Source organism: Tubulanus polymorphus, chromosome 2 (assembly GCF_964204645.1).
Source record: "Tubulanus polymorphus chromosome 2, tnTubPoly1.2, whole genome shotgun sequence".
NCBI lineage: Eukaryota > Metazoa > Nemertea > Palaeonemertea > Tubulaniformes > Tubulanidae > Tubulanus > Tubulanus polymorphus.
In genome coordinates this window covers 17193297-17430503 of record NC_134026.1, presented here as the reverse complement: position 1 = coordinate 17430503, position 237207 = coordinate 17193297, and the positions used below count along the sequence as shown (strand labels likewise).

General features: G+C 35.9%; 3 protein-coding genes, 2 long non-coding RNA genes and 1 pseudogene across 8 annotated transcripts; 4 read left to right on the top strand and 2 right to left on the bottom strand.

The window, feature by feature from the left end:
- Positions 1-20234: 20234 nt before the first annotated feature.
- Positions 20235-26930, top strand: LOC141898979 (uncharacterized; annotated as a pseudogene).
- Positions 26931-47522: 20592 nt separating this feature from the next.
- LOC141898978 (cysteinyl leukotriene receptor 1-like) lies at positions 47523-48398 on the top strand. The gene has a single exon (XM_074785127.1). It carries the CDS (start codon positions 47523-47525, stop codon positions 48396-48398), a length of 876 nt encoding a protein of 291 aa, XP_074641228.1.
- Positions 48399-51032: 2634 nt separating this feature from the next.
- Positions 51033-174967, top strand: LOC141899606 (E3 ubiquitin-protein ligase RNF170-like). Of its 4 annotated transcripts, none has more exons than XM_074786017.1 (7): positions 51033-51190; positions 77558-77695; positions 98445-98626; positions 126149-126222; positions 137629-137751; positions 163322-163400; positions 174346-174488. In XM_074786017.1, the coding sequence occupies exons 2-7, from the start codon at positions 77604-77606 to the stop codon at positions 174351-174353; spliced, it is 558 nt and encodes a 185-aa protein (XP_074642118.1). In that variant the 5' UTR covers positions 51033-51190; positions 77558-77603; the 3' UTR covers positions 174354-174488. The 4 variants fall into 4 exon arrangements, with proteins under 4 accessions (XP_074642118.1, XP_074642117.1, XP_074642115.1 ...); XM_074786016.1 differs by lacking the exon at positions 174346-174488 and adding an exon at positions 163480-163498; XM_074786014.1 differs by lacking the exon at positions 163322-163400 and having other exon boundaries at positions 174346-174967.
- LOC141899608 (uncharacterized) lies at positions 122053-124246 on the top strand. Its single transcript, XR_012618635.1, has 3 exons — positions 122053-122093; positions 123679-123732; positions 124121-124246. It is a non-coding gene; the product is annotated as an uncharacterized LOC141899608 (long non-coding RNA).
- On the bottom strand, positions 159650-161505 carry LOC141899609 (uncharacterized). The gene is made up of 3 exons (XR_012618636.1): positions 161426-161505; positions 161094-161128; positions 159650-160033 (listed from the first exon to the last, which is right to left on the bottom strand). It is a non-coding gene; the product is annotated as an uncharacterized LOC141899609 (long non-coding RNA).
- Positions 174968-196040: 21073 nt separating the features above from the next.
- LOC141898976 (uncharacterized) lies at positions 196041-201604 on the bottom strand. The gene is made up of 7 exons (XM_074785126.1): positions 201096-201604; positions 200671-200984; positions 200362-200562; positions 198278-200271; positions 198042-198195; positions 197242-197479; positions 196041-197166 (listed from the first exon to the last, which is right to left on the bottom strand). The coding sequence occupies exons 1-7, from the start codon at positions 201602-201604 to the stop codon at positions 196041-196043; spliced, it is 4536 nt and encodes a 1511-aa protein (XP_074641227.1).
- Positions 201605-237207: the final 35603 nt, after the last annotated feature.

Below are 237207 nucleotides of genomic sequence, written 5' to 3'. Positions count from 1 at the left end.
CTCGCACAACACATGTTTGCAGTCACCGTATACATAATGTCCGTTTATGTCAACAACCATGGTGGCATTCTAAACCGTTGAAATATGTATTAGACTTGGATTAGATAATAAATCTTCGGATTTCTCTTTACAACATAAATGTGATTATCAAGTTTTTGAATAAGATTTAGTTTTTGATAAGAATATTTATCACGAATCCATTCTGAGCATGTGATGAAATCTTTGGGATTATGTCTCAGGATGTATCTTTCAGGCACGGTAACGTCGTTTCTAGGCAAACACGTCAGTTAGCTTCCGGTTGCTCTTCGACGTCTTTCGAATTCTTTGATTTATAGCAAATTATACCCTAATCGTGAGGCAATATATTCATACAACAATAAACCATGCTTTCGATTTCTCTACTGTGTTGACAAGTTAGCTTCCGGTGCCAAACGAAAACCAGGTTTTCTGTTTGTTCAATTAATTCTTAAGTTCTGTTTCGTATTTTCCTGGGTTCTGGCGCAAACGTTAAACCTACGTAGATGACAATATACAGGTTCCAGATGAATCTGAAATATCTTGTCAGAAATCTTTCATGTATTACATCCACACAAATTTTACTCCAAGCATGGAATCGAAGATACATTATCCAGAGATACGCAGCACGCAGAACGATATGCTGTACGTCATACACCAGGACGTTATGCATGAAACCACACTCCGGTCCATAGTTTGTATTAAAACGGATCGCAATCACGTAGCGATGCTTCCCCTGAAGCGTTTGATATTCTTAAAAAACAATTCTAATAAACTACCGGATGCCAATGACAGAACTAACAGAACTGAACTAGCGCGTAATAAGGATGATAATGATGATAGAAAATAAATATAGCCCCAAAGCAGCAATAACGGGTTTTCTGCTGTACCTTATATATGAATTTGTATACATATGAAATGAGTTACTCATGATCATCGCCCCCTAGTGGCTAGGTCACACAAACTAATTATGGAGCAAAAATAATCTGCAGAATAGTAACTATCATGTCTTTGAATTTTGTATGGACATCGGTTCTGTCTTGTAAACGTAATAGAATATTCAAGAATTTATTCAACTTGCGGAATGAATCAAATTATACCATTGAATTCATTATCGTTGCGATACGAAGAGTAAGTAACATGGCGGTTCATTCATCTGGGCAAAATTTACGATGTTTAACACGAGATAATGACTTTGAGGCGATAATTTGCACAAATTCAATCGCTGTAGCGTTTGATAATTCATGTCTAAATACTTGGGGTTTTCTGCTTCCTTTTACAGGAAACCCTACTGCTTTCCTCCGGATTATGAAAATGGTAATGATAACGATAACAAAATGATAATGAATAACAATAATAGATAATCATGACAAATAATGATAATGAATAATTATGACAAATAATGATAATGATAATTTTGTTGGTTTGTAAAAGATTTATGGTAATTTGTCAGGCTTGTAAAGGCTTTCTGAATAATTTGTTGATACTTGCCGTGGCTCTAGTGTTCTGTCGGAATATATTGGTGTATATTTAGAGGGTCAACTGTTGTCTGATACATATGTATGGTGTCCTCTGAGAACCTCACGTTTCGTAGCGTTGGAAAACGAGGAACTCGTATTTTCTCCGTGAGCTTAATATAAGATTTTCATTGACAACACAGATTTTAATTCATATATGAAAACATTGCAAATACTTTTTAGCCAGCCATGATTGGTATGAATTCCATTGAAATAAAAGTACAAATGAAATTTGGTTTCAGTTCCAACATCCGAAACAGCCGTTTTGGGTTACAATCCGATACTCGCCAATGAATGTTAACTTTTGTATTGAATAGTCGCATAGTGCTGGTTCGCACTCTGTCATATCGAGCGTGATTTGTAGGGTCTTACTGTGATAAATAGATTGGCGTAGTGGTACCAGTCATATCAAAATCGAATCCCCGATAATAACATTTCTTTTTTTCTTTTCTGTTTCACTTCAATTTCGAAAGGTTTGCATATTAATCATGCTGCTAGGCAGAAAACCCATTATCGCTGCTTTGCAGCTATATTATTGGAAACGTTAGGAATACCCTTTTAGTACAAAATATAACAATCTATATAGTTACAAATCAGCGATAACGGGATTTCCGCAGCTTTTTCGATATTTATGTATCCCTTAAACTAGTCTTTGTTTTAGATCATTTTTGTTTCGACTTCTGTTGAATTTAACACGAGAACTAATTCCAGGAAAAACGCTTAGATTTGATGCCCGACCTACGTGAGGCATTAAATTGGGTCGTGGCCTTCTTTCACGGGACAATAATGTTGAAGAAACCTAAACATGCCTACTTCGGTTGCGCAGGTCCCTATGAATTTGAATTGATCGATGAATCTAACTTACTTTTGTTATTCGTAGATTAATCTATCATAGTCGTAGTTAGTTAAATTTGTCCCGGGAGAGGACTCCCGGGATAAGCCTTTTACTTGACGCCGCCGTAGGCAAAATGCCGGACTATTCGCTGTGGCGAAGATGATTATTATCCATTTTTGGTAATTTGGGGTTTATTTGATTTTAGCAATAAACGTTGTACAATAGACGCGCACCATCACCGGCAACCTCTTTTAACCAGTATTTTCATGATCGCATGATATGTGTAGTAGTACCAGACAGTTCATACTTCCATATCACGTTTATTGATAACTTATATACTAGAAAAACTTTATCGCAGAAATGCTTTTTGCAACTTCGCAGTAATTGAAGTATAAAACATAATGCAAGGCCGTGCCTAGCATTTGAATGTTGGGGGGGGGGGGGGGGAGGGTTGTTAGTTACTTACATAGATACTTAGAGTCAACCAACAAAATAACGATTTTGACGACGCTGAAATACAGGGCTGAAATGCTCATTAAGACATATATGAGCCTTACAATAGTTATTTTTATATTTAAACATCATTTACATTTCCATAAGGGACTGACGAAGACTCCCACGCAAATATACGGAAAATTTGACCCCCTTCCCTATATGTCCACATAAAATCCATATTACCCTTGTCCGACGGACAGTGGACCTTTGGTTTCACACTTGATAAAGATTTGATGCAGCATAAAAGTTGATTGGATCAATATCAACTTCGAAAAGTCTTGAATCAGTAACTTGAATCTTACAATTTTGAGTATTGAATTAGTTTTACAGTGTTGAGTTACTTAATTTTACTTACGTACACTTTTATCCACAAACGATGGTCTTAAACTAGTGACCCCCTATTTCAAGGTGGACATCCATAAGCCCTTACGTCTTTTATGGACAGCCCTTAAAGATTCGGGAAAGTTAGGGGGAGCGTGAATGATTTCAAGGTAACCAAAGGTTACCAAATTAAATACACTGTACACATATTTCTCCTCTTAGAGCCCAAATGGTGCAAAAACTATACGTTCATCCCGGAATTGAATTGACTTGTACTCCGAGTTACCAGTATCAGGTACGTACTACTTCCAAACTTTGGATAGATTTTTCACTTACACCGTACATGCTCTTTACGAACAAGTTAAAAAGCTCAATTCCACGTATGGCAGGTGAGGAACCGCCAGGATTCGCTTATATATTAGCTGGTCTTCCACTTTCGATCTCACCTGAATGATCTTTTCTTTTAAATGATTCAATTATTAATGATAACTATACCGAGTAGAATGATGAATTTATTGTATCTTGTAGTGATTGGTGGGTGTAGTGATAGTATATGGATTCGGGAGTCTAAAAATCCAGTTCAAAGTTCATTGAAAATGAACTGAATCTTTGACAACGGACTTAGAATAGAATAGAATGGTTTATTTCTCTCTAATCAAACATTGGTATATATATATTGGTATATATATATATATATATATATATATATATATATATATATATATATATATATATATATATATATATATATAACAACAAGATATATATTTATATATAACAAGAATTTATGCAATATATTTTACAATTTACAAAACTTAAAAACACGAAACCAGAAATACACATAGCACAGAGTAATAACATAGAGATAACAGAGGACGACCTACTGCTCGTCACACCATCTGGTGGGATAACTGGTGTTGCGGGTTCCCCAATGAATCTCATACATATTCATGCGTGAATAAAAATCGTACATCGCACGACAAACTGACCTTTTAAGTCTGTTGTGCTGTGGACCCTGTCATTATTTTACATTTGCCGGCGGATGTACGTTTAATCACTTGAACACTGAACTGCAGTATAATCTACCAATGCTTCAAGGCCCATGGACCTCTTGTTCTATTAGATGGATTACGGATCCGCCGACGAACTTATTTAGGTATAGGAAATAAAATCCTTTTTATTTCATTTTGTTGTGCCCCAAAATTTTAGCCCATTTGGGGCTTAAGTCCCAGTAGGCTATTGCGTCCCCTTTGCGCCTATAGTCCGTTCGTTCCTCGGTGTGTGGATGGAATCCAGTATATGAAAGAGGTCAATTAGAGACCCTTCGATGAATTGCTATTATTTGGTTGCACCCTAGACACATCTGCAACTCAAAAACTGATCTGGCCACAATCGAGATGACCGACGGATTGGCTATCGATATTCTCTGAAATCGCCACATTTTACAGGCCCTTAAGCATGATAAAAAGTAAATTGAGTCGATTGGATTCGAGGTGGCCGTCTAGTGACCTATTTATGCCTCAAAAAATCATTTAGGCGTGAATCCCGAGACTTTTAGTTTGTTAATAGTTTGCCACTTTTGTGATGGGTATACTTTTTGGAAGGGAACTTTAATGTATCCGATGAATTTTCCAATCAAGCAGTTGTCACGCATCGGCAGCTCCATCTTAGTCCCTATCAGTCCTCATGCGTAGATGGGTATAGGTCGTGTTTGAGGAAAATATCAACGGGTGTTTAACTATCGTTTTGCTATATGATAATTGTGGGCGCTGTCATAGGATAATCTCCTCACATGGATTAGGGTCACCCAGTATGTTTTTGTTCTCGCTACAAGGGACTTTTTAAAAATAATTTTGAATTCTGTACAGATTGCATATTGGTATAGGTTCATATGCATATTTTTAATCCAAAATCAAAGGTGTAGTTTATGACATCCCCTATGACTGTGGGAAGTTTCAATGTCGTTGATTTCCGAATATGTTCACCAGGGGGCGTCAAATTATGGTATATCGGGGTATTTCCATATGTGTTGTTGCCTATGCATATTCTGTAAACACGATAAATTGCTCATGTGTTATAATTGTGGCGAGTCATTTATTATTAGATTTGTTTATCAGGGGCGTTGAATATTGAAATTGTAAGATTTGCCAAGCAGTTTACCAAGCGACCATGGTGTCCCTGCTTCCCAGTTATACAAAGATATGGTAATGAAATAACGATTTGTAATTTATTACTGCTCCTTCATCTTCACATACAAACAGATCGTCGACCTACATGTATCAGGCCCACGAGCAGTGATCCCAGAAGGAACAATAATCGCAGGAAATTAATTTGAATTCACTCAGGATTCGAACTTAATCGATTGCAGCAGCCTTTTTCTTTTGTTTATTCAGTGGAAGGAATATTTAACTTCAATGGTATTGTAACACACCATCTAAACTAAATCGTATTAGTCTAGAACATCATTTCAAATATAAATATTAGGTTGACTAAAAAAATTATAGTTGATTTGACTCAGCATTTTATTGAGGGATTCGAAGTTGATGATATTGCGATTTATAACCATCCCACCGACGCCACGAAGATAGTTGTGCGTTGATGTGTCGATAAGCCGACTATTTGAATTGGAAAGAGCTTAATATCTGTATGTATTTTGTAATGAAACTAATGCCTCCAATACTGACTTATTCTCTACTGGCTCCTGCAATCAACATCATAACCGACGTGGGCGGTAAGCGTGGCTTTGACTGGGCACACACGAGAAACGCCATTTAAGCTTTACGTGTAGCCTGGTTGAGTACAATAGACCTTATTGCCGCTATGAAAATGGAACAATAGATTTCTAACGCAAATAGTCTCTCTGGAAGAATACAAGCTACATACGTAGCCTCTCAGGTTGAAGTTGCGAACGCCGCAGGCGGGGGAGGATGGGGGTTAGTCATACCCCGAAAAATTTTGAATATTTGAGCATTTCAGCCAAAACTCGGGATTATGCGGGTACAACGCGGGCACCGAGGCCTAGGTCTTAGTACTTCGTGCTATGATTTAGAACACCACCACTACTATGGTTTATAACTCACCTAAATCCAATGTTCCATTGTAGCATTTAGGTCTTTCGAAGAGGTAAAAACGGTTGAATTGACAAATCGTTGCTGCTTGAAACAGTTGTATTCGATAGAGTGAAAATATAAAGAAATGTTGCTTCAAATTGACCGGGGACATGACCATATCGATTAAACGTTAGCACTCTGATCAGGATCAGCTTAAGCAATTGTCTAACACGAAATTATTTAGGCCTGATATCGAATCGCATCGTGAAAATGGGTATTTATAAATCCGACCCGTACGATCTAAAAGTAGCTACCGATCATAGTGCAATTGAATGCGTCAGAGGAATGAAGGGGATATTATGAAACGAATCAAACATTCTAGTCGGTGTAATAGGTAATTTATCCGGAGATTAATTCGGAGGCAACGCTATACAGGATCAATGTTCAAAAAGATTATTGTATTTCTGTCAGCATTTGATATTACGTTTAGTCGCTGTAAGTTATCAAATTCGATAGGAGACGAATTTTGAGAACGAAAAATGTGTAAAAGGTATGGTAACAATGAAAAGAATAACAATTGAGTTTTTAACCGAATTGGTTGTAAACCCTAAATATAGCTGAAAAACAGCGACAGCGGGATTTCTGCATTACTGGTTTGAATATCGTCCCGGCACCACGAAGCGTACAAAGTTTCGTCGAAATTGTGGTTGTCAGTTCATGAAATACGGCTATGTTTAGGCGTGCCACCTTTAGGTTGATATATGTACCATAAAACAAGATCAATGTGGGCAACTTGGTACAAAGTACCCTGATGTACGAATTCAGTCAAAATAACTTGAAAGATAACGACAACTCGCTTTTTCACTATATACTCACTTGGCGACGGTGGTTGATAAGGGCTATTAAGATATGTCCAGTTTAAGAAATGAATTTGATATGAAAAAAATGAATTTTCACCGAAACATATTTCTCTAAGTAGGTGCATCGCCGAAAGGGCACACCACTAACTTTGGGTTGTTGCGATGACTTTCTTTCTCACACGATACTATAATAAATCGTAAATGTAGCTGCAAAGCAGCGATAACGGGTTTTCTGCGTTGCTGTTGCCATTAAAGATATCGTTGGATTTCAAACCTGATTTGATGACTGACACTACTACGCAGACGTATCATGTGATCCTGAAAATAATTAGTGATTGGCTCTACAGGCGGACTGCTCCTATTGTAGGGCGTCGACTCCATCGTTTGGTGTGACCATGTCAGAAAGAGTATACTCTTTTAAAGAAAATATTGTAAAGAGAGAAGAATGGCTCAAGTGCAGAATACGGGGTAGTAGTGCAAGGGAGTGGGAACATATTCCATACGTTGGTAGTGATTCGTTTCTTCATTTTGACGTAATTCGAAGACCCCGCCGACTGTACATAGGTGGCATGGTATACTGGGCGACTGGGGGACTGGGCGGCTTGGGGACTGGTTAACTGGATGACTACCCCATTACCACCATTACCGCATGAATACCATCATCACCATCACCACCATATCATCTCCATCCCCTCCTCCAGCATCACCATCACCACCATCAATATCACCTCTATCACCAACATCACCTTCAACATCACTACGTAACTGTCATCACCACCGTCTCCGCCATATGCACCATTATATTCTCCATCATCTCCACCATCTCCATAATCACCACCCTCACCTTCTCTAGCACCGATACCATAACAAGCCCCAGCATCCCACCATCACCATCATCACTAACATTATCACCACCTCCAGTATCACCATCACCTTCTCCAGCATCACCATCACCAACACGATATATCTGAAATTTACAGTTCGCTAAGTTTGCAAGTTTTTGAAAATGTATTCTCCTCGTTAGTTGCATGGTCGTTGAATTTAGAAGATTTTTTCTATGTAGTTACCCTGTGTGAAGGCATATAAGCGGAAATTTGCTGGGTGCTATATCTCTTAACAGCTTCTTAAACCACGGTACGTTAGGCTGCCATGCTCGAGATTATTATCATTTTTGTTTATTCTGCTTTCAGCCGTTTCATACGGCTTTTTTATCTGAGCTGTTAATCGGACTCAGTGAAGTCGCCTTCTCGTGATCGTGCATCTACACGGATGAACTGCAAGCGGCTCCGTTGGGCCCTGCTCGCGAGGAGGCCTTAAGGGAGGTGCCGTTTTAAAGGTTTTGAAAATAAAGGACTTTTCTTCTCGTTTAAATGGGCCTATGTTCTACTCCGGCTTACAGAAGGCCGACAGTTGCTTCCAAGCACAACCGGCCTGAGCTCAGCTGCGACGTGCAGCAATTTCAACGAATCAGAGAACGCATATGCATAGCGCAAATAGTGAAGACTAGTTAGCGTCATTGGCATCTAGTCATAAACTTTCAAATTCAAATTAAAGCCTTCAAATTTCAAACTTTGAATTGCAATATTAAAATGCAATTAAAAGTTATTTCTAAGATTCTTAAAGAGCATATAAATGCTTGAATTTTTTAGTCGATGGTTCCATTTTGAATAAGCGTGCGAATTGAAATTGAAATTTATTCTCTGAATGGACCAGCACACGACTGACACAGTAGTTCATAGGTTCGACTCCTGCTTTGGGAATACAATTTTTCCAAATAGTAGCCTCCACGGGCACAGGAAATTTTAAGTACAGCATAATATTAATTCATTGTAAAGTGTGTTTCGTATTTGTTACCTGCGGCGTCCACGGGTTCAGATCATCCATACCAAATGGTATTCATACACTATAAAATGATCCAATTCAATTCACTACTCAATCAAACTTCACTAATCATCAAATTTCTCAACATGTTTGTTTGCTATATAGTTCTAAAATACCTGGGGTCTCCACAGGCATGATATATCTTCAGGAGGTGATCGAAGGAACCAGACTCCACGGACACAGGTCATGTGTCTGAGAACCGTTTGGTTTCTGCGGGTAAGGATATAACATGGGCCTACCACATATTTATAGGCTACTATACATTATGATAAAGTTCCATAATTTGAAAAGTTGGAAATTCTACGTTCAAAAACCCCGAGGTTTCCACATTTCCACAATTTTTTCTGCACGGCTAGAAGAACGATGAAACATTTTTTATTGTCTTTCCAATTGTTTTGTTTTCTCGTGCGATGATTCAAAAAAGTCGTCGCAAGTAGACATAAGACATCAACGACTTTCTACCGGTAATTAAGACAATATTCGTTTTTGACCTTTTCACAAAATAGGCAATCATAATCATATCTCATGAAACAGACTTACAAGTACTATTGAGGCAACATTTAGTAAACATCTACGGCGCTATAATAGCTCCAATAACTTTGAACAAAATCAAGAAGCGTATATATCCAATTTTCATAACATTGTTAATAACCATCGGATGATGAATTTTGGTGTGGGTGTATTGGGAATCTGGATTTATTAGTTGCGGGGGTATTTTTCATTTTCCCGAAATAAGTCCTAATTCTGCTCAAAAACTCAATTAAATTTTTGACATTAATAACAGCTCGTTATAAAGCCACCAGTAAACTTCGGTAATTTGACGTGTGTGGGAAGCATGGCCAATTAAAATGATGAACATTTGTAATTTATGAGTCATTCGATTTTGAAAAAGTTATCTATACAAATCACATGACAGTCGTTCTATACAGTTGTACACAAAACGTGTGGTATATATTTTTGTCGTCTGTTGCTAAGACAAAAAGAAGGTTGAAAAAACATTATTATTTCGAGTGGTATAACGTGGAAATTGGTACCTTTATGAAAATAGGAATTAAAAGAACTAGGTAACTTTGAGTTGATGTAATTATGCATGAATATGGATAACTGAAACTTGGTAATAGCTTTGAATTTTAAAATTTTGAGTCTTTTAAAGATAGGCTCGGTATGTTCAAAATAGTGCGACTTGCTGATAATTCTAATGGCGCGCTTTCGCAATATGATCAACGGTTTAAGGATAGTATCATTGCTAGAAGAAATACTAAAATTGTTATGTACAGCTACTTATACATGTTTTAGAAGGGGCAGGAATTTCATAAGATCCTGAAATGACGACTGGAGTTGATTAGTTTGAGGGCCATTCCAAACTATTTGTCTATGAAAATTGCGTTATGAACTGATTGTCTGAAAATAGGACATTCTGCAAATGGATGATTACGTCGAAGATAGTGATAGTATGACAGAGAGCAAGATCGAAGGAATCGGTTAAATCAAAGTCTACTTTTAAGACCCTTCAAAGTTGATACCTTCTTTCTCATCCAAACCTCTTTTCTAGACATGACGTGTGGGCAGTTGAATTTTTATTATGAGCTTTTTTGAAATAAAAAAGCGGAAATAAACTCGTATTTTTATATTTTTCAAGGAGATGATGGCGGGAGGTTTTTTCTTTTTCTAAATCCGAGAATCATTCACTGTATAATACTTATATGAGACAAGTGCGGGAGTTTTTCAGAGACTCGATCCATAGATTTAGACGGTTAAGTGGACAGAACCGAGAATATGTTTATTTTTGCTCATTACCTAAGCATCTACAAAATTTCAGACAAATGCAGTATAAAATGGCATATAATCTCCAGGGCCACGTGCCCAATCATTTCGTGAATAGCTGGGAATGTCATCCATATTACCATACCTAAACTATGAATATACCACAAAGTCACTGTGCTAATTTCTCTCTTGATTGACTGGTTTATTAGGATACAAGAGCACTTACTCAAGGTTTCTTTTACTCGATTATTTTGACTCCAATCGTGGTAATTAAAATTAAAATTAAAATTTTCAATAAGTGGATCACTAATACACAATAATTATGCTAATTATAGCTGCATATCAGCGATAACGGGTTTCTGCCTAACTGGTTCATATGTCGCACTGGGAAGCTTGATAAAAAATTCATCGAAATGATTCTAATTCGTCCATAACATATGACAATTTCCAAGGAGCGCAACTTGGGTCAACAATATGCTGGAAATGTGGATCCATAAGGGCTGCTACGTAGTACTGATGTACCAATTCTAGTCAAAATGGCTTTGAGGATACCGAATATATGTTGGCAACTACATCAACTTGAAAAAGTCCGTGTCGAGGCAGGTGGTGGCCAGAAAAAGAAATATTTCCAGGAGAATTTTTTTGAAGACGCAAGGCATTGGTTTATCAATTGTTGTTTTCTTTTTTAATTTACATTTGATTTTGCAGGTCATCTTGCTTAGGAGTCTGTTAGTCAAAGCATCGAAGCAATACAGTCTAACTTGTTGATGTCTCAGATGCAGCGGGGCAGGGCGGTCATTATATTGCTGACTTATCAAATTTACACTGACAAAGCCCAATATTTTTCAGCGTGTAAACTCCATCGTACTCAGCATTATAGGATATTGAGGAATTGAATTTTATCCACCTGAGCCCTCGGCTCGATTCGAGCAAAAGACCTTAGCTGAGATCACAGAATTTGATTATGAGTCTAGGATTTTCTAAATTTCCGAAGAATGCTTTCTCTGGTTTTAAGATCAATTCAAATTCTATCTTGAATACATAAAAATTTGACAAATGAATTTTCATTTTATTGAAAGAAATTCTACTGAACACAGATTTTGAACTGAATGATGCGTTGATTTATCCAGGTGAAAAAATTACAGCAAGATCAACTGACGATCAACGAGGTGAAATTTTCGTTAATCTTCGGATAATTTGTCTATCCCTGATGATATAAGCATTTTGGCTACACTTTTTGAAACATCAACGCCTGATCTACTCGCACCAATTAGTCAGCCACAGTCGATTTTCATGCCATCTGACCTCTTCCCACCTGTAATTAAGCGATCACATGTAAGAATTACTTAATGATAGATATCTTTGGAGACCAATTCAAATCGTGCGTTTGTCGTGAAAATCTACTACTACTGTCTCGCAGAGCAAAGACACCGTTAAGCCATGTGGCATTGGTATTTTAAGGGCTATTCAGTTTACTCCAAAACAAGTCTGTAAGAGCTTCAAATCAAAGGTATGTCACACGACTCATGACGCGCATGAATTATCATCCCATAATAACAATGAATCCAATTCTGCATGTACGTTAGCACGACTGATTACTAATCCAAATATTGTAAACATGGCATTAGAAAAAAACAAAAACCCAAAACGTCAAGTATTTACAACATCTGAGGCGGTTGCGACTTAGACTGCCAATGACAAGAAAGCTTGATTTGTAACGTACACTTGCACACTGTGGTTTAGATATATTCCCACCAGCTGCAAGAATCCGCAAAGGAATTGAAGACCGTAGTGACCAGTTCATTCCACGATTAATAGCTGGAAAGAAAGTACTCGAAATAAATAGTGGTACAGAGTGTAACCCAGCCCCTTACTAACTACTTAGGCTTTCCCTTGGCTCTACACACCACGTTTAGGGCGTTAATCTATTCAAGGTGTATCCCCCAAAGGCTCGCTAAATTTAATGTCTATTTCAGCTTGACTTGAAAGCACATCAGGTGGCCTAGCTCGCTCATTTTGGGAGTGCATACCTGATAAAGGTCTTAATAGGACCAGAATGGGCTGGCAGTCGACCTAAAACATCATTTTTTAATACATTTGAAACTGTATTGAAGGATATCCAAAAAGTCTTCACTGAAAGGGGTTAAAAAGAAAGAGAAAATTGACTCCATGATTTAAAAGTTTAACAATATGTTTCCATGCCTACATACTAAACTTCAGTCAGTAGGCATGGAAACGTATTGCAACAAGTGTCTTAGTATTAATTAAACAACATGGCTGGTGGTTGAAATCATTTTCGGCTTCAATTTATCGCGAGTTTTAGGACTTTAATGGATTTCACGAAACCTTGATCCTTAAAATGAGTCAATTGATTAATTCTATTGGTAGGCCAATCTACGTTGGTTACATTTCCTGAAGATTTCTGGCTCAAATCAACGTAATGTGGACAGAAATGGTAGGAATTTTCATACGGAATTTTACTTCCGCGTTCACTTGACGACCCGGATTGATGACAACGACAGCAGAGTTTAGGCTATGCAATTTAAGGCGAGAATCCGTTAACCAGGGAAAGTATTTTACATGATTTCTTTATAATATGAGTACGTATGGTAGCAAATGAATACTCGGTGAAGCAATGATGATTGTTGTTGGCTATCCGTGTCACTTAATGCCTACTGTCTGTCACACCTGCTCTCCGTGCGACGTTTTGGTCCGTAATTTCGTTAATAATCGGTTTATCTACCTTTATTACGCATCAATTTGTTCAGTGAGGAATTTGCATTCAGAAATAAACAACAATTTTCACTTGAGTTGTTTTTGTTTTCATTTATGAGCGATAGTTTACTCAGCATACGCTCGCGTAATGCTGAAAAATCCGCTCCGCGGACGCTCGGAAACGTTACTTGTTCTTGTTCTGGTTCTCGTAGTTCCGGCCTATATGATGTCACCATCAGACCAACCAATGAGTTTGTACGTAATATCACTCATTGTAGTAGGGGGTAGTAGTAACTAAGGGGGATCTTAAAAGGGGGTACCCGATAACTATAGGGGGGTCCCCGTAATAAAAATAGAGTAGGTATATTAAAATATATATCATTAAGAAGTTTAAAATCTAGCCAGTAGCGTTTTCACTCTCATATCAGACGGCACGAGCATAGAAATACCGACATCATGGTTTTGAGACTTTTAGTGATCTGGTTTTGTGGAGTTGGTATACCATCTGTCTTGTAATCTTCTCGACCAAGGGACATCTATCAGTATCTAGATACGCGTGTGGTGTCAGTATGAATTTGTGACTTTCAGTTTTCAACCGTAGATCACATTTTGCTTCATTTTTAATCCTGTCCAGATAGGGTCGGCGCTTGGATTGAAGAGCCGAGCATACCATCAGGAAGTGATTTAGGGTCTCGGGTTCAGTGTCGCATAAAGGGCATTTTTCTCTGCGATTTTTCCCCGCATATTTCAGGCCAGATAAAGGATACCTCTGGACCAGGAGCCGGGCCTTGATAGTCGCCATCGGGACATCCGTAGGAGAATTCACACTTCTCCACACCGCATGAACACACCCTGGCACACAGTTTTTTTTTGCGTCCAGGTAGTGTAGTGAGGACATGCCTTCAACTTTACACTTCATATCATCATACCAAACTTTCTGTATTACTTAACGTTACAGTGACGTCATCACCTGCTCGTTAGCATATCAAAATACAGTAGGTGGCGCCACGTGACGGGCCATAAAAGCCGTTTTTCGGCATTACGCGAGCGTATGCTAGGTAATCTATCGCTGAAGAAAACACAAACAAATTTCTGCCAGTTCATGATTTATTTCTGAATGCAAATTCCTTACTGAACAAATTGATGCATAATATTTACAGATCAACCGATTATTAACGAAATTACGGACCAAAACGTCGCACGAAGAGCATGTGTGACAGACAGTAATGTCTATTTCAACCCGACTTGAGAGCATTCCGGGTGGCCTAGCTCAGTCATTTTTGGTAGTACATACCTGATGAAAGTCTTTTAAGGACCAGACAGGACTCGCAGTCGACCTTAAACATTGGTTTTCTATTCCATTTGAAACTGTATTGAATGATATCCAACAAATCTTCATCGAAAGGGGTTCATGAGAGAAAAAAGAGACTCTGCCCATAGTTGTAGTTATTGATCGCGGGAAATGACGGACCCGGACCGATGTTAGACCGAATCCGTGATTTACGGTTGAGTTTGACGCTCAAGGTCGTCCGGTAAATTTTAGGCTTTTCGGGGTGCACTTTTATAAATGGATGACGATTCTTTTTATCATTCTTGTCGCCGTTTAGACCCTGTTATTACGCGGGATTAATTCATAATAAATTACTATTCGCAAATTCGAAATGGTCAGGCGCTAAGTTATATTTCTGTCATAATTGAAAATTACGTTTATAAGCTGTTAGTAGTCGAATCTGAGAGGAGTTACATTTTATGAAAAATATTTGGCTGGAAAAGCCCTAATTATCGATAAAAGAGAAATGCATAAATGATACACCTAATGATAGAAAGTGGTAGGTGGACCATGCCACAGACCCCACGCGAAAACCGTTTGTGTAGCTGTAACTCGAATTCCATGTTTTACTATGCTATATCCACTATTACACCCCAAGAAGCAATTATATTCCCCAATACTATTGGAATAATCCGAGCATTTAGAAATTCATAGAACTGATTTGATGAACATCCAACAATCAGTTAAAGCGCATTGGAAAATTCCTTCTTCAGATGTTTAAGAGACGGAAATTGCTTCTTAGGGTTAGTTAAATGTAAAAGATATGTATGTATATTTTGTAAAACGCCAACTGTAAAATCAATGGAAGATTGTCATGCAAGTAATATAATTACTTTGACGAATTAATTCTATATACATACAAAAAGATTACTGAAAAGATTAGAGCTATATGCTATTTGCTATTTTATGGCCTGGGTTCGAATAATGTTCTATCCGCTGTATTTTCTTTGGATTTTCGAAGTGGCATACTTTCGTGCGCATGCGCGGTGTCAGATAAGCCAATCAGAATGCATCTTGTATATGCTTGGTAATTGGAATTAGACCTAACCCGAATAAACTAGGAAATGCGCATCGAAGCAAGCGAAGCAAGCGGTACGGGTGGGTACCTCTTCATTTGGATGGGTCTGGGGGTAAACTGAGAGATTCGTTCTGCGAAAATAGGTGATGTTTGAATACCCAAATGTCATAGTGCTCTGAGTCCGGGTGATTCGATTTTGGCAAGTTGTCGATCATATCACCAAAAAAATCGTGAGTTCGAATCTATAAAGAAATTTTCAAATCTTAAGACACTTTACATTACACCTCTGTTGAAAAAATCACTCGCTCAAAATAAAAAAAAACAACAAACAAACCAATTAAAGGATAGATGAGTCGATGATGTAATGATAAGCCACGTGTGGCCTATATAATGAGTGTGCTCAAATATCGTCAATGAACTATTTTAGTGCGAAAATTTGTGCGGGTAGCCTACGGTCCTTATAAAAAACATCCAAATTGAATAGTGCACTAATTATGAACTCTGTAGGCCTAAGGACAGGTCTCAGAATCGGCGTATATTAAAGACCCGTTTACACGACGAAATTTAGACCGGTCTAAGCGTTCACACGGGCAAAAATTCCGTCCCAAATTAGACCGGTCTAAAAGAGCGAACCCGGTCCAGAACAAATTTTGGACCGGTCTAAATATGTGTGTGTGTGTGTGGACAGAAACTGGTACCATGTCCGGTAAATCGTAATCTAAATCGTAATTCTGAATCTCTGCGGTAGATGTTGCGACCTCTGCGGTAGAGTGTGAGTCCAGTTTATTAAGTTCTAAATGCTTTTATTACCGTTTATGTAATTATTTTTAAGTACTGTTTTTCCTCCCTATTCTATGGAAATGTTTGGAGCGTAATTCGTAATCGTATATCGCGATCATCATCCGTTTTACTGCCGTCGTCCTGATAGAGGATCGAATTGGTCAAATGAAGAATTTCTTGCTCTACTTTGAATCTGGAAGCAAGACTTCATCCTGGTGCAATTAATCATTTAGCAGATGGCGACATCTTGTGGGCCCGGTGACAAGCGATTTCATCACGGCGTTTCAAACAGCCGTGTGAATGCTCACCAAAATTTGGTCCGGTCTAAATTTGGACTGGACCAGGTACGGACCCATTTAGACCGGTCTAACTAGTTGTCGTGTAGACGCGGCTTAAGATATAACTAAATTTGCAAAAGGGCTCAAAAGGTCGTTTGTTCGAACGGACGAATCCTACCTACGGGCTCGACTTATTTTATGACTTTAGTTCAAGGGCATAGCCCTTCCTATATAAAGCGATGAATGAAAAACCTAAGTGATGTTGATTGAATATCGCCATACAGAAAGCCTGAAGCGTCAGTAGAAAGATAACTTGTCTTGTCTTTAATGATTTCACTTGTGCAAAAACGCCTTCCGTCTACGATAAGTTTCTAACGTGTTTTACTTATCCGAGACTTCGATGTCAATCAAATATATCTTTTACTCTGAATTTTTCCCGAACTTAACTCATCCGTTATTGGTTTTTGTTTGGCATAACTTCGACGGTGAGCTCTACCACCCGTTACAAACGCCGCACAGCCGCGCTATCGGGGCGAATTGCGTTCACACACGTAATACGGCACTTCGTAGCCCGTTATGCCAATATTGAGGGTGACTTCAAGGTGGCGTTTCCACGCCAACAATGTTTTCTTGTGTATATTTCAAATCCATTCTTAACCATTTTCCTGCCTCCCGAATGGCTGTTCTGTACTACAAAAATTGCCAATTTGCCCGTGTTACAATCCGTACGATCGATATACGTTCGTCACACGTATAATGTTGAAAGTTAGCATCAAATCATGTGAACACAACTGCCTATATATCTTCGTTATTTTTAGTGGCGTCTTATGTACAACGGGAGTAAAAAACGAGTAAAAACTGCAATGTGCGTGAATAAACGACACTCGTCCCCCTGGTTAAGTGAACCTTACTATAGTACGCAGCTTGTATAGTTCACACTACTGATAATACGCGGCCACCTCAGAGCCGTACTGACATCCTCGCTTGCCAGGGGTCCGGTATCGCTCCCCGGACTCGCTTCCACCAGCTTCACGACTGTATGAACGCTTAGTACCGTACTGAAAAGCCTCGCTTGAACGCAACTAATGCTCTCGATCTCGACAGCCATCACTTACAACAGAATCCACACAAGTCGGATATCTTTCTAAAGATTTTTATGTCCGAAACATAAACTATTGAGCTTAAGATATAGATATTTCTCCAAGTCAGACGACCTTTCATACTTAGTTACACCATAGTTTAACGGTCCAGGGGTTCTAAACCGGATTCACCTGCTCAACCATGTCTATCTAAGGATGGCGAATGCTATGAAAACTGAATTGTAATGATATAGGTGTCAGACAAGGAAATAATATCCTGTCTTTTGTCTGTAAATGATATACAGAATTTTTAGAGTAAGCTTCTGAGACTTGAAACGATTAATGTACGTATTCAAAATGGGCGATGAAATAGACACCTTAGAAACTACGTACATAAACTTAGGCGACGTGTGCAGGTGATACGATCACCCGATTGATACGCCTCTAAAATATTGAAGTTCTTAATTAATTATTGGCAAAAGAAAACAAATTGCATGATAAATCGAAAATTACAACAAGGACACAAGAGGACGCGGAGTATTACCAAAATTTAAAACCCAACAACGAGTCAGTTTATGTGACAGATTATAGTATCCATAACTGGTTATTTAAAAAAAATTGTACTCATTAACCGTCTTCGTATGGAATACCGCCTTCCGCTCAACTCAGTCAGCCGTTCGCTCGTGACCGGGCGTACATGTCATGTGGTCCATTTGATTCAATGTCAATTAGTATGACGTAATCGAGAGCTTCATGAAAACTGATGGTGGTGGACTGAGCTCAGCCATATTGACAATTTCGTTCGATCGAGATGCTGGACTGAACGGGAAAGAGTCAGTCGATTCAGTCCTCCAAACGAACGTAATGAGGTTCAGTGAGCCATGTTTTCATTGCATTTGGTAACCACCAGCTCACCTTGCCCTTAAATATTTAGTTCCACTACATTGCCAATCGTCTTGAATGGATCTGAAGTCTGGTGCTTCGAAGAAAAACAAAACTTATTGATATGAAAATGCTCTAAGATGCATTGAAGACAATTTAATCAAAATTAACAAAACTATCTGCGTGCAGCAGTGCAATGCTCTTCTAATACGGAATATATTTGTTTCAACACCGAGACACAAAACATCAAAGTTCCCCCGAACATTAACTTATTTTACCGTCAAAAGTTCAAAGCACGCGCATTTGAGTGGTATTCCAAACTTTCCAATAAACTGTAGCATAATTGCCCTTACAGACAGGGTAAATCAAACCTGGTAAGATGAACTAGTTGAAAGAAGCTTAAACAGTGAATGTTGTATGGCTTTTGGATGTAGGGGACGTTTTAAAGTACGTACTATACGATGTATGAGTAGTATTTGATATGTGCGTTGGTACGTACAAAACAGTCTTTTTATGGTTTATGGTTTCATTTAAACAAAGCATTTGACGGTATAACATCGTGCTAAGGTAGGCTACATCGGATGTTGTGACATATGGTTTTGATTGTTTTCGGTTTTGGTCACGTTGTGTATGATGTGTATCGTCGTTCATTGACGTTGAAAGTGAACCCGTCTGCTTTTTTGTGTAATAGAATAACTGTCGTGAATACTTCAATAGCTTTTGCGTTTGTTTTGTTGTATCCTTCAACAAAATAAGTGAGGAGTAATTTCAATATGCAATGGAATACTTCTTTTCATGATTATTACAAGGAAATAATATATGACTGTTCTAATCGTCTTCACGGCTCTGATATTTTAGATGTTTTTTTTTGTTAAGTAAAAGTAACCTCATTCGACCGAGGAAGGCAAACAAAACTCAAGATATATATATATATATATATATATATATATATATATATATATATATATATATATATATATATATATATATATATATATATATATATATATATATATATATATATATATATATATATATATATATATATATATATATATATATATATAATAATATATAATAATATATAGTTTCACAATGCCACCGTCATCTGTAACTATAGTCGACACTAATTTTCGAATATAATTGGCCTATGGCTACTACACTACGGTACACTATACGGGCTGCGCGTTTTCGTGGTATTTCATAAAGGACGGAAGTTTTGATCACTCACACTTGTCAGCCAGCCCGCTCCATCACATGTGGCGGTGCGGCCGCTCAAAGCGCATGCATCGCATTGTCAGTTTGACACACGCACGCACTCACACACACACGCACATATACACGCGCACTTACACACGCATATAATTACGATATGTTCTCAACCTAAAATTTTCATTAAATTTGGTGACACGTGTTAAGCAATTTACCAAAATTTGGAATTTTATCTGTGTCGGCAGTTCGTGGGTTGACGATATCCTGTTGCTGGAGATATTTGCTATCATAGCTGCCTCAGAGGAATACGTACCGTGCGCTTGTTTTTCATGGCGGGATTGTTTCACATCAAGTGATTTACTTATAGAGGATTATGGAGTTGAATCGGATGTATCAGTATCATTCCGTTTTTTATGGGATCTTCTACGCGACTTAACAAATGTCGGATAGGCAGACACTGGGGTAGTTTTTTAGGCTGTCCGCAGGTAAGCCTGTTTTATGTTAGGCCTGTTATGTAAGCGTACTTGACGCCATTTATCCACTTTGTACTATCCTCATTTACTAGTTAACAATGATGCAGAGACTATGAAAAGCGAAAGGGTAGCCAAATGGCTGACATCGACTCTTTTTCTCTGCTTACCTTTGTATTTATACGGTTTCTCTATCTCCGATTTTCGAATGATCGATGAAGCTTATAGTTGACTTCATTTGTAAGGGCTTTGTTCCCACGACAACGATGTGTAATTGGTGAGGTGCGTTAAATCGTATAGTACTCTCAAACCTCTGATCTTGTAGATGTACCTAATGTTTAATGGTTGCGAGTTTGGGCACGTGTACCATATGACATGCAATGTTGGGTTTGCAGATTTCTTCCATGGAATATCAGTGATATATACGTGAGAGAAAAGTGATAACTTCTAATGAGCCAATTGACATTTACTAAGGATTTAACAATGCCAAATTGTCTTTATTCTATCTACGTACATGCCCGTACGCCTGTACCGAGGGGTTATGGTGAATGTAGGTTAGGCGGAACTTATTTGCCGGTTCCGTTATTCGTTTAGACTAATTTTGTTATGTATCGAATACAAATTCTAGACAACTGCAGATAAGAAAAACTTAACTACGTTCATTTTACCCTGTAATCTTAAGAAGTGAACAGCATAATCATTGTGGGGTTTTCTTTAGATAAATATGCTGAATTACATATTCCATATTCTTAGTTTGAATCTCTTTATTTTTCAATGGGAGATGATTCTTCGGTAAATCGATTTTATCGAAAGGATACGTGCAAGAATAACGGTTTATGGAAACAGTAACAGTTAAAATGATATCGATATCTACGCCGTTTATATACAATATACGTACTTGCTCAACGTAGCAGTAATCTTTCTGAGAAGTTACCTAAGTACTGGGTAGGTTCAGTCCCAGTTCTACAATTCCCATTGGTATTGGTATAGGCATTTATCCTACACATAAAAACCCCTGACCACCCCAATTTCATACATCATGTTTGTGACGGTAGCTTCTTCGCGTATCTTTGTGTTTAGAAAGTGAAAAATTGAATGAATCTCACTAGGATGTTCTTTGCATTTTTACAGTCATTTACTTTCATATACTGTATATTGATTGCCAGTCGAATAAAAGTTTGATTTTATTTTTAGGTGTAAATTTCTAGATTTCATAATCTTGAATTGGCTGTGTGGAATATTCTTATTATTAGAGGTGGTTAGGGTTTTGTAAAACTTGGAATTGTATGTGTAATTGGAGACATAAGTTGCGCATCGACCCTACGAGAACTACGTAACCTACTCAAGGCCCGGAACACACGTATCGGATGTCGCGTCAACTGTATTTAGAGAGTGACATGCCGTTGAGTTAAAGACAAAACTCTAGGGTTGATCTAAAAACGAAACTAATTCTATGCAAGTTAGTCTGAATTCTTAGCAAACATATCTTGTGCGACTGACTCAATGCTTGGTTCCGAGGAAAAACTAATATTGCGAAAATAACAAATAAGGCTAGATTCTCATCAAACGATCTGTTTTATTTATATACCATCCACAATTGATTTGAAACGTGAATTATTAAATCTTATCAAATATATTTGTATAGAATATCCCACTGATATTTTGCTTGACACAATGTGGGATAATCAAATAGCTGCACCGATGGCCCGTCCTTGAATAAACCGCTAGTGATTATTTTCCGATCTCCATAATTCATGGTGATGATTTCACATAATATTATCATATTACTGGAATACCTCAAAGCCAACGTTTCAAATTCAGACGAGTAAAAGATGTATTTCTGCGAAGTGGTAGTCCAGCAATGACCAATAGACCAATGGCGTAGCTATAGAATAATATTTCAAACTGAAATGGTTTTTAGAATGTAAATTTCTATCGGTTACTACTTTGTTATCAAGAGTTATCAAGGGTTCGAGTTACACGTACTGTGACAAACACCTGTTGGCCAACCCACTCGACCAGATGCAAGGTGTTGCATTGCCTTTTCCAAAGTTTTTTTTACATTTCACGTCTGCTGTATTGGGAAGCGTTCATAGTATATTTTCCCTATACTAATTGGTCAACTTTGAAGCTAGTTTTCAATGTCTTCGTTCACCATTTATAGCTGAAACAAACGTTTTTGGCCGTGTTTTATTCCTCCGAACTAAAAGTATATGGATAGGGATATAATTGCAACTAACAAACGTACGTTGATATGTCATCTCATTATGATAGTGCTAAATGATGAATGATGTATAGTAAATACCAAAAGATAATGGCCGTGTTTGTTATTTCGTTGAAACATTGTAATATTCTACGAGACTCAAGCCCACTAAAGGTCATTTGAGAGCAAAAACACCTGATTCTTTTCGCGCGTTGGTATGGACAGTGTCTTGTTTTGACCTCGTTTGCGCCAGTCTGTGTCATTGTATACTAAATTATGCACCTTAACTTCAATGAGATGATAACTATTAGGCCTATTGTAGAATTTTTGCTGCATATTCTATTATTCGATTCATTAGTAAACCTACGGTAATTAATCAATCATCTCGATTCAATTGATTAAGCTAAGTAGCTCATAGAAATTCTCAATGCAATTATCAATAAGCGGCACATGTTACTACTTTCCCTAGTTCACCGTCGATATCTGTGTCAAGATATGTTGCCTAGCTTTAATAGCGCTTTGTGTCAAAATCACCCAATTCTTTTCCCATCTTCATTGTATTGTACAAATGAATGTGGAAGTCAACATCTCTTCAGTTGGCAGCCAGATTGGTCGACGACAACGGCGCGTTGTATACTTAAAAAGAAGCTAGTACGTGAAAGTACGTGATATCTGAAGTTTTTTCAACTACTAATCTCATTCTTATTCAAGTAACCTAACTAGATTGAGAAATCTTGAACCATTTTTACGATACTTCGTATATCTTTTTTTCACACATACTCCGAGTAATTAGATCTTATGTGGCTTGTTCAATAGTGATAATTTTCGTTGAAAAAAGATAGACATTTCCATAATGCCAGTAGTCCAAAAATCATCACATTATACTTAGTGTCCGTTTGAGTTAAAATCATAATGGGCTTCACGGATAATAGTCAAGTAGAATATGGAAAAAGTGAATATCAAATGTAGCATTTTGGACTGTAAAGATTTCACAGTTTGCCTGTCACCAAATTGAGAATCAGAGAAAAAGAAAGTTTTCCCAAGTATTTCAGTAAAATTCACCGACTCGATGGGTTTACCAGGTTCAGGTGTACCGAGTAAGGCGTTGTCTGCTGTAATAGGACCTGATCACACGAGCATTAGGCCTGGAACAATCGTTCACACCAGTGCCAAATGGGCCTGCGCCTGTCTGGCCCAGGCCAAATTTGACCCGTCCAAGAATGTCGGACCAAGCCCAAGCCAAATTTCAATCAGTGACGAGTTAAATTATTGTGTGTGAATGGCAAGTGGCTCGGGAAGTGACTCACTTCGCTTCGCTTAAGTATTGTTTAGTATCGAGTGAGTGGTTTACGTGTAAACGCGCACCCTATAGGCACGGGCCAAAAACTCGGGCCTGATCCGTGCCAACTCGGCCCAGGCAAAATTATTACCTTGTGATCGCGGCTATAGACTTATCATTTACGCGACTACCTGACTATTCTTTCAGTGGATAGGACAATCAGTAGACCGTGGTTTTGATAACTGCAGTGGTAACGTCGCCATCTGTTTCACGAGGTTCGCAGAAACAATAACAAACACGTGGTAACACATATGAAATCTGATAACAGCAATTGAATTATTTCATTACACTATTTGCACCTCGATACCTTGACTAGCTGCTATGTGCCCAGGCCCCATTAAATATCGTCTTCGAATGAAATTTCTGAAGCAAAAATTAATGTCGGGATGCGTGAAATACATTTAAATGCAGGGATCCCTAAGTATGACAATGACAGCCTGTTTCGGTTTATTTTTTTCTTAAGTCCAACCATAAAACCATCGTTTTATTTGATAAAAATCCGTTAAAGATTTATATTAGTTTTAATTGTTACAGAATGGTGTAGACTTATATGTGAATCCAGTGAGCATTTCCAGACTACAGGGTTTTGTCGAACTGAAAAGGGTAGAATCTAGGCTATCAAACTATTTTCTTAAGACGAATATGATGATCTAATGCAACGAATAAGGAGGAGTATAATAACGTAAGCGCATCTATAATGATGTTAACTCAGATTGCCCTTCGAATGCGTCGGGGTACGTCACCAATAGATTCCAACAGAAGAACAGTTTCAATGTATTTCTTTCCGCAGCGTGCGGAACTACAAAAAAAAACATCCGAATGTTCTCTTCAGAGAAAACGTCCGTTTGTTTTTCGTTTCTTGTGTTTTCGTACGTGTTCGTCCGACTAGGTGATATAGTTGTATTTATTCTATCCAAATACGTATCATGAGTTTTTGAAATTATGTCCACGAGTTTTTGGAATTATGTCTGCAATGAAATCGTATAAAAGTTTGCATTGTATTAACGAGAGGATTTTGTAACAAACATGTATATGTAAATTGGGAATAGACTTGACATTTCATAGCCATAGAATCAATTGCAAAGCATAAATCCGTCAGTTTGTTGTAGCCCATTGAAAACATAGTCGCTAATATACTTGTCTGAATGAATCTCGAAATAAAGCAGATAAATGGTGATTGTTCAATTCTTTTTTTTGTAGGGTTAGTCTTCAAGTTTGAACTGGATCCTAAAAAGGATGACCTATATTATGTTTCTGAAATTTAAAATAGGACTTAAACACACAAAGCGAGTCATTGAGACCACTTTTGGTTACTGATATCCGAAGGCTTTTATATAAAAAGGATCGGATAGCTTTTCATTATGATACTGTATTGTGATATTTCCTGCCTGCCAAAATCTATTTGAATGAACGAGTTCCTTTAACTCTATAAGCAGATTCAAAATATTGGAATTATATCCTTGAAAAATTCGTGGATTTAACATTCATGATTATAAAACAGCCTGCTGATTGGATAATAATGATAAAGAATAGTCAATTATTTGTAATGATGGTAACAGAATTCCTGGAGTTTTCTAATGGCAGGTCTCGAACAATATTTGAAATATTTGATAAATGCACAGCATAGTTTGACAGTTAAGTAGCAGATCATTAGAAAAGTAAGAAATTGAGATTTAAATGTTAAAAATTTGACCAAAGTACCAAAGCCACCTGTTCCAGCCTTTCGTTTGAACATTGATTCTAAAACGAAGAGTCCATGGTTTGAATTAGACTCTTGGTTTCGTTGGATCGATTTTCAGAAACTTTTTTCGATGATTTCACTTATTCAATATAGCATGGTCATATTGGCGATGATCTAACTTATCATTGCATGATCATATCTACACAAATATCTGTAGGTAACTGAATATCTTCTTTGTTTTGTCTTTTTAGATTCTGCTGTCCCTACAAAACGGCAAATTGGTTTCCTATCACTGTACTATGGAAATAATAATCTTCGTTATCATAATGCCGACGATTGTTCTTGCATCATCCGTTAGGTCACGGGATCAAGCTGGAAATAAGACGCACGTTATATACCGAGACAGAAAATGTCTTCCTAAAACAGAAGATGAACTTCAGAGACTGATGGAACCACATTATATCCCATCTAGAATGGCATCTAATGCGCCACAAATGGACGATACAACGAGTCGGTCTAAGATTCTATATAAAGAAGTGCAGTCTATGGGAAAGTTAGGTTCAACCCCTACGACAGGGGTAGACGATTCTAGTCAGACAAACTCTGTTCAATTTGTATTAGAAAACGCCGACAGTGAAAATGATAACGCTGTTATGAACGAAAATAAGGATCAGGAAATTGAAGTGACTGTGCGGATGGTGAAAGGTAACAGAAACGGTAGAAATAGGCGGAAACGAAAAAATCGGCGAATAAAAGGTCGATCAAAAACTTCGCGTCGGCGGCGTCGGCGCAAAAGGCAGAGAAAACGACCAAACAGGGATACGGCGAATGTTCTTGGTCGACCATTAGTATCTAGTCGTCCACCGTGGCATTGTGAAATGAAAACAGAGTGGCGTAGAATGCCAGACGGATATTTTCCACAATACATACAATCAGGTCGTTGCCAGCAAAAAATGTGTATGTACGGAATGTATCAATGTTCACCAAGATATTATGTGATAAAAGTTCTAAAAAGAGATCCTGTCCGGTGTCAGCCGGTACCGAGGATAGGATTTAATACTACTTTCGAGGAAGTATGGGAATATGTTCGAGAACGAATAACTATCTGCTGTGAGTGCTCTACAAAAACAATAAAGTATCGTGGACGGAGACGAGGTCGCCGACAGTGACGTCATTGTGCATTTCATTTGAAAAACACCCAATAGTTAGGCATTTTGAGTTTGAAATATCAATATCGGATATATATGTATAATTTTTTTGCACCCGGAAGTACACGCCCTTCTTATAGCTCAAACCATATTATAAGCAGGTCCAAAGTTTTCCTTTCTGCGATGGAAGGGTTGAGGCCAGAGATTATCGGGACCATGGGGATTCGATCGCACGCTCAAACTGCCATTTGAACATGTAATTCAAACACATGTGTCGCTTTTTCATTTTACGACCCTGAAAACCAAACTCAATCAACTTGAACTAGACGCACTGCAACGCACATAATGATTTCTTTTGTTTGCTGTTGATTTAGAATTGTTCGTATCATGTTCAAAAGGCATATGGTTTAATGATGCCATCTAAACATTATACCAAAACCCGAATAGAGCATTGATTTTACGTCACTGACATCTGATGATTCTAGACAATTCTAGTCAAAATGCTGGGATGCGAGCCAATCCAATGATCCGTAGTCATCGGCTGGTACTATTAAATTTGCGTGAAATGTACCAATGACATTAAAACTGATTTTGCGGATTACTAGGATGGATTCATACTACCGACGCTACTCGCTGCGAACACCAGCTCCTTGAACCCGGGTTTCGACGTACGCGGTTTCGCACCGAGTAGCGTCTGCACTTAACTCGGATTCGGTAGTATGGATCCACATCCATAGTTCAAGTTCAATGTCAATTGTGGAGCTCGAACGCTCCATTAAACACGGGCTTTTCAGGTTCAGTTCGGAGTGTACCCTTTTGTAACGCGGGTTTTACGGTAAACTATGCATTGAACCCGTGTCTTTAGCGTAGTGTAGATGCATATCCAGGGTCTAAGAAGCGAGTCTAGACGAGGCTGTAAATGTCTATGGATGAATATCATGGACACATGGTACTATCTAGATAATACTTTAAGTAGGGAAAGTAGGTAGCCTTTTGTCTGCTTCAATGAAATAAATTGAAAATTCAGATTGTACATTGCACAATTATCTAGTGTTTTTCCGTAAGTACTTCCAATTTAGGGTTAGAGCTATTTACGTTCATTTGTCAACATCTTTTAGATGATTTTGTCATTCTTTCGTTAAAGAAGTTTGAACCTAACTTACAGCGTCTGTATTAGAATGCTGTGTGTATTTCTGGGGTAAAGATTCGTACAACATGTGCACGAATTCACTTCAATTCTGCGAATGAGCAAATATTTGATGGATTGATTTTATTCATAAAACCTATTTTATTCTTTCTGTTGGATTATCATAATCAAAATCACACGACTAGCGTATGTTAGGTTTTGCGGAAAGAATTTCATTACCTTTTTTGGCATTTCATCTATGACGTGAACTGCTGTGCTACAGTCTTCTTCAAGTTGTTGGATTAGTAGTAAAAGAACTGATTTACACCAAGAAACATTGACAATACACCCAGTACATTTCAGTCAATGTCATAATGTCTCAGTGCGCAAGTTATTTCAATCAAAATTAAATCTCTTGACGAGTGGCAATCGCACATGCTTCGTTAAAATCAATGTGAACTGGATTTGATTGTCTGTCAATGACAATCCTATGAAACAGTGACGGAATCATAATTGTTCTTACCTGGGGTTATTGAAAATGGTTCCATTTCTTGAGATATATTGACACAATCTCCACCCTGGATTATCTAAAATAACGTTTGAATTAAGGAAGTATACCCCCTTGTATTTGTATCTGCTCCTGAGAATTATTTTTTTTACATGCGTACCGAGAATTAATACTTACAAGCTGCCGTGTTTGTAGAAGAAAATGAACTGAAGTTGAAGCATTTTGATGCATTTTATAGCTCCTAGTTTTACTCTCAGTATTATAACGAAATAAGCGACGAGGGGAACCGTTAATTTATCATCCTCAATTCATGAACAAAGTATTGTTTTGAGATCGAGTTCAGCAGGAGTTCTCATTCGAAGTATCGAAAGTATATCGTGCACTCCATATTGAGTGAGCAAGTTGCCCTAGCCTTGTATTGAATGATTAGAATTTTCATTATGCCTACTTATTTTGCAAACACTCAAAAATATATTCCAAGAAATTTCACGACCAGTACTAACTCATGTATGTATATAATAGTACACAATACTCGATAGATTTCCATATGATATTATCCATTGAGTCTGTAATGTAAAAAAAGATATTGAAGTATAATAGTGGGATTAAACGTCTAGATAATAATAATAATACGTATGAATTGGTGCTTGTTGTAAAAAAATTGTGAAAAAAATGCACCACCATTTTGTACCGTCATCGGCCATGGTACGTAGTAATAACCTTGCATTTCATACTTAAAGTGACAAAATAATGCGCACATGATGATGTTATTTAAAACATGTTTAACGGTTTTCTGAAAGCAATTAACTTTATTGTTTTTGATAATAACTAAAACAGTTGGTTTTTCAGTTATTGATTTGTATTGAAGTGCCATGGTACCTACCTAGGGTAGTGGTGGGAGAAGATTGGATCTGTTGGTGATCCAGCGGGTGTTAAGAGTTTGCTTTTCACGTAGCCTACTTGCATAGATTTTAGCGTACAAGTATATCACCTAAGCTGCTCTCACATAGTCCCCTTATGAACAGGTTTTGACGTCCGTCGAGATGTCTGTCCGTTCAGGCCGTAGTCTCTGCGCACTGCAGCGAATACGTACGTGAGAAAAATATATCCTATCGTTTATAACGCCGGGATGTCATCCTGATAATTCTACGTATATAGCTCTGTGGCGAATAAGATACGGAGATCCTGTAAACACGTATACCTGACTGGCGGTATTCTTATCCAGCTTAGATCGTGAACTATACATGAGCTGAGTTAATATTTATAGTGTGAATATCTAATGGACATTCTAAAACTCGATATGAGCGGGTGGAACATACTGAACAAACTGAACTTATACAATGAGTCCACAGGAATTTCCTAGGCATGTTTTCACAGGGGCTTGCCCATGAAGTGAACTGAATGATGTGAATGTTGAATTGAATGATGTGATACGGCTTGATGTTCAAATCAAGATGGCAAGGCCTTCATTTCGTACCTAGAGACTTCCTCACGAAAAAAATGCATCTGTGTAGAGCAATATCTCATTTCCCTTGAAGAATGAAGGAGATCACGATGAAAGATTCGACGATGTTGATTAGTCCTAGCTATATACATGTAATTTGAAATATCTTAACCGCATTTGTGCTTGGTTTTTGAAGATAAGCAGGGGCCAGTTGCACAGTCATGGCTTAAGTCCAAAAGTGGCTTTAAACCTTAAGAATGGTCTCAAGTTGTTAGATTGGCTATAGAACTAAGCTGGTCTAAGACTGGTCTTAAGTCGAAGCCATGACTATGCAACCGGCCCCAGCTACGTAAGGATCATTGGAAAAGTTAACGTTCTTCCGTCATAAAGATAAGACGTTATAATGTGATGGGCAGGTATGAAACGCCGTGCAACGATTCTGTGTTGACAGAAATGATGGCAATGTTGACGACTGAGAACTGGCTTGCTTTATTGTGACAAAGTTTAGATGCGGTACTCATTTGATTTCTGGAAAGTTTACGCAAAATGTGCACTTAAAAACCTTTTTGCTGCTCGCGCTTAAATTGCTTTTTTCAATTGTCAAATTAATTCAATTTCATTGAATGGAAACTGAAACTGCGCAGTCCATATAGTACATGCACCAATAGATTTTACTAAGCTGATCAACACATTGCCCTTCACAGATCTGCATTGGTTTTGTTTTTGAGAATACTATAATATAGTTACCAGATTCGCGGTGATATCAAAAGGTTCTCCTTCATGAATGCACCATATAGTATTCAAAAAAGAAGAATCATATGATATATAATATTGTAAATTGTGAGAAGATTTTGAAGGATGCTATCGTTTGAAATGCAACAAGAGCAATACACGTGGCAGGATATGCATCAGAAGATGACAATGGTTTTACATATCACCGAATATCACCAGTTTATTTGAACAACGCAGAGGTTTAGAATACCTTTTAAATATTGTCCAAAACATCCGTTTGATGACCGTATAACCATACAAATGAATGTGTTTCAATTGTTGGTCACGGGACTATGTGAAAGCAGCTTGAGCGCGCTCCGTCGACAATATGAAAGAAGACACCTATTGTGTCCAGTTTTAATCTTGCAAGCAGTCTGCGCTGGTACGCGACTAGACTAGATATTGATATTCCAATGATGTGGTATTCGTGTAAATTATTGACCCGTGATGTGATGTTGACCTTTTGTAATTGAAGATATAATGATGTTATGTTAATTTATTGCCTACCCTGAGTATATTATAATACCTTCGCCCCAATAAATACGTCTCCCAACTATTTTGTTACAAAAACATCCATTTGTTCAGACTCAAATCGATTTTAACGTCCATTTAACGTTACATCTTTAGTAGACTATTTCGTTCTTCTATCTACAGATGTAGTGAGTAATATTCTTGTCCAATCATCTCAATAATACTGCTTCATTGCTTGAATAATATACGGGTATTCGGGGGATAATGGGAGGGGAAAAATACCAAAACAAATTTTACCATCACAGACATTTTTGAATGGAAGATTATTGGAAAATGAATTTCTAAATGGGCAAAAACTGTATTGAACTGAATTCAAATGATTTATAAACGAAGAAGGTCTTACTGTTTGTCAAATACATTCCAGTATGCCTGTAGGTCTAGTTTGATTGCCAGATGTTGGATCATTCCTACCTCCCTGTTTTCCCAATTTTGGAGGGTATACGTCAACCATTCAATTATTTTTCTAAATAGCCAGATTGGAAACATTAAGAAAGCAGTCTGCCTAGTTTAGCTGCCAGACCTTGGATCATTTCTAACTACCGTGACTTTTTCCCCGTGGCTACAAAGCGTTCTATAGAATAGGCATCAAATCAAATATCAAAGACGCCATTAGAATGGGTTGTTGCCGTGATTCAAGCACGTGAAAATAATACAATTAAGTGCTATGAATTAAATCTAAAAGTAAATGAATATTCTTCAAATCCAAGACAAGAATCATTACCATCAGCATGAACCAAATATAAATTACCTTATATCTATAAATTAAATATAATTTTAAACTACTACTTCAAAACAATGATTTTCTTTAAGAATTATGAGTTCAAGTTATATATACTTGTTTGTTTGCCCCCTTTGCTAATAGAAAAGGGGACACACAAAGTGGATAAGTCTGGACACCAGTCGATGTTACGGGTCAACGGCTGGATACTAGACTTATATTGACCCGCCTGGCTGGTTTTTGTTTTCTTTCTAAAAAGAAGAAGGTATCTTCCGGCCGGCAGCATTTTATATTCACGATATTTACCGTTAATTTAACTGACCCGGCCGGGGTATGAGAAACAAGGTATCATTATTTTGCCTTAGTGGATTTCAGGGTGGTGGGTCCATACTATAAGCAAGTTCTAAAAGTGCATGTAGAATCATTTCTAATAGCTCAAGCATCATACGTTTCCCCAGTTGTGTATGATTTCCGATCTGGCATGAAGAGTCATCATTTTCTCGTCAAATAACATGGTTTTTATATCATCCTGGTTAAAACCGAGACAGTACTTACTAGTAAATTTTGTATTTCTAGCCGTTTTGGAGACGGTATTAACTTATGGCCAATCAGGCGATAGAATAATTGGACTATCGGGAGAATCGATGAACAAAAAATTGAAATCGTTTTGCCATATAAGAGACAGAAAACACAAACGATACGACATATCAGAATAATTTCACTCTCGAACAAGTGTTTTCCAGAAACCCGTGTCGTCAATGTAAGGTCGCGGCTGTACACATTACAAAACCTATAGTACGGTAGCATGTTTTGTGAAGTTTTGATTTACTGCGTTTTTACGACTCGATTGTTCATTGAACACAAAGGTATTTTTAAGACGAAGTAGGTTGGTATATCATTCAAGCGGATTTTTAGGTTGTTTTCGCCCGCTCCTGGGTAAATACATGAGGCTGAGGTCGCTTCGATATATTCTAGCAAGGAATGCTGAGGAGCATGTCCATTAGCCAAATGACCCTGTCTGTTCTAGTTGTGGCTATACAAATAATGATTCAAGTTCTTGTATTACTAGTTTACAGAAGAGTATTATTTCATATTTGTGACATGAATGTATGGACTCGATTATCTGTATGCTTGTTTCCGTCAATTCTGCGAAGCTTGATCCGAGCCGACGGATTTGCGATTTCTTATCAACGGCATTTTCTGGTGTTCCATTATCGAAAAAGAGGCCCCTATTCATTCATGGGAACGCCAGCTATCCCACCAGGTGGCACAATGAACACTGAGTTTACGTAGTCAAAATATATAATTCATTTACAATCAACTTCGAACTGACTTTTTGGGTTTCCGAATCCATATATATAACTGGACCCACCAAATATGCATCCAATCCATGTCATGCATGCTGAAAGTAATCAAAATTTTGTTCAATACCCTCTCTGTACCCTTATGATTTGACACACACATCTGCCGTCACGATGGTTGGTCTAAACGTACGTTACTTCATTTAATTGCGAATGTAACATGTGGTACTGTGATAGTCGAACGTTGTGTCACAATACTGCGAAATAGTGGAAATTCACCGAGCTGTTTTGGACGACGATTGTTTTTTCAGGCTTCCAAATGAAATCAGCTATTCATATTTGATTCATCGTCTATGTAATGTTGCTGCTGAGTCGAGGGCACAAACGATATTTATTGGAGCAAGTTATCAATACACCTCAACATTCGGTCTACAGTCGAGACTTCTCTAAATTCGGTACCGATATTAATTCTAAAGAGAGATATACGTACCTGCAGATATCCACCAATCACAATAAAAACTGTCGTATTGGAATATTTTTCTTTTCTGGTAATTTTCTAAGGGCTGCACTCAACGACATGACGTCCATGTGTGTCACGCTGGCGCCCAGGCATAGGTGATTCAGTGTTTATCTATCCTCTATTCAAACAGGAGTTTAATTGTGCAGTATATTTAAATTGATCAGTCATAAAGTTTTTCAAAGAGGATTTACACATAAAATGGTTGCATATTTATCTTACGTATGCTAATGATCTTTTTGGTCGGCCTTTAGAAAGTCACCGAACTCGTTGAAACGCTTACGCGACATAATCTTCCGAGCACTACATCCGTTAGGCCAAAAAAAGATGTCTTGTTTCTCATGATTTTGAAATCCCGCCCGCATCGGAAAAATCATCGGCAAATTAGCGATGAAAATAAAGTTTTTATAAAAATTAAATCCGCCCGCCCGCATTGATATGATACGCATATCGTCATCTTTTTATCATTTTATTTCTCTATGAACGTATCGAGAAAAGTTGATCGTATAAATATCATCGGCACCACACTGGTGACTCGAACGCGTATCAACGGAGTCGGTTACCGTAGGCCTAAATGTCAAATGCCAAGGTCGCTGTGGAGCTTGATTTCTGGCGTGATTCTTATTTCGAAGCGATTTCTCTTGGTAAAATGTGGTGCTAATAGCGTCCAAGATGTTGCTATCTGTTCAAATAATATTCCAAAAGAAGCCAATACTACGTTGGCCAATTCTACAAGTATCTCCAGAGTCAACAGTGATGGAACTTTTTGAAAATGCGTTGGCCGGTTGAGGTGTTGCAATGGATTTTCAGGATTCACCAATCATTTTCAGGATTAAGCAGTGATTTTCCAGTAAAATAAAAATAAAAAACTACCTCCCGCATCTGAAGAAAATATGTCAGAGGGATATTTTTATTGATATAATAAAAATAAAAAGACACCTCCCGCATCTCCAAAAAAAATTCAAACAGTTCTTTTTATTTCTACTTTAAAAAAAAAGTACATAAAAATAAAAACCGCCCGCCCTCGTCATGGTAAAAAACAAAAGTGTGATGAGAAACAAGGCATCTTTTTTTGGCCTTACAAAAACATCGTAAATAGATTGGATGATAAAGTTAAGGATTGAACGTTATCAGTAACAGCCGGAGCTAACGGCATACGGTATATTATCATCATATCCACCAGACATAACCCGGCTTACGACGCAAAGGCGCTAGTTAGCCATATCCTTCGGGCCTACCGTATCCCGCCAGTGGCATCCGAGCGCAGCCGATCTGCTCAACTACGACGCAGCTGTGAGCACAAGGGTTCTAGTAATCAGAGATGCACATTAATACAGTGCCTGCTAGTAGTTCAGCAAATTAGGCATCAATTACTAACATAGGTACTCGAGTCCTCATGCAAATGTGATCAAATTGTCAATATAGAGTTATTTTATGAAATACACATAAGAACTTAGGTACATCCAATCAAAGAATAACAGTCACGAAATATATTCAATTACAAATTGAATGTCACATCAGTAACTGGTGTAGCTGTTATTTTGAAGCGCCAATATAAAATGCGTAGTGCACAAACTGTTTATTGCAATCCCCTCGAATTTTCGGAAGCTTTAAAAAAGCTTTAGGATTTCTGGATAATGAACAATTTTATTTCATGGGCAAGTCGACAATGACCAATAAGATCAAAACGGTTTTGTCCCCTGGCCATTCCACACTTTAAAGAATCCAGAAATCCTCTATCCTGATTGGATAGATGGGTACGTCCTAGCAAATATCGAGAGGGGATAGAAGGTCCATATAGAAAGAAGGCGGTAATTTAAAATTCACATAAAAATGGAGAGGTGGCAGTCAGTTTGCCAACCAAGTAACAGATATCAAATTGTTGTTGACATCCACTATCAATTCGATGCTCACTCAAGTTAAACATACGTACACTGTCTCCAGCTTGTGCCAAGAATGAACAAAGAAGATATATCATGTTGAAATTATGAATGTATAAAGACACAAAAAGAATGATACGTTTTGATAATCGTAATATAATAATAAACCATTTTTGGAACCAACGCAGGGTAGTTATCATTGATGTAACAGTTCTTCCAAAAGATCTGAAACATTAAAAATACGGTATAATCTAAGTTTTAGACACTCATCATTTTGAATCCCATTCGAAACGGCGTGATGGCTACGTATATTTCAACATTATATATTTTTGCAACTACGTGTTCCTGCGAAAGGGCAAGTATCCGGCCTGCTGTTTGAAATTTATCAGAAATAACGATATGTATTTTGATCGAGCTGTCCAATCGACACAGACGCCATCTAGCGGGATAGCTGGTGGCACGGGACCTCACTGGTTCATATCTTTAAATCTAAACGCCATATGCTCATGAAGATTTATTTGAAAACGTGTATAGTTAGTACACGCAAGGGCAACGCAATAAAATATCGTGAAGGTTGATTGCCGACAGAGGGCAAGTCATCCCATGAACAAGAAACATGTTAAATTGATGTTTTTTTATATTATGTTAATTGACGAGTCAAAACTTTTACCAGAACTTTGGAACCATGGCCCTTAAACTTTCACTCACATATACTTGCAAAGATTCAAAGTTTAAATGTTTGTTTGCTGGTCCATATTTAACGAAAAAATAATTGAGCATAGACAATTAATTCTCTCATGCAATGCATATTACAACGTAGCCAAAAGGATGGCCAAACCCAAAAATATTTTTGCAGGAAATTATGCAGGTACATACATTGGTACAGACTACAATAGCACTTTAAAGAAATACGTCTACGTACATCCTTAACAAGAAGAAAACAACCGGTGACGAATTTAGTGGGGTAGTGAGATACCAGTTCTTTTTGCTTCTTTGATACAAAGGGCAAGCGTTCTCTGTACTTGTCCGAGTTAAAAAGTGCCCGAAGTTGATATTATACACTCATACTTTATTCTAACACTCATTACGATCATGAACTTTTCGTTTATGTAACGTATTTCTAAAATACTTCGATTGAATTAATTCGATTTCAGCAATTTTCATTTCGCAATTTTCAATCATTATGGATCGACGTAAATTTCTCAAAGTTCTAGGCATTATTTTGTATTCCCATTACCAAACTGAAAGCAAACTTTATTTTAGATTAAGAACAACAAAATCCAACAGACCACACGACGCTTTGGTCTCTCGCTTAAGTGCGAAGAAAATCCAGGCGGTCTAAAGGCTAGAATAATACAACGATATTGTGGTTAAAATACAATTGTTATACATCATTCTTAAGCAATCATAAGGTTTTTGCTCGCCAGTAGTGGTTGGAATTTCGTAACACCAATACACATTTCTAGGTACGTATCTTCAGAAATATTCATCCCAGAAATATTCATCTGTTTTATGTCTAACAGACGCTCACTGCCAATCTTTCAAATACAGTCAGTATTTCATATTATTCATAAACTGCAGAATACACTTATGTCGCGATACTATGAATATTTCACTCCTTCAACATGGCAATTGTTCGCAATGCTGTACGTTTAGCTAGACAGTAAACAAATTGAAACATCAGTTCGGTCGCCCGTAGAAACCTGAAACGCTTCCTGTCATCGTGCGGATGACGTTGTTGTTACAGATGAATAAAACAACTAGTACCGCACTAGAACGTATTAATATCGACGACTATGACTAGATGTTACCACGTGATGAATGAAATAACGCATATGGAATATCGCTTACGGATGTTTGTCAATGAATAACACATGAACTTACGAGATTGTGAAAGAATTATACCTCATGAAAGAAATACGCTTACGGGGATATACGTTGGGGGATAAACGTAGGAAATGTAAGTGTAATAATTTAAATGTTGACTGTAAATGTCAACAGGCTTTCCATAACACGGCACGACGGTAAAATACGAGTCATCCTGTATTTTTTCTACATTACATTCAAACTTAAGACAGCAGTTTATCGTTACTATATATTGGAACACTGGATGAATGTTCGTTTTAAGTAACTTTTTCCCTACGTTTTAAGAGAACCTGGTCCAAGAATTAATAACAGCACCTAAGTCTATGTCAGAACGTTTTAGGCTGATAACAAATAGTAGACCTACAATGCATACCACACTAAAGCAAGAATAACGTGTAAATGGTATGTAAACGGATCAACTGGAGCATGGCAAGCACGAACCACTTGAGCGAACAGAAAGCCGTTTTGTCATTAGTAGTCGTTGTGCCGAAAATAAGCAGAAGTTTGCAATAAGGTATGGAATTAACTTGAATCAAGCGACCACGCGTTAGGATGCCTGAGACATTGGTTACTGCGAGAAGGCATAACAACAGCCGAGTTGGTCGCTCAGCACTCAAACAATCAACAACTGCAGCATGTGAAATTACCATCCCCAACAAAGACAGCTCAGTTGTCCGGATTAAAGACGACCATGCAACATTCGAGAGCTCAACAATTTTACGAAAACGATGGATAAAAACATTTAATAAAAAGCGAAGTAAGCGATCGAATAGTATAACCCCACGTAAGTCAATATCAGGATGTGATGATGTCAATGTTAATGCCGTGACAACAACCACAAATCCCGTAGATTACGCGAGAAAGATTTCGGACTGGGAGAATACAACAGTAGCGGGAGTGGGAACTTCCACCCTAACGGACACATTTTCTCTTGATACGGAATTCGATTCTCCATTTCACAGAGCCATGATGCTGGCCAACTCAGCATCAGACCCGGTTCTTCGTGAAAAGACCAGCGAGGCTTATAGACAGGTTTTAAGCGATATGGTGGAAAAAGGAATGTGCTTAGCACCACGAGAATGCAAACAGAAGAAGTCTCAGGTAACCTTTCTTCGTGACACCGTTCACAGTAGTGAGCTGAAAGCTACTGAAGAATTATTTTTCGAAGATCAGTTGGAATGCATAACCGATGTACAGATTGCCAACAGGCCAGTCAGTCCCCAAAAAGTGAAAGGAAATGCATCTACGTCTAAACGAGGGTGGTCTTCAATCAGGCGTAATATACAAGAACTTAAACTCGAACGTCGTAGTAATGACAACTTCAAAGGTTGGGCGATGCTTACAAAACACATAAAAGTAATGTCAGATATGGAGCGTGCTAGACAGGATTTGTACGAACGTTATGGATTTACAGACAACACTAGACCAGGTCGTATCCCTGAGGTTAATCCCATGAGCTTGAGCACGACTTTAAATCTGAAGAAGTTGCCTCAAGCACATTCGACCAAGCAACGATCGGCGTCAGCAGCACCAGGAGTAAATCGTTGTTCTACCCCCTCGTCGGTACTCTCTTCTGTTGATTACACTAGGGAAATGAGAAAAAGAACTAACACTACTTGATATAAATCTGAGAGTTTAACGGGGTTCTTAAACTTTTTTGGTTATATTTCGGGAGGTCTATCCCTGGCCTCTGATCACCCTCAATGAACAAATTGATACAAAATGAAAATAATAAATATGAATGAAGTATAGCCATAATGTTATAATATTGCTGTTTGATTTATTTGAAACATGAGCTGAGCAGAATACTTTTTATTTCGGCGGGGTTCAGTGGAGCCTTCAATGGAGCCTAGCCGAAGATGAACACAACGCGTGCGCGAGTGGGTGAAGGGATATTGCAAGGAAGTCCGGATCCACTAAAACTTTTGATGGGTTCCTTAAATTCAATTAAATTAAATTCAATCTTTATTGCACCGCGATATATAAATGACAGTATTGGCTTTTTACAATAAAGAGGAGAACACAAATTAAGTGTCAAAAAGAAGAGAACATGTATAGTGTACATATCAGGAGATGAAAGAAAATGATAGAATTTATAGCAGTCTATATTACAAACATGATAATATAAGCAGATACACTAGTTTCTATATACTATGACTAGGATATGTTCATCCATAGGATTGACACTTTCTTGTGATACATGTCATGTGCGTTGTTTCTATCAGAAGCCCGGAATGTTTAACTCTTTCTGGGTACGTTCCTCTTTTCCTAGATTCCTGCAATGATTCAGACCCGCTGCTTATATTTCTGAAATTGCCTTTTTCTATATGCAACACCGGGCATGTGACAACGACTGCAGCTGCAATACAGAAAATGCGGTCGGGATTCAACGCGCCCTTCAAGAGGTTGAAACTGTCTATTGTATCTTTTATGATTCATCCATCCACAAAGCTTGCAGCAGCAGCTGAACGTAAAAAATAATCAACACCGCCAATGATTTTAAAGTGCAATCGATTAATTCTAACTAGAGGCACTTATACAAGAAAAATCCCGCCAAGAGAGACCGCTTTACGTTGACAATCATCAACCCGAAAGGATAAGCCCGAAAACATTGTAATTCATTCCTATTTTACATCATATTCTTCCAACAAATTTTTAAGATTTTGCTTGGTCTTCAAAATTCCACCTTCACAGATTTTTATCATTTTATTGGAAGGGATAGCTTGTGACATCAGTAGTTATATGAGGAAGGAAACAGTTTTATTGGCCGCCATAATTCCAAGAAATCCACCCAAACTCTCCAAAACATATTCCGGATGAAACTTTATCCATTATGAGTGATGAAGATATTTCTTTAAGAATTGTGCTCCTTTTGCTGTGCCCTTTTGTAGATCAGAACTTCATCTGGTTACAGACATGAGATTGACAATCTATCGCGTATCAATTCTTGCAATTGATATTTGTTTAGAAATTCGCTGTTCTTTTGATTCTCGAATGTGCTAAATGCCTATATCATAATCATCTAATCGGGTGCGAATATATACAATTACTGGACCCGCACACACCCGCACGCGTATACGCACAGCTGTACAGTAACTCTATTGGAAGTTTTAGGAACTATAAATAATGGTGAAATTAGACCTATGACCCACTAATTTTACAACTAATCGTTCTGAATACCTGAGATCACTGCGTCATCCTGGTCATGATTAACGCTGCCGATTCCAGGTTTATTGACTTAAAATGATACCCGCATCAACGTAGATCTAGATGATCTATGACATATGATCCTAGTCTCAGAAGAGCTGGCATATGGACATATATATATATATTCTCGCAGTTCGGCGTACATCATATTTTTTTACGAGACGACATAATTCAACCATACACGAACAATTAAAATGTGGCCGCGGTAAATATTAGTCTAAACAACTTCAGTCATGAATCACATTACATTTGTCATTCGATGAATAGAATTAGAGAAGTCGCACAGTGAATTTAGTATTGTATTACACGGTTCATTATTTTCAATTATGGCTCCACATATTTTCACCACAGGTGAGTCTACAACTACACACGAATGATATTAGATATTTCCGTAATGCGAAATCAACATGAAATACGTACGAACCATAATAGCAGAGAATTTCGAAAAAGGGCAGTTCTAATGGATAATACAACAATATTCGCAAGAGGGCATTCTTCTAAAACTTTTAGGGGCACAGGCCCGTGCGACTGGGGGTTCGGGGGCAGCGGACGATCTCCCCTCGCCCTTCGAAATCAGTGTAAATTGGGTCAAGATTTTGCAAAATTTGGATACATATGGAAACCCTGATATATGCCCTGCCTGAATAGCCAGATGGATAGCCAGACTTGGACAACTCATTCGAATTTTAACACAACCTCATCACGAGAGAAACGAAGCTGGAGACGACGATAGTCAAAATCCCGATACGTTATCACAATGATCAGTTGTATAAGGTTCGTTCATCAAATTTGAAAACTGAGAACGCATCAGACTACCAGTCAAAAAGATTTGGTCCTATGGCTGTTTTAGATACCGGTCCGCCGTTTCAGTTTACTAAAATAATAATAAAAGTATCGTATATAAATTGTAGGTACGAACGCTATTGATAGACCCGAGAGTACACTCGCCATCTATCGGAATCCATAACAGCAATGTCCCGTTATTCAACATTGTCTCGCCATCTCGGTTTGAAAAGCGAAGCAATTCAAAGCATGTTACCAAAGAACATTCATATATGGTCAAAGAATATTATGAAGTTGTAGAAAATTATATTTCTTTGTGGGCCACAGTTTAACCACCGCAGCTACAGGGTGTGAAACAGGCCATTTTACCGCACAGGTCTTACTATAACGACGCTAAAAGATAAGCGGGAATTGTGGGGCATATGCATGGCGGTATGAATTAGATTCATCTAGTGGGGAAACTTGTGAGATCTGTATGGTCACAATCATGCTCGGCTTAGAACTGCACTGTTGTTTGCACTGAGGGTATTTCCACAGCATATAAATCTTTATTAGTTTCGGCTAAGAAGGCACCTTGAATGTTCACGAATGTACCCCCGGTAGTATCACGATGTCAGTCATGCGCAGTGGGTACTTTCCCGAGATCTGAAAATTTGACATGTCGGAAAATATCCTCATTGCGCATGTGGATATGCACCCATGCCTAGCACCCAAGGCGGACCCCATGTCCCTTCAGATCGCAGACGCTCACATCACAATATCTATAGATTTGTAATGAAGTTCTACATGGAACGCGATAAATGAAAAAATATGAGGCTGCACCGACCACGTACGTACGTATATGTTTTTTTGCAACGTAATCGCATCCCGACATAAGAATTTGCGACAACATATATCCCGACGTAATGATGCATTTTGCGACGAGACAAAATTCATCATTACGCCGGGAAGTGAAAGTACGTTGTCACAAAAGATACAGTTGTAAATACATTTATATATGTTGTCGCAAATACATCTGCATTTCGTCGTCACATTTAGATATGTCGCTGTGAAAACATGTCGCGAATTCTTATGTTGGGACTCGATTACGTTGCAAAAAGCATACGTCCCGGTGAAGCGCTCATATTTTCCCTGATTTATCGCGTTCCAAAGTTTTATGAGTCTGGGTTGTGCGCTTACACAATCGTATTCCAAGAAGAATTACCCGACTTGAAGGATTTCATGCCTTAGGCTTTTAATCCCTGACGCCCGCTGATTAGTTAACAATGTCACCGACACGATTCTTTTACTAATAGGTCACGTGTCCAACAATGGCGCCATTGCTAGGTTCTAACCTACCCTTGTCGGTAAGAACTTTGAGATCTGGGTTTTGAAATTCTGAATTTTCAATTCAAAATTGTCCACAATCTGTATTCTGAATTGACAGTTTTTAATTGGAAATCATCTAAACTTTCCATATGCCATGCTGAGTAAAATCAGCTCAAAACACCGAGTAACAACGGGAGTATAAAGATGATATTCAAATATAGCTGCATAGCAGCGATAACGGGTTTCTGCCTAACTGGTTCATATATCGCACTGGGGGAAGCGTCATCGAAATAATTCTACAGTTCATAACATATGACTTACTTCCAAGAAGCGCAACCTGGGTCAACAATATGTTGGATATATGGATCCAGCTACATACAAGAGCTACCACGTAAAAAGCTCCTTAACTTAATCGCGCGTATGACTATGAGGCAAATTCAAATTTTCTATATTTCTCCATACCGTCCTTTTCAAAAAGTGTAGTTTACATCCGGGACACATGGGCATTGGCTAAATCGCGGCAACGAAAATGACGGCGGTCACGGACGGACTTTCGTCGAAACTTGCGGGCCGCGACGCGCGGGTAGTTTAAATACGTGAATCAAGGATAACAAAATGATTTTGTGTAATTTTCAGAATAATATGTCAAAGTCGAAACTTGGCGAAGCGCACAGCCAGAGTTTTATTGATTTAGATAGAGGCGAGTGCCCTTTCGGCAACTTAAATAGAATTCTACGTCGTAAAAAAAACATAGGTTTTGCGGGGGCACGTGTTCAGTGTGGTCCGTGGCCAAAGAAAATCACCCAAAGTGTCGAAGATCTTTTCGAGCGAAGATTCGCCGTGATCAAATACATGTATAGAAAGGGAATTCCTTTTTGCGAAAAAACATGCTTTGAGAGTGTTGATTACAAATTGAAAGCCTTGTTTGTTTTATCTTTCATACGAGAATAAATCTTTCTGTATCGTCAGATATCTTCTACGAACGGCTTTAACAGTTATGTTTTACACAAGAAATTTGTTTCCAAGTTCTACGTTGTAAAGAATGTAGGTTTTGCTGAAGGAAGGCACCCGGTGGCGTGACCAAAAAAAAATAATCACCCAACATATGACTCGAGCGAATTAAGGGACCCGTGATTAAAAAAGAAAAAAAAATCATTTTCTGCGAAAAACAACGTGGAAGTTTGGGAATGTTGATTACATATTGAGAGCCTATTGTTTTAGCGATTACACGAGAACAAATTAATGGAACAACGGTATATTAAATACGGTTTATAGCGAATTTTAGGCGAAACGTAAAAGGGGATAGCGTTTGAAAAAAGGGAGTAAAAAACACATAAAGATACTAAGTTATTCTCCGGGACTCGACCTTTAGTGATGCTGTGAAACCGGCGCTCTTGTTATTCTAAAAAAATTCGACCTGTTGCTAAGGGACTGTGTTTTTTGTGGGATTCGAATCCAGTCTTCCAATCGGTTTCTACGGAGAAATACGAACTAAAAATGACATTTCTTCGACAATATTTCGTGAATATTCTTTGTAAATATTCTGAAAATTACACAAAATCGTTTTGTTATCCTTCATTCACGTATTTAAACTACCCGCGCGACGCAAGTTTCGACGAAAGTCCGTCCGTGACCGTCATTTTCGTCGCCGCGATTTAGCGATTAAGGCACCCGGTGGCGTGACCAAAGAAAATCACCCAAAATAATATGTCAAAGTCGAAACTTGGTGAAGCGCACAGCCAGTCTTAAGTTTTAATGAATAAACAGAGGTGAGTGCCCTTTCGGCAACTTATATAGAATTCTGCATTGTAAAAAAATAGGTTTTGCGGGGGCACCTGTGTTCGGCGTGGGCCGTGGCCAAAGAAAATCACCCAAAATGTCGAAGCGAGCGAAGATTCACCGTGATCAAATACATGTATAAAAGGAATTCATTTTTGCGAAAAAAAACATGCTTTGGGAGTGTTGATTACAAATTGAAAGCCTTGTTTGTTTTACGACAATAAATCTTCCTGTATCGTCAGATATGTTCTACGAACGGCTTTAACAGTTTTATATGTTTTATACAAGAAATTTGAAGATTAAAAAAGAAAAAAATCATTTTTTGCGAAAAACAACGTGGGAGTTTGGGAATGTTGATTACGTATTGAGAGCCTATGGTTTTATCGATTATACGAAAATAAATTTTTCTGTAGTTTAAAAATGTCAGATTTCTACATTAAATCTCATGGCTTCAATAGTTTTATATGTTTTACACTAAAGATTTGTTCCTAAGTATTACAACGGGTTGCATGGGTACGGAATTAATGGAACAACGGTATTTTAAATACGGTACGGATTAAAGCGAATTTTACTTGAAACGGAAAAGGGGAATAACGTTTGAAAAACGGGAGTAAAAAACACATAAAGATACGATATGTTAAAAAACGCACGGCACTTTACTCCCAGGGATTGGCAAAATTCTGAGTTAATTATTCAGTACTTGTGTGGAGCGGGACGGTCAATTTGTAACACGCGGACGGCGCGCGCGCGTTATTCTCCGGGACTCGACCCTTAGTGATGCTGTGAAACCGGCGCTCTTGTTATTCTAAAAAAATTCGACCCGTTGCTAAGGGATCTGTGCTTTTTGTGGGATTCGAATCCAGTCTTCCAATCGGTTTCTACGGAGAAATACGAACTAAAAATGACATTTCTTTGACAATATTTCGTGAATATTCTTTGTAAATATTCTGAAAATTACACAAAATCGTTTTGTTATCCTTCATTCACGTATCTAAACTACCCGCGCGACGCGGCCCGCAAGTTTCGACGAAAGTCCGTCCGTGACCGTCATTTTCGTCGCCGCGATTTAGCCAATGCCCATGTGTCCCGGATGTAAACTACACTTTTTGAGAAGGACGGTTTGGAGAAATGGAGAAATATAGAAAATTTGAATTTGCCTCATACGCGCGATTAACTTAAAGGAGCTTCTCGGGTCGGCAATCGGAAACGATCGAATGAACGTTCATTTGCACATCCAACCGCAGATAGGCTGGGGTAGTACTGGGCAGTGTTCGGAAAGTAACGCTATATCCGCCGGTCCTGTTTTTCCTTCATACTTCAAACTTACATTGATCGCGTTGTGCCTCCATCAGGGTTCAAGTCTAGTATAGCGTGGAATAGTTCCCTGCTCAAAGATACATTTTTAGAAAAGGAGCAATTTGGCTGCGTACTTTTCAAGACAAACCGACGAACCGACATACCGACGAACCGACGAACCGACATACCGACAAACCGACATACTCGCAGTCCCTCGATCCAGCCGCGGGTAATCCACGGAAAAACCCTCTCCCTCGATCCTAGCCACATTATATAAGGGAAATCCACGCAACCACGCAGCCCCTCGATCCTTAGCCACTTTATATGAGGGTAATCCACGCAAACACCCAGCCCCTCAATCCCAGCCACTTTGTATAAGGGTAATCCACGCAAACACACAGCCCCTCAATCCCAGCCACATTATATAAGGGTAATCCACGCAACCACGCAGCGCCTCGATCCTAGCCACTTTATATGAGGGTAATCGGCGGGTAATCCACGCATATACCCAGCCCCTCGATCCCAGCCTCTTTATATAAGGGTAATCTATGCACCACACAGCCCCTCGATCCCAGCCAATTAATACAAGGGTAATCCAGGTACATACCCAGCTCCTCGATCCCAGCCACTTTATATAAGGGTAATCCACGCAAGCACGCAGCCCCTTGCTTCCAGTCGCTTTATATATTTAAGTGTAATCCACGCACGGATTTGTCGGCTCGTCGGTATGTCGGTTCGTCGGTTTGTCGGTATGTCGGTTCATCGGTTTGTCGGTATGTCGGTTCGTCGGCTTGTCGGTTCGTCGGTTTGTCGGTATGTCGGTATGTTCGCACGTCCCTATGGCGTAATGTCGTAAGATTTCAATCAGTCCAATAATGGCGGATTAATTCCAAATACCTGTCCAATGTGATAAGTCTCTGCACGCTGGAACTATTTAATGCTATAATGGACTTGAGCCGAACCTTCGTGACTATGCGTGCTATGCGAAATTGGCATCGGATTTACAATTCCGATATTCCCAAACGAACGTTCCCTTTCAAAAACACCTGAATCACACGAAGTTTATAGTTTGTAATTTAAGATCTGCAAAAACAAAAAATAACTAAATTACGAGAGAACGACCGTGTGGTTAGCGCGTGACATGCGTGAGCTTTTTAGGTTTCATGGAAAAAAACGATGAAATTTCGACGAGTCGCGTTTGATACTAATACCTTAGCTTATACACTGCACGGGACACTGTCTTCGTGTGTATCTTAATGAAATTGGACCTGATCATTTGTCATGAACGTCACGAAGAGAACTTTCCGCAAGACTTCCAATACCCGGAGCTGACAGTTCTGCCCATAATATTGAATATTGCAGACGTAGGTTTCCAGTGAATCCTTTTCTCATCGAAGTCGTGAACGAATAAACAACTTTCTGAACGATAAGAGATGTTGGATTATAATTTCACAACTGCCGTCATTAACACGACCACTGACGATGGTCGGATCGCGCTGACGCCGCCCGATAATTTAAAACGCTTCATGAATTTCTACCGAGCCTGTCTGTTCCCGTTTTTCGTTTTCATGGGTATCGGAGGCAACATTTTATCTTTTGATCATTTTCCCGCGAATGAAAAGACGCGATAAATCAACGTCGCAGTATTTGACGTTTTTGGCGGCCAGCGATCTGGTGAATCTAATCACGAACGGTCTGGCCGATAGTTGGATGAATAACGCCTTGTACGAATACACGGACGCGAAAGTATTCTTCGACTTTTTGGCCACTCACATGGCCGTGTGTAAAATATTTCGGTATCTTTTGTACATTTCGTCTGCCACATCGACGTGGACTTTGATGTTATACAACGTAGAGAAATGCGTCGCGATTCATTTTCCGCTGAAACGCGAACGATTGATCACATCTCGCAGGCGGAAAATTACCCTTTGTTCCATCATAATCATAGCTATGATCGGTCGATCACCGTTTGTATTCGGGTACGAACTGAACGAAGAAGGCACTAGTTGCGATTTTATTTTCGATCGTCTGCCCGGGGGCGGCACGATTATAGTGATCGTAGTCGAATTGATCACCACGTTCGAGATACCGTGTTTCGTTGTGATCGTATCGAACGTGGTGATCGCCTCGACTTTGATCAAAACTCGTCTAGCTACCAGAAGTGAGGCCATACGAAAACATGGCGGGCATTCAGACGATGAATCTTATCGATTTCTCATCAATTTGATTTCGGTATCGGTTTTGTTTTTGGTTACGGTGACACCTGCTTGTGTTTTGTGGAGTATATTCTGGATTCGGATTCTCATGTACACTCAATACGGCGTAAGTGGACCGAGTTACCACGTTCTTTACTACGCTCTCTTTGCGACGAATATTCAGGATTTGAATTTCTGTTTGAATTTCGTCGTTTATATCGCGTGTTTAGATTTCTATCAGGAAGAGGCTCGTAAACTCGTCTGCAGGGCCTGCATCGCTACAAAACAACAGTAAAATCCGCATTCCTTTCAATAACCCCCCCGCCATACACAAGCAATCAAATTTAACAAAAAGAATAAATAGAATCAGTTATTTCCAAATAATCACAATAAGTAAAACACTTAATCATTTGGTCTTCCATGACGCGTGAAATGTATCTCTAACAACTAATATGGTTGACGTTTGAAAATATCCTAGATTCTCATCCACCATCTATATAAACTTACGAATTTAACACTTTAGTCGCCAGATTAGAGTCCGGATTACTCCCAATTTAGGATCAACTAAACATTTTGGTTTGAACAATTTTTCTGACTGGCTAGAAGCTGGATAAAAGTTTATTACAATGGCCCATTTTTTTGTTTTCTCGCGCGAGAAAACCAAACTTTTTGAATTCTCGTGCGAGAAAACCAAACTTTTTGAATTCTCGTGCGAGAAAACCAAAAGTTTTGAATTCTCGCGCGAGAAAACCCAAAAAACGGGCCAATGTGAAAATGTTTTAATCGTTGCTCTAGCCGTGCAGAAAAGTTTTCTAGGGCCCGAATCAGCCACCATACTTTTTAGCGTTCAATTAGGGGTTTTTGCAACTTCTTAAAACGGGAGCACTAGAATATAAGAATGTTGCAAGGAAGACAAATATCATTTACCAATAAATCTACCTTTATTTAAACACTAAGTACATGTTAAGTAAACGATATCCATTGAAATGTTTTATGATTTTTCGCTAAACGATTATTCGCCAAATCCCAAAAGGAATGCTTCAAAGGGGTAAATGTTAGATCCTCTAACCGACTCGTACACAAAATGGCGGCTTTTTGAACCGATGAAACTAGGTCTGAAGATCAGAAGGGTATCAAGAGGGTCAACGGTAAGGGTAGGGTTCATTGTTTAATATGTAGTAGATGAAATCTAAGTGACGGACGCTTCGTCACTGCAGCTTCATTGAATTTTTAATACTAAGATTAAGAAATCATAACGATTCGAAGCAACCTCGATCACGTATGGAGTGTAACAAAAAACACTCAAAATAGTGTCAGTGACTTAAGGAACACCGAGAAAATTAATTGTTGTCAATGAAACTGGAAAGAAACTCTTACTAACTCTTAAAGTCTATCAATTTTATTTCGATATTGAAATTGTTCTGTAGATTTGGACCCCGAGCATTAAATTATCGAAGAAATTAAATCAATTCTTATAGTTAAGCTTGGAAAAATGAAAACTAATGCAATATAGTTAAGTGGTGGGGGAAAGAAGATGAAACTTCAACTTTAAGGTTCGATTAATTTCTGGTTATTAAAAATTTTGGTTTATATTTCGATTAGGAAAATTATGACGAACCTGTTCATTTGATCTGTAGATAAAATGAAATTCAATTTTCTATGAACAAAACTTGACCAATTTCTGAACTAAATATAAACTGGTCTTTGGCTACCAGGGGTAGGTCGGTTTACCACTGCTAAAAAGATTACTATTTCGATTTAGATTGTATCAGGATTTTTTTATGGTTTAAACAACTTTGTAAAACCCGAAATGTAAAAACCGACATTATGGTGAAACTGACACGCTTTGCAAGATCGAACAATTTGACCTGGTGTAAATTTAGAAATTAGCTCCATTTGAAAAGTAAAGGAAGACGAGAAAAAATGAAAGACACCTTCAATCGCATAATTTTTTTCTGCCAGAAAAAAAAATCATATAAATTATCAGCAGTAAAATTCAAATGTCAATACAAAAATTGATATCTCGCGAAAAATATTTATTTGTTTCTATTTCTCGGGGAATGTCGAGTACCGGGAATCTATGGCCAGCGGTACCGAATTCCTTATTCGGTGAAAGAAGGGGCGGAGACTAATGTTTTTGCCGACCGCGATGTCGCTGCTCCTCGGAGCGAGACCGTGCCGATCCGCCGCCGTGACATTTTAAGCAAATCGTACGACAACGCGACTCATCGCAGTTGTAGGGTCATTAAATTTGATAAATGATTACATATTTCAGCGCTGCGGCTGGGGTTGACTGTCGCACGCGCGCGCGAGAGCGTAATTCTCCGGGATTCGAACCTAGTGCGATGGCTGAACCGGCGGGCGCCGGCGCGGTGGTTTGTTTATTATGAATTCGCTCCGGTTGCTAGAGAATTTCAGCTATTTTCGAACTCGTTCGATCAACGCGGTTCATTGTTAAACTTTTCATCGACCAAATCTTGTACGAAATTTCATGAAATAAATAAATTCTGAAATAACCCGATCCATAAATTGCCTTATTTTAGTTAATGGGCTGCCGGATTTTAGCGTGACGTAATTCTACTTCCGATTTCCCCATGAACTTCAAACCGGACGTACTCTGACGTCACTTTTTTCTGACTTTGTCAGTAAGTCAGATTCGGTTAAAAAGACACTTCGTAGTATCCACATATACGCGTTAACCAAAGGGACGTCCTCCGGGCGCCTGAGCGCCCGGCGTCCGTCTATGAATCTCGATAGCAATCTTATACTGGTTGCCGAACTCTACCTTCAGTTAGACTGCGAATGGCAGGTGGTGCAGATTTGGACAGGCGGACCAGTCTAGTAGCAATTTATGCGCATATTACGGTACTCTGATCGCCTGTAATATTCTTTGCCACCTGCATTCACAGTCTAACCGAAGGTAGGGACCGGCAACCAGTCTAATATTGCAGTAGATACCGGCAACCAGTCTGACGTGAGTTGTTGATCGTCGAAGTAACGAAACTGGCGATGAACGAAACATATGCTTTCAACTTGTTTATTATGGCCTAATCCCAAGTGACGCCAACTGACTTGGACCCTACTTGTGTAAGTAATAGGCTCTATGGGTGTTGGGTCAAAACCTCTTCTTGTCAAAACGTCCTCGCATTTGTTGGTCAAAACCACAGGGGTTTGGCGATTGGCTTGGACTCTATTTCCGGGTTGTTGATAATCTCGCGAGAATGGCGCTAAATATGAACTGCGAAAAATTCAAAATATCACGGAAATACCTTGTGTTTATATTGTTTAGGTGCTATTGCACTTTCGTACCCCCCTCCCAAAAATTTTTATTTCAGCATATTTATTATCAGGGAGGTCTAAGGATTCAAAATCAGTAACTTTTGGCCCAAAAAACTTAGTTTTTCTGGGTTACAATCATGTTATTTTGGGCCCTAAATCGCGTGTAAATTCGCCGATTCGTGACGTCAACAACGCCATATTGGATGTCAGTCAAAGTTTCTAACCCTCCACGGAAATGTCATGACATTAAAACTTTGCAAAAACCATGTTTTCAAACATAACCATCTCTGAAAATGACGCGTATGTTTGCATTATTTTCATACTTAGCTATAGTTAGTTACCTAATCGTTGGTGGTAAGCTTTTTATAATCGGATGGGCTAATACTAGTCAGTAACCTGTCTGTGGTTTAGTTTCACGATCGGATATTTTCACAAACCACAGTCAGGAATGGGAAGGTCATTTTAGTATGAAATCTTCGTCAGCCAATTTGACTGACGAGTAATTTGCCTGGCGTTTCATTGTCTCTTAAGATATCCGTCTAATTTTTGTTGTAATCGACGCACAACAGATTCCTAGTTTGTCTGATACCTATAACACCTCACCTGACGATCTTAATCCATGTGCAAATCGGCCGTAAAGTGAGAGTAAATTTCCGTCGAGTCAACAGCTGCCATTTTGAAAATTACTGGAGGTGCTGGCACCTGTGGACTGAGGCCAGGACAACAGCACAACTTTTTTCAACCGTGTTTTGGCCCTTGTCATCCCTAACGTTGGTATAAGCCCATCCGATTATAAAAAGCTTACCACCAACGATTAGGTAACTAACTAGGCTTATACCAACGTTAGGGATGACAAGGACCAAAACACGGTTGAAAAAAGTAACACTTCAAAAATATACTTTCTATTCACTTCAGTCCACAATTAATGGCTTAATTCACAAACTAACACAGGTACCTTTCGAAATAATCCAATTTTATGTATGTTTCGAGTGATTAATCATCATTATTTTGAGAAATTAATTAATTTCTCCACAAATTTCGCCATTGGCCGCCTTTTCTCTGTATTGCACATGTGACATGATAAGACAAGGGGACCTACAAGGATTTATATAAAACTTTCCAGACGAAACGACAATTTTTATTTTTGATGGTGTTCCAACTTATATTTCAAATCTTTGTGTTTTCTATAATAAATAATGAAATAATAAATTCTGGTAAGAGAAAAATGTGAATAAGTGTTGATTTCTTAATTTTTTTCAATTTCGTCGTTTCGCTTCGTGAGTTTGTGCTGTTGTCCTGGCCTCAGTCCACAGGTGCCAGCACCTCCAGTAGTTTCCAAAATGGCAGCTGTTGACTGGACGGAAATTTACTCTCACTTTACGGCCGATTTGCACATGGATTAAGATCGTCAGGTGAGGTGTTGTAGGTATCAGACAAACTACAAATCTGTTGTGCGTCGATTACAGCAAAAATTAGACGGATATCTTAAGAGACAATGAAATGCCAGGCAAATTACTCGTCAGTCAAATTGGCTGACGAAGATTTCATTGAAAAATGACCTTCCCATTCCTGACTGTGGTTTGTGAAAATATCCGATCGTGAAACTAAACCACAGACAGGTTACTGACTAACTTAGCTATTGATTTAAAGATGTTCTGATGAAGAAAAGTTATATGCCCAAAAACGAAATTTTGTCAATTCAATTAAATTTATTGAGATATATTTATTCAGATGTTTTTAGGGGGTAATTAGTGCGGAAACATGGCCGACCCGTCGGTTTGAATCGGAGAAATCGGCCCCAAATTATCAGAATTTTGGCTTGGAAAAAATTATTATTTTTGGTCAAAAGTAATTTATTTTGACTCTACAGACCTCCCTGATTAATAATATACAGAAATAAAAATTTTTGGGAGGGGGGTACGAAAGTGCAATAGCGCCTTGTTTTTTTATCCGCTATAAAGTACCGATAAAAATTGGTCGTTAAGGATCATTATTATCAGACGGTCGTGACACTCTATATAAAATCACAGGGAATTGATTCCTTAACCCTTTCAGTGCGTCTACACCGCAGTGCGGTGTATAAATCAGTGATGGATTTTGCTAGTACACCGCACAGCGGTGTATTGATGTAATTAGTAATTTGTAATTATCTCTATTGAAAAATGGCAGCAAGTGTCAAACATAGTGAAATATTAGTAACTAACGGTACACCGCACTGCGGTGTAGACGCACTATAGTGGTATTCCCATTGTTCAACACACTAGGGTGGAATTTTTTAGAATTTTCGAATTTTCTCCAGCACTATAGGGTATTAATTAGTCAGCACTGAAAGGGTTAAGATGACTATTAGGATATAGTCGAAACGTTGAAATAAACTACTATCTCAAAGTTTCATTTTCGGACTTTTTCGTTATAATTGTGGGATTCTCTCTACATCGCGTCAACACGGATATAGTGTTCTATCAATCGTGATCACAGGGGCTCGTATCAGAGTTGTAGGTAATGTAAAAACGATAATCTGTTAATCCGATGTATATAGTATATATAAAATAACAAGGGGGCTAACGACGCTCACAAACTACTCAACTTCAGTTGCTTAGTATTTCGTTATTTCTCATCCGATTTTGGTAATCCAGGCATGATATGATAGCCAATAGCTCCCTGCTTGTAACAAAACTAATCCCGTTAACTTCCAATGAATAGTTCGTGAATTATATGTCTTCGAACGCGCAATTAGGGCAGAAATCACCTGGACCGAAAATGCTATGATGTCGGTTTTCGTCGATTTCGAAATTTCAAACGTTGAGTTCGACGCGAAATATTCACCGATTTTGATGAACGAGGGCTTCAAATGCGCACAACATTCTATATTTTCTGAATATCGCAGTTGTTTCGTTAATCCGTACGATCTTATAACTATGCATACGCGAATTTTACGTTTTGCTTAGCGCAATGCCTGCGGCTTCTTGAAATTTAAGTTTATTAATAAGGAGACTATTCTTCAAGTCGACATATAGCAGATATCTGTGCATTGATTTGTTCATAGTTAGAATACACGTCATTTCAATACACGAATACATCATTGCGCGATATTAAAAATTTAATTCAAAATTAAATTTTTCTGATACTAAAACCTGAAGCTTCCTGAAAATTGAATATGTTAACGTGAATAGTCTATTCTATAAGTTGATGTAAAGCAGATGTCTGTGCATTGATGTGATCATAGTTAGAACCTATACTAACTATAAGAGACAAATGGCGAAACTTTGTCACGGGTTGGTGCGGTCTGTGCGCTATGCATGAACAAGTTTTTGGTACCAAATAAAATATATTGGTCGTGTGTATGTCTTACAGGATCAGATTTTCGCTGATGGGCCTAAGATAAATTTCAGATATAGTTTTGGACCTTTTAAGTTTGGATGCTCTGCGTGATGTTACTACGCGCGCTTATCAAAATAAACAGTTGGTGTTATGAGCATCCAGCTGTTCAGTGTAAAGTGTGCTTGCCTACAGTAGTGCAGGTGACTATATGATTACAGTTGGTTAGAGTTCACGATTTATCTTAGCGATTTTTTGCACATATCATGTTTGAAATATCCAAAGCCTATTTTGTCAGTTGAAATACGGACATATTAGCCTATTTAATCATTCGTTTTAGAATCTATGGTTTGATCAAGCTAAATAAATGCAAAATATGAATTTGCTATTGAGATAGAAGGACGATCCAATCCGACTTTTAAAACTAGATACAACGTAATGATTGACGGTTAGATAAAACATTTTTTGTGCTGCCTTGCTGCTGGCGGTAATTGGTTCAGTCTAGAAGACTTACTCGGTCATACTAAACACCGTCAGGAGCCGTCAGACACCGTCAGGAACCGCCAGAAACCGTCAGACACCGCCAGGAGCCGTCAGACACCGTCATGAAGAGTAAATCTTGAAGGCAGAAAAGGAAAGCAAATTTGAAACGACTCTTGAAAATACTAAAATGTTGTTTATTCACAATTTGAGAAATCAACTCAAGCTTATACATTAAGAGTACGCCGAAATTAAAATAAAGGCAAAATTAAAAATAACAATATACACATACACTACCGGGTACACAGGGTAAATGACTGACAAAATTGATATTTACATGAATAGGAAACGCAATCCCTGGTAAACAATTTATTCCGGCCCATTTATTCAACTTTTAAAAGGCAAAATAATCTAATGAAAAAAAGAAACTGAAAAATTTATACAAGGTAAATGACTGACAAAATTTATATTTACATGAATAGGAAACGCAATTTATTCAACTTTTTTCGAACTGTAAAGTACATTGAAATCGAGGCAAAGTAATCGATCTTATTTTAGAATAATTATACATTGATACAAATATAACATTTTATACAAAATAAACAAATGAAAAATTAACTAGAAAATTAAATTTATATATACTAGTTGATACAAATATCCATGAAAATTGATATGACAATAAGAATGTATGTGTCAAGTTATGTTTTTAGCCCACTTGGGACTTTAGTCCCAGCGGGCTATTGCATTCACTTTTCGTCCGTCGTCCGTGCGTTCGTCCGTCCGTAGACGGAATCTAGTTATTTTGGGAAGTTTTGAAGACGCTTCAAGGTAATGTCTTGATATTTGTGTTACACATGTATCTACCCTAGACACATCTTCAGCCCAAAAACTGGCCCTGTCAGAATCAAGATGGCCGACTGGCAGCCATTGTTTTTCGCCAAAATCAGCACTTTTTACACATTTTTGAACTTTTTGAGGGAAATTTTGAAGACGCTTTGATCAATTACCTTGAGCTTTCGGATATATATGAATCCCCCCAGGGCCCATCAACGTAACAAAAAATGGGTCGGTCGGACTCAAGATGGCCGTCCTATGACCTTTTTAGTGCCCAAAAATGTTAATTTTGGCCCGAATTCTGAGTCCTGTAGCTTCCTACTGGTTTGCCATTTCTCATTACATTTTGTGATGGGTATTCTTTGGAAAGGGATGTTTTATACCTGAGACAGGTATTTTTCATCATCCAATTATGACGCAATTGGTAGCCATCTTGGTGTCACCAGTACTCATTCGTAAGTGGGAAAAAGTTTTTCCACATTATATTGATACCTAAGCGTATTTTGCTACCACAATCAATTAGAAAGTTGTAGCTCATAACGTGTTCTATGATTGTGGTGAGTTTCAAGGTAATTGGATTTCGTATATGGCCACCAGGGGGCGTTGAATAATACAATATCTTAGCATTTCTTTATTATATTCGTACCTATGCATATTTTGTAACCACAATCAATTGGAAAGTTGTAGCTCATGACATCATCTATGATTGTTGCGAGTTTTAAGGACATAAGTTTTTCTATATGGTCACCAGGGGGCGTTGAATAGTAGAATAAATTAGTATTTCCTTATTATATTGGTACCTAGGCATATTTTGTTACCATGATCAATTGCAAAGTTGTAGGTCATGACATGTTCTATGATTGTGGTGAGTTTCGAGGTCATTGGGTTTTGAATATGGTCACCAGGGGGCATTGAATAGTAGAATGACTTAGTATTTCCATATTAAATTGGTAACGAGGCATATTTTGTTATCACAATCAATTACAAAATCGTAGCTGCTGACATGTTCTATGATTGTGGTGAGTTTCAAGGTCATTGGTTTTTGTAAATGGTCACCAGGGGGCGTTGAATGTTGAAATTGTTAGATTGTTGAGCATTTGAAACCACTTCCCACGTGGGCATGGTGTCCCTGGACCCCTAGTTTTTATTGTAAATGATCTCGTCGCTCTTGAACGCTTTAATTGCCCTGGTTTCTTCGCTACTTTTGCGGTTTTCGGGATATTCAATTTTCCGTCACTGGACTTGATAACTTTTTCGATCGATTTTGTTTTTGATTTTGCACTGAAAAATGTATTCGTGATCGCATCCTTTTCTTCCTTTGATATTTTACACCATACTACGTGCGAAACGACGTGTTTGCTCAAACGAGGCGAAACTTGGTAGTTTCCTTGACCGTGTAAGGCTCGGCGAATATCTGCATACTGCAGATCTACTATACTCTTCAGGCGCTCAATGAGATCAGGAATTTTCAAAATTTTCCAATTCGTCGATAGTTTTATGAGATTGTTCATACTTTCGCAATTATTATTAGTCCAGTTTAAAGGAACACGTTTCTCTATCTGCGTAGGAACGAAAACATATTGTTTGAGACGTATGACGAGCTTCTTGAAATAAGGCATGAACAGTGGCACAATTGTTTTAAATTTCGATTCCAACTCGAAGACGCAGTGATTGTATTCGTATTCGTCACTTTTTTGTAATAACCTGGAGTTTCCGAATATACAAGATACAATTTCATTTGAAATTTTATCATTTGCACCGACTTTGTGGCGTAAATGTCGTTTTACATTTTGTTCTAGGTGTCGGTAGCACAGTGATTGTGTTGATTCGGGAAACGATTGCTTGATTGCCTTGAGAATAGCTTTTTCTTCATCTGACCCGAATACAAGTTCTTTTGTCCCTATTTCTGTATCGAAGCTACCATCTATTTTGGTTCGCAGATGACTGAAAAATCTTTGATAACTAGAACACTCACCGTCCCAATGAAGTAACATTGGGCCCAACATAATTGGCGGTTTCTGTGTCGATATTCTTAATATGTGAGATATATTACGAGAAGATTTATTTCACAAAATTTGCTCAATTTACACAGCGTATTGTTGAGTTTACCAAGGAAAACTCATGTTATATAAAAAAATTTATTTCCAAATTCAATTTGCACAGTAGGGCTCATTTAGTGTTGATTTTAATATAAAATATTCAATATTCAAATATTCAATTTTAGAATTCACAATCATTGTTTTTTATTTCCTGACGGTGTTTAGTATAACCCGGGAGTTCATGACGGTGTCTGACGGTTCCTGACGGTGTCTGACGGTGTTTAGTATGACCCGACTTACTAACCCTATGGGTAGAGAATCCCACACTGATAAAACGAAAGATGAAGTCCGTCAAATGTTTTCTATATAGCTGATGTGTTTTTAGCCCACTTGGGACTTTAGTCCCAAGCGGGCTATTGTGTTCACTTTTCGTCCGTCGTCCGTCATACCGTTTGTACGAATGAACCCTTGTGTAACTTTAATACCTTGTGCAACTTTATAAACAATGTATGTTTTGAAAGATGTTTTTATGTTATAAAGTTTTTGATTTTCACCAGAATGTTGATATAGTATCTTGTAAAACATATTAATAAGACATAATGACAAAAAAATTATCCAAAAATTCTTTTCCGCTGTCAAAATAATTGTATTACATTAATGATTCCACAGAAAGTTGCACAATCCCTTGGACAAAAATGCATGGACAGATCTCTATGGACTTTGGACATTTTCAGGAAGTGCTGTCCTCTATAGGAGGATAAAGTTTTTGATGAGAAAGTTCCAGAAAGCTTTTCACTGAAAGTTACATAGGGATTATCACCTAAAGTTGCAGAAGGTCTCATGGACATGATAAAGTTGCAGAGGGCCATGGACAGTTTACAGTGTGTAATGTCTGCACATAATGTTTTGTAGTTATACCGAAATCTACTCACCATATATTTAATTTCCTTAATTGGATATTTCCTCTGAATTTTTGACCAATTTTGCATTTGATATATGTATTTGATATCATCCATCAACTTTTTTTTAATAGTTTGTGATATCTTTTACTGAATATTGTAAACAGTTTCAGGTATTGAGTCATTTGCCATATCATTGGGGATTTATGTTCATTAGGTTGACAATCCATTATTATTATTTTTTAGTTGTCGAGGCATTGCACATAAATCTCATTCAGCCAAAAAGGTCAATTTAATCTGTTCAGCGTAATTCATTGGGAAAAAGCAAATTGATCTGAAGTGTTTGTTCCTGCCGACCACTGTCTGTGTTTATTGAAAAATACAACACATATTATATGTATCTTTGCAATTTGTATAATTTTAAGACGAGAGATGGAGCTTCAGGCTTGTTAGAATGAACAAATCTAATTAAAAAGTGGCAATATTTTGAGAAAAAATTGTCTCCTATTTACCAATTTTTTTAACGAATTACTCTTAGAAGATATTTCTGCCTTCTTATTCTATCTCACAAAAACACTAATCCAAACTGAGTGTTTTCATGAGTACTAGTACGAATAGTTCCGACAATTGCTACCAAACGCAATTTTAAATGCCTATAGCCTGAAATATGATGCTCTCCCGAATGTATGACTGTTAGGCTGGTGCAATCAGTTGATAAGTGAACCCACAATGATGATGATTGTTTTTCTAACGTTTCGAGGTTTTAACTAAGCCCTATTATCAGTGAAATGAAATTAATACAATCGTTCCTCACCGAAAGCCCATGTCAGTACGGTATTGAGCTGGCCGTATATTTTCTATAGGTTGAACGCAGATTTGGCGCTTAGCAAGCCGCTTACTATGTACGCTTCACTCAACCAGGATGATTGGAGTAATTTATTCACGTACATTGCCGATTTTTCAATTGTTTTTAGCATAAGAAGCTACTAAAAAGAACGAAAATGTGTATTAACATTGTTAGACCATAACTATCAACAATAGGCCTATATGATGATGAATGTATTTTGCTGACATTAGATAGTTAGTTGTACACCAAAGGTCAAACTACTGTTCGCAAGGCAGGAGATTTGGTTCAGAATGGGTTTAGAATATATACAACACCAATGATGATAGCTTGGAAGCACCATCTTGATATCATTCTCAATATCAGATTACTTTAAAGCTGTCTCACTAAGTGCCGAATCATGTGCAAACACCCTGAAAGTGTGGTATTCAAGCAAATTTGGCAACGGACAAGTATGATACTTTGTGAGCCAAAAGTCCCAAGTGAAAGCCGCTTATGAGACAATTTCTAAGATAAGACGAAATAGGTACATAGACAACGATTATTTAACAGTATGTTTATTCCAGATAATATGTATGGAAATAAGACTTAGTTATGGGCCTAGGGTAACCCATATTAGAGTTGAAAGTTCTCAGATTTTCTGTGATAATAGCTGATTCTATAATGTGTCATTTTCTAAGGACATTGCATGGATATAATCAGGGGCAGATCTAGGATTTTTCAAAGGGGCGTGGCTGACAAGAAACAAAATGAAGAAACTGCAACTAGTGAGCTCAAATTTTGAAAAATCCGCTGGGAAAATGGTGGAATTTGACAGCATTTGTGTGATGGTTTCTGTGAAAATTATGACAACCTGCTGAGCCATGGCCAGGATGAGGTGTTGATAATTTTGATGAGATTATTAGTGGAAGCAGGTCATTTCTCAAGTATTTGTCATGTTACTGTTTTGGGAAATTTTTGAAACAGATGAAAAAAGTCAAATAGTTATGATTGGGAAACCGTTTATCAGACACATATACAGCCTAGTGGAATGGCTTGAGATACACTTAACTTATATCATCTCGGTGATTGCTCGTAGCATACGGCGTCATACAATAAAGTCGCGACGCTACTGTTAGTTCTGATTCTGAGGCAGCTAATAATATTAGCCGCCTCAGAATCAGAACTATGTTATTATAACATTCTTATTTCATCTTCTTAAATATAGGCTATTTACCCGAGAAAGCCCCTTATAAAAATCTCCTATTCACCCCCCTTAGATCTGCCCCTGATAATTAATTACCTGTGATTGAAATTGAAAATATGACCAGTTTCGAAAGTACTATGATAAAACACTGAACTTTCAGGTTTATCATTCATGTATTCTTTTGTGTTCTTTTATTCATATGATGAGGGATCAGCCAGTTTCTCTAATAAAAACCTTTTCTTATTAACCACTGGGAATTTTATGTATACCCCATCTTATTAGGTCCCCAGGATTCTTTGTTTTAACATAAGATAACAGAAGTATAAAATATCAGCAGGCTTTATTCCATTTGAGAGAGGAATTGTTTGATGTGCTCGAGTTCAGATTCTAAATATTGAGAGTGATTGATCTCGTAGGCTCTTAGAGGAAGAGATTTGAAGCTACTCCAATTTTAATGTTCATGTCTCAAAGTAATGAAGATATATGTCGGCATGAGATTTGAGTGGGCTTCTGGACTTATGTACCCCAGTATATAGTATGCGACCCAGTTTGTGTAAGTCCCAGGTTCCATGCCTCCAGGTATTGTGGCTTGTTTTCATATCTATCCCTCTCCATTAGTAATTTGTTGGAACATCTTAATATACTGACTGAAATTATGCTATGCAATAATGATGTGAGATATTTTCTAAAGTCAGTTTTAGCTACGAGCGATCATGATTGCTTGAGGTTGTTGCTATCTAGTCTAGAGGATGACATCCATTGATGTTATGTATTGTTTGCCTAGCAGACTTTCTTTTCTCAAGAAAAATTTTTTATATTGCATATACGTACATAGCCTATATGTGGATAGTTTATCCATAATGATTTATGAAACATTAATCGATCTCACTTGAAAAAGAAACGACTTTGTCCACTAAGAGATGATCCACTATTTGCATGATCAGTCAGGTTTTATTATAACGCCAAAAGAATAACACCTTGTTGAGCTTAAAAGTTGACCCACCCATCTACCCTGTAAAATACTTTAAAAAAATAATCGTGATCAAGCTAACCACAACAGACCCAGCACTGAAATGAACTGATTGCAAACTATTGCAGTTTTCAAAAGTGCTCCGACCACTTAGAGAAACTAGGTTTAGCCAAAGGTTCTGCTTCGTTCAAATCAAAAATATTGTCATGAATTGAATAATCGATTTCCTTGTCATCCAAAATCGATAAGACAAACTATTTATCTAGATTACTGTATAAATCTAATCCGTGTTGAGGCTTATATATGATGTTCTACACTTTTTGATGTGTATATGATATAAAACTGGATGCAAACTAATATAGGCCTAATATGAAGTAGAATTATTAGTTAAGAGATCAAACATTTGTTATGAGTAGTCAGTTGCAGCGCTTTGATAAAAGTTGTGGCAACAATCACTCAATGAATCATGAGACCACTAGTTATGATTTCAGTTAAAGTATCCTATAAAATGCTAAAATTTTTCACATTTTATTACTCTTTCTTATTGAAAAGATTTGACGACTGGATTTTCCTGGACACAACAATCTATAGTAAATCGAGGTTATTTTCAAATCAAGTAAAGATGACGTATATTCAGTGACCAGCACACTTGAGAGATTTTAAGATCAATAAACATCATTCCACTTATATTAAAATGATATTGAATTTGAAAACTATATTTATCAGTTTGATGATGATCAGGTGACCAGTAAATTAAATTCATACCGCCGAGACTCGGAACTTAGAACCAACCTGGGTTGTTTCTGTCCATGCACGCAGATTCAGTCCGTTCTAAATTTTTGATTGGATCATTCAGTCTAAATTGGTTTGGTCTAAAATGAAACCGGCCAACTTGGAACAGATGACTGCCTGGTCCTTTCATGGACTCTAAAATGTTTTAGAGTCCATGGTCTGTTCTAAATCAGAGAGGTCAAATTTAGACCCTTTTAAAACTATTGTCAATATGGCTAATAAAACCAACTGGACAAAATGTATGATCTTTTCTATATTGACCCTGTTAAACTTTCATACATCCATAGACCTAATGAAACTTAATCAGTATGTTAACTTTTTGTGGTTTTTCAACTAGGGGTATTAACAGAATATCAGAATTTGTTCTATCTTATTATTCCAAATTATTCTCTATGAATACTCAATGAAGACATCTCTAGAAAATAGAATCTGGGTGGGGATTTATTGCTTCGAATCTTTTAGGATTGATTCATGTGAATACAGATCTTTAATGAAGCTTTAAGTTGCAAGAAATTCTGTTCACATTTGATAATCAGGTTTTGAAAGGTTCTGCTTCTATTCAAAGTGAAGTTGTTTTGTTATTTGTCGAAACAAATTGATGTTGAGACAAACTCTCCTGTATGGTGGCTGATTCGCGTCACGCCGACATTTTTCGAGCACTAAAATCTCAAAACAAAATTGATAGCGAGAAAACAAATATTAACGTGAGAAAACAAATATTAGCGCGAGGAAACAAAATAATTTGTTTTCTCGCGCCAATATTTGTTTTGGCGGGGCAAGAAAACAAACTTTTGTTTTGGCGGGGTCGCCAAAACAAATATTAGCACGAGAAAACAAATATTTAGCACGAGAAAACAAAATTATTTTGTTTTCTCACGCTAAATATTTGTTTTCTCGCGCTAATATTTGTTTTCTCACGTTGATATTTGTTTTCTCGCTATAAGATTTCTTTTCTAAGATTTGTAATTGGCGGGGTTGAGAAAGCGATCGTTTGTTTTTGTCGATTTATTGATGCGATGACAGGTCAGCCTACTTAACATCACCAGTTTGGTAATCTACTGAATAATGTGAGTTAGATAGCCATACATACATATCATAGCTATACTACGTTGCTTAGTTATTCAACTGCTCTCCTAATATAGCTTTCCTTTTCTCTAATTCAGAATGCAAAATTCGGTATACGCGCAACATTCAATGTATATCACACGTATCAATTGGCAGTCAGATGTTCAACTGAACTGACCTTGTATTGTAACGGCATACACGCCCTACTTTCTCGCCCCCCCCCCCCGCCAAAACAAAACTTAAAGCGAGAAAACAAATTCGATAGCGAGAAAACAAATATTTCTCGCCCAGAAAAGGGCTAAAAAAATTGTCGGCTCAAAAATATGACTAAATAACTATCACATTCTAAAAGGGGCACATTCAAATTGCAATAAATACTACAAGTGGTTTGTTATTGCCTAAAATTCAGACAAGGGTATTTTTTGCTATTTTGATGCCTCAGATGCTCCGATAGCTGGGCTTCAAATTTTAAACTGATTCTATAAACCCCTTGGTGGCTTCGTACCTTCGGTGCTCGCCTCGCCGTGGTAATACAAATCCGGACAGGTGCCCTCTTGAATGAGTGCTCCCCTTGAATTTGGGCCTAGATCCGCCCCTGCACATTTTTCAATCGTCATGATTTTTTGTATATTTTTCTATCATATCTGAACCTCGGGTTTCCCGAGCGAATCCCTACTAAAGCTGTAGGACTACATCGAAGTACCAATGACGTTAGCCGAAAGCCATTACCGCTCTCTGCAAAATACGTCCGTTACCGTAGTCCAACTGAATTTTTAACGAATGTAACAAAATATATCAATGAATCGATCAAATAATACACTTTCTTTAGAATATGTAGAATTTGGATTCAGCGTTGAATCAGCAAAATTGATATAATAATCAGCGTTTCAGCGATTCAGTGATTCAGCGATGTTCCAACAGATAGGGAGGCCCAAACGCAGCCCCTCAGGATGGCTCGGGGGCTGCGGTTGCGTGCGTTCGTGGTAAATTTTATAAGAGAGCGTTCGAATAGTACATACGTTTATGGGGAGGGGTAAACAAATAATGTAGTAACTTTGTACGGGGAGGAGGTCAAAGAAAAATGTACGTACTTTTCTGACAGGGGCTCTCTTAAGAAAATGTGTGTATAAATGAGAGATATCAAAAAAATAATGTCAAACAGTGATACAAAATACAGAATCCTAATATCATCGTCCAGCGACTCTCGGCAATTTTCGATTAATGGTAGTCCCACAATTTAAGCATAATATAATGCAATTCGTTGGTTGATAGGAGGGGCTTTTTAAATGGACGTACGGGTGGTGTGGTCAATATAGTAAGTACAAAGATCGAACAAGGATGAGGGGCCTAAAAGCGGCTGGGGCATAGGTTTTGTACCACGGACAGGTCAGACGGGGTAGAGGAGGTGTGGGGTTGGTTCCAAGAACTCTAAACATTTGGAGCAATTAGATTAATTTCCCGGCCATTTAAAATGAATGATTTTCGTTAGCAAAAAATATCAGTACCGTACTATGCTTCTGTAGTAGTACTACAGTAATTTACTGACCTGACCGACTTAGATACACAACGCAGCATCAGAACAGTACATGACACAGTTCTCTCAACACTGATTTTTACCTCATTGTTTAAAACATTGGTTAAGACATTCATCACACGTAATCTTTGGATCAAAATTAATATGATTGGACTTAGCGATATGTTCTGACCGTGTTGCCGGCTCATACGCAGCGTCTCAGAATGGTTCTTGAAGGGGGACAGGCCCATTGGGCAGTTTTTCAGAATGGTTCCATACCACAGATAGGTTACTGGCAGATAGGGAGGCCCAAACGCAGCCTCTCGGAATGGCTCTAGGGGCTGCCGATGCATGCGTTCGTGGTAAATTTTATAAGAGAGCATACGGATTTTGGGGAAGGGTATACCGTAAACAAATAAAATAAAACTTTCTATGGGGAAGGGGTCAAAGCAAAATGTATGTACTATTCTGACAGGAGCTCTCTTAAGAAAATGTATGTATAGATGAGAGATATCAAAAAAATAATGTCAAACAGTAATACAAAATACAGAATCCTAATATCAGATCGAGCGACTATCTCGGCAATTTTCAATTAAAAGTCCCTCAATTTAAACATAATCATGCAATTGGTTGGGGCTTTTCAAATGAACGTACAGGTAGTGTGGTCAATATAGAAAGTACAAAGATCGAACGAGGAGGGGCCTAAAAACGGCTGGGGCAGAATTTTCTGTTAGTTATTTGAATGATAGGGTTTTTACCACTGACAGGTCAGACGGGGTTGGTTCCAAGAACTCTAAACATGTGAACATAATGAATGATTTTCGTTGGCAAAAAAATAACAGGATTCTGCATTTATGCGACGTTCATTGGACAGGTATTCAGCTAGTAAGTTATATAGTAACACACAACAACATAGTGCTCACACACATATGCCAACACTTTCTACTGCCAGAAATGAATGAATCTACTGGGATTTTGAGGATTTAAATTGGGGACTCAAATGAATTACTCTCTCCTCTACAAAAAACTATAGTCCTCTGTGTACATGCAAAGATTCGTGACTTAACAACAAATAGTCTAGAGTTCATGCAAACTGGTTATTTACTGACTATTAAGAGCAATATTTTCCCTTTTAAAGTATATATTCTGATGATTTAAATTCAGGACTCAGACGAATTCTCAGTCGGGCCGTAAACATAAAAAATTTAGCCCCATTCAATGGGGCGACATGTTTTACGAGTCGTCACCCCGAAATCAACCCGCAGGCCGATTGTCACTTCGATTATTAATTCAAGTATAAATGAACTAACTTATTGCCGCAGACTTCACATTCAGCCGCGGTCTTCAAACAGTGATTTTAACAATAGCCCATTTTCCTCATCAAATCATATTACCGATACACTGGAAATTTACTACTTTAGATTTTAAAAGCACTGTCGAGCAGTAAACATCGACGAATCGACATGTGTTACTACATCGTCGTTCCAGGGATCAGCTGCGAGTTTCTCCTCATCATGAGAATCAAATCGAGTACAAATTAATTTATTACTACCAGTGATTTGGCTGCGGGCTTCAAGGAGTTAGTTTAACAATACCTATTTTTCTTTACCGAATTAACCGTCTATTTACTAAGATAAATCGTTAGTGTACCGGGGAATCGTAAGCCTAAACTAAACACGCGGAAGAGATCTAGCGGAGAAAAGCTGATATGTCTACGAGGAATCAAAATAAAAGAATATATTACTTTATTCGGCCGCGGGCTTCAGCCTCTATATCAATACCATCAATACTCTATATTTCCTACGGTACATACCGATCATTGTCAAATGCACTAGGTATTTACTAAATACAAGTATATAACACAATCCTTTCCGTATGCTGGACTCACACTTGACATTCGGAGTAAGCGTTCGCTGTGGGGGAAAGGGGATCGTTCGCTGTGTCGCTTGAAGTGTTTATCGAGTTCGACGCGGCTTTAGGCCTACCGGTACTGAGCTTTACTCTCTCAAACAAACACAGTATAATTGTTGCGTTTATTAACGGACTCATTGGATTGAACTTCAAAACAAAATTTACAATATTTAGGTGGGTTGTTATTCAATAGGCCTTCGATTGACGGTATATCCAGGACTGAAAAGTCACCTCACATTGCGCATGTATCTGCGCAGGTTACAACACGTATTTCTCGCTTCCGAGATATTATTGTAAACAAATACACGTGCTAGGGGGATATTCTTCTTCTTCCGATATCTGTCAACATCAACTGGTTGATGAAACACAGTGTATAATAGGTGTGCGCAATAAATATATTCAGACAATATATTTTGACAACAAACGTATGGACTGGAGCAGACGACTTTTTGACGGGTTGCACGGCTCCTATTTTAAACAAATGAGAAAGCTATGTCCTTCTTGTTTATCATTGGAGTTATGGGAGAGATTACTGGCTTTCCTGCACTGAAGTTTGGTCCGTTATACGAGGATAGAGAAAAAAATCCGGAAGAAAAACACAATACTAGTTTCTTTAATTTAAATCCTTTATTTCAGACAATCACTTGAATTGAAAAACAGAAATGCTTTTCTTGTCCCCATTCTTTACAAATGTTACATCGTATATATTGAATACAAATGAAAGCATAGGCTACAGCTGATTATTTCATTCCAAGCTTACAAATTATGCATTCTGACCATCCTTGTAGGGGCACCTGCACCCACCTCCAATTTCAATCGAACCAAATTGCTGTAATTATCAAGTCATTCAAATAAAGTGAGTACAGTGGAACCTTTTTACAACAAACTTCAGAGGACCAGAAAATATATTCTTAATAATTGGTCTAGTTCATTATATTGCAGTATTAATTATACTTCGTCATATATATTCAGTATGGAGGTACATTAAGTAAATAATGTCTTAGGCTAATCATAAAATGTCCCGCCAAAACTGGTGCAGTCAAACGGCCTTAGAAATAAGAATTCATTGCAACCGAATATTAAGGTGAAGGTCACTAGGTGACTTTTCAGTCCTGGATATACCGTCAACCGCGGTATCGTCTACTGTTTTACTTCCGGGTTTTATTTTAAGATTTAAAATTGTATTTCAAGATCGATTTCTATGAAATCTAGTTGATTTGGTGTTTGGGAGGAATTTTTATTTGCTCTACAGAAAATTCATCCTTGACGATTGTGCAAGGTTCGCGAAAAAATGGCTTTTCCCAAATCAGGTGTATGACCTTGATATGCTAATTAGCCATGTGCTCGAATTGCAAATTCAATCAAATTTTATTCTGCCAAAGAATGTTTAATCCTATTCGCTTTCCGAGAGTTAATGGTATGCTGCATGGAACAAAGTTGTTTTGAAATGGGTCTTGAAGCAATTGAGGTCGAGAGATAACCATCTAGATAGTTCGTGAGAGTTCCAAAGTTTTGAAGACGCTTCAAGGTAATGTCTTGATATTTGGTTTATACGTGTAAAACCTAGACACATTACCCTAGACACATCTTCAGGCCAAAAACTGGCCCTGTCAGATTTAAGATGGCCAACTGGCAGCCATTGTTGTTCGCCAAAATCAGCACTTTTTACACATTTTTAAAGTTTTCGAGGGAAATTTTGAAGACACTTTTATCAATAACCTTGATCATTCGTATATATTTGTATCCCCCAAGGGCCCATCGGCATGTGAAAAAATCGGACTCAAGATGGCCGTCCTGTGACCTTTTTTGTTCCCAAAAATGTCAATTTTGGCCTGAATTCTGAGTCCTATAGCTTTTAATGGTGTGCCATTTTTCATTGCAATTGTAATGGGTATTCTTTGGAAAGGGATCTGAGAGGGTGTTTTTGACCAGGCAATTATGACGCATAGGCAGCCTTCTTGGGGTCATCAGTACTCATTTGTAGGTGGAAAAAAAGTTTTTCCCACATCATATTGATACTTAAGCATATTTTGCTACCATAATCAATTGGAAAGTTGTAGCTCATGACATGTTCTATGATTGAGGTGAGTTTCAAGCTCATTGATTTTTGTTTGTGGCCACCAGGGGGCGTTGAACAATACAATAACTTAGTATTTCTATATTACATTCGTAACTATGCATATTTTGCTACCACAATCAATTGGAAAGTTGTAGCTCATGACATGGTCTATGATCTTGGTGAGTTTCAAGCTCATTGGTTTTTGTATATGGCCGCCAGGGGGCGTTGAACAATACAATAACTTAGTATTTCTATATTACATCCGTTCCTGCTGTCTGTGTCAACACACGATTGTACTATGTAAATGATATTGAGCAGGGAGTGTATATTGATAAATATAACCCACAGATTACATCATTTATAAAAAGTAGATCTGACGGGCTGGCCATTGTGCCCCTTGGGGCTCTTGTTTTGGTTTTGTCGCCCGCGACAATTCAATATTTTGGTTTTATCGCCAGCGACAATTGATTATTTTGGTTTTATCGCCCTCGACAATTGATTATTTTGGTTTTATTGCGCGCGACAATTCATTTTTTTGGTTTTGTCGCCCACTTTATTAGCTTTTGAATAATTAGGCCTATTGATAACGTAATAAAGACTTATGCTTTCGCCTATTTTGAAGTCGATTAATCTGATATAGTGTCGAATATTAAGGTCATTTTGGCAGATTCTTTTTTTTTCTTTAAGTGATATTAAAGCGATCATTCAAGTGATCCTACTTAATGAAAGATCACATATTATTTCTTTTTCTAAAGATGTACGGAAGCTTATATGTCAAAAGCGATAAAGGGCCTCGAGTTGTCGCGTTCCAACTCGACAAGTCGCTATATTTATGTCGATATATGAATATGTCGACATATCGTGACGTTTTCAAGACAAATTTCGCTTTTTCACCCATTTTCCACGGGACAAGCCGTCATTTGAAGACAGGTCGAAATGTAAGATGAGGACGCCAGTAATATGGCGACTGAGTTTCAAGTCGTCATGAATATGTCGAATTGTTGCGAGGAAAATGGTTGAGAAAATGAAATATGTCGTCAAAACGTCACAACATATCGACATATTCATGTCGACTTGAAGCGATATATCGCGATATGTCGACATAAATATGGCGACTTTGTCGAGTTGGAACGCGACAACTCGAGGCCCTTTATCGCTTCCGTACTTCCGTATATATGGGACCCGTACAAAACCGTCGCGACCTTTTATCACATATCAATACTTTGTCACAATTGATTTGCGGTATATTTTGGATTACTGTGTATGTCATTTGTCAGGACATTAAACAGTAGACTACCTAGCGTGACTCCACTAGTTAGACCGACTTATTCCAAGATGAGGCGTACCATTGATTTTGGCTATAAGTTTTCGTTCAGAGATAACTGCTGAGCCATTTGGGCGACTTATCATTGATACTGTTTCCTAATAGCCTGTTTAGTTAGTAATGGCTGATGTTGTGCCTTATCAAATGCTTTGTCGAAATCCACCGATGAACAGGATTCTAAGACAGCAAAAAACCCGTTATCGCTGCTTTGCAGCTATATTTTCAATTAGAATTATCCGATAGAATGCTATTACTTGTTAATGATTCATCAGGGTAGTAAAATGTTCTGAATTTAATCACCTGTCTATAAAAACAAACTGTACAAAAATGTAAGAAACCTGTTATAACATTATGGGATTGGTTATAACATTATGGGATTGTTTAAATTCTGATCAATTTCTAAGTAGGAGTGCAATTGGAATAACAAAATTTATTTTATTTCATTTCATTTTTTTCTCTATAAATATACTCTATTAAGGCATCTCTAGAAAATACGATTTTGATGGTCGTTATTATACCTAAAAATGCTTGTGTCTTATCCAACGACCTGTGCAACTCTAGGACTGATGCAGTTTTTATGAATATTATGCAAACTTCAATCCAAAAAATTCTATTTGGTTTAAATGATCAGATCCTCTATTCAGTATCTCAAAAAATTCAATTTGTATGGGTATGAGTTACCCTAAAAACCTTTTATCGAAGGACCTGTGCAACTCTCAGACGGATATATCTGAATACAGTTTTCCTGAATAATATGCAAACGGTTCGAACAATTCTCTTTATATTGAGTGACCAGATTTTGATATAAGGTGTTGCTCCTATTCATAGAAAAAGATATGTCTAATTTCGTTGTCTTAGAAAATGTATATGACAAAATATTTACATAACCGAGGCTTATATTTGATCTGTTCGACACTTACCTATGTAATAAATTTTTATTCAACTTGATATAATTTGAAGTAGAAGAATTCCCAAAGGTGGTCAAGGTGGTCAAACATTTGTTCTGAGTATAGTCAGTTGCAGGGCTTTTATAAAGTTCGTGGAAACAGTCATGCCTGAAATAAAAGATAAAGATTTACCCCATGATTTTAATTGAAATTAACCAATGAATGCTATAACTTTTAACATTGTTTCATTCTTTCTAAGGAAAACGATTCATCAGGGTAATAAGTTGTTTTAAACATAATTATTTGTGTATAAAAAGTAACTTCACAAAAATCATACAATTTTCTTTTACAGATTCCATTTGTCCATAGACCTTGTGCAATTTTATGCAATTAATGCTTAATTTCTGAGGGTTTTACAATAAGGATTGTTAGGGTGATTTTGCCACGCAACCACTTTTCGGGGGCGGGGGGTTGGAGGACCCTTTAGAGAAGGCCTAGGGCTCTGAAATTTCTCAGGTATTTAGAAGGGGTCCTTTTGTACGAATAGAACCATTAAAACCTTTGAGGTTGGGTCCGTTGAGCCTGGGGGCCCCTGCCAAAACCGCAAAAATGAGTGTTGGGAGATTGAGAGCTGAAAAGCTACCCCCTTTTTACTTCTTGGGCGACCTTTAGAATGCTCTTAGCACTCTCTATATTTTTTTTAGATAGGGGAAGATCAAATCTAAGGGTAGGATGCTTAAAAAAGGACCCTTGTTTTATTCGCAGAGCAGAATTTTTTTTGGTGTGACCATACCAAGGGTCTTGGACCTCCACGCGACGAATTTCCGGGGATGTGCCGGGATGTGGGTATGAGTTACCCTTAATCAAAACTTATTTTTATTCCAAGGACTTGTGCAACCTTCGGATTCGAACGGTTCAAACAATTCTCCTCATATTGAGTGGCCAGATTTTGTATTGCTCCTATTCATAGAAAAAGATCTGCCTTATTTCGTTGTCTTAGAAAATGTATATGAACAATTTCTACATAACCGTATGAATCTTATCCGTGTTCTGGCTTATATTTGATCCGTTCGAAACTTACCTACAGTTCAAACCTAATTTTCATTCAATTTGATATAATTTGAAGTAGAAGTATTCCCCAAATAGGTGGTCAAACATTTGTTCTGAGTATAGTCAGTTGCAATGCTTATATCAAGTTCGTGGAAACAGTCACTCGTCATTTATAAGATAAGATTTACTCTATGATTTCAATCAAAATTAACAAATAGGATGCTAGAACTTTTCACATTGTTATACTCTTTCTAACAAAACGATTCATCAGGGTAATAAGTTATTTTGAATTCAATTATTAGTCTTTAAAACTAACTTCACAAAAATCAGAGAATTTTCTCGTACAGAATCAATTTGTCCATATACCTTGTGCAACTTTATGAAAGTGCTTGATTTCTGAGGGCATTACAATTAGGATTGTTATTGAAAATCGGAATTAATTTCATTTTATTGCAATTCTTTTGTATCAATATCCTCTACTAAGGTATCTCCTAACAATAAAATTTGAATGGGTATGAGTTACCCTCAATCAAAACTTATTTTTTATCCAAGGACCTGTGCAACCTTCGGACGGGAATACAGTTTTCCTGAATAATGAACAAACTCCAACGGTTCAAACGATTCTCTTCATATTGAGTGACCAGATATTGATAATTAGGTGTTGCTCTTATTCAACGAAAAAGATCTGTCTTGTTTCGTTGTCATTGTGATTGGCTGTTTCTGGGATATACAGGGAATTCTGGCGCTACTAAAATAATTATGGGAAAGCCATTAATAGCGAACGTTTGATCGAACTAGGAGCCGTAAACGTGTGAATTCCAAATGCTCATTGCTGGTGAGAATATAATATATTAAAATCCAGGATGTGGTAAAAAGTTTTTAAACGATCTACTTACATACGCCACTATTTTACAGTACCGGTAATTAAGCTTCCGCGGCCATACATTGGAGGAGGTTTCCAAGACTCAATATTCAGCCACCCTCTGAATGGTGACATATGAATTTTATTTTAGTATTTTTTCATCTTGTGAAAAGTATTTTTTCAAAATATGAAATAGTTTCCCTTGCCTACCTGTACCCTACGAAATTTTGGATGTGTCACCGTAAACAGATGTATATCTTTGGTCTCATATGATAAATAATTCTTTGAGAAAGATAAAATACAAAATAAACTTATAGAACTTTGAAGTCACGGATTAAAAAGATTTTTCAAGCAATGCCCTTGCCCTAAACAGCGTCAACCTTTTTCAAGGTAAACCACACTTTGCCTATGGGCAATTAATTGAAGTTTTTGAGGGAAATTTTTAAGACGCTTTGATCAATTACCTTGATCTGTCATATATATTTGAATTCTCCAAGCTTAAAAAAAATTGGTTCGATCAGAATCAAGATGACTATGACTTTTTTTGTGCCCAAAAATGTCAATTTTGGCCCGAATTCTGAGTCCTGTAGCTTCCTACTGGTTTGCCATTCTTCATTTCAACTTGTGATGGGTATTCTTCGAAACGTGATCTTTAATACCTGAGTCTGCTGAGACAGGTTTTTTGATCAGCCAATTATCACACAATTGGCAGCCATCTTGGACGTAGACGCAATCCAGTTATTTTGGGAAGTTTTGAAGATGCTTCAATGTAATGTCTTTATATTTGGGTACACATGTATCTACCCAAGACACATCTTCAGCCCAAAAACTGGCCCTGTCAGAATCAAGATGGCCGACTGCCAGCCATTGTTGTTCGTCAAAATCAGCATTTTTTTACACATTTTTGAGGGAAATTTTGAAGAAACTTTTATCAATTACCTTGATCTTTCGGATATATTTTTATCCCCCAAGGCCCATCAGCATGAGAAAAATTGGTTTGATCGGACTCAAGATGGCCGTCCTGTGACCTTTTTTGTGCCCAAAAATGTCAATTTTGGCCTGAATTCTGAGTCCTGTAGCTTCCTACTGGTTTGCCATTTTTCATTTCAACTTGTAATGCGTGTTCTTTGAAAAGTAATCTTTAATACCAGACCTGCCTACCCCTACGATATCGCCGTAGTTTCTATGGTAATTCATGCCTCATTACGACGCTACGACCTGCCTTTGAAAAATACGATTTTTATCACTATCATCTAAAAATACGATGATCGGCGATACGATGGTAGCCGTAATATGAGCCATGATCTCTAAAAGAAAATTTTGATTCCGATGTGAAAAATCCGACCCGACGAAAATTTCCGACCTTTCAGTTTCACTTCCATCATTTTTAAAAACAGTGTAAATCCGGGTCTCAAAAAGAGAGCGGTAGATCACAGCGGCCGTAAAAGCGCTGCGAATCGTAAAAGCATTCATTATATGTGTTTTCCCGATCTCCATTCAAGAAGACAGTACAAATTGAATCAATAATTGTATCTATTTGAATTGTAAACATTGTATTGATTATACGCATGACACAGAAAATACCGATCGTGGACGCAGAACCGGCCCATATATCTGCCATCTGGCAGCGGCCGGTGCCGGGTTTTAGGCTTGTGGCTGTGTCTGGGACTGTGACAGTGTTTCAGATGCTACCGTCGCAATTCAGTTCGATAGTTGATTTTTTGCTTCAACTTCGCGGAAATTGTGTCAATTAATGGTAAATTTTCAGAAAATTTTCTAAACATGTGAGGGGAAACCCCCTCGAGCTCCCCCCGCTTGCGACCTCCGGTTGCTCGGGAACGGCGCTGTGCGTCGTTGCTGATCTTTGCGAGAACTAGTTTCTTTTTCTGACCTTTTGTAATTGCCCGTTTTCATCCCTGTAGTAGAAAAAATTACCGGGTTTAATTTTTATGTCACGCGATAAAAAATCTTGTGTGGGATTTGAACGCAAACATTGCAGAGACTAAGTTCACCCACAGTCCTTTGCGCCGCATACTGTTCGATGTGCTATAATATATCATGCTCTCATCGCGGGCAGTCTGATCATCGTAGGCACATAGAAACGCAAGGATTTGGCTGAAGTACTGTTAAAAACACCTTCAATCCAAACATTGTTTACTAAAACGAAAGAAACATCTGAACTTGCTTAAAACGAAATATTACTGAAGCTGAAGCAAAAACATCTGAGCTAATCGCCCAGTTAAACTGAAGGTGTTTTTAACAGAGCTTTAACGATTTTGACAGAAAAGCAGAAGTCAAAATTACTCTTAGAAGTGTCTGAATTCAATCTAGGAAAAAATGGAAAAAAAACTAAGCTCTGAGTGGCCCTACTAATACTGAAACTACTGGCAGCAAAAATTTGCTCAAGTCCATTATAGCATTAAATAGTTCCAGCAGAGACTTATCACATTGGACTGGTATTCGGAATTAATCCGCCAATATTAGACCGATTGAATCTTACGACATTACGCCATTGGGACGTGCGAACATACCGACAAACCGACGAACCAAAAAAAACGTCGAACCGACGAACCGACATACCGACAAACCGACGAACCGAAAAAAACCGACAAACCGACATACCGACAAACCGACAAACCGACGAACCGACATACCGACAAACCGACAAATCCGTGCGTGGATTACCCTTATATAAAGTGGCTAGGATCGAGGGGCTGGGTATGTACCTGGATTACCCTTGTATAAATTGGCTGGGATCGAGGGGCTGGGTATATGCGTGGATTACCCGCCGATTACCCTCATATAAAGTGGCTAGGATCGAGGGGCTGGGTATATGCGTGGATTACCCGCCGATTTCCCTCATATAAAGTGGCTAGGATCGAGGGGCTGCGTGGTTGCGTGGATTACCCTTATATAAAGTGGCTGGGATCGAGGGGCTGCGTGTATGCATGAATCACCCTTATATAAAGTGGCTGGGATCGAGGGGCTGTGTGGTGCGTGGATTACCCTTTTATAAAGTGGCTGGGATCGAGGGGCTGTGTGGTTGCGTGGATTACCCTTATATAATGTGGCTAGGATCGACGGACAGGGTTTTTCCGTGGATTACCCGTGGCTGGATCGAGGGAATACGAGTTCGTCGGTTTAACGGTATGTCGGTTTGTCGGTTCGTCAGTTTGTCGGTTTGTCGGTATGTCGGTTTGTCGGTTCGTCGGTTTGTCGGTATGTCGGTTTGTTGGTATGTCGGTTTGTCTTGAAAAGTACGCAGCCGAATTACTCCTTTTCTAAAAATGTATCCTTGAGCGGGGAACTATTCCATGCTATACTGGACTTGAACCCAAAAATTCTGAGTAGGCAGGTATTAAATACCTGAGACAGGTATTTTTGATCAGCCAATTATCACACAATTGGCAGCCATCTTGGTGTCATCAATACTCATTTTCAGGCGGAAAAAGTTTTTCAACATTATATTGATGCCAAAGCATACTTTGTTACCACAATCAATTGGAAAGTTGTAGCTTGATGTTCTATGATTGCGGTGAGTTTCAAGGTCATTGGTTTTTTTATTATGGCCACCAGGGGGTGTTGAATAATACAATAACTTAGTATATCTTGCCACCTGGGGAGTTGAATATAGAATCATATAAAATATGTCTATTTATTGGAACAAATGCATATTTGTAACAGCAATCAATTACAAAGTTGTAGCTTATGACATGTTTGATCATGGCGAGTTTCATGGTCATTGTTGTTTTTATCTGGTTAGGGAGTGTTGAATAGCGGAATAACTTAGTACATGTATATCCATATTACATGTATATTGTTGGCACCTAGGGTATATTTTGTTACCACATTACTATTGAAGCTCATAACATATTCTATGATTGTGGTGAGTTTCAAGGTAATTGGTTTCAGTTGTATATGTTCACCAGGCGATGTTAGATATTGAAAATGTCAGATTTTGTAGCATTTCAGACTACTTCTCAAGTTGGCATCCGGGGTTGTCCCTAAATCCCTAGTTATTGAATATGCTCCAGTTCCAGTTGAAACCCTGCCATTTTTGCCATATTTTCAAATCGCCAACTATGAAAAACTCACTCCTGCTTTCCAGCTATAGGTTTTATACATATGTATACTTCTTTTAGAATCATATTCAAGATCATAAGTGTTACTGGTAAACATTGTGAAGAAATGCTGGTTGAAGGTATTGCAGATGATTTGCTCATGGGTACATTGGTATTTGTCTTTGGTCTTGCTGTTGTACTAATGATTCTTATCAAGAGGTAAATAATGTCTTACATCTTGCGCTCTAAGTGTCTGCATTGAAGATTGGGTGGCACTTAAGACCCGCTTAGGTTTTTGATTCACCCACAGGGACTTGACACAAAAGGATTTTGACCCCAGTGTCCTAGGTACTATATATAAAAAGACAAGGGAGCCAACTCTCCGTCAGTTCGATCGATCGGTATGTCACTTCAATAGTTCATAACTTCGTTATTGATAATCCAATCCGCTTCAAGTAAGATTATTCTTGAAGATAACGAATTTCTGCGTTAGACTGGGTGGTTTGAGAAAGATTTTAAATCGTGCGATTAATCCGAAAAAATTGGCAAGATCCGTCTGTACCGCACCAGCCTGGAAGTAAAAATGACCATGATTTTTTAAAACCAACGGTGCTTTCGACCAGAAATTTTGAACCGATTTTTACAAACAAGTGCTTTTTGGAAAGCTTAGACTCTGAACTTACCTCTGCATATCGTTATTTCTGATTCAATTGATAATCCTGTCTATAGCGAACGCAAAATGTGACGGAGATCGAAAACGGGTTGAAAAATCGCGACATGGTGGCCATTAATCATAGCTCCGCACTTAAAGGGCATATGCCCACTAAATAGAATATCATATAAAAGTTATTCTTTAAAGTAATATGCTCACAAATTATAAATATGCTACTGATTTCAATTTCAGTTTAGCCTTCTCTGAGAAATAAGACTTTTAAATCAGCAATTTCAGCACTTGCTCACTGTTATTGTTTATGTGTGCAGGTGCGTGTTTCTGACGTCATCTTTGTTGAACGCTAACTGTTTCCAGTCATTTCACTAGACATTGCAAAGGTCATTTTATCCTCTCGGAAGATTTTTAGAATTAATGAATTCTAAACTATTGTATATTTTGATGCCGTCATATATGACATGATAAACATATATTAGTGGGTGTACTATATAGCTGTGATTAAAGCAAACAAATGATGTTGATTTTATAGATTTTATATAGGCTACTGCACACTGTGAGCACACAAGTGCTTGTGTTTATAACAAAGATACCGTCAAAAATAGCGCCGACTGCGGGATGTAGGTGAACTACGTAAACTAAGTCAAGAATAATTAAATGTCGAATTTAGAGCTGATCTGTCATCTTTTTTCGATCAGTCACATCTCAGGTTGTAATTTGTATACAAAAGTAGCATTTGGTTTACTAATTACGAAAAGTACAATTTATTGGGCATGTGCCCTTTAATACGAAAATCGAGAATTCAAATCAAAAACTTTTGACGCGGAAACACATCGCAACTAAGACAAAATATCTTACATTTATTTAATTAATTTAAGAATATTTGTTGCACGTTGTAGTTATTCTTAAAATGCGCAAAAATGTGATCAGAAAGCATCGCGTTATAGCATTGAGTGCGGTACTCATCAGCTGGCGCCACCACGCGGCGACCGCGTAGTGAGGGGAGCCGTTTTTTCAATCTCGGCCCGATTTTATATTCCCTATGAACAGGATTATCAATTAAAATGGAAATAACAATATTCAGAAGTAAGTCAGGGTCCAATCTTTCCAAGAAGCCCTTGTTCATAAAAATCTGTTCAGAATCAGGCTGGTGCAGTACATATGGATTTTGCCAATTTTTTCGGATCAATCGCATGATTTAACAATCTTAAAGGCACTAAATCTTTCTCAAACCACTCGGTCTGACACAGAAATTCGTTATTTTTAAAGGTCAAGTGCCCTCTAAATAGAATATTGTATAAAACTTATTTTCTAAATGTCATATGTGCATAAATGATAAGTGTGTTACTAATTCTGATTTTAGTTAAGCCATTACTGAGAAATGAGACTTTAGAGTCGGCTATTTTCACCAGTTTGCCGTGCACAGTAGGTGCGCGTTTGCTGTGAAAAACCCACGATCGCTGACGTTATTGTAGTTAAAAACACATTTCCACGCACGTTGTACCACTGAACTATAACAAACTTTTGGTGCTCTTAATGAATACCAAAGCTATGGCAAACTAATAGATTTGATTTAAAACAATGAACTTAGCTTTATTAGGTAGATTTTAAAACAATCCTTGGTGAAATAAACAGTGTATGTCTGAAATAATCCAGCAGTTTCCAGTCTCAAATCCCGCACCGCATGATCACCATTCGTAGCGTATTTAATCCTTTTAGAAGTTGTTTAGATTCCTAAATTCTTTCTGATTAATAGTGTTGATACTGTTATGCATAACACAACAAACATACAATGGATAGCCAGCAGTAGAGCTGTGAATATAGTGAAGAAATGATGTTGTTTTATAGATTTTATATATAGGCTATGAGTGCTGAGTTCACACACGTGTATGTTTGTTTGGCAAAGATGACGCATGAATGTGGCGCTGACACGCGGCTGTGGCGGAGGTGCATACGCTATATAGGTCAATGATTCAGTTATTTAATTTTACTGATATAAGATAAATAAGTGATTTTTTTTCTATAAGGCTGATCCCAGGTCGTCATTTAGGCCTATATACTTAAGCATCATATCTCAAAAAGTAGGAATTAGAGGGCACTTGACCTTTAAAAACAATCTTACTTGAAGCGGATTGGATTATTAATAACTAAGTTTTGAACTGTTGAAGTGACATACCTATCAACCAATCTGACGGAGTGTTGGCTTTTTATGCCCCCACACCGCGTTGTGGTGGGCATACTATATTCACTTTGTCGTCCGTCCGTCTGTCTGTCCGCAGTGGTTTCCGTGCCCTAGCACCCAAACCCTTTAACAAATTTTCCTGAAATTTAACAACTGTGTTGTACTAATGTCTATTTATTAATGGATGAGACCTGTTTTTCTGGGATATTTTGCTTACTTTTTGGGGTACATACCTCATTTATGTCTTAACAGAATGCCAAAAATCGCGGACAACAACTGAATATCCGATATTATTCCAGTTCTGTACCGATTAGATGGATTGGCAAAAAGACTCCTGAGCTTTTATTTTATGGACTGGGTCTTAGCTTTTGATACCTTTTAGCTTTACATATTGATTGGGAATTTCATTTTTGACCTCATCGTATGTCCACAGAGTCTTCATAATGGCTCCGGAAATCACTTGCTCACAAAATGCCATGTATCCAGGATTTTTTCCAGGAGGGGGTTCATTAAAAAATGTTTACCTTGCGTCTACACCGCAGTGCGGTGTATAAATCGCTGATGGATTTTGCTAGTACACCGCACTGTGGTGTATTGGTGTAATGAGTAATTAGTTTTTATCCTATTGGAAAATGGCAGTACCTGTCACATAGTGAAATATTAGTAACTAACGATACACCGCAACGCGGTGTACATGCATTATGGCGGTATTCCCGCTCCTCAACACGCTAGGATGGAATTATCAAAATTTTCAAACATTCCTTCAAGAAAACGATTAAAAAAATTTTTGGGTAGCTGAGCAGCGGGGGTCACTACCCTTGAAATCCCCCTTCTGGATCCTAGTATCGTAACTTGTCTTTTGTACCGTGCACTTTCGTGGTGCGATTAGTGCCATTTAAAAACCCATTTGGGACTAGAGTTCCAGTGGGCTATTGCATTCACTTTTCGTCTGTAGACGGAATCCAGTTATTTTGGGAAGTTCTAAAGATACTTCAATGTTATGTCTTAATATTTGGGTTACACATGTATCTACCCTAGACACATATTCAGCCCAAAAACTGGCCCTGTCAGAATCAAGATGGCTGACTGGCAGCCATTTTTGAAGTTTGGTAGGAAATGTTGAAGACGCTTTTATCAATAACCTCGATCTTTCGGATATATTTTAATACCCCAAGGCCCCATCAGCATGAGAAAAATTGGTTTGATCGGACCCAAGATGGCCATCCTGTGACCTTTTTTCTGCCCAAAAACGTCAATTTTGGCCAGAATTCTGAGTCCTGTCGCTTCCTACTGGTTTGCCATTTTCATTGCAAATGGGGAGCTACAAGTCTAACGCCGATACGCAGTGCTGATAAGCAACTCAGTTTCACCGCATTGTGGCGCTGTAGTATTACTTCGTTATTATCATGTTTTTTAATGGCTTACTTCCACGAGGTAATCATGAATAAATGTTGCTGTCGCGAGTCACAATGAATTCCAAACCAGATATAAATGAAATGACATTACCATAATTGAAATTGGAGCTGAAAACATTCGGGTTATAGGTGTCTGGTAGAAGAAAGTGAGAGGTGATTTTTATGTCTATTTTATTTTTATATCCGAATTGAATTGTCTGTCTATTTTCGTTCATTTTACTCCCAGTTTTGGCACAAGCACACAGAACGGTTTTACTAGATAGAAAAATATTTAGTGCATGATAACACAGTGGATAGAATGATATTCAGTAAATATATATTTTTGGATGGCTTTAAGTTGCTAAAAAAATCCATAGACTGTCACAATGTTATTGTTAGGCCTACTCTACTCTGGTCATAGGCCAGCCTACACCCACCACAACCGAAAGATTCCTGATTGGTTTATGTGACAATACATGACAATAAAGCTATCTTTGTTATTAATAGATTAGAATTCTACAGAAGGACGGACAAGTGTACCTGTTAATCTGGAAGTGGAATATAAAATGGATATTCCACATCCAACACTTTTTAAAGACGTACATAAAGGGATGATTACATCGATACCAAATTTTACAATGAAGCGTCTGGAGGAATATCTTACGCAGTTTTATATGCCACTCTATGAGAAGTGTAAAAGTTTCTACACTCAGTGGTAAATAATGTGAATATTTTGCGGCTCAAAATTATTTGTGAAAATATTTAAACGGGTTTTGCCAACCAATCATGTCTAGAAAACGGACTTTCATTTGATATTTTTAGGTTTCTTAGATTTCTACGTATGGCAAATGGGGCTGGGAAATCTGTCTACCTTACATCGATTATGTGGGCAGAATACAAGAAGTCCTCATCTTACAAGGTGGATATCCATTTAGACGGTGAAGGGGTAGTCACTGAAGTGCGAATGCAGCGCTGGAGAGGGTCCTGATGCCCACTGTAAGCATGTAGCAACAGTGTTGTATGCAGTGTGTAAGTTTTTACTTGGAGATAATCTCATCACGGAAGTCACATGTACACGTGAGTAATATATGAAATCTTTCTGAGCAGGAATTTATATTTACCAATATGTCGATTTTTTCTATGAGAACCATACTATTTTTCCAGGTTTTACAGACTTTCCATCGTGTCAAGTCACACCAGGGAACCCCTCTGAAATTAAACACTGAAAGCTCGGCCAAGTCATCAAAAATTAACTTTGATTCAAAAAACAACGAGACAGAGATCCGTAACATATGTGACTTGTTCTAATATCAGAAATATGGCAATTAGTTATCAGGTTGGTATTTTTGAAGATCGTAATTGCAACATCATCATATCACAGTTTGCAACCAATCACAAAGGTTTGTCTACTATCATGATACATGTACCAATAAAAACTATTTACCAAATTATGTGTGTATGTACCAATGGGGGCTCAATGCCCATTATACAGCTTTTCCATCCTGCAAACCCCATGCTGTAGTCATGGGTCACGACTATATGGAAATACACCCAATCAATAAATTTTTTATTGATGAAAAGGTAAAATTGAGTAGAGCAATTTTAGCACTATTTTACAATGTGCACGTGTAGGCCTATGTCTTTTAGAATGAAAATGAATTGATGATAAATTCTGTGGTCACTTGAAAATTTATGGTATATGGGGTAAATTTTGAAAAAATCAAACTCCAGGAAAAAATGATTTTGAATCAGTCAAGGTGTTTGGTTTATTTTTAGCTTACTATAATTTCAAGTGAAGAGGTTAATTAGATTTAGAGAAGAACTCGTGAGCAAATTTTGAATAAAGAATGGAAAAACGAACATTCGCCTTTGAATAACAGCATCAAATTTTGGAAAAATTGTTAAGTCTACAGAGAGACGAGACAAATACAAATTGGTTTATTCACTTCTTAGTTCCACTCCGTTAAAATGTAAACCTATCCTACATGGACAAAAATATGAATCAGTTGCGGTGGAAAAGTATGATGCCTTACCAGGATGTAAAACACAAGAATACGGATTATTCGTTCGCTGAGCATCATCTATTCTGGCTGCCTCACCAGATCGAGTGGTCGCTACTGACCTAATCTTAGAAGTGAGGTGCCCGTATGCGTCTAGGGATAAATTCGTAACGCCAGCTACAGTGCCTTATTTATATTACGACTCCAACAGAAATTTGCAATTAAAAGATAACCATGATTATTACTACCAAATTCAGGGACAGCTGTATTGCAGTGAGCGATCAAGATGTGATTTAGTTGTATTTACAATGAAAGACATTCAAGTGTTAAGTATAGAAAAGGACATTGTACTTATACAGAATATGGTAGATATTTCAGTTTCATTCAGATTTTCATAGAGATGCAATCATCAACATGCAAATTTATAAAAACTATTTTGAATATTCTTTTTGAACAATCTTGTCACCTGAGATAAGGTAATTACAGAAATACAGTATTTTAATGTCCATCCAAATGAATTACGAGCACCTTAAGTTCCTAATGGTTTTCAGTTTTTCATTGAAATTTGTGAAGGGATCTCAAACATCTGATTTTTCGATCAGTCTATTGTCTGCAGCCACCCAATTGTCATCAGTCCTTATTTGTAGGTTTTTTTTAGGAAAACATTGACAGGCTTTGACTTAAAATCTTGAAAATTACCACAGTCATTAAGATTCATCTCCTCGCATCGAATTGGGGTCACAAGATTTTTTCTTCTCACCATCATATTGAAATTTCTGAAATTTTTTTTTGGGCATCGAGTCCCTGACCCCTTGTTCACTCAAATTGAACAAAATTCATTCTTTAATGTATCAAGCGCTTTATTTTGTTTAAAACCTTATAACAGTGTGTTACCTGAAATATAATGTATTTGATAAATTTTCATAATTACACTTCATGAAAAAGGAAATACATATATAGCTATAAACCATTACAGACTTATTTTAACTTTCTATTTTCAAGCGTTTTTGGGGACAATACATTCCCTAAAACTACTAAGATAGAAACAGACTGTGGCTATTTCAGTAGAGAGTTGAACTTCATTATTACTCAGTGGATTCACTAGAATCTTGTATGTTTTGCCAAGTCCTATGAGTCTTTCAATACCCCCTTACTTGCAATTTTCCTGTCTTTGATTATTGTAGAATTTGCAAGTCTGTTTTTATTTTTAAGGAATTGTGGAATATTAAAATTGACGTTTGAAGATACATACAAATCCTGAATATTAAAGCCCTTGTCCACCATAATACTATCTCCTGGGTCGCAAATTTCTACCATGTTACTCCTTTCAATAATCTGGCAATCACTTGTTGACCCTCCGTATGCATCCAATATATAAGATAAAAGTCCACCTGGAGTAGAACCAACTACTACCTTTGCATTATTCCGATTATTTAAGTGGAAAAAGTCGCTTGTTGCAGCAGTAGAGGATTTTTCGGCTTTTTTATAGGAAATTCTGTTCCATCTAGGATTACTCTTGTCGGGAACTTCAAACAAAAATCACTCGGACAGAAGTAGTGAACCAAGTCCTGTTGTGGCCACCAGTCCATTCCGCCCCACTGATGGTACATAAAATTGATCCAAGTTACCCATATGTTGGTCACACTGCTCACAGATATATCAAATTGTCTTGATAGATCAAAGTTTGATGTGTATTGCCTAATTTTCATAAGCGTCAAAAAGAACTTATCGATAACTTTCAAAGAGGGCACATTTCCACGGTAACAATTCAAATTGTACGCACTTTTACCTAATGTTTGGAATACAAATAAAAACTTGTTATGATTCTCTAAACCTGTGTAGTTATGAATCCCTGATGGATCATTTATGAAAAAGGGAACAGAAAAACAAGCTTTCATCCTGCTACACTGAATAGCTTCATCCTTCATTTTCGGTGGTCCAACTACAAAATAGAAGCACGCATGAGTGAAAGGAGTTCCATGCAATGCATGACATAAATTTCAAAAGATAAATCGAAAAACGGATGATTGTGCAAAACTTACCTTTGGTAGTGTTTTCATCATTGTCATTGTTGGAAACTGGTGTATTTCATTAATTATAGATATGTCGATTTATTGTATTTCTTTAGCTATTTCTATTATGTATTCAACGCTCAGTAGTGTGATTGTACTGTGTTCGAAGCGTATTAAATCCTACAATTCATCATTTTATTATGCGAACTTAAACATTTTTCGCGCTTATGACCAGCACTGTATTTAAGCCTGTGAATGCTCGGCTAGGCCTCAGTCTGGTTCTATCTACCCCCTTCCTTGTACGGCCAATTATTGTTAGTACTTATATCAATTTAGATTTGCTGTTTAGATTTTTTAATTTCAAATTGAAGTTTGGCTTTTTTGAATGTTATTTGTCTAAATTTGTATTTTTTAGCGAACCTATGGTTCGCTTTTGCTATCACTAGCTGATGACGTCATGCTTCCAATGCATTTGCCTATCGCGAAAAATTTCAGTAAAACGGGTGGCACACTTCTTATCTAGATGGTCCTGAGATCTGATTTTTTATTGGAGGTGTCATATAGTATCTATTTTATAATCTGAAAATTTCATAGAATTCTGACCTTGTGTTTTTGTTAAATAATCGAAAATATACCAAAATCGAAGCAAAGCAAATTGCTGTTTTTTTTGTATACATGCGTTTCTGTGAATTCAAAATAAACCCGGACTGCTAGTACTATAAAGTTTTGGGTGTTGTTCAAACATTTTCACATAATTTAAGCTGGAAAAACGTCTAGATTTACTTCCAGGCCGGTCTAAACGCAGGGGTCTGACTCTCGCCTAACTCTCTAATAACGTGGCTCGGCCTATGAACTATCGTTTCTTGGATAGATCCAAGAAATATGGTAGCCTATTAGGAATATTTTTAAAATTCAAGTGTGGAGAGAATTCGCCGAATGGTGGATTTTTATTTTGAATTCCAATCAATCGAGATCAAGGTTAAATTTTATTTCATAAAAATCAGTCGCAATGATGACATTTTGTTTCAACAGATTAAAGTTTCGGTTTCTTTGATTATATTTGTGAATGACCCCGATGCGTCTCCATACACTAGACACCGCGCACTACCGCATTTCCTGGTTTATTCACACGTGTAATATACACGGTATTTCTGCTCATTGAAGGTAAGATAATCTATGAATAATGATTGTCATTGGTCCTTAGTGCCCCGAAAATGTCTACTACAGAAAGATGTTAGTACGGGACCGACGGACAGGATATCAATCCATTCCTCTTGTCTAGTATTACACTGTGATTACAATTCAATTCAATGCAATTTAATTTTCACTTTATTTCTATTGATCTTACGCATTGTTTTACTGATACCGGTACGCCAAGAATGAATCACCACCTCAACTCATTGAAGCAGGAATTATAGATTTTTTCAAAAACACGTTTCAACCATTTTATTCCAAGACAAAACTTCTGATATGATTAGGCCTAGCTCCTATCCTATCTTTTGATATGAATATTATTATCTGAAAATAAATATTGTTCTTAAAACAAGAGTTGCCGTTTGATTTTGATCGCTCCTTTGAAGGTTTGAAAGACAATGTGTATATTGATTTTCCTCTTCCCATCTTGCCACCGGCCCTTGCAATAAGACCAGCGTCTAATCCATTTTAGACATGGGATATAACAAGTCTTTAAACTGTCTATTAGTTAATGGTCAGTTGGTCAGGTGAGCTACAAGACCATTGGTCTTTTATTGTACCTTTGTAGCAAACCTCTCTCACTCGCTTAGCCATCATTATTCTGGTTGTAAATAGATGAGCGTATTGGAACTGTGCATCGTTGTGATCGTTTGTCGATGAGGATTTAGGACCAGGCTGAAAAATAAATGAATTTATTACTACCAGTGATTCGGCCACAGGATTCAACCATTTATCAATATTCTTATTTTTTCCCTACAGTACATACCGATCCTACCAAATCCACAGGATATTGACAAAATAACTGTATATAACACATTCTTATCCGTAAGCTGGGACTCATGCTTCATTTTAGTGTTCATTGAGTTGTACGCGACCTTTAGGCCTACTGTGCTTTATCTTTTCAAACAAGCTGTGATTATTTACGGACACATGGATTGAACTTCAAAAAAAATTTGCTATAAAAATCCAGCAACGAGAGATTTGTTTTTTCATAATCCGAAAAATGAAATTGATTTTATGAATCCAATACACCAGAGACCTGCACCTGGTAAATAAGGTTTAGGAATATGATGTTTAGGAGGGTTTAATAGCAAAAGGCCTAATCACCTTCTATCAGGCCCAAGCATACGCATGTATGCCTACGCCTGTCGTGCATACGTAGGCCTACATATGTTACAAGATTTTGTTTTTTAAGCTCTGTAAGCGTTCGTCTGAGCAGGCAGCTTTATATACCAGGGTTTTTTCATCATTAACGAAATTGGTATTTTTTTAATTCCTGATGACTTTAGTTTCTACATAGCCCAAGATGAAAAAGATCCGTTCTTCGTTTGAACATCTTTTCATTTGAACAAATGCTTTTGTCGGGTCAAAATGTGTTTTGTTTTTGTTTTCGAACCAATAGCATTTCCCTCCATTGAACCAATTTGAAAAACTTGTTAGATCAAAGTTGTTTTCGTTCGAACAAACTTTATTTTGTTCAAACAGAAGGTTTTTCGTTCGAATAATTGTTTGAACATTCGTTCAAACGAAATTGTTTTAGCTCAACAAATTTTTTTTGTCAGAACGAAGAAAAGTATGCGTTCAAAAACATAAGCGTATTGTTCGGTCATACAGAATGGTTTTCATTCGAACAAGATTTTCTTCACAACATGTAGTTTTTTGTTCGAACAGATATATTGTTCGATGGATGCTTTTTTTGTTCCTAAGAGCAAAATTTTGGTGGAACTAAATAGTTTTTTCGTTATATTGAGTAATCTTTATTCAAACCAAATAATCTTCTCATTGAACACAAAGGTATAATCTGAACCTGGGTTTTCTGACCATGAATAGAACACAGCTTGTGTAGGTCCTTTTGGAAATATACTCTGTCCGGTAAATTTTGGATTACTCTGTATATCATCTATCAAGACAGTGAAGAGAAGACGACTTAGGATACTACCTGGCGTAACTCCACTAGTCAGACTGATTTATTCCCAAGATGAGACAGTTCCGTTGAATTTGGCTACCATTGATACCGTATTCGAATAACTTGTTTAGAAACCACTGTTGTTTAACCTTATCAAATGGTTTTTGAAATCCATAATGACAAGGCCTCACAGTCGATTTTCCATAGTCAAATAACCAACTGGTCCTGTCATCCATGGTTTCAAAGTAGGCCTAATTGACTGTTTGTCAACGGTCCTTTTATAAAGCCGAGTTGACGGTTCAACAGGATTCTGAATTCCCTTCAGTTTTATTGTTTGGTCGGCTGCATCAGTGTACACATCAAGAATACGATCAAGGATGTGTAGAAAACCCTTTATCGCTGCTTTGCAGCTATGTTTTGTTTTAAAATTCAAAATAAAATGTCAATAATTCGTAAATGTTGTATTGAATTTGATAAATATAATTCGATTGAAAAATATTTAGGTAGACATGCATGAGGTAAGGTAGGTAAAATATATCAGGTAGAAATGTGGTAGGGAAGGTAAATACATTTGGTAAATTCCTTCTACATAAATGCAGAGTAAACAAACCAAAGGAAAAAGCAAAGAAATATTCTCAAAGAAATTGAATAAATTAAATGCAAGATTCGTCTTAGAAAATTAGAATTTACATTTAGAAAATTAAATGAATTATCAGAAGATGATGAATATCATATTGATGAACTAGAAAAAATTGAAACTAAATACGGGAAAAGAATAGGTGGGCATTTAAGTTATGAAGTATTTAATAGCGTGCATAAATGCAGAACTATATTACCTGAAACATATACATGTATTCAATTTTCAGATGAAGAATCAGTTGATTTAAGTAATGATAATGTTTATTTGAAATATAATGGAAAAGATGAAGATGGGTGTCATATAATAGAATTTATTGAACCTGAATGATATGTAATAATTAAAAAGAATATAAAGTAACTGAAAAAAATTAAATATTGCACCACATAGATATAAAAGTAGTGAGATATTGAATTAAAATAAATTTTGTAAATATTTCTTTTTGATCTTAGCTCTTTTTGATGTAATAAAAGTAAAGATGAAAAAGTGAACTATTACAGGGTGTCCCATTAATTACTATACATAAAGAACTGCCTGTCATTTTCAAACTGCTTGAGGTAAATCAGCCAAATCTTCAGGAGAGATAGACTACAATAATACTTTTCACCACAAAAAATTACTTTACTAAAATCCAATTCGTTTACCAAATATGCTTGATGGGAGAACCTTTCAATTTTATCACATGATTCAGTCTATTGTTGAAATTTCTCAGTACATTGACAATCATCTGTGTTATCGCAGATGTTTGTCTTGAAATCATCAATAGTTTCTGGTTTTTTGGTTTATCTATTTTTATCATGGTCAACTTTGTTTAAATTCGACGAAAAACTGTTTTTGGCGGGAAAATTCTTAGCTGTTGCGTAAAAAATTGCAATGACTTCGATTTTGAGGCATCGTCTCTTCGAGCGAATGTGATTGGCTGTTTTTGGGATATACGGGGAATTCCGGCGCTACTAAAATAATTATGGGAAAGCCATTAATGGCGAAAGTTTCATTGGACTAGGTGCCGTACATGTGCGAATTTTAAATGCTCATTGCTGGTGAGAATATAATCATTTCACATATCGCCATAGGTATTGTTTCATTTAACTACCCGGTGAATGTGTTGATTGAGATTGAAGTGAAGCGAACGTTCACTATACGTCAAGGCCTCCACGTGCGCTGGAGTGCTAACATTAGACTATTGTGCACACAAACACACGCTCATACAAACTTCTACATGGTGATGCTGTAACCCTGCTTGGCGCATGTACGTTTGGTATGATAACAGGCTCAATAATCGTTGTAGCAGATGAGTGCTGTGTTTTCTGTTTGATAGAATTTGTAATAAATTGTAATTTCTTGTGACCTGAAAATACTAAGCAGCAAACTATAGGTATAGGGCGAGGTCTGAATATTGTAGTGGAAATTGCAGGATTTAAAACGATCTAATAACTACACCCTGGTTTTAGCTTCCTCGGCCATACATTGGAAAAGGATTCGTTTCCAAGACTCTATTCAGCCACCCTCTGATATGTGACATCATATGAATTTTATTCGAATATTTTTTCATATTGTGAAAAATATGTCTTTGAAAATATAAAATAGTTTCCAATGCCGCGCCTACCTGTACCCTACGAAATTTTGGACGGAGACCATAAACAAATGTTTATCTTTGGTCTTATTTGACTACAAAATAATTCTTTATGAAAGGTAAAATACAATATAAACTTTGTGAAGTCACGAATGAAGTCACGAATTAAAAAGATTTTTCAAGCAATGCCCTTACTCCAAACAACCTCTAGCTTTCAAGGTAAACCACACTTTGCCCATGGGCAATTTATTTGGTACACTGTCATTCAGCTAGCCCCACAAGTAAAAATCCCGTGGATTTAGGTCAGGCGAGTATGGGGCCCAGTCGTTAACAGTTTGGAGCGCTGAGATTCTGTCACTGAAATGCCTATGCAGAACATCAATTGTTTTGCGTGCTGAAAGACATTGCGCACCACACTGCATTGAGACTTCCTTTTTTAGGCATCTATGAAGTTTTGTAATGGATTACTGAATCAGCATCTTATGATACCCGGCTCCATTCATAGTTAGCATTTCCTTTTTTGTCAAAAAAGTATGGCCCTATTATAGGCCCACTGGCTGGACCTACTGTATGGCGAATCCAAAGATCACACCTCGCAGACAACAGACTGCTCACTTGATGACATTGATTAAGTGGCTTCTCTGCAATCAAGTAGGGATTTTTAACCCGAAAATCTGTGGTTCTGACTGGCAGAAAGATTTGGTTTCCTAAAACCAGCATACCATCTAAGCTTTTTGTTTCAGAGACATAGACACGATTTAACGGTGATCTATTCTAAATCAGAATTACACAAAATCCCTACAACGATGTAATCAGTTGCTAGGAAATCTCTGAGCAAATTACCATAGCAACCACGATAATAATCAAAAATTACCGTTACATTCTATCCTTTGGTCGAAAAGCGAAACATTTCATTTAGAAATTTGGAGGATATAGGCAGTTCTTCATGTATAGTAATTAATGGGACACCCTGTATATAGATTTGAAAAATTTGTAAAAATCTGTAAAATAAATGCAAGATAACTTAAAAGAATATAGAATATATGTTGATTCTAGAAAAAAAAAACATTAATCTCATAATTTACTAATACAATTAGATAGAGAATTTAGAAATTGTGTAGATTTAAAATTAATACAAGTTTATCTTATTCTTTTTTTGATATATGGGATAAAACTGCTGATCATAGAGCCGTTTTAATTTATATTAGGAATATGGATAAATGGTTTCATCTATATTTAAAACCAGGATGAAATAATTTAGAAACATTAGTGCAAGAAATTAATAGAAGAGCTCGGACAAAGATGGGGAGTACTGTTGGATTTCAAATTGAATTTATTAAAGGTGATGATAATAATTAAGTGAGAATAAAGTTAGCTAATGATGTAGAACATAGATTTTTAGTGAAAGAACCATTAGCTAAACTGTTAGGAATTAAATAATAATAAAAGCGCAACTATCACAATCTTCATGATGATAATGAGTTGATTTACATGTTCAAACGTTTCGATCGATTTCGACTCATCTCTTCGAGTCCTTTTCAAGAAATGACATGAAAAGATACAAACTATGCATAGTATACTGTTACTAATTACAGAGAATATCATGCAGGCGTGAAGTGGCCTAGTTTACAAAGTACAAATGGATTATAAACATATCAAAATACGTTCAGTAAAAATGAGACACCATGTGTGGAAAGTTGTTTGTTAATACTTGGTTTTTTGGATTTTATATATAATGCCTCTTTGATGGTGATTTCAAAGTCATTTTTTCCAGAATCATTGATTGTAAAGTTGTTTTTTAAAGAAAAATTTGATGCACAATGTTTACATGATGTTAAATGTTCCCTAATTGCTGAAGGCGATGATATTTCACTCCCAACAACGGATGATGGTACTTTCACTTCTCAGGTATTTAGAAAATCAACTTACACTAGCTAGATTCTAAACTTTTCAGCTATGTGTCCTCAAAAATGGACATTTGGCTTAATCCAATGTCTGCTCCATAGAGCATATACCATAAGCAGTAGTTGGTTTTTTTTCTCACAAGAAATTGATTTCCTAAAAAACGTTTTCCACAAAAATGGCTACCCACAAGATTTGTTTAATTCGTGTCTAAGAAGATTTTTGAATAGCAAATGTAGTGATGATACTCCCGCTAGTATGGTCAGGGAAGATAAGGTCGAAACACTTTTTTTCGTTCATTACATAGGCCTCCCTTCGATTGTATTAAGCAGAAAACTCAAGAGTCTATTCAAACAATATTACAACGTGGATATTCGTATTGTCCTTACTTCTTTCAAAATTAGGAACTACTTTTCACTCAAGTCCCATATTCCTTCAATCATAATCGATATTTTATTGGTTTAGATAATTTGCCTGTAATTTATGAATTAGTTATAGATGTAAAAAATAATTTTTTCACAATATAAATTTTCTTCCCTGCCATCTTATCTATCCATGTAAATACATGTATACTCAAGTCAGTTTGACAAAACGACAGATTTACTTGATCTATCCATTTGAAAATTCCATTTGAGAATTCATTTGAATAAATGTTTTGATTAGCCGAATCGAATCTTTAATTTGGGGTTGAGAATCGATTTGTTATTCAATTTGTACCAGCATTTATAAGGCTGTGTGATCGGCATTCACTATAGATTTCACTTGTCTTTGAATTGTTACCATTATCAGGTTGAATGTCCAGTGCTTGTTTCACTGCGTACTGTTTTTTCATTTCCTATTTACTGACCTCTTTCTACATGGCCGACTTAAGACCTACTGTCGACACTGGAACTTCCCGTGGACACGCCGACTCAAAAACCATTTGAGATAATTTCGTGAAATTTTTATGGTATGTGGATGAAAGTATGCTGAAGAACTCTTTTGGGAATCTACGATTCATGATGGCCGAATAATGACCTATTTTTGACACATGAATTGCCAGTGTACATGATAACTCAAAAATCGTAAGAGAATATTTCATGAAAATTATATGAGATATGTATGATAGTATGATGTGAAACTTCATTTTTTTGGGGACTTCACCGATTCAGTATGGTCGACACCATCCACTTTCAATGCAGGAACTGCCCTTTTACACAGTAACTCGAAAATCCATTTGAGATAATTTCATGAAATTTTTATGGTATTTGTAATAATATGAAAAGGAACTGTATTGTTCTGGGAAATTCTCCGATTCAAGATGTCCGACTTATGACCCAGTTTCTAGTCAAAATGGCATGTTTTGAACTTATAATTGATACGCTGTCTTAATAATAATAATAATAATAATAATAATATTTATTTACAGTCCGTTACATAAAATATCTCAACAGACTTTACAAATTGACAAAAACATAAGACAATTGACAGATATATAAAATATTACCCAATAAAATAGATATTTAATTTCAAACGGTTGCTACAAGTAAAATCATTTGTAGTGCTGATTAAATAGGTGCGTTTTCAATTGCGAGGTAAAACTATTAAGGGAAGATAAATCGCGCATCGACTGTGGCAAAGCATTCCAAAGGCGGGGGCTACCACCGCAAAAGCTCGAGAGCCATAAAATTCTTGGCGGTATCTCGGTTCAAATAATTTAGTTGCCACGGTCGAGCGCGTGTGTCTGGAAGGTGTAAGAGTGGTTAAAACAGACGAAAGATAGGCTGGTGCTTGGTCATGCAAAATTTTAAAAGTTAACAGGAGAATTTTGTATTCAATGCGCGATTGAACAGGGAGCCAATGTAGTTCATACAGTATAGGAGTGATATGCTCGTGCTTCTTAGTTAGAGTGACTAGGCGTGCGGCAGAATTTTGAAGCATTTGTAGGTGAGAAATATAACAATTCGGAAGACCGTAGAGAAGACTATTACAGTAATCTAATTTGGAAGTTATAAAAGCGTGAATCAATCTTTCGGTGCTAGTGCGATCTAAAAACTTGCGTATTTTACCAATGCGATGCAGGGAGTAAGAAATCGATCTACAGACGTAAGATATATGACAAGACATGGTAAAATTATGATCGAAATAAAGCCAAGATCTCTGACTGACTGACAAGTAGCTATACTGTCATCTCCTATCCTAATACTTGATAGCTTGTCTCCCTTACGAAATTTTGACGTAAAATGTATAACCTCTGTCTTACTATCATTAAAAACAAGTCTATTGCACTTCAACCATTCCTTTATTTCGTCAACACACTTCTCAACTCTTGATTTAGAAGCTGCACAACTCTTGCAGAAGAAATAAATCTGGGTATCATCGGCATATAACATTAAGTCGAGTTTATGTTTAATAATAATTTCTTCGATTGGTGGAAGATATAAACTGAAAAGTGTAGGGCCTAGTACACTCCCCTGAGGTACACCACACATGAGTTTAACATTTTGAGATGACGATCTGTCAATCACAACACGCTGATACCTATTTTCTAAATATGACCTAAACCATTCTAAAGGAACATCTTTCACTCCATACCGATTCTGTAATCTATTCAATAGAATACCGTGATCTATGGTGATCTATGGTACTTATTTCAATATTCAATATTCTATCTACCGTGATCTACCGTCTTCTGTACTTATTGCAGATGCTGTAACTCATAAACGGTAGAAGATAACTTACTGAAATTCTATGGATAGGTTACTCTAGGAACTGGGTAACTGATTTCATTTCCATTTCAGGTCCTGTAGGTCTAAGGTCAAGGTCGCAGGAAGCCATTTTGTGAATTTCATTTCCGGGCTCTAACTCATAAACGGTTTAAGATAACTTACTGATATTCTATGGATGGGTTATCCTAGAAACCGTGGGTACCTGATTAGATTTCGGGTCCTGTTGGTCAAAGGTTGAGCTTACATGAAGCTGTTATGTATTTTTCATATCCGGGCTCTATCTCTTAGGCGGTTTAAGTTATTTTGGTGACATTTTTTGGATGGGTTATCCTAGAGACCGTGAGTAACTGATTACATTTCATGTCCTGTAGGTCAAAAGTCAAGGTGACCAGGAGCTGTTTTGTATTTTAATTTCTGGGCTCTTAATTCATTAATAGTATACGATTACGTTGTGAAATTGTATGGATTGGTTACCCTAGAGACCATTAGGGACTGATTAAATTTCGAGTCTTGTAGGTCAAAGGTCAAGGTCATCAGAAGCCATTTTGAATTTTTCATCTGCCTTCATAAATAGGTCGACATATGCTCGGGCTGCATTTTACACTCAGGTGTTTCACCTGATGTGGGGGCATCAGTCATCTTCAACGACATTCTAGTTTTTAGGCCAGCCGATGGCAAAAATATCTGTTTTAAAAAGACGGTCGGAAAGCAAAGACTCCTCTATGATTGGCTTAGCCGCAGAGATCAGCAGGTGTTCCAGGTTTTATTTTAAGATCTAAAATTGTATTTCGATATCGATTTCTGGGATCTTTAGTTGATTTGGTTTTTTCTGGGAGGAATATTTTTATTTGCACTACAGAAAATATCATTGACAATTGTGCAGTAAGTCCAGGAAAAATATCTTTTTCTCAAATCGGATGGATGACCTTGATATGCTAATTAATTAGCCATGTGCTCAAACTGCAAATTCAATCAAATTTTATTCTGCAAAAAAACATCTAATCCAATTCAATTTTACTTTATTGAACAAGGTAAAACAGCAAGTCCAAATCAATTTTGTTTTATTGAGCAAATTTCAGAAAATTCAATTCTATTCCGCATTCAAATCAATAGGACCAAGGGTAAAGATTTATCTGAGGTATTTGATCCTGGCAGCTCCAATCGCTGTCTGTGCTACTTATGAAAACATGATTGAATTGTGTAAATTATTAGCCTGGGATTGACTAGTCTACTGAGCTGGGAGTGTATTAGGACAAATTTAACCCACAGAATGCATCATTTGCCATTTTATGTAAAGCTGACAGACTGGCCATTGTGCCCCCATTGGGGCTCTTGTTTTAATAAAGTAATCATAATTTATCAAAAATAATCATTTAAACTATTATAGCAGAAGATGAGCACTGTTTTCTGTTTGGTAGGGTTTGTAATAAATTGTAATTTCTTGTGACCTGAAAATACTAAGCAGCAAACCATTGTTTTCTGGCGTATAAGTTGAGTTCAATATTTTAGTAGTGATCCACTTACATGCGCCAATATTTTACGGTACTGGTTTTTTTACGATACGTCCACAGTCATATATTGGAAGATTTCAATATTCAGCCACCTTTGGATTGGTGATATCATATGATTTTTTCTAAACATTTTGTATTATAAAAACATTTTTTCAAAATATAAAATAGTTTCCCTTACCTACCTCTATGCTACTAAATTTTGGACATAGACCGTTAACAAATGTATATTTTTGGCCTTATTTCAATGAATTAATTCTTTGAAAAAGATGAAATACAATATAACATTGAACTTTGAACTAAAGAATTAAAAGTATTTTTCATAGGCAATGCCCTTGCCAAACAAGCTCCAGTTTTCAAGGTAACTGATTTATTATGGACTTGGAAAAGATCACACTAAGCCGTGTAGCCACGTTTTAAATTTCTTGTAAGCTTTGGCTTAAATTTCTTTACTATCAAAATATATCCTGCCATGAAACTATTGAAAGTCACATTCAGTCGATAAACTTGATATCATCGTAAATGGCTGGCCTTGTTTTGTATGTACTGCCCTGAAATTTGAAGAACCATACTTGATTTGTTGAAAAGATCATGTTAAGACGTGTAGCCACGTTTTAAATTGTTTCTTGTAAGCTTTGGCTTGAATTTCTTTACTATCAAAATATATCCTGCCATGAAACTATTGAAAGTCACATTCAGTCGATAAACTTGATATCATCGTAAATGGCTGGCCTTGTTTTGTATGTACTGCCCTGAAATTTGAAGAACTTATATAGAAGCTTCTGATTTTATTACTGTGCTGATTGTAAGCTGTCCCTGCTAAAGTTATGTTTTATGTCATTGTCTCACGGATCAAAATTATGAACATTTGTCAAGTCTAAAAGTCCCATAAACAAGAACTTTCGTTCTTCGCTGGTGAATATTATTTTTCTATTCCATTTGGTCAATCGTTAGACTAGCTATATAGGCCCTCATGGTACAGCTAGCAGTCGGCCTTAAGGTGCAGTCTGTGAACAGCTTCCTAACACCCGTGTTGAATCTTGGATGTGAAGCTTGTACCCCATGCACTGCATGGCCAATTTCCATGGCATATATCATGGGTTTCTTTCAACCGGCCGATAGCAGACTGTATCCAGTGGCCATGCTCAGTATACTTACTGACGTTTTACCTTGATAGTATGGATTATACATGCATCGCATCAACAGTTTTTTCCATTCACTTTTCATGTTCAAAGTCAATATGGCAAAACCCATCATGGAAAGTTTCTTTGTGGTTATATTTCAGGCAGCATTATGTTCAACGGATCCATCCAGAAAGCCAAGATAATGTGAACTTCACTAGACAGTTGATTACACAGCAACCGAATTCATCTGAAAGTAGAATTCGATCTGAAGAAATAACCTGCCCTATATGTCTAGGAGATGCTATCTATGCAGTGGAGACCAATTGTAGTCACATTTTTTGTGGTAAGTTAAGAACATAACGTCGCAATAACATCCGAGAGTAAAGTACCTATCAAAAGATGTAATCTTGGGAGTATTGCTTTGGGGCCATATTACATTTATTTTCTGTCTATTGTCCGACCCTGACAAATTTAGTTACATCAACAGTAAGTCTGGTGTTATCTTGAGATGATCGAAGGGATCTACTTGGTTGGTACAACAGTATTAGTTCTTGGAGATAAAATAGCACAACAGTGTTCATACGTTTAAAAACTATAAGTAAAACTTCTTAGTCAACTAGTAGGATACCTGTCTTCTACAGGTTGGTTGATGGGCAGACATGAACACATCAGCAATAGACAGGTTTCGTCGCGGGCAGTAAAAGCAGTAAAAAGCATTTAAAATTGAAAAATAAAAATACGGCCGTAAAAATCAGTGATTTTAAACTTAAAGCAGTAAAAATGTTTCAGGGGCAAAAGGCAACATTTTCCGGGAGTGTTGTTTTGATAATACTGAAAACAACACAATTGACATGTTAACAAAGTCAGCGACGATCTTTTACCGATCCGAACCGGCGTAGCGTTTCATCTATCGTTGTCACTGTTGTTCCGCGACTCGTAATGGGGCGCCGCCTTCTGTCTAAGTTTTTATTTTACTGTACGTGTTTCAGATCCGGGTTTTCGTTTTCATTGTGTCTTCGTTAAAATTTTGAAATTGCAAATGGCGGTGGTTTGCGAATTTCTTATAAAATGGGGAAATCGTCATTCAAAGATAGCTGGCTTAATCACCCAGACTACAGAACTTGGATCGAGCGGGTGCCAAACAACATATACAAGTTTCGGTGTAAAATTTGGACATTACAGCGAATTGAGTAGGCACAGTGAAAATCCACATGACTACGAAATAACATCGGTCTTCTTAGAGCATACAGGATAAACTTGCTGTGATCACTGGTTGATTATAGTTCATTGGGACAACAACCATTTCTTGAAAGCAGAGGATTTTCAACAACAAAAAAATAGTTTTAAAAATGACAAAAGATCTTTGTTTGAAATATTGAAAATATAGAAATAGAATCGTCAAAACTATTCAGTAATCAGTCCAATCATTATCCAACAGAGGAAATGTCTCTAGAGGATCAAGGCACACGCTTATGAACACAGACGCTCGCACATTGTTCCAATCGCGATAATATCCATTGTGCAAAACTAGTCTTTATCAATCCGGCACTTAGTAGTCTGATAAACTTAGTCCAGTTGTCTGTAAACACCAATTTGGTTGCTTGTCAAAAAATAATGTTTTCGATCCAAAGCGGCAAATCTGAAATCAGAGTAATATTTACACTAAAAAAGTCAGCAAAATCATTTACACAGCATTTGCGAGCAGGTCTTCCATGTGATTACCTGAAATTAACTTACTCATGAATAATTTTGATTGTAGTAAACACGTATATTTACGTCGCAAATAATGACCTTCTCTCACCATGCATGACATATTTTTACGTCGCAAATATATGTATTTACTACAATCGCTGGTGTGGTGAGTCATTACGCCGCTGGTGTGTAGCCGTACTACATGCTTGTCTGCTTCAATTCAGTTCCAATTTTTACTCCAAAGATGGAGGATTAGTACCTCGAAACAGCAATTGAATGATGCCATTGGGTTCGAATCCTGGTGAGGTACGTTACATTATCTGCTGTAGTTAAGAGGTTAAAGGTCACGACAAGTGAGCGCAGCTACAAGGCCTCTTATTCTTAGTATTGTCTGTACGCACGTGACCCACCCCTACAATAAGATCCGCATCTAATTCATAACCTAACAGGACTACAAGTCTTAGAGAACAAATGCCATCAAAATAGAATATTGTGTAAATGTCATTTTCAAATGTGATGTATTCACAAATATCAAATATGCTACTGGTTTGAATTGTTGCTGCCGTTGGATATGACGTGATGATGGTATATAAGTGAGCAGCGCTGTAGGTCTGTGAATAGGTGAACAAATGATGTTTATTTTATCAATTATACATAGGCTTCTCATACTAGCATGCACATGTGCTTGTGTTGATTGTCATAGATAACATCATAAATAGTGCAACTGCGGGTTGTAAGTGAACTATACGCACAGAGTGAAAGATGAATAAATGATTAATTTATGGCTAATTCGAGCTACTTTTTTCGATAAGTCAGATCTCAGGTCGTTACATATTTACTTCACTAACATCACAAGCCAAAGACCAATTCTTTGTAGATGCCCTATTACTTCGTAGATATAGGCCTAAGTTCTTCCATACCCCTAGACATGGAAATAAGGAATATGGTGGTTTCGCCTTTCTGTACCGTGGCGCCCTCATTACTGGACCAATGGTTGATAATGTGTTTACCAAGTTCAGAACTTTTGAATTCTTGCAGCAGATATTCACCTTCCAATAACAGCCAATATGGACTTGTTGTCATATGCAGTCCCCCTGCTTCAAAGAAAAACAAATTAACAGTTCCTTTGTTCTTTGAAGAAGCTTAGTAGTTCCTTCAGGACATCATGAACTGTGGGAATTTAAATAGACTAATAGTAGTTGGGGATACTAACTTTCATTTGGTCATTGTTGAAGATCCTGACACTCGGAAATTCAATGAATTAATTTGAATATTTGACCTGCATCCGCATGTAACGAAACCCACACACGGGAGTAATCACATTCTCAGTTGTGTCTTTACCATGGAGGATGCTTCATTTATCGATAGTGTGGCTATTTGTGATATGTTTTCGGACCATAGGCTTGTTTTATTCACACTGGGTCATAAAAAACCAGCACAGTGGCAGGTCAGAGTTAAGACATGAACTGCGTCAGATCAACAATACAAGTTTCTCCAGCGATGTGTACAAAAAATTTCAAAATATAGAGGGCCTTGATGTCCCTGGCCTCGCTCAGAGATGCTAGTTTTCCGGAAATATCCGGAATTCCGGAAATTTAGGATCGCCGATGTCAATTCCGGAAATTGGGTGAGAATTCCTCGCGGCGACCAGTAATGGCACGGACCGTAGAAGCGTTCGTTTGCTTGTACTCGTCGTCGCTTCTGTGTTATTTTATCTTGGTCTCTGTTTCCGAGGACGTTCTGATACAATGTATATATGTGTGCTTGTTGTGGTATCTGTGCGCGTGCGTAGGCGGAGCGCCACTGTTGTGACGCCATTTCCAACTAAAAGTTAAATATCTTTACACGCCGTTGTATATCGTCCCGCTGACGGCCAACAATGTGAAGATGCACGTGGTAATAATTAAGATGATATCTAATAAATATCATCTTAATTATTACCACGTGCGTGCTATGTCCTGAGGCACGCAGCTTTGTAACTTACTTTTTGCCTGCAGCTGTCAAGCGGGACGGTCTGCAAAATGAGCACGCACGGAAAGATTGTCAGTCGGGAGTTGGCCGATATAAAGGCAATTGACAGCGGTATAAAAAATAAATTTAACTGGCACTGGCTAGAGTGTAAGGACAGTAACGGGGACTACTTATCGAACTACATTCGTAAGTTAGACTTAGCTGGCGTGGCGTACTGCGTCATTTGTAAAGACCAGGTCAAATACGGTAGTGGCGGGAAAAAAGATATTCTTCGTCACCCGGATAGCGCGCGGCATAAGAAGGCAGCGAGGGATGTGAAGCACAACGAATGCCTGCCGTCGTACTTTCAGATACCCAGATCGCTCTAGAACGCATTTCCGGCGATGCAAAAACGCAAAAAGACCCCCGTTCTAAATTCTGGAATTTTGGTACTTTGGCCCTAGCATCTCTGCTCGCTGATCTTTATTCTTCTTCACTCTGTGAGTTATTGATAGCTATGATCCAGTTCACGAGAAACTTCTGATTCACCCGTCACTTCCATGGTGCAATGGTGATGTCAACAAAGCAAAACATAGCAAGTGTCAGGCTGAAGCAAGATGGCGACGAACTAAACTCACAGTTCACAAGGAAATCTTCATAGCTGCCCCAAATTCGTTCAATTTGTTTTTAAGGAATGCCAAAGCAATGTATTATACATCCAGAATTGAGGAAGTTATACGTTCTGGTTTGGGTGGTAATGCTACTGATGGGACAGCTCGAAGTGTAAATCTGAGATCATTGCTGCACCTGTCTGTTCCTACTGTTGATGCTGAAGTTAGTAAAACCATTAGGATGGCTCCAGACATATCATGCCCCTTAGATCCTATACCAACATGGCTCTTAAAGAGAGTTATTCCTTCACTACTCCCTATAATTACTCAAATAGTTAATCATTCTCTTGTGTAAGGGATTGTGCCTCAGACCATGAAATGTGCACTTGTGACTCCACTGTTAAAGAAACCATCATTAGATTGTAATATTCTTAGTAACTATAGACCGATTAGTAATGTTTCCTATATTTCTATGAAGTTTTTGAACGCGTTGTTCCCATCAGACTACGGGACTACATGAGTGCCAACAATCTCCATGACTCACTCCAATCAGCCTACAGATCTGGACACAGTACCGAGACAGCATTACTTAGAGTGCAAAATGACCTACGATGTATGGTCGATTCCGGCGGCATTGCATTACTCGTACTGCTTGATCTCTCCGCTGCCTTCGATACTGTCCTACCACAAAGTGTTGCTAAGGAGGTTGTGTGACTACCTCAGCATTCAAGGGACAGCCCTGGAATGGTCTGGTTCTTATTTAGCACAGAGAACTCAACGTGTTGTAATCGAGGACTCACGCTCAATCGCACATGAAATGAAATTTTGAGTACCTCAAGGCTCAGTACTCGTGCCGCTCTTCTTTCTCCTATACATACTCCCGTTATGTGAAATTATTCAGTCATACAAAATTGACCGTCATGGTTTTGCTGACAACAACCAGCCGTATACAGTCATGTATTCTGTTGACAATGTTGTGGCTGTGCGTAACAAGGTTTAAATGGTAGAATAGTGTTTGATAGCCGTTAATGCGTGGTACTCCGAAAATTTCCTGAAAGATAATCCAACAAAAACTGATGTTATGATGTTCCGAACACTTCAACGCCTATCATTAATTGACATTAAATCAATAGTTGTCAATGTTATTGAGGTTCCAGTCTCCCAGCAACCTGTTAGAAACCTAGGCCTGGTTTTATAGACTGGTAATATCATTCACCGGGGGTTATCTCAATTGAAAATGAATTAAGTTAGCACCCGGGTTGAAGTTATTACTCAATTCTGAAATCTGGATATTACCATCTTTGGAATATTTCACTATTTTCTCTTGTTCTGTCATGTTTGGATTATTGTAACAGCCTTCTTCCTGATGTACCTACGCAAGACATTCAAACACTCCAATGTCTCCAAAACTTGTGCCCGACTAATCACTAGAACTAGATATTTTGATCATATTTCACCAGCTCTCATACAACTTCACTGGCTCCCTGTACGTGCACAGATTGACTTTAAAGTTCTGCTGGTAACCTTTATCTTGTTGAGTGGACTAACGCCAAAATGCCTTGTTGAACTTTTGGACATATACAAACCTGCTCGAAACCTCCATCAGCTCATCAATGTAAACTCTGTGACTCCCTGTTCAATTTGGTCCCCTATGGTGCTAGAGCATTTTCCCATTATGCAGCTCGTTCATGGAACACGCATAGTTCACCAATATTGATTCATTTTCTCTGGAACAGTTCAAGACTCATCTAAAGACACTTCTATTCAGACAATATTGACTAGAGGAGCGCATCTGAACTGTTTTTATAGGGTTACCTGCACTATATAAGACTTATTTATTATTAGGGTTTCTGCTGCCAGCAGAAACCCTATTGTAATTGTACTGATTGTTATTAGGGTTTTCTGTTTCTTCACAGAAAAGCTTATTGAGATTCGCGTGATCATTATTAGGGTTTCTGCTGCCTCGGCAGAAACCCTATTGGATTCCTGCTGATTATTATTTTAACATATTTTCCACTGAGTTTCGTCACATAAAAATCATCTTCTATTAGATTTGACTACTAACAATTTTGAAACGAAATGTTAAACTCTGATAATAATATAACAGTCTCTTTCTGGGCGTAGTTTCTATGGATGTACTGTGCTTCCTATTTTAAACTTGAAGTTACTTAAAGATAGCACCGGTGGAAATAGCAATCATCAATCATGGCGCGCATACTGGCGCGAATCTGAAAGTTTGTGACGTCATTTCACAAATAAATAAAGAAGGAAGGCTCAGAGAATATCCAAATCACAGGTTACTGTGAATAACTGGGGTTCGACCATTCGCAAGTAAAAAATGTACTTCCTTGTTTGTGAAGTAAGTTTATTCATACTGTTATTAAAAACAGTTCCTTTTAAACATTCTATAATAGTATAGTTTTGTTCGTGGATATCAACAGCGGTTTATTTATTTATTGTACCGGTACGCGTCTTCTTAATTGAATTGAATTGGTCCGGTCCAAAAGGCGGGTCATATAAGTTAGCGTCAGAAAATGTCAGCGTCGGTGATACCTTGTTATCGTCGATATTAAACGGTCTAATGTCAGTTTATACATCACATACATTACAAATTGGATGTCCTTTGTACATGTACATCACATCGTGACGCAGCGTAGATGGTAATGTCATAGAAGAACAAAGTCAGTTGAAAATACCTACCCACTGCACCGATAAAGAATGATTGCTAGCCAGAGACCAGTAACAGTAAGTAATGGGGAGCGATGGTACCGTTCGTGATTATGTTTTTATAATGGTTATTGGACATCAATTTCATATGTGAATTGTAGTCCCCATCTGATCGCTTGACTTGTCGGACTGACTTGTCACTCCCCTACTAATAGTAACACTATAAGGCCTTCCCTCCTGCATAGTTTACCCTATAGGCCAAATTTGTGCTTTGGGCCAAATTCGGTTTTCTTATCATGTCGACTTTTTTCGGAACTAATAATAACCGAATATGCGCTTGAACTGTCACTAGGGAATGGTAAAAACACCGTAGCTTCGTTCTTCTTGATGTTATTTCCACCAAAACCTGGCACATTAGTACTTTGCGCGTAGTAGCACATGTGGGTCAACATATCCATGTTGTGAGTTGAGTCCTAGGTGGCACTTTTTCAAAAATGGAATGTAACGAACTGATTTCGGGTGAAATCTTTGCTCGCATCCCTGAACGACATTCTATCCAGAAAGGCAGAAACCCGTTATCGCTGCTTGCAGTTATATTTATTAGGGTTTTCTGTTATTTCACAGAAAACCCTATTGATATCCGCGTGATTATTATTATTATTATTTTCTTCCACACTATTTTTACTAAAAGAACAAAGGCTTTGTTCCCTTGCCGCTGTTGTTGATACAATCTGTCTGATATCATTCAGCTCACTTTGATCTATAAATACTCCGAGCGTATTTTGAAGAATCATCGTTACAAAAGCACTGTCGGGCCGTAAACATCGAAAATTGAGCCCCATTCAAAGAGCCGACATCTTTTTCTAAGTCCTCTTTCCGAAATCTACCACACGTTTCTTGTCTCATCAATTATCAATTCAAGCATTAATTAACAAATTTATTACCCAAAGATTGCACATTCTGTTGCGGTTTTTAAAAACTAATTTTAACAATAGCCCATTTTCCTCATCAAATCGTATTACTGATATACAGGAAATTTACTACTTTAGATTTTAAAAGCACTGTCGAGCTGTAAACATTGACGAATCGATGTGTGTCACTACATCGTCGTTCCGGGGATCAGCTGCGAGTTTCACCTCATCATGAGAATCAAATCGAGTACAAATTAATTTATTACTACCAGTGATTTGGCGGCGGGCATCAAGCAGTTCGTTTAGCAATACCTTTTTTTCTTTATCAAATTAACCGTATATTTACTAAGATAAATCATAAGTGTACCGGGGAGTCGTAGGCCTAAACGAAACACGCCGAAGTGATATAGCGGAGAAAAGCTGTTATGTCGACGAGGTATCAAAATAGAAGAATATATTACTTTATTCGGCCGCGGGCTTCAACCTCTATATCAATACCATCAATACTCTATATTTCCTACGGTACATACCGATCATTGTCAAATGCACAAGGTATTTACTAAATACAAGTATATAACACAATCCTTTCCGTATGCTGGACTCACACTTGACATTCGGAGTAAGCGTTCGCTGTGGGGGAAAGGGGATCGTTCGCTGTATCGCTTGAAGGGTTTATCGAGTTCGACGCGGCTTTAGGCCTACCGGTACTGAGCTTTACTGCCTCAAACAAACACAGTATAATTGTTGCGTTTATTAACGGACTCATTGGATTGAACTTCAAAACAAAATTTACGATATTTAGGTGGGTTGTTATTCAATAGGCCTACGACCAATCCGTCCAGATGTTAGGCCTACGCATATACATAGGCCTACATAGGCTAGTAGCCTCTACTACGTTAAGCGTTCGCTGTGGGGGAAAGGAGATCGTTCGCTATGTCGCTTGAAGTGTTTATCGAGTTTTACGCCACCTAAAGGCTTTAGTATGGTGGCTGATACGGGCCATTCGTAAAAAAACTACGAATATGCAAATGAGGGCGACATTATGACAAAACGACAAACTAAAATAACGCGACAAAACAATAATTTTGGTTTTCTCGCCCGCGACAATTCATTATTTTGGTTTTATCGCCCGCGACAATTCATTATTTTGGTTTTATTGCCCGCGAAAATTCATTAATTTGGTTTTGTCACCCGCGACAAATCAATATTTTGGTTTTGACGCCCATGACAATTCAATATTTTGGTTTTATCGCCCGCGACAATTCATTATTTTGGTTTTATCGCCCGCGACAATTCATTATTTTGGTTTTGTCGCACGCGACAATTCATTTTTAGGACGTTCGTTAGACGAACGTCCTCATGTGATCGGTTTGCCGGTTGATGACGCACTTCCGATTTGGTTGACAGACGTTTAAGGTCGTTTTAAAGCCAGTTAGTTAGAGATTTCCTCAAATTCTGCATCAGAAATGGTGTCTTCAAGTTGGGATTGAATTTGGTTAAAAATAGTTGGTTAGTTTTTGCTGTGCCCTCTTGAAAAAATGCTCTTCACGCCGTTTATGTGACATCACACATCACGTGTTGCTTACGACAGAAGTGCCATTTTTAAAATCGTTGTATCGTGGATGTTAACTTTAGAGGACTGTACGAAGTCTCTTTAAAGGTGAGTGTCAACATATATGGTGACTTAACTTAATTCTTTGTGAGCGCATAGAGGCCCGGTGAGAATCTAGAGACGTTCGCAGCATTGAAAATTACGCAATGGTCCGCTCGACACGCACACACATGCTGTCAGTTTGACCTACGTGACTTAAATACAGCCGCCATGAATCAGAAGCAATCCACTTCAAATTTTATGAAGTAAGTATCATAATTATTATTTATCCGCTATACACCAAAAAACCTTTAAGAGAAAGGTATTTGGCGTCAGATTCTGTACCGAAAATCCTGGATTGTTACACTGCATAGTTTTTTTAGTAGGGTTCTTTTAACATTTTGCCTATGAGCCATTTGATTGACACGTGGGACGGGGCTTGCGATCTGCCGATGACGTCGGATGTAAACAGTAATATAACCACGTGCATCGCGCACATGTGTAAACAAACCTGACAACAAATTAGATTTTTTGGCACCAAAACTTTTTTGATTTTTTCTTTTGTCCAATGATTTTTCAACTGGAGCCAACTGCTATGCCATTAGATTGTACAATCAAGTATTCACGTTTTATAGACTCTCTCTGAAATAATTCTTGTCCAGGGGACATGTATTGAAATATCTATTGTCGTTGTTTTTAATTTTTTTTATTTTTAGGATATAAACAGCCTAGAAGAAACATCATCTGGCAGACACACATTTGACTACAGATCATATCCTGTTATAAAATGTGTTTAATAAATATTTTACTCAAGTTTTCTTGCCATTAATACTTCCTGACTACTTTTATTTTATGGTTATCTAAGTGCAAGGCAAACATTGGTGGGGTTCCTTTGGCCCTACGAATATATAGGACCAAAAGGGGTATTTTATGCCATTTGGATTTATTTTTGCTTAGAAAATCTATTCAAATACTTTTTGGCGGGCACATTCAAATTCTGAAGGGTAGGACTAGTCCAACCCCTAAACCAACTTGCATTCAGTCTCAACGTTAAAACATTCACCGGCCTCCTACTCAATTTTTAGGCCAGCCGTAGGCTGAGCCTATTACTATACAAATGGAGCGAATTTAAATGACATGGTTTCCACACAAAAGGCTCTTTTGCTTGCCAAGTGAGGGCATATTCGAACAAATCACGTATTTAAGCGTAATCCATTCTCGGAATCGTAGCGAGCAGAATTTTGAAATGGGGTCTCATAAAAATGTTTTCTGCATTTTTCACGAAAGTTAAATCGGGAAAATTTCAATTTTTATCTGCCAATCAGGAAGTTGTGTCTTCCCTGTGATTGGTTTATCTGAAAATATCAGCAGCTGTTCACGTTAATTATCGCGATTTCATTACTGGCGCTTTTGCGCACGACGTCATGTATCAACACGCGACAATACTTCCGCGTTCGCTACGTGTTCGCTGATTGGCCCATTTACTGGGAAATTCCACAGAAGCCTAATGTGGTTTGTTACAAGCGCTGTGATTGGCCCGACCCGATTCTGGCATGGCTTTAGCTTAGTGGGTTCGAATCCCTTGACGGGTGAAGATGATGGATCCTATCAATATCTATTGAAACTTCCCGGTTGGGCAGCCGCGGATATCTACCGGAAGTGTTCCGGTTCGATATTTCAAGGTGTCTTTGAATTTTGGAGTGATATTGAAATCCGGTAAATACCAGCGGTAGATTGTGAAAACCCATTGCATGATATTTGTATTACTTAATCAACGAAAAGCGTCGGGGCCGCGCCAGGAGTTTTCGTGATTCAAATAGCGCAATAGCCTACTTCTTCGTGTTCGTCCACCTCAATTTTCACTCCGCCGATCTCTGACACGGCTCTGTCCCCGTCGGCGCTGTGATTGCACTTTCGTACCACCAAAATTTTTTATTTCTATATCAGGGAGGTCTGGAGAATAAAAAAGTCAAAATTTGGATATCACATAGGCCTGATTTCATCGAATAAGTCGACCATGGTCGTTACGTTTCCGTACTTATTACCACCTAAAACCGTCTGAACAATTTTGTCACAACCAACATTTCGTTTACAGAAATCAGGTGTTCACGTGAATCCGCGGTATCGTCTACTGTTTTACTTCCGGGTTTTATTTTAAGATTTAAAAGTGTATTTCAAGATCGATTTCTATCTTTAGTTGATTTGGTGTTTGGGAGGAATTTTTATTTGCTCGACAGAAAATTCATCCTTGACAATTGCGCAAGGTTCGCGAAAAAAAAGGTTTTACCAAATCGGGTGTATGACCTTGATATGCTAATTAGCCATGTGCCCGAATTGCAAATTCAGTCAAATTTTATTCTGCCAAAAAATGTTAAATACAATTCGCTTTCCGAGAGTTAATGGTATGCTGCATGGAACAAAGTTGTTTTGAGATGGGTCTTGAAGCTATTGAGGTCGAGAGATAACCATCTACATAGTTCGTGAGAGTTCCAAAGTTTTGAAGACGCGTCAAGGTAATGTCTTGATATTTGTTTTATACGTGTATCTACCCTAGACACATCTTCAGGCCAAAAACTGGCCCGGTCAGATTCAAGATGGCCGACTGGCAGCCATTGTTGTTCGCCAAAATCAGCACTTTTTACACATTTTTGAAGTTTTCGAGGGAAATTTTGAAGACACTTTTATCAATAACCTTGATCATTCGTATATATTTGTATCCCCCGAGGGCCCATCGGCATGAGAAAAATTGAGTCGATCGGACTCAAGATGGCCGTACTGTGACCTTTTTTGTTCCCAAAAATGTCAATTTTGGCCTGAGTACTGTAGCTTTCTAATGGTGCGCCATGTTTCATTGCAATTTGTAATGGGTATTCTTTGGAAAGGGATCTTTTATATCCTAGAGGGTATTTTTGACCAGGCAATTATGACGCACTTGGCGGCCATCTTGGGGTCATCAGTACTCATTCGTAGGTGGAAAAAAAGTTTTTCCACATCATAATTGATATTTAAGCATATTTTGCTACTATAATCAATTGGAAAGTTGTAGCTCATGACATGTTCTATGATCGAGGTGAGTTTCAAGCTCATCGGTTTTTTTATGGCCACCAGGGGGCGTTGAACAATACAATAACTTAGTATTTCTATATTACATTCGTTCCTGCTGTCTGTGTTAACACACGATTTTACTATGTAAATGATATTGAGCAGGGAGTGTATATTGATAAATATAACCCACAGATTACATCATTTATAAAAAGCAAATCTGACAGGCTGGCCATTGTGCCCCTTGGGGCTCTTGTTTGAATATATGTAAAACTTATGGCAGAATTTATGGTTGATTCCTCGATTTTTGAATCCCAAAGAATAATTTTTGAATTACGCAGTAGGATGACACTTGAATAGCCGGTATTCAAATTTTCCAATCAATGTGGGAGGTTTCTGGGTCTACATGCGTTTCACAAACGAACGTCCTCTTTTAAAGTTTCTTTCTAGTTTTGGTTTTGTCGCCCGCGACAATTCAATATTTTGGTTTTATCACCAGCGAAAATTCATTATTTTGGTTTTATCGCCCGCGACGATTCATTTTTTTGGTTTTGTCGCCCACTTTATTAGCTTTTGAATAATTAGGCGAATTAATAATGTAATAAAGACTTATGCTTTCGCCTATTTTGAAGTCGATTAATCTGATATAGTGTCGAATATTAAGGTCATTTTGGCAGATTCTTTTTTTTTTAAAGTGATATTAAAGCGATCATCCAAGTGATTCTACTTAATGAAAGATCACATATTATTTCTTTTTCGAAAGATGTACGGAAGCTTATCTGTCAAAAGCGATAAAGGGCCTCGAGTTGTCGCGTTCCAACTTGACAAGTCGCTATATTTATGTCGACATATCGCGATATATCGGGTCAAGTCGACATGAATATGTCGACATATCGTGACGTTTTCACGACAAATTTCGCTTTTTCGCCCATTTTCCACAGGACAAGCCGTCATTTGAAGACACGTCGAAATGTAAGATGAGGACGCCAGTGATATGGCGACTGAGTTTCAAGTCATCATGAATATGTCGAATTGTTGCGAGGAAAATGGTTGAGAAAACGAAATATGTCGTCAAAACGTCACAATATATCGACATATTCATGTCGACTTGAAGTGATATATCGCGATTGTCGACATAAATATGGCGACTTTGTCGAGTTGGAACGCGACAACTCGAGGCCCTTAATCGCATCCGTACTTCCGTATATATGGGACCCGTACAAAACCGCCGCGACCTTTTATCACGACGAAATTATGTCAAACAAACTTGATATATCGCGATTTATCGACATTATTAAGTTGATATATCGTGTTAATATCACGATAAATCGTTATACGGATCACGCCTTTCACCAATGTCAATGTCTGTATCTCAACATAACCACGTACCGTCGACATAATTATCATTCCTTTAGCTAAAATGTCGTGATACGTATGGCAATTTATTGAGACAATATCGCAAAAAGTCGACATAAAAATCACGACATTTTAAATAAGGTCTTCCTAGTTACATCGATATATTGAGATAGTTAACCTAATTTCAATAAGGGGACGCATACTTAATGATGTTTAATGTTAGATGAATATGAAAGAAGAAATGAAGTTGGCAGAAAAATTAAAATGACTTTATGATCACCAGAATCTGGTGGACATATTGAATGTTGGGGTTCAAGTAGAATAACCCCAAATGCTTGAGCACAATAATAGTGTTCGGTACATGGTCGATGAACTGAATAGGTCATTCGCATCAATGCTTTGTCACAATTGATTTGCCGTATATTTTGGATTACTGTGTATGTCATTTGTCAGGACATTAAACAGTAGACGACTTAGGATACTACCTAGCGTGACTCCACTAGTTAGACCGACTTATTCCAAGATGAGGCGTTCCGTTGATTTTGGCTATAAGTTTTCGTTCAGAGATAACTGCTGAGCCATTTGGGCGACCTATCATTGATACTGTTTCCTAATAGCCTGTTTAGTTAGTAATGGCTGATGTTGTGCCTTATCAAATGCTTTGTCGAAATCCACCGATGAACAGGATTCTAAGACAGCAAAAAACCCGTTATCGCTGCTTTACAGCTATATTTAGGGTTTTCTATTGCTTCACAGAAAACCCTATTGAAATTCGCGTGATTATTATTATTTTTTTTTTCCCTTTTCCACACAGTTTTTGTTAAAAGTGTAAAGGCTTCCTTACCTTACCGCTGTCGCCGATACAATCCGTATCATGTCCTTCAGCTCACTTCAATCTCCAGATACTGCATGGGAATTTTGATAAATCCACGTTATAAAGGCATCGTCGAGCCGTAAACATCGGAAATTTGGCTCCATTCAATTCGTAGCCATGTTGTGTTCTCTTTCCGAAATTTCTCTCTTCTTTATGAGGAAGAGCTATCGAATTATTCCCTCTCTTCTCCACAATCAATTTCAAAGTCAATTTTATGAATTTATTGCTCAGCGGGTCCGAGTCCAAGAGTTTATGAGTCCGGCGTTCGCGTGTCTGACAGGTTTACGGGCATTTGTTTGTTACCTCTTTAATATTTTGGATTTCTTGTTATTCCGGTTATTTCATTTAAGTATATTGCTGATCAGTTCATTTAACCAAAAGCGTCAATAAACAGATTTTGAATTGATCAAGTTTAAATCAAGGTCGTTGAGTCGCGGAGGGCTGCTAGAATTACGTTCGTCTCAGAGAGAAAACTAACGACAGAAAAGTATCAGGTGATTATCGATAGCCTACTATGGTACACACAGTTGACAAACAGTGTTAGGCCTGTACCGGTTGGTGCGTACTGGGAATAAATATACTGGTTGGTCAGTTGGTTCGGTTGTGAAGTATGGAAGCTAAGAAAGCCTACCGCAGTACCGGTATTTATTTGTCTATAGGCCTACAGTAGCCATTACCAGTAAGTACGTAGTTGTTACTCGTACGTGACTGTATGGTGATCTCCACAGGTTAACCGTACGTGAGTTCCCTACTAGCCAATACCATTTTTTAAGTACGAAGTTGTTTCCCGTACGTGCCAGTGACTGTACGGTGATATCCACAGGTTAACCGTACGTGAGTTCCCTAAAAAGGCTGTAAGTGAGTTCCTATAATCTGCAAACGTGCATGCGTGAAAGAATAGAGTTTGGGTTAGGTGAGGCTAGGCTATTTGTAAATCAAATTTCATCCACCCTGCAGATACGTTCTGTGGCACAGTGGGTAAATCAGTGGACTACAACTGGATTTTTTTTCGTTTGGTTTCGAATCCCAATATTGCAAGTCTGAGCGTCAACGTACTCACATACGGCTAACCTGTAGAAATCACCGTACAGTCACGTACAGGTAACAACAGCGTTTTAAGTACCGGGTATTAAGTGAGTACGACAAGCCTACCATGCCTATGTACTACAAACACAATTACGTAATAAATGAATGATCCCACAATACAGTGAAGTATTCACACGCAGAAAGGCTAATTGATTTGAGCCATGTGATTAAATTTGGCCAGGCCTTCTCTGACCTGCTGACATTAATAGTCGATGTGGTCACGGCTTGTATACCAGAGATCATTGTAGGCCTGTACATTTTGCTGTTCATAGGTTTGGTATACCGATTTCTCCATTCTTGACTGATAAGTGTACAGTACAGCGTACGCATTATACAATTGTTCCAATGGGAATAGGGCCTATTGATTGGGCTTATTATTTCCTGCTTTAGAATACTGAAATAAGCCCAACGTTCATTCAAATATCCAACATCGGTGAAAGTTTGATTACTGTATACATGTACCGTAGGTTTTCATGTTGTATGAATATTTTGCAGTTCAAATGGGTATGATGCTGATTCCAATGTCAAACGCATGAAATTAGATGGACAGTCAACACCAAGATATCTCTCTTCGACCGATGTTGCACCATAGAAGATCTGATTCTTTCAACTCAAGGAAAGTGATTCAACACGATCGACATAACACTGGAATAGGTTTGCAGTAACTAACGGTTCATTTCATTTAGTCCTATGTACTTTTTAGCCAATTTGGATTTGATTGTAATTGAAACTCTGGAACAAAAGACAAGTTGAAAAAACACAAGTTATCCTTGATTCTCATGTTCAAATTTAATTCAAATTCAAATTTATTTTATTACATCATATTTACAAAGCATATCATTGGTTCATACAGTAATGAAAATTAGGACAGTACAAATATTATTACAGAATTTCCAAAAAGGCAATGAATTTCTATAACTAAATGAACATTATTTTTCTAATAACTCAGATTAAGAGTGACTTTCCCGTTTATTAGGAAACACAAGCAACTAGTGGAATAGGTTTGATTTACACACATGTTGCAGGTATCAATTGTTTATCACTATAGAATTTGTAATCCATAAAAGCCAAAATCATCATCAGCCGGAAACCCAGACCAGATCAATTCATAATGTATTGATTGAATCTACACTACAATATATGTATTTATTCAAATATTTCAATAAAAACATTAACTTCTTAAATCTATTCTAAATCATAATTCGTTCTTATCTGTAAATTCATTCAATCTATCGACTCAGCAGGTGCTTAAGATAGTTCTTAATAGGACAGATCCATTTTTAAGCATGGTGATAATACAGTATCATGATGTTTGAATGCCAAAATAAATGCATGCCCAAATTAATTAATATTTGTTGATTGTACATCCGCGTATGTTCGGTTTCAAAGCTGATCATATTTGACGTTTACACAGTGGTAGCATATTAGGTTCGAATCTGTCAATGCATTTTATTCTATGTATCGATATTTCAATTTACTACAATTCCCATCTTTCTGAATGGCTTTGCAGAAAACCTGTCATCGCTGCTTCGCAGCTATATTTATTATTATTTTTTCCCACACTTTTTTGTCGAAAGTACATAGGCTTTTTTACATTACCGCTGTTGCCGATAAAATCCGTCTGATATCATTCAGCTCACTTCGATCTACAAATACTCCGTGCGTATTTTGAAGAATCAACGTTACAAAAGCATTGTCGGGCCGTAAACATAGAAAATTGAGCCCCATTCAAAGAGCCGACATGTTATTCTAAGTCGTCTTTCCGAAATCTACCGCACGTTTCTTGTCACATCGATTATCAATTCAAGCATAAATTAACAAATTTATTACCCAAAGATTGCACATTCTGTCACGGTTTTTAAAAACTAATTTTAACAATAGCCCATTTTCCTCATCAAATCATATCATCGATACACAGGAAATTTACTACTTTAGATTTTAAAAGCACTGTCGAGCTGTAAACATCGACGAATCGACTGTGTCACTACATCGTCGTTCCGGGGATCAGCTGCGAGTTTCTCCTCATCATGAGAATCAAATCGAGTACAATTTAATTTATTACTACCAGTGATTTGGCTGTGGGCTTCAAGCAGTTAGTTTAACAATACCTATTTTTCTTTACCAAATTAACCCTGTATGTACTAAGATAAATCATTAGTGTACCGGGGAGTCGTAGGCCTAAACTAAACACGCCGAAGAGATATAGCGGAGAAAAGCTGTTGTGTCGACGAGGTATAAAAATAAAAGAATATATTACTTTATTCGGCCGCGGGCTTCAAGCTATTTACTAAATACAAGTAGGCCTATATAACACACTCTTATCCGTAAGCTGGACTCACACTTGATATTCGGAGTAAGCGTTCGCTGTGGGGGAAAGGAGATCCTTTCGCTGTGTCGCTTGAAGTGTTTATCGAGTTTTACGTGACCTTAAGGCTTTAGGCCTACCGGTACTGAGCTTTACTGTCTCAAACAAACACAGTATAATTGTTGCATTTATTAACGGACACATTGGATTGAACTTCAAAACAAAATTTACGATATTTAGGAGGGTTGTTATTCAATAGGCCTACGACCAATCTGTCCGGTTGTTAGGCCTACGCATATACATAGGCCTACATAGGCTTGTAGCGTCTACTAGGTTAAAGCTAAGTTCATTGTAAAGGATGAATCAGATTTATTAAAATGCATGTTAATTAGTGATTAACTGGTTCTTACTTGCAACGATCAATCACAATTATCAATTTTATTAGCAAAAATGAAGATTTTTTTTGAAAATTATGTCTGAGCAGACAGCTTTATAAGCCAGACTTTTCATTTGAGTTATTTCATCATAAATGAAACTGGTATTTCATTAATTCCTATGACTTATGCTGGGCGTAGGTCGGCCTTGCGACGGCTTGTGACTCACTGCGAAGCCATTCACTGCGACCTCCAGCGACGATTGTGTCAACGACTCATCAACCTACGCTCCCTTGCGATGGGTTGCACCAGTCACAAGGAGTCGCACGTGTTCTACTTTCTGCGACGCGACACGACTGTCACGCCCGACCTACGCGCTCTTGCGACTGGCAGAAACTAGTCGCACACAGTCGCTGAGAATAGTATGGCAACTGACTTGCACCGAAACTTGCGATGCAACGCGAGGATCGCATCCCGTCACAAGGCTGACCTATGTCCGGCTTTAAGTTACTGCGGAGCCCCAGAAATATCTTTTTTTTCGTTCAAAAGACCTTTCGCTTGAAAATTCTTTCGTTGGAACAAAATTTATTTATTTCAAACCAATAATATTCTGTTCGATTTAACCGATTTGAAAAAATCGTTAGAACAAAGTTGAACAAACTTTTTTTGTCCAAGCGAAAGGTTTTTCGTTCGAACAATCGTTCGATCGAATGGAATCGTTTTAATTTGAACAGAATTTTCTTGTCAGAACATTACGTTTTTTCATTCGAACAAGTATATTGTAAAATGTTTTTTCTCTGAACCAAAAGTATTAAGTATTTCGTTCAATCGAACAGAATTGTTTTCATTCAAACAATCGTTCGAAAAAATTGTTTTCACTCAACCAAATTTTTTTGCCGGGACAAAAAGTTTTTCATTTCAACAATAACATAACTTTTTATTCGAACACATTTTTTGTCGGAATGAAGAAAAGTTTTGGTTCAAACAAAAAGCGTATTGTTCGATCAAACAGAATTGTTTTCATTCGAACAAGATTTTCTTGTCGGAACATTAAGTTTTTTGGTGGAACGGCGTGTTAAAGTGGTTTTGGAAATTTACTCGGTCCGGTATATTTTGGATTACTGTGTATGTCATTTGTCAGGACATTAAACAGAAGACGACTTAGGATACTACCTTGCGTGACTCCACTAGTTAGACCGACTTATTCCAAGATAAGGCGTTCCGTTGATTTCGGCTACAAGTTTTCGTTCAGAGATAACTGCTGAGCCACTTGAGGGACCTATCATTGATACTGTTTTTTAATGGTCTGTTTAGTAATGGCTGATGTTGTGCCTTATTATATGCTTTGTCGAAATCCACCGTTGAACAGGATTCTGAGACTGTGCAGAAAATCCGTTATCGCTGCTTTGCAGCTATATTTATTATTATTTTTCACCTTTTCACACTGGATTTTACTGAAAATCTAAAAACTACTGTCTCTCACTTCCATTCTCAATGAAACCATATTTTATCACAAGTACGATGTTGCATTCACAAATACTGCATGGGTTTTTCATCTGATCCCCACAGTTTAACCCTTTCAGTGCTGACTAATCAATACCCTCTCGGGCTGGAGATAATTTGATTATTTAAAGAATTTCCACCCTAGCGTGTTGAATAACAGGAATACCACTATATATGTGTATCGTTAGTTACTAGTATTTCACTGTTTGACAGGTGCTGCCATTTTTCAAGAGATAATTACTAATTACTGATATCATCAATACACCGCATTGCAGTGTACTAGCAAAATCCATCACCGATTTGTACACCGCACTGCCGTGTAGAGGCACTGGAAGGGTTAGCCACTTCAACCCTCTGAACAGCGCAAATTAGCCCCATATTGAATAGTTTGCCATTTTAGTGGAGTGTTATGTTATTCTTGTAAGTGGAGTATGTTGCCTACAGTTATAATCCGGGGCAATGAAATTCAAATTGTGTAATTTATGGTTTCTTTTCCCAATATCGTGCAAGTAATATTCCGAAGTGACGATAATATAAGATGATGAATAATGATACGTTTTAACATAAAATAATTCATATGCTATAGTCAATTTGGAGGTGTTATGCGGAACGATTAGTTGGAGTCGCGTAGAGTTAGACTGGTTACCGGTATCTACCTTCACGTACGGGAATCAGACACCACTCGGGGACGCCACAGGCTGCTCGTCACTTCGATTATCAATTTAAGTATAAATAAACAAATTTATTACCGCAAGACTTCACATTCAGCTGCGGTCTTCAAACAGTAATTTTAACAATTACCCATTACACCGGGGGATAGGAGATTCTTCCTGTGTTGCTTGAACTATTCATTGAGTTGTACGCGACCTTTAGGCCTACTGAGCTGTTCTGTCTCAATCAAACACATTGTAATTGTTGTGATTATTTACCGACTCATGGATTGGACTTCAAAACAAAATAAAAAATCCGGCAACGTTGCTGGAGATGAGCCCTGTCGAATGGGGTGTAATAGGAATACGATGTTTAGGAGGGTTGAAATTCAATAGGCCTAAGTCAATTCTGTCCGGATGCTAGGCCTATGCAAGCCTACTAGGTTAAACTAAGTTCCCTCTAAAGGAGGAATCAGATGGAATTATTAGAATGGTATTAGGAATTCACTGGTTCTGACTTGCAATGATCAATCACAATTATCGTTGTGATCAAAATGAATTGCTATTGGCCTAAGATTGGAGAACAGTGCGGTATTACTTAATAGCACAATCGCACAGTATTGCGATCCTTCCGATTCTATTCATAATTTAAGGAAATAATGTGCGATTCTATTGATTTGCGATTCTATGATTTCAGAAAGCTATTCTACGATTATAGATTATATGAATTGAATATCACTAACTTAAAATGCGATACAAACGATAACTACGATCACATATGATCGCAAAAGGATAGCATGCGATTCTAAAGAATTTGCGATTCTATGAATTGAATTTCACTAACGTAAAATGCGATTTATACGATCGCAAAAGGATAGCATGCGATTCTTAAGAAATTGCGATTCTACATTTGCGATCCTATGAATTGAATATCACTAATGTTAAGTGCGATTCATATGTCGCAATGACCGCTTACAATCACAAAAGGATAGCATGTGATTGTAAATAATTTGCGATTCTATGATTTACGATTATATGAATTGAATTTCACCAACATAAAGTGCGATTTATATGATCGCTACGATCTGAATAGTACAATCGCATTATTTTTTGCGCGTCTGCGATTCTATGTAAAGTATCAACAACAATGCGATTGATGTGATCGCAAAAGGATAGCATGCGATTCTGAAGAATTTGCGATTCTATGATCTATGACTACATGAATTGAATTTCACTAAGGTAAAGTGCGATTCATATGATCGCTACGATCGCAAAAGGATAGCATGCAATTCGTGAGTATTTGTGATATGTGAGTATTTGTATTGTCCTATTTCTGAAGAATTTGCGATTCTATCATCTATGATTATATGAATTGTATTTCACTAAGGTAAAGTGCGATTCACACGATCACTACAATCACATACGATCGAAAAAGGATTTCATGCGATTGTAACGATTTGCAATCCTACGTTTTACGATTATATGAATTGAATTTCACTAACGTAAAGTGCGATTCATACGATCGCAAAAGGATGGCATGTGATTCTAAAGAATTTGCGATTATTTCTGAATGGTACAATTGCATTGTCTTTTGCATGCCTGCGATTCCATGTAGAATATCACCAACAATGCGATAGTATGAATCGACACAATCGCAAAGAATCGCATTATTTTTGCGCGTCTGTGATTCTATGTACACATAGCAATGAACTGTTTCCCATTTATAGTAGGCACTTGAACAAAAATTTCAAATCATTGCTAGAGCTTTTGAAACATGATAGATGGATAGAACTAAGAAAGAAAAATCACACGCTTTTTAAATTACCTTTCTATCTTATCTAGAAGTGGAGATATTTATATAAGTGTTGAAAGATTAGCCGATTTATGTATTTGAATTAACTAAGACGATAGTTCGAAAAACTGTGATTTTTTTAGATGTTTTCCTTGTTAAAACAGCCATATTTTCTCTCTTAGTCATGGTATCAGCCTGAAATTTTCACCATGGATGGATAATATGTCCTTATATGATAAATCAAAGTTTTTGGAATCGTGCGACCTTTATGAAGGTCATAGTGACCTTGACCTTTGACAAATCGCACTGGTATCAGAACAGCACAGTATATTATTCTAATTTCTAGAATGGTTAAAGCATGTTATTGCTTACTGATGGTTAGGGAAATATCATTGTGTTATTGCTTACTGCAGATATTGGGGTAAAATCGTAAAAGAAACACAGTTTTAATTTTTTTAGTCGGCCATATTGGATATCATTAAGTCGGCCATATTGGATTTCCGATTCAACTCCAGTAAACCAAACATAGCCATGTGAGGTATCAAACTTCATGTTTTTTGAAGGAGAATTTATTTTAAGGCGTTTTAAACAGATAAACATATGTTATACCTTACTGAATTAACACCAAGTCACCAAAATACCAGTCCGTAAGGATCTCCGAAACCAAGAGTTTGTAGTCAACGGATGCCTCCTCCTCTTCATTATCTGAGCAATAGGCAATAGTGTATTCGGGTACATCAATTTTGTTTTTTTTAACGTGATTTCACATTTAAGATTTTCCCATGATAGACACACTCATGGTAATCATCCTCAGTCCATGAATGATCGATATATTTATCTTTCAGTATAGATGGATCATTGATAATTGAACGAATTTGTTCATCAGTACCATCGACAAGTTCCTTAGAAACTAGGACTGCCTCGAATTGTCTTGTAACACGGTTACGTTCGGGTGTGTCTTTTTTCTGTTGCTTTGCCTTAATTCGCTTTTCTTTTTCGATAGTAATTTTATCCGATTGAAGTTTCCGGAGATTTATTACGTCCACGAGTGATGGCAAATCTGACTATTTGCTCCTGGATATTTGCCGGTTTGGTGTTAAGCCACTGAAGAGTATTGATCCGTTTACTTTTTACAGTCCCATCGACAAACCCACTCTGAGCATTGGGCGCATGGCAGAGTGAGTCTACAGTCCCCATAATTCTTTCTGCGAACATATTATGCACTGGTGCAGAGCTTGTCTGCAATAACATACTTGCAGTAGGAGATGATGAATCCCCAACTAAGTATCTGCGCAACTGATTCTCCAAAACATATATATATCCGGATGTAAGCGACTTACAAACATGAAAGAATTCATCAGCCTGAGGCGGGATGACCTGAAGACATTGGAAAATTTCATCTAATGGTAATTCTTCACCAAAGATATCGCTTTCGGCTGATAACAAATCTAAAGGTTGCTCATTTAATGATTTCAAATTTTCCACGCAGCGTTTCAGATACGGAACTATCTCCAGGTTACTGAGTTTGTTTCGATTATCATACAATTTTCGCATCCACGGCCCAGTTACGACCTTTCCTAACAGTCCCAGCACCTGTAGATGAATAATTATGTGATTGTTCATTAAATCCTCAATCAGTGCTGTTTTCAATGTTGTATTGTTGTTACAGGCATACTTCAGGTAATGAAGTAATTTTTTGTGCAAGTAAAAGTACACTCCACATAAGTGGAATAAGACGTGGAACTGGTTACCCACGTAACGGACGATCATACCAAACGCTATATTTTCACGTTTCATAAAAAGTTTGAAACCAGCCGGGTCTCCTTTGCCGTCTTTAAACCTCATTTTGTTTAATGCAATAATAACATTCACAACCTTGCAACTACTACCGAATAGTTTTCCAACCACGTTATAACTTGTGTCAACGTTCTTGAGAACTGTGATAGTTTTATGCGATAAGCCATCCAAGGGATGAAGATTACAATTCAGTTCTAGCAATTTCATCTCTAATTTTTCTTTGAGCTGAGTCACAACACAGTGGTTCACATTAACCCTATCGGATTTTGAGTTTTTAATATGACTTTTGAATGAGTCATAAACATCAACAAATTCACAGTCGTGAAATAATGCATATGTCTCCGCAACTTCCTGAAGAGAATCACTGATATGACTGACATAATCCATTTGAGTGCCTCCTGCTAATGAAGCAATGTGTAAAACATATCCAACCTGTCCATCATCTTCGCGTGAAACACAAATATGAACTTCATTAATATGGTCACCTTTCAGAGATGTGGCATCCCATGCCAAAGTTATGTTGTCATTATCTTTTAAAATTTCACCAACTTTTAGTTCAGATATGACGCCCAATTCATATGCAAATTGAGCAACAGTTGTTGGATGTGCCTTTTCGTTCAATTAAAGGCCAGTGAGTTCCTTGACGATGGGTTGCAATAGCCGACTAGTTGCCTCAACTGAAACTTGGTTCATTAAACAATTATATCCCGCTTTGCGATATGATACACTATAAGTTTTTTTGTCCTTTTTCACATTAATTGAATAATAATCGGCACTCCTATCCATTTTGGCATCTTCAAATTGCATGGTTAAGTCACAAAACTCTGTTCGCAATGAAGCAAGCTGTGTCTTTAGCGCTGCATTATGCCGTTCCATTTCGACTATATTTTTTTCTAACTCAGAAATATGTTTTTTTGCTTCACACTTTTTTTTAGCAATTCGATTTTTTAATTTCCTTATCTCCGCATAAAGACTTTCACCTTCCAGTTTCTTTCGCAAAGATTTAATCGTCCTTTCCTGTATGCGCATCTTTGAATCTAATACACAAATTTTCGATCTCAATTTCCTCTATTGCAGTCTTACGATTCACAGCTTGAACTAATTGAGCTTTGGTGGCAGTAAATGATGTAATCGACTTTAATTCTCATAATGTTCTCCGGTAATTTCGGTTCGATTTACATATCTTTTTAACAGTTCCTCGGCGATGACAACAACTCGAACAATCAGCTCTTAACTTTTTCGGTGATGGTGAGTACACATCATGGTTTAACAATCGCTTAGATGGTGTCGACGTAGACAATGACGTGGAAATAAGTCCTGATGATTGGAAAAAATCTGCGGCTAGGCCTTCTGATAACTGAGACCCAGAGAGATTTTCTGTCAATGATGACCGTTGAGATGTTACAGATCTGGTTGCACTTAAATCCAAAGACTGGAATGGACACGGGCAGTCTTCATCCAGAAACTTTAAAATAGAGTTCCAATTTCTGTCGATTTGTTTCTTTAAACTTTCAAGGTCCGGAACTTTTCGCCGTATAAGTTTACACAGAGCATCAAAATTACAATGGCTGAAATCCTCTGATAAATTCCTAACTTTTTCACCAGTTGATTTGAATTGCTTTGCTGTCTTATTCAGGCTATGAAGATAGAACACTAGTCCAAGACGAACAGACGTGTGGCTGAGTCGACCAGTACCAGGATCATAGTCATTCTTGTACGACTCTATCAGATCACGTAGTCGCTGTGCCATGATAATGAATTCTATAAAGAAAAACAAAATTGTATAAGCAGATGATATAAAAAATAAGAAAATTCAAATAAAAATGACATTCCTCATTCTTTGTATTTTTTCCAATATTCAGATTCATGATTCAATGGGGAGATACTTGTAAAAATGTCTCATGTAGTCAAAAGAGGCCAAAGAATGAGATATTAAAATTACAGTGGACATGCTTGTGTCACAACAAAATTAACACAATGTTGAATATAAGTTCAAATCCCTACTATTTTGACAGAAGAAAGCATGTAAACATTGACATGTGTTTAGCCACGTGCTTATGTTATTGTAGAGAATCAATCAGGTCATCGCTTTGTGATCACGTGAACTAATTATGCGTGAGCAGCCGGTTAGTAAACAATATTCCAAGCGAAAAAAATATGTTTTCTCACATGAAAATACACAAATGAGACATCAATTAGGCCTATAGATAAGTACCCCTTAGTCATATACCAATAAAGAATAAGAATGAATGCTTAAATCATTTTTCTTATCGAGAAATTTGATCGTCAAAATTAACGAAATTTACGTGAAGAGCCGCCATATTGGCTTCCTCTCTTGAGACATCGATGATGGCGGCCTCCAAAAACTTGATTGAGTTCAAGGATGCACCCCAAAACGATGTTTTTTAACTAAAAACAAGTCAAATTTTGCGTCTGGACTATTCTCAAAAGCGTTTTGCCACTCCTTTTATATGAAATAAAGACATGAAACTCACCTTTTTACTGAAATTGTTGCCGATTTGTCAATTTTCGTCGTATCCAAAAAATTCAAGAACTGAGTGCAAAATTATAATTACGCGCATGCGCATACAAAATCTCGTAGATTTACGTTGAAAAACGCGATTTCAGTGTGATTTTCAATTGTAAGTCTCCAGAGACTGTAAAAAAATCAGCGATATTGTTGGGAATGATTTTTATTACCCCGAGTCACTCGATTGTTGCGACTTGTGCAAGTGCCTATTTATAAACAATCAGCATTTAAATATTAACATGGCAATTACAGTGAAATTGGTTCACTTATTTTATAAAAGTTTTGGTAATGATCCCAGAATGTATACCAAAATGCTATATTTTGATAACGGAATATGTTTGCGGAGAAACTGATTTTTCCTCGCAGTATGGATTCAGATACGTTGTGCACTTGTCGGTGATATTTTACAATCACAGACACTCAAAAATAATGCGATTCTTTGCGATCGTGTCGATTCATACAATTGCATTGTAGGTGATATTTCACCATGAATTGCAGACGCACAAAAAATAATGCGATTGTACTCTTCAAAAATACTGCCGAGTTATGCAAGATTGGTAATATTGTCAGGTAGGCCTAAGGCGCATTTGTTTGAAATCGGTTTACATGAATCTTTTTGGTCTGCCGGGAAATCACCTTCGTTCATACCGGTTTATAAACCGGTTTCGATAAACCGGTGTCTTAGACGTTAACCTAAACTCTTTACATGAATCGAGTCGACCATTCACCGAATGGCGCTCAGTAAAAAATCCTTATGAACTGATTTCGGTGAAATTTTTGCACGCATCCCTGTACGCCAATCGCAGAATCCCGTTATCGCTGCATTGCAGCTATATTTGTACTTAACTTTCTTCTGGTAATGAAATCGCGGAAAGTTCATTTTTGACAGCATTTGCCCTTTAACTGTGTACACCTATTAGTTAATGGTCAGGTGAGCTACAAGACCATAGGTCTTTTATTAGAATATTTTATCGGCTGAAGGCTATTGCTAGTATAGCTCTAGTTCTAGTTAAACTTGTAAGTTTTGATATGATGAAGGAAGTTCCATACTTGGTATTAGAAGAGGTTTATATTTAGGGCTTGCATAGTGAAAATTAATTTTTCTTCATATCAATGTATGTTTCTTATTTGCAGGTAACTGTATTTTGGCCTATTGGCACCACGGATCTTGGATTGGTGCCATGAGATGTCCAGTTTGCCGACAGCAGGTAAGTAGGTCAATCAATAGGAATTTTTTATTTACCTATTGCAGGCTACAATGTTTCTCTAAACATATCAAATCTTAAAACATATCTTTTTAAACACACCTATTTCCCATGATCTCATTATAAATTTATGGCAAAAGAGTATGGAGGCTAGTTAACTGGGTGGCAAACACTCAAGGTCAGCTGTCCAAACATGACATTTTCCTCGCGACAAATCGACGCTCATCTTATCTTCACACGTGTCGTCATACTAATTCTCATGTGGAACATGGGGGACAAAACGAAATTTGTCGTAAAACTGTCATCGACATATTCATATTCAAATCGACATAAAAATGGCGATTTGTCGAGTTGGAAGGTGACAACTGTAAACCCTATGTCGCTTCCAGTGACAATTGAAATCGAAATTCTTAGGGCACAATCGGCATACAGCTTATAATCCAAAATCGGTGGGGGTCGACCAGTCGACTCAAATATTGTCTAGAAAACATATATGTTTTCTAAGTAGCTTGAACTTTTCATATATGAAAAGTTTAAGGAGAATCAACCCATCATAATATAGGCCTATATAAGAAGCCATCCTGAAAAACTTACAACATCTGTTTCCCTTCTGCTCAGTATGGAATTCCTCAAGGGTCAAACAACTTATGAGTTACTTGCATATTGCTAGCCTATAAGGTCAAAATAGCAGTTGCTCTAGTAACTCAAAAAAAGTTAGTCGTAACTCATAAAAAGTAAACTCGTAAATCGTAAAAAGTTCAGTCGTATAACTCGTAAAAAGCAACTCTTAAATCGTAAAGTGTTTAGTCGTTAATCATATAACCCTTGAGGAATTCCAAAAAATTGAAGTAAATTCACTGCGGCAATTGAAACTTCCGTTCTAGCAAAATAGGCCATGGCAGATCAGATCGCTACTTTGGAGTGACTGTTGCAGGCTATGAGCCGGGCTGTCTGCCATCAGGTTCCTCTGGCTATTAGGCTTCAGGCAAATTTAGCCCCGTCGGTCAGGCATAGTTTCCTTAAAGATTCTAAACTACCCGATTTGATTAAGACAAGTCTCTATAGGGCACAATTAGGAACCTTGGACACTACTTCCCTTGTGTAACTCAAGAGAAATACCAGAAAGATTTCCGGAAATATTATAGCTAGATGCTGGCAACACTGGGAACAGAAGTCTTGGGAACCAAGTCTGAGCTGTCCAGCATGGTGCCACGAGGACCACTTGCCACCCGCTCCAACACCTGATTTATCAGGGGGACAGGGGGATAAGCGTAGGCATGAACGTTGTCCCACTCTATGAGAGCGCATCCACGGCCTATGCCCAGTCGTCTGGGAATGGGCAGACGGACACTGGGCACCTGGTGTTGAACCTGGTAGCAAACAGGTCTAGATTTGGCCAACCTATCAGTGACCTGACTCGAGCCGCTACCGGCTGAGACAGTTTCTACTCTGTGGCAATCGGCTTGTCCTGACGCGACAACTGATCAGCCACCGCATTTAATTTTCCTGCTAGATGGGATACTGATAGCGAAATCCCCTACACCTGAACCCATAGAAGGATCTCTGTGGTTGACGGCATTAAAGTCTGAGACCTCGTTCCTCCCTGATTCAAGAGGTAGGCTTTGACCATCGAGTTTTCCGTGGCCAACCACACATACACATTGCGACCGGACAGTCTTCTGTGGAAGAACTTGCATTGCTTTCTGCACTGCTAACAACTCCAAATGGTTTATGTGCAAACCTCTCTCTACCTCTCTATCTCTCTCTCTCTCTCCCCCCTCTCTCTCCCTCTCTCTCTCTCTCTCTCTCTCTCTCTCTCTCTCTCTCTCTCTCTCTCTCTCCTCTCTCTCTCTCTCTCTCTCTCCCGAGAAGCCTCGAGATGGGCTCCCCATCCGTAAAAACTGGCATCCGTGAAAAGATGAATTGGCACCTTGAGTGGAGCTAGAGGCGTGCCTCTACAAATCCACCACATGAGATCCGCCACTAGGGCCGGTGGAGGCACTGGGAGAAGACTGTCCCAGCATTGATTTGAATTAGACCAAGAACTTTTCCAAAGCTGCTCTAGTGGACGGCTGTGTAATCTGCCCAGCGGAACGACTTAGGACATCGAAATCATCTGTCCTAGGACCTGAGACCAGTACCGCGCTGGCTGGGGAATCCCCTGATTCAGGCCGGATACCGCTTCTTTGAGTTTGTGTACCCCTGGTTCAGCTGAATAAACTAGACCGTTTTCCAGGTTGTAGTACATCCCCAGATATACAAATCTCTGAGAGGGGACCAGATGTGACTTCTCCAGATTCACCCTGAAACCCAACCGGTTTATAAAGGCCAAGGATTTCTCCAACCCTTCCTGGCACTTCCTTGCTGAATCCACCACCACCAACCAGTCGTCCAGGTACACGAATAGATGTACCCCTTGCGACTGATGGCGACGCTGAACAGTTTTCACTAACTTTGTGGCAGCACTGGGCCCTGAACGGAAGAGCGCGAAATTGGTAAGTCCTCCCCTGCCCTTGTAGCCCTTTACTATTCTTTGTGCCGGACCCAGACCAGCCTGGTGTCCTAAACTGCATCCTGGGTAGTTCCTCAGTCGAAGGGCGGCCTACTCGCTGGGTATTATTGTAGGACAAATACTTTTTTAGAACGCTGAAATTGGGCTTAGCCCTAGATTCATCCATCTTTTGCACCTGCTCGAAGGTTTTGGAACCCCTTCCCGAAAATAAGCGATCCGAGGCCCGAAGCCTAATAGCCAGAGGAACCTGATGGCAGACAGCCTGGCTCATAGCCTGTAACAGTCACTCCAAAGTAGCGATCTGATCTACCATGTGAACCAAATCCGGATGATCCTGCGAGACCAAGTCCTTGACCGTCTCCTGCTCTCCCTGGAAGGACCCTATCTGGCACAGTGACTCCCCTAAAGCCTGCATGGCACTAACTGCCTGTTTTGGGATATGGGAACTTAAGGGCTGAGAGATTGGCAAGCTCAACTGATCTAAATCTGTGTCTATATGGCTGTGTGGCTTAACCCTTTCAATACCACATAGTGTCTCCGCTGCTGTACCGGAGGGAATTTAGAGGATTATAGGGGGTATATTTGAAACTTCATAGAATAGTTACCAAGGTATGTGACACAGAAAAATTATATAGCATGTTGATGATAACTTTTGGGCCAGCTATGTAGACATAATTTGGATATAAGTGAACTTGAGGTCAAGGTCACATACTCCAAGATGGCCGCCATGAAAAAAATTCACGAAAAAGTTTCAGATAAACTGCTCTGTCTCCCAGCAAAATGCACTGATCTATTCAATTCCAACTGAAATTGTATGCCATTATATCCTCACTTTATGTATTAAAAATTTCAAAGCGATAGAACAACTGAAAAATGTATTTTTCCACTAATTTACCAACTTCTCCACGGATATGTCGGAAGGCCGGATGTAAGGGGTCTCATTGGGTTATGATTTCAGGCCTCAGAAAATTGTTACCTACGTATTTAACACTGATACATTGTATACCATGGTGTTGATAACAATTGGGCTTACAAATAAGACAAATTATTTGGATATATGTGACCTTGAGGATGGACAGTTCCTGGTTCTTCATTATTATTATTGGTGTCTGTTGCCATGACAGCCGTATCAACAGGGTTTAAAAAGATTGTCACTGATTTCATTTTCATCATCAAAATCATTGCCGGCACTATAAACCTATTTTCTGACTAAGTCTCATCATCTGAACTGCTGCTGTCATATTCGTTGTCACTCTCAATTTGTTCACTACCAAATTCCAAGTCACCAGCATCACTGTCAGCATCATATACGAGTTGCTGAACCATTTCATCCAGCCAAATTGTTTTTTCCTGGCTGTTGCCATCTTGGATTTTATGCAGATGGCAGCACCGGCTGATACTGATAGATATGCCCTTTTAGAAGAAGGGTTAAGTGATACCGTATCACATACGGTACGGGTATGCTAGCTTGTCAATTTGTACCGTATGCCATACGGTAGTGGTATTGTAAGGGTTAAATAAGGGGGTATTATAATAGACGGGCCTAAAACCTGAAATTTCCTATCCTTGGGCGTGAAAAATCTAAATTACTCTATGCCCGATTCCAAGGGCGGCCATGTCCAAGCCCAGCCATGTCCAAGCCTCGGTAATCCGGGCCTCACCCTACACAGCCGGGTCTAATGCTTCCTTCCATTCTGAAGTGTAATCGGGATGTGGAGCGAGAACCACCGCTTCAAGGTCGTCTGGGGCTTTAAAGATCGTCGCACATGAGCCCCTATGTTGGGTGACCCGAGGCTTTGGGACTGTTCCCCCATATTTCGAAAGAACGTCAGTTATGGGCTCTTCATAAGGCATGTCGCCTGTATTCCTCTCGTCTTTCACTTCAGATAGTGAAGGTGAGGAGCTCCTAGGCCTACGGACTAAAACCGCAGCCGAATCCGACACAACGGTGCTCCCATTTGCATGATCCTGAGAAGCCCCTTCTTTCTCAGAGGGCTCGTTTTCAAAATTGTTGACGTTGCTTATCAACAATTGATCCCCTTGCTCCTCGTCCTCTTCCGAGAGCGATTCGGGGTGGGCTCTGTTTCCTAAGGGCGAGATGTTCCCTGTTGGATTTGAGCTCTGAGTGAGTTCAACTCCGCCTTTAATTCATTTACAGCCCAAGAGATTCAACCCATTGTCCGATTTCATACTAATATACAAAAATCGACTTCCATAGAGCATGCTTCTTCTAGATGTACTACTCTAGTAGCGAAACATGTAATGATAACACCATATCGTTTAAAATCGCTCCGCCCCCTCTTGACAATTAAGGGACCAAAGAAATCCATACCGCTTCGTGTAAACACTGGTCCCTCCGGAATGAGACGGTCAATGGGCAACACTGACAGTTTCTGCGAACATCTCGTGCCATAGTACTTTCTACATTTTATGCACTCTTACCATAGCTTTCACCTTGCTCCTTAGCCCAACAATCCAGTATTTAGATGTACGTACATACGTAACGGTTTTAAGTTGTGATGAGCTAAAACACGATGAGCGTCACGTATGATTAAGTCGCTTACTTGTGCATTTTTCGGCATGACTACGGGTTCTTCAAATCATACGGAATGTCAGCATGATCTAATGCAAATAACTAAATGCAGTTACGACCCGATGGGCTTCACCGGCCGCGTACTGTTCTAAAAAACAAAACTTTTCATCAAGATTATCCATATAAACCAAAACTTTTGCATTTAACTGTCTCATGAACTGCCTAAACTCAAAAGGATCACCAGCAAACTTGCCATATCAACCTGTGGGCGCTTCAAACCACGAACTACTGATACTATCGAGTCACTAGTCACACTTTCATTAACTGCGGGCTTGGACACTCCCAGCGGTGTTGACACATTAAGCGCTTGTTGTTTAATGCTATGTATGACGGTGTCCAGTTGTCGCAACTGCGCGTAATCCCTTAAGGCAGCGCCAGCATCTCGAATATACGTATTGTCTGGGGGGCAAACCAGGGATGCTAAGTGATTTTTTTCGGAACACAGGGAGGATCTCGAACTTCTGCACTATGTGGCTTGACTCCTGTACTTGTAACGAATGGAGGACAATCAATACCTGATGCTGACTGAAGATGATCGGTCACAGGAACGAACGGAGGATGATTTACATTTGGGCCAGGCGCTGGACAACTGGCATCGGGCACATACTCGTACGGATCACCAACACTATTAGATACGAATGCAGAGATAAATGGTTTTTCGCTCATTATTCCTTCATCCTCTTCTTGACCGGCGAATGCTAATGTTCTCACCTCGGCATCCTTTATTCTCAGTTTCTAGATCTAGAGCCTCTTGTTCCTGCCTCAACTTTAACACCTCCAACTCTAGCCCTCTCTGTTTTATTTCTAACTGTTGTCTTCTAGCTAGCGAGTGCCTTCTTTCCAGCAGCTCTGCCTGTTTCTGCTTCATAGCTGTAGATGAACTGTTACTTACACTACTGACTCTGTTGTCTTCCATCTTTCACGTCAATTATAAGTATAACCTTTGCCACAAGAAATATTCAAAATTCTTTTTGTAGGATATACATCAATTCGTTTCTTTATCTTAACTGTTTACATTAAGATTGACTGAAATGTAAGAAAATTAAACTACTAAACACCATTAATAAACTAGGCTACACAATTATAAATCTATAGCTAATAAATGTGTACTCATTACGTAATAAATGAGGGAATAAACACATACGTTGAAAATAATGCCCAATCTGAATTGGTCACAATGGGACTTCATATGTGCTCACAGTCCTTCTCGGAGACTGCCAATTTATCCGAAGCTGGCCGCTGCATGTTATTTCATTATTGGTTGAAAAACTTCATGTTGCAACATACTGAAATATTCCATTGATATTAACACAAAACTTGACACAATGCATAAAAATGTTTTAATGTTTCTTTTTTCTTCTACCAAAGCCATTTCCATTCTTCCTAACGTTATCATAAATAGATATTTGATTCCTTTCGGCTCAAGGATTGTATTATTATTATTATTATTATTAATATTATTATTATTATTATTATTATACATGTTTTAGTGCCCTGTCCAGATTAATGAAACTGCTCCAGAGCACTTACAAGTAAAGAAATACGACGTACAATAAAATATGGTGATAAAAACATTACAATATTGAATTTAAAAACAGTGAACATTCAGTAAGACAATTTCAATTGGAGGCAATTCTAAAATAATGTGCTTTTAAATTCTTTTTAAAACACTCAATAGACTTACTGCATTTAAGATGACTAGGCAAGGCATTCCAAGTTTTTGGGCCATAGACTCTAAAAGACTTGTCACCAAATTGGCTAAATGTACGTGGAATAAAAAGTGAATTAAAATTAACAGATCTAAGATTTCGCGATGGTCTATAAAAACTAATCATGTCACAGAGATAATGAGGAGCCTCATTTTTAAGGATAGAAAATATCAAAACACAGATTTTAAAATCTATTCTAAAGCGGACTGGCAGCCAATGAAGGTCTGCTAAAACAGGAGAAATGTATTCACTTAGTTTAGTGAGGGTAACTATTCTAGCTGCCACATTTTGTACCTTTTGTAATCTGTAAATCTGTGTCGCCGGGATATTAGATAACAAAGAATTATAATAGTCTAGCTTAGATGTAACCAAAGCATGAATAATTGACTTGGTAGAATCCCTAGTTAGATACTTACGAATACGACCAATGTTTCTCATATCGAAATAACAGGATTTTATGACAGATGATACATGATCCGTCATAGACATGGATCTATCAAAAATAGCACCTAGATTCTGTACTAAGTGAGCAGGTACTACAGAAACAGAACCAACATGCAGATGTACATCAGTAGGTGGTACATAACGAGGAGAACAGAAAAACAAAGACTCGGTTTTGTCACAATTTTGTTTCAACATATTATCCTTAAGCCAACATTCAATATCAATCAGGCAATTGTATAGGTTCCAGCTTACTTCGTTCTCTAATCAATTACTCGTAAGGACAAGGAGACTAGTTGTCAAAGGAAGATGGCAAATTTAGACAAAACATTTAGAATGTGTTACCACTTTTATTTGTAAAGAAAAAAATATAACAGAATATAAGAATTTTCAAATTGTCTAAGGCCTATCATCATCCGCCAGACCGACATTTCTGACATGTTTGCTCAAAGTTGAATGAATGTAGTCCAAAAATACGTAAATCCCTGCGTGGTTTCTTTTAACAAAATATCGTCTTCGACCCAATTTAATCGTGATTGAATGCCAGTACCATCTGAAACATGGAACCGTGAATGATATGACGTCATCACATAAAATACTACAAATATTAAACGAGTACGTCTGGTATGACCATGGAATCAAATATCCCAAAACTGGTAAGTATCCCAAGACTCGATTGAAATCTAGCATCTAAGTTTTCAATAATTGCAGATTTGTACTTTGAAAATAACCCCCTGAGGTTATTCTCAGTGGTTGCATTTAAATTCATCTCCAAAGACATGAAGACACTATCTTCAGCAATGTCTTTCATTAGGGTCTCTATATGATCAGATAAGCTAGTGATTCTTGCTTTGGCTGAATCCAGCGCAGGCATCAACATGCTAAAATTAAGTTCCGATGATTGAAATGACCTGCTAAGAGCGCACAATATAGGCACAACTTCATTTAAAATATATAATGTTCCTAGGTTGTAGACGTTTTTCAACTGTCTCAGCAACCCGATAGCTGTCGGGTCATTACGTTGCTGCTCTTCCAGCCGTAAAGTTTGAAGTAGTGCTATGTAGTTACCTAATATGGTATATAAAGATTGTTCTATTGATAACCAACGTGTGCGACATGCCTTTGAGATTTTACAGCCAACAGTTTCTAACCATTCTTTTAAATTCTGACTGAGTTTTCGCTAGCAACGAACTTCGCCGTGGGCTGTATTAAAAAAACTTCCAGATATTGTTCATTGACAAAACAACCTTATTTATCTGGTCTAAGCAATGATCAGTATCAGCTGATGTTAGAGCTAATTTATGGCAAATACAATGGATTGATATCATCAGCTCATTAAAGGATCTCTTTAAACGAACAGCTACTCCGGTCCTGTTACCAGTAAATGTGCTAGCGCCATCTGAAACAAAGCTTGTCATTTTGGAACCGGGAAGTCCATTCGTCTGAATCAAACGTTCTAATGAACTGAAAATGTTTTCAGCGTTTGCCGAGCCCTGCAAGGTCTGACATGAAAGAAACTTTGTTGATGATTGACCAGTTGTATAAGAGACATAACGAATAAAGGTAATGAGTTGCTCTTGGACTGTTACATCACTTACTTCGTCAACTAATAGACCATAAACGTGATTGGATCCTACAATTTTAGTTACGATATTGTTCTTGACACAATCCCCTATACAATGAGCTATTTCATAAATCGTGTTTATGGAACTATGATCAAATAGGGAAATACATGTTAAACCAGAATCCGTCGAAAGTCTTAGGAGACTCTTAGTTTTAAGGATAGCAACTTCCTCTTTCATTAACCAGTATAATGTTTGAAAGACAATCTTCAGAACATCAAATTCATTTTTATTTTTTTTCATTAATTTTTTTTGAAAAAGTGATGAAAGCTGCATCATTTCATTTGCAATAGAATCTCTATGCTTCTCTGACTTAGCATGTTCTATAATGGAGTCAGTAATCATTTTAGTACAAGGTTTTCTTCCCCAAGTCTCGTCGCCATTCGATTTGCTTTTAGCATTATGCTTTCTACAGTACTAACAGAACATGCCAGAATTTTCTTCGTACAGAAGCCAATATGTATTTGTCATGTCTACGTCGAAAGTTTCTTCACGAGAAAACCACTTATGATCAAATGTTTTTATTCTGTTTTTCTTTTTGTAATTGTAGGTCAATTTGTCCCTTGATGAACAAGTCGTGCATGATTGTCCACAGACACATGAATAATGAGAATGGATCCGATTTTGACATGAGAATAGCGCACAAATATCGGAATCTGAAATGAACAACAGGAACATATTTTCACATCAGATGTGTAATTATTCAATCATTTGCCGAGTCTGAAATAGACTTTGTATTTTGATTTATGATAAAACATAGTTAGCATATGATCAATGATTGATACTGTTCAACCTAAACTTACCACAAATAGTGGACTGTGTAGGATCTGCAGTAGATTTCAAACTGACTTGTTGTTCAACTCCGGTTTCCGCCCTGGTTTCATCTTCCGATTCTACTCTGATTTCATTGACATGATTGTCGTCTGTTTGTGATTCAACATTTGTCTCACCCAACGCTGAAACATACAATACCAAAAGTTTTGCATCCTTCCAGAACCATTGTGCCAAAAAGTGCTTAGTAGTATAATGTAAGGTGATAAGGGTGATTAAAGCAGTGGTATTTATGTTAGTAGCTGCCTCAGACAGTATTATATCTTAAAGCTATATCCCAGGATAGACCAAGTCGAGTGAAAACAATTAAAAGACCAAGACAGATTAAATTCTTATCTTACCATTCACAAGAAAAAAACGAAAGTTCTGCAAGAAAATTAATATCCCTTATTAGTTTTGAAGTCTAAGCCTAAGGCCTAATACTTTCGTTTGAGCAAGTAACATTAAGAAAAAAGTCTAAATAAATTTCTCTTTAAATCGCCAATGCCGTGTGGTGGAAGGCATAATACTAGCCTATACTCATACACACTAAACAGAAACTCTACTAGTACAAGAGTAGACTAAATTTAGGCCTAAACTATAAAGTCTGAAATGAATTGACAACAACATTACTTTTCAAAGTTAATATTTCTACTACCCCTCGCCTGGTGAACAAGCACTCATTTATATGTACGTACGTTTGAAATATTTTAATAATCCAGTGGCTGGACCTTTGCTCCGCTTCTTCGTGAGGCCCGTTTTGCCGTGGCCGTTTGTTTGGGTATAATGTTAATCACTAAGCAGCGGTTACTTCTGCATTCTTTCCATGAGAAAGAGCGACGCCGATTCGTTGTAATGATATGTCAAAGCCGATATTGGCCAATCAGCGACGCCGTTGTAAAATTCAAGTACCGATTGTACTAAGAACCGCCAGGAACCGATTCCATTATACTGGATGTACTAATTATCGCAAGAAACCGATCGCGATCCCAAAAACGAAAGCGGGTTGGGAAAAAAAACAGGCGGATCCTTTACCAACGACAGACGGGTCTGGGACCCGGGACCCGGCTCTTATTGAAAACACTGACTCTAGGCATGATAGAATATGGCAAATGAACATTTTGGCGCTAGCAGACAATACTCAGGAATGATTTGATATGGCAGATGAGCACTGAAGCTAGCAGTCAGTGCTTAACTCTCCCATGCATTGAGTTAGATTTTTTGTCTGTGAATTTTAAGAATCATTCATTCATGATGCAGCACCCCTCACGTGGGCACAAGATAAGTCTTTGATTTTAAGTAAGAAAGCTGAGATGCTGAAATTTTTGGATGTCCCTGAAAATTGATGGCTGTCTTAAAAATGGGATCTCTGTCCCTCAAAACAATTTTCAGGGGTTGGCAGCTCTGATTTTTATCATTCTTGAGATTGATGAGAGTGGGTTGATTCTTGAGAGTGAGTCGATTCAAATCTTCAATAAGCAACTTAAAACACATATTTTTGATGAAACTTACAACTGAAATGTTTTAGCTCAAGGGAAATTATTTGTAATGTTGAACATTTTTCTGTAAAGCGCTCCGAGTCATTATGATACTTAGCGCTATATAAGAATAAATTCTATTAGTATTATTATCATTATGTAGTCTAACTTCCACTGGCCCCGGATGCATGTACGTGGGAGGGAGATCTTCAGTTTCTCCTAATATGTGTTTTATATTTATCAGGTTTCCTTATTATTGATGGATTTCAATGCAGAAGAAGTCTCAAGAAACAACTGTGATAGCAGAAGATTGATTATCGAAGGAATACATACATATAACAGAAGGTTTTCTGGGGAGCCGAGGAAGGTTAGTTATGTTCAATTGATTACTATGTAGAATATAAATGAACCTGTATTCAATTCATTTAGAAATACATACGTCAATCTTATTAATGCAAAGAGTGAAATTTGGCTTTCGAAAAATATTTCCCTGAATTATTAGAAAATGTCCATAGTAAGACCGTGGGAAAGTCTTTATCATTAATTGGGCATATCACCACGGCAGAGTGCACTTGTGATAAGGTGGAAATAATTCCATATGAGTGCAAAGCTTTTGTATAATTAGGTAGTTGGATGTGGTTTTTCAACTATAGTGCTAATGCATTTCCCTAATTGAATTGCTAGATTTTTCTATCGTTTCTCACAAGTCAACACTTCAGTGTGATTTTGATAAAGTGCGTTGAAATACATTATGAATAGAATATTAAATGATGACTCTGTGTTTAAGCTGCGCGTCAATTGTCCCGTCTTGGAATTATCTTTATTGTATCCGTATTAAGTTAATTAAAGGTTCGTGTCAACAAATGGTATGCTGGAGTCCCTAATCTATATGAAGAGACTTTCTTAACTGCAAAAACTGGGGTCTGATGCGTGTTGCTGCTGGCTTATGTGACTGACCTTTCAGCTGTTGCTATGGGCTGGCACGCCGCTTTGAAATGTTATGAATATAGCATTATACATGGCTCCCACACTACCATGAAAATGTGGAAAACTTGTGAATTTAGGAAACAAACGGTTGTGGAAAACTTGTGAATTTGCCAAAGATTTGTAAAATCCGTGAAAAGACAGTGAATTTGAGAAGAGGTTGTTTAATTTTGCAATTATCATAGTTTCCGATGCATAGAACGAACCAAATGTTCCATGTACGATTGACGTAATAACATCACGTTAACAAATTCAATTCAAAATTACTTTATAACACCTCATTGAAATGTTTCCGTGCGTTGGCGCCATCTAACCCGCGATCTCAAGGGCAATTGGTGGAGCCGTATGTACCATGTTGAAAGAGAATTTCTCAGTTTTTGGTACAGTACATGGCTAATATAGAAAACAATATAACGGCATTTTAAAGGTCCAGAGGGCTAGGGCAAGCAGGTCAAGAGGGTCCAGGGGGTTAGGGGTAAAAACATTAGTATCATCTGCAAACAATCTTTAGTCCAAAATTTCAGATGAATTACAGCGATCATTTACGTATATTAAAAAAGCAGTGGTCCCAAAATGGACCCTTGAGGTATTCCACGCTTATTCGTTTCATGATAAGAGATAACATTTTAAAGTAGTTCTAGAATTTGAGTTAACAGGTCTTGGAGATTGAAAATAAATACATTTTGGTAGTTGAATGTGTCAGTGTTTTTATTTAAAAAAATCTATAAAGTAATAATTATCGCGTATAAAATTGCCTAAAATCAATGTACAGTACTGAAAATGCGCGAATGGATCACGTGACCTGATGAGGTCATAGGTTGATATAAACAAAATGGCAGTACCCAGCAATGCGTTAAGCGACAGTGACTACTCGGATTTAGAGTCTGATTCTGCTGCTGATACATCATCTGGTGCAGGTATTTTTACGTATTCTAATATCCTTTATTGTGAAGCATGTTCCCTCTCGCTCATGAGTCAATCAGAGTCGTAATAATGCTGAGATTTTAATTTATCTTCCCTCTGTCGGCAAGCTCACTTGCTGATTTTACTTCCGGGTTCAGTACGGTAGATACAGCGAACAGTTTAACTGCTTACTTTCGAGGCTACCACTGAAGTAAACAAACTTTACTCACTCAAACATATGAGCAATCATGTAGTTCAAATCGAAACAGAGCTATATGACTATATCTGATTTATTTATTTAAAATTATTTTTAATCATGAGATTCAGGGAGTGATGATGAGCCAGTAAGCCTAATTCTCGAAACTTGAACCACTTCGCAATGAACAGAGAGAAGATAACATTGGTGCTATGAAGTGTGTGGAGGAAATTCAGAGGATAGAGAATATTGATTGGTAAGGACTACATCAGATTGATAAATTTCTGCTCTCAGTTACAAGTAGGCCTAATTGCAATTTAATGGCTCTGTACATGTATTAGTTCTCTATCTCTAGGTGTCAGTGTCAGAACTACATTCCTATGGAAACGATTGAGGAGAGTTACTGCTGCCAACAAAAAACCCAGTGCTTGGAAAAATTGAACAGTTTGCCGCAGAAGAGGGTGGGAGCGATATAAGATGCATATTTGCGCATCCTGGGTTCCGCTCTGTATCCTTGGATCCTTGGTCGCTTGAAATGGGGTATCAGTACCTAAAGGCAGATGGCTACATTGAACCAGACATGCCAAATATAGCGTAAGTAAAAAGCCATAGATTATGTCTTAATAGATATAGGCTTTATATATTATTATTCAATTGATGTGATCACACATATTTTGTAACAATTTTTCGCTCAAATGTTCAGTTTCATTAGTTAAACAACATGGAACTATGAATTAATTTTCGCCATTTTTGGAAATATTTACAGGAAGTTCAGATACACAGGTTATCTCGCTTTATACAATGGTGCTATGGAATCCTTGGCAAGAAGTAAAGAGTTCCTCTTCCTTCGTGTGTGGTCAAAATAATTCGAAAAACCTATCCTGATGAAAGAGGGACATATCGTAGATTTAAATTACCAACATTGAATTAATTACTGTTAAAATTTTTATATACAAGTATTAAATTTTGTAACTTTTAAATTTTCTAATAAAACAATTCGGTCGAAAGAAAGTTATATTCTTAAATTATAAATTATGTTCTAGCATCCGAGAACTCAACCGTCATCTACTCTTTGTCTTCCGTGAACCTGGTCATTCTGGTCTTATGCAATCTAATAGCTTCAACTTTTGATAGTTTTTTTGCTGAACTTGAGAGAGGTGGTGGTTTGGTTCTATCACTCAAGAGTATTTCCTCCCAGATACAAGGCGCTCGAAGACACAGGCCATAGGTGGTTTAATGTAGTCTGGAAAAAAGAAAAATTCAATTTTAAGATATAAATACATGTACATGTACGTGTATACTCTAAAAGCCCATGTTTGAAACTTACTAAAGGTTGCTTGCTCAAACACTTTACATAGTGTATAACTTCCTGTCTTTAACTTGGGATAGACAATGTTATATCTTATCTTCCCCGTCTTTGGTCTGAGCCTGTCTTCTGTTGACATTTTCATTGTGATGTAATACAGCAATACGATACCTGTAGATCAAGCAAATGTACAGAATTGAATATAACAATTGCATTGTTTTCAGCAGAGATCCTCAATTCTTGTTATTAGGAATAGAACTGATATGCTAACAAATTCCTACCTAGCTGTTATTCCATGATAACTAAAATGTAGCATTTTTGGCGCTAGATGATTGAGGAGTGAATGGAAAGACTCAACTCCAGACGTTACACTGTTCGGCGATAGACATTTTACATCGTTCTTGAAATGTGTTTTGAATGCTACATCAGTCAGCCTGGTATATGCCTTCGAATCTATACATGGAATACGAAGATTAATACTTACATGAGATATATCTTTTCATAAATATTATAGTATATATATGTACCAGTGTAACCACAGTGCAATACGAAATGTAAAAAAAGTGCCGTAGCATAAACCAGGAGAATTTGAGCAAAAGATACTTTGGTTATAGATATTTTAGATATAGCCCCTTCAACCCATATAGTCTCTAGTCCAGCCCCTAAATAAAGGCTTTTTGTAGGATTCATGGCATCAATGTGCCTGCACAGAATTACACATAAGCTTATAGTGAGAGAAAATAGATTAGATGTGTGTAAATAGATATAACAAATAAAGCCAAAAGCAACAACATAGTATTTATCAATGAGATTTACCATTACATATAGTGTCCATCAATTAACTGTAAAAGGAGGCAAAATAAAATCAACAATAGAAAACAACCTAGCCATGTTATGACAACAATTACAGCTTAAACTTACCGCTAGTGAAATATTCTCTTTCTGCTATTTCTCCGTGTTGACACTCAGGAAAATGGGGGTTATCATGGACGTGTATATCTTTTATATGATTAGAAAGAGCCGCCCAGATAGCCTCATTTTTCTCTGGATTCCCATCACCATTAGTGGCACACCAATACAGATGTTTAGATATTGCGGGCTTCCAATCATAGACGAGCTGACACCCTCTTTCTTTACCAACAGCCGATGGTTTTTTTCCAAGACCTGAAAAGGTGAGGAAATATTATTTGATAAATCATTTTTAAAATAAATTAGTAATAAAAGTCAGATACCCTACTTTTTTCTAGATGCCAAACATCAAAACTGTGTTTAATGTTGGAATAATCTGTTCTCATCATTTTCCGGATAGAAACGTGTCTGTCAGTCACCAGTTCTATGACAGCGATACCAAATGATGACAGTTCATCAAGAGACCGTATCAACCCTTCCTTCTCCATGGCCGAACTAGATGTTACTTCGTTTGACTAAAGAATGAAGTCAATATTATAAGTTAAATGAAAAGAGAAATGTGTAATTTTTATAAGAAATAATTTACAATATTTTACATACCTGTACAAGCTTTGTCGATATGATTTTGTTTGAGTTCTTTTCCATTATGGTATAGGTTCCATATTTGGCAGTGTGACCTAGATGAAAATCGCGTAAATTGGCATGGAAAATTGCTAATTTGAATTATGATAATTTCAAACGTAAAAAGTGCATGGGCCTACCAGGACTGTCAGCTCTACCATCACCAAGGGCAGCAAAACCATCGGATTCTTTTTCTTTCAAAGATGACAAAATTGCCTCACTTTCTTTGGTAAACACCTCATTCACGGCTGGAATTAAGTACTTTGATTGATGTTTCATCAATGTATCATATGAAATGCTCTGCACATTCATATGTTGAAACAAACGCAAGGCTTTAGATGGAGCCAATCCAGCAAAAAGTATTGCAGCACTGAGAGATATGTTTCCCACAGGCACATTGGCTATTTTCGGTTGGCTGTGCCAGACACGCTTAAAACCACAAAACCCAGATTGGCATTCCTGAAGCACAGAGATGGCAGTTTCATTTGATGTTTTAATTTTGGGCTCAGTTTCAGTGACACATTGTGGGCACATTTTGAACAGCGACATCAGTTGACTCTCGGAGATCATATAGAATTTCTCACCAGGTTGCCACGATTCATCCCTGAAATTAGACACCAGGGGTACACGTATACCTGCATAAGCATAATTTATATTTAGTATGAATAAGTTAGGCCTAGGAACTTCTCAAATTAATATCTATACGACATACCTTTCATCTTCTTGACACTGTTCATCTTCCGCTGGTACATAATCTGGGTCGTCATAATCGTACTCTACGTCTTCATCGTCAATGTCACTATCACTTTGGACTTCTACAACATTAAAACAATATTCAGATAAGCCTATTCCGAATCCCTTGGATTTCGTGGGGAGCTGAGAGGTGACATGCCTCGTGCTTGGTTTTACGTTTACACCTGTACATAAATGGAAAGATTAGATAGTATCTGACTGAGGTTTAGGTTAAGTTTCACAATCTGACTTTCACTAAGCCTTTCCATTCATAAAAACAATTACAGAGGCAGTTAGATAACTAGCTAAATGCGTGCATAATTTTAATTACCTTTACTACGCCTATAAATTCGTGGAACATTCGCTTTGAAATTCACTTGCGTGAATTTGTCAAATACCGATGTCAAACGATAACTCAAACGTGTTGAACGGATAATAAGATAAAATCCCACTATTTACTGATTAAAAGAATTTAAAAACCAGAGTTTATTTATTCAATCAAAAATATATAAAAGACACGACGTTTCGATCTCACCCTATAGATCATCGTCAGGTGTAATGATCTCTAGGGTGAGATCGAAACGTCGTGTCTTTTATATATTTTTGATTGAATAAATAAATTCTGGTTTTTAAATTCTTTTAATCTGTAAATAGTGGGATTTTATCTTATTACCGATGTCGAATCTTTGCATTTATCATCAAAATCTATCTCCATATTTTCATTGCTGTTTTCATCAGACGATGGACAGCTCAGGAGTGAATTTAATGTCTGAAACAGAAAGTAATCAATAATAACTTTAATAGTACCGGTACTTGAATCCCTGCAAATCAAAGAATAATCACTCACCTAGCATCAGAAAATCCAATTTGATATACAATATTATAGTAAGTACCAGTAGGCTATTATTAATCGTATGGTCTGAATTCCTGCAACGGTTTTCCAATTTAATGCATTTGACAAACCATTAGGCCTGTTGATATATTTGAAATTAAATATATATGTGAAAAAAATGTTACCTACACTTTGATGTTCGAGCTTTTCAATAGCTTTTCTGGTTCCCGATTGTGCGGTAGACTTCGTCGTACTACTACTACCGGTACTGTTTGGCCTATGGCTTTCATTTAGGCTTAGGCCGACCGATGATGGTGGAAATGGTCTCTGTTTAAAAATCGTTGGAATCGCATCAGCTTTTAAAGTCTGCTGTTTTCTGTAGTTGACTGATGTTGCAACGGAATTAGATGTGTTGTAACTGTCTTTGGAAAAATGATCTGAGCATATTACGCACAACTGCCATCCAGCAGATCTAAACGGGAGCGGCGGTCCCGGCCAGTCTTGACGAGTACGATTCACTTGCCTTATCCATTCTTTGTATCGCTTCTCATCCTTTACTGGATGCGGAAATTTGTGTAAACATGCACCATCCTTATGTGTGTTAGAACACCTGTACGCGACACATTTTTAACCATCGTAAACTCGAAAAAATAACGCCGAGAAACGAATGCATTGCATGTAATTTTCATTTACTTCCGGGTTCGTGTTGCCAACCTCTGACGTCATCTCATCACGTGACTCACCGGCGGTGTTTTTGTCCCCCTTGTGGCGTAGGTATCCGCCTCCGTCCCTCCGTCCCTCCGTCCGTCCGCATGAGCTTGTGAACACGATTCAAGAAGAACCGTTGATCGCAGGACTCTGATATTACACGGTATGATTACCCCTAGGGAGAGGATGTGCCCTATAGAGGGGTTGCACACACGTGGTTTTATCACGTGACTCATCTTGTACACCGCCATATTGCCGGTCAAACACGCGGTATCGATTCACTACGCTATGCGTTATTTTCAATCGTAGATTTCAACAATTCTCTAGCTCCAATGGCTGGAATAATTTTATCTGATGAAACATCACATCTTGAAGGTTCTGCTAAACAGAGATACGTGGACAAATGTCAGATATTAGGCCTCGGAGATCCTTATATCTTGCCGAGAGGCATGTTTTCGAAGGTCACCGACAAAGACGTTTCACTTCCCAGCGTAGAATTTGGAGACATTTACATACATATCTGGTTAATAAATCCTCGGCGTACACTACCAAGACTTTAAAAGGATATAAAAGCCTCGAAGCCTACAATAATTTTACATCAGGATCAACTACTAATACTGTGAAATCGTACCCTATGGTCACTCCAGCAGAAGCTGATAATTTCTACAAAAGTATGTTTGGCACAGGTTCAAAATTATCAGTTTTATCAGTTTTACCAGGATTTCGGATGCCTATTTTCCAAAAGGAGCACAATTGAATCTCCCACAACCACTGTCAGAACTTTTCCAGAGTAGCCAGTTGACAGCATCACTTGACAGATTACAGGACTATTCAAAAGAGGTTCTAGATCTCTAGAACTAGATGAACAGGTATAGTAAAATGTTCACAGATGAACAGGTATAGTAAAATGTTCATAAAGGTTTATTTATGCTATAGCTTTTTAAATCGTACTAAGACAGGTAGCTCTGGTTTTCGAGCATATTGGCTTATATTATTATATATTTACAGATCCAAAATGTTGAATTGCTGACCAGGAAGCAGAGTGAAAGTCCAGTATGGTTTTCGCACAGAGCTGGAAGGATAACAGCTTCTATCCTGAAATTTGTTACAAGAACATCAATTGATAAACCTTCCCTGTCATTGATAAAGCGGATCGGTTATCCAAAGGCGTACTCCTTTTCAACGAAAGCAACAAGGTAAAAAATATGCAAACTAGGCTTACCAATTGCCGGTCATGAAATTCTCTCTAAAGATACCCATATTTTTCTAGTTCTAAATGAAATATATTTACTTTAAAAATTTCCTCCCAGATGGGGTTGCAAGCACGAGGAGACTGCACGAAGCAATTATGACCAGCTCATGAATCAAACACACATCAATTGCAAAGTGAAGGAAAGTGGATTCTACATAGATAAGTGTTATCCTTTTCTTGGAGCATCCCCCGATGGCATAGTGTCCTGTGATTGTTGCGGAATACAGCTTATTGAAATCAAGTGCCCATTCTGCCTCAGAGATAAAACTGCTGAGGAATCAGCAAGTAACGACCATAATTTCTGCATGGAAATTGACTCCAATGGAGCTTTAACTTTAAAAACGAGATCACGCATATTATTATGAGATACAAACTCAACTCCATGCAACAGGACTTAAGCAATGTGATTTTGTTGTATGGGCAAATAACGCGATGGCAATTGAAAAGATAGGATTTAACCAAGAATTTTTCAGTTCACAGGTTAACATTGCTCGACAGTTTTTCCAAAAATGTCTGCTGCCTGAACTTATTGGGAATTACTACTTTACTAGGGAAAACGAAGTGCCCTCTATTCAAAATATCTCTGGTTCAAATGATGCAGGTATATGTTTCTGTCGGAAAAACGACCCTACGATGTCACAGATTATGTGCTCGTTTGATGTATGTAAAGTGAAATATTTTCACAAGGATTGTATTGGACTTAAATGATACCCTAAAGTCTGGATATGTACAGCATGTTCTGCTGTCCTCGGGAAGGGTCGCAATAAAAGGAAGTCCCTGGCAAGTCCAAGTACATAAACCTAGTTGAATTATACATGAGCCTCTTTTCGTCCATTGAGACAATAGGGCTATTGCATTCACTAGTCGTCCTTAATTGCTGAATTGCCCTTTATACACATATTTGAATTTTCAAGGGGAAAATTAGAAATATTTCGGGTGGTTTCTTGATACATGATTATTACCAGCACAGTGACATGGAATTGGGAATACTAAAACTTTGTTCTTGACACCATGGGAAGTTGAATATTGAATTTATTACAATTTGTCAATATATAATGATACATATGCATCAATTGCAAAGTTGTAGCTCATGACATGTCCTGTAATTGTGATAAGTTTCAAGGTCATTGGTTAATTTTGAATTTTCTCCAAAGGATATGTATCGAATATTGTTATTGTTGAGTGATTAATATGTGTCACTCGAACGTCTAATCTTTCTGACTGTGACTTCGTAATTTTGTGAAGATTGTGTAAATTGAATATAATCATTTTCATTCCAAAATGCAATAAAAATTCTAGAGATACTGTTTAACTGTCTTGTTTTGTTGTTCTTGTAGATGGAATCCTGTACCATGGGTGCTTCTTAGTTCCCCAGCCAGTTGACAATTACAACGAAAATAAAAGAATAGATTAGAGTGCAATTTCATATGATTAATATTTGAATATGAAAACTTTCATTTTACATTTTACTTCTGTTTAACAAGTACAAGCATGAATTCTATTCTGCAACATTAGTCGTTAATAATAAGGAAATTTTAAATTTATTCTGCAGGTACAATCGGATTCGATGCATTACATAAAGCACAAGCTATCCGTACTATCTTATCTAGTGTAGCATAGTGTCCTGAGTTTTGTAAAAACGAGATAGGTATTGTGCTCTCTAAAATTGTGAACCTTTGTCGGATCATTCCTATTACACGCTCTACGTGAATCCTTACATTAGCTATATTCCTGGTTCTCTCCACCTCCTCCGGATCCAGTTGAGTTTTACCTTTTGTAAAACCTGGAATATCTAATGTTGCCCCATGAACTGCAAGGGACTCTTTAATGTCAAAACCACGGTCGGCCAAAACAATATCACCTCTCAACAGGTTATTTAAATACCCACTGTGTTCAGTGACATATTTGTCAGAAGTACGACCTCCCCAGCCCCTTGATATGTAGGAGGTAAATCCCTGAGGAGTGATACTTATTAAGTATTTGATTGTGTTATGGTGCTTGTAACTGGAATAAGTTAGGGCTCTCTGTAAAAATTTCAAAGCAATCAATTATGCTGATTCATTTCTGGTATCCAGCAGCCCTAAAGCACATAGGCATTGACTTATAAACCTGGTCTTTTCAGGCCAGAAAAGCAACAACGGCACTCATCTGTCATTCAAAAGATTAATCACATCTAAAAATATTCGACAAGTTGTTGTCTTGTGAACTCAATATACCTGAGATAGAAACACGTAGCTTAGATCGAATTTTAATCGAAGAAGGGTCATGATGAATTGCTGATCTGTGCTCAGAGATTTTTCCTTCAAAAATGGTTTTATGACCGAGAACAAAACATTGAATATTTTGAAATTTGCAATTCCTGTACATGACATTAACCTCTGGTCACTTCCATTGAAACTTTCCAAATCAAAACAATATCTACTGGCGTGTGCTTTAAGTTTAATGTTCTCGGTTCTCAATCTCTGACACTCTTTCATCATACGTGCAATTGATTCGATGGACATCTCTGTCTGAGTACTTTGTCCTGGCACAGGTAGTTCATTAGTGGTGCCGCATGTTGATGGTCCAGCATTTGCTGAAAATTCAAGAAGTGCCTTGGCTGACTCAGATATTTCTGCTGCTTTTATTCGCTTCTTTTTTGCAGACTGTCTCATTACAAATTTTTCAAGTTGGGCACTTGTCTTTCTTTTCTGTGGACTTGGTGTGTGGGCAAATACAGATGGAACATAGTCAGGAGAAAGTGGATCATCACTTTTCGAACCTGCAAAAAAAGCATTGAAGCATATTAAGTCATTTATTTAATTGTAAATTTTTGTCAACGAGCTTTCGTTCATCTCCAGTGATAATTGGTTGTAGGCTTAACCGTTAAAAAGGAAAGGATAAAATGAGCAATCTAATCTGCAATTTACAGACTGTCAAATGCAGATTTTTTTGTGTACAAGCTATCTACCCTACACTCTTAAATTGGGACTATTCTTTCTATGAGGAGTTTTAAGATCCCATAGTATATAAAATAAGTGCCTGACTGTTTTTAGAACCTCGGCCCGTGTCAGGGAGCATCTCAAAGTTTTAGAGCACAACTATTTTTCCCAGTTTCTCGTAGTCCATCAGGATACCCACACCCACAAAAATGCGAAATATTTATAACATTTACATTTGAATGATTAGGGAATTTGAAATAGGCTTAATATATTTACCTGACGCAAAATGTACACTGCAAACTCTCGAGTATTGAGTTGGAGACCACCCCTTTTTCCCAGCACCGCGATGTATTGCGGCAATCCATTTATCTCTCCTATTTTGATCAGCGGGGAATCGATAAAATGACGCTTTTTCTGCCCCATATCTTCTATTAGTGCACCCTACGGCGCAACATGTCTCTGGCATAGTAAAATCTTGATGGATTTTTAATGTTTTTGTTGTGCGTCAGTGACGCGTGCCGGGCAATTGTTTGAATTGACCGGCAATATGGCAGCGTAAACAATGATGACGTCACGAGCAACCCGACTATTGATTTTGGGGTCCAAGGACCAAAGGTCAAGGTTACTACAGGTCATTCATGTGAAACCTTGTGAACGTCATTAAAGAAGAACCGTTGATAGCAGGACCATGATATTACGTAGTATGATTACTCCTAGGGAGAGGATGTGCCCTATTGATTTTTGGGTCCAAGTACCAAAGGTCAAGGTCACTACAGGTCATTCATGTGAAAGCTTGTGAACGTCATTCAAGACGAACCGTTGATAGCAGGACCATGATATTACGTAGTATGATTACCCCTAGGGAGAGGATGTGCCCTATTGATTTTTGGGTTCAAGTACCAAAGGTCAAGGTCACTACAGGTCATTCATGTGAAAGTTTGTGAACGTCATTCAAGACGAACCGTTGATAGCAGGACCATGATATTAGGTAGTATGATTTACCCCTAGGGAGATGATGTGCCCTATTGATTTTGGGGTTCAAGGGCCAAAGGTCAAGGTCACTACAGGTAATTCATGTGAAACCTTGTGAATGTCATTCAAGAAGAACCGTTGATAGCAGGACCATGATATTACGTAGTATGAATACCCCTAGGGAGAGGATGTGCCCTATTGATTTTGGGGTCCAAGGACCAAAGGTCAAGGTCACTACAGGTCATTCATGTGAAACCTTGTGAATGTCATTAAGAAGAACCGTCGATAGCAGGACCATGATATTATGTAGTATAATTAGCCCTAGGGAGAGGATGTGTCCTATTGATTTTGGGGTCCAAGTACCAAAGTTCAAGGTCACTACAGGTAATTCATGTGAAACCTTGTGAACGTCATTCAAGAAGAACCGTTGATAGCAGGACCATGATATTAAGTAGTATGATTACCCCTAGGGAGAGGATGTGCCCTATCGATTCTGGGCTCCAAGGTTCAAAGGTCAAGGTCACTTCAGGTCATTCATGTGAAACCTTGTGTCGTGAATGTGATTCAGAAAGAACTGTTGATAGCAATACAATGATATTACATCGCATGATTACCCCTAGGGAGAGGATGTGCCCTATTGATTTTGGGGAAAAAGGTCAAGGTCACTAGATATAATTCATATGAAACCTTGTAAACACGATCCAAGAAGAACCATTGATAACAGAACAATGCTATTTCATGGTATGATTACCCCTGGGGAGAGGATGTGCATTAGTGATTTTGGAGTTCTAGGGTCAAAGGTCAAGGTTGGTAGACGTCTTTTGCCTAAAACCCTGTAAACTCTATTTTTAAATAACCATTCATAGCAGGAAAATTATATTTCATAGTATGGTTATCCCTGGATACACTCATCATTTTTCTATACCAAAGATTAGTGTCTTCGGGGGTCATTAATTCCCTACTGGCTATCGCGGGGGACATAGATACGTAGTATCGAATTGCCTTGTTAAAATTGACTCTCTAATAAAATGCCGATTTCGCCTTATCAAAAAATTGCTTGATTTTATTTTTTCCACCATAATATATCAATAATATAAGGTTGTCAGAAAATAATGTTTGCGTTATCAAATTCTAGAACTACTTTAAAAAGATACTGCTTGTTCTCTTTTATTTAAATAATCTTGAAACCACAATAATGAAATACCCCTAATACGATAGTGATTAAGTTTTTAAAGTAAAATTGAATGATTAATTGTTTCGAAGGCTTTCGACAAGTCTAAGATTGTCCTGTGAATTGTAGGCCCATGTTTCTGTGATTGCGATTACTTTAAACTGACGATTTAAAGAGTCTTTGTATATTTGGTGGGCAAAAAGGAAAATGTACTGCTAATTTTGCTTTTTTTGAACTCATCACTGCTGTAATATTTGCAATCAGGGTCATATTAATCATCAATATCATCATCACCTGCTACTAGAGTGTTGAATATGACAAAAAATTTTACGTAGAAACAGAAAATATAAGGTACAATTACAGATAGTAAGTACATGTTTATGAAAATACATGCACACATAAAATACAACACTATTGTATACAATCATTAGGGTAGAAGTAATCTTGGCAAGAATATACAAGGAACAAAATGTACCAATTAAGATTGCATTCTTTCTTAAGACACTCATACAGCACTTTTTTACAGTCCTCGTTTCTCTCCTCTTTTATCCCAGAGATCCGTAAATTGTCTTCTGCTGTATCGTTCATTTCCAACCATCTTTTTAGCCCACTTGGGACTTCATTCCCAGTGGGCTATTGCGTTCACTTTTCGTCCGTCGGTCCGTAGATGGAATCCAGATATTTTGGGAAGTTTTGAAGACGCTTCAAGGTAATGTCTTGATATTTGGTTTATACATGTATCTACCCTAGGCACATCTTCAGCCCAAAAACTGGCCCTGTCAGATTCAAGATGGTCGACTACCAGCCCTTTTTACACATTTTCGAAGTTTTCGAGGGAAATTTTGAAGACACTTTGATCAATTTCCTTGATTGTTCATATATATTTGTACCGCCCAAGGCCCCATCAGCATGAGAAAAATTGGGTCGGTCAGACTCAAGGTGGCTGTCCTGTGATCTTGTTTTGTGCCCAAAAATGTTAATTTTGGCCTGAATTCTGACTCCTGTAGCTTCCTAATGGTTTGCCATTTTTTATTTCAATTTGTAGTGGGTATTCTTTGGAAAGGGATGTTTTATACCCGAGACAGGTATATTTAATTAGGCAATTATGACACAATTGGTGGCCATCTTGGTGTCACCAGTACTCATTCGTAGGTGGAAAAAAGTTTTTCCACATTATATTGATACTTAAGTATGTTTTGTTACCACAATCAATTGGAAAAGTGGTGCTCATGACATGGTCATTGGTTTTTGTATAGGGCCACCAGGGGGCATTGAACAATACAATAACTTAGAATTTCTATATTATATTCGTACCTATGCATATTTTGCTACCACAATCAATTGGAAAGTTTCTGAAAGACTTTCTACATCAGCTTTTTATGTCCGAAGTCAATGTCTTTAGAGACAATGTCATCAGATCCATCACATATACCATTTTTCTTAGAAAAAGCCATCATCAATGGAACAAATTGAAAAGGTAAAAATACCCAATGATTCAAAGTAGGTTAAAATCCCCACTTCGTGATTTGAAAAGAACATTTTTTAGCAAAATTCTATAACCATTTTTTAGAAAAATTAGTATAGAAAATGGATAGAATGTGAAAATTATTCTGCTTCAAAATCGTTGATTTGGGATTTGTACAATTTGAATAATCGTGGATTCTTGCCTATTATTCATTGAGGGGATTGTTACTGCTAACGATATATGTTTTAAAATTAAACATGACAATTTTTTCCGCAGAAGGCCTAATTAAGTCAATGAGATTTGGTTCAGTAATATACAAAATGTACAGATAATTAATAGGAAATAACATGCTTAAGTTAACTATATGAAAATGCTGAGTCAATTCACCAAAATCCCAAAAACTGTCTGATTTATAGTAAATTTAGTAATCTACTATTAGTACTTCTACTACAGGTAAGAATAACTGTAAAATAAACTTCTTTCTTTTCTGGACACGAGACCATTTGATATAAAAGAGGTTTCATTAAATACAATTACTCATGTTCAAATATTAAAATCCCGTAGTGAATCATGTTGGGTAATCATAATACAAGTATCAAAAATCCCTACTAAATATTTTTGATACGAAAAATTATGATCGTTACTTTTTTACATCCTTAGAATGCGATCATTTATCCTAGGTAATACCTTGGCCATTTTCTGACAGTTTTGCTAGGTATCTTAGTGTGATAAAAATTTTAGAATAGTGGTGTTGTGAATCTGAATTTGATTGCTCCCTATTATCTTTAAATTCTTACTGCACAGACTTTCAATATACTCTAAGATACAGGGGTTTATGTCTTTATTTTTCACAATTAAATGAATGTATCAGGGACCAGAACAAAGTTTTTCTTAACCAATATTAGGTCAGAGAGCTCAGTTGTTGGGACTCCTGGATCTGTGATGGTTACAGAAATTTCTTATGAGCCACCAGTTATAAACATGCTTTGAGAGCATCTGTCTATACCCACGCGCGCTTCATTCCGACTATAAGGCTCCTAATTCGGTACTTGTTCAATGGAAAGAGCACGAAACCGTGTCTATCATAGCACCGTGATTAACCAGAAATAATTAGAAATGGTCATTTTGGGGAGATCATGTGGCCGAATCGAGTAGCTGGAAAAAAGCGATGAAACCACTTTTGGCTGGCCTGCATACATTGGACGTGTAATTGATTCTGCAGGTACGGTATTTATTGAAACTATTTATATTGATTTTATTCTTTGAACATTATTGTGAAATGTTGATTTATTTTTTTGCAGATAATATGAGGAAACTCGAATTTCTTAATGCGTTACAAGAGAACTGGAAAAAAGATTCCAGAAGGAAATGTGCAAAAAAGGAATAAAGCTAGTTTTGTTGATGGAAATACAAAAGGGGATATAACGGTAAGTGCGATTTTGAGCATAGAAAAAAAATAGTTGCCGCAGTAGATTCCTTAGATAATTCTTTAGTAGACCGGAATTGAGAAGAAGATAAAAGGTTTCAAACCACAAAGCTTCTCTTTGAAGTTAATTAAGTATGTAGAATTAAGATAGGGGAAAGAATTTGAGAAATTATCTTATTGTCTATTAATATATTGAGAGATCTCCAGAATCTTAAATTTTGTCTTGTATATATAAGATTCAGTGTGAATTTTCGAAAACACATGGGACTGAATGAATGATTATTACATGACTCACTATTCCTGGTTCAATGTATATATGGAACCTCTACAATGTCAGCTTGCAATGGTTATTCACTAATCTATCACTATGCTCAAGGGCTACCATTGGCTGCCTAAATAAACATTGCCTAAAGCCTGAAAACAAATTTCTAGGAACTCCCCATTGTTTTGATGAAAGCAGGGCCACCCCCTGTTGTAGACTAACATCATCTTGAAACTAATTGTAGTATCCTATTTGATTACTGCCTCTGAAATGTATGGCAACAATGTCGTGATGATATTTAGAATTAGTATTGATTTTCACAAGTGTGTTAATATGTAAGCAAACTTTTAACCAAAATAACTTTATTTTGAGGAATTTTTTTTCTTTTAAATTTTCTTTTACGCAAGTGCTCTTTGAATCATAAAATTTCTGAGTGAAAATGTTTCATTTTTAATCGATGATTCTTAATAAGCCAATGAGTATAAACAACTGGGTTCATGGTTTCAATCTCAATCGTTGTAGTCAACATGGGGATTGATAATTTTGTTGTGAAATTGGACTGGGGGATTTCTTCATTGAGGAACATTTACTTTATGGGGATCTTTACTTAATGGAAGTTTCACTGGGGGAACTAGATTCCTATCATCAATTATTCAGAATATTCATAAATAAAACTAGTACTATATAGGTTAAATATTTTATTTGACACACAAGCTTCATCAGCTGAGAGACTATTAACACGGCATCTCAACAAATCTTCAGAATTTTCATAATCCCCTAAATTCTGAGTGATTGAAAAAGTAAAGAAAAAAGAGGGTCACTTTATACTGTCATTTTAATAAATGCAGCATGTTTAGTATAATCTCTGAATTTATAGGCCATTATATCACACAAATGAAAATCAAAAGAAAGAGTATGATACCAGTAAAAATTAATGTAATTTCACGTACAATAGTTTCTAGTGGCGTAGTAACTGTTGCAACTGAGGTCTATAGACATATATTACAGCAATCACAAGAGTTAGTTGAATCGGATAAAATTTATAGTTAGTGTATTACGTATTATTTAGATATTTGCAATATCCTTGATCCAGTTCCACAGTTTCGAATTAGATTTCACTCTTGGTTTACAATAAGCTCATTTTCAATGAGTTAACTATGATTAAATGTGAACAAATAACCAGGAGAGAATCGTGGACGCAAACTATTTTAAGACTCGAATTTTCCTTTTCCTCTTTTTCAGTATGTCTCTGTTTTCTGATATATTCATTGATGTCAGCTCTATTAATTCATCAGAGGAGATGGCAACAAAGTGGTAGTGGTAATACAGCATAACGACTTCATCAAATCTGAGTGAATCTCGTACTCCGTAAGTTTCTTTAGAGGGTTTTTCAGAAACTGTCAATTTTGATGTTGCATTAAGTTCTCTTCACCGGTAACCCAAAAGTCTATTTTCTTTTTTGAAGGCCATATAATGGAAATATTTCTGGATGGCACATCAGCAAAGATCTGCGCAAAAATGGCACAATAAATTAGCTATGATTGGTCTGAAGGATTTGTAACAAATGGATTCCACAATTGTTTCAAATATTTTTCATTCATATTTTGTACATTTTTATCTTTTGAATGAATATATAATCATATTTAGAATGGATTTGATGCATTGGTTTTCTATTCCTATTCATGGACACCAATTACACATGTGAATTTTCACAATTTACACGTGTGAATTTTCACATTTACGCGTGTGAATTTTCGCATTTACGCGTGTGAATTTTCATATTTACATGTGTGAATTCTCACATTTTCCAATTGGGGAGAATTTTCCAACTGCCAATTTCACATCATGTGAAATGGTTTTTCACACGTGTAAAAAAAAATTCACGTGTGTAGTATTTTCTTAAGGGCCACGTTTGAGTGTGGTTATCGTACTACTGCCACCTATCTATATTCATGATAATGTATGCAGTTTTCAGTGAATACTATGTAAATGTAATAGTGCTTAGCGGAGATCGTGTTAATAATTGACAGATTTTCATTAACATCTCTTGGTTCAAAGGGCGACATGTTAGGTCCGTTATGGTTGAAGACCGCATAAAGGAAACGTATCCAGGAAGAAAGACACTCTAAATATTTGGATGGATATATGATAGCTGTGGGTACTGGAGTTTGTAATGGGTAGTGTAGTGTGATCTGTGTGCATTTGTGGCCAGCACACAGATCACATTGTTCAATGGGGTTTGGTCCACGACTCGCGAGATTTTCAACAACACGGAAGTAACGTGTAATAAATGATGACTTGAATTGCATGACTACCTACCACCCCTCATTATTGTTGGAAAACTAAACGTTCGGCACTGACTAAAAATTAGTAATAACATTTTAGAAATGGCCAGAATTTTAACTTAGGTTCTATCTCATTTTTATTTTACAATTGCGATTGGTTTAATTTTTTTTTTAAACGGCCGTTAAGGCTTCATGTTTCATCTGCAATTCACTGCAAATAGTTACGCAACTACGCATATTTCAGTGTTTTGGCAGCTGTACACTCAATCGGCACCGTTCGTGACTAGCTTCACTGCGGAATTATCATTAATTAACATCGCCATATCACATCATCAACTTATATTGTGTCTTAAAACCCTAACAGCCGAAATAATTGAAATGCACTGACGATTTCTATCATTGAAAATTGAGAGAGTGGCCATGTTTGTGTTTGCTGCTTCGTGTAAATCCCACACGGTGGCGGAACCGCGAGGAGTGGGGTCGATACGTCTAGTAAACATCCTGCTGTTCACCACAACACCCTTAGTATCTCTTCTGCCATGGATTACGCTGTATCATAGAGAACTGATAATTGGACAGAAAAATGCCTGTAACGAATCATTTGCCTTCCGTGATTCTAGCTATGATCATCATAGCCTGTTGTATTGACAGTCCAAAATCCTGAAGTAATATGGAAAGTTTTGGGGCACATGAATGGCTTATCTGACAGTGAATTGTTTGTATTTGTTTGTTCGGAAATGAAGAGTTATCCTTCGGACTTACTCGGATCGACAGATGAAAAATACCCTGTTCGGGGTGTGTAGTAGAAAAAAGATTCAAGAAACTTAAAATTATTTTTCACTGATAAGAAAACTGACATCTCATGCATCCACTCACTACTAGTCAATTCTAAACTCTGTCCTCTTGTTTTGATTGCTTATGGGTCCCCCTTCTGAAATACCATCAAAAAATCAAAATCAAAAATGTTGTGTTTTCTGGTTTTCCTTTGTTGGCGGTAAAGGATTGAGCCAATTATTTTAAATTGCGGTATTTTTTTTATGTGAGCATTTGTTTGATTGGTTCTCGGCCATTACAATGCATAATTGATGCGATTGAAGACATGCAAAACCTCCTTCAATGACAGGGTCGGCTTCATTAAAACCTCTCAGAAAACTGTTTTTGGCGGGAAAATTCTTAGCTCTTGCATATAAGATTGCAATGGCCTTGATTGGGAGCATCGTCTCTACAAGGGATTGTGATTTGCTGTTTTTAGGATATACAGGAAATGCCGGGAATTTCGGACTTCTGACATAATTGGAAAACTAATATAAGAAATAGGCTATAGCTGCAAAGCAGTGATAATAATTTTCTGCAAAGGTGCACCATGCTATTCAGAATGAAGGGAACAGTGGCGTTGGAAGTGCAGCGACTGCAGCGGCGATGGACGCTGCAATAATTTACTGAATGACGTTTTCATGGGCTTGCATGCTTGCAAGCCCATATTGCCATGACACGGATTGATAACTTGCTTGGGGAGTCGATAACTTTCGTTAGAAACTTTCTTGGGCTCTGATATTTACACACATTTAACGCAGTAATAAAATCTAGGTTCCTTTCGTATATTGGCTATATCGGTTGTCATTTTCATTGTTTTATGATTTTGTTTAATCGTTCTTGTTATTTCAACAGCGCATACCGACCTTGGTTGAGCGTGCGTGATCAGTCTTGAAATTGGTATTCATGCGCGGCATAGTGCTGCCGACAATTCAATTCATTCTTTATTGACACAATAAAAAATTTACTTTCACGTTTGAAAAAAATTCTTTTTATTTTCTTTTACTTTCATTGGGGGCTTGCATTAGCGGCCATTTGAAAAATCTCTGTATGAACATTTATATTTTTCAGTTTAGATATCTAAAACTTAAAACCCGCTTTTCTGTAAAATAAATTCTGAATTGAATTGAAGACTGGCTCCCTGTCTCTTCAAAGAGCCAGGGGGTGGTAGTCTATGGTGGCAATAAACTTTAGGAGTAAACTTTATCGGACGATCGCAGTGGATTGTTGTTTGAAGGAGATGCAACTTATTTTTGCTTAATGTCTTTATTATTTTAAAAAGAAAAATCGTGGCTCCTATCTATTTTCGTGTGCGGCTTCTCTTCACTTGGAGTCACTCGAGTTAGTCACGTTTTTTCTTTCAGCTGTAAAATTTTCTAAGCAAAATCATTTCAACAAATCCGATACGTAATCTAGCAATTATCAACACGATGATAGATTCCGTTAAGACACTACAATATTCAAATAACAACTATCCAAAAGCTTGCACTAACTTGGTCCACGTCTACAATAAAACCATTCCGATATTCCCAGTCCCCGTGTGTAACATTTGGTGTACGATGTACGACAACACCGATCTCTTAGCTCTTTAAGTAATCAGTTCAAAATTCGATTAATTCTACTACAGAAATACAAAACCACCATGCAAGCTTTCAGTACAACCATTTTTAGAATTTCTTTCTTGTTTTTTCTTTGAATACCATGTTTTTGAAGAAATTAAGTCAATTCGCCGCGGCAATATTAAGAATCTGTCCAAAATCGGCAGCAGCAATACAACATAGCTTCCAACGTGCCTGGGGAATTGTAGAAAATAGAAATATGTACTTATATCACACTGACAGATTCAAACGTTATGTGCCACCACTGTTAACGTGCTATGCGATTCATCCGGCTTTGAAACCAAACTCATCTAAGACGTACAATCAATGAATACAAATTGATGTGACTAGGCATTCATTCAAACTTCATGATATCAAAAAGAGATCGATTGTTTTTAAAGAAATCGATCCGTTCCATCACGACCTCAATTTGCTGCGTAAATCTACAGAGATAAGAATGTAAAAGGGATGATTTATTTGTTTTATGAAGTAAAATGTTTTTATTGAAATATTTGAATGTATACATACATTTTAGTTGTGGATTGGGGCAAGAAGCTATGAATGAATTAATGAATTACGAGTTGATTTGGTCTGGGTCTCGGACCGATATTGATATGGCTTTTATCGATTACTATATTTATACCGAAAAACAATTTATACTGGCAATACGCTTGATGAATATCAAATCTCGAAGGGTGATGTCTTGTCGTTGACCATTTCCATTCATATGTTTGACACTGAAATCAGCATTTTACATGTTCTAACAGTAAAATAATCAGAAAATGAGAACCTATATACATGTTCACAGTATTCATATTTTCACTGATCTTAGATTTTTAGGCTATTTGATAGTTGAAAAAAATATACTAGAAATAATTGACATCTGATATGCACCAGAAATACCTCCAAAGAAATGTATTTAGCGTCGGATATTGTGTCGAGAATTTCAGATTGATAGATTTTCAGATCTTCCAACCACACAGGGGCCGTATCTCACATAGAATTGAAGTACTGTACATCGGTACCGATCGGGTACTGCAAAAACATGCTTAATAATCCATTAACCCTTAACATGCCGTAGGCAACTGTAGTCAACACACTGAGGAACTGTACAATCTCGTGATATTATCATCACAACACTGCTGATCAGTTGATGCTGTTTAATCAATCATGTCACGTGGCTACATTCGATGTATTTAATAAATGATTTTTTCCTTTAATCGACTTTTCCAGTGGTTATTACTTGGTTGACTTATTTTGCATCATCTCAATGATAAGTCTTTAAACTGACTCCTAAAATGGAATAATCTTGACTTAACCTTTATTGATTACAATACAATTGATTACAAGTACTAATCACACATCGATGAGATGTACAATGTTACTAGTTTTTTATATTACTAGTTTGCCAATCTATGTAACTATTCCTAATAAGACTGCTTCTTCGAACCTCAGGACTCTAAAGTCCTCTTGTTTATCATAAAAGATTCATTTAATAATATATTAGTATGGATACGTTACCGAATGAGCAGTTAATCGTCTTAAAAGTGTGCTTAAAAACTATACAACAGTGACTAGATTGGAAGCAGGAGGTTTTTTAGCCCACTTGGAACTTAGTCCCTGAGGGATATTGCATTCACTTTTTGTCCGTCCATTGTCGTCCATTCGGACGTACTTAAAAATCGATGTTAAGTGGTATATCTTTTAGATGGTAGACCTGTTCAAACATATTCATGGTGGTACATATGATTGTAATCTAGTTATGCTAATTATATGGTTATATGGTATGCTAGTTATATGGTATACCACCAACAAATATATTAAGTGGTATTAGGGGCAAAATGATCAGTCCATGTATGACAACACTCATCTATCCTTTCTGAGGTGGTCTTCAACAATGACCCATAATAATAATAATAATGATAATAATAATAATAATAATAATAATAATAATAATAATAATAATAATAATAATAATAATAATAATAGTAATGCAACAATGACAACTACCCCGGTACATGAGATGATAGTCCAAATTCTTCATACTGACATCCACTTCTTAATATGTCAACTTTGATGCATGGGTTATGATAAATTGTGTCACTAGTGATGCAATGATTAAAATAAAAAAATGTGGCAGGGATATTGCAAATCTGAGTTGAGTATCTTACCTGGTACTGAGAGCTAATTGATTAGCAAATACCCGGCCTTAACTCAACAAAGGTCTCATTAAATATTAATACAAAGAGAAAGAAAATGTTGTTAAAAATCATCTTTTTATATTTTGCATTGGTGTAGCATCGCAATGGATGATAGTTAACAAAAAGATTTCAATCCATATCACTTAGCTTACCCCATTATCTCTCCGGGCAAAACCTTTCATATGAACTATAAAAAGGGAAAAAAATAGGTGAAGTTTTTACAATTCAATTCAACTTTTATAACCGTGTATCAGTGAAATGGAGACATTCCTGGTAAGAAGATTACAGTAACCAATACATGAGGCCTATTACGGAAATAGAAGTGACAAATACTTATCAATACAGATATCAGAGCATTACTATAAAAACCGGCGTATAAGTCTATGCGGCGTATAAGTCGAGGTCGATTTTTAGGCCTACATTTCATGATTTTAACATATATACGGCTTATAAGTCGAGTCCCTTCTCTTAGAAGAATAATTACTTGTATCATTATATTGAATAGTTTGTTTTGCTAACGATGTGCGCCTTCACCCACGCCGCCGCACGTCAGCCTGATTGCTGCTGTGTGTTAATCAATAGACTTGTTACACACACACTCGGGTATAATACACTACCATGCAGTGATACAGTAGTGTGAGTCACACGCTATATATATATATATATATATATATATATATATATATATATATATATAGCCTAATGTATTAAGCGCTCCAATGAGCGCGCATATACGAATACATCGTTTTAAATGAAGCTGTGTCAAAATGAAAGAAGTTTTTTCATTAAATAACTTTATTTATCATGAATAAATATTAAAACTTATATAGCAGTGAGAAGATGAACACTGTCTTTTTGTCTGGTCGAATCAATATTTCTTGTGACCTGAAAATACTTAGTAGAAAACTGTACTCGGCATATAAGTCAAGTTCAATAATTTAGTGGTAAAATCAAGGATTAAAAACTCGACTTATACGCCGGTTTTTACGGTATATCTCTAAAACAATTCATTGTCCTTATTTATTTATGTAGAAGACTGCCTTCTAACAAAATGACTAAGCATGGAATCAGAAACCAGTAGCTCTTGATAAAAAGGAAGCTGTTAACTATTTGGGGCCGGTCGCTCAAAAGTTGGTTAACTCCTAACGTGTCGTTAAATCACTTATCCTGTCTTATTTCTCAACGATACGATAAGTTTGGTTGCTCAAAAGTTATCGTTTCGTTAAATATCCATAACCAGTCGTTAAATTTAAACAACCTCCTGTAGCCATGTTAACGGCTTAATGTGTCCATTAACTTCAATAGAAAATGGCGCGACAACTTTTTTGGGGTGAACATTATGATAATTTAGTTTTGAATCGTAGACAATGGCCCCCTATACTCGAGCTTGAGCTGGCAGATGCGGAACTGCGAAAAAAATATCGATTCGGCAGACAGGGAATCGAATTGAAAATGGCTCGCGAAGAGAAACCAAAAGAAATCAAGCACTGAGCGCCGAAGAAATGGTCTTAATATCGCTGCACTATCTAGCGAGTGGGGCATTTATGTCGGTGATCGGTGATACATTTAAAGTTCACAAGTCGACAGTATCTCGATGTATTCACCATTTTTGTGAACTATGTCAGGAGATAATGTCTAGATTTATTCATTGGCCAATGACTGAGATAAATAACTATAACAAGAGAAGAAAAAGTCGAGGGATGGATTTTACCAGATGGCTGGATTTCCCAGAGTAATAGGGAGTGGTTGATTGCACACGTGTTCGAATCCAGTCACCCGGAGGCCCAAATGAGCATACATATGTGAACAGAAAAAATTTCCGTAGTTTGAATGTGCAAGGAATATGTGATAGTACCCGTAAGTAAGCAGCCTTGTAATTAATATGTGGTAAAACTTACCGTTGTCCTGGCAGATTCAATGATGTGAGTTGATATACTTATTTTTGAAATGAGTGGGCACTAGCCGGATTGCCGGTACTGGTAATTCATATCCCTTCCTTCTCCACACACAATACTCCTATGTCCGATGAAGGGTAGCTCCGAGAATATTCAAATCAGGGAATCATTTTTGTGGTAATTCATTCTCGAGAGAAATATTTGCCTTATAGATTTAATTGACTTCTAATCAATCGGACTGATAGAAATTAGTATAACAAGCCATTTTTCCATCATTCACAAGTGCAAATTCTGCCAATAACATCATATTAAAAAATGACATTTTACAAAAGGCCTAAAAAGCTGTGAAGCTGATTTAATCGAAGTGTCTCTTTCTACTTCTTCAGACACTGAAAATGAATGACATAAATGTTGCTCCTTTTTACCTTGAACATCCCTAATTTCAAGTAACAGTCATTTATACATTTTCCATTCTTTGTTTATAGTTCGTTTTATTAATGTTGTTGCAAGATAGCCGGGAAGTACACATGATAGCCACATATTCAGATCTTCAGGTTTACGTAGGTATGTTTCTGCCATCTGAGACCCACAAAAGGCTTACTAAACCTTAATAGTTATTTTAATGATGATTCCTCCATTGTAGATGGCTAGAGGCCCAGCCAGTTCATAATGATATAATTCTTGGTGATAGCTGATATGCGTGCCGTCCATATCTTATGACCCCTTACCTCAATCCGGCAAACAGACCCCAGAGAAATTATAGCGCGTAACGATCGAGCGGGTTTTTGGTGTACTAAAGAGACGTTTCCATGTTTTACATGGGGAGCTCAAAATTTCACCTGAACGTGCATCGAGAGTTGTTGTCACTGCAATGATCCTACACAACATTGCGATAGAATTGAACGAACCGGTGTTGGAACCAAGCTATAGAAGAGGAAGTAGAAGTTGAACCTTATACTGGGAATGATCCTCAGGGAAGACTTTACAGAGACCATCTTGCCAATACATATTTTGCATGAAGAGATTTCCATTGGATAATGTAGCCTTTATTTATTAATTTAAGAATATAACAATAACAATAATTCTTTTTCAATTAATTGATTTAAAACTTCCTTTCAATTATTGTTCTTTTCCAATAAGTTCATTTAGCTGCTTGAGTGACAATTCGTTGATATCGACAGTATTATATTGCCTCTTCAAGATTGCGATTTCTACTTGCAATTTCTCCATTTCGAGTTTACTTTTCGCTGATCCCAGTGCGATGCGCTCTTTGTCAGCTTCTAGCACCTTAAATGGTAAATAAGTCATACACAACTTATTGTAGCTGGTAGCCTCTAGAATGAAGAATTCGTTCAGTTCATGGGTCAATTGGGTTTACAATTTCACCTGGCAATGTAATTGGAGACGATCATCTGCGGTTTACCTTGATTGCCTCTTCAAGTTTTCAGCTGGAGTTGACTGTTGGGATATCTTCTTAGGCTGCAGAACTAACTCAACTTCGACATCATTAATGAATTCTTCTTCAGGGCCTACTTCAGATGAAACTGTAAAAGTTCGATTATTTCCTCCTCTTGGGTTTATAGGACGCGGCTAGGCCTACCAAGTCTTTAATGAAATTTCCAATGAGAAAAAAATACAAGAAAATAAGATGACCAGCCAGGTCAAGGTGATTTCTGAAAACAATTGAGCGTTTCCGAACCCGTCGATTATATTTCCTCATGTTCCAAACTTTCGGTATTGGTAATTAGCTTTCCAGGTTAAGAGCTTTATGTGGAGCGGTGTAGCCTGGTATATGTGCGATGAAATACTTCAATAGTTCAACTAGGCCTAACTGCATTTTGAACACTGCACCGGGATGAAAATGTATTTGAATTAGGTGACCAGTATTGTAAACTGTGTTGACATAGTGGGATTAAGCTCCAATTCAAGGACTACTCTACGAGATGTAATATCATTAATTATTCATTAGTTTGACCCTGACCTGTGACATCATTTGTAAGGAATCCCGACCAAATGTTAACAAAAGCAGACAGTTCAACTAACCGAATCAAAAAATCATGTTAATGGTCCGAATGCAATTAATCTTTTAGAAATCAAATACTCTTGTTGAATTAAAAATATACATACTCTCATCATTGACACCATCTTCAAGTTGAAAAGAGTCTAGATTAATTGTCCAGTGAAAGAAGGGTTTCCATCTTGGATCTTCAAGATTGCCTGGCTAATTTCCGAGATTTCTCGTGGTGGGGGACCTCCACCAGTTTTCTTGATGCCCTTTTTGTATACCGATTTCTCCTGCTTAGCGTTTGTATTTAACTGTCGCCACTTCTCCCTAACTTCCTCCACTGACCTCACCTAACGAGTCGTTAAGCTTAACGACTCGTTAAAGTTAACCAACTTTTGAGCAACCGGCCCCTGATTGCTTCAATAGTTTTCAACAGGTAATAATGATATCTAGATGGTAGTACCACCATAAAGATGGACTAATCTTATAAATGTATACCACTTACTTAAGACAGCTAGATGGTAGTACCACCTAAAAGTTGGACTAATCTAATAAATGTATACCACTTAATAACGACAGCTAGATGGTAGTACTGGTATCATTCGTAACATTGGAACTGATGGTCCGATTTTCACAAAATAAAGACGACAGTAATCAGTGTTAGATTCAGAACAACTTTGTCGCTGGTTGTACTGATCTCAGTGCTGATCTAAATGGTAGTTGGACTAATCTAATAAATGGATACCACCTAATTACGATAGCTAGATGGTAGTACCACCTTAATGATGGACCTATCAAATAAATGTATACCACCTAATTACGATAGCTAGATTGTTGTACCACCTTAAAGTTGGACTAATCTAATGAATGTATACCATCTAATTATGATAGCTAGATGGTAGTACCACCTTAAAGTCAAACTATATCTTTATATCTATACCAACATATATAAGAAGTGCAATGAATTATCATATTTGTATATTTTCCAACATATTCAAAGTTTTCAAACAATCAAATGTATGAGCAAGCCAGATGCGTGAAAAAATAAGATTATAGACTATTATAGATTATTAGACTTTGAACTAATTTTCTTGATGTCGTTGTTTATCTTCTAGACACCGTAATGTCTATTGTATGAATGCGTCATATTCTGTTTGTATTTAGTATCAACGCGTTTCACTTTTCCTAATTTTGGCCAATGCGTTTTTAGTTCTGATTTACTGATAGGTAACCTAGTACGAATGTTCCTACCGAAGAGAAGCTGTGCTGGACTATAGCCAGTAGCTGCAAAAGGTGTCGATCTGTACGACAAGAGAGCAAGATGTGGATCTTTTTGTCTTAATATCTTCTTAGCAGTTTGTACGGCTCTCTCCGCCGCACCATTTGACTGAGGGTATCTGGGACTCGACATGTCATGTGAGAAGTTCCAGGAATTCGTGAATTGTTTAAACTCGGTTCTCATAAACTGACTACCGTTATCAGTAAATAAACGTTGAGGGATGCCATGACCCGAGAACACTGACTTAAGTTTATCAATTACAGATGCTGAGGATGGTAACTTATGACCCATTCTCATTATTTCCCATAGCGAGAAAAGTAATCAACGATAATCAAGTAGTGGTATTTATCATATTCACATAAGTCAGCGCCTATATGTATCCAGGGACCAGATGGCAACTCGGTGGATATCAAAGGTTCTTTCCTTTGGGCTGGAGAATTCTCATTACACAGTTGGCATTTACCCACTAGTTCCGCTATTTTATGACTGATGTGAGGCCACCAAACACTGAGTTTCGCGCGATTTCGGCATTTAGTTATGCCCATGTGGCCGTCATGAATTTTGTCAAGCATTTCTTCGCGCATATTATCCGGGACCACGATTTTGTTACCATGCAAGATTAACCCTTGATACTCGCTTGGTGAACCACGCTCACTAAAATACGGAACAAATTCTTTTGGAATCTCTCTAGCATGACGTGGCCAACCGTCAATAATAAATTTTCGTAACGCAATTTCGTAACGTTTTGTCAATTTTCGATTGCTCGCGTAGTCTGTTAGTTATTTCGTCAGATGTAAATCTGTTCATGCCTAGGGCTGAGATTTGAGCGGTAACACAATTTTCCCGCTCATGATCACTCTCATCAAAGTTATTCTGTAGTGGCGCCCTCGACAATGCCTCCGACACTGCCATTTCTTTGCCTGGCACATACGTTGCTTTACAATTAAACCTCATTAATCGTATGACCAACCGTTGGCATCTGATCGGGATTCTGTCAAGATCTTTCTAGTTAATTATTGGTATCAATGGCTTATGATCGGTAATAAGCTGAAATTGACCTAGACCGACGAGATATTTTGCGAATTTCTCGCAAGCCCAGACTGAGGGCAAACATTCTTTTTCAATTTGCACCCATCGTTTCTCAGTTAGGGTTAGTGTCCGCGAACAGAATGCTACAGCTTTTAAGTGGTCGCCGTGACGTCGGAATACAGCACCGCCGATCCCGTACTGTGAACTGTCAACGCTGACAGTCACAGGTTTGTTTATGTCGAAAAATGCTAATGTTGGCGCCTGTGTGATGAGTTGCTTTACACGTGAGAATGAAGTACGCTGAGCCAGTCCCCAGAACCACGCGGTGTCAGACCGCAGTAGTTCGAGGATTCGGCCATCTCATGGGATAGGTTTTCAATGCAATGTCCTAGATAATTTACCATGCCTATGAACCTACGCAGTTCTGTGACACTTTCTGGCTGTTTATAATCCAAATTAGCTTTAACTTTCTTAGACTGTGGTCTTATACCGTTTGACGCAATGACATGCCCTAAAAACTCAATCTCAGATTTGCTAAACTCACACTTCTTTCAATTTAATTTCAAACCTGCTGCCTTAATGGCGCCCATAACCTGTGTCAGTCTATGGTCATGTTCTTTCTGGTTACGCCCATGAACAATGATATTGTCTTGAAATATTTCCACACCATCAATATCTTTCAAAACGTCCTCCATCTTTCTGATGCACTAGAAATACCAAACGGCAAATGCTTGAATCTGAACCTGCCTATAGGAGTTATGAACGTTGTAAGGAGCGAGCTTCCATAATCCAGGCCTAGTTGCCAGTAACCGGATGAACAGTCCAGTTTACTGAAAATTTTGGAATCTGCCATTTTGTGCAGTATTGCCTGCGTATCAGGTCGCATGTATTTTGCACGTTTTACGGCCTGATTTAATTTGCGAAGGTCACAGCAGATACGAACGTTGCCATTTGGTTTTAACACGGGGACAATGGGAGCACACCATTCAGTGGGCTCGGTTACAGGTTCAAAAACGTCGTGTGACTGCATTCTTTTTAACTCTTTAACCGTTTTATCCACCAAAGGTAAGGGAATCCGCCTGGGACATTTAACGCTGTATGGAGTCACATTTTCATCGACCTTGATATTGACTGGGTCGCCCTTTAATAATCCCAGTTCTCCAAAAACAAATTCGGAGCTTTTTCTTAATAGAAAACATACGCTTTATCAGACCCATGGACTCTGCAGCCCCACGACCTAACAAATTGTCACACTCTTCTTAAACAACATGTATTTTAATTCTGTGTGATCTAGTTTCATCATTTACCACGTTAATACTTGTATAGAAGTAACCTAAGTTATGCAGCTTACCACCGGGACTAGTTAACCTTATTTTAGGTTTACAAAGTTTCGGACTCTCTTCAATTTTATCATACTGAGTCTTACTAATAACCGTGCAATCGGCACCTGTGTCTATCTTGAAGTTAACCATAGTACTTACAATGTTAGTCCGTAATCTCCATTCCGGTGATTTCTCCATGTCGCCATTAGAGATATTATCGGCACGTATCGTGTCCATGAAAAAGTTAGAACTTTCACTGGAGTCACTCTCGTAATAGTCATCTTCATCATATTCCCGAATAAAACTTATGTTTTTCGTATTGCAACACCTCACGAAGTGATTTAGTTTTTGACACTTACTACAGTTCTTTCCGTACACTGGACATTGTCCTCTCCTGTGAGATCTATCGCAATATCGGCACTTTCCGGCATTTCCTCGAAAGTCTCTTCTTTGATCGGGGTTCCTCGCATTACCCGTAATCCGTTGATCGTGATTCCTCGCACTATTATTCGTAATCCCTCTATCTGTGCGTCCTCTCTGTCCCTGTGTTCGGAACCGTTGTCTACCCCGGATACTCTCCACCGTCAACGCTTCCTCTTTTCTGTTGTGTTCTTTTACTAGTTCTGTTTGACGGGATATTTCGATTGCTTTTTCCAATGTTAAGTCGTCGATCTTTTGTAACTTGGCAGATATTTGCTTATCCTGCAAGCCTATCACTAGCTTGTCCCGAATCGTGTCGCTCTTGGCGGGAAAATCACAGTTTTCAGCAAGAGTATGCAACGCGCGAACATATTCTTCAATACTTTCCCCTGACTTCTGAGATCTCTCCTGAAATTTCGATCGCTCAAAAATCACGTTTCGTTTCGGAATGAAATAATTTTCGAATAATTCCACGGTTTCCTCCTACCTTCTGACTACCTTCCCAGCTGTATCCGTTTTCTTTTTGAACACGAATTGATCAAAAATATTGTCCGCTTCTTCCCCTAAGCAATATAGAAGGGTATTGATCTGGACTTCATCTGAGTCCTGGGATAGCTTGCTAGCTATCCTGAAACGGCTAAATCGTCTTATCCACGCCGGCCACTTCGCGGGACTTAATAAAATCAAAACCCTCTGGGGGTTTAAACATAGAATTCATATTGTATCCGTTATTAGGAGCGTCCTAACATCCAACAAACAATATCTAACGTATAAGGGAGCGTCCCTCACTATAGAAAATCCGTTGTTTCAACCGCTGCCACCATGTAATGATGGGAGAGCCTAAGTATCGAAGTTAACAGGGTATTGATCTGGACCTCATCTGAGTCCTGGGATAGCTTGCTAGCTATCCTGAAACGGCTAAATCGTCTTATCCACGCCGGCCACTTCGCGGGACTTAAGAAAATCAAAACCCTCTGGGGGTTTAAACATAGAATTCATATTGTATCCGTTATTAGGAGCGTCCTAACATCAAACAAACAATATCTAACGTATAAGGGAGCGTCCCTCACTATAGAAAATCCGTTGTCTCAACCGCTGCCACCATGTAATGATGGGAGAGCCTAAGCATCGAAGTTAACAAGACGGCATTTGGCATTAGACTCGTTTATTTAACATATACACATTTTTACAGGATTGTACACGTATAATACAAAACAGATGTTGGACAAAGCAACAGTTCATCACACACGTCACTGTTATCTTCTCCCAGTTTTTCATTATTTATAAATGGAAGGCCCTGGTTTACTTCTTCCTGGTTTACTTAATGGAAAATTATCAAGGATTCCAGGTAAGTATTCACACCATAGATGATTAACTGACGGATAAAATAGTACCACCTATTATTTCAAATCATAGCGTCTAATGATATACCACCTAGCAAACACTGTTAAGATGGTATTTTGTATGATCTTTGGACGAATGTTATTAATGGCAGTGCCCAGAAACTGTCCAATAACATACCATCCAGCAAGTAGCATCAAGATGGTACTTTGAACTAAATGATAATCTATGTACTGTACATAGTCATTAAGGTTTTTCCACAGTAAGATCCTAATTACAGTGGCCATACGATTAAATGTTCGATTTCCATTCATTTTGAATTGGACTGAGGTTTTTATTATGCCCTCACAATGCGCTGTGGGGGGCATACTGTATTCGATTCATCGTCTGTCAGTCCGTCTGTCTGTCTGTTGGTAAGTCTGTCTGTCCGTCCATCTGTCCGCAGTGGTTTCCGTGCCCTAGTAGCTTAACCCTTCAACAGATTTTCTTCAAATTCAACTGTTGTGTTGTACTGTATGAGGTGAGTAACTGATTAGATTTTTGGTCCTGTACATCCAAGGTCAAGAAAACAGGAAGCCATTTTGTGAATTTCATTTCCGGGCTCTAACTCATAAACGGTTTAAGATAACTTACTGAAATTCTATGGATGGGTTGTCCTAGGAACCGTGGGTAACTGATTAGATTTCAGGTCATGTTGGTCAAAAGTCAAGGTTACTAGAAGCTGTTATGTATTTTTCATTTCGGGGCTCTATCTCATAGATGGTTTAAGATAATTTGGTGACAACTTTTGGCTGGGTTATCCTAAAGACCGTGAGTAACTGATTATATTTCGGATCCTGTAGGTCAATGGTCAAGGTCACCAGGAGCTGTTTTGTATTTTTCATACCCGGGCTCTTAATTCATAAACGGTATAAGGTAACTTTGTGAAATTTCATCGTTGGGTTACCCAAGAGACCTGATTAGATTTCGAGTCCTGTAGGTCAAAGGTCAAGGTCACCGGAAGCCGTTTTGTATTTTTTATTTCCTGCCTTCAGAAATAGGTCGACATACACTTGGGTGTATTTTACACTCAGGCATTTCACCTGATGTGGGGGCATCAATCGTCTTCAGCGGCATTCTAATTATCTTAAGGGTCCTAATTGTCTATGGAGAATGACTGTTAGGCAAAGATGACACCATAGATGATTAACTGACCGATAAAATAATACCACCTATTATTTAAAATCATAGCGTCCAATGATATACCACCTGGCAAACACTTAAGATGGAATCTTGTATGATCTTTGGACAATTGTTATTAATGGCAGTGCCCAGAAACTGTCCAATAACATACCATCCAGCAAGTAGCACCAAGATGGTACTTTGAACTAAATGAAAATCTATGCACTGTACATAGTCGTAAAGGCTTTTTCCACAGGAAGATCCTAATTACAGTGGCCATAAGATTAAATGTTGGATTTTCATTCATTTTGAATTGGGCTAAGGTTTTTTTTATCTAAAGCGTCCTAATTGTTTATGGAGAATGACTGATAGGCAAAGATGACACCAGAGATGATTAACTGACTGATAAAATAATACCACCTATTATTTCAAATCATAGCGTCCAATGATGTACCACCTAGCAAACACTGTTAAGATGGTATTTTGTAAGATCTTTGGACAAATGTAATTAATGGCAAGTGCCCAGAAACTGTCCAATAACATATTATCGATCAAGTAGCATCAAGATGGTACTTTGAACTAAAAGATAGTCTATGCAGTGTACAAAGTCATAAAGGTTTTCCACAGGAAGATCCTAATTACAGTGGCCATAAAGCAGGCAAAAATGATGGTTACTGTTAGTGTGAGCATAAGTATGAAAATTAGGAAGCAACAAATATAATTTCCATTTTTAACCCACTTAGGACTTAAGTCTCAGCTTATTGCGTTCACTTTTCGTCCGTCCGTTCGTCCGTCCGTAGACGGAATCCAGTTTTGAAGACGCTTCAAGGTAATGTCTTGATATTTGGTTCATACATGTATCTACCCTAGACACATCTTTAGCCCAAAAACTGGCCCTGTCAGAATCTAGATGGCCGACTGCTAGCCATTGTTGTTCGCCAAAATCAGCACGTTTTACACGTTTTTGAACTTTTTGAGGGAAATTTGAAGACGTCTTGATCAATAACCTTGATATTTCGTATAAATTTGTTGTAGCTCATTACGTGTTCTATGATTGTGGTGAGTTTCGAGGTCATTAGTTTTGGTATAGGGGGGGGGGGGGCGTTGAATAATACAATATCTTAGTATTTTTATATTATATTTGTACCAATCCATATTTTGTTACCGAAATCTATTGCAAAGTTGTAGCTCATGACATCGTCTATGATTGTGGTGAGTTTTAAGGAAATTAGTTATTCTATATAGTCACCAGGGGGCGTTGAATAGTAGAATACCCTAGTATTTCCTTATTATATTGGTACCTAGGCATATTTTGTTACCATGATCAATTTCAATGTTGTAGTTCATGACATGTTCTATGATTGTGGTGAGTTTCAAGGTCATTGGGTTTTGAATATGGTCACCAGGGGGCGTTGAATAGTAAGTAACTTAGTATTTCCATATTAAATTTGTAACAAGGCAATTTTATTATCACAATCAATTTCAAAATCGTAGCTGCTGACATGTTCTATGATTGTGGTGAGTTTCAAGGTCATTGGTTTTTGTATATGGTCACCAGGGGGCGTTGAATATTGAAATTGTTAGATTGTTGAGCATTTGAAACCACTTCCCAAGTGGGCATGGTGTCCCTGGACCCCTAGTTTCTCGTCTCGTCTCGCAAAGTACATTATGGCTACTGCTTATGATCTATTAGGCAGCCAACTGATACATAGTATTTGCTAAGGTGTAGGCCTATCTATGTTTAGGGATTAAAAATATTTGCGTCTGACATGGTTGCTATTTGTAGAAGTTACTCCAGACCAACTGTACGAGGATGTTTCCTAAATAAGTTATTATTAATCATTAAAACCCTTAAGAATTTTAAAGACTCTTGCTTGGCCTAAGCATATTACTTTACCAGATGATCATACAATTAGAATGTAAACTGTAACAATATAATATTTCAAAATATGGTAAAAAGGAACGTACTTCATATGTTCTATGCTAATGCCTTCTATCATATCTTGCATAACTGGAAAACTCATATGTGATCAAGAAACGACTGGTGGATTTTTGTGTTTTACAGTTCCCCATTCTGTAAATATGATAATTCAAAAAAAAGCTACAGGCCGACACATTGCGTTGCTTAATTACCTTGATAGATGAAAAGTGGATTATGTCTGTCGAAGGAAAAAACTTAGGCATACTTGAATCAAGCCCAATTAATACCAATTTCCCCAAGATTTTAACCTGATTGCTAAGACTAACAGTCAAAAAGAAGGCAAATCATTTTAACATTTGAATTTTTTCTTAATTAGTGTGCTTGCGGCTAAATCAATCCATGTACACCCTCTATAGCACGGTTTCATGAAGTGTACATATTTTCATGCACCTTAAGTCACAGGGATTATTTTTTTTGTAAAATTGAGGGCCCTGGTTGGGCTCACTGGCTTACTGGTCTTCATTGTGCTGCAGTGTGCCTGTTCTGATGCTCGGGTAAGTGATCTCTTTACGTTGCAATAGAGCGTAAATCTTATCTACCAAAGCCTCCGACCCACCATCCTTGTGCTACGTTATTTGTAGCAAAAACCATAGGAAAGGAAGGAAATTTTGCAATTTTTGGAACTGAAATTTGTATTAACAGTACTTACCTTACCCTGGTGGGAGTCCAAGCCCCCTGCCACACTTCAGCGGTATTCTTGTGAACAGTTTAGCAAAAAGTAGGTAAAAGATATTATCTTGGCTTTCATAAGGCACTGAATTGGGGTTGTATGGAATAATCATTGACGATCCCACCAAATTAAGAGAATCCTGACAAATACCCAAAGAGGGTAATGAGGAGGCTACTATTTGGGAGTACACATTTAAGTTCCAAATATTTTAGTCAAGTTGATTATTCTGACTAACAATCAAGTATTTCTTCAGAAAATTATCACTTTATCGATTCATTCTTCTTTATTTTTATTTATTCAGGTTATTGATTATATACGAGACCTACCTACATTACTACGCCACGCATTCACAGAATTCTTCACATGGAATGGACTTTTGTTGGTGTTTCGAGTACGAATTATTATATGCTTCGTTGCTGTACTTCTGTACTTTGTCACACCTTTCGATATCATCCCAGAAGCTGCCTTCGGAATATTTGGGTTCCTTGATGATTTTTTTATATTGTTCATGCTGGCTATTTACATCAGTATTATATATCGACAAGCAGTGGAAGAAAGAGCACATTACTAGTGATTTGTTTAGCTAACATGTGTAGCTGGTGTTGTTAGTTTTGTTTTTAGTATCTATTCATTTCGTAGACTGATTTTGTCATGTCACTGATTGTGCTTATGATGAATATCTAGTCTTTTTTAACCAACCATTTATGGATAATTTCATAAAATCGAACTAAATTATGAATATTAACAAAGAAACTCATCCATATTCGCATTCCCTCCCGTAAGGTTAAGTGTCTTGTATTCCAATATCGATTTTTGTTATCATTCATAGACCTAATGGTTACAATATGATTTGTTTTTCATAGAAGGCAAATCATGTTCAAGATAAATATGCCTTGAAGCTGTTTTTCTAACAATGTATCAAATGGAAGTAAAAGTATTTTGAATGCTCATATATGAAATTAGTTATCGTGTTTTTGGGATCCGTTTCACGAAAGTCAAGTTCCATATGGAGAACCATGGGCCTTTGTTGAGTTCACCTGTATGAATTAATCTGCAGTTCAAGTGTTGGAAAAGCATAATAACCTGGTAAAAGAACTGGCTATTGAGAACTATATCCATGACACATCTGGACTATGTTGGTACTATCTAAGACAATCAATCAGTAAAATTAGTAAATACTTAGAAGATGACGCGTGTAGGGCCTTGCTTAAGGTTACTGACATAACCAGACTATCGTGATCACTCAGGTATCGTGATAACGATTGAACACTATATCCGTGTTGAAGTGATGAAGAGAGAATCCCACAATGTTAACGAAAAAGTCTGAAAATGTTACTTTGAGAATAATGAATACTACAGAAATTATGAGATGTATATATATATACACACATGCCAGAGACAAAGAGACTAATTCAAGAGACATAGTTGATATAAACTAAAGGAAAGTTAACGCAGATACAGTTACACGGTAAAGAAGATTAAAGAGAAGCGAACCAAGAGGTAATAATATGAAACAATCGTGATTATCATAATTAAAATCAGTAGTTAAGAGGCAAACTAGGGGGTACTAAATCAAAACAATTGTGAATACAAGTTGAGAGACTAAAATTTATGAGTGACAAATAACAAAAGGATCGAGGCGCAACCAAGTGTTGAGTTTAACCTGTTTACAGAGGAATTTTGATATTAGTTTATTATGGGCCGAAAAACCATTGTTAAGATTTACAACGTTGTTCGAATTTTCAATTATTAATTCAGATTCCAAAATGTCTTTTAGTTTTATCGCTGCGAGGGTAAATTAATTTGGCATTAACGAAATCAAAATTGTGTGAGGTCTGAAATGATTAGCAACTCTGCTTTCAGTTTAAAGTTTTTCACATCTAATTTGTGCTCTTTTAAACGTTGATTAAGGTTCCGACATGTTTCTCCTATGTATACTTTGTCACAAACTTTACAAGGTATTTATAAATTCCACAGATGAGGGATTCGGATTTAGGTTTGTGATTAATCAATATGTTGCTAATTTTATTATTATATTGGAAGATAAGTTGTTTATTTAGTGACCGAAGAGGAACTTCAGAATTCTCGAGAAAAGGTACATACGGTACAATGATAGGCTGTTTATGGATAGCTGACGTAGGATTTCTTAGGTTATTATTTCCAAAATGGGTATAGCAAGCTTTAAGGAGAGCTTTTTTCAAGATGAAATCAGGGTAGGCAAGTTTTTTGAGAGATTGGGTAATATGTTGTATTTCATCAGGTAGAAATGAGGGGTCGCAAATTCTCAAAGCGCGAAGAAATAATCCTTGAGCTAAACCAAGTTTAATATCGGGAGAAGTGAACGAAAAGTAATGAAGGTAGGATTCAGCGTTGGTAGGTGTCCTATATACCGAGAATTTCAAGAAGGATCTACAGTAGTAATAGGGATAATAGGGGTTCAAGCCAAAGGTCGAAGGGTCGAGCTCATAAAAAATGAAAAATTTTTTCATTTTTTACTCACTCGCCCCTTCAACCTTTAACCTGAACCCCTATTATCCCTATTACTCTTAAAATATTCATATATATGAATAACATATAAATGAATAACTTCTAAAATCAATTTTAATAAAAAATTTAGTATTAAAATGGAAGCAAATAAGAAGTACTACTGTCCAACATGTAAAATCAATATAGATAAATCCCAAAAAGCAAGACACAATAAAACTAGAACACATTTAGAAAATAAATTTAAGTACCTCAGTGAAGTTCATTACTTGTTCCTTATTCCTTATTCCGTTACTTATTCAGAATTCAACTCCCAATAAGGAACAAGTAACATGTTACTTGTTCCTTGTTCCTTATTCAGATTTTCTTGTTACTTATTCAGAATTCATCTCCCATTAAGGAACAAGTAACATGTTACTTGTTCCTTATTCAGATTTTCGACTTTACCGGTTCAATTTTCGTTACTTATTGAGAATTCATCTCCCAATAAGGAACAAGTAACTTGTTACTTATTACTTATTCAGATTTTCGTCTTTACCGGTTCAATTTTCGTTACTTATTCAGAATTCATCTCCCAATAAGGAACAAGTAACATGTTACTTGTTCCTTATTCAGATTTTCTTGTTACTTATTCAGAATTCATCTCCCAATAATGAACAAGTAACATGTTACTTGTTCCTTGTTCCTTATTCAGATTTTCGACTTTACCGGTTCAATTTTCGTTACTTATTGAGAATTCATCTCCCAATAAGGAACAAGTAACTTGTTACTTATTACTTATTCAGATTTTCGTCTTTACCGGTTCAGTTTTCGTTACTTATTCAAAATTCATCTCCCAACAAGGAACAAGTAACTTGTTACTTGTTCCTTAATCAGATTTTCTTGTTACTTATTCAGAATTCACCGCCCAATAAGGAACTAGTAACATGTCACTTGTTCCTTGTTCCTTATTCAGATTTTCTTCTTTACCGGTTCAATTTTCGTTACTTATTCGGTAAAGAAGAAAATCTGAATAAGGAACAAGGAACAAGTGACATGTTACTTGAAAAGAATATTCATTTCAAAGATTACATCAATTGTATATTCAAAGAAGAAGTTAGTAACCTGTCTGTGGTTTAGTTTCACGATCGGATATTTTCACAAACCACAGTCAGGAATGGGAAGGTCATTTTTGTATGCAATCTTCGTCAGCCGATTTGACTGACGAGTAATTTGCCTGGCATTTCATCGTCTCTTAAGATATCCGTCTAATTTTTGTTGTAATCGACGCACAACAGATTCGTTGTTTGTCTGATACCTATAACACCTCACCTGACGATCTTAATCCATGTGCAAATCGGCCGTAAAGTGAGAGTAAATTTCCGTCGAGTCAACAGCTGCCATTTTGAAAATTACTGGAGGTGCTGGCACCTGTGGACTGAGGCCAGGACAACAGCACAAACTAACGAAGCGAAACGACGAAATTCAAAAAAATTAAAGACTTATTCACATTTTTCTTTTACCAGAATTTATTATTTTATTATTTATTATGGAAAACACGAAGATTTGAAATATAAGTTGGAAAACCATCAAAAATAAAAATTGTCGTTTCGTCTTGAAAGTTTTATATAAATCCTAGTAGGTCCCCTTGTCTTATCATGCCACATGTGCAATACAGAGAAATGGCGGCCAATGGCGAAATTTGTGGAGAAATTAATTAATTTCTCAAATGATGATGATTAATCACTCGAAACATACATAAAATTGGATTATTTCGAAAGGTACCTGTGTTAGTTTGTGAATTAAGCCATTAATTATGGACTGAAGTGAATAGAAAGTATATTTTTGAAGTGTTACTTCTTTCAACCGTGTTTTGGTCCTTGTCATCCCTAACGTTGGTATAAGCCCATCCGATTATAAAAAGCTTACCACCAACGATTAGGTAACTAACTATAGCTAAGTATGAAAATAATGCAAACATACGCGTCATTTTAAGAGATGGTTATGTTTGAAAACATGGTTTTTGCAAAGTTTTAATGTCATGACATTTCAGTGGAGGGTTAGAAACTTTGACTGACATCCAATATGGCGTTGTTGACGTCACGAATCGGCGAATTTACACGCGATTTAGGGCCCAAAATAACATGATTGTAACCCAGAAAAACTAAGTTTTTTGGGCCAAAAGTTACTGATTCTGAATCCTTAGACCTCCCTGATAATAAATATGCTGAAATAAAAATTTTTGGGAGGGGGGTACGAAAGTGCAATAGCGCCTAAACAATATAAACACAAGGTATTTCCGTGATATTTTGAATTTTTCGCAGTTCATATTTAGCGCCATTCTCGCGAGATTATCAACAACCCGGAAATAGAGTCCAAGCCCATCGCCAAACCCTTGCGGTTTTGACCGATTATAAAAAGCTTACCACCAACCGATTATAAAAAGCTTACCACCAACGATTAGGTAACTAACTAGTATACACACAGTTGCTTATGGTTGCAATTTAGATGAATACTTAAGATTTAAAAGAGAAGAAACAAAAGAGAATGAGATTATGAAAAGAATTCTAGCGTGTTAATCAAATTTTGATTTAAATATGTATTATAAATGGAGAGTAAACAAGTACACAGTGAGAACAACAAATCATTTTGGATAGAATAAAAGATACTTCAAATGTCAAATCAGTAGATTATAAATTTAAGAAGTTAACAGAATTAACAATTCATAAGAAATATCTAATTACAAATATTGATACAGTTACTAATAGATATGGTAGTAAATCCACTTAGAATATGAAGGATTAAAGGGAAATACATATAAATTCAGAACATATTTACCAGATAGATTTCATAGATTATCAAGTGAAGATTTAGAAGAATTATGTTCAGATGATGTCTATTTCATATACAACGGTAAGAATGAAAAAGGGCACCATGGAATAGATTTCGAATAAGAAAATATGTAAAATAAATGGCGGAATTAAAAGACTTACTAATTATAAATCACATAATTTACTAGTACAATTAGATAGAGAATTTAAGAATTGTGTAGATTTAAAATTAGTAAATGTAAGTTTATGTAATTCTTTTTATAATATATCGGATAAAACTTTTGAACATAGAGGGTTTATGATTTATATGAGAAATAAAGATAAATGGTTTCATCTATTTTTAAAACCAGGATTATATAATTTAGAATCATTAGCGCAGGAAAATAATAGAAGAGCTCGGTTGAAAATCGGGGGCACTTCTTTATTTGAAATTAAATTTAATAAAATTGATAGTACTAATAAAATAAGAATAAAGATATCTAATGAACAACATAAATTTATTCAGAAGGCATCTCAAATATAATACCTTTTACACACTATTTATTGCAATTTAATCGATCCTACAAAAACTTTCGAAGCAACTAAAGAAACAATTTGTAGTTCTAGTATATTAAATATTTTACCGCTAAAAAATGTTAAACAATTTGGAACTCAAATAAATTATAATTTAACAGAATGTGATTTCAAACCATGCATTCCTCATTTTAATAATTTTAGATTAGAAATTAGAAATCATAATGGATATTTAATTGATATAAATAATTTTCCTGTGATATATGAATTAGTTATAAGATGTAGAGAATAATTTTTTCACTATATAAATGAATATAACTGTTGGGCCGAGCATATGTTTTGGATTTGATTTTAAATATGAGAAAGAAATGAAATATAACAGTACTGATGTAATTACGCATGTTAAAAATATTGCATTTTCTAATGAAACAACATTTGAGTATGAAAAAACAATAGATAAAGAAACTTTAAACGTAGAAAAGATTACTAATTTAATTAGAGAATCCTGAAGATTTTATGAATTAGATGAAGATTTTACCATTGATGATATTGAATGAATAATAACTGAAATATATGAAAATGAAACTAATAATACTATAAATGTTGAAATAATTATAACTAAGATAAATAAATATTTTGATGATAGTAATTTTTTTGATAAATAAATGAGTGATAATAAGTGGATAATAACTGGATTATATAATGGAGCATTATTATCAGTGGGAACTGTTGGTTATTCAATGGTATTAAAAGAAGTATTTAAAATGGGAGTGTTAATGTTGATAGATTTGATATAAATGACATTTTAAGATTAACTTTAGCAGTTTCTTTATCTAATTTAACTATTGATTATTTAGAAAAACAAAAATATATTCCTCCTATATAAATGCGTAATTATTTTACTAAATAAATGGCTTCTGCAATTATAACTATAATAGGGTCAGCAATTGTTAACGCTTTAGCATTTAATGGTGGTGGTTATTTATTAAAGCATATTGATAAAAATGGATCATTATCAGAACAAAAAAAGACATAACTTAGCATTAGAGAAATACAATAAAGCTGCAGAAGAATATAGAGAAAAGAGACAAAACTATATGGATTACATCAATAAACAATTAAATGATCAGAAGATTTCACATAGAGATTTTCAATCAGTTGGTGATGCAATGAGTTTATATAACGCGGTAACCAATAAAGAAAATATTACATCTATACAAACCTAAATTATCAGATTATTATACCCCAAGTAATGAACAACAGAAATATGAAATAATATGGATTTTAGGCGGAACAGTTATTGTTCTATTTGTAGCATATAAATTTACTAATTAGTAATTTTTTTTGCTAAATAAATTGATGATAAAGTTGATAATATTGATATTATTCCTCATGATATAAATAAAACTAAATTAAAAACATATTTAGAAAAACAAATATTAGAATTTGAAAGTGACTTAAAGATAGAAAAGAAAAAATATTTAAAAAGTAAAATTATATATTATTTTATTATAAATGGTTCAGTTACAATTAGTTCTGTAATAACATTTCTAGCAATATTCAGTCCATTAACACCTTTAGCTATATCAATTGGCGTGCTAGGATTATCATCAAGTGTTTTAACTGGTATAAGTTCAAAATTAAATATAAAAAGTAATAAAGAAAAAATTAAAACTAATATAAAAGAAATTAATAAATTAAAAAATACACTAGATTATATAATAAGTTTAAATGGTAATATAACAGTTGAAGAACAAGATAAATTATTTAAAGAATTAATAAATTATTAGTTTTTCAATTATATAAATTGGGTTTCCAAAAGCGTTCCAATAAAATAAATCAATTAAATATAATATTCCTGCGATAGATTTTAATAAAATTATTACATATAGGAGTTTAGTTTTAAATTCATTAACTAATTTAGAAATTTATGTTACTGAAACACAGTTTTGTATTTCTAAAATGGAAAATATATTTAATACATATGAAGTTACTTTTACTCGAGATGAATATCATATATATAAAGTAAAATCTAATATGAAATGTTGGCAGAATCAATTAAATTTTGCTGTTTATTGTGCAACAACTGGTTGTGGTATAAGTTGGAATGATCATTTAAATAACTTGGATAAAAATTTGAATTATTCTGATTTAAAATTAATTCACACAATATTTAGATTTCACACATATTTTCAAATCAGAATAATATTAAATGAATTAGAATGTCCTTTACCCGGATCTAAATATTTTAAAAAATTGGACAATAATATTAATATATCTAAGTTTTATAAAATATGTAATGAATTTAATATAAATATTAATTCCGATTTTAGAGCGCATGGTAAATTGCAAGGTACTGGTGAAAAGTATGAAATAAAAAGAATTGATTATATGCATAGAATTGGAGCTTATCATGATTATAAAATTGATAATAATAATGGTTGGATTAATTTTATTTTAGAAAATAGTGAAGGTTTTACAAAATCAGGTATACAAAGAATAAATCAATCAATTAGAACTTATTTGATATGTATTTTCGGTGCGCAAGTTGAAACAAGATCACCAATAGTTGGAAATGATAACACTTAATTTGATACACAGAAACAATTCAAGTATTATTTGAAGATTCCATTCATAATGATAAAAATAGATCGATTCCAGAAAACATAGTTAGGTACCAAAATTATCTAGATAAATCACATATTAGATTAAATTATTGTATTGGCCCCAATTTATTGATTATTTCTAATGATTAAGTATTAAAGATGGGAAATATAATTGGTTATAATAATTTAATTAAGACTGCAACAATAAATAATTCATTTGGATTGAATGATATAAATAAAAAGATTATTACTGCTCCAAAATTAATGGAAAGTGAAAAAATTAAAAAACATATTCAATCAACAGAAACTAAAACTAAGAATATTAAATTAAATAATGATTCTAAAATAAAAGATTACAATACTACAGAAAATGGTGCCGTACGGCACCCACACGGTGATATAAAAACTGATAATATTCAACATGACATATTTAAAACTGATAATGATAATAAATCCCATGAAAATGCTAAATTAGCTATAAATTGTATGGGAATTGTAATAGGAGGAATATTATATTTTTAATTTTAATTTTTTTATAATGTAAATGGCAGAAGGTGGAGAAGCTTATGAAATGAGAGAAATTGGAAATAATAATGATGGGCATATTGATGATGATTATAATGATGCTGAAACTAATATTGATAATGATGATGGATCAGCATATAGTTCTAATTTAGCAGATAGTGGTTCTAAAGGGCCATCAACAGATGAATTTGATAGAAGAACTAAATCGAGAATAAATCCTGAAAATGAAAATCCAGATTTAGTAAAACAAAATTTAGAATATAATGAATATATTTATAATTTCAAACCTATATTTGAAAGATCTGGGTATAATATAAATGATAGAGGCGCCAGACTTTTAGTAACAGAATTAAAATCATTAGATGGTGAATATTATTATCATTTGAAAGATGATTATTATATTAATATCACTTATAAAAATCAAAACAAAATATTAACAGAATCAACTTTGAGTTATTTAGAACCATCTAGAATTAAAAGAATGAGTAATAATAGTAATGAAATAGAAAATGTTACCGACACAGAGACAAATCAAAATAAAAGAGTATTTAAAGAAAGAATTAATGAATTATTTGAAACAATCAATGATAATTTAGAAACAGAAACAACTTCTGAACAATATATAATTTCCAAAACTAGTAAACTTAAATCAAACGAAGTTGAAACTGAAAAACTTTTACCGAATGGATTACTTGATGCAACAGATCAAGAAATAGAAGCTTTAAGTATATTTTCTGAAAAAAAACAATTAGAGAAATAATAAGTATACGAAATGAAGCCGATAAAATTGCCCGCGAAAAATATATTAGATATGATAAAATTAAACCTTTAGAAAATAAATTATTTGACACCAGAAAAGAATTAGAACAATTAAAATTAGATAGAGAATTTAAAGTTATTGAAGAAATTGAATTTAAAAAAAGAAATGCATATTTAGAAAAAGAAATTGATGATTTAGAATATAACGTAGAATTTCAGAAAGAAAAAATTAAATTATTATCAAAATCATAGGATTATTGTATTAATAGATTAAAAGTTTTGTTAAAGAGTTAATAATAAAACCAAATTCTGAAATATCATTGAAAGACAGAATAAAATTATTATTTAAGTTATAAGGTATAACAATTCTTTCAATTCTAACAGCTGTAACTATGGTATTCACAACAATTGGTTTAGCAATATCAAATTCATTAAAATCTACACCAAGTCCGAATAAACCGGATAAACCCCCAAATGATAATAATTCTATAAAAGATAAAGTTAAGGATGGTTTAAAAAAATTAGCAAAATATTTATGGGAACTATCTAAAAAATCTGCTGCAGCTTTACCCGGAGTTATTGCATCAATTGTTGGTTTTATATTGAAATCTGCTGGGAATATTCTTAACTTTGCTACTGGACATATTATTTTATTTTTTATTACAGTTGTAAGTGCTATTATTTTTGGGTTAGTGAATATGATAAAAAATAGATAATTAATTTTTTTGTTAAATAAATGTGTGGGAGTTATATAAATCCTTCTTAGAATCATAGAATATCTAATACTATTAAAGCAGAAAGATCTCATCATATAATTACTCATAATCCTTCTAATAGTAATCCTGATGAAACTTTATATGGTAGAATCCCTCGATTAACACAAAATACTTTTTATGTTCCAAATAGTATTTATTTATCAGCTGATATAAATGTAACTGGTAATAATAATAATTATGTTGTTGATAATGTTGGAAGATATTTGATTAAAAAAATAACTATAAAGATTGGCCCAGAAACAGTTTTCTCATTAGATGATTATAATTTATTTATGCATTATAAAGATTTATGGTTAACTAAAGAAAATAGAAATAATATGATATTTCAAGGCATCCAATCAGAAAACCAAAATAAATTAAGATCAGGAGCTAATGACGCAATAGTAACTCGTACCGCAGATAATTTGATCAAAAAGATTTATGGAAGCAAACATAAAATTCCATTAGATTTTGAATTGATAAATAATAATGCACCTTTATATAAATACGCAATTCAAGAAGATATTATATTCGAAATAACATTTGCTCCTGTTAATGAAATTGTATTATCTAGCGTTGTTAAAGACATGGGTTATAAATTATCGAATAAATGTTTAGAATATGACATAGTAACTGATGAAAATATTTCAAGCATAATTCAAACTCAATACAATCAAGGATTTTCATTATTATATGATTATATTGATAAATTTAAAACTGTAACTATTAATGCAAGTGATGAAATTATTAAGTATATAATATTAAATATTAGGTATATTCATATTTTTTTACCATTGCAACATATTCTAATGGCGCAATACAGGTCGATAATTATTATAATCCTGAAATAACAAAAGTAGAAATAACTATCGAAGGTATAGCAAATAAAATATTTTGTCAAGGAATGAGAATGATAGATCAATGGCCAGAAATTAGAAAACATTTTATGAATGAAAAAGTAACATCATTTGAAAATTGTAATATTAATCAAATTGATTATTATACCGGTAATAAATATGCATTATGGTTAGATTTTAGAACAACAGAGGATAATTCATTACATGGTTCTGGAAAAAAATTACAGAACACTAAAGATGGGATACAATTATTCATGACAAAGAATAAAGGAATCAAAAATTTTAGAATGCACGTTTATATTATATCTGACGCGCAATTAAATATTGTAAATTCTCAATTAAATAGTGTTATGTATTAGAATTTTAATTTAAATCAAGAAATTTGTAATAAATGGATGCAGGTTAAGTATATAAACATATTCCATACATTGATAAACATGAAAGTAATGATGGCTTATATTATGTAATACCTTGTAATATAGCTTGATATTTGATCCTATTTTCAAAAATTATAAAACTAAACTAATAGAAATCGATAATAATAAAAGTGAAGTTGCTGATAATTTAAGTAATGAAATTGATAATAATGTTTTACCTTCTACATCTAATAATGTTTTACCTTCTACATCAAATAATGTTTTACCTTCTACATCAAATAATGTTTTACCTTCTACATCAAATAACGTTTTACCTTCTACATCAAATAATGTTTTACCTTCTACATCTAATAGTGTTTTACCATCTACATGTAATAATGTTTTACCTTCTACATCAAATAATGTTTTACCTTCTACATCAAATAATGTTTTACCTTCTACATCTAATAATGTTTTACCTTCTACATCAAATAACGTTTTACCTCCTACATCAAATAATGTTTTACCTTCTACATCAAATAACGTTTTACTTTCTACATCTAATAATGAAATAATATTAAATATTAGTGAAAATAGAAATTATTGTGGTTACTGTAAAGGTGAATTTTCAAACAGTCCATCAAATTGGAATAATCATATGAATACAGCTACACATATTACTAATGTAATAGAACGTGTTGCTATAAAAGAATTTATAGAACACCCATTTAGATATGTAACAAAGTTTGTTTCAAATAAAAAAGTAAATGGTAAAGATTTATATAAAGATTTATTAGGTGAATTTTTATCTAAGGAACCTAGTAATGATAAATTAGATTTATCTGCTGCAAAAAAATATTAGGATCAAACATTGTAAATGAAATGTTGGAGTCAAACACTAAGAAAGATGACAATGAAAATATAGTTACAGGTAAATATACTGATTATAATGATGACGGTATTAAGAAATCGAAAATAGAAGATATATTTACAAGTCGTGATAATGCTCAAGTTTTATCAAAAAACGATTTTAATTTGGCTGATTGTGAAAATGATTCGGTAGATATGTTGAATAAATTGTTAGGGTATGATGAAAGTGATTCAGATAGTAATGATAATTATCTAACACGCACATAATATATTAGTTGAAAGTTGTATAAAATAATAGAAAAATAATAAAAAAGGGGTTATCTAATATATATTTAAGTATTAATGTATCTAATATGTATTAATCTAAATAACATTTATTATTTTCAAACCTAGTTGAAAAATTAAAATAAATAATATTTCTTTAAAAAAAGGGGTTTTAAGTATTAAGGTATCTAACACGTACCTAATACGTATCTAATACATAAATGCTTAAAATACCTTATTTTATAAACTTATATTCATATGGAAATTGAAGCCTCAGAAGTAATTTTGAACCTTTATTATTCTTTAATTTATTCATATATTCATCATGTAATTCAGTAGGTATAATTTGATTTTCTTCCAATGATTGTTGCATAGATTTTCTATCTTTGTTATAAAATAAAACTAAAAATCTTATATTCTCCCTAAAATCTTCAACAACTGAAATATATTTTTGATTTAAAACCCATGTTGTTATCCCAAAATGGCTCCCAGAGAAAGCTAGATAACATAACTCACTTTCTCTCACTTTTGAATCATGTAAATTCATTTCATTAGTAGGACAGAATAATATTATATTATCAAAATGATTCTTATAAATAGTTTCTAACAAGTCTAATATGAAATGTGTTTTACCACAGTTTGTTACTCCAGTAACTAACATATTATGCGGTTCAAATATAAATAAATCTTTATTCATTTATTCTTTTAATTTTACTAGATAAAATCCATTCATTAAATTTATCATCATACCCTTTATATTTCACCAAAGAATACTTTTTTCCTTTAAGAGTTTTTGTTTTCAATACTTTTTCTATTTTGTATTCTATTTCATCTGGATTTGGTACAAGTGATAATTCTTGTCCATAGAAATAACCTAATATTTCTTCATTTTTTAATTCTTCTAATTCATAAACAAAAGGTTTAGTTAGTATTATCTTTTTAATCTTGAATATTTCTTCAGTAAAATTTGGGGTATAACCTTTATAAAATGTTTTTCGATATGTAGATATTCTTACATGTTGTCCTATTTTAAATTTTGGTTCTCCGAAATCATGTGTAACAAATGCACCATATAAATTATTCCAAACTTTTTCTGAATTATCTTCTTTTCTAGCTTGTATAGGTTTCATATTTATAGAACTATGTTTAGAATTATTATAACCTTTCACTAAATCATCTAACACATCGATATATGTATATGTTTTATTTGCAGTAAAATATTTCCACATTCTAGTTTTCAATGTTTTATTAAATCTTTCTATAATAGATGCTTTTTTATCTGAATGTGTTGAAAAATACTCTACATCGTTATCAGATAATAGTTTTTTTAAATGTTTATTATAGAATTCTTTACCTTCATCAAATTGTATCATATCTGGAATAGCTTCTTTAAATATTGATTTAAAAGCATTTGTAACTTCTATACCAGTTTTATTTTTGATTGAAATTGACCATGCGTATCTACTGAATATATCTATAACATTCAATACCCAGAAATATCCTTTGTTGTATTCCTCTAAGTTCTTCATGTCAATTAAATCAGCTTGCCATTGTTGATCAGTGTATGAAACCATAACTTTTCTTGTTAAATAATTTTTATCCATTTTCTTATGGATTTGATATGTTGGTTGAATTTGTAACCATAATTTTAATTCACTATATTTTATATTTTCATTATCAGATTTAATTTTATCCCATAATTCTGAAATACTAGAATATGATACTTCACTCTCTGGGTTATAATATAAATCTCTTAAATATTGTTCTTTTTCATCATATGTTAATCCATTAATAATATTACACCGGAGAATATAATAATTGTAATATATAAGTAATTATTTCTTCCACTATTAGAAGAATCAGATGGATTGTTATTTGAATTAATATCAGGCGATTCATTTATATCAGTTAATTTCTTTTTCTTAGCTTTTTTTAATTCTGCAGATCTTTTACGTAATTCCCTAGCCCATTTAATTTGTTTCTCGGATCTAGTCTTTTTCTTAATATTATCACTCATTTATTTTAGTTAATTTTTGTTCTGATTCAATATCACAGTGTGGGTGCCGTATGGCACCATCTTCTGAATTACTTTTATCTTTACATACTATAGGTTTGATGTTAGAAAATGTAATAACTCCAGTAGAATAACTCCAGTAGAAATTAATGTCATTATCCCACCTAATTGAAATGATGGTGTTGTCATATCGCGGAATGGCGGAATCGCGGAATTTTTTAAAAACACGGAATTTCGTCACTATCATTATAAATAGTAACCGGGTTTTTTCCCGCGGGGATACCCGGTGTCGAATCGCCATTTTATCTGATATTCTTTTATGATACCGTTCACTGGCTGCCAGTAATCTGCTGCAGTCAGAACGTAGTAGGACAAAGCGATCGGAACCAGGGCAAGCACCGGTTATCGAAGTTAATCGACCTTTTGCGATCTTAGTAGATTTGAGCACGGTCGCTCTAGGTTGGGCATGTAGTTTTAGATGGCTGCAAATGTGAAATGTGCTACGACTTAACATGTACTGCGGTTCCTAACAAATTAGTTTGACAGAAGCCGCCGTCTAGTACCGATAATACGTTTTCAGTCCCAAGGAATCAACACGGAGAAGCAACTATGTAACAGCTTTCTCTTCACAAATAACGGAGTAAAAAAAGATACCATTTTATATATAATAAGAAAATGCATAATGTGTTTCAATTGCCAATTTTTTCGTTTGATAGTATCGTTGTTTATCGAGTGACGATAGTAATAGATTATCGCTTAGGCCTACCAGGTACCGGTAGTGAAAACATGCTTCCAGTGCATTGTCCAACAAGGGGTATCCCGTGGAAAAACACGGTTACTATCCGTAGTAAAAATGAAGAAATCTCGTGTTTTTGGAAAATTCCGCGATTCCGTGATATGACAACACCGTTGAAATGAAGCGTATCCAACCCATTTTTGTAATTCTGGCATAACTAAGTAGTCATTTTTTAAATCACTATATAATCCATTTTCATCATCAATTGGTATTATCCGGTTACATAATTTAGAATAACATTTTATAATACCATCAGAAAGAGAATCATTTATTTTAGCTAATCTTGACTCTTCATAAATCTTAAAATATTTCATTACTTTATCTGGTTTCATAGAGTCTAGTTCTGGAAAAGTTAAAATTTTCCCCAAGAAATCCTTAGATTTCCCTCCGGCAATTAGTAACTCAAGATGATGCTTACACATCAAATAGTATTCATAATCAATATTATTATTAACTTGAATACAATTAGGAAAAACTGTATCTTTATAATCACTAATGCCCAAATCATTTAAAGTTTTTTCAATATCGGTATTATTCTTACTCGATTTCTTTGACATTTATATTAGAGAAAAAGCGACAAAAATATTATAAGTGTTATAAAATGATACTAGTTAGTTAAGTTATTGATACTAAATTGACTAGGTTAGTTGAAATAAAGAGTTTCTATTCGAATCTTATCAAAATATAAAGTATTTCCTTTTTGAAAAGAAATAATAGATTTTTGAAAAAAATAAAATAGAAATAATGGCTAGTTGAAGTTATGTAATTTTTATTATATTTTATTTGAGATATATCAATCTTTAACCACTCAATAAAGATTCAACATATTGTTCATTATTTGGATCATTGTTCCATTGATCATTAAATTTCTTTGCTTTATCCAGTTGATCCAAATATAACTGTAAATCTAGTTTATTAGATTTAATTATATTTTCTTTCTTTTCAAGAGGTCTTAAATTCTTCCAATTCCAAATTACTTTTTTATTGTATTCACCACTCATGTTAAATTTAGATATTGGTAAAACGTGATCAATATGAAAATAATCACCATAATTTTTAATATTCATTTTATCATCGAATTGATATATAATCCATGATTTGAGAAATTCATCTGAACAATCCAATAAATTAGATAGTATTTCTGAATGCGTTTCTTTGTTGAATAACTGTGTTAATCTAGACCTTAAACATTGTTTCATTTTAAAATTAAGATCTGTTTTATATCTTATATCATATATTCTGTCATATAATCATTATAAGCTTCTCTATTATCTGCTCGATATTGCATAGTATATAGCTTAATACAAGTTTTGCAGCAATATTGAAAACCATCTTTGCTAATCTTACGCTTACTAAATTCTGTTATAGCTAATTTATCTAATTCACATTTAGAACATTTCTTGTAGTATATATTTATAACACCAGTGTTATTTGTAATATTGATAGTTTGATATCGTTCTGGCTCCATTTTAATATCAAATATTTGTTACTAAATTGATTTTAGAAGTATTCATTTATATGTTATTCATATATATGAATATTTTAAGAGTAATAGGGATAATAGGGGTTCAGGTTAAAGATTGAAGGGGCGAGTGAGTAAAAAATGAAAAATTGTTCGAGCGTGCGAGAATTTTTTTTCATTTTTTATTAGCTCGACCCTTCGACCTTTGGCTTGAACCCCTATTATCCTTTTACTCACAGTAAAAGATAAAAACATCCAGAAAGGTATTTTACTATTGGATTCCCATTCATACGTAAAGGCCAGGGACGGGTAAAAGGAGTTTGAATACACGAGAAAGATATCAACATTGAAGTCAAAGGGAACTAAAGCCAGAACATAGTCTTCATATCTGAGCCAGATTTTAGGGTGGATATCAGTAAAAAGAGGCAATATTTCAGATTCAACATGTTTTAGGAATAAATTAGGGAGAATAGGACTAAGAGGATTTCCCATAGCGATACCGAATGTCTGTTCGAATTATAATGACAATTATTAAATTCAAAAAAGAGTCCATCGTATGCCGAAGTTAATATTAAGCGATGATAATCTGCGTTTTAAGAAATCTAGAGTAGGTCTAAGAGGAACATGGGTGAAAGGGGAAGAAACATCAAACGATATAAATTTGTCATTACCGGGGATAATATTCTTGATACCTTCATGTAAATGTTGATTATGACGAAGGTGCGAAGAAGAGAACGAACCGAGCACAGAAGATAACTGTTTCGCGAGAAATTTAGATAACCGGTTTGTAGGAGAATTACAATTGGAGACTGGGGCGCAGTGGAAAATTCTCTTTATGAATTTTAGGCAGTCCATAAATAAAGGGTAAAGAGGGAAGACGTGAGTGGAACTTATTCAAGGTTTCTCTAGCGGAGGGGAAGCGTTTGATTATATCCGAAAAACTTCTATTGAAATAAGCTTGCATACGAGGAAGAGGATTTGATTTAAGTTTACATAGGACATGTCATCAAAATTAAAAAAAAAAAACAATCTGAACATTAGAACCACGGTTCCCTGCAAAAAAATGTAAAGCCAGCAAGTGCTGTTACCCTAGCAATTTGGCGATTTAACGATCCCAAAAGCTGGTTGCAGGCCCAAAGACATTTAAAGAATGATTGTCTTCATATTATTCTCCTCAATTCTTAACACCCTGGAATACCTTTACATGCAATTGGAGTTAGGATCTGAACAAAATCTGTCGGCGTTTTACTCGGTGAAAACTTGCAAACAGTCGTTTTGCTAAATACGTTAGTCTACGTACAGAGCGTAAATTTACGTAGCTACGTAAACCTACGTATTCTAATCGACCTGATAAATTCTGATGTTTATAACCGTCGCGTCTAGAAAGGATGGCTCCACGTCCTGATCGCACGCAATAGATTTGTGTCACGGCCACTGATAATATTGATTTTTTTAAAGTTCTTACAATACTAGCCGTCTTCAACGGAAAGTTAGCAAGGACAAGAAAGATAATCGGAAGCACGTTGATAATTGATTTGAATCGTCCCTTTAAATAGTTCTATGTACATTATTTCAGCGATTGCAGGTGGTGCACAATGGTACAGGCAACCTGTCAAGCTGACAAGTCGATTGCGTAATTTGAAAATTTTTAACATTTATACAGTTTTTGAAAATTATTAACATTTATACAGTAAAACATTTATATAGGACCTTATTTGTCAATCTAAAATTCAACACTTTACTAGATGTTGACTAACTAACAGATGAAGATGATGATGGTTTTGTCCATGATGTAGGTTCAGGTAATAAAGTCTCTGTTGATGGTTACGGAGGATCTGTCATTAATGTTGTTGGACTGGTTAACGCTGTAAATATATGAAATGTTTAGTATATCATTGTATTATCATGTCATTGCATGAGGCCATTACTTCCTCTTGAGTAGTGAACCTACAACTCTGTAATGGAGAAATAGGATGCACTAATGCTTGAAAGGATATGATTTTCTAGATTTGACAGACATGTATCTGGATAATAGTACAACAAAACAAGCAGCCTGTCGGGTAATTTCATTCCGTTGTGATGATGAATGAAGATATAAAATACAGGAGACTCTCCTCAAGACGGTACTTTTGGGGGTGTACATGCATTTAGGTAGCATATGGTTTCCAGGAGGGATTTGACAGACTTCACATCTTAAATCTCCTGTAATAGTCGATAGCTATCCTCCTCTTATGATATTTTCATGTTGACCCTTTTGCCGTTGCCCTGACCCTAAGTTTTCTGTGGAGTTGATTTTTCTGTAAGAAAAAACCCTACTATTGATAAAGAACTTCTCCCAAATCTATAAAACTTGGCTGTTCCTGGCCCATAAAGCATTCACAATTAATTTTGAATCGGTCTGACTAGAACTGTAAGAGTATTTGCTATTTGAAGAAATAGAAGTTTCTACCCCAGGCCCTCCCTGAACTAGGGGTCCAGGGACACCATGCCCACTTGGGAAGTGCTTTGAAATGCTCAACAATCTGTCAATTTCAATATTCAATGCCCCTGGTGAACATATACTGAAACCAATGACCTTGAAACTCACCACATATGCCTAGGTACCAACATAATATGGAAATACTTAGTTATTCTGCAATTCAATGCCCCCTGGTGACCATATACAACAAGAAATCAAATTCTTAACATGGACTTTCTTAAATTTACATACCGCACATCAAGAAGAAAATAATGAACAACTATGAGGAACTGTATTGATTGCTTTTGTGTTTTATTTGATTTTAAACTGTTTAAAAAATATTGTAAATAATCAAAAAATCTATTTTTGTTAACAAAAATGGACAGAATATAATTCTAATGAAGCCCCAATATGGCCAGTTGGTAATATTTCCTTTTTATGAATCAGACAGAAATTATGTGACACAATAAAATGCAATGTCTGGTTTGATACATTCTTTATAATACTTATACATTTACATTAATGTATTACAACAGTAGGTACATATATTAGAGAACAGGGAGTTTACATAGAAGCCTGAGCTGAAAAAAGAAAGCGAATGAGTGAAACTCAAAGCAAGTAAATCACCATAAAATGTTATAATACTGAAAGATGGTCACTGGCTAGATGGGGAATGTTAAGTGGAGTGGCCCTAGCTTATTCTATGTTTTCAACATTTATGACTAATCTTATATTGAATAATTACATGGTGTGAAGCACACTAAAATTACACATTTAACATAAGATTGTAGGAAGTCAAATGGTGCAGCTAGTACTAAATACTAAATACTAAATACTGATATTGATTATGAATTTGATTTTAACTAAGAATAGTCTAACAATATTTTGTTTAACAAGTGATGTACATAGTATTTTGCATATTTTATAATGATATAAACAGGGGGGCAATATAAAGGCAGTTATAAACTAAAAAAATTTCAAGCATAGTAGACTAGGGGGCACTAAGGTAAAATAGTACAAGGTAGGGTTAATTTACAACATAAAATCAGACACAAACTAAAGAAACTTTAAAGCGGGAAACTTAGGGGTACTGAAATACAGCCAGATACAATAGTTAGTTTGAAATTCAATAGAAAGAGATCAGTGATAAATGACTGATAATTAATGCAGTCAACTTAAATCTATGTATGTAAATATCTCTATTTTTTCCTGCTATACAAAAAGTGGCATTTTTTCCTATGTTTCGAAATTTTGTGGCATTTTTTCCGGTGGCATTTCTGCTGGTGGCATTTCTTCCGTATACCCATGTTAACCACATTACTACCAAGCCAACCAAATAACTTAATTATTCATTCAATTACCCTAAAAACCATAATTAAACTACTTAGTACCACTTAGGGATCATTCATTTATTACGTACGCATCAAATTTGAATTTTCAAACCCCCTACCCCCCCCCCCCACCTGTACGCAAAATCGGCCATTTGTTTCATATAAAATAAGCATTACAGTACGCAATTGCACTTACCCCTCCCCTAATGCGTACGTAATAAATGAATGACCTGTTAAACATGTCATCAGCTGAGCAAAAAAATCTGTGTACAATATAACAATGTGGCAACTAGCACAATAGTTCACCAGCCTATAATCCCCAGTGTCTGTATCTTCAGATCCTGGAAATCAGAATACATGTATTTATCCCTAGTCATTACACTTCCCTGATTGCATTCAAACATCACACACCTCGAATCCTCAATTTGCATGCACACTAGATGATTAAAGCTGGGTCCAAGGAAATGGGTCAATTTGTCTTTGGAGAAATTTTGGTTGGTAAGGTGATCTGATTGATTACCTGTCTATTTAATTAGCTTAATTGTCTACTGGGACATGGGCAATAAGTGCTTTGTGGTCAGACCAAGGGCACTCTAGAAAATCAGTATTTAAATCTATTATATTTGAAAAAATTAAATCTATGGCAGTATTATAATCGGTAGTAGGCTGTTTCACATGTTGGGTACAGTAAAATATTGAGGTCAAGAACTTAGTTATGGGTTTCTCATCATTAAGAACATTTTCATTGAAATCACCAAGGATGATAAAAGGTAAGTTAATTTGTAACATTGTAGCTAGTCCACCATCAGCCATAATAAGCTGTTTCAATACAGAAGTTTGAGTTTTTGGTGATTTATACAGGAAAACTAACTGATAAGTGATAGAATTAAAGGTGGCAATAAAAAATGTATATTCTAACTCAGGTGTATTATATACAGATTGTATTGAGAAAGGGATATCACGGTGAATATATGTAGTAATACCATGATAAGCATTACAGCTTTTATTTTGATGAAATAAATGATTTTCTATTTCATAAATTTGGTTGGATTGAAGTCTTGATTCGGCAAAACCAATGATGTGGGCTGCTTGGAAATTTTGATCCTTGATAATGTCTTTTTATAATGTAAATGCATTCACAGCGCATTATGGAAAATTAACTTAAAGACTGGTAATTTGTAAACTGGAGTGTAAGTTAATTTAATCAACTTTTCTCTTCTCAAAGTTTCCATCTGCAAAATGGTATCTGAAGACACAGCAATTTTAGATTCATCAAAATCTTTGAGATGGAGTCCAGATAATTTAGTGACGCGACTAAGAGCAACATAATGTAAATGGGTCCATTTTCTTCTTGAATTTAAATCCAAACAGACTTCAGATAGAGTACTTCCCTGGGCTTTATGAACTGACCTTGCAGCAGCTTGTGCAAGGGGAAATTGTATTCTAATTACTGATAATCCACCTGTAGATTGACTGTATGAAAACTGGAAGGAACGTTTAGTATCAAAAATTGGAGTCCAAGTATTTTCTGCCACATTAGACTTAAACATACTGTATTTAGTTCGTTGCATTATGCCAATTTGTTGATCATAAAAAAGAACCCAGAGAATACTTGAACGATTGCTGTTTTGCATATGATAATCAATATGTTTTAGGGTACAGGTGACACCATTAGTAAGGCCATCTTCAACAGCTAGATTCACGGTAATAGAGTACAGCAAACCAACTGCTAATTTAACTTCAGTGTGCAATCCAGCAGTTTTGTTGTTGTTATTCTCAGAGGGCGAGGATAGTTTTTTTAAGATACGGGCCTTAGTATCTGAGTTAATATTTCCTTGGACTGCATCAATCGCATGAATTATTACCTTTTGGCCAGTGGCCATTTCAAAAGTCTGTGAATTGTGACAAGCAACATCTCTATTAAGAGCACAAAGGTGGGGCAATTCACGAGATTTTGACCATTGAGTTGGCTCGATAATTCGAGTTTTGATGAGATTTACATCGGCCTGTGTATGTTCACCTTCTCTTATTCTATTGAGTAGGAAAGCAAATTCTTGGTCATCTTTCTGACGCATGATGTCTGTAAGTTCATACATGAAGAAATGTTTCTGCCATAAGTTTGTAGCGAGAGGTCCATACATATCTTTAAGATCATTAAATATCCAGTCATCAAAAACAGGTTGTAACTGAAATAAATCACCAACAACAATTAATGAAACACCACCGAAATCAGATTTGTTTCCTTTGATTTGTTGTAACCGCCTATTAATATTATTGAAAATTTTGTTACCGACCATTGAAATTTCATCAATTATTATTACTGATAGATCTTTATACTTCATAGCATATGTATTAAGGACATCTGGAGACAGATCTTTGATTTTACCCTGACTGACGGGTAAAGCAAAAGCTTTGTGTAATGTGACTCCTTTTATATTAAACGCAGCATTACCTATAGGGGCACACAACAGAATCCTCATGTTAGTGAAGTCCTGACCAGTAGAAGAGCATAGATATCGTTGTAAGGACTGATATAAGGCATGGATAACTACAGATTTACCAACACCAGCACCACCTGTAAGGAGAGCATAAGTAGGTTCATTATTGATCTTTATAGAATGGAGCACATGAGTAAAGAATTCCCTTTGTTTAATATTTAAAAGCCTAAGTTTTTGTAGCAAAATCTCTTTAGAACACACAGCTTGCTGTTCAATGACAGTGTTTGTATATCTACTAGTGTTAAGTGATAAGTCATGAGCAATATCATGATCCATTTGATTTAAAGGACGATCAGGATCAAAATACAAGTATTCTGTTTGAACAGTTGATGTATCACATTCAGTTTCTGCATTATCCTGTTGACAGTTTGGTGCCAATTCATCATAAACCTCCATGTTTAAATTATCAGAATGTTACATTTCTTCATTGGTTATATCGGAAAACCGAGCATATTGTTTTAGCTTATTTGCTATGATACTTTTTACTTGGTTAAACTGGTCTTCATGGGAAGGACTGTTTTTGGATAATATCAACATCTTCATTGTGCCATGGAATATACAACATTAATTTTTCCCTGTAAAATTCTTCTTTATTAGTTTTTAAATTATAATTAACATATCTTATTACTCTGTAATTACCAGGTTTTCGTTGTACAATTGTCATGCCATTTGCACACTTTTTTTTGAGACGTTCGGTCAGATCATTTTCAGTTTCATTGAAATCCTCTTCATTGCCCATATATTCTTGCTCTTCATCCTCGTATAAATTTGATTCATAGTCATTGGCTGTGGTCTGTTTTTTTTAGGATAGGTGATGTTAAGTTGTGAAGCGTAATCTGCAAGGCACCAGTTTTCAAGTGCTTTTGGGCGCTTACTGTATCTGTCATGATATTACTATAGCTTATATCTGAAGATGATGGATCTAAATGTTCTAGATCTTCCATAGATTTCAACAAATATGTGCGCTCATCTGCAGGTGACGTATTTATGAAGACAACAGCACGGGTTGACTTAGTCAGTGGTAAACCAAGGGTTAAATAGGCAGCCTCTTGAGCACAAACTTCAACACTATTTAAGAATTTATTGCCTATATGTCTTACTTTTTGACGGATATCCATATTTCCTTCTTTGGCTTCTTTACAAGCTCGTTCCATGAGTGGACTCATACCTTTTTGGGATTTATTTATGTACGAGACGATATACATTGCAGTTGCATATGGGTCCAAAACGAACTGTAAATCATGATTAGCTTGCCAGGCAGAGATAATTTTCTTAAAATATGGATTTATTCTTATATCACAAGGATCTCTCTTGAGGAAAACCTTTGCTGTTTTCAATTTACTAGAAATTACCTTAAGGTATGTTTCATTATCGAGCTCAAGTTTTGATAAAAATTCTGAAAATGACATGTTTAATCCTTCTTTATCTTCATTAAGAAGGTTGGTGACTTTCAGATGCAATTCGTCTAATCTGGCTTTTTCTTCTTTATCTTTACTAACTTCAAATGGTTCAAGAATTGTAGTGTGTGACATAGGGGCTAATGGAAAACAAAACCTGCAAATGGGTTTGTTATACTTTTTACATGTCTTGGAATGTTTATGTTTTTGGAGATTCACAAATTCTTTATCAAATTCCAACACATTACTAGTACATGAGACAAATTGATCAAGCCATGTAGCAATTTCTTCATTAGATTGTTCTCCAAACTTAGGTGCATCTTTAATCCACACAATCATGTGAATGTGAGCTGAGCCTCGCTGTTGCATTTCTATTCTATAAAACATATCTTGAATCTCCCCAATTGGATTATGTGCACTCTTTAAAACATGTTCAATAAAATTGTGAACTCTGTGGTCAAAGAATCTAGCACAAGTAACAGGATCAGATTTAATAAGTCGCGAACGTTGTTGCCAGTCCATGGCTTCAATATCATTATCAGAATAATCAGTTTTGTCAATTAATTTCCCAAGAATTTTCAATAGATCAACCCATTTTGTATCTGCGGCACTTAGACTAATAAACCATGTAGGTAGACCTAGCTGACGTATCATAGCAAAAACATGTTTCTTTTTTGACTCTAAATAAGCTGGAGAATTTCTTAGTGTTTTGAAAATATAGTACCCATCATCCAAATTCACAAAATTATCATGACCAGATTCCTTGCAAAGATCACCAGCTTTGAGAGTCTTGCCCTTAGTTTTGAATCGGCGTACTGCAAATGATACCTTTCCAGACACTTGTTGCAATTGCAATTTACATGTTTTGAAAAAAAGATTTGGCACGGACATGGCAGCTCTCCTATCGACATTGCACAGTTCCCACTTACAAATCTGGCTATAATGTACAGGTTTTATTCTTGCTGTATTCGGAAGCCTCTTCTGACCACAGAATATTGTTGGGAAAGCCAATTCCTCAGCAAAGTCATCCTTGAAAATACTTAAAGGGATTTGATTCTGACCAGGAGCAAATGATATTATTCTATCACTTTCATCAATAAGCAAAGTACCTAAATTGCCAGTATTATTCTGTGTATCATCAATTTCACAAAATTTGTCACCATCAGTCTCTTTAGATTTATTGTCAGGTGACAATATATCAGTTATTCCATTTTCAGAATTATTAGTGTCAGCATGTTCTTCAAGGTATTCTTTTACTTCAGTGTTTTCAACGTCAAACCAATCAGGATTGTACTGTATTTCTAAACTCATGTACAATAAACTGTTTTCCATTAGCCATTGAAATGCAGCTTGTATTTTGGCAGGTCTGACATTTTCTGAATGAACAGTAGATTTGTATTCATTGCGTCTTTTAAATTGAACATGGAGTGTTTGTGTATCAGTCCAATTCCTAGGTAAACTGCAGATGGTTTCTGAAATATCACAAGGTACATTAACAACATTGCCTTTTAATGACAGTTGACGCCCTCTAGGTAATTCTCTTATCTACATAAATGGGATACGAGGTGCTATAAGTCTCTCCTCAAGCGAAAATAAATCCAATTCATTTGGTTTTTGTGGAAAATAAAGCCCATTATAAACAGAAAGAGTTGGCATAGAATTCTTTTTTATGAAATCACTACAAGTCAGACAGATCCATTCCAATTCATTAACTGATACATAATTGGTTAAGCAGATATTTTTCATATCTTCATAGCCAGTATCTGATAATGAATCAGCCGAAATAACAGAATCTTTAAAACAAGTACGGTGACATGAGGAGCAAACATAAATTGGACCAACAGAAATTCTTTTATGGAATTTCGAGATACAATCTGCAAGAGATTCTCTTAAAAGTTTCTGCTTTTTCATATTGGTTTCGTAGGCAATAAAACTATCAGATAAACGTAAAGTTGACTTTCTTTTACGATCCCTTGTCTTCTCCAAAGAATGTATATGTCTGTATGATCTTTGAGCTTGCTTCTGAACTCTTTCCATCTCAAGCACTAATGGCTGTTTTCGCAAAACTTTCTTACGATTGCGATCATACAATGTTTCAGCTTGCTTTTTCTCTGGAGTACTCCGCTGTAATTGTTTCCCGATCAATTCTCGTTTACGTTCAACTTGACGTTTTTCAGGAATGGCTCTTTGTCATTGTTTCCCGATCAATTCTCGTTTACGTTCAACTTGACGTTTTTCAGGGATGGCTCTTTGCTCCTGTCTATATTTATTCACTAGAATACGCTCAGCTTTGTACCTTTCAGGGATGGCTCTTTGTAATTGTTTCCCAATCAATTCTCGTTTACGTTCAACTTGACGTTTTTCAGGGATGGCTCTTTGCTCCTGTCTATATTTATTCACTAGAATACGCTCAGCTTTGTACCTTTCAGGGATGGCTCTTTGTGATTGTTTCCCGATCAATTCTCGTTTACGTTCAGGCTGACGTATTTCAGGGTTAGCTCGCATGAGGTTCTTGTGTTCTTTTTCTTTTATGCGCTCTGCTTCGCGTTTCTTATCATCAGTTCGCATTTTATGGACCCATGCAAGTTTTTGTCTCCTTCGTCTAACACACTTAATATCTTGATCCAAAAGATATTTATCTACCATGTCAGGGTGAGGTAATAAAGATTCCGATGTTTTCGAAAGAGCTAAATCATCATTATTATCATCTTCAGACATCAAATCAACAAATTTTTCAGATAATTTACAATCCCTACTTAATTGAGTAATTCGTTTCGAAGTTAATGTTTTGATCTTATAAGTCATCATATCAAATAGTGATAGTTGCAATTGTGAACATAAAGTACGTATTTGTACAATGATATCTTCAGGAGAACAGAATTCTAGCAAAACTGAAATACCTGAATCACAAACAAATCCATCAGAATTTCTACTATGAGGATCAAATAAGAACCAATGCTTTTTAAGGCCTATAATTGCAATACAATTAGCTGTAGAAATGCCAGTTTTTCATTAGAGCAAAAAATGGTTGCGATACTTCATGAAGAAGAGAATCTAATGAAACATAAGTTTCTTCAGCCATATCAGAATATATCAAGCCATTATATGAATTAAGTTTATTTAAATTATAGTTCTTGTTGAAGCATTTCATATATTTAGGTAAATCATCAAATGTAAGATAAGTACCTTTACTAGGCAATTTTCTGTAGAACAGATCCCCAGTGTCAATCACTAAGTTTATATCATTGGTATCCCACGATGATGACGGTTTGTGTATAGCATACGTAATAGCAACTGCACAATTGGTAACGCACTGTTTCCCAACATCATCATGCCTGTATCTATTCACACCACTTTGACAAAATGAACCCTGTACACATTTGTACAGGATTTGTTTCTATATCACCTGAAAGGAGTAAACATATCATAAGATAATACAGTAAAACTGTATATCCACTGAATCCTTGTTGTATGAGCAATATGAACAACATTTTAACGATATAAATTTGTGTATATACTTTATTCAAGGAATCTAATTCATAACTGTCATTATTCATCACAGTTAGCATTTCATTGAATTGTACATACTTCTTTAATTTACGAATACGTTTTCTTCTTTTCTTCTACGCATGTCAATCATTTCAGGAACAAACCAGTTATTGCCATTTAAATCATCATTCAAGATAAGTTTTCCTGAGGTTATCATGCAAGATATACAACTGAAAAATAAATCAGTGGCATCAGGACAAGACATTCTAGTATTGGAAATATTGTAGGCACCTATATCATCAAACTGGATACAGCTTTCACAAAATTTATTATGACAGATTTGTTGCAAAATATTTTCAAAATTGGAGAGATACAGCTGCAGGAGCCATAATGAGGCATAGTAATAGCAAACGTTAATTTCAAACGTTAAATCAAAAATTCAAAAAAAAAAATAAATTTAAACGTTAATTTTTTATCACCACTGGAAATCCAATCTGAAAAAGAAAGAAAAGAATGAAATCAAGAGAGGAAAACAAGCTAATGGAAACTGTAATATTTCTTTACACCCTAAAAAATCATATTGCTTTAGACTCCTTGGAATCATTAACACGAAACATAATTGTCAGAAAAAAAGGCTTTTTGGCAATAATCTTAACTTAATTAGTATCGAAAAAATGTAGCTATCAGCGCCGTTTATTGGCCACATATACAACTACGTTGTACTGTGGGCAATTGAAAAATATCACATCTAAAGAGTAAAATGGCAAAACTGTTATTTCATATGGAGTGCACTCCATATATATATATATATATATATATATATATATATATATATATATATATATATATATATATATATATATATATATATATATATATATATATATATATATATATATATGTCCCTGTGGATAATTGTAGAGAAAAACAAACATAACATGGACTCACCTGAGCAGATGATGGCTGTGGTTCATTCACTACTGTTTGGGTTTGAATTCAATTCAATCAAATTATCTTTATTGACAGCTTTAAGGTTACACAAAATAAATCAATCGCCGATCAAATTTGCGTATACAATTTAAACATTGAATCATATTTAACGCAATTAAAATATGACAATATAACCTCGTTCAGATAATAAACAAAATTTCAATTTTGGGAAAATATAGCAAATTCAAATTAAATCAAACTTTATTTCATTTAAAAATGGAATAAATATTTGATGTAAAAATCTTATTGATTTCTATATACCTGATAAATGATACACAAACTCCCTGGTTTGGGTATAATGTGAGATGGGGAAGTTCGTGGGATAAATCGAAAATACCTGTCCCCATGTATTAAAGATCCCTCTTCCGAATAACCTCCACAAATTGCAATGAAAAATGCCAAACCATTAGGAAGCTACAGGACTCAGAATTTGGACCAAAATTGACATTTTTTGGCACGAAAAGGTCACAGGACAGCCATCTTGAGTCGACCCAATTTTCTTCATGCTGATGGGCCCTTGGGGGATACAAATGTATAAAAATGATAAAGGTAATTGATAAAAGCGATAATTGATAAAAGCTTTCCAATTGATTGTGGTAGCAAAATATGCATAGGTACGAATATAATATAGAAATACTAAGTAATTCTATTGTTCAACGCCCCCTGGTGGCCACATAAAAAAACCAATAAGCTTGAAACTCACCTCAATCATAGAACATGTTATGAGCTACAACTTTCCAATTGATTGTGGTAGCAAAATATGCATAAGTACGAATATAGAAATACTAAGTTATTGTATCATTTAACGCCCCCTGGTGGCCATATAGAAAAACCAATGAGCTTGAAACTCACCAAGATCATACACCATGTCATGAGCTACAACTTTCCAATTGATTGTGGTAGCAAAATATGCAAAGGTACCAATATAATATAGAAATACTAAGTTATTACATTGTTCAACGCCCCCTGGTGGCCATATACAAAGACCAATGACCTTGAAACTCAACATGATCATAAACAATGTCATGAGCGTCAATTTTCCAATTAATTGTGGCAGCAAAATATGCTCTAGTATCAATATGATGGTGAAATACCTTTTACCACCTACGAATGAGTACTGATGACCCCAAGATGGCCGCCAATTGCGTCATAATTGCCTGATCAAAAATACTTTCTCCGGTATAAAAGATCCCTTTCCAAAGAATACCCATCACAAATTGCAATGAAAAATGGCAAACCATTAGGAAGCTACAGGACTCAGAATTCAGGCCAAAATTGACATTTTTGGGAACAAAAAAGGTCACAGGACGACCACCTTGAGTCCGATCGACCCAATTTTTCTCATGCTGATGGGCCCTTGGGGGATACAAATATATACGAATTATCAAGGTTATTGATAAAAGTATCTTCAAAATTTCCCTCAAAAACTTCAAAAATGTGTAAAAAGTGCTGATTTTGGCGAACAACAATGGCTGCCAGCCGGCCATCTTGAATCTGACAGGGCCAGTTTTTGGGCTGAAGATGTGTCTAGAGTAGATACATGTAAAAACCAAATATCAAGACTTGAAGCGTCTTCAAAACTTCCCAAAATAACTGGATTCCGTCTACGGACGAACGGACGGACGACGGACGAAAAGTGAACGCAATAGCCCGCTGGGACTAAAGTCCCAAGTGGGCTAAAAATGAATCGAAAGAATGGCTCTGTACCAGAGTAGGTCTTGGTCAACAGAAAATTCATACCAAATTTCAAATCGATCTGATTATAACTGTTAAGTCATTTAGAAATATTTTTATAGTAGTCCAGGCTCTAAGTCTCAAAAACCCTCTAGAAATGATTTCGCTTACCTGGAATACCTCAAAGCCCAAATTTCCAGTGAAGAAAGATAAGATTCTGAAGTTTATTTTGGTGGATTTTTACCCTGGTAACATGAGCCGTACCGAGAAATTGCGTTGCTAAGGTAACGTGCTGATGAAATACATGTTTTCAGGATGGCTTTTTAATAGGTTTATAACTCAAAAAGTATTGCAGATAAACGGAAGATTTTTTGACCTACCTGTACATTATTCATATTATAGATCATGGTTGTAGACATTCTGCAGGCGAAGAAATACGTATTACATCATTCAGACTCATACTTAAAAACACTTACCTTCCAAGGATATATGATGCAAAGATTTCCCAGCAAACTTATTTATTTCTCCATTCTCAGCCGCAACTAAAACGCGCGACTAAGGTCTCCTCAAGGAGAGAGTTCTGTAATCTGTACACATCAGAATGTATCTTAATGCCATGACCTATGTGATCACAGATTATCTTTAATTCGCCTTCGGTCAATCCAAAACCTGAAAATGAGTAGATAATTTTTATACTAAGAGGGCATGTAGACCTGAATATAAAGTTTTCAAGTTCAGACAATTTTAGTTTTCTTATTTGATTAACTGAATTATGAATGATAATTCATAGAAATTTGTTTAATAAAACTGGAATATATGGCGAGTTGTATGAAGTTGAAATTCAAGGTATGTTACCGAAGATAAACTAGTTTCCGTACGTCTACTTAGTCCACTAGTGGTCGCATACAATAAAACGATAAATATTTTCACACTACTTTCATTGTTGCTTATACTCACTGTTTAAAAAAGACTGCATAACACATTACTTAGTAATGAGTCTTACTAGTAGCCTGCTCAACCGGTCGTTCAACTCATATATCAGCACTAAAGCCTAAATGGCTATGAACATGCTTTACAATCATGTGAAATGGCTAAATATCTAAACCCGACTTAAATTTTGTTGATTCCTAGTGAATGAACAATTCACATACTGATTTGTTTACTTAGAAATACCAGAATACTTAGTTTTTTTCAAGTGAGGGTTACCTGCATAGGTGCCAAATAGCCGTTTTGTTGCCGAGATGCGTTCTGCAAATTTCAATCGCGGGCAAGCTTGACGAGCCCAACGCACAGCAGCGCACCCACCTATCGGAGTTTTTCCTCCTCATCCGAAAAAGATATCAGCTGTATGAGACGCTGTTCAACTTTTCATTGCAAGCCCCACCAAAACTTCGGAATCAGATCATGTCAAAGCCATATAATACAGTAAGTTTGTAGTCATGAATATAGTCAGGGGAATGACAGTTTGATTATTGATCACAAAAGGAGTGTGAAACTTGCTAGTGGGAATCAGTGGTGTAATGAAAATCTCGAATAAGGTTGACACAAACCTTCTAAAAACGAATTGACTGTCGAAGGACCTCGTCCGCAAGAGGTAGGCGATACCTTGAACAGAATCTTCTGGCAGCAAAACAAATACTTTGCGAAAGCCCCCTTGCCCCTTACTTCTGTGACCCTCATTCTGCCAAAAGGAAAGTAGTGAAAATGGTTTATAACTAATACATGAGAAGATAAAAACCCAATACTTACAAATTAAAAGAATTCTAAAATCGAGAATTTATTTATTGATACAATCTAAAATATAAGAACACGACGTTTCAATCTCACCCTAGATAATCGTCGGGTTTGAGATATAGACTAAAAACAGGGGTGTATGTGTATAGGGGAACGGGTTAATTGAGTAAATTGGTGAGTTACTTATTAGTGTTTGGCAAGGCATGAAGCAATATACTAAGAAAGAAAGGAATTGTGAGGAGAAAAGCCATTATCTAAATTGGTACTTACATCTGAGTGACGAGTAATTAGGACAGACTCAACTAATGGCGTTTAGTGTAATTGCTGGAAGTATAAATAATTTGAGCTTTATCAAAATTAAAACGATGACCAGTGTTGCAAACGTGATTGGCTACGCCACTAGCCGGTTTTTGATTTATTATATCCTTTTTGTGTTCCGAAATTCGAAATTTTAACCCAAGAGAACGCAAGACTAATTGTAACCACACAAAAACTATGAAAATGCATTTTATTGCAGCTATATATAATAGTATTACAAAGTACAACCCAGGTTTCATTTTTGAAATTTATGTGTCATAGTCATAAATATTGTAAATAGTAGAGTTGCCAAAGTTCGTAATATCACAAAATAAGCACATTCAGCATCTTACCAGTCCTCATAATACCAAGTAGGCATTGTAAAGTTCAATTGTAACGGTACTCATGGCGACCGAAACGTGTCTGTGTGAAACAAAGTCCATTCTTGCAATCATTTCACATTTTTGGTCAGTTTCGCAGCACAGCATTGATGTTCTTGTAACTGCATTGGCTAGTAGGCTCATTATCAGATTGCACATCCTTTTTTGTAACTGGACATCTCGATGAAGGTGGACATTTTCCGATCAGATTCTGAATTTGGAGATGAGGTGAAAAGATGATTACATCTTATTCAAAGGGTTGATCAAACACCCCTTTGAAAAAGATGCAATCAGCTTTAAATTAAGTTTTTAAAAACATCTCATTTTCAGATCATTCGGATTTCATCTCCAAATTCAACTCTCGGCTTCCAAATCTCCCTTATGCTTATGGTCTTCCTAAAATTCATAAACCCTATTCACCTTTTAGACCGATCATTTCTAATATCAATTCTCCATCATATCGGCTCTCCAAATATCTGGCTAAAGTACTCTCCCCGGTTCTGGGTACTTTCTGATTCTCACATTCGGCACAATATGGGTCTTTCAGACAAACTAAAAAATCTCCAACCTAATGGCCAAAAATTTATATCTTTCGACGCTATATCCTTGTTTAAAAATAAACCATTGGAACCAACTCTCAATTTCTTAAGAAGAAAACTCGGACTCCAATCTTGATCTCCCGATTCCTGTAGATTGCTTACTTTTGAAACTCTGAACTTATACCAATCTATACTTCTAATTCCAAGACAATTTCTATGAACAAATTTTCGGTATTATCCCCCATTTTGGCTAATCTTTTGCATGAACATTTTGAATCCGAAATTCTTCCAAATTACGCTGGCTCTAAACCTAACTTTTGGATTAGATATGTTTACATGACGGCATTATGTGCTTAGTTTCTGATGACTTTGATCTTAAATCTTTTATTGACTTCATCAACTCCCAATATCCATCTTTGAAATTCACTTTTGAATGGGAACAAAATGACCACATTCCGTTTTAAGATGTTCTAATCTAACAATAAATACTCCCATTTGATTTTTTTCTGAGGTATATCTCCATTTCTTTTCGTTTACTGCTAAATCAATCAAAATTGGTCTCGCTCAAGGCCTCTGTCTCCGTGCACTGCGGATCTCCGATGAAACCTTCCTTTCGGCTGAATTTGACCATATATCCAACTCTCTTAAAAAAATTGGCTTACCCTGATCACATTTTGAAAATCGCTATTTCTAAGGCTAAACGTACTTTCTTTAATTCTAAACCTCTAGAAAATAAAAAACATTTCAAAAAACATAATTCGTTGTAGTTCCGTATGTACCTGTTTTGGAAAAGTTTCGTCACTTTCTCCCCTTATTGGATAAACGAATCATTTTCACGTATGAAAACAAGATTAGCAAGTCTTTGGTAAAAACAATCAATCTAAACCTTTGTACTGCGGAGTTTACAAAATTCCTTGTTTTGGCTGTGATGAAATTTAGTTTTGAGAAACTGGTCGTGATTTAAAAACTCGAATTTCTGAACACATAAAGGATATAATAAATCAAAAACCGGCTAGTGGCGTAGCCGATCACGTTTGGAACACTGGTCATCGTTTTAATTTTGATAATGCTGAAATTATTTATACTCCCAGCAATTATGCTAAACGCCAAATAGTTGAGTATGCCCTAATTAGTCGTCACTCAGATATTAGTACCAATTTGAATAATGGCTTTTCTCCTCACAATTCCCATCTTTCTAATTATATTACTTCATGCCTTGCCAAACACTAATTAGTTACTCACTCAACAATTTACTATATAAACCTGTTCTCCTCTGTATATATACCCGTTTTTAGTCTATATCTTACACCTGACGATGATCTCTAGGGTGAGATCGAAACGTCGTGTTCTTATATTTTAGATTGTATCAATACATAAATTCTCGATTTTAGAATTCTTTTAATTTGTAAATAGTGGGTTTTTATCTTATCATCTGTTCACCACGTTTGAGTGTGGTTATCGTACTACTAATACATGTATTAAAATATTTAAGTCCATGACATATCCATCATTGGTTCATTCTATATTGGAGGTCATTATCAAACACTGATCTCAAGTGGACTGACACTGGTTTTGGATAATCACATCTTATAGTAATACATTTGTACTATACTGCGAATCACATTACACAAGGGGTCATTTTATACTCATCTCAAGTGTACCAATTATGGATTTTGAAGATTAATATTTTTATGGTAATACTATACTGTGATTAATAGAAGTGGTACTATTCTGTGAATAATAGTAGCGGCAAACCTCCGGTATTACAAAAATATTATGATATGAATCATTCTATAGTAAGGGTCATTTTTATACACACATACAAGCGTGCCGACTGATTTCCGAAAATAAATATCTATATAGTGATGATATACGTACTTTGAATCATCATTTGTATATACTCATCAGTGGACTGAATTTTGTTTTGAAAATTATTATCTATATATTCATCCTTTACATCATATGATATGTAATATTTTCGATGTGGGTCATTCTACACTTGGTGCCATTTAACAAAAAATTGCAAGTTGTTGTCAAGAGCATGGCCAAGAACTCAAATTCTAATAGTAACCACGCGATTTTCCCAAAGCTTGGCTAAATTTTGGAGGGGTGTATGCAACCATAAACATCAATATGACATATAACCGTGGGCATTCACCTAGAACCAGAGGACGCATGTACAATACTTCTATTCAGATGATTTTAATGTTAGCCACCGCTGTAAGCGGCGCTAGTGTTGGCTCAGCTAGTGTTGGCTCACCTACCTCAAAGGCAAAATGTATTGAAATGTGGGTGACTTTTGTATTCCCCCTAGAACTCCATTTGAACAGAGATCCCCCACTCTTGCAAACTCCAAATTCTAGAAGGTTCCAAGTGTTTTATTTATTTTATTTTTTTGAGATGATCAAACTATTGGCTTCGTGGCTCTTTTTGACGATTTTATCTGAGAAGTCTAATCCATCACATGAGAATCTACGCAACACTTCATCAACATCTTGCCGCAGCTTTGTAATAGAATCTCAACATCTACTGTTTAACAGTCATGATTCTGTTATTTTCTCGCTCTATTGGTATTATCTATCGTTCTAACTTAACATGGTTAACTCCATTTTATCTTCGAGATTATAATGTCAGGTAGTTTCCAAAAATATCTGATAATAATGACTGTATAATGCTGCCATCTATGGCCTGTAACAGCGATTATTTTCTTGTTATTGCATTGCTGATTTATTTTATTTGAAGTAATTTTTCAGGAATCAAAGGCATATAACAGTAGACTGAAAAATTATAAAATACTTTAATCTTCAGTGCCCGGTGGCCCTTTATGGTTTATAGTTCGTTAATTTCTTTAAACTTTACTCAAACTGTCGATTTCGGACGATTTTCTTCTCATTTCGCGTTTGGCCTAGATAATCGAGCACTGGCGCACCTAGCGGTGGTGGCAAACATTAAAATCATCTGAATAGAAGCATTGCAGATTTTCTCAAGATTTTTTCAAGCCATTTTAAGTGGGTCAACTTTGATATTAGTTTGGACAAACAGTTTCAAGATAAAACAGTGCGTGCGGAAGGTATGAAAATGTTTAACTCCTCATATCGTCCATGTTTTCACTAACCGTCGTATCTCAGAAAAATTGAATTTTCAGGGATGACATTTGAAATTCTGTAAATAATCGGCAGCTCAAATTGTATAGATATCTATGTCATTTCAATTTTATATATGGCCAAAATGGAACGTATGACCCATATTATCATATGTTGCTATTGATTTTAGTCGAAACCAATCGAACTGTCCAAATTTGGGGGCCAAAGTTGTACGTCGGTTAGTGAAAAATTTTTTCTGAATTTCACCAGATACGTCACCTTATCCTGTTAGATACGCCAGTTAGTGAAAAATAAAACTGCCTGTTTTTATAGATACGTCTCTCTATCAAACACGCAATATATGCATTTAGATATCAATATAGCTCATTCCTTGGGTTTTGAAGCAAGTAATAACTCACTAAGTCTCAAATTGAATAAATTGTCTTTTATTTTTGACTCGATAACAATTGGAAACACATTATAACAAGTATTAACAGATCAGTATTAATATCAAAATAAAACTCCTTTTGTTTAACAATCAAACATTCATTTAACTTTTATACGATATTTACCCTACAATTTAGACAATTATATTAATATGGCAGATATTCGTAGAACGTAATGTGGTCTGCACAACGGATTACAGGGGTTGGTCCATTGCAGAGCGAAATCAAATCTGCATACTTGTCAGCAGATATCTTTGGATGGACTGGATATGCGGCTTTGATAGAGGATTCCATTGTTTGTCGGGCAGGGGGATGATCAAGCTTTAATAACTATCGTCGCAGTGTGACATCTTAAAGGCTATAACGGTTTCTTTTGTTTTTTGAACTCGTAGCTGCTTTACTTTGGTCCAGTCGATTCTGATTCCATTTCCTGATTCACGGACTCTGAGTATCCTCGTATCTTGCGAATGGGTTTTCCAATAGTAGAATTCGACTGCATCATCTACATGGTATGCCTTTTTACATGCTAATCGCATAACAACTGGAAGTTCGGATGGTACGTTTATCTTACCAGCTCGTTTAATTGCTCTCTCTACAGCACTATGCATACTATCTCCCTCGCATTGTCCATGTCCAGTCTCAAAGTAATATAAAGTTACACTTTCAATTGAGCGTGCAATCTTGTTCACAAAGTAGAGAACCATTCCAGGAACTATCGAGTTTTTGTTTTGACCTCCACACCCATCGGAAAACAGTCTAACATCTTTCACTCCAGTTTTATCAATGCTGGATAGCCAGTTAAAAAGACAAGATGCTATCTCGTTTGAGCCCCTTTTGGCTTGACCCTCGTGCCATAAATTGCAACTTCCTTTTTATTTTCCGACGTTGTATACCGTGAAGTTATAACATGACAGCTTTCGTTTATAGAACAATTCACTTCTATTCGATATCGGCAGACTTATGACTTGTTGCAAATCGAAACAGCTAACAGCCAATTTTGAATTTTTGGCTGTTTCATTTTTAAGCTGGTCCTTTACTCTGCGTACTTCTACTTTTTCCTTGATATGGTTTTCATACATTTCTGCTACGCTTGTTTTACTTCCTCGTCACCTGAACGATACGTATCGCATATGCCGCACATGTCCTTTTTAGGGACGTGGAATTTTAGGTTCTGCGATTTAAAAACTTTGTAGTATAGAGAAAAAGACACAGGCCTATTTGATGGATCGGAACTGTAAAGTTCGAATATCTTGTTTACTGTTAACTCGGGAGTGAGAAATTACTGTTTGGAATTTGCCCTGCAATAATGGGATTCTGTTCGAGGAAAGCGGTTTATATGGGCAAGGACAGTTTTCTTTTTCAGAGCAGCTTGGGTGGCCAATATCGACCTTCTGCCACCACGGTTTTCATGACCAAGAACTCTATTGGGACCGGTCTTTTTAGAATGGTTCTCACTTGTCTCTCGCTTAACCCTAGTGTGTTTAGAAACATAACTTTACAAACTTCCACATTTTCATTTTTCTCATTCGGTAGATAGTAGCGCAAGGTCCTTTTACGCCTGCTCTGATGAGATACCGTTTCCTGCCCTTTTGACACTGATTTCAAATATCTTCCAATATACTCTCGCTGTTTTTCAAGATCTCCTAAATCATAGAACGATGTTATTAGATTTAAACGATGGTCGTCAGGTAGCTCATCGCATGCAAGATGTCTTATACCACATACAGTACTGCTGCATCGTGGATGAAGCTCTCTTCTGCTTGGTTTCTGCTTATTGTGTTGATTTGTATACTCTAAGCCAAGATTTCTATTCCGCTTAGCGTTCTCACGCAAAATCTCCTTGTCCGACCTCTTTCGCTTTTCTGGTGTACGCCCACTCACTTCACGAGGAGTTCCTTCCACAATAAAACTTTCCGGCAATACACGTTTCGTTGTTTCTGGGCTACATGGTGTAGATACCATTACAGCTTCTGGCGGAGTGTGGAAAGGAGAGGTTGGCTCAATACGATGAAAGTAGCACGGCTGATCATTGACAAAATGGTCATAGCAAAGAAGACGTTGACATGTTCCCTGGTTGGCAACACATGCCGCAAAAACTTCCTCATTGCAGGTGAAACCTTCGCATACCTTAACGTGTACCGAATCCACGTCTGCATACCCGTCATCTACTGGATTGTAGGTAGGATCATTGATATCCGAAAAATCGTTCTCATCGGCGTTTTCTTTATCATCGCAATCACCGTCACTTTGATAAGAATCAAAGTCGATGACTACTCCATTCCACCATTTCTTATCTTCAGGCCAAAACATCTTCACCTTCATGCCTACGTTCAAGGTACCCTTAAACTTTAACTCGGAAACTTTAACGACATTTTTTGAACCATCGGTCTTCCACTGAATGAGAACATCAGCGTCTGAATTTATCTGAAGATGTAATAAAAAACTCCGTTATATAACCAGCAATATTCATCATCCAATGAACATTTGGGGCGAATTGAGGACTCAGGTCCCCTTATTTTCTTCATGTAGATAAAATGATTGCATGGTAATTTTGATATAAAATCACTAGTTGCTTAGTGAATAGGCATTTTTTCCAATTATGTTTGAGAGCGCACCGCCCTCCTGTTAGGCTTAGGCGCTTACTCCCTTTCTCCCTTACTAGAATTTATATACTACTACTAGGCTTGGGAAGTAACCCCCCCCCCCCCCATTTGAAATTCCTGGGTCTGCCCATGAACATGGATTGTAGAGACAGTTGACTGATATGCACAGCGGAACCACAAAAAAGGCTAGGCTGTAGTCACGTTGGAGACATCCTTTTAAACATTTAACGCTTATTTTCCCTGTGTTTTTTACAGCTCTTAAGTTTTAAGCTTTAAACATACCTTTCGAACCATGATCTTTCAATTTGCAATATAACTTGCTTCTTATCACTTCAAAAATGCTCAGCACACACGAACACGACCAACCGACATATATCTTCTTTTCAAATTGATAAAGTTTTACCGTTTTCCATTGTTGCAATTATAATTAGAGGAGATACGACACTTAGTGAAAAATAATCATCAAAATTATTTCAAATTTTTTTTTAAACTAAGCGGCGTATCTACTTTGCGTCAGTTAGTGAAAAAATTATTTTTCTATAAATTTGAGATACGTCATACAGCGTTCTCTATATCGCTGGAACTAAAAGAGATACAACCCTGATTTTTGGTGTGGATAAAGTATACATGCACCTCATCATATCAATGGGTTAAACTCAAAAATCAATTTTTTTGAGATACGCCGGTTATTGAAAACATGGACGATATATCGGGTCTCACGTACTTCACGAAATGTCCGGATTCTGCGGAATTGCCAGATTTTCGGAATCCCCGAAATTTACCCATAATTCCCGGATTGCGAAAGAACAATTCAATTTTATTATTTTATGGAGAAAATTGTGTCGGTTTATATGTACCCGGTACATATATAATTGGCAATTCGGGCACAGGTTGATGTTAACAATGATAAGAGTACATCCCCTTAAAATAAAAAGAAGCTGAACGTTTTAAAGTAGGCTCACATTTTTAATTGTCTTCACATTTGGGTTTGAATTGCCTACAAGTTTAACCTTAGGTTCACGCGTCTCAATTTTGTTCTTAAAGTACTGTACTAACTTCATTTTAGGGACAAAGTATGTAAGCTTTCGTGTGTAGAGGCATCAAATGTTGACCAATTATACATGTAATTAACGCATGACGGGCGTGAAAGGTGTCATTAAAATACCAGAATATATTGCACATTATGAAATAAAATGCTTATGATTTTTGTAATACTAATCAGTGTATTTTTCGTCATTCTTTAATGGTTAAGTTTACTATATTGGTGGTTGATTTTAATTCTATCTATTATTATGTCCTGAAATATCGGATTGAAAAGTAATGAAAAATAGTCGTTTGGTCCGTACCCGGGGCCGATAAGCCAGTGACGGGTGATCGAGCATACGGCACTTTCTAATTTAAACTCTGACAAATCTGGGGGAGTGGCATTGCCATATCAGCATAGCCGATAATAACACCGTCAATGATTTATTTTATAAATGTAGAATGAAATTTAATTGAATTTTTCCTGGTCCGGTTTTAACATTTACTCTCATTGTGTGGTTGGTTATACTCAATTTTGGAAAACAATTGGGGAATCCCTTGTATGATCCGGGAATTCTGTACAATCCGGAGAATCCGGACATTTCGCGAAGTTGAGAAACTCTCAAATATCTCCATGAATTCACATCGATTTAGATGATCATGTAGCAAGGATGAAATTTCTTATTAGGATGATCCCAGTCATTGGTGACAGTGGGAAACAGTCTTAAAATCAGGGCGCTTCAGTGATATTTGTGTTAATAGTATATAAATGATCAATATAAAGAGACAAATATTTCTTTTGACTTTGGTCATTTCTGAGTTTGCAATGTATGTGAGGATGCTTGAAGGACATCCACGAAATATTTACATTTTTTTACATATTTAAATTTTAAAAGAACATTAGGTCTAAAGCCTGCAATCGCATATAAGTTTGTCATTAAAAATTTCTTTGCTCGGTAATCATTAAGTTCAGAGCGGAAAAATCTGACATCATTGCTAACATGATTGTTTTTAAGAAGTTAAGCTGAATGCTTTGGCCAGGTAAAATTTAGAAACTTAGAAAAGTACAAAGATTAAGTTTTTTTATGAAATATGCATTGGTAGGAATGAAATTTCAAAAATTATTTACCTCTTGGCCATTTCTCATTCTGGTATTGAAAGCGACTCTACAATTTCTGTATCCTCATTTTATATTGGAAGGATTTTGCAGTTCATGAACAGTATGCTCTTGGACTTCCGCTGGCCTTCTTCGGTTAAATACTATAATTCTAGCCATGAGAAGCTTGGCGAGTGTATTCCAAGATTGAATGTCTATTTCGTCTTCGTTTCTCGCAATGATCACGTTTTTTGACGGCGCTGACAAAATTCATAAACTCCTCTGGCTTGAGGAATTCCAGCAACGACTTATCGCCGTGCATCTCTTTTAGAAGTTTTAATAATCTCCCTACAGTTCGTACTTTCATCCGATTATTATCAATATCTTTCGTACCTCGCTCATCTTCCGTACCTAACCGATCGATCAATGATGATGAAAAAGCATGGATGAGTTCATCTTCTCAACAAATGTTTACTATTCCAGGATTGCAACAGTTTCCTTCATCCCCATGTTAAATTCTTCAAGTGATACTTGATCTGGATCCATATCTCTAAAATGTAGAGAAATCATCGTTTTCGCATTTCCCTGAGAGCATTTGCACTGCTGATTGCAACATTCTGTGGCCTCATTGGGTAATCATTTAGGTGTTGCCATAATGACGTTTTAACATATAACCAGTGGCAATACTCGCAAGGCATGAAATCAGCACCCTCCCTCTGCAGGGACTCGAACCTGATGGCATCGCTACACTCAGCACGGCACGAACCCCTGCATCAGTAGACGGGTGCGCAGGTACATGCGCAGCTTTCCGAACGAAAACTGGCGGCACCAATCAGATTGCTCGTTGTATAATCGTTGAGGCAAATATCAAGGAAGAACTATAAATGGGAAAACCCGGGCTTAAATAAAGCCTTATTTCTGATTGGCTAAAAATCACATCATCTGAACTGCGCATGTATCTGCGCACACGGTCGATTATGGCAGGGTTTTGTGCCGTGGCAATCTCGATGCCATCAGGTTCGAATCCCTGCCGGGGGAGGATGGAAATCTGATGCGTTGTACGATTCAGAAGTCGGCCTTCTAATTACAACCAACTCGCCTTCGCCACATTCTATCGCCTAAAATATAAAAACTCATTTCAATCACCACCAAACATTTTGGTTGCACATGGTACATTGCACATGGCCATTTTATTCAAGGCACTGGAACGGATTAAACTATGTTGGGTAAAATGTCATATATCTTTCTATATTTTCACCGTATTGGCATTAGATATCTTCGCTACACAGAACAGGGCTATTCGCATTGGTATATATCCTCTATGGAGTCCGAGTCCAGCCCTATGTACAATTTTAGAAATTAGGCCCTGTTTACAGCAATCGCATTTTATAAGATATTGTGATGTCATCTATTGTGCTTGTGTAACACTAGGGGGATTCTGAAACGTGGATTCCCCACGATGTTGGTCATGCTGCTGTACAATTTTTGTAGAAAGTAGGTTGAAGAAATTTTCAAGGCCACAATTCAAATAGTATCCCAAGGTGAAATAATGGTAATTGGACCAACGTTCGGCTCCTGGTCTGTATGGGATATACTTTCTACAAAGAATTCGAAAACAAGAGCCCGAAGGGGTACTATGGCCAGCCCGTCAGCTTTCTTTACTGATGAACTTTGTCAGCCTAAAACCACCAGCTTCCCCGCACAGAGTGCCTAAATTCATAACAAATTGAGGTGATTTTGAGTCATCTGCGCGTGTCTTCAGACATTCTTCTTAATCGTGTTTATGATCCGTGCTTCATAATTTTCTTCATTATCCTCTGCGCAACGACGCAGTGCCCGATTCGAACAGCTTGGTGAAGATACCGCTCCAAAAAGATGAACATGCATTCAATATGGTAATGGTTGTTTGTTGATATCGCCTTCTGGCCACCACGGGGACCGTAATATACCATATTTTCCTTCATTCTTTCTTAAATCTTCATCTGGAACTTTTTCAGCATACCTCCTCTCAATTTTATTCTTCATGAAGGCATCATAATCCGCTTTAAATCTTTCATTCTGGAGAAACATCTTTAGGGAGATCAGTTTCGCCTGGCCTTTATTATCCTGTTGTCCGACGTTTCCATAGCAGCCACGGTAATTGGAAGTGGCTTTTCACTTTCACGACGGACGTCTCCATGATCTCCATAATGTGCAAAAGGGAATGCAGCTCACATGATCGAGGAAGGCGTAGTAACGACTTATGTACATTCCCCATCATCTCGAACGGGAATAATAGCCAAAATACAAAATCCATTCTGACTATTTCTATCTTGCGAGACACACATTTTCAGTTTCGCAGCTGACATCAAGATTTTGACTTTCAAATAGTTTCCGATAATTTTCATCGCGCATCACTGTTGGATGCAAACGTTTGCATACATCACAAGTCATTCTTACTCGACAAGTTTTTCTATGATGACCCTTTCGTAAACAGCCCCAGCAAAGCCCCGTTTTCCTAAAAATGATAATCTATCATCATATGGAAATTTCGTGAATGTCTTGCAGTCATTCAAAGCATGTTCATTGCCAGCAGAGCAATATGAACATGATTTTCGCAGAGCCGAATAATTTCTTCTTTCAACGTTACTTCCGCTATTAGAAGTTTGAGCTACAGTTATACGCGTGCGGCTAGGAATCATGTGCTTCATTCTTTCTTATTATTTTTTCTGAGATTGAAAATTCATAACGTCTTTACCATACATAGGGTCATTAGCCTTTTTGTCTCTTTTCTCACGAAGTTCACAAGTTGAAACAAAGTAATTACGTTATTACCCGTTGAGCGAATCGACTGTACCACATTTTTCCATTTTTCTTGTAAGCCATATGACAATTTTCCTACAATTTCCCGAAGATTTTCAGGAAACTCGAGTAATTTCAGTGCCTGTTTATTACAGCGTTTTCTACTTCTGACAGTAAAGAAAGGAAAATTCATCCAGCATCTTCAGCCTTGCTTATTGGCCAGTTGATACCGTGCTTTAAAAGAATATTTGCTATTATTTCGGGGTCACCGTATCGTTTTCCAACTCAGCCAATACTGCTCGATAGCCACGTGAAGAATTCAAATAACTGCAACCAGTCACGATTTTATTTACTTCTCCAGTCATGAACTGCTCTATAACATTAAGTCGTTCTTCGTCGTTGTCTGTATCTGCTACAACTCAAGACAAGAATCGACGCATAAAGATAGGATACTGCAACGGATTCCCGTCAAACTTTCCAGGTCACTGGTATGCGTTTTTTGCTAATCATCAACTCGATTTTCACCGGTAACAAATGTCGGTAAGCCAGGATTTAAACATGAATGAATCATTTTGGTGTTTGAATGTCTGTATGGTGTTACATCCGGAACATTGTTGTTCAAGTTTAAATGCTGCTCTCGATCAACTTCATTGAGAAAATTCGGTGGTTCTTCAACGGGAGAATCATTTTCTTACAGATCTCCAATGGCTTTTGTTTTTGGCCTGACTAACTTCTATGTATTATGTCTGGAGTTCGTATAAGGTTGAGTTCGTATATGGTGAATTTTTGTATCATGGTTAATTAAATATTGCCGAAATGAAAAAATTGAAATTCTGAAGTAGTGCCGACCCTGTCTAGGAGTGAATCTGTATTAGTCCGCGCTTTAAATAGTGCCAAGCATACATTTTTAAAATGACACTTTACATAGGCATATAATGATTTAAATCTCTTTATTTCCGTATAATAACATCGGGGCATTTATTTTGTCATCATTGACAGAAAATTCGGTATTTTCATAGTGTATGTGTGTCAGCGGATTAATTGAATGTTTAGACATGGTGATTTGGACTCCGTGAGTACAAACGTGCGATTAAGCCGGTGTTGTCATATCGCAAAAAGACGGAATCGCGGAATTTTCCAAAAACGCGGAATTTCTTCATTTTTACTGTAAATAGTAAACGGGTTTTCCCACGGGGATACCCACTGTCAGACAGGGCACGGGACCGATCGATGCAACGAGTTAGGTTCGAATCCCATTATTTGCAGGCAATTTTATATGGAATTATTATATAACTATACCGTTGACTGGGCCAAATTCGGTTTTCGTATCTAGTCGACTAGTGGTCGGAACTAATAACCGAATGCGCTTGATTTTCGAACTATTTCCGGAATATAGTTCCGACTATCGGACATTCGGTTTCGTTTAGTTCGACTATACTCGACTAACTCAGATAACCGAAGGTGGCCCTGGCTGCCACCTGTAGAAGAAGTCAGAATCAAGTGGGGTGAAAGAGACCAGGCACCTAATGTCTATTTCTACTAGGCAAACTTCGGTTATCGAAGTTTATCGACTTTTTGAGAACTTCAGAAACGAATATTATCAGATAAATATTGAGCACGTTCGCGGTGTCGGACCGTAGTTGTAGATGGTTGCAAACATGAAATCCTACGACCAAACAAGTACCGGTTAAAATTCCTTTGAAATTATTATAATTTTACGGCCGTCCAGTACCGGTACCAATAAGATTCTTTTGATCCAAATAATCAGCATAGGGACATATATGTTATAGCAGTCACAAAGTAAACATTAAAAAAACGAAACCATTTTATAATCTTTCATATCATTTAATTCTAAAAGATAAACCACATTCGCTTATAACAACAATGTAGACACACAACACGCATGAACAATCCTAAGCCAGAATGAAATATACATAATGTCTATTTATTTTCGTCTGACATCGATCCAGTTCCACAGTTGTGAGTTAACTCTCAGTTACTTAGAATCAATTCATTTCCAATGTTTTAAATCCAGAGACCAGAGTCAAATCTTAACTCGGAAATGAGTCCTGGAGAATGACCCATGGTGTCATCACAAATCTTACGTTTACGTACCATCGATTTGTATTCCTTCAGTTAATGCAGCGATACTCTGTATCACTGAATTCGCAAACACGTATTGCCTAGGTTCTCCATTATTTGGAACAGTATCGTTAAGTTGTTGACTGGCGATATAATAAATTATCAAATACTAATTCCCGGTGTTGAAAACCTGGGTCCGGTGCCCTGTCCGACAGTGGGTATCCCCGTGGGAAAACCCCGTTTACTATTGATAGTGAAAATGAAGAAATTCCGCGTTTTTGGAAAATTCCGCGATTCCGTCTTTCCGCGATATGACAACACCGCGATTAAGCGCGCTGAACAAAAAATACAAAAATACCCTTTGTGATACTTGTCACTTAGGCCTATTGTCCCCATTTCAATCAGCACATATCAAACATTTGGCTGGTATGTTTCATAATCCCTAACTTTGTATCTTTGTTCACAATTTTGGTTCATTTTATCGTTGATGATCGATCCTCTCGCGCGCGACAAACATGGCGGCTAGCGTCAAACCTTGCCGTTCAATTTCTTCAAGAACGATAAGACCGAGTGCCGCTGGAGATCATTGCTCTGGTCTTCTGAAGGCCTAGGCCTAAATATTTTATAATGTACTGTCATGGGATCACATCCTGGATGGATAGGCCTAATAATCTACAAATAACACTAGTACTGTAGGCCTATAATAGGGTGTGGTTGCAGTCGCTCGACCGACTGTTTTTGCGACTCAAAAATGTTTTTTCCTTATCTCATTCCCAGAGTAGGGAATGATTACTGGTATCCCTAATTGTTTCATCGACTGTTATTGTTGTACGGTAATTAGTTTAATTTGTTTGTGTGATTAATTTGTTTTGTGGTATTGATATGTACGCTGTACGCTCTCCACCGCACACGTGTTAGACACCCACTTGTATGCAATCAATTTATACACTGCAAACTGCAGTGAGAGCTGTCAGTGTACTACTCTGTGTATATACATGTAGGCCTATACAGAGTAGAGCTCTGCTATTAAGCTCTGATACTAGCGCGTATTATAGATACAAAAGTTTTTCAAACGAAATAAACTTTATCATCATGAAAAATCACTTGAACTATTTATGTGGTAATTATAAATTAATAAGTGTTCCTCTTTTGATTTCTATGATGAATATTTTTCCTGACCTGAAAAATACTAGGAAGTCATGCTCCCACCAAGGTCATTTCAGTGGTAAAATTGGGGCTTAAATACTAGACTTCTATGGCCGTTTTTTTTCAATGCTGAAAAAACCGTAACCTTAATGTTTATATATACATTGATAACAAATGACAGGGGGTGTCCACTTAAGAAATTTGGGCCCTTTTTCTTAGCTTCGTCGCAATTTCATAATCAACGTACACAATGATTTTGTAGATCTACTAATGGTAAAACAGTTAATTGCCAAAACTTTTGATGCAATTTTTGATATATTTCAGTTTTTCAACCTGAATTTTGATCTTGGGTACAGGCCTATAGATTTATCCGCGTCTGAATACGCCGCCGCAAGTGATGTTAACAGCCTAGCCTAGAGGCCGCAATTGTTGACCGATTTTTTTCAAACTTGGTACACAAGTAGGATATTACTTGGGCCTGAACTCTATTTAAAATTGGGTCGATTCGATTCAAATTATGGCCACCAGGGGGCTAACATGATAAACAATGTTAACGGCATAGAGGCGCAATTGGCAACCAATATTCTTAAAACTTGGTACACGACTAGGGTATCACTTTGGACAGAACCCTATTTGAAATTCAGTCGATGCGGTTCACATTATGGCTACGATGGGGCCGAGATAATAAACGATGTTAACAGTCTAGAGGCCGCAATTATTGACCGATTTTCTTAAAACTTGATACACGAGTAGGGCTTCACTTGGGGCAGAAGCCTATTAAAGATTAAGTTGATTCGATTCAAATTATGGCCACCAGGGGAAACAGCCTAGAGGCTGCAACTGTTATCGTTTTTTTACACTTTGTACACAGGTTGTCAAATATAATTCTTATAGAAATGATTGTGGCCTTGATATTTCCAATGCATTTAACACAAACTCTGTAACTTCACATTTCATTATGGGGGCATTCGAGGCTTCGCCTCATTACAGTTTGCACTGTGACGTGCGTCATCAATCCTGGCTAGACTTGTTGCTGGTCAATTCAATTTATTCCATGTATTATTGATATAGGCCTACTCAAATTCAAAATAACTATTATTAATAATATAATGATTGATCCTTCATAGTATATTTTATTACAATCATTATATATAATTATTATTATATTATTCATTGTCATTAATATTGGGCAGTTTCTGTTATTTTTTTTCAAGGCATCAAACTTTCAAATTAGTTTGCTTGTTAGGTTATATATAAATATTCTCCTGAACAGTAGGTGAATAATAGTCGAATAACCTAGTATATATATAGTGATTGATTTGAATGAAAGACGTCATGATTGACCATTATTTTTAGCTGACTGAAATTGACCACTTAAGTAATAGGGATAATAGGCTTTCAAGCCAAAGGTCGAACGGTCGAGCTCATTAAAAAACAAAACATTAAAAGTAATTTAAAACTATAATATATTTTCATAACCGTGTGTATTTTATATCATAACTAAATATTTATTCTAAGATATCAATAATTTAAAAAGCATATTGTATTAAATCAATTGGTCGCTCCACTTCGCTACCGCTCCGCTCCGCGACCAATTGATTTATTTACAATACACAAATTCATATAATCAAATATATTTTAATAATAATAATTATTCTATTATTCAACTGAAATACACACGGTTATGAAAATATATTATAGTTTTAAATTACTTTTAATATTTGTTTTTAATGAACTCGACCATTCAACCTTTAACCTGAATGCCTATTATCCCTATTACTCTTAAAATAATCATATACATGAATAACATTTAAATTGACAGATTATTCAATATAAAAGTATATATTTACAACATTATTTCAATATTCATATTTGTGTGAGTTAGATTTTTAAACATTAAATGTGTTAGTAAAGTGTGATTGAAATAATACATGATATAAATCATTGAACTTCTAAAATCAATTTAGTAAAAAAAATATGTATAATAAATGGAATCAGAACAACCACAAACTATCAATATTACAAATAACACTGGTGCCATAAATATATACTACAAGAAGTGTTCTAAATGTGAAATAGATAAATTAGCTTTAACAGAATTTAGCAAAGATGGTTTTCAATATTGCTGCAAAACTTGTTTTAAACTATATACCAAACAATATCGAGAAGATAATAGAGAAGCTTATAATGATTATATGACAGAATATATGAGAGAAAGATATCAAACAGATCTTAATTTTAGATTAAAACAATTATTCAACAAAGAAACACATTCAGAAACACTATCTAATTTATTGGGTTGTTCAGATGAATTCTTAAAATCATGGATTATATTTCAATTCGATGATAAAATGAATATAGATAATTATGGCGAATACTTTCATATTGATCACGTGTTGCCAATTTCTAAATTTGACATGAGTGATGATTATAATAAGATGCTAATATGGAATTGGAAGAATCTAAGACCTTTAGAAAAGAAGGAAAACATAATTAAATCCAATAAACTAGATTTACAGTTATATTTAGATCAACTGGATAAAGCAAAGACATTTGTTGAATTATGGAATAGTATTTCACAGAATCAACCGCATTCTGAGGTTTTGATCAGTGGTTAGAAAGCTGGCAATTCTATTTGAGCTTTGTATGTATATAATACATAGCTTTTGCTTACTACTAAAACATATGTTGTCAAATATATCTTGTTTTCAATTCTAAAGAATTAATTAACTTCATCATAAAGAACATCTGTGCAGAAGTAATTAGTTTGGTCGAACGTGCGCCACGTCGGCAGTTAGAAATCAACATTCACATACATAGTACGTATTGGATATTCTCTCTCAAAACACAGTTTACAGTTCTAAATCTAAATGTAAGTACATATATTATGAAGTAGGGAAACCTTTAAACATATTTAAGTACAGTAATTCATTTTCACGACATCTTTTAGATTAAAATGGAATACAGAGATCAACCAGAAATTCCAAGTCAACCAACGGATGAGGAACCAGAAACGATGGATAGTGAAACCCAGGAATCAATAGAAATGGAGGATGAAACTCTCGTAATTGACGAACAAACTTCAAAAAAATTACAAGAACATTTGGATTATCATCAAGAAATGGTGAAAATTCTGAGTGATGTAATACATAATAAACAATTACCGCGCGAACTACAATTACCAAAATTACCAGCAACGCGACTTGAATTGCTGTTGGCACTCAAAGAATCGAAAACTAAGAAAATGAGTGGAGATATCAGTGCCGGTTTTGAAAGAAAACTGAGAAGAGTAGGTAGATTAATAAAATATGAAAAACTCAAAATATTAGGATTAGCATTTAGTGAAGTAGTCAGATATTTACCAGAAATTGAAGAAATGATTAGAAACAATCCAGTAATTAAAGAATTCTGGATAAAATTATAAATTATAATACTGAAGGTCTTTGTAATATAGATATCAAAAATGTAATCTCGATTGTATATATCTGTTTTAATATTGTATTGTTTACTGTTAACTAAGTATTGCGCAATAACCGGTCCGATTGAACCGCTTTTCTATTGTTCTCCATTGTTCTACTAGTGATCGTTGTTAATGGCGGCGGTTGTTCTGTATTGATTGTTTACTGTTAACTAAGTATTGCGCAATAACCGGTCCGATTGGACCGCATTTCTATTGTTCTCCATTGTTCTATTATTGATCGTTGTTGACTGAAACAGCTGCTCAATATTGATTGGTTACAGTTCTATGTTTGAATGTTGTAGTTTACAGAATAAAACTATAACTGTGTATTGCGCAATAACCGGTCCGATTGGACCGCATTTCTATTGTTCTCCATTGTTCTATTATTGATCGTTGTTGACTGAAACAGCTGCTCAATATTGATTGGTTACAGTTCTATGTTTGAATGTTGTAGTTTACAGAATAAGAATATAACTGTGTATTGCGCAATAACCGGTCCGATTGGACCGCTTTTCTATTGTTCTCCATTGTTCTATTATCGATCGCTAAAATTTGTATAATAAATATATGTGTTTATGAAATAGTAATTCCACCAGTCGTTTCTTTGAATTTATTTTCAGTTTGAGGATTTATTATCGAGGATCCGAAATGACTTATCTGGACAGTTATAATTACTGCTCCTAATAGATAGACAATAGTAGTGAGATATTAAATCCTAATTTAAATAAAATATAATAAAAAAACAATAACTTCAACTAGCTAGTGAATTCTATTATATTTTTAATATTTTCTTTTGGTAATTCTAATTGACATTAGATTGAATATATTTTGAATAGATTTCAATAGAAATTCTTTAACTTTAACTAACCTAGTCAATTTAGTATTAACCTAAAGAGATACTAGTATCATTTGAAGAAAACTTATAATATTTTTTTTGCTTTTTTTTCTCTAATATAAATGTCAAAGAAATCTAATAAGAATAGTATTGATATTGAAAAGACATTAGATGATTTGGGTATAAGTGATAATAAAGATACAGTTGTAACTAATTGTGCTCAAGTTAATTGTAATATAGATTATGAATACTATTTATATTGTAAGCATCATCTTGAATTATTAATTGCTGGCGGGAAATCTAAGGATTTCTTGGGAAAAATAATAACTATTCAAGAATTAGATGCTATGAAACCCGATAAAGTAATAAAATATTTTAAGATTTATGAAGAGGCAAGATTGGCCCGAATAAATGATTCTATTTCAGATGGTATTGTCAAATGTTATTCTAAGTTATGTAACCAGTTAATACCAATTAATGATGAAAATAAATTATATAGTGATTTGAAAAATGACTACTTAGTTATGACTGAATTACAAAAATGGGTTGGTTATGCTTCATTTCAATTAGGATCGGTTATGACATTAATTTCTACTGGTGTCATAACATTTTCGAACATCAAGCCTATGGAATGTAAATCAGGTTAGAATGAAACAGATGTACTACAACCAAACGTCGAAACAGAAAATGAATCAGAACAAAAATTAACTAAAATAAATGAGTGATGATGTCAAGAAGAAGCCTAGATCCGAGAAACAAATTAAATGGGCAAGAGAATTAGGTAAAAGATCTTCAGAATTAAAAAAAGCTAAGAAAAAGAAATTAACTGATATAAATGAATCACAGACTTTATCTGATATTGATTCAAATAATAATCCATCTAATTCTTCTAATGCTGGAAGTAATTATAAATTATATATTACAATTGGATTAGTAACAGTTATTATATTATCCGGTGTAATATATAAATCAAAATTCAAATCTGATGATAAAGATGATTCCAATGACAATAAACCTATTATACCAGAAAATAAGTCAAATCATAAGGCCATTGAAACTAAATCTAAATTATTATTAATGGATTAAAATAAGATGAAAAAAGAACAATATTTAAGAGATTTATATTATAACCCAGAAAGTGAAGTATCATATTCTAACGTTTCAGAATTATGGAATAGAATTAAATCTGATAATGAAAATGGTAATGGTGCCGTATGGCACCCACACGGTAGTATAAAATATAGTGAATTAAAATCATGGTTACAAAATCAACCAACATATCAAATCCACAAGAAAATGGATAAAACTTATTCAACAAGAAAAGTTATGGTTTCATATATCGATCAACAATGGCAAGCTCATTTAATTGACATGAAGAACTTAGAGGAATACAACAAAGGATATTTCTGGATACTGAATGTTATAGACATATTCAGTAGATACGCATGGTCAATTCCAATAAAAAATAAAACTGGAATAGAAGTTACAAATGCTTTTAAGAATATATTTAAAGAAGCTATTCCAGATAAGATACAATTTGATGAAGGTAAGGAATTTTATAACAAACATTTCAAATAACTATTATCTGATAACGATGTAGATTATTTTTCAACACATTCAGATAAAAAAGCATCTATTATTGAAAGATTTAATAAAACATTGAAAACTAGAATGTGGAAATATTTTAATGCTAATGAAACATATAAATATATCGATGTGTTAGATGATTTAGTGAAAGGTTATAATAATTCTAAACATAGTTCTATAAATATGAAACCTATACAAACTAGAAAAGAAGATAATTCAGAAATAGTTTGGAATAATTTATATGGAGCATTTGTTACACATGATTTCGGAGAACCTAAATTTAAAATAGGACAACACGTAAGAATATCTAAATATAGAAAAACATTTTATAAAGGTTATACCCCTAATTTTACTGAAGAAATATTTAAAATTAAAAATATAATATTAACTAAACCTTTTGTTTATAAATTAGAAGATATAAAAGATGAAGAAATATTAGGTTATTTCTATGGACAAGAATTATCACTTGTACCAAATCCAGATGAAATAGAATACAAAATAGAAAAAGTATTTAAATCAAAAACTCTTAAAGGAAAAAAGTATTCTTTGGTGAAATATAAAGGATATGATGATATGTTTAATGAATGGATTTTATCTAGTAAAATTAAAAGAATAAATGAATAAAGATTTATTTATATTTGAACCGCATAATATGTTAGTTCCTGGAGTAACAAACTGTGTTAAACACATTTCATATTAGATTTGTTGGAAACTGTTTATAAGAATCATTTTGATAATATAATATTATTTTGTCCTACTTATGAAATGAATAAAACATATAATAGAGATATAGTTAAGATGAAAAAGTTTATTATATTAGATCCTAAAACAGTAAAAGAAAATTTAGATAATTGTATTAAAATAGCAACTGATACTTATAAAGGATCAAATACATTATTCATTATAGATGATTGCGCAAATTTACATGATTCAAAAGTTAGAGAAACTGAGTTATGTTTTTTAGCTTTCTCTGGGAGACATTTCGGGATAACAACATGGGTTTTAAATCAAAAATATAATTCAATTGTTAAAGACTTTAGGGAGAATATAAGATTTCTAGTTTTATTTTATAACAAAGATAAAAAATCTATGCAACAATCATTGGAAGAAAATCAAATTATACCTCCTGAAATACATGATGAATATATGAATAAATTAAAGAATAATAAAGGTTCAAAATTATTACTGAGATTACAATTTCCCTATGAATATAAGTTTATAAAATAACTATTTATATATCTATCTATCTAATACGTATTAAATACGTATTAGATACGTATTAAATACATTAATGCTTAAAACCCCATTTTTAAAATAAATATTATTCATATAATTTTCAACCAATTTATTTTTATTTTTTTCAACTAATATATGAATAAGTTTGAAAATAATAAAGGTTATTTATTATTACTGAGGTTTATAATATAAATTTAAAAAAGAAATATAATTTAAGGTTTTTTCAAATAATACGTATTAGATATGTATTAGATACGTATTAAATACGTATTAGATACGTATTAGATACGTATTAGATAAGTATTAGATATGTGTTAGATACCTTAATACTTAAAACCCCCTTTTTTATTTACTATTATTTTATACAATTTTCAACCTTTATTACTTTTTGAGTGTTAGATAATTACTTTCTGAATCACTTTCATCATCACTCTCCAATTCATCATCAGACCCTAACAATTTATTCAAATGCTCTACCGTATCTTCATAAATAATTGGTTTATTGATATACTTATTCTTCACCCTTTTTACCGTATCTTCATAAATAATTGGTTTATTGATATACTTATTAGTCATCTCAACTATATCTTTATTTTCTGATTTAAGTTGGATAGAATCTTTATTATCAATATGCTTATCTGTAACCATGTGGGTGCCGTATGGCACCATTTTCATTATCATCTTTCTTAGTGTTAGACCTTAATATTGTATTTACAATGCTTGATTCTAGTATTTTTTTAGCAGCAGTTAAATCTAATTCATCATTACTAGGTTCCTTAGATAAAAATTCACCTAATAAATCTTTATATAAATCTTTACCATCTACTTTTTTATTTGAAACAAACTTTGTAACATAATTAAATGGGTGTTCTATAAATTCCTTTAAACCAACACGTTCTATTACATTGATAATATGTGAATTTGTATTCATATGATTATTCCAATTTGATGGAGCGTTTGAAAATTCACCATTACAATAATCACAATAATTCCTATTTTCACTAACATTTAATATTATTGCATTATTAGATGTAGAAGGTATTACATTATTAGATGTAGAAGGTATTACATTATTAGATGTAGTAGGTATTACATTATTAGATGTAGAAGGTATTACATTATTAGATGTAGTAGGTATTACATTATTAGATGTATTAGGTATCACATTATTAGATGTAGAAGGTATTACATTATTATCAATTACATTACTTAAATTATCAACAACACCACTTTTATTATTGATTTCTATTAGTTTAGTTTTATAAATTTTGAAAATAGGATCAAATATCAAAGCTATATTACAAGGTATTACATAATATAAACCATCATTATTTTCATGTGTATCGATGTATGGAATATGCTTATATACTTTACCTCCTTCCATTTTATATATATATTTTTATTAAAGTTAAAATTTTAATACATAACACTATCTAATTGTGAATTTACAATATTTAATTGCGCGTCAGATATAATATAAATGTGCATTTTAAAATTTTTGATTCCTTTATTCTTTGTCATGAATAATTGTATTCCATCTTTAGTGTTTTGTAATTTTTTTCCAGAACCATGTAATGAATTATCCTCTGTTGTTCTAAAATCTAACCATAATGCATATTTATTACCGGTATAATAATCAATTTGATTAATATTACAATTTTCAGATGATTTCACTTTTTCATTCATAAAATGTTTTCTAATTTCTGGCCATTGATCAATCATTCTCATTCCTTGACAAAATATTTTATTTGCTATTCCTTCGATAGTTATTTCTACTTTTGTTATTTCAGGATTATAATACTTATCAACCTGTATTGCACCATTAGAATATGTTGCAATGGTAAAAAATATTAATATACCTTTAATAGATCTTCTTGGGAAGTTAATATTCTCATTAATAATTTCATCATTTGCATTAATAGTTACAGTTTTAAATTTATCAATATAATCATATAATAATGAAAATCCTTGATTGTATTGAGTTTGAATTATACTTGAAATATTTTCATCAGTTACTGTGTCATATTCTAAACATATATTCGATAATTTATAACCCATATCTTTAACAACGCTAGATAATACAATTTCATTTACAGGAGCAAATGTTATTTCGAATATAACATCTTCTTGAATTGCGTATTTATATAAAGGTGCATTATTATTTATCAATTCAAAGTCTAATGGAATTTTATATTTGCTTCCATAAATCTTTTTTATCAAATTATCTACAGCATTAGTTACTACTGCATTATTGGCTTCAGATCTTAATTTATTTTGGTTTTCTGATTGGATGCCTTTAAATATCATATTATTTCTGTTTTCTTTAGTTAACCATAAATCTTTATAATGCATAAATAAATTATAATCATCTAATGAGAAAACTGTTTCTGGACCAATCTTTATAGTTAATTTTTTAATCAAATATCTTCCAACATTATCAACAACATAATTATTATTATTACCGATTACTTTTATATCGGCTGATAAATAAATACTATTTGGAACATAAAAAGTATTTTGTGTTAATCGAGGGATTCTAACATATAAAGTTTCATCGGGATTAATATTAGAAGGGTTATGAGTAATTATATGATGTGATCTTTCTGCTTTAATAGCATTAGATATTCTATGATTCTTAGAAGGATTGATATAACTCCCACTCATTTATTTAACAAAAAAATTAATTATTTATTTTTAATCACGTTTACTAATCCAAAAATAATAGCACTTACAACTGTAATTAAAAATAAAATAATATGTTCAGCAGCAAGGTTAATGATGTTTCCAGCAGATTTCAATATAAAACCAACAATTGATGCAATAATTCCTGGCAATACTGCAGCAGATTTTTTAGATAGTTCCCATAAATATTTTGCTAATTTCTTTAAACCATCTTTAACTTTATCTTGTATAGAATTATTATCATTCGGGGCTTTATCTGCTTTATTGGGAGTAGGAGTAGGAGTAGATTTTAAAGCATTTGATATTGCTAAACCAATTGTTGTAAATAACATAGTTACAGCTGTTAGAATTGAAAGAATTGTTATTCCTTCAAACTTAAATAATAATTTTATTCTATCTTTCAATGATATTTTAGAATTTGGTTTTATTAGATATCTTTTAAAAACATCTTTTAATCTATCAATATTATAATCATATGATTTTAATAATAATTTAATTTCTTCTTTTTGTAATTCTATGTTATATTCTAAATCATCTTTTTCTTTTTCTAAACGTAATTCTTTTTCCCTATATTCTATTTTGTCAAGTAATTGATGATCTAAATCAGACTTTAATTTTTCTCTTTATTTTTATCAGTTAATTCTTTTTCTAAAGTTCTAATTTTAAAATCTCTTATACTTTTATCATGCGCAATTTTATTAGATGCAAGTCTTATACTAATAATTTCTCTTATATATATTCTCAGAAAATATATCTAAATCTTCTAATTCTTGATCTGTTGCAACAAGTAATCCATTCGGTAAAAGTTTTTCAATTGGAACTTTATTTGATTTAAGTTTACTAGTTTTGGAATTAATAACTTCTTTAGTAATTGTTTCTGGTTCTAAATTTTCATTAATTATCTTCAAAAAATAATCATTTCTTTGTTTAAATTTTTTTATATTATCATCTCTTTCTTTTTGTGTAACATCAGTTATAACATCATTAATGATTTTCTTAATTCTAGATTGTTTTAATAAATTAAAAGTTGATTGTGTTATTATTTTATCGAGATTTTTATCAGAAGAAATCTTAAAATAATAGTCACCTTTCAAATGCCAATAATAATAACTATTTAAATATTTCAAATCTTTTACTAATTTATCCATACCTTTATCTGTTATATTGAAACCAGAATTTTTTAATATTGGTTTAAAATCATGAGTAATTTCATAATAATTTAATTTTGTTCCTGTTAATTCTGGAACTTCATTTTCAGTATCTATTCTCGATTTAGCTCCGCTAATATATTCATCTGTTGATGGGGTTTTAGAACCAGGAACAACTTCTGGTAAATTAGTATTATATTCTATTTTATTATCATTACTAAAACTTGTTTCATCAAAATCAAGTGGTTGTTCATCACTTATACTAGGTTCATCTAAAGGATCCATTGGAATATCTTCCCCACCTTCTGCCATTTACATAATAAAAAAATTAAAATTTAAAATATAATATTCCTCCGATTACAATTCCTATACAAGTTAAAGCTAATTTAGTATTTTCATGGGATTTATTATCATCATTTAGTTTAATTATATCATGTTGAATATTATCAGTTTTTATATTTTCTGATGTATTGTAATCTTTTATTTTAGAATCATTATTTAATTTAATATTCTTAGTTTTAGTTTCTGTTGATTGAATATGTTTTTTATTTTTTTCACCTTCCATTAATTTTGGAGCAGTGATTATCTTTTTATTTATATCATTTAATCCAAATGAATTATTTATTGTTGCAGTTTTAATTAGATTATTGTAACCAATTATGTTTCCCATCTTTAATACTAAATCATTAGAAATAATGAATAGATTAGGGCCTATACAATAATTTAATCTAATATGTGATTTATCTAAATAATTTTGATATCTTACAATGTTTTCGGGAATCAATCTATTTTTATCATTATGAATTGAATCTTCAAATAATACTTTAAACTGTTTCTACGCATCGAATGAAGTGTTATCATTTCCAATTATTGGGGATCTTGTTTCAACTTGCGCACCTAAAATACATATCAAATAAGTTCTAATAGATTGATTTATTCTTTGTGTACCAGCTTTAGTAAAACCTTCACTATTTTCTAAAATGAAATTAACCCAACCATTATTGTTTTGTTGTTGTATATTATTATAATATTTTGGTAATTCATTCCAATTTAGTGTTCTTATATCTGAATTTGTCATTATTTTTCCAAATTCTTTAGTATATAATATTCCTAATCCACCCATTGTTCCAATTTTTGCTCTAAAATCTTTATTTGAATTAATATTAAATTCATTACATATTTTATAAAACTTAGAAAAATTAATATTATTATTCAATTCTTTAAAATATTTTGAACCTGGTAAAGGACATTCTAATTCATCTAATATTAATTTTATTTGAAAATATGTATGAAATCTAAAAAGTGATAACATCAATGGTAAACTTGGTTCGTTTAAATGATCATTCCAACTAATTCCACATCCTGTTGTTGCACAATAAACAGCAAAATTTAATTGGTTCTGCCAATACTTCATATTAGATTTTAATAACCATTGTTTTGCCTCATTTAAATTTTTGAAATTAATTGTATACACATGAAATATATTTTCCATCTTTACATGAAAATTATTACTTTCAGTAACATAAATATATAAATCAATTAATGAATTTAAAACTTCATTTCTATATGTAATATCTTTATTAAAATCTATTGCAGGAATATTATATTTAATTGATTTATTATATTGGAAAGCTTTTGGAAAACTATCTGCCATTTATGTAATTAAAAAATTAATAATTTATTAATTCTTTTAATAATTTATCTTGTTCTTCAACTGTTATATGACCATTTAAACTTATTATATAATCTAGTGTATTCTTTAATTTATTTCTTTTATATTAGTTTTGATTTTTTCTTTATTACTTTTTATATTTAATTTTGAACTTATACCGGTTAAAACACTTGAACTTAATCCTAATACACCAATTGATATAGCTAAAGGTGTTAATGGACTGAATATTGCTAGAAATGTTATTACAGAACTAATTGTAACCGAACCACTTATAATCAAATAATATATAATTTTACTTTTTAAATATTTTTTCTTTTTTATCTTTGGGTCACTTTCAAATTCTAATATTTGTTTTTCTAAATATATTTTTAATTTAGTTTTATTTATATCATGAGGAATAATGTCAATATTATCAACTTTATCTTCCATTTATTTAGCAAAAAAAATTACTAATTAGTAAATTTATATGCTACAAATATAACAATAACTGTTCCACCTAAAATCCATATTATTTCATATTTCTGTTGTTCATTACTTGGGGTATAATAATCTGATAATTTAGGTTTGTATAGATGTAATTTTTCTTTATTGGTGACCGCGTTATATAAACTCATTGCATCATCAACTGATTGAAAATCTCTATGTGAAATCTTCTGATCATATAATTCTTTATTGATGTAATCCATATAGTTTTGTCGTTTTTCTCTATATTCTTCCGCTGCTTTATTGTATTTCTCTAATGCTAAGTTATGTCTTTTTTGTTCTGTTAATGAACCATTTTTATCAATATGCTTAAATAAATATCCACCACCAGTAAATGCTAAAGCGTTAACAATTGCCGATCCTATAATAGTTATAACTGCAGAAGCCATTTATTTAGTAAAATAATTACGCATTTATATGGGAGGAATATATTTTTGTTTTTCCAAATAATCAATAGTTAAATTAGATAAAGTAACTGCTAAGGTTAATTTTAAGATATCATTTATATCAAATCTATCAACATTAACACTTCCCATTTTAAATACTTTTTTTAATACCATTGAATAACCAACAGTTCCAACTGATAGTAATGCGCCATTATATAATCCAGTTATTATCCACTTATTATCACTCATTTATTTATCAAAAAATTACTATCATCAAAATATTTAGTTAACTTATTTATGATTAATTCAACATTTATTTCATTACTACTTTTATGATTATCATATATTTTGGTTAATATGTTTTTAATGTCATCAATAATTCCATCTTCATTTAATTCATAAGATTCTAAAGGCGTTTTAATTAAATCAATTACTTTTTCTATATTATAATTTTCTTTATCAATCATTGGTGCATTGTTAAATGATTTACTTTTTATATCCGTAATTACATCATTTAGTTTAATTCTTATTTCTTTACCACGTTTAAAATCAAACCCAAAACATATACTCGGTCCAACAGTTATATTCATTTATATAGTGAAAAAATTACTCTCTACATCTTATAACTAATTCATAAATTACAGGGAAATTATTTAAATCAATTAAGTATCCATTGTGATTTCTAATTTCTAATCTAAAATTATTAAAACGAGGAATGCATGGTTTGAAATCACATTCTGTTAAATTATAATTTATTTGCGTTCCAAATTCTTTAACATTCTTCAATGGTAAAATGTTTAGTAAACCAGAATTACAAGTTATATCTTTAGTTGCTTCGAATGTTTTTGTAGGATCGATTAAATTGCAATAAATATAGAAATGTGTGTAAGGTATTCAGTTTGGTGTAGTGGCGTCAATATTTGTAAAAGATCTATCTGGAAGAATTCCTAACAGTTTAGCTATAGGTTTTTTTACCATAAATTTATGTTTTTCACTATTAGACAACCTTATCTTTATTCTATCAGAACTCTCACTTTTTAAAAATCTAATACTAAAACCAGAACTACTACCTAATTTGTGCCAGGCTTTTCTATTAATTTCTTGTGCTAATGTATCTAAATTATATAACCCCGGTTTTAAAAATATAGAGGACCATTCATTTTTACCTTTATCAAAAATTAGTAAGTCTTCTAGAATCAACAAATATTCTGTATTCTTTTAATTCTACCATTTATTTTACGTATTTTCTTATTCGAAATCTATTTCATGGTGCCCTTTTTCATTCTTACCTTTGTATACGAAATAGAAATCACCAGAACATAATTCTTCTAGATCTTCACTTGATAATCTATGAAATCTATCCGGTAAATATGTTCTGAATTTATATGTATTTCCTGTTAATCCTTCATATATATTCTAAGTGTATAACTAATTTATCTCCATAGTTATTAGTAACTGTATCAATATTTGTAATTAGATATTTCTTATGAATTGTTAATTCTGTTAACTTTTTGAATTTATAATCTACAGATTTTACATTTGTTATATCTTTAATT

Coding starts and splice junctions, on each gene's coding strand:
- LOC141898978 (XM_074785127.1), top strand. CDS start 47,523: ATGAAAAGACGCGATAAATCAACGTCGCAGTATTTGACGTTTTTGGCG.
- LOC141899606 (XM_074786014.1), top strand. CDS start 77,604: ATGCTGGTTGAAGGTATTGCAGATGATTTGCTCATGGGTACATTGGTA. Junction 98,627..126,148: donor TTGTAGTCACATTTTTTGTG/GTAAGTTAAGAA, acceptor TCTTATTTGCAG/GTAACTGTATTTTGGCCTAT. Junction 137,752..174,345: donor TTTCTGGGGAGCCGAGGAAG/GTTAGTTATGTT, acceptor TTATTTATTCAG/GTTATTGATTATATACGAGA.
- LOC141898976 (XM_074785126.1), bottom strand. CDS start 201,604: ATGACTTATAAGATCAAAACATTAACTTCGAAACGAATTACTCAATTA. Junction 200,985..201,095: donor CAAAGAGCCATCCCTGAAAG/GTACAAAGCTGA, acceptor ACAATGACAAAG/AGCCATTCCTGAAAAACGTC. Junction 198,196..198,277: donor GTAATATCATGACAGATACA/GTAAGCGCCCAA, acceptor TAAAAAAAACAG/ACCACAGCCAATGACTATGA.